Here is a 282,500-nt window from a genome sequence, read left to right on the forward strand (position 1 = left end):
CCTGTGTTCATTTCCTCATTTGAAATCATGCTGCTGCTGCTGCTGCTGCTGCTGCTGCTGCTGCTGCTGCCGCCGCTGCCTACCACACTATCTCCTTGTATTCCTAGACTTTCCAAGCCAGGGCTGCACAGTCCAGGTGGAGCCTTTTTTGCTTAGCAGACATAAATAGACACAACCATCCTGTAGGGTGAATGCAGTGGCTGGACAATCACTGCAGATTTTCAAATACACCCTCACAGAGAGGCTTAGGGTTGCTCACTGAAGTTTCATCTGAGGCAGGAAATCACAAGCAAGCAGAGAACAATCACTGTTGCAATGGAAAGAAGGACTCCTGCCAAAATCATATAAGAGCAAAGGTGGCAGGGTCTCTCTTCCCTTGAAATAACTCAAATGCTGGACAGAGGACAGCAAGCATGGTTTTCAAATGCTAGTCATGAAACAAGGCAAGACATTGACCAAGGATCAAATAAAGCCTCCAATACCTCATGTAACAAACAGCCTATGAGCTGCCAGCAATGGTTCCTGAGGAGCCCAGGCAGAGTCAAAAGACTTTCCTGGGTTTAAGAAACATGGTTGCACTCAGGGGACAAAACTAAATGTATACAGGTTTGATTTTGTCAATTATGCTTCAATATAACTGTAAAGACTGTGACAAAAGCACACTGTAAAATATTAACCATCAATCAGAAGTAACAAAGCTATATTTAATAAATATCTCTAAGTGAATAAAGAAGCAATATTGTTCACCCAGATATATGTTCTTATCCATATACAGGTGAATGAATTGATAATGATGGATAGATAGATGGATGGAGGAGTGAGTAAATGATTGCATAGATAGATGGTAGATTGATTGATAGCTGATTGGTAGATAGTTGATAGATGGATAGATGGATGGATAGATAGATAGATAGATAGATAGATAGATAAAATTAGATATGACAGGGGCCCTAGGCCAAACATGATATTATCACAAGAACTAGAATAGAAATTGGAAGTTAATAGTTTGTCTTGTGCAGAGGTTGCAACTTCAAATGAGTTTGGCTTATTGCAAACATTATTCTGTCTCCTTTTGGTTTTCTTTACCTTTTGTAATTATAGGACGGTTGTGGTATGCCATCTTTCATTCTGGAGTCACATGTGGTAAAATCCTTTTGCAGATGTGATATCTCTGTAGAGGAATAAGGGTAAGGTAGCCCCATGCCCTGGCAATTTAGAAGATGCTTTTTGGCTTCCCCTAAATTCTTGTAACAATGGCACAGGTCAGTAGCTTAAGGACAATTGAAGGGTAGAACTAGCTCCTCATTGAAATGCCAGCACTGCTTCAAACACACCTGAAGCACAGGTCACTGAGACCATCATAGCTTTTGGTGGCAGCACAGGCTAAGGACATCAATATGGCCTTTCGGGCCATGGACACCAACATAGTCCAGAAAACAGACACCAACATGGCCTCAAGCAGCAGCACAAATGGACTGCGGTCATCAATATGGCCCCAGGTGGTTGCACAGGTCACCCACATCAACATGGTCCCATATGACAGCACAGCCCACAGACAACAAAACAGCTTCAGGTGTCAGCACAGACCAGGGACATCTACCCCGGCCTTAAGTGGTAACACAGGCCATGGGCATTAACATGGCCCCAGCCACATCAGGACCACCATGAACCGAGACAGGACCCTTGAAGGTAGCATGGACCACAGATACTAATGTGGCCTTAGGCAGTGAAACAGACCACAGACAACTGCATGGGCTCTGTAGCAGCATGGGCCTCGGATGTCCACACAATCCCTGGCTACAGCATAGATCATGGGCATCCATATGTCCTTTGGGCTTCATCATGGCCTGGGGCTGCTGTACCTGGAGGAGGAAATTCTAGCTACTTTCCTTTAATGCTTCACAAAGACCCTGTAACAGCATATACTGTGGAGTTCTAACATAACCCACCAGTTGTGGGCAGAGGATAGGCTTTGCCCTCAAAGCCAGGTAGGCTCCCAGCCTTCAGCCTTTGAGACAAGTCTCTGTCCCTCAGGTCAACAGAAGCCCCAGGCACACTGGCCACAGCTCTTTGGAAACAGGCTGTGTGTAGCTGAACCTGCACTGACCTGGAGCCACATTCTGCTTTCCTGCTGAACAACCTGTAGGCATCAATCCACTTCCAGATCCTCACAGTAACAACCTGGCTCTAAGCAATGTTTTCTCAACAAGAGGCAGATGCTAGACTCATGTTCATCCTGAGAGAGGAAATGAGCTGACAGCTTTGGGGTGGGCTCAGAGCCAAGGTTTAGCCACCAATGCACAGGTGACCCATATGGATCCTGCTCAGAGCATTAGAGAGTTGCCTAGTACTGACCAGATTTCCTGCTGATGGAAAGATGGTGGTAGCAGGATTACAAAAACATCATATTTCATGCATCTGCAGTCCACATGCCAACTACCTGAGGCTGAGCCCACTGAGTATGTCTTAGCTAGGGCTTTACTCCTGTGAACAGACACAATGACCAAGGCAACTCTTAAATAACATTTAATTGGGGCTGGCTTACAGGTTCAGAGGTTCAGTCCATTATCATCAAAGCAGGAGCATGGTAGTGTCCCAGGCAGGCATAGTTCAAGAGGAGCTGAGTTCTACATCTTCATCTGAAGGCTGTTAGGAGAAGACTGGCTCCCACATGATTAGGAGGAGGGTCTCTTAAAGCTCATGCCCACAGTGACACACTTCCTCCAACAAGGTCACACCTACTCCAACAAGGTCACATCTCCTAATAGTGCCACTCCTTGAGCCAAGCATTTTTAAACCACCACAGAGTGGCTCATCTTGAGGGATTGGATACCACCCAGGGACACAACCTCAGGAAGATATGGCTACTTCTAAACAAAGCAAGGTGTCACCCACCTGGCCACGAGGAGGAGGTAAGTATTTAGACTTATGTGTCACAGGGTCAGTGTACCATTTAATTTCAATTCTCAGCTTGTCATAACCTGAACTCATCTGAGAAGAGAATCTCAATTGAGGGATTGTCTAGATTGGCCCGTGAGCATGTCTGTGGAGGGTTGTCTTGATTTTACTTGATATATAATACCCAGTCCACTGTGGACAGCACCATCCTCTAGGCTGGGCCCTGAACTATATAAGACTTAAGAAAGCTAGCAAGCAGGCTGTGTGTATTTATTCTCTCTATCTTGACTGTGGATATGATGTAACTAGCTTCTCCAGTTCTTGTCTTGATTTCTCCCAAATGATGGACTGCAACTTGGAATTGTAAGCTAAAATAAGCCATTTCTCTCCTAAGTTTCTTTTTGTCAATATATTTCATCACAACAACCGAAATAAAACTAGGACAGTCAGCAAGACACTTCTTCCCACTCAGGAACTTGGTAGGAGCTGATCACAGCTATTTGCAAAGGACTCTCTGTCTCACAGCAGTGCAACTGGAAAAGCTGAAGGACCCACCAAAACCACTACAGCTTCCATCAAGAGCAGCTCTGACCATCAGCAAGTCAGCCCTGGTTTCAGCTAATTGACTCAGTCAGTCATCAGCACCTTCCCGCATTTCTCCTGTCTCCACTTCTGTCCACTGTAGCTCTTGCCTAGCCATCCTATTGGTCACTCAAGGATTTTATTGAGTCTAAAGCCCTTTCTTTGTGGATCATTGTTCATTGTCTAAGTTTCTCTTCTATTGCTGTGAAGAGGCAACATGACCAACATATAAAATTTATAAAGGCAATTTATAAAAGAAAGCATTCAATTTGAGGGCTTATGGTTCCAGAAGATTAGAAGCCATGATCATCATGGTGGAAAGCATGGCAGTAGGCAGGCAGGCATGCCGCTGCAGCAGTAGCTGAGAAATACACACTTTATCCACAAGCACAGGCAGAGAGAGCTAACTGGTAAAAGGGTGAGCTTTTGAAATATCAAAACAGCCAACACACCTTCTCCAACAAGTCCATGCCTCCTTATCCTTCCCAAACAGTTCCACCAGCTGGTGACCAAGCATTCAAAGATATGAGCTTATAAGGGGCATTCTCATTCAAACCACCACAGCCATTGACACAGCAGGCTACTCAGATGCGCTCTCTCAAGTCAGTGTCTCAAGAGGCATCCAGTTCCTGGACACATCATAGCTCTCACTCATCTCTCATCAAATGCCACTGTCACACACAGGCACACAAATGGGAATGTTGTGCCTCAAGACTCCTCTGCTCCGTTCTGTGCTGTCTCCCTGATGGACCTACTAGACCAAAGACATTAAACATGCACACCCTATAGTAATAATTTCCTACCTTCTTTCTTTTGTTTCTTTAACTCTGATCTTCCCAGATCAATACTTTCTCGAACTTGACGTTAACCACGGGGATTCTGACACTACTCTCTCTCTCTCTCTCTTTTTTTCCTTTTCTGTTTTTGCTTGTTTGTTTGTTTGAGATTCCAGCACTAATCTTAAAGTCTGCCAGTTCTCCTAACTTAACAGAATATAAATCTTGTCAAAATAAAGGAGGTAAATACTCTCTCTCTTTTTTTTTTCCATTTGTTTTTGTTTTGTTTTGTTTTGTTTTTTGTTTTTTGTTTTCTCGAGACAGGATTTCTCTGTGTAGCCCTGGCTGTCCTGGAACTCACTCTGTAGACCAGGCTGGCCTTGAACTCAGAAATCCGCCTGCCTCTGCCTCCTGAGTGCTGGGATTAAAGGCGTGTGCCACCTCGCCTGGAAGGGAAATACTCTCTTAAATTGGCAGAAAAGGAATAAAATTTTGTGTCGAAGAACAGTCCCTACAGCTCTTCAAGGGCATGTCTGTAAACCTAAGTTTATATAGAAGTATTCACAGAAGCTACAGTGTGGAGGCAGCCCAAATATCTGTTGAAGGATAAGAGGAGCAGCAAAGTGTGGCCCATCCATATCATGAACTATTACTCAGCCTTAAAATAGAACGAGATTCTGACACTACACAGCATGCTTGTGAGGATGTAATGCAGCACGAACTAAGCTAGACACAAAAGGACAAGTATTTTTGTGGTGCTACTGAAATGAAGGACCTATAGTTATGAAAATCACAGAGACAACAGTAAGGGTTTGTCTGTGATACGATGGGATAATTAGTGTTTAGTGGGAACTGAGTTTCAATCTAGAAGGTGAGGCATTGCTGCAGATAGATGGTAGTGGTAGTCCACAATACTCTTAACCGTGCCCCACAAGGAGACTCCACTTCAGATGGACAGATTGCACTTTGTGCTCATTTGTGAGTTCACACTACAAAGGAGCTCTAGACAGCAGTCTGCATCACAGCTGCTAGAGCTGTGTTCTCTCAAATGCCAAGCTCATTAACAATCTTTGACATTTGAAATGGACTTATTTTTGGATTCAAGTTTAAATGACCATGTATCTTCTTTAAAAACCAAAAAGCAAAACAGTAACGAAATAAAACCTCACCTTATGTATCGTGATGGTTGTAATTGCAAATCCTCTTAACTGCAGAATTGAAACAACTCCCTCTGTTGCTCAGTTCCATGTTCCTTCCGGATGCTGGTGCTACAAAGCCTCATCCCAACACACATGGGATCAGGAATTGTGTGTGGCGGGCTGGAGAGATAGCTCAGCGGTTAAGAGCCCTGACTGCTCTTCCAGAGGTCCTGAGTTCAATTTGCAGCTCACAACCATCTGCAATGGGATCGGACACCCTCTTCTGGTGTGTCTGAAGACAGCTATAGTGTGCTCAGACATAAAATTAATTAATTAATCCTTTAAAAAATTGTGTGTGAGCTTGAAACCTCCTACCTCTCCCCATGCCTTGACTCTACCCTTCCAAACTGTGCTTATTAACATACATCATCATCTGCACAGATCACAGCATTGAGGTCTCTTGGTTCCTGGAGCATCTGTTTCTTGTTTTGTGCCTATCCAAATTGAGGCCTTCATTTTGACCTGCCTGTTTCTTCTGCTTGTTGAAGTCATAAATAGCCTATCCATGCCATGGGGAAGCTTTCAAGTGTCCTTCCAGGGCCTCTTGTGTTCCCAGGGTATCTCTGCTGAGCTCAGAGTCCTTTCTGTACTTTCAAGGTCTCCACTACAGAAAGCTCTGCTCCATTTCCCAGGATGAGACCCCTGTGGCATGTGCGAGGAACACTAGTGGCTGCATAGGTCTCAGCCATGTTCTCCAGTCCATAAGGAGAATCCATAATCCCCTGAGGTATTTACAAAGATTCCCCCAAAAGCTCAATCCACCAGAAAAGGAAGTAAGAGACATACTAGTATTTGGGAACTTTCTTCAGGATCTGTGTGAAGAGGTGGGGCATAGCCTAGCATATCAGATGCCATCCCTACTCCACTGAGTACTAGTCAGCGCTGTACTTGATACCAAGACTGAGACCAAACAGATTGCTCTACAAAACATTGGGTCAAAACCCAGGAAGCGACAAAGTCAGATAAACTCACAGATGGCCCATTGCTATACAGGGTCAGCACCATGTCTGTTATGTACATGAGGGTCAGCCCTGCCACTTACTTTCAGCCCTACCTTACCAGCCTCAGCATACAGACTTCCTCCCTAGGCAATTAAGAAGCCATAGGAGAGCCACCTATCCTTATGAGTGATGCTTTGTGCTCTCCTGATACCTCTAGGACTTCTGCTATTCAGAATAGAATGAATTCTCATGAGTCACCCACCAGGCATCTCCACTCTACCTTAGCTATTGGCTTAGTCAGCAGTTCTGAACACGTCTGTGGAATTCTATAATACACATATGTCGACCCATTAGATAAATGGGCCACATCAGACCAGGGCCAGTTTGTGAATGTTAAGTAGGAAATCCCTGCACCTTGGCCCAGAGCTTTAGATAAAACAAAATAAACAAATGAACTGGGGGAACATTGAAAAGCTCTCTAAGGGGGGAAATGTATGAATATATGTGTATTTCCATATGCTGACGTGGACTCACACTGCCAGATGCCAAGGACCCCAGAATGGCTCCTAAGCCTCCCTTGGTACGTGGGTGGACAAAAGACCCAAGACTAGCAGTAAACATGCATTATGCTTCTTGCCTTGTGTGATGCCTCCTCACTAGCAAGCACATTCTGGCCAGGCTCAGGAGGGAGATTCATCAGAGGGACCTTCCTAGTGCCACCACCCTGTTCTGAGCCCTGCAGCCATGTCTGGATAGCAACATCCAGGGCTGGCCTTCTGTGTCGCCAGTAGAAGTATGAAGTTGATCACAGGTGGCCTCTTCGCAAGAGGCAGGACTATGGGTGGGCACTGCACTTGGACAGCTAAAGAACAGTTTTCAGCTTCAGGACACTGTTCCCCACACAGCAAGCACAGGACCTGCTTTCTCCATGTGATCCAACATTATCTTCTGCCCAAACCTGTTTGTTAGGGAAATACTTCCTACAGATCCACTCCAGATCTCTGAAAGTGACCTGTGTTCCTTGGGTACTGGTTGGTGCCTATGGTCTTTCTTACCCTGCCCCCGGGATCTCATCCTGAGATGCATCTATCTGTTCCTCTGCTCTCAGACATGATTGGATTCTGGTTGTGAGCTCTAAATTCTCCCCACTTCTATCTCTTGCCATTTTTTTTCTGACTGGTTAATTTTAATTCCAGAACATACTGCTCTTTGTCTAATTGTATCCTTTCCACAATTCGGTACAAGAAGCCAGATTCTCTTCCCGTAACAGCTGGTGATGACACATTCCTGTTCTAAATGACTCCCAGGATGTGTGACTCATTTTAAAATTCCACATTATGATGAGGCAAAATTAATAGGAGACTGGTAAAGGGAGCAGTCCCACTTCTCCTTAAGCATCCCCCAGTTGCATCTGTAGAGAAGTCATCTGGTAAGTCCAATGGCCCCTTGAGCATGCCTGCATCTTACAGGTGCAGCTCACAGCTGTACCTCATGGGATGCACCTGACAAGTATGCATCACAGAGATGTCTTTCAGGTATGTCTCACAGATGTGCTCCACCGGTATGCATTTATGACTTTGCTGAGTCCATCCCAATCGGAGACCCCAAGGCATCAATAGTAGATGTTTAAGAAAGTGAGGCAGGGATGGACAATCGGTACAGTGCCTTGAGACATTTATGCAGAGCTCCTATCAACATGGGTCTAGGGTGCCTCGGGGGATTATTGAGTTCCTGACACCCCAGAACCAGCATGCTACAGGCTCCATGGCAGCACCACAGGTGGATGTCAGATGAGTTAAGGTTAGAATAAGTGAACTCCAAGATAAATTTATCCTGTGACCACTTATCCTTCCCCATGCCTATGGCTTCCTCCACGGTTCCCACAACTGTATAGTTTTCCTGGTTCTCAAATGGTGGAACAAGGTGAACAAGGTATTTCCCCTCATCCAACAGAGATAACACGCCAAGCCTGTTCCAAGCCATTCCAGGACTGAATGTCAAGCAGATGGCCTGCCTCCCTAAGCCTAAACCCCAGCACTGCAGTGTCTGCCCACACACCCGTCCCTGTCCCAAAGTCCTTCCCCCAATCCCCTAGTCAGGATTCACTATTTTTAGGAAAAGACAGTGACCTCCATGCAGATTCCTAAAAGGAAGCTGTATGTGACTCAGTAAAGAATTTGTGGGTACAGGGCCCTGTTACACTCAGCTAGGCCCATGCATACACACAGCTGTGCGGTTAGTCAACCTATCCTTCCTGGAAATGTGCATAAAGCTGAGAAGTCACTAAACATGTACAGCAGACATACACCTTGCCAGCTGATGCAGAAAAGCCAAAATTACACCCAAACACTAGACCCTGATGGAAAGTATACACAGAAGAGGCAAATGAGGAAGCTCTCAGGTAGTCCTAGAGGTCCATGACTCAATTTCTGGTCTCACCTGGAGAGAAGCCCAGAAATCCTTCCAATTAATGTATCCACTCTCCTCTCTGAGGTCAGGCTGGGTGCCCTGGACCAGCTCACACAATGGACAGGCTTGTTTATCCTCAGGTTTCCCTCTGTCCATCAGCACTGATGTGATCTCACGCTTAGGCAAGCACACCTGTGTGATGCACTCACAGACTCTGCACCCACAGATGCTGTGATCTCCTTAGTGCTTAGTGCACAGGGCTGGCTACAGCAGAATATCCAGACACAAGAAATTAATCTGAACCATACTTCTTCCTACCGTCACATCATGACTGCCATAGAAACCAACACCAGGACACCTACTGTCATCTAGATGCCCAAGTCCTCATCGATCAAGTTTGCCTGTCTGTAAAACAGTGCTCACAGTGCACCTGGGGATGGATACAGGACAAGAATCTAGCAACACAAATAAATGTGCTCAGAGCAAGTTTCTAAATTCGAGAAAGTAAAACACTTCCACACATTTGATTCACACAACACTCTGTGTAATTCCACTGTGTCATATGAACTTTATAAACCCTGTGGAAGGGTCTAATCCATGAGAGAGAGAGACAGAGACAGAGACATAGACAGAAAGAGAGACACAGAGACAGAAAGAGGGACATATACAGAGAGACATACACACAGAGAGACAGAGACAGAGAATCAGAGAGATTCTAGAAAGAACATGTGGGCCCAGGGGCCTGTTAGCTGGTGACATCAAAAAGGAAAGTCCTGAGTCTATAGCAGGCAGCTGCTCAGCCTGAGCCCCTCCTGCCATTGATAGCCACATGGCTGCAGAGGGCTGTTTACTCCAGACCTGTGCTCTCCATAACAAGTAAAGATGGAGAAGAAAGTGAGAAGCAACTTCTATCCAAATATCCTAGGGACAGTCTGCCTAAAATCTTCATACTTGTTTTTCTTCCAGGCAGGGACATCTCCACACCCCCCCTGCCTCAGAAGTCAACTGCAGCACTGGAAGACCAATGGCCACCACCTTCCCAGGGTACCTGAGCCAAGGAAGACCAGGGACTTTTTATTGGACCAACCCAAATCTGTCGGCAGCTCCCCAAGCAAAGAGGGTCATAATGTGTGCTTGTGGAGTTACCTAGTCTCAGGGCCTGTTTCATCAGAAATGACTTTCCTTCTCTTAACTGCCCATAACTCCTGTAACAAGCAGGAAGCCCACCTAGCTTTACCCCAAACCCCAATTCCAAATATCCATTTTTTTTTCAGGCGAGCTGGGACTTCCGGGTCTCTGAGCAGAGAGAGGCTGGGCCACTCAGGTGGTATGAGTCAGCTGCCTCCCCTGGGCTCCCTAATCATCACTAAGAAAGACTTTGCTGACAACAGAGTTTGCAGAATCCATGTGTACCTGGGGGTGGAGAAAGCGCCGGGCACAGCAGCAGGAACACCATGAGCCTCAGTGAGGAACAGGTACGCAGCTTCCTGGATGGGAACCCCACGTTTGCCCATCAATACTTTGGGAAGAAGCTGAACCCTGAAAATGTGGCAGGGGCCTGTGAAGATGGTTGGCTGGCAGACTGTGGCAGCCTGCGAGAGCTGTGCCAGGTGGAAGAGAGTGCAGCACTTTTTGAACTGGTGCAGGACATGCAGGAGAGTGTCAATATGGAACGTGTGGTCTTCAAGATCCTGCGGCGCCTCTGCACTATCCTGCATGCTGACCGCTGCAGCCTCTTTATGTACCGCCAGCGCAATGGCATAGCTGAACTTGCTACGCGGCTCTTCAGCGTGCAGCCTGACAGCCTCCTGGAGGATTGCCTGGTGCCCCCTGACTCTGAGATCGTCTTCCCACTGGACATTGGGATTGTGGGCCATGTGGCTCAGACCAAGAAGATGATAAACGTGCAGGATGTGGCAGAGGTAGGTGTTTCTCCAGCTACGGTGCAGAGGTGTGTTCTGCCTCAGCATCCAGAGATTTCGCAAGGACTTCAGGTCCAGGGCCAAGGTCCTTGCAGCTCACCCTTGCCTGTCCTATCTCCTCACCGTGCTTAGCCTCCTGTCTTTCCCTTCCAGGACTAGTTTTTCCAGTTTAAAGGGGGGGGGGCTTCAAGAGTGCTTTAAAGTGTCCCTCCTGTTCTCCCGCAAACTGCCTAATTGCCACAGAAACACTATTTAAGAGACGTTCTTGTGGAGGCTTTTCAGACCCAGCCTCTGGCCTTGCTAAGGTCAGGTCTTCTTTATGCATGCTAAGCACTGTGAGGACCCAGGGCAGCTTCAGTGATCGACAGGTGTGAAGAGTCTTCCATGGATAACTATGGTTGTCTGCAGAGAGGTCTGAAGTGATCAGGCCAGGGCTGGTATTGAAGCCAGATGCCCCAAATCCCCAGCCACGGCAGAAGCAGCTTTACCCACAAAGGAAACCATGCTGGTCCTGGGGACAGAGGATCTGGGATCTAGGAGAGGATGGGAATGGAGTTACAAGAGATTCAGGGTCCAGGATGGGAATGGATTTATTGACACAGACTTCATGGAAGCTGCTGGTTTGTGGCAGGTATAACCAGGAAAGAGCTCCTATGGGTGGGAAGCACTGTGGGACACAGTGAGTGAGGTACCCCTAGATATGGGTGCAACAACAGTCGGGGAAGCTCAGAAAAGGGTCAAAAATGTATTCCATGGATTAGGGAGCTCTACAGAGGGTTGGAGGACAGTCTTCCTTCCCTTGCCTGTTCTGTTTCTCTTCCCCTTTCTTCCCCAAGCTACCCAGGTGGCCTCAGCACCTGCTACATAGGTCAACCGCATGCAGTAGGGGAATCCCAGAATGGGAGAAGGTCCCCTCCTGGACAGATTGCCCAGAGGCAGTGTGCTACCTTCACTCCTGGCCAAGTGGGAAGGTTGGGCAGGAGGGTGCTGCAATCCTCTTATACTTATCTGTTATAAACAGGCACCTACCCAGCGACCTGAATAGAATAATCTGCAGGATTATCTTGGCCTTCACTTTGCTTCCTTTTTAAGAAATGGGTCATCCATGAGCCAAATGGAGCATAAATTACCAACAAAGCAAGAAATTTGGTATATAGGGGAGGCTGTGACAGAGCATTAATTCTGGGATGCATGGTCTACCCACCCTTCCTCATTTTTCTCACACTTTCTCCTGCCTTCTTTCATTCATTCCCACCTTACCCTTTTCTTCCCCCTCCCACCCACCTTCAGGGAATCCTCAAAGCAGTGCCTACACGTAGCCCTGAGCCTGGGGCAGGTTCTCTCCTTTCTATTGCCCACACCAAAGTTGCTCTGTGATGTTGCTCTGCGGTAAGATGAAGTTGCAGAGCCTTAAATTAATTAGTGGCAGAGGTGGGTGTTCTCCAGCTACGGTGCAGAGGTGTGTTCTGCCTCAGCATCCAGAGATTTCTCTGCCTTAATTCTATTCCCAGGCCTACCCATGTCCTACAACCCCTCTCCAAGGTTTATAGTCACTCTGTGGCCTAAAAGATACATTCTTGGTGGCACATCATGTCTACTACTATCATGATGATTCTGTAAACTGCAGGTTGTGCTAGTTTGTATTGATCCCAGACTGAGGGAAAAGGAGTAACTGTCAAAGTCAGCAATCAAAGTCAGCAAAATCCATATTTCCACCAGTGGCATCAGGACACTCTGCATTGCCAAGGATAGAATACTGGGTTCACATGCAGGTTTTCAGCAGAGAAACTGAGGCAGTCAGCACAGGGTCTCCCCAACACACTAGGTGCTTTCCTTGCAAATGGCGAGCCACATGGTAGGCTCTGTGGATTGCAGTGTTGTTCTATAGTGTGGTAGATACAGCAACACGGGACTAATACAAAGTTTTAGTTGCACATAGACACTCACAGCACCTGGACACACTGCTCTCCAATTTTTGCTGGGGAAATGATGTCTGCTTCACCATGGAGCTGCAGTAGTCACACCAGACTGCTACTAAGCATAAAGAAACCCTAAACAAAAACAGATACTGAACACATTTAAACCATGAACATAGGTACAGGTATACCAGGAGTACAGGAAGACCTTGAGGACCCAAGGATCATGAGCACAGGCAGAACATGAACACAAGTAGGACATGCCCACAGGTAGGACATGATCACAAAACAGAGTACAGATACACTCTGCCTAAAGCAAATATTAGGAAGCATGGGAAAATGGCTCCCCTGAGCCCTGAGTGTCTATGTTCTTGGCATTGAGGGTATCAGACTGCTAACATTTCTGATGCGATGTATGTGTCCAAAGCCTCATGTCCCCTTCTAAGCAGAAGCATGCCCCAGGATGTGGCTTTGTGGAGGGAAAGGCTGTTTGAGGCTATGCTCATATATCCAGCCTGTAGGGAATGTGGTAGTATTGGAATGTGTGGGACATACCTCTGAGCAGAGGACCTGAGTCCATGGCCTGAGACTATCTCTCTCAGGACCCTCTAACTTCATATGTGAGTGTCACAGCTTTGCCCGAGGAACAGAGGCTAAAACCTGAATAATAGATATTTCACTAGACCTCAAGGTCATTGTAACCAGTTCAGAACAGAATAAGCCCTCATATTTCAAAACCATACACCCAAAAGCCCAGAAAACCCAGGAGATAGAAGCTGGGCTCTCTGACTTGCTCTCAATGTGTCATAATTCAACAAAACGGCATGATCCTGCCTTGCCTGTCTTCTGGAAAGGTCTGTTAAGCATTAAGGAAACCAGGACTGCGCACATGATATCAATCCAAAGTACAAGTGGAGAGAAATTCACCAAAGAATAATGATATTTATTTGACAATAGCAGTGAGAATCCCTATGTTCTGGCAAACTATTAACATATTTAAGGAAGTTGGGGCAAGGGGAAGATTTCAAAGCCAAAAGAGAAAAAAAAATTAAGTTACTTCCATAAAAAAGTTTATTGGTCTTAGGGATCAAAGGCAGGAACTGTCAGCAACTCACTGGTAGAGACACCCATGCAGGACAGGTATTCTCTTCAGGGTGTGTTAAATGAATTGTTTTGATCTTAGGGACCATTAGAGATAAACTTTGGGTAGGTGTGGTGGTGCATGTGTTTACTCCCAGAACTGTAGGTGTGGTGGTACGTGTCTTTAAACCCAGGACTTTGTCTGGTTCCAGGCTAACCAAGGTTATATGGTAACAGCCTGGCTCAAAAAAAAAAAAAAACAAAAAACAAAAAACAAAAAACAAAAAACAAAACAAAAAAAAAACCAACAACAACAAAACAAAACAAAACAAAAAAACCCCATAGATTTTGCTACTGAAATTTTTGCATATGTTGGAAAGTATGGCAGAAGAAATATCTCTGGGGTCTTTGGAAAGTCCTTAAGAAAGTATTTATCAGCCGGGCGTGGTGGCGCACGCCTTTAATCCCAGCACTCGGGAGGCAGAGGCAGGCGGATTTCTGAGTTCGAGGCCAGCCTGGTCTACAAAGTGAGTTCCAGGACAGCCAGGGCTACACAGAGAAACCCTGTCTCAAAAAACCAAAAAAAAAAAAAAAAAAAAAAAAAAAAAGAAAGTATTTATCAGCTGGATGGTGGTGGCACACATCTTTAATCCCAGCATGCAGGAAGCAAAGACAGGTGGTTCTCTATGAGTTTGAGGCCAGCCTGGTCTACAGAGCAAGTTTCAGAACAACCAGGGCAGTTATACAGAGAACAAAATATCTTTAAAAAATATTTAATTCAGAGGAGCAAACATGAGTGTGCTCCCCACCCCCACATCCTTTCATTACATCCTAGATCCAATTATTTCTTGGATTTAATAAGAATTATTTCATCCTTTAATCATTCATTTTTATATTTTTCCCTCTGATCAAGAACATTCTTCAAATCATTGCTGACCAAATAACATTGTATCCCTTGATGCTGAGAGGGGCCTGTACTGATTGGCTGTGTGTGGGGGTGAGTCGGTTGGCTGTTGAGAGAAGAGTTTAATAGCTAGACATCAGTGCCAAGGCCATTTCAGTCCTATTTAACCAACAGAAAGCCAGAGGGTGAAGCTCTCAGGACTAGTGCCCTGCCCTGTCACGAAGCTCCATCTCTTCAGGCGCTGGCTATTACCTCACTGGGTCAACTGTCGTTTTGTTAGATGCTAAATTTCTATCCACTCTTGACAGACAGCAGCTACAATTTAAAAATAAGCAATACAAAGTTTGGGGCATTTTTATTTTATAGTGTTTTAAATTGATTTATTTATATGAGTATGCTATCACTGTCTTCAGACACATCAGAAGAGGGCATCGGAACCCATTTCAGATGGTTGTGAGCTACCATGTGGTTGCTGGGAATTGAACTCAGGACCTCTGGAAGAGCAGTTGGTGCTCTTAACTGCTGAGCCACCTCTCCAGCCCCATACAAAGTATTGTTAACAATAATATGACAACTTCCGTTTCATGTTTTTTTTAATGGAGAAAGTCTATTATTTTACTTTTAATAAAATACAGTAAAACAAATATGAATAGGACAAAACAATGAAAGAAGAAAAAGAGCCAAAAACATAAGGAATATATGTAGATGCGGAGACACATGTGTTTGCACACACAGGAATTCCATAAAAACACAAAACTGTAAGTCATAATATATATGTAAAGGACCTGCAAGGTTAAATATATATATATATATATATATATATATATATATATATATATATATCCTGACTTAACCTTATGAAACAAAGAACTTCCACACTTGATCTTAGCCGAAAGGCTGAGAAGCAATAACAAAGAACCTCCAAAGAAGCTGTTGGGTTCATTTTCTGCTGGCCATCTACTGCTGGGTGTGGGGCCTACCTCTAGAATAGTCTGTTTCCTCAGTGAGACTTCCTTGGAGAAAACTAAAAATAATCTTCATTTGCAAGTGGCTATCAATTGGAGATAGCTTCTGGGTTAGGAATGAAGGCATGTGTCCTCTTCTCCTTTTAGTTCAAGGACCCCACTCAGGAAGAGATCCACACAGGCACTGTGTATGCTGACACAGTCTTTATGAGTTCATATGTGTGCCAGCCTTGTTATGTCTAGAAGGTCTTAACTCCTTGGTGCTCACCATCCTTTCTGGGTCTTACACTCTTTCTACCCCATCTTCCACAGAGTTTCCTGAGCTCTGAGGGGAGGGATTTGATGCAACATCCCTTTAGAGCTGAGTGTTCCAATCTCCCCCTCCCCCTCCCCCTCCCCCTCTCCCTCTCCCTCCCCCTCCCTTTCCCCTGCCCTCTCCCCCTCTCCCTTTCCCTCTCCCCCTGCACACTGTCTATGGGTCTCTGTGTTTATTCCCATCTGCTGCAGGATGAGGCTTCTCTCATCACTGCTGAGCAGGTCTATGAGTGAAGCAAAATGTTGTTTGGCATCTATTACACAAACCTAAGCTCAAAGGGTAACCAATGAAACAAGTCAGATGACCACAGAGGAGTTTGTGGGACTTACTATAGTAACTGAGCCTTTCCCTTGTTTTGTGGGGCTGGGGTTTGTTTTGTTTTGTTTTGTTTTTCGAGACAGGGTTTCTCTGTGTAGCCCTGGCTGTCCTGGAACTCACTTTGTAGACCAGGCTAACCTCGAACTCAGAAATCCGCCTACCTCTGCCTCCCGAGTGCTGGGATTAAAGGCGTTCGCCACCACGCCTGGCTTGTATGTATATCTTAACAATATCACCATCCTTCTCACAAACAAAGAAAAGTAAGGGTCAGAGACTTATGATATAGTCTTATTCTGACTGTAGTTTTTTCATACTCTTTTGCCATTCCTGCTTTTGCCTGTGACATCAGACCATTTTCAAGACTCTATATTTGAAATTTGCATCAAGTGGTACTGCTCTAGCTCCGGAGATCTTTAGAAAAGAGTAATTATTGACCTCAAGAATTGAAAGCTGTATTGAGACATTATAGGAAAAAAAAGAATTTAGAATCTAGTCTACTCTACAGGTAGCAAGAAAATTAAAAGGTAGTGAGCAGTTATAGTATAATAACAGATATTTTTTCTTTAGAAGTAATTCTGATTTTTTTTCAAAAAGACTTGTTAGGTAAGTTTCATTTTATCAAATTTGACTTATACAAATACAATTAGAGAAATGATTTCTCATATAAATAATCTCAGACATACGAACCTTGAAGCAAGAAAGCCAAGAGGCAGTATTCCCCAATCCCCTGGTCCCCAGACCCACTATTATAACTTGGTAATTAGAAAAGTAGGGCACTCAAAGCCAGAATTCTGTGCACAGTTTAAAATGTGTCATTCAGTTTCAAGACAACTTCTATGAGAACACATTTTGCTGACTCTATGCAAAACAATCACAGGATCAGAAGAAAATAGAAATACCTACAGGTCCTTCTTCAATTTTGGAGGACCCAAATAAGGAAAAAGGAAACACTTCCACCATTGCTTATAAAAATGTGTTTTGTTCCATTTCTACAAGCTGTATAGAGCTTAAGAAAGTTTTCTTAAATCTAGGAAAGAATCTAAGAGCCAACAATGTTTCAAGTAAGACAAAAAAAATATCCACTGGAAGTGTTGGCGCATGCCTTTAGTCCCAGCACTTAGGAGGCAGAGAGTCAGATCTCTGAGCTTGAGGCCAGCTTGGTCTAAGAAGTGAGTTCCTGGATAAACAGCCCTATGAAGATCAAGAGAGACCCTGTCTCAAAACAACAACAAACCTTGTTAAAAGCTGTTTTCCTATGTAATAGAAAACCAAAACACACACACACACACACGGGGGGGGGGGATTGTCTTCACAAAATATAAGACCTATGTTTCCTAGAGAAGTTATGAAAAGAGAGAAAGATGCTATGAAGTTGGTTACATTTTAAAGGGAAGCAATTGAGAACAGCTTGAAAGATCCCTGGTGGACCAGTGTGGAAACCGTCAGATGCTGGAGGAGTTTATACAAGCTACATCTGTGCAACATCATCTGTGTGGACATCATGCTACCAAGGATGCAGACCACGATTAGTTGCCTTGAACAGGGGCGTGGTGGAACTGTCTTGTTATACAGGGCTCAAACATATTAGGGAAGCCCCAAAGAAAACCTTTCATTCTGGACCTTTTTTTGTTTGTTTGTTTTTCGAGACAAGGTTTCTCTGTATAGCCCTGGGTGTCCTGGAACTCACTCTGTAGACCAGGCTGGCCTCGAACTCAGAAATTCACCTGCCTCTGCCTCCCAAGTGCTGGGATTAAAGGCATGTGCCACCACCGCCCGGCTTTCATTCTGGACCTTTAAAACAAACAATTTTAGCACCCCGCTACAATAGCAGTCAGAATTGGGTGGTGGTGGGGATCATCAGAGCTGATGGGGAAGTGGAGTCAGTCACCGTGTTAGTTAGGAACTTAAACAGAAACTTCAGGGCAGGGAAAGCTGCAGGTAGAAAATGGCTGAAATTTTAAGCAACGATTCAGAGCTGAGAACAGTCACCTCTTGAAAATTTGTACCAATCAAATCAATAGTTCTAGAAATTTGTTTGTTTTACCACGGTAGGTTAGACTCTGGTTTTATGTTTGCATAACAATGATGTATTTTAGGGAAATCAATCAATGTTTTAATGACAGCCCACCTGTTGACACAAAGTTCATTTGTAAGATTAGTCCATCAAAAGCCTACGGACTATTTTAACTCTTAGTCCTCCTACAAAATTCTTTCTCATACAAAAAGCTCTTTCTTTTGGTATCCTTTGCAGATAAAACTCTGTATAACTAAGATACTTTACTCTTACTTTAATTTCTACTGAACTAAAGAGAAACCTATGAAATAAAATATTTCAGCTGTCTACCATGTACTCATACTTTGTGAGTCTTATAAAACCATTTATTGTGTATGTGCATCTGCTTGCAAGCAGGCGCACATGATCACACACACACATACACACACGATGCAGGAGTGCATGTTCACAAATGGTGAAGACCAGTGAACAACTTGTAGGCATCAGTGTCTCCTTCCACCATGTGGGTTCCAAGGATCAAATTCAGATGGTCAGGCTTGTTAGCCAACACCTTCACCCACTGAACCATCTCACCAGCTAAGGAAATTAAATTTTAGAGTATCCAAAAACATGTTTCCTCATAGAGCAATTGATGTGTTTTAAGTTACTCAAAAGTGACTTGGACATCACATGAGTGTCAGTTAATTCCAGGTAGCATAATGTAATTTTGGAATTATATTGAAAGTTGGAATTAATTATTTATTTACTTTTACCTAATTTATTTATTTTTAGCTCTTAAATCTAAATTGCTTATGACAACTGAGATATCAGTCTAGTGTAAGGCTCATCTTTTGTTGTTGTTTTGCTGGGTTTCAATATATCCCAACTGCAGTTCCCCCCACCCCCCGCCACTTCTCCCAGTCCTCTCCCTCCTCCCCTCTTCCCCAGATCCACACCTCTGTTCCTGAGGCCCAACCTTTATCTTCCTGTTAAAGAACTGCCCTATGACTGTGCTGTGCTTTGATACTAAGTGCAGTGGGCATATTTGTATATCACGTTCACATATTCTTGGGTCACAATTCCATAACTTATGATCTTAATCATGTAACAGAGAAAAAGTCAGATCTGTATTATACTTAATGTTGACAACAAAGGATATGTTAGCTTTAATTAGGCCAATGATATTATATTACCCTCATTCATCAAAGATCTACGCACACAGATACCTTTACAGTTTTTTTTTTGAAGTCAGACACATTTTTAATCTTTAAAAATGTATTTATATGATACACTCCACTGTTAAGTATATGTTGCCTTGAACAGTAATTCAAAGACATAAATAAAGCTTAAAATAACTGTAACCATTGACTTTCTTTCTTTTTTTTTAATTTTTAATATTTTTATTACATATTTTCCTCAATTACATTTCCAATGTTATCCCAAAAGTCCCCCATAGCGCCCCCCACTTCCCTACCCACCCATTCCCATTCTTTTGGCCCTGGCATTCCCCTATATTGGGGCATATAAAGTTTGCAAGTCCAATGGGCCTCTCTTTCCATTGATGGCCAACTAGACCATCTTTCGATACATATGCAGCTAGAGACAAGAGCTCCGGGGTTCTGGTTAGTACATCATGTTGTTCCAACAATAGGGTTTCAGATCCCTTTAGCTCCTTGGGTACTTTCTCTAGCTTCTCCATTGGGAGCCCTGTGATACATCCAATAGCTGACTGTGAACATCCACTCCTGTGTTTGCTAGGCCCCGGCATCATCTCACAAGAGACAGCTATATTTGGGTCCTTTCAGCAAAATCTTGCTAGTGTATGCAATGGTGTCAGCGTTTAGAAGCTGCTTATGGGATGGATCCCTGGATACGGCAGTCTCTAAATGGTCCATCCTTTCATCACAGCTACGAACTTTGTCTCTGTAACTCCTTCCCTGGGTGTACCTTTACAGTTTAAGGTTTCCTTCTGTGTCAAACCTACATAAAGTAGTAAACCCAGATGAAAATGTGCAGACCACTCTGAAGACTTAAATTATGTTTCACCAACAGGTTTTCAATCAGCCTATTTATCAAAGATTTATTTAAATCATGTGAATGAAAAAGCTCCTGGATTTACATATTTTTAGCAAGCTTAAGTGTACTCAATTTATGAGGATTCATTTATCTCTAAGCCAATTAAAAATTCAGCTCTTAAAATCCAAGGTAGAAAAATCCCAGGTTCACAACACAGACACAGACACAGACACAGACACACAGACACAGAGAGAGAGAGAGAGAGAGAGAGAGAGAGAGAGAGAGAGAGAGAGAGAGAGAGAGAGAGAGAGACTACATAATCAGAGAGAGAAATAAAATTCAAAGTCTTCCTTTAATTGGGCTGGGTTGGGTGCTGGGGGTAATGTTCAATGAGATAACATAACACTGTACCCACTGATCATATTTTTTATCTGTAAATCTTGGTGCTAGTGGGTTACCTACAGTTTGGGTCCTGATTAGATGAAGTTAAGCTTAAGCTATAAGAGATCAAGAGAAAATTGGGCACAGATTCTGTGAGGAGTCCTCACTCAGAAATGACAACCCCAGAAGTAGGATTGGTGAGCTGGAATTGATGATATCACTGTTTGACGCTGGGCATAGTGGCACACAACTTTAATCCCAGTCCTTAGGAGGCAGAGGCATACAGATTTCTGTAAGTTAAAGGTTAGTCTGTTCTACATCATCTGTTTCAGGTCCCTAACACCCACGACCTCCACAGCAAACAAATAGATGTTTCTTAGGGAGGCTGGGTGAGTAAATGACTATAGGTAAATGGGTGAGGGGTGATACATAGGTGAGTGGGTAGAAGGATGAGTGGATGGACGGGTAGATAGGTGAGTCAGTGAGTGGACAAGTGCTACTGAGCAGTACTGGTACCTGCATGGCCAGGGAGAAGCAACAACATAACTTTATAGCCAGAACAACAGGGTACAAGGCTCTGAAAGGCTCAAAGAATGATGAAGCTAAGCCATGGCACAACAAAAGCCTCAGAACAGAAATCAGACCAAAGCTTATGATCTCCAGAGATCTCTGCCCCTATCTTTACCAAAGACATGAGAGCCCCTAGTTCTGTGCACATGGTCTCTCATCTCTACTCCTATTTGTCATCTCCTAAATGTCACAGAAGGCTTGACCCAGGACACTATATATCCCTGGTCCCTTCCCTAGAGTAGCTTCTCACTGGGGGATGGGGGTGGGGTTCAATCAGCCATGGAACCAGATCAGAACTCCATCCTGAGTACAAGACATGGTAAGATTAAAATGTAGCTGGACAAGGACTGGAAAGATAGCTCAGCAGTTAAGGGCACTGGCTACTCTTCGAGAGGTCCTGAGTTCAGTTCCAAGCAAACACACGGTGGCTTCTTACCATCTGTAATGGGATCTGATGCCCTCTTCTGGTGTGTCTGAAGAGGATGAAAGTATATTCATATTCATAAAATAAATAAATAAATCTTTGGGCTGGAGAGATGGCTCACCGACTGTTCTTCCAGAGGACCTGAGTTCAATTCCCAGAAACCACATGGGAGCTAACAACCATCTGTAATGAGAGCCAATACCCTCTTCTGGTGTGCATAAAATAAATACATCTTTTTAAAAATTGTAGCTGGGCGGTGGTAGCGCACGCCTTTAATCCCAGCACTTGTGAGGCAGAGTCAGGTGGATTTCTGAGTTCGAGGCCAGCCTGGTCTACAAAGTGAGTTCCAGGACAGCCAAGGCTACACAGAGAAACCCTGTCTCGAAAAACAAAAACAAAAACAAAAACAAAAACAAAAACAAAAACAAAAAAATGTAGCTGAACATGATGGGAGCGTGCCCCGAAAAATGGGAGAGTAAAGGCAGGGTTGGCACTGTGGCTCAGTAATAAAGCACTTGTCTGATGTGCAGAAGGCCTTGGGATTCTGTCCCAAGCACAGCAAGAGTGCAGAGAGGTTTGCTGTTCACGACAGACAAGGGGAACATGGGGATTGCTACTAAAACAGTGTCTCTGAAATGAGGAGCTTTGTGGTTGATGTCATGTATATTTCTCCTGGAAAGATTAGATTGCCTGGAGATGCAGCACATCCCTGAGTAGATGTAGCTCAAGATCATGCCTCCTCATACACTGGATATTCAGGAAGGGTGGATGGGACTGGCTCTGGGGTGGAGAATATAGCATTATAACAGAGTGATAATAAATGATAACATTCACTTTAGGTTGTCCAGGAAGGGACTGGAAGGTTTGATTGTTTTAACCTGGTTCTGTGTGTCCTTCTCTAGAGGACTTCATCTGAAACAGTTCTAGAGGAAGGCAAAGGCACTCCTCTGGACAGCAATAAACAAAGCTGATTCACCCTATAAATTTCTCCCAGCTACTAAAGGAAGCTAGGATGTCTGGGCCATGGGCTCAGGAGCCCCAGAGATGTTTGAGGTAGAGGAGGGATGCATATGGTTAAGGGTCAGCAGAATAGAAAGGGTCTTGGCCTAGACAATGGGCATAGAGAAGTGGATCTTGCAGAAGTCTTCTTGGAAAGAACTGTCTCAGAAGCCCACTGTATTTGTGATACATATGCATCTATAACTTGGCAGTGAAGAGTTAAACTCAGAGTCTCTAGGGCCTGAGTACCTGCCACCTTTGCTCACTTTTAAGGCTGTCAGATATTCTAAGCAGGAAACTATGGAAGCAAAGAAGCCCTGGGAAGACAGTGGAATGGACAAGAAAGGCAGGAGGAAGCCCCCAGAAGTTCCTGAAGCCACAGGATGACAAAGAGGATGTCTGGGAGCTGCAGGGCTACATGTCAATCCTCAATGTGGAATGCACATTTACATCACATACATAGAAAGGATTAGCCTCTAGAGGTCTAGAAGTGAGGCCAAAGGCTGAAGGAACACCATCTACATGGGGGACTTATAGGGCCAGGCTGAGGTTGAAGAGCTATTGAGGGCATTTAAAAGCCCAACCAAAGACATAGCATCCTTGAGAGCATTTTAAAACCATAGCTTTGATAATAGTTCATTCCCAGCAGGGGAAGGAAATATGGAAAGAGAGCAACAAATAGGTGAGTTTCCTGAGTGGAGAGCAGGCCAAGAGAAAGAGATAGGGAGGTCCCAGGCTGTTCTGCAGTTTTATTTACAAAATGAGATTTAGACAATGTATAGATAGAAATGGGCAATAAAGTGAGGTGTCAAATGTGGGTTGAAATGTGGTAGAAATCAAGCTAGTAAGAAAAGCAAAATGAGACTTGTGTGTCGTGTACATTCTCTGAAGGCCACATCTGTAGATTTGTGGGCTTCATCTGAGAATCAAATGTACTTCATCTAAGAGTAGACGTTCTTGACCTTCCAAATGCTGCAACCCTTTAATACAGTTCCTCATGTTATGGTGAACCCAACTATAAGATTATGTTTGTTGCTCTTTTGTAACTGTAATTTTGCTACTGTTATAAATTGTAATATAAATATCTGATATTCAGAATATCTGATATGTGACCTCTGTGAAAAGGTCATTCAATTCCCAAAGGGTTCATGACCCACAGGTTGAGAACTACTAACCTAAGAGTCAGCTATATGAACCTATGTGACCCATTTGAGGATCAAATTGTGTACCTGTATGCATCAGATGAGAGTAAGTGTAAAGATCTATGCATATCATCTGAAGGCAATTTCCTGCTCTGTGTAGGAACACTTCGTTATGCCTTTGTATAGTGCTTCAAGACTGCTCTAGAAGCAACCTGCAGATCAGGATTAGCCTCTAGCACTAATAGTCAGAAGATAGGTGTGTGCAAATCACCAGGTATACAAGAGCCACAGTGGCAATAATGTGGAGCTACCCAGGATATGCCCAGAGACAAAGACATCCAGGTAAATTCCTTCCTTGGAAGGATGTACCACATGACCAAAGCCTCATACCCATGATTTAGCCAGAAAAAAATTGGTGATCTTCTGTGACAAGATATTAATATATATCCCAGTAATGTTATCTCTGTCAGGTTTTGCTGCTCATCTTCGTTCTCTGCTATCATTCATAGGTTGATTTATCTCCAGCTTAGCACCACATGGCAGTCAGGTGGGGGCTGCTTCTCCAAGAACCAGGAGAGAGGGAAGGGGAAGAGTTGATTTTAGTCACCTCCATCCCTCTGGGAGGATAGCCCAATCATCAGACTCCTAGTAGGCTCCTATAGCTAAAACTGTGGCCTTGCTAACCTGCTACCAAGGAGACAGAATGCCAGCAGGGAAATTTTCAAGTTGCTCATAGAGCTGAGCTATGGAGAATTATGACAAACCACAGGGCTGCAAGATGCATGGTCTTCAGTACATATAAGAAAATCTCTTCTATACAATTTGCTAAACGCATGAAACTCAAGAAGAATGAAGACCAAAATGTGGACACTGTGCCCCTTCTTAGAATTGGGAACAAAACACCCATGGAAGGAGTTACAGAGAAAAAGTTTGGAGCTGTGATGAAAGGATGGACCATCTAGAGACTGCCGTATCCAGGGATCCATCCCATAATCAGCTTCTAAACGCTGACACCATTGCATACACTAGCAAGATTTTGCTGAAAGGACCCAAATATAGCTGTCTCTTGTGAGATGATGCCGGGGCCTAGCAAACACAGGAGTGGATGTTCACAGTCAGCTATTGGATGTATCACAGGGCTCCCAATGGAGAAGCTAGAGAAAGTACCCAAGGAGCTAAAGGGATCTGCAACCCTATAGTTGGAACAACATGATGAACTAACCAGTACCCCGGAGCTCTTGTCTCTAGCTGCATATGTATTGAAAGATGGCCTAGTCGGCCATCAATGGAAAGAGAGGCCCATTGGACTTGCAAACTTTATATGCCCCAATATAGGGGAATGCCAGGGCCAAAAGAATGGGAATGGGTGGGTAGGGAAGTGGGGGGCGCTATGGGGGACTTTTGGGATAGCATTGGAAATGTAATTGAGGAAAATATGTAATAAAAAATATTAAAAATTAAAAAAATAATAAAATAAAAAAATAAAATAAAATAAATAAATAAAAAAAAAAGAAAATCTCTTCTAACAGTGGGACATGTCGAAGGTATTGATAGTCATCCTTCATCCACTGAACAGGAGTGGGAAGGACATAGAACTGCTCCAACTTTTTAAGACAGGCCCTGAAGAGAGGCCAAAGTCACAGCCTTTCACCCCAGTCACTATGCCAGGCTGCTTTAGTCTCATGGAAATAAAAGAATGACCAGAAAGCAAAGAGTAAGGCAGGGTCATGTCTGTTGGGAGCTATCCGACTCTAACCTAGTATCCTGAACCTAGCTCGAATAACCTGTTCCTTTCAGAGGTGGAACTAACTTCAGAAGCAGGATTCCTTTTGTATCTTGGGGTTGTAGGTGTGGGAGTCCTTTATGAGCCCTCCTTGAATCCTCCCTGAGATCAGAGATGGGCAAACTCACCATGTCACAAAGTCTCATGGTAGAGCAGAGCTCAAGTGCAGGGTTGGTGGATAGATCCCAAGAAATAGGAAACTCCCGACTTCAGCTCCCCAGCCAATTTGTACTTGGTAATAGTGTCTCATAACAAGCTACCAATCACAATGAGTCCATCCTTCATGCAGTCATACTTATCCAGGAAGAGTGTGCAGCAGGTTTGGAGGCGTTGGAGGAAGGAGATAGTCACCTGGGCTAGAAGTTCTGAAGGTAGGGGCAGCGGGGCAGACTTGAGCATTCAGGAGGCCAACTTTGCCCAAAAGAAGACAGGTGCTCTAGAACTTTGTAGGGGCTATTTGGAAAACTTGAAAGACTTCTTAGGAATCAGAGGTTAGGTGAGCTTAGTAGAACCCCAGGAACAGGGTGAACTCTCTCTCTCTCTCTCTCTCTCTGCCCAGAGACTGTGTCCTGCATTCAGAGGTAGGGCTACTTGGCATCACAGCACTAGTCTAAATGATGGCCACCTAAGCAGAGCCCCTCTGTAAAAACCTGGAAGCACCACACTGCCGACCATAGCAATAACCTCTCTCTTCCCACCACAGTGTCCCCACTTCAGCTCATTCGCCGATGAGCTCACCGACTATGTGACAAAGAACATTTTGTCCACACCAATCATGAATGGCAAAGATGTCGTGGCTGTGATCATGGCAGTGAATAAACTGGATGGCCCATGCTTCACGAGTGAAGATGAAGATGTGAGTGTCCAGGAGTTGTTAAACACTCAGCTCTCCCCATGGGTTTGCCCATGTGTGTGTCTGCATTTGTCCCAGCATGCCTTTGCTCATCTGAATGCCACTATCTCTCTCTCATGTGGTTATGTGGGCCATGCCCCTTGACAAGTCTAGGTCTAAGTTATGTCCCTCTGTTAATCTGAGTGTGTGAGCTGTGCTTATCCAGAGGCGTAAGTCACACCCTCACAGAGATTCTTCAAATCTCTGTGTGTCTCTATTTATCTCTGTGTGTGAGCTATGCCCCAGCTGTTCATCTGTGTGTATGTAAGTCGTGTCCCTTTGTGTGTGATCCATGTCCCTGCCCCACAGGACTGAACCTTTGTGTGCAAGTCCACACCCATGAGTACTAAGTATAGTCTACCAGTATTCTTGCATGTGTGTGGTACTTCCTCCAGACCTTTGGAGTATGCATCTCTTCTGTACATGTGTCCTTAAACATCTGGATTTCTGGTATGCCTCCCTTCTATGCATGTGTCCTTGAACATCTAGATTTCTGGTATGCTTTTTTTTCTATACATATGTCCTTGAACATCTGGATTTCTGACTCATGCTCTTATAATTGCTGTTTCAGGTTTTCACGAAGTACCTGAATTTTGCTACATTAAACCTGAAGATCTATCACCTAAGCTACCTCCACAACTGTGAGACACGCAGAGGCCAGGTACCTGTATGCTCTGGCTGATCCTTTCCCAGCCTTCTACACTCATAGGCTGTTTTGTCTTCATGAATGGTCAAGACACTGTGATGTCTAGTCAAAGCATGACTCTAGCCTGAGAGAACCCGATGTTTCCATCCATTTCATAGGTACAAAACTGAGTAGGAGCAGGGGTGCTGTACTCACCTAGGCAGGCAGGTTGTGAGCACATCTTGATAGTTTATGTCCATGTGGTAATGGTCACTTGCCAAGAGATCTCTGTACAGATACTTCAAGTTCAAGGCAGAGCCTGCCTCCATTGATCAACCGAATTATAGTCTATATAGCAATAGGAGTGCAGGACAAATACCAAGTTCAGTTACAACTTGGCCCTGCATAAAGTACCGAGGCATGACATTGAGGGGAGGGAGGAAGAGTGAGGCTGAGAGAGATGAGTGAGGTAGGGAAGCAAGATCTGAGAGAGGAGGACCACAAACAGGTGCTTCAGTCGGGCAGGAGCCATAGAATAGAGAGTCCTGACTAGTTAGGGCTGTCAAAGGACTGTGGTGATGGCAAGACCAGTAAGGTAGGCTGACTAGGAGTCAGGACTGCAGGCAAGAAGCTCAGACCATTCTGAGAGAGGGGCACATGGGCTAAGAGAGGGGAAATGATGACAGGCTGATTGGAGAGGGAAAGAGGGAATAATGGCTTGTCGAAGGGGGTCACAGAGGCAAGTGGTCTTTGTAGTTCTCAATCTTCATTGTACTGTCAGAAGAAAAAGTAGAGAAAGGTGCTTTAGGGATCTTTAGCCCTCCACCAAACCCACTACATGCCCCATAGCCCATAACAGACATACACATGCACACACACACACACACACACACACACACACACACACACACACACATACATACACCAGAAATAAGCCACCCACAATTCACCCCAACACACACAGCACAGAACCACACCCCATGCAATACACTTATTGTCTGTTCCACACCATCAAAACGCCACACATAACCTCACCATCTTCATTTCAGACACAAATCACACATATACATCATACATACTCATCCCTGCTCCCACACAGCTGCAGAGGCCAGCTCTCTTTGTTTTCCAGCCTCTGTCTTCCCATCTTCCATCCTAACGTCTTAGTCAGGTCTCTTGCTATGAAGAGATACTATGCCCATGGCAACTCTTAGAAAAGAAAGCACTGAGTGGGACTTGCTTACCATTTCAGAGGTTTAGTCCACTACCATCGTGGCAGGTAGGATGGTGGCACACAGGCAGACATGGGGCTGGACAAGTCTGGATCCTCAGGCATCAGGAGAAGAGAGCCATACTGGGCCTGGCTGTGATACACTTCCTCCTTCTCAAGTAGTGCCACTTCCTGATGACTAAGCATTCAAATATGTGGCCCTATGGGGGCCAACTCTTACTCAAACCACCACACCAGGTTGTGCCCAAGTGTTCTGCACTGCCCACTTCCTGCCTGCCATCAGTTATTCTCTTGATAGAAGTGGAAGCTGTCCTATCTGCTACCCAGCCTTCCTCTCCTACATACATAGGTCTGTCTTCAGTTAAAGAAAGCCGCTGCTCTCCCTGCCCTTCCTCCACCCTCCTGAGTGGCTTCTGGGACCTCAGAATTAACCCATTCCCCTCATGATGTGGTTATTTGTGTCTATTTGAAATTGAGTAATGCTAATTCATAGCAGTGGTTGCTCCAGCAGAACCCACAGTTGCTTATTCTGGACATTCCATCCAATTTTTGCATGTTATTGTTTCCTGTTGTTGTTTTTGCTTTCCGTTTGTTATTTGTGGGGGTGGGCACACGCCATGGCCTGAGTAGAGAGATCAGAGAAATACTTAACGAGTTGTTTTTTTTCTCTTCCCATCATATGAGTTCAGCAGATCAAACTCAGGTCACATGTAAGTGACTAGTATCCCTACCCACTGAGTCATCTTACTAGCCCCATTATATCATGTTATAGTCTCTTTTCTGACCGTTTTAGAGTTACAAAGTTGAGCCAAATTTGTATAGCCCTCACCAACAAGAAGTTTCTCCATTTTGACATCTTTCATTGCTGCCACAACTAATGAACCAGCACGGACTAACAACATCGTTAAAGACTACACTCGATTGAGATTTCCTTAGTTTTTTTCTTTTTCCTTCTGTCCCAGAATGCCATCCCAAATCCCACAGTTGTCATATCTCCTCAGACCCCTCTTGTCTGAGAAAGTTTGTCCTGTCAGCTTGTTTCCTATGACTTGAAGAGAAACCTAGCTAGCAGGGTTCATGTTTTTTGAATTGTTCTGATGTCATTCTTGTGATCAGACTTGGGTCACTGGGTTTTAGAGTCTTAAAGCCTTTCCATTGCATCACAGTGGGGTGCCACCATAGGGCTCTCCAGAAACCAGGAAACAGTTTCCATCCCACCTTAAAGTCACCTGACCTTCTTTCCTTTCCTTTCTGAAGGAAATCATTGCTCATACCATAAAAAGGAATGGGAGGTACTCTCCTCCTTTGGAGTGGAACATCTATAAAATTTGTACTCATTTATTAATTTGCTTAATAATTGATTCATGTCTAGATTCATGGGTATTTGTTTTCTGCTTTAGGTGGCAATCCAGTATTCACTACATTCCACAAACTGTTTTAGCCCTGGCCCTTCAGCTGGCTCCAGTGTCTTTTAACACATTTCATCACTGTAGGAGTCCCAGGCTTCTCCAGGATGCTTCTTGCCCTAGTCCTAGAACCCATCATCTCCCATGTATTAGAACTCTCTATTGAAAGCTAAGATCTGAGTATTGTTATAGTCTTTGTTGCTCCAATCTCCTCTTACCCAGCAAAGGAAGATCACATGTGCTAACATGTGTGCATGCACAGTAGGTATATCTCATATAACACCATACTGGTATAAAATTAAACATAACTTCTGGTTGATGTCCCTAGCCCCGTTCTATTGCCATGAAGATCCTTTTTGGTATGTACCCTCAACAGAGAGACTCCTGGCTCTTCTCATCTACCACCCACTTGCTAAATGTGAGAATTTTTAATCAGGGATTCTAATCTTCACTCCCTTGAAAAAAATCAGAGCACAGAGATTATGCCACCCCCTTTGCCAGCTGCCCTAAAAATAAATCAGTACTTTCTCCATGCCCCAAAGGTGCATAGTACAGTTAGATGCTCTTGGTCTACATCCTTTTGTGTTTAGTTTTAAGGATGGATATGTGTGTGTGTGTGTATGTATGTATATGTGTGTATATGTATATACATATATATATATATATATATATATATATATATGGCTAGAGAGATACCTCAATAGCTAAAAATAAGCAGTGCTCTTTCAGACAGCCTGAGTTCAGCCTGCAACTGCCTATAATTTCACCTCTAGAGGAATACAATGCCTCTGCTTTCTGTAGGCACCTGCATTCACATAATCATGCTGTCATATGCACATATCTACAAACAGATATATGCCCATACACATTACACACACACACACACACACACACACACACACACACACACAATGTGGTGCAAGGTATATAATCCCAACATTGAGATGGTAGATTCAAGAGGATCACCCTCAAGTTTCAGACCATGCTTGTCTACACAGTAAACATAGTAAGTCCTGACTAGGCCAGGGTTTTATAGAAATACCATGTCTCAAACAACAATAACAAAAAGGAACACGTTCATATGTATTTTGGATGTTAGTCCAGAAGTGCATTTTCCATGTATTTTCTCCCTGAGTGTGGCTTGCCTTTTCATTCTCTTAATAATACATATGGCAAAACAGAAGTTTGGCATTTTTATAACCCCAGTTTATTATAGTCTTCTTCATAGACTGTTATACCTAAAACCTCATCCTTAAAACGAAGATCACCCAGGTTGTCTTTCAGGTCATGTTCTAGGAGTTTGAGTCTTGGATTCTTATAAATGTAAATGTTTTTATTTCCTTGGATAAAGGGAAGAGATGAGAGCTGTGCCCATGCTTTGTGAATACACGGCTTTGGTTGAGGCCAGAGAGTTTCTTCCTCTGCACTAACTATCCCAAGCCTAGGCCTGAAAACTTCTAGCCTCCTTACCATCTAATCTTACAAGCTAACTGATCCAATCTGGCTTCTCCTGGCTTCTGACTGAATTTTGCTCTGCTTGGCCTCATACTAACTTTGACAATCTGTTCTAATCTTCTGGCTCCTTCTCATTCTCTGGCTTGTTCTGCCTTCACTGTATCTAACTTGTGTCTGTAAACTGTCCTGCCCAAACTGCTATACACACATCACCTCACCACTCCAGCTTTTTTCTCTCTTGTTGCTCTTAAGCAGCCTCTCCTTCTCTGCTGTTTCCATGTGAGTTGAACACATCCTATCTTTAACTCATTCTGTCAAATCCTTCTGTGATTCATCACTTTATCTGTCCATCAATCAAACATCACTTTTGAACTGGCTGCTTCCTTCTACAAACCAACCTTACCTTCATTGTTAAGGATTAAACGTGTGTGTGAATTTCACTACTAAGGGTGTGTCTTAATTTCAGTCCGATTATACTGTAATTCTTGATGTATGTGCATATCTTTGGATATGATCCCTTGCCAGAGCAGCCATGTTGCTGGACTAAAATTCCTTTAATAATTCTGAGTTTAGGGCTCATTATTAGTTTGATGAATACTATAAAGTCTGGCTCTAGATTCACATTGGCATGTGAATGTCGAGCTCTTAGTCATTTGTGAAAAGACAACATTTTTTCTATGAATTGTGTTTCCTTGTTGTTGAGGGTTAGGGGTTAGTTGAGTACATTTATGGAGATCTACTTTTTAATTTTCCAGGGATTTTCTCTGATCAGTCACTGTAGTTCTAGAGAAAATCGTGGGGATGATAATGCCAGTCTACCAATACTGTTTTCCCTTTTCAGAATTGTGTTGACTATTCTGGGTATTCTGTCTTTCCACATAGACTTTATAGTCAAGATTTCAAGATATGTAGAATAGCTTGCTGGTATAACTTGGATTTTTCTAAATCTATCTACCAACTTGGAAAAAATATTATTTTAAAAATTGTGGAAAAAAAAAGAAAAAAAAAGGGGGGCTGGTGAGATGGCTCAGTGGGTAAGAGCACCCCGACTGCTCTTCCGAAGGTCCAGAGTTCAATTCCCAGCAACCACATGGTGGCTCACAACCATCCGTAACGAGATCTGGCGCCCTCTTCTGGAGTGTCTGAAGACAGCTACAGTGTACTTACATATAATAAATAAATAAATCTTTTAAAAAAAATTGTGAGTCTTTTAGGGATGTAAGTTGGTAAGAATGCTTCCCTACCGTGCCTGACAACTGGGTTCAGTTCCCAGCACCGCGTACAGCCTGACGTGTGTGACGAGTTTGCAAACCTAGGACTTGGGAGGTGGAGGCAGAAAGATCAGGAGTTCAAGGTGATCCTTGACTAAACAGCAAGTTCGAGGCTAGCCTTGGCTACATGAGACTGTCTCAGAAAAAAATCCACAAGCACTTAAAATCTTCATATTAATTTTAATATTTTACTTCTTTTTTATTTATTTAATTTATGCATATGAGTACACCACTGCTCTCTTCAGAGACACCAGAAGAGGGCATCAGACCCCATTACAGATGGCTGTGAGCCACCATGAGGTTGCTGGGAATTGAACTCGGGACCTCTGGAAGAGCAGTCGGTGCTCTTAACCACTGAGCCATCTCTCCAGCAGGATATTTTACTTCTTTGATCAAACTTTTGAAGTTTTCATGGACTGGGGAAACAGTTCACAAGCACGAGAACTTGAGTTTGTTCTGTGGGACCCAAGTGAAAAGCCAAGCATGGTGCCTTACATTTGTAACCTCAGCTCTGGGAAAGTGGAGACAGGTGAATCCCCTAGAGGGACTCAGTGACCAGCTGACTTCCAAGGTTTACCTCCACACATATGCACATGCACCCGCACATATATGCAAAAGATTGAAGTTTATGCATATAAATTTTATACATATTTCACTAGCTTTATACCTAAGTACTTCATTTTGGAACATAATGTAAGTGGTGTTGTGTTCTGATAGCTTCATCTTCCAATTGTTTATCAATGGAATCAAGGAAAGCAATTATTATGTTAATCCTATAGTCTGTGGCTTTGCTAAAAATCACTTACTAGTTTCAGGGTTTTCTTATTGATTCTCTGGTATTTTCATATAGATAACCATATCACCTGCAAACAAAGATAGCTTTATTTCCTCTTTTTAGTGTTTTCTGGTTTTTTTTTAAAGATTTATTTATTATTATACATAAATACACTGTAGTTGACTTCAGACACACCAGAAGAGAGCATCAGATCTCATTTTGGGTGGTTGTGAGCCATCATGTGATTGCTGGGATTTGAACTCAGGACCTTCAGAAGAGCAGTCATTGCTTTTTGTTTATTTGTTTGTTTGTTTGTTTGTTTGAGACAGGGTTTCCCTGTGTAGCACTGGCTGTCCTGGAACTCACTCTGAAGACCAGGCTGGCCTGGAACTCAGAAATCCCCCTGCCTCTGCCTCCCAAGTGCTGGGACTAAAGGCGTGCGCCACCACTGCCCAGCTCAATCAGTCCCCTCTTTTTCTGGTCTAATTGGTCAAGTTAAGACTTTGTGTAGCAATTATAAGAGAGAAGAATCTATTTTCAATAATAATTTTGAAAGATTTCAAGTGAACATTCTTTCCTCATTCCAAATCTTAGAGAAAAACCACCTAGTTTCTTTTTATTAAGAGTGATTTTCACAGGCTGGAGAGAGGCCTCAGCGGTTAAGAGCACTGGCTGCTCTTCTAGAGGTCCTGATTTCAATTCCCAGTAATCACATGGTGGCTCATAATTATAATGAGTCTTTTGGCCTGCAGGCAGAATGCTATATACATAATAAATAAATAGATCTTGAGGGAGAGAGAGAGAGAGAGAGAGAGAGAGAGAGAGAGAATGATTTCACAGCCCAGTGTGGTGGTGCACACCTTTAATCCCAGAACTCAGAAAGCAAAGGCAGGCAGATTTCCATGAGACTGAGGCCAGCCTAGTCTACAGAGTGAGTTCCAGGTCAGCCAGAGTTACACAGAGAAACCCTGTCTCAAAAATCAAAACAAAACACAACAACAAAGTACAGGGTTGCTCCATGGTATAAGGAGATAGCACATTGGACTTCTAGAGGCTGAAGAATGATGTCATCTCTTGTGGTTTCATGGGATTTTTTTTAATCTAGTTAAGGAAATTCACTGTATTTCTTGTTGTTAAGGTGCTCCATCTTGAATTAATATTGAATGTTATCAAATAATTCTGCATCATTTATAGAATCATGTAATTTTTCTTTAGTTTGTTCATTTTAAGATTATATTAGTTAGTTTGGGGTATTGGTTTGTGGTATATTTATATTGAGCTGTGGTCTTCCCATCTCACATCAAACAGCTAGGTCTTCAATTGCTGGGCTTCCCTGGTCCCCTCACATTAGTCTTTTAATTGTTAGTCTTACTAACAATTACATTATTGTTGCATTACAGATTGGTTTTATCAATTTCTTTTGTTTTCTTAGACAATGACTTGCTTGCTATGTAGCTCTTGTCTCCCAACTGCTAGAATTATAGGTTCGTCTTAACATGCATGGTAGTTTTGCCAGTGTTCAGTTAAGAAGTTTTGTATCTAGAGCCAGGCATGATGGTGCATGCCTTAATCACAGCATCTAGGAGGGAGAAACAAGTGGATTTTCATGATTTTAAGGCTAGTCTGATCTACATAGTTAGTTCTAGGGTAATGAGGGTTATATGGAGAGACCCTGTCTCAAAAATAAAAATTAAAAAAATGTTCTTATATCTATGTTAATGACCTACATGAATATATAGGTTTTTTTCCTTGTAATGTCTTTTAAAAAAGTTTTTAAATTTTTTATCATTATTCTTTAATCTATACTTACAGTCCAGTTGTTATCCCCCTCCAGGTCCACCCTCCAACAGTTTCTCATTCCATTCCTCCTCCCCTGACTCCAAGAGGATGTCCCCCACTCCCACTCCCTAGACTTCCCCATTCCCTAGGACCTCAAGTCTCTTGAGGGTTAGGTGCATCTTCTTTCACTGAGGACAGACCAGGCAGTCCTCTGTTGTATATGTGTCCGGGGCCTCGTATCAGCTGGTGTATGCAGCCTGGTTGGTGGCTCAGTGTCTGAGAGATCTCAGGGGTCCTGATTAGTTGAGACTGCTGGTCTTCCTCTGGGGTCACCCTCCTCCTCAGCTTCTTCCAGCCTTTCCCTAATTCAGCCACAGGGGTCCTGTGCTTCTGTCCATTGGTTGGGTATAAATATCTTCCTCTGACTCTTTCAGTTGCTTGTTGGGCCTCTTGGAGAGCAGCCATGCTAGTCTCCTGTCTGTAGTAATAGTGTCAGGCCTTAGAGCCTCCCCTTGGACTGGATGTAGTGTATGGTGCTCACAAGTATGGTTGCCTGAAGAGGCCAGAAGTGTTAAGATCTCTTGGATCTGGAGCTACCTGGTGTAGGTGCTACAAACAGAACTGAAGTCTTCTTCAGTAGTAGAACATGCTTTCAATCCCCGAGTCATCTCTCCAGTCCTACCCTCATGATGTTTTCATCTGACTTTGTTATCTGTGCTGGCCTCGGAGAGGATTTTAGGCAGTATTGCCCATTCTGAGACACAGAAGAAAATCAAACTTAGTCTCTCTCAAAACACACAATGGTTCTGTGAAGATTTTAGCTACACCTCAAACAAGCAATCACTTCTGCATCAGACATCAGCAGTGTCCTCTGATTCAGCTCAACTCTAATCCTATCTATTCAAAGATAGTCAGATCCCACAAGTGTAGGGCTCAGTCCGAAGGCGACCCACTTCTGGGGCCAATGCCAAACTCTAGTCTGTTGCTTGAGTTTCTGACTGATCAGCTAAAAGGCAAATATTAGTTCATTTTCTGCTGCTATAATAAATTATCTGAAGCTAGGCATTTAACAAATAAAAGAGATTTTGCTCGTCTATGGGGGTTCAAGAGCACGGTACAAGCTTCTGCTTGACTATCATGAAGTCCTCCTGGTATTGTTGGGCTTAACCTGGGGATTTGGGAGAACCATAGCATTCAGCCATAGCGTTTCTTTGGCTGGCATTATTTTTTAATGTTGTTTCTGGGTTTTGTTATGGTTTTGTTTGTTTGTTTGTTTTTTGGGGGGTGGTGTGTTTGATTTTGACTTTTGCCGTACTGACAAAACATACTGGCAGACATAGCCGACTGAGAGTTTGTTGTCTGAGCACAGAAATACCTGAAGGGGGCTGGAAAGATGGCTCAGCGGTTAAAAGCACTGACTGTTCTTCCAAAGGTCCTGAGTTCAAATCCCAGCAACCACATGGTGACTCACAATCATCTGCCCTCTTCTGGTGTGTCTGAAGATAGCTACAGTGTACTTACATATACTAAATATTTTTTAAATAAATCTTTTAAAGAAGAAGGAGAAGAAGGAGAAGGAGAAGGAGAAGGAGAAGGAGAAGGAGAAGGAGAAGGAGAAGGAGAAGGAGAAGGAGAAGGAGAAGGAGAAGGAGAAGGAGAAGGAGAAGGAGAAGGAGAAGGAGAAGGAGAAGAAGAAGAAGAAGAAGAAGAAGAAGAAGAAGAAGAAGAAGAAGAAGAAGAAGAAGAAGAAGAAGAAGAAGAAGAAGAAGAGGAAATGCCTGAAGGGCAATGTCATTCATCCAAGCTAGAAGAAACCGGCCAGCAGAGACCCAGCCTGAGGCAGTGGCAGTTCTATAAACTTGTCATCTGAACTCTATTGAGTCCAGAGGTCCAGACACATTCTCTGCCTTTGTGGAAGGTCATGCTGGCTCTCTTCTCCAAGGAATGAGAAGAAAGCTACCAGAACTCTAGCTTGCCATTCAAAGTCTAGTCTACCATGTATCAGGGGGCTTTCCTGGGATCACCCTATTTTGTAATATCCCCTTATGTAAGTCTTACCAGGGCCCCAAATCTCCAAGAAATCAGACTTTAGGAAGAGAGGAAAAGCTGCCCCAAGACTAGGACTCTAACTAGAATTTGCAGAATCCTGCCTCATACCGCTTCATGGGCTATGTTTCATTTATTTTGGGGGAGCTGGAAATAGAGCCCAGAGTCTTATGCATACTAGGTAAATTCGCCACCACTAAGCTACATCCCTCACATTGCTTTATAAAAAGAAACCTCTGAAGGACCTGTGACCTAGCCCAAGACATGTTGTCTTTCTTGTCCCTGTGTGGTAGGAGTACTGGTCACTAAGCATTAAAACATTTTCAAACTCTTGATCACCATGGTTCCCAAATCCTGAAGGTTCTGAGAATTAGTCGGATCCCTTTCTGAAAAGCATCACAGCTACACTGGTCAGAGGCAATAATAAATTAATTACCTGAAGATAAGAAAACCATAGGAAACCACCACATACTGATGTTCACTCTGACCTGCCACTTGGATCCCAGTCAGGTCCAACAGAGCAATTCTTTCTGTTCACTGCACCAGTGACCCTTTGCCTCTACCTAGTGTTTACATGGCAGAGGTGCCCTGCTCACCCGAAAGACATGAGCGGAGGACTTACTGACACAAGATAGGTAAGGGTAAAGTCAGGGACTTCTCAAGGTCTCATGTTTCCAAGTTGTAAGCAGTGAGCATTAAGGAAGGAGCCAGCCTGGAGTACCCACCGTGGTGTCCGTAGGCCCAGAGCAGGAATAAAAGAGCTGTGGTTTCCACGTTCTTCCCCAGTAGTTCCTCAAAAGCAGAGGCCAGAACAGAAAATAAGGAAGGACAAGAAAGGAGGGGAGTCTGAGTTTTTATTTCCTTCTTTCTTTCTTTTTCCTTTTTTCCCCTCTTGAAACTGTCTTGTGTGGCTCACATTGCTCTCAGTCTCGCTCTGCAGTAGATGCTGGCCTTCATCCTCCTGCTTCCAGTTCCCAAGTGCCAGGATTATAGACATGAGCCACCATACTTGGCTTTATCTTGGTTCTTAGTATAATGTTTTAATGTATAAGTTACATGACTTTTTTTTTTTTTAGTTTTTTGAGATAGGGTTTCTCTGTATAGCCCTGGCTGTCCTAGAACTCACTTTGTAGACCAGGATGGCCTCGAACTCAGAAATCCACCTGCCTCTGCCTCCCAAGTTCTGGGATTAAAGGCATGTGCCACCACCGCCCAGCTACATGGCTTAATTTTAATAACAATGGTGTTTTTAACACCTGACTCCCAGGATTCCTAGATATTTGATAACGCGTTCTTAGTTCACCATGAAGTAAAGGACTCGGTACTGATGCTAGAGAACAAAGGCATAGCAGTAAGAACAGCTGAGAGCTCATATCTTGATTCATAAGTAAGAGGGAGGGAAGGGAGGAGAGGGGGGAGAGAGAGAGACAGAGACCGAGAGACAGAAACAGAGACAGAGAGACAGAGACAGAGAATAAGAACACAAAATCACACAAGTCTTTTGAAACCTCAAAGTTCTCCCCCAGTATCAAATCTCCTCCAAATAGGCCATACATCCTAATCGTTCCCAAACAGTTCTACCAACTGGGGAGAATAAATATGTTCTACCATCTTAGATATTAAAATATATAAGACTATGTAGGTCATTATCATTTTTAGGAGACTCAGAGTCAGTCCTATGAGAAAACATTCTTGAAATCAGGCTGTGCAATGGTAAGTTTTGTTAGAGACACAGATTGTCCTCCTGTTTGGAGTCATTCAAGAGAATTGATATCATGCAGATGTTGCTACTGAGGCCCAGAAACACCACTCCTAGACCTCTTGTTGCTCAGTCCTGTGACTCATACCAACTATAAATTTTTTCTTTCTTTCTTTCTTTCTTTCTTTCTTTCTTTCTTTCTTTCTTTCTTTCTTTCTTTCTTTCTTTCTTTCTTTCTTTCGTGCAAGTTGCTTTTGTTTTTTCTCTTCTTTCTTTCTTTTTTTTTGTATAGAATAGAGTTTATTCAGGGCATGGGAAGGGGAGTTAAGAGGGTAGCAGAGGCAGAGAAAGGCAGAGAAGAAAGAGTAGAGAAATGGGGGCTGGTCATGGCCACATGGAGAGGGAGGAAGGGAATTGGGAGTAAGGGGCAAGAGGCAAGAGAAAGGCAAAAGTAAAAGAGGGTAAGAGAGGTCTTTCTTCCTCTCTCTCTCTCTCTCTCTCTCTCTCTCTCTCTCTCTCTCTCTCTCTCTCTCTCTCTCTTCCTTTCCACTCCAGATTTTATTCCCTTTCCGGTCCACCCTCCGACTTTTCCACATCCCATACCTCCTCCCTGCCCCCTGTCTCCATGAGGATGTCCCCACCTCCCCACCGTCCCACTCCATCTGACCTCTAAACTCCCTGGGGCCTCCAGTCTCTTGAGGGTTAGGTGCATATTCTCTGACTGAATCCAGACCCTGAAGTCCTCTGCTGCATATGTGTTGGGGGCCTCATATCCACTAGTGTATCCTGCCTGGTTGGTATCCAGTGTCTGAGAGATCTCCAGGGTCCAGGTTAATTGAGACTGCTGATCCTCGTATAGGGTCGCCTTCCTCCTCAGCTTCTTCCAGCTTTTCCCTAATTCAACCACAGGTGTCAGCAGCTTCAGTCCATTCATTGGGTGCAAATATCTGCATCTGACTCTTTCAGCTGCTTGTTGGGTCTTTCAGAGGGCAGTCATGCTAGGTCCCTTTTTGTGAGCACTCCATAGCCTCAGTAATAGTGTCAGGCCTTGGGACCTCCCCTTGAGCTGGATCCCACTTTGGGCCTGTCACTCGACCTTCTTTTCCTCAGGCTTCTCTCCATTTCCATCCCTGTAATTCTTTCAGACAGGAACAATTATGGGTCAGAGTTTTGACTGTGGGATGGCAACCCCATCCCTCACTCAATGATCTTTCTGCTGGAGGTGGGCTCTACAAGTTCTCTCTCCCCAGGGTAGGGCATTTCATCTAGGGTCCCTTCCTCTGAGTCCTGAGAGTCTTTCAACTTCCAGGTCTCTGTTACATTCTGGAGGATCCTCCAACCTCTTACCTCACAAGGTTGCCTGTTTCCATTCTTTCTGCTGGACCTCAGGGCTTCAGTCCTTTTCCCCAACCCAATACTATATCATGTTCCCCTCTTTCCCTCTCCATCCCCTTTCCCTCCCAGGTTCCTCCCTCCCTCCCCCTCTTGTGGTTGCTTTCTTCTCCCTCCCAACTGGGACTGAGATGTCCTCACTTGGGTCCTTCAGCTTGTCGACCTTTTTGAGTTCTGTGGCTGGAGAGATGGCTCATCAGTTAAGAGCAATGACTGCTCTTCCAGACTTCCTCAGTTCAATTCCCAGCAACAACACTGTGGCTCAAAAACATCTGTAATGGGATCCAAAGCAAGCTCAGGGACAGAGGCATGGGTGACTCAAACACCTGCTCATTCGATCACATACTCAATGCTCATACTCAACATTCATGGACTTACCCTCACACAGGCACACATGCATACTTACAGGCTTACCTGTTTTTTCTCTTCACACACACACACAAACGGGGAGAGAGAGAGAGAGAGAGAGAGAGAGAGAGAGAGAGAGAGAGAGAGAGAGAGAGAGAGAGAGAGAATATGTCAGCCAGGTGTCCTTCTGAAATATAACAAATGTTACTGCTCTTCGGAGCCCATGTTCCTTTCTTTTTGGTAGTTCTGAGACTGTCTAAGCAGAGCAGCCAAACTTCCAAAGTTGTGGCCTCAGTTTTGTCATGGGGAAGCATGAGGTGTATAAGGGGTGACCAGAAATCACCCATGAATGAGGCAGGGCCAGAGTATTAGAGGCATAGGTGGCCTCAGGACAGCAAGGACCGGGATCTCAGGGATGAGCAATGTGGTTGAACATCTCCAGGGCTGGTCTTCTGATGTGAAGGTGAAAATGCAGTCCTGAGCAAGATTCATGTTTCCTAGAACATTGCAGGTAGTGTGGAAAGTGTCAAACGTGCCCATGTGAACACATGGGAGCCAGAGGCCAAAGTGCAAAGATTGATGGGGGTGCATCTGAGCAACAGAGGCTGGGCACCCCAGGAAGATGGAGACTGGAAAGGGTTACCTCCTACTAGGAGGGCTATAAGGAAATTAGTTCATCAGGTCCAAGAAGAGCTGGCAGGAAGAAGCCACCCAGGAAGGCCCGAGAGAAGGGACTCTGCTATAGACCGGGCATAGTGTGAGTCTGAGGACTGACTGGGCTGGTGGTATACATTCCAGGGACTTGTGTTTGAGAACCATGGCCTAGACCTGTGAAAGGAGATTCTTGAACCTGGTCTGGTCAAGGACCTGTGTAGCTATTAACAAAATAGTCACTTTCAAATTCACCCTGCTGAAACACAAAGGGGTCTGCTGTTTATAGTGCGAGCCTTGGTACTCCCTGGGTTAACTACAGAGTGGGTGAGAATGGTTGCTTGGACCTTTGACTTTTATTATTTTTCTAAAATACCTAAAATAGGAATTGAGCACTTAACTTTAAGCAGCTTGTCTTGAACCTTAAATCCCTAAAAGTAACCACTGTGATTAACACTGATCATTAACTCTATAGTAGCCTGAATCTCAAAGGAACACATTTCTTTTTTTTATATATTGATAAAATATGGTATCTTTATTCAACTTATACAAGCATTTTTCTTCATTAATAAGTCAGTTTAAATAGTTTCAGATAATGTAACTTACTTGAAATTAAGGAAAATGAAAATATTATTAAATCTTTGCAAAATCACATTTTCCTGATGAGAATAAAATAGAAAAGTGTAGCATAACTAAAAATTCTTGAGTCCCAGTTGTTTAGTATTATAAATAATTTAAAAAATATTTAAGGAAATTAAATAACCAAGCTATAAATAGTAATTTAATTTATTAAAATTGTGGATCTTTGACTTTTAAGCTCACAATGACTTCAATTTCTACCCATTGGCTCATTCACTGAGCATGAGGCCAGCACTGGGTAGCAAGACTCATGGTTATGGCCTAAGCTAGCCTGGAGAACTCACCATCCAGTGAGTTTCCAGGGTTCCTCTGGGTCAAGACACAGGCAAGACTGCGTTCACAGTAAGCCTTGAGTTACACACCATCAGTCCGTGTCCTTCCGGGTTCAAGGCCAGTTGAACACCCTGTAAGAATTAAGCTTGAAGTGTTTGTGGTACCAACTCTAAGTGGACCCCAGAAGCTTCTGAGGCCAGATGGGTGGGGCCACAGGCCAACGTGTGTTTCACCCCTCAGGTGCTCCTCTGGTCAGCCAATAAGGTGTTTGAAGAGCTGACAGACATCGAAAGACAGTTCCACAAGGCCTTCTATACTGTCCGGGCTTATCTAAACTGCGACCGGTACTCAGTGGGCCTCCTGGACATGACCAAGGAGAAGGTGAGGTCTCAAACTCTCAGGCACTTCCTCCCCAGTGTGACCCAGCTCATAGACTGAGTGTTCCTTTCTCTCTTCTTCTCTTCCCAGGAGTTCTTTGATGTGTGGCCTGTGCTGATGGGAGAAGCACAGCCATACTCAGGCCCACGAACACCTGATGGCCGGGTAAGTCAGGCTGATAGGTGGCAACTACCCACAATCTTGCCACCCTGGATCAAACTCCATGAAGAGGATGGGGGAATAGTGTAGCCCCAAGCACCTATCTACTCTCATCAGGTTGCACTGCCCCAGTGAGGGTGGATTCTCTAGATCTGCTTTAATTGCCAGAGCTCCTACAAATATTGTGACATGCTTCCACATGAATTTTAGTGTATGTGTGGAGTACGGGCCGAGTTGGTGTGAAGTTAAATGGGGTACAAGAAAGAGAGATCTAAAACCTGGGTTTGCAATACACATCTATGAGTGAGTGAGAGAGAGAGAGAGAGAGAGAGCACATACACTGTACATATGTAATTACCAGGTGCTGTACATGTGTCACCTCTGGATGTGCATTTTTTGTGCATGGATATGTCTGGGTGGGTGCTGATCTCTTTTCACTTAAAGAAAGACTCCATTGAGAAGCTGACCAGGAGTCCCTACACTGATATGTTTTGTTTCTCAGGAAATTGTCTTCTACAAAGTCATCGATTATATCCTCCACGGCAAAGAAGACATCAAAGTCATTCCGTAAGTGCTGGGGTTTGACAAGTGGCTCACACCAGGATGGGACATCCCCAAACACAACCTCTGGAGTAGCCATCTTTGGGATTTTTTATAAAGATTTATTCAATTTATATGAGTGTACTGTATCTGTCTTCAGACGCACCAGAAGGGAGCATCAGATCCCATTACAGATGGTCGTGAGCCACCATGTGGTTGCTGGGAATTGAACTCAGGGCCTCTAGAAGAGCAGTTACTGCTCTTAACCACTGAGCCATCTCTCCAGCCCATCTGGGGCCTTTATAGAGAGCCAGCAGTGCCTTCCCAAAATAGTGAGGAGGACATGGGCAGATGAACAGGGAAGTGACCAGCCTAAGGCACTTAGATATCTGAAACACATATCTAGGGAGTCAGATGATCTGTTCTGATGGCCTCACCAGCAGAAACTCAACCATTCCAGCCTTGGCAGGTGAAACCTCCAGAAGGTGAGTCTATCACCATATCCCAAAGAAAAGTCTAGCACAGAGCTCTGCCCTAGAGGGACAGTAGTCCTATGATTATGTGATCAATGACCTCATGAACCTATAAACCTGTCAACATCCCAAACAGGCTCCAAGAAGGCAGTAGGATTCAGGTATCATGAATGAAGAACAGGTAGCCAGCCCTGAGTCTCCAGAGGCCAACTGAAGTCAGGAGTCTCCAGTAGGGAAGGAGACCCTGCAAAATGAGGAGTTCCAACATGGCATAATGGAAGGAAGCTAGCTCATCGTGACCTCCTCCAGTCCTCATCAGCTTCCTAGCCTCATCCCACCTGAGCTCAGAGAAAGGCATAAAGTGAACTCATACATTGTTTCATCTAACAATGCAAGCATTCATTCCTCTGACCTCTGTTCTTTTCCCACAGCACTCCCCCGGCTGATCACTGGGCCCTGGCCAGTGGCCTTCCAACCTACGTAGCAGAAAGTGGCTTTGTGAGTGTCCCTCTCCAGGCCTTGGCCTGTACTGGCCAATGCTACGATGTGTGCTAACCTGCTACCTCCTATTAGCACTTCCTGCTAGATGCTGTTCACTTTGCCCAGTTAGAAGCTCCTCTGTTGTAGGCAAGGTTAAGTAGGTTAGTGCTTGTGTTTGTGTGTTCAGTTGCTCAGAGTGAAACTGTTTCTCTTTCTTTCCAGATCTGTAACATCATGAATGCTTCAGCTGATGAAATGTTCAACTTTCAGGTAATCTTCCTACTCATTTAATGAAACTGCATTTTACTAGAAAAAGAGGATATTTTGTCTCAAAAATGATGGATTGAATTAGGTTTTTCCACTTGAAACAACTTTTGGGGGGCTAGAGAGATAGGTCAGCAACTAAACTGTTTTCTATGATAGCATGAGGATCCATCACCCACACATATATGCACACCAATGTATGCAACATACACACATAAAACAACTTCACTTACACCTGTAATCCAGCACTCAGAAGATGGAGGCAGGAGGTTTGCTGCAAGTTAGCCCAAGGCCAACATTGGCTAAAGAGTGAGATTCTGTCTCGAAAAGCAAATGAAAAATAGAAAAAACAATTTCATCTCAATGACTGGGAAACCATACAGGAAATGTATTTGTACTTCCAGGTTTACAGTTGAGCTGATTTTATGTGGGCTCAGTTAGATTTAATTGATCTTGACTGACTCAGATGATCTTGTCTTGTCTCAGCTGAACTTACCTGGTCTCAACTGACCTTGGCTGGACTCGGGAGAGCTTATCTGGGCTAAGTGGATCCTGTCTGGCCTCAAGTGATCTTGGCTGGTCTTAGTTGATCTTCACTGGGTTTATCTGGGTTCAGTTGGTTTTCACTGTGTGCAGCAGAAGTCAGCTAATCTTTGAGCTCAATCAATTTGGTAGGACTCAGCGGAACCTCATCTGTTATCATTTGATTGAATGTGGTATAGTTGAACTTTTCTGTGCTGGAACTATGAAGATTTAGAATTTCTCTGCTCTACCTGTCCTTATCTGGGGTTTAGACAAATGTGCCTATGGCCACATGACACTTTCCTAAGGGAGGTTATGTTAGTAGAAACACCACTAACAGCCTCTTGGAGGAACTGGTTAAAAATTACCATCCATATTTCATATTGGAAGACAGAATGAACCAACTACATAGTGTTCAAAGTCCAGTGTAAAATAGAAACGTGGATCCATTTGTTGAGCAGTTAGTAAGTTCTTTGAGCAACACTTTTCAGTTCTTCTAATAAGTATTCATGGGGACTGGAGCCCTTATGTGCCCATGAAGTCTGCTATGCTGGGAAAATAGCCTCCTCTAGCCCACAAAATTACCACACAAAGCCCTTGAACATAAAGTTCACAGACAAGTGAAAGTAAAGAGTCAACATGCAACCTATTAGCATGGTCAGAGGACAGGAAAAAAAAATGAAGTCTAACCCTGCCCCTCCCACACCCTGGTCACCAACTCCTTACCAGACCACACCTGGAACAGCCTAGTTCTTTCCCTACTCCCTGCAGGAGGGGCCCCTGGATGATTCAGGATGGGTGATCAAGAACGTTCTCTCTATGCCCATTGTCAACAAGAAAGAGGAGATTGTAGGGGTGGCAACCTTCTACAACAGGAAAGATGGAAAGCCCTTCGATGATCAAGATGAAGTCCTTATGGAGGTAAATATCTAGTATCATACATGGACAAAAGGGTCCATCTATCATGTCGTGGGACATCAGTGAGGACTGTCCCTCTCCACACACATTTGGACCCTGCTTAGCACTACATCAGGGAGAAGGGGACAAAGATAGTTCCCAAAGTTCTATCTTGGAAGACCCCATTCATAGGCATCCACTGTACTGTAGTAGTCTGGGAAACTGGTCTCTGAGACACTGGTATAAAACATAGTTAAAACTCACCAGAGTGCATGGCTAATGGGGCTACACTCCTGTCTACCTCCAGTCTCTGACACAGTTCCTGGGGTGGTCAGTGCTGAACACAGACACCTATGACAAGATGAACAAGCTGGAGAACCGTAAGGACATCGCCCAGGACATGGTTCTGTACCATGTGAGATGTGACAAAGATGAAATCCAGGAAATCCTGGTACTGTTCTTGGTATTTTATGGGGCCCCTCTGACTGGGGGAGGCAGAGAACTCAGTGATAAGGATATATGTATGGGGCCCAATGGCTAGGACTAACCCTAACACTACACACTGACTGTGCAACCCAGACACTGTCCCTGTGCCTCATCCTAAGCAGTGAGTAGGTGTGAGCAGAACCTTCCTAGACCATCTCATTATTCCATCTGTAATCCATATGTCTCACTAAGGATAACACAGGGAAAGGAATAAATGTCAGGGTCCTCAGGAACTTACCACTTATGTCTGGAATTGAGGATGTCTGAGCACAAGGGAGACTGCTCTTCTTCAGTGATTACCCTGTGTTCAACATGTTCTGTGATGGTATACCACCATTCTGTTACATTCACAGGGTAAGGGTGATGTTGTCACTGTCCCAGGAGCAAAGGAGATACCACCACTGACACACTTATAGATGGACATAGATGGCATGGTACCGCCATTGTGTCACACTTGTGTGAAGGTTAATAGTCACTCAGTTATAGTCATAGGGTTAAGTGACCCTGTCACTTGTGAGGGAAAGGTACTGAGGTCACTATGTTACTGTCATTCCTGGGATGAGAGTGATATTGATGACTATCATATGGGGTGTAGGTGATGCTGTTACTCTGTTATATAGGGTGAAGTGACACTATCACTCAGTCCCACAACTCACCTGTTGCTCTCTGTTAGCCAACAAGGGATCGCCTTGGAAAAGAACCTGCTGACTGTGAAGAGGATGAGCTGGGGAAAATCTTGGTGAGAATCTGCTTCCAGTGGACACAAGCTGCTCTCATGAGTGTCAGGAGAGAGCCCTGGCCCACACAGCATCCTCTCTTGATGTTAGTGCTACCCATGTAGGCATGTCAACACTCCCCAGCAGAGAGGACAATATTGGCTAGTAAAGTGTCCAGCTGGAGTTTACTTGATATCTGCCCCGCTGAGCATCTCTGCTGTCCTATCTCCTCTGTTTCCCAGAACTAGCCATGTTTTAGTTTCTGCATGCACAATTTAGGCCCACTGTCCATCTGTGCTGCCTCCCTGTAGGAGCATCTAGGTACTACAGTCCCTATTTTAGATATATCTATGTTCATGTGTGTGCACACTTCTGTGTACACACACGTGTGTGTAGACACACAGAAACACCTGTTTGTGTGTCTCCCAGAGAACACCCGTACATCAACTTGACAATTGTGGGGCACCTACCTTTTTCTGTCACCTGTGTGATTTATCAGAATCACCAGAGCTGTTTGTCTTACTGAACAAGCTCTAGAGTTTATTAATTCCAACAAGTTCTAAACACCAATGGCTCTGTGTGTCGTGAGTGTGCACATATGTGCCCATATGTCCATATGGGTAGGTCTAAATCCATGAGTGTACCTCTGTAACTTTTCAAGTATATATCTTATATGTTTGCTTTTCTAACATCACTGTCACCAAGCCAGGCAAGCTTCTCACTGTCAGGTTACCTGGTGCAAGGAAACAGTAGGATAAGATAAACAGTGGCCTAGCTATAAATTTGAGATATACCTGGGTGTCTGCCTGGACAATGGTTCAGAGAAAAGAAAGGTTAAGAAGCAGTAAGGGTGTGGTAGGCCTGCCTCTCTCAGCCCACAATCTCTCTTACAGAAGGAAGAACTTCCAGGGCCGACCAAGTTTGACATCTATGAGTTCCACTTCTCTGATCTGGAGTGTACAGAGCTGGAGCTAGTCAAATGTGGCATCCAGATGTACTATGAGCTGGGTGTAGTCCGAAAGTTCCAGATTCCCCAGGAGGTGAGGAGATATGGTTGGAGGTTCCAGAACAAGAGGGAGTAGAAGGGTGGTTAAGGGTTACAGGTCCCCCAAGAGGTGAAGTGTGTATGTATGTATCAGAATGAGGGTATCCACAAGTCCCACAGAGAATCTAGTCAAACATGTCCATCACAGTGAAATATACTTGGCAAATATATCTAGAATAAATGATTGGATGGATGGAAAGTTTGTTAACTAGGTGTTCCAAATAACATTTTTATTAGGACATCACAGGGAAATAAGACCCTTGGTGGGGAACTGTAGCAACTGCTCACCAGAATAGAAAACACATAGTATCTTCTAGGTTTGCCTCTCAGGGATCAACATTTGGAGGAAGGGAAGAGCTCAGAGCCCCACCATCCTGCTCTTTCCATGGTTTCTCACTCTGTCCTGAATCCACCTCCATACCTGTGCTCCCACAACACAAATGAAGAATGGATAATTTCTCATGCTCCTCAGAAAACAGAAGCAACAGGCTGATATTTCTGAAAGAAAATTTTACTAAATGCTAAGGGAAACAGACAGAAAGAAAACCATTGGAATAAAAAATATTTCCAAATAATTATTTGACCCTAAATATCATAATGGAAGGAGTAAAGGGTTCCCTTAGCCTGCATCCTCTTGTTGAAGAAAATGTTGAGGCTTCCCACCTTTCTGCTCACAGGCCACATGTGGCTCAGGCCTTAAACCAATGGGTTTTTTTGTTGGGTTGGTTATTTAGTTGGTTTTGGTTTTTGCTTTCTCAAAAGATCTCACATGCCAGGAGTCCTCTTTCCATTGTGAGTCTGAACCTTGGGAAGAGAGAGGCATCAAATTCCCAAGGGCTGTTCTTTGTTCTGGTGTGAGAGCCCTTCCCAAACAGGAAGGGGCCAGTGAGAACAAGGAGCAAGGGCTCTGAGGCCAACAAGATAGAAGTGGAGAAATAGGTATAACAGACTCTAAGGCAAGCAGTATGAGAGGCTTGGGTAGACTCTGATATGGTGCTGTGTAGGCTCATGTGTGGATCTCAGAGCCCAAATGTACTTTGCTCCCCAGGTCTTGGTGCGCTTTCTATTCTCTGTCAGCAAAGCCTATCGAAGGATCACCTACCACAACTGGCGCCACGGCTTCAATGTAGCCCAGACCATGTTTACCCTACTCATGGTACGTATGTAAATTGGATGGGCTAGATGAATCAGAGGGCTGGGGCAAGGACCACAGCTAACTATCTTCTGGCCCAAGGATGCCAATTGTGTGTATCCAGTCCTAGCAATGGGTGGAAGGGACCTGGGTGGGCAAAGGAATGGGTTTGGGACATCCCACATCCCCTTTAACCACTGCCTTCTGGAGCCAGAGAGCTGGGCCAGTGGCAGGACTCAGGACTGGATCTATTCCCACAGACAGGCAAACTGAAGAGCTATTACACAGACCTAGAGGCCTTCGCCATGGTTACAGCTGGCTTGTGCCACGACATTGACCACCGTGGCACCAACAACCTGTACCAGATGAAGTAGGCTGTGGGGAGGGCAGGCTTGTGGTGGGCATGGTAAACCATAAATCGCGTGCCCTCAGGGTGAGTCTTTGCAGTCTGGCAATCAGTACTGAGATGGACCACCTTGAAGATGCAGTGCCACATGGGTCAGACCTCATCCCACTGCCTTCTAACATTGCTTTTGTTGTGTTCCCCTGTTAAATAAAATAAACAACAGATCGCAGAATCCTCTAGCCAAGTTACATGGCTCCTCAATTCTGGAAAGGCACCACCTGGAATTTGGGAAGTTTCTGTTGGCAGAGGAGGTTTGTTCCTGATTTGGTTATGAGCTGTGTCTCCTCTGGGCTGTGGTAGACAAGCAGGAGGTCCTGGGCAGCATGGATTTATCAGTGTGAGGTGCTAAAGGACAGGCTCACATCTAGAGATGTTCCCACGTGGGGCAGAATTGCAGTCATGGAGGCAGTAGCTAGGAATGGCCACTAGAGGGTACAACAGATCATGGAAACGGGCAAAGGTATCTGACCCAGGACACTGACAGAGGGTAGACGCCAAGGGAAGGCAGGGATGGCCATCTTTGCTTGGAGACGTAGCCATAAGACTGATCTTCACATAAGTGAAGGCAAGGTTAGAGTGAGGGGATTAGACAGAGTCGGCCCTGAGAGTCAAAAACAAGAGTACCACGGACAAACTCTGCCACAACCCAACACCAACTTATGGTCCCCACAGAGCCTGAACATCTACCAGAACCTGAACCGGCGGCAGCATGAACATGTGATCCACCTCATGGACATTGCCATCATTGCCACTGACCTGGCTCTCTACTTCAAGTAAGAATGCATCAGAGGCAGGAGGTGTGGGCAGAGCCCTCCGTAGACATAGATAACCATGGCCAGTCTGTCACCTACTCCTCCCCTCCTTCTTGGCGTCAGGAAGAGAACAATGTTCCAGAAGATTGTGGATGAATCTAAGAACTATGAAGACAAGAAGAGCTGGGTTGAGTACTTATCCTTAGAGACCACACGAAAGGAGATAGTCATGTAAGTAGCAGGTCCACTGCTGGCCAATTAGCCCTAATCCCAGGGACAGGAGACGCCACGAGGGTTCATAGGCCTCACCATTGAATCCAGAATCTTCCTTAGCACCCCTGACCACCACTTGCTTCAAACTCAGCTCTCCTTCACCTACAAGGTAGTGACTCGGGACCAGCACCTTCCCTAGGACTATCCCAGAGAGCTGCCGAGAAAAATGTGTTTACTCTCTGCTCAGAAGGACAGGTAGTCTGTTCTGTCTGTCCACAGGGCCATGATGATGACTGCATGTGACCTGTCTGCTATCACCAAGCCCTGGGAAGTCCAGAGCAAGGTCAGGACTGATGACCATCTGGACCCAGAATAGCCCTTCGCAGGCCATCCTGGGTCTGTACCTAGGGAGCTACAGGGAAATGGTGTTGGTTTTTGAAGTCATACCTGGGTACAGCAGTGAGAGGCACCATATGAACACTGCCTGTAGGACCTTGAGGGGAGGGCCTATGCTCCTGAACATGGAGCCCCACTATAACTTTTGTGTGTGCTTAGGTTGCTCTTCTGGTGGCTGCTGAGTTCTGGGAACAGGGGGACTTGGAGAGGACTGTCTTGGATCAACAGCCCATTGTGAGTGTTGCTTCCAGAATATTCTATCTTGGCATATGTATTAGAATGCTTGGTAGCGCTCCAGACCCCAGGAATTTAAGGTCCCGGAGTCTTAGCCTTGATTTGTGGGGCCCTTTGGCATGACTATGGGTAATTTTGCATCTTGCAGAAGAATAGAAATCACGAAAAATTGTTAGATCGGGGTTGTAGTTCAGCAGGAGTACCTAGGGTCTATGCAGCTGCAGAGTACATCCATTAGGCAGGACAGTCCAGGGAGGTCAAGTCAGAGAAGGGCAAGCCCAGGGAAAGGCAGGGAGAAGTGGTGGTAGTCCATGGCAAGACAGACAATGAGGTAGTTACAGCTAGGGTTAGGGCCCACCGCTAACACCACAGATGGCATCTACATACATGGGAACTGGGAACTACAAAGGGTTGTTCTGACCACTTATCTTCCAAGCCAGCTCTGGCTAGTGTGAAGAACTGTTTGGAGCAGGCTAAGCAAGAAATAGGTCTTTGCAGCAAACAAAGTCTCATAGGGAGAGACAGCACCCATGCCATCTGCCTGTGTTTTCTTTACAAGCCCATGATGGACCGGAACAAAGCAGCTGAGCTCCCTAAGCTGCAAGTTGGCTTCATCGACTTCGTATGTACTTTTGTATACAAGGTGCGCAGCAGAGGTATTCCATGTTGGCTGGGGTGGACTGGCTCAGAGTGGGTTGGGAATGGGCTGAATCCAGCAGGGATCACACAGGGACATTTGTGTGATCTTCACCCTTATTTGATGGGGGAAACCACAACACCCACCTTAACCTGCCCTGCTAATTGTCCCAAAACTTATGACTGTCCCTCAGAAGCACTAAGTGTATTTCCTAAAATGTCCTTACTCACCCTGAGGTCTCACCTTAAATATCTCTGCCTCAGAGGGCCTCTTTACCCACAATGGGCACACCATCTTCAGGAAAATGGCTACAACTTGTCTACTAGGTATCTGTGAAAATGTGAAGGTGAACCTGAGTCTTTTTTTTTTTTTTTTTTTTTTGGTTTTTCTAGACAGGGTTTCTCTGTGTAGCCCTGGCTGTCCTGGAACTCACTCTGTAGACCAGGCTGGCCTCAAACTCAGAAATTCGCCTGCCTCTGCCTCCCAAGTGCTGGGACTAAAGGCGTGTACCACCACTACCTAGCAAGCCTGAGTCTTATCTGTCTCCAATGGCATACCCCAATACAACCTGAAGAACATGATAGCAGCCATGTTCCCACTAGCTGGTCAGGCACCAATGAACTGCCAAGTTCTATTTGATCATAGAATATAAGACAGGAACTTGAAGAGACTCACAAGATAGTGTCCTCATGTGATGTACATCACACCCAAGCTCCACACCACTCTAGTACTCAGTGGTGACAGACCCCACATTGTTAGGTAAATGCTGTGTGACTTCAAGTGAAGTCAATTGTAAGCAGCCAAGGAGGAAGGAAGAGGTGGTCACTGTGGACCCCACTGTTCCTCGGCCCATTGACATCACCTGAAAACAGCTGTAGTGCTTGTTGGAACTTCCAATCCTCCTGCAGGTGACATTCTCTATTCTTGGGATATTCAACCTGCTAGTACTGTATCATAAATACTTATACCCAGCAGCACCATCTCACAAAAGTTCCTATCCTGTCCCCCCTCCTCAGGAATTTTCTGGAAAGGAGACACCTCAGTGGTTCTCTCCTATGCTGGTTAACTATAGATGGCATTGCCTGGTGAAATGAGCTAAGGATCAAGAAACCAAGCTTAGCCGGGCGTGGTGGCGCACGCCTTTAATCCCAGCACTCGGGAGGCAGAGGCAGGCGGACTTCTGAGTTCGAGGCCAGCCTGAGTTCCAGGACAACCAGGTCTATACAGAGAAACCCTGTCTCGAAAAACCAAAAAAAAAAAAAAAAAAAAAAAAAGAAACCAAGCTTATGCTGGGCCTCATTTCACTGTCCTTATGACTTCTAAGATAAATATGCCACAGATACCAGAATCCTATAACCAAGATCTATAGCTCCATGATTCTAGAGCATTCTCAGTCCAATGAGTCTGGTGGCAGGGAAGCCTGAGGCCTTGAAGAGCTACCATTTGAGCCCTCCAGGATCAGTGAAACAGCATGGTGACTTCTCAGTTCCCTCTAGGAATTTTCTCGATTTCACGAAGAGATCCTGCCCATGTTTGACCGACTGCAAAATAACAGAAAGGAGTGGAAAGCACTAGCTGATGAGTATGAGGCCAAAGTCAAGGCCCTGGAGGAAGAAAAGAAGAAGGAAGAAGACAGAGTCGCAGCCAAGAAAGGTCTGGGCCCCTCAGAGAACTGGGATGCGCTCATAGTTAACCCCTAAGTCAATGCTGTAAGACGGCAGAGAACCACCAAGCAAGCACCAAGGCAGCTAATTCAGACAGTCCAACAGCTGAGACAGAGGCACTGGAGCCAAGGAATGTCCCACCCATCTATCCTGTCCCCCAAGGAGCATGGCTGTTCATGCTATGTAGACAACAGACCAGACTGAGATGTTCTCTCAGACAAGAATACTAGTATATCCATTGTCTCTGAGACAAGAATACTAGTATATCCATTCTTATACGGGGGGAGTAAGCTCACTCAACTCCTATCAGCCTCTTGTTCCACAAAGAAGTTCCTTGCCAGGTGTGGTAGCAGATGCCTGTAATCACAAACCCCTCCCCAAGCTATCCTCAGAGTCGAGAGAGAAAACCTGAACCAAACAACAAGAAGGCAAAAACACTGAGCTGAGCAAGAGTTTTAAGCAGGCACAGTGCTTGCCCTATATCATGTGAATCTGTTAAACAAGTTGATGCCCCCAGGATCAGAAGCCCAGTGGCACTATCTTATCTTTTCCAGGGTTTGTTTACCCTGGACCTGGGGTTCTCCAGGGCCACTGTAAGACCACATTGAAGAGCACAGCTTCTGGGTCACAGGAGGTCAGGACTGAAAGTAATCAGGGCATAGTGACCGAAGAGGCTCAAGTGCTAAGCAAGGCTCAGCATAATCGGCTTGGGTTGGCTACAGATCTAGTTCAGCCCCTGCCGGGAGAACCTACAGGGTCAGAGGGCACTGGTTACAGAAGACCAGGGCTCACACTCTTATCTTCTTTTGCAGTGGGCACAGAAGTTTGCAATGGTGGTCCAGCACCCAAGTCCTCGACCTGCTGTATCCTATAAGCCCTGTTTCATGGCTTTGGGTCCCTCCTGCCACTCACCCAATGTATGCGGACTCTGCCTATAGCAATTTGGTATAAGACATTAGGAACAGGAGAAAAAAAAAAAAGATCGAATGTAACTTTGGATATTTTGAAATTTTAAAGGTGTTTTTACAAATTAAAACCAACTATGAATAAGTTAAATGGTGTGGCCCATAATATTTATCTGGTTTGATAAGATCCCACAGAGATCTTTATAAAGGATCTGTGGAATGTGTCTGGAATGAGAGCTCTACTATTGTACGTACGTATTCAGTTCCATCTGCTTCAGTAAAAACGTATGCCCAGGAAATCAGAACAACATAGAAAAGAACTCACCAGGACCACACATGCTGACAGCACTGGAGGGGCACATCACATTTGGCCTGTTGAGAAACTCTGCTTGCTGGGCCAAGGCTGTGAGCAGAGCTGAGATCAAATGCAAGTGGCCTGAATGCTTGGGTGGGACCCTAAAGAAGGAAGCAGCCAGCAGCTTTGTTTGCTGTTGATGCTGCAGCTGTACAGAGGAACCTGGAAGGTAAAGCAGGGGCAGTCCAATGGGACAAGACTAACCTCTGAGATGGGCACTATCTGGCAAAGAACAAGCTTACGGGAATCTCAAAGAATCTGTCCTCCTGACAGGCCAGCACTAACTGGATGGGGCCATTCCTGGGAAGAGAAGACATCCGGAAGTTTGCCTTTAACACTATGGGGCATGGGGGTGGCAAATTTAACCCTCAGAGCCCCAGATAGCGGGATACCATTGGGGGGAGGGTGGAAGGGGAAAGCAGCTCCTCAGCCTCTAAAACCAAATAAACAGCTTTGAAGTATGTATATGCTGGCTCTCATTACATTTGTAGATCCGCTCACTTTAAAAACAAAAACAGGCTACAAACCTAGAAAACTTATTCAAAGCCCAGAACAGAGGTAGCAGTAACACTTCTAGTTTGCTTTTGGTTGTTGTGATAACCATCACCAAGAGGCAACTTGGAGGGTTTGCTCTATTTGGTTTACAAAGTCTCTATCAGTCAAGCAGAAGAGCCAGGAATCACAGAAGAACAGTGCTTTCTTAGAGGACCATCTGCCCAGTGGGCTGGGCACTTACACAAATTAACCATCAATTAAGAAAATGCTCCACAGACATGTCCACAAGCCAGTCTGATAGACAATTCCTCAACAGAGGCTCCCTCTTCCCAGGTGTCTAGTTTGTGTCAAGTTGACAAGAACTAACTAGCATCCCAGCTGGACACAAGGGCCTAGTCGTCCAGGCTTCCTTGAATAGTTCAGCTTTAGGTCACTTTCTAAGACCTAGAGAAGAATTATCAGTTGGGGGCACAAGACCCATGTTACTGTAAAGGCATCAACACCCATCCTCCTGTGCTGGGCCCGAGCTACTGACATAAACAGAAGAGTCCAGATCAGAGCAGAGCAAGCTGCTTCCAGGAGGCTAGGCCACTCCAGGGATTACCCCAGCATCCCTGGAGCCCTAATTTGGCTTTACCACTGCACCTTCACATGCCCCAGCACTTCTCACTTTGTCTGTGTGTCGGGTAATGATCATTAATTCCTTTGAAACTCCACCCACTGCACCCCACCCCCGACCCTCCCTATCCGAGGAAAAGCCAGGATGCAACCACAGAGCTGGTACCTAGAAGCAAACAGTAAAGAGAGAGGAAGCCAGAGCATCACACAATGAAGCTTTATTCGTCCTCAACGACTAGAGAAAAGCAAGCTCGCTGACGCCTCACTTGAGAATGCTGTCATCTTGAGCTGAAAAGTGAGAAGAGACCATGTCAAACATTATACAGACTCGGGCCACCTTATGGGGACTTGGGCTTTAAACAATCAAGAATCTAATTCCAAGAGAACCCTAACTTCATTACTAAAACCATCCCTTCCATCCCCAACTGCCTTCTCCATCTGACTGGAATCCACAGGAAGTCAACAGAGAGGGGTCAGAGAGCCTGCTCAGCAGTAGCCTCTTGAAAGGCAATTTGCAGATGCCACCCAAGAGAAGGGACAGTATGCCTCTCACACTCCACTGGGCTCCACGGAGGACAGCACTGGACAAAAGAGTCATGGGATGAGAGGCAGCCCCTGGTCCACTAAGCAGCAGCTACTTCCAGAAAACTCGGGGGTGTTGGGAGAGGCTAAAAGCCCTACCTTCTGCCAGTTCTCTCTCAATCCGTTTCAACTCATCTAGTCTCTTCTTTTCCTCCGCTGCTATTCTCCTCTCCTCCTCTGCCCGGGGTTTTAGGTAACCTGGGGGGAGTGGAAGCAATTCAATTAACTTCTTCTCTGAAAATGCTGCTTCGTGAAAAAGCCGACTCCAGAATCTCCAGATAGCTGTTCCCACCTGCCCCCCTCTAGGGCCTAGCATCATCTCCCTCCCAAGGAGCTGCAGGCTCGAGCAGTGTCACACAGCCTCTCACCCGGAATCCCGTTCTCCCGGTCCCCAAACTCACTGTAGCGCTTGGCGCCGTATGCCATGCCGAGGATCAGAGCGGAGTACCGGCCGAACTGCAGAAGAAAACGTTACAGCAGAAGGCACACCAAGGGAACAAGGGGATCGCAGGGGTCGGAGATCGAGGAGTACTGGGAGAGGGAGTACTGGGCGGGTGTGTGTGCGCAAGGGTTGCAGGGCCCGGATTGCTCCGAGACCACAGCCGGCAGTCCCGAGGGTGGGCAATGCTAAGTCACGGGAGGGGAGGGGAAAGGGGGCATACAGGGGCTCTGAGCACCGCGCAACAACGGGGAAGAGGATTCACCTTGATGAGTGGAGAGACCTGAACCGGGGGCACCATTTTGTCCGTGACCTTCGCGCCGGAAGCTCAACTGAGGCGGAAGACAGAGAATGAAAGACGCCTCCTGAAGCCAGAAAGGCGCATGCGCCGCAGCGAAAACGCTGCCCCCTAGCGACTGGAGGATAGCCGAGCGTTCCCACGGGGCTGGTTACCACTTTCCAGGTAGGAAGGCTCTGGGCTGTTAGTGTAAGCTGGCTTCAGAAGGGTGGTGACGCAGAGCCTCGTTACTTCAGCACCGGCGTGTAATGACTGACCAGCCCTGGAATCCGTCGCCCACCTGTTGTGGACTGGAGCACGCAAACAATCCCTTTGTCTCTTGGAACAGACGAGCACACCTGGCCGACTCCGCCGGCCCATTGGGTGCGGTGGGTTGGGCACGAGATTACAGAACTTGTATTGGCCCTTCCTGAGAGGTCAGCAACCTTCCAGGGCTTTCCTGCAATTTCCGGCATTGGACACATATATCCTCCGACCAGTGTTTTCTCGCCCAGAGCTCCTAATTTCCATCTCTGGATGTTTTGGGCCTTACAGGTAATGTTCATCCAAATGAGGCTAACCCCTGGATCTCCCTGTCCACACTCTCAGGACCACAGGTCCTGAGTCCTATTGACCTCTTTTTCAGGCCTCCTGGAGACTGACCATGGAGCACCCAGATTGCCAAACTATCTTTCTGCAGTCCATGTCCCCAGAGTGGGTACCTCTCTAGCAGCCATGTCGGTCTAGACCAACCCTTTGTGATCCCTTTGGCAAACACTTATCTCCAAAAATATTTACGTTATGACCCATAACAGTAGCAAGATTACAGTTTTAAAGTAGCAATGAAAATAATTTTATGTTTGGGGGGGTCACATAAGGAGCTGTATTAAAGGGTCACAGTATTAGGAAAGTTGAGCATCACTGGCCTAGATGGAAGTTGTCCAGGGATGGGGCAAGAAGGAGACAAGGTGATTATCAGCTGTGTCTATTGGCAAGCATCTTTGTGTATATCTGTCATGGTACAGTTTGTAGCCACCCACTGAATGGCTGGCTTTACCCCAATGCCCCATAGTGACTTGAAATCTTCCTAAGGCTGTTGATTGAACCAGCCTCCTCAGTTTTGCATTGCACCAGGGCTTGGAAAGATACACAGTCTGTAGGGATGGGGTATCTTTTCCTGATTCTTTATAGTCCATATTTATAAAGAGAACATAACTATGACTATAAAGTGGAGAAAATGCAGCAATGAAAACTGCAGGACTCATAATAGGTACCCAGCTCTCCTGGGCCGTCGGGAGAGGAACCATTGCCCTAGACTCTGGAACTTTGCCTACCTTTGATCTGGAGTCGAAGCCCTAGGTCTTCTCTGTTAGAATCCTAGAAATGTTCCTAAACGGAGACGAGAACTACCCAGGCCATGTGCCACAGGCGCTCTTACCGTGCCTTTGAGACGTTTGAACTTCAGTTCCTCACTCCCATCCCTACCTGAGCCACAGTGAGATTCCTGCCCTCCTGCCAACTCACTGCTCCCCAAGGAAGCTGCAAAGCCATGCTAACCTACAAGGCACCAAGTAAACACCCCTCATGGTCATCTGCACATTGAGCCCCCTCCCTTCCCTGATCTTGAGCAACTGGTTAGATAAAACCTTATGTGATCAAACAGGTTCCCCTCACTAAATCTTAAAATAAACCAGACTCTTTAGCGGCTCAAGCGTCCAGACCTGGAAGTGTCTTTGGGGTCCAAGGGGAGTGTGGATTGAGGGGTGGGTACACAGAAGCTACATGGAGTAGAGACAGAAGAGGCTTATGATACACACATTGGCACAAGCATACACACGGATGGCTTGACATCTGCTGCTGCTTGGGGTCATTTGTCAGGCAGGGGAAGTGGTTAAGGTCCCACATAGCTCAGGACACCAGGAGGAGGATTCTGCACCTGTTGGAGACAGCTGTGTGCAGAATCTAAATATTCCCAGTGGGCTGCTATCGTTAGTGCTGTGCCCAGGCTCAGCCAAGATCCTCCCTTGGGTCTTGCCCTCTCATATTCAGAGCTTGCCACCCCTGTAGCTGGGCTGAGCCCAACTGAGGCCCTTTACTCTCAACTATCATTCCCACACCTGGACAAACACCCACCTCTGGTAATGTGGAAGATGTCACAGTTTAGAAATGTACCAAGGTAGGCGTTACCCAGCTATCAGATGCACAATCCATTCCCACTTGTCCCATCTGTGGCTGCTGAGGTCCTACTTCCTGCTCCTCTTATCTATGCTCTGAACTATGGGACTGTGGGGGCTCTCATCTGCTCACTTCATTGTATTCTCTGAACATTCTCATACCATACAGCCTGCAGGCTCACTCCCATATCTCCTGCCCTCATTCTCACCCCCAAAATCCCATGTCTGGCATCAGTGACAGAATGCAAGTCATATTGCTTCCCTGAACTTTGCCTATCAGATGAGTAATGGGAAACCTGAGGGCCGTGTCAGGACTGACCCCATTGCAGGCAGTCTAACCTTCTCTAAGGCTCTTCTGCCTCAGAAATGTTATTGCCCATGACCCAGCTACAGAAGGGCCAGAAGTGGCATCAGAGTGGCTCCTAGGTCTGCCAGTTAATCAGGAAGTAAAAAGTGCCATGAAAGACTTTATACACACAAAACAAATCATAAATTCTTTACCAGGCTATGGTGGCACAATCCTAGCACTAGAGAGGAAGAGGCAGGCAAATCTCTGAGTTTGAGGCCAGCTTGGTCTACAAAGTGAGTTCCAGGTGAGCCAGGGGATACACAGAAAAGCCCTGTCTCAAAAACAAAACAAAACCCGACAAAACATACATTCTTGGGCCAGGACCATTTATTTGCTGGTTTTGAAAAGATAGCACTCTATCCTCAGCACCTCTGGTTTCTGCTGCCCTAGCAGAGCCCAGTTGCTTAGGATGAATGAGATGCCCAGCCTTGGCCAGTAATATGGCACATGCCCTGGAGATGTAGCATCCTTGGCAGAGTAAAACTTCCTGGTGCCTGGGCTGAGAGAAGGGTTATCTGGGTTACCACTGGCCTACCTGGGCTCTGCAGTTGTCCAGTCCCCTGGGGTGGCAGTCTTCAGCCTGTTCTTGTAGGAAGGGGCAACCAAAGTCTGTCTTACTGGACCAGGAATCTTAAGACTGGCAAGAACTGGATCCTGGGCAGGCAAGACTCAGGCATGGTGAGCAGGTAACACAGGAGGTGCTGGTCAGGGGCATCCAAGTGTGTGTATGCATGCACTTACACAAGGATGCCTTTGCGTGTTTGCTCATGGGAACATAAAGAATGGTTGTGGTTGTAGAGATACCTGGCCTGCAGCTGCCATGTGGTGACATACTAGGAAGAATAAGGGAGGGCTGGGACCTTTAGAAAACTGGATGCCAGGAATGAACCCATCCTTGGAGTTCATTTACCCTGAAGCCCTCTAGGATTAAACATAGTGGACTGCTTGGACCCTCCAGTGCTACAGTTCCATCATCCTGTGAGTTAAGTCTCCCAAAACATGGGATGTCCCTGAGTGTTCCCCCAATTGCCTCAAAGTATTCATGTCTCTCAAGACAGCAGGAAGACCAATGGAGAACAGCATTGCATATCCAGAGGGCACTTTCCAATGTCTTCTCTAATTCTGAGCAGACCCTGATCTGGGAGTTCTACGAGGCGAGTCTGCCTTTGCTCTCTGGCAAGCGCCCCCTCCCCAAAACTGGTACCTGTCCCTTTGATGGAGCAGGACTAGGTGGGGGTGGGGGTAAGGGTAGGAGCTAGGGCAAAGCTAGGCCACCCGTGGCACACTAAATCTGGCGTTGACTCTTAGCCCTTCACACTCATGGATAAGGACAGAGACAGCGTCATTGACAAAGAGAACCTGTAGGACACTTCATCACTTCCCTGAGTAGGTGTGACTTCCTCCTCAGGTAGAGCAAGGGCATTGCATCTAAATGCTGATATACCCTCTTATTTGGGAGGTGCTATGACCAATTCTGGGTTTGTTTAGTTTTCCCTTAGCTTTTCCAAAGTACTTTATTCTCATGGTCTTAGGGTACCTATTCAAGGCCCTGGTTTGTTTAGAGCTGGCAGAGGATGTCCAGGATGGTTAGAAAAATCTGGGATGGGTTTGAGGCAGGAACTGGGGAGGCAACCCAGTGGATTACACAGCCGGCCCTATTCCCCTCTCTGACACCTCCATCCTACCCCTAGACTCACCTTGTGGGCTTAGAAGAGGGTATGTATGGGTAGGCCAATTCATTATCTCAGAAAGAGATGCCAGCTCTTCTCCCACCCTCTCTGAGCCAGAGACTTCTCTCTCAAAGTTGCCTACCATGAGACACCCCTGAGGTGGAATCAGAGGGTGGTGCAAGGACTTTTGGTCCTATCTTAAAAGCTGGGAAAGACAGTTACTTTTCATCTGGGATAGTGGTTCCCTAGTGCCTACCTTCTCTATATTTGAGAACAGAAAACAGTTCTCAAATTTCTCCTCTTCTCCACAGCAGATGATGTCCTTAGATTTGAAGTGACCTGAACAAATGCAACCTATGTTCCCCACACTCGGGCCAAGGGCTCCGTCTCATGCTTCTCCTTTGTCTGCATGTGCTCAGCACTGCACTCAGAAATCTGTCCCAGGTCAGAGCTCACTGTTCATCCCTCCAAACATGGTAGATACATGGTAGATGTAGGCTGTCCTGTAGGGTCACCTGTCAGTGTCAAGGACAGAGGGAGCTGGGGATGACAATGTGGGCCCACTGAACACCCTACTCCTGCCCATGCTTGCAACAGGCAACACTAACATCAAGGACAACAAGGTGGATGCCATTCTCAAGGAGTCCTCAGGGCCTATCAACTTCACCATGTTCCTGAATATGTCTGGAGGGATGAACAGTGAGCTCTGACCTGGGACAGCCCTCACTCAGCTCAGCCTCCTGCTAATGTTTAGTTTCTAGTTCTTAAAACTCCATATATCAAAAAAAAATAATAATAATAAGTTGGGCAGTGGTGGCACACGCCTTTAATCCCAGCACTTGGGAGGCAGAGGCAGGCAGATTTCTGAGTTTGAGGCCAGCCTGGTCTACAAAGTGAGTTTCAGGACAGCCAGAGCTATACAGAGAAACCCTGTCTCGAAAAACCACCACCACCACCAACAACAACATAATAATAATATAATAATGTTTCTACATATTTTACATAGGCACCTAGGATAGCTTAGACCCCTCCCCCGCAGAGCCTGTGGCCATTAATGTGGCACAGGCCTTGGAAATGCAGCACCCTCGGCAGAGCAAAGACTCCTGGTGCCTTGGCTAGGAGAAGGAGTAGCTATGTCATTTCCAGGCTACCTAGTCTCACTCTGCAGTTGTCCAGTCCCCTGGGATGGTAGCCCTCAGCCTGTTTTTGTCCAAAGACTCCACTAGACGTCTGAGCTGTCCTGGGGGACATCTCTTGAGACACCTCTCTCAGTAGTTCTCAGGCTTATGAGTCCCAACACATTTCCCATCTATCTAGCTATACGTAGCCTCTGTCACTCTCAAAGACCTGACCCCCAAATGGAAGCCAGGGCTACCCATGGGTATCTGAGAATCTAAGGTTTCCTCATAGAATCAACAACAAGGGTTCTTGGGATCCTGAAACAGGAAAGATTCCCCAGAAGGTAGAGCAAGACTAAGCACTTGAAGCTCTAGGACAAGGCAGAACTCTAAAAGCCTCTTTGTGGGCAGGCACAACTAATATCTTCAAGATGCTCAACCTTGATGGCAATGGAAGCATCCACAAGGAATAGTGAGTTCTGGTTTGGGGTCTGCGGAACACCTACCCTGAGAAGAGACATAGTACCTGGGCCCCAAGGCCACCTCACCAGCCCCTCTTGAGCTCTAACTCCAGGGCATTAAATAGTCACCCTAAGACCCTGAGAGCAGAGTCATTTGGCCGTTCTTGCCATTTGGGCCTTCATTACCCAGGATGCCATTGTCTATCCATCTATTGCTGTCTTAAACTCCTTTCATAGATGCATTACTTACACACAAACAGCACTAGGAATAAGAAACATTCTGGCATCCCAGCATTTGACTCTTACCCCATCAGGTATCTGCCATGAGTCATGATGGGCTCCAGGAACCATTAGGCACTTGGCCCTTGGTAGCAGGTGGGTAGGATATACATTCTAAAAGCCCAAGCATGCCGGTAGTGGTGGCGCGTGCAGCTAGGATTTGCTGAAGGAGGCAGAGGCAGGAGGATCACGAGTTCAAGGGCAACCTGGGCTACACATTGTAACCAAACCAAACCAAACCAAACCAAAAAACCAAACCAACCAACCAAAAAAAGCTGGGTGTGGCAGCGCACGCCTTTAATCCCAGCACTCGGGAAGCAGAGGCAGGCAGATTTCTGAGTTCGAGGCCAGCCTGGTCTACAAAGTGAGTTCCAGGAGAAACCCTGTCTCAAAAAACAAAAAAAAAAAAAAAAAAAAAGCCCAAGCATATCAGAGGGCAGCTAGAAGCAACATTCCTCCAAAAGTATAGATCACCACCTTGCTGCTGGCCAGCTCAGTAATAGAGGCAGTAGACAAAGAGGCAGACTTAAGTCAGGCCTCCCATGAGAGGAGCCACAAGTAGGAACTTTCTGCTCTTCCTCAGAGCAGCCTAATTAATTGGTCACTTTTCCATTCTCAGCATCAAAGGTCTACTGATGTTTCAAGCCAACAGGATGACTGCAAATGAGACCTGCCCAACCCCCAACCCCACTCCTATGGCTTTACAAGCCCAAGTATATCACAGGGCAGCTAGAGGCAACTTTCCCCCAAAAGGATGGATCACCACCCTGCTGCTGGCTAGCTCAATAATAGAGGCAGCAGACTATGAGGCAGGAATAAGGTCTAGGTTTCCAGCATGTCTGTACCATTTATTTGCCACTCCCACCATCACATTACTCCCAGTATCCTACCCCTTTCTTCCCTCCATTCCCCTCTCCCTTCACCTTCCCTTCTCCCACCCCTCTCTGCCCCACTTCCTTCAATCCCTTTTCTGACCTAACCTTGCATACATTCCCAGCCCCTCCCCTTGCCTTGCCCTTGGCCATCTGACCCTCTTCATCCCTGAACAGGTCAAACAAGACTCGGGAACCCACTGAATGAAGTTCAGTGCCTGTAAGTTACCGTGTCTGGGCTGCTGGAACCCAGGAACCTTGTCTCTCCTCCTCCTCCCTCCACCAACGTGAGTTCCCCATCTATACCCCACCTATCTTGGGCTCACTCTCAGGCGAATCAGATGCTAGAGTTTTCCCTCATCGATGTGGCTGACAACCTAGACTACAAAGTGTTGAGCTATATCCTTACCCATGTGGAGGAGGAAGTATGAGATGCTCCACCATTCAGGCTGCAACCTGCAGCTAGCTCAATAAAGTTGGACACAAACTTTCCCATGAGTGTTCATTGCAGAGAATATGTTCCCTACTCTCCTCAGACCAGCTCACCGCCCTCTGTGCTATTTTACAATCAAGCTCAGTACCTGGTCATACAGTGGAGACAAGTTCTTCCTACACCTGTCTACCTCAGACTGGTCAGGCCATAGCCTTTGGAACTCTCCCAGTCTTATGCCAGGAACCCCTAACTCACTCCCTCTGCCTCTGCACAGGCCCGCTTGCAGTAGCCACACGTATGGCTTGACCAGGGTCCACCCTAACTGACCACTATCCATACAATACCAGTTATTTCCAATTCCATCATCGTCTTCCTGAGGACCAAAAGGCCATCCTGTCATACCCTGGGTCTTCTAATGACTTTGTCTCTGTCAGAGCTTTTAGCATGGCTTGCACAATCAAAGAAACCCTAGCAAGCCTATGCTTTACTAGATGTCTCTGGTCATAGTCTCTGCCCATTCTGAATGTCCTGTGGAGACAGAAGCAGGGCCAGGAGCTTCCTTCAAGGCCTCATCTGGAGGAGTCAAGCCAGGAGTCTCAAGTGGTGGCACTTGGGTGGGACTAACAGTCCTTGGATCCCTGGCACACATCGTGGGTGAAGAGGATCTGCCAGACTCAGCCTCCAGGCGCCGGTATGGGGTGTTGAAGAAGATCACCAAGACACAGGTGAAAAGGGTACATAGGCCGGCCAGCAGCAGCAGGGACACTAGGGGACACAAGCACAGAACTGACCCTCAACTGTCCAGGCAGTCAGAGCCCCCAGTTCCCACCATAGCAAAGCCTTGGTAGACCTGACCTAGCTGACCCCAGTGATGGAGACCACAGAGAGGTATGGAAACAGTACTGGTCTAAATCCTCAACAGCTCTCAGGATGTTCCCAGACCCAGACTCCAACAGCAAGGAATCATGAGTTACGGTACATGGGTGTATCACTACTGCTCTATGCACTGTTGTCTCCACCTCTCTCTGTCTCTGTCTGCCTGTCTGCCTGTCTGCCTGCCTGCCTGCCTGCCTGCCTGCCTGCCTGCCTGCCTGCCTGCCTGCCTGCCTGCCTGCCTGCTGGTCGCTCTCTCAATCTTCTTGTTTCTTTGTATGTCTGTCTCTATCCCTGTCTATCTCTAATCCACTCCCACTGCTCCTTTTGTCTGTCCAGGTAGACTTTCTCTTCCCCTATCTGTCTTTCTATGTATATTTCTGTACTTCTCTGTTTTTCTATTTCTGTCCTTGTCTCTTTTTCTCTCTAAGATATCTACCCCTTTCTGTCTAAGATCTAAGTCTATTTTCCTCAATTTTGAAACACCTCGCATGACGCTGGATTTGTGTCAGAGTCTTTGGGTTGCACCCACAAGCAGGGCCCAGGCATCTGACCACACCATTTCACACACCAACTGGTGCTGCCCTGGGGGATTAAAGAACAACCAGAATCAAGATCCTCAACTGGGCCAGGCCTCCTAATAACCTTATCTTCCTGGTCTTGTCTTAGCTCTCTAGGGCCAAAGCCTAGGCACAGACACTCACCTGTCCAGTCCAGAGGGTCCTCACCCTGCTGGCAGGTAGAAAAGGATGGACCCGTTCGCCGCACGGTCAGTGCCGTCAACAGCAGCATGATGAGCATACCCTCGGCCTGCCTGGATACACAGGACCCTCAGCCTGGGCACAGGAACTCTCTGTCCACCACATTTAATGCCATTGTGGGCAGGGAAACATCTGTGCCAACCACTACAACACCTGTTACTCCTGGGACAGTACACTGTTCCCATCCACATCCGCCTTGCAGCTGGCCCAAACTTGCACACAGCAAGTACATGCTTATCCCTGGCCAGAGAAAGCAGATCCCTAGCTTTGTGGATCAGGAGCCTGGGGCATGTGGCCCAGGCATGGTAAGGGAGGGAGTTCATGCCTTAGAGGGGAGGTTAGTGTAAAAGGATACTCACCCCAGGACAAAGATCAAGCCAGCAGAGGCACCCTCACCCACAGGAAATGAGCATTCAACAGCAAGCTCCATGACCACAGGTGCCACTGAGAAGCCAAAGAGCCCAAAGAGGGAGCAGATGGCAGCCAGTGCAAGGGTCTGTCCCTGCAGCTGGGATACCTGGTACCCGCAAAGGGTAGAGAAGAATGAAACAGGGATGGCAGTTAGACATGCTACCCCCAACCTCCCCCCCGCCCCCCACGTCCATGAGCTCCTAGACTGGGTGACATGGATGTGACAGTGAAGCCAGTTCTACCCAGGGATACCCTCAGGCAGAGAACAGGCAAGCCACCACCGTACTTGCTGCCCCCTACCCTCCCTACCCTCCTGCCTGCCATAATAGCCCTCCATCCTGGGTAGGTAGTCTTTGTTCCTAATAGTCTCACCAGAGCAAAGGCCACAGAGGTCATGGAAGTCAGACAGAGGCCTATCTTGGTGGCTTCGGTGAAGTGCTTGGTCCGATCCACATACAGGCCTAGAAGCAGTGCCCCCAAAATTCCAAACACGATGAAGAGAGCCCCACAGAGGCCTGAGAACTCCTGGAAGTGTAGAGGGAAAGCTGAGAGCCACCAGGAGGCAGGGAACCTCCAGAGCGCCTTAGGTCAAGCTGCCTCCTCCTAAGATGGATTTTCTGCAATGTGCACACCACTAAAGGGAAAGGGTATCACCACAGACAACAGACCCTGGGTTCATGCCTATATATATATATATACATACACAGCCATGACTGTCACCTCCATGTGAGGACACTGATCTAATCTCTATCGGGTGGCAGGTGGTGGTGGTGAATGCTGAATGCTCAGAAACAGCAGGTAACCCTGGCAGAGGCAGAGCCCACTCTTTAGGCAGGGCTACTACTTACATTAGAATAGCCACTGGCACAAAGGATCTGTTCCAGGAGGGCTGAGAAGCTAGAGAAGACACCAATGCCACCACCGAAGCATACGGCCAGGATGACGTAGGCCTTATTCTGTATGAGCTAGAGGGAAAAACAGCCCCTAACTTAGAAGCTCTAGCAGGCTTCTGACCACAGCTTCCCCGCCCCAGAATCCACATCACCCACCAGTTTGAGCCCGTGGAGGAAACTCTCTGAAGTAGAGTTGGCAGCCCCTGTGGATGGTGGGGTAGGAGGCACACTCTCCCAGAGGCAGACAGTGGCCAACAGACAGGCAAGGGCAGCAGGAACAATGTAGATGCCAAGCTGGGGAGAAGTTCTGAGTATCACAAAGAAGTCACACTGAAATGTGCCCCCATATGTCTCAGTCTGCTTTGCCCACCTTACTAGCCACCCCCTGCCTTTAAACTACAATGAGTCAGCAAACCTAAACTCTTAGGTTGGGGCAGGGGCTGTATCGCTCCATCCCCAGCTGTTCTTCACAGTTTCATGTAGAACCTAGCTTTCAGAATACCACTCAAGGATGACTCCCTCCTTGATGACTCCAGCCCAACTTCCCAAGGCTCCAAACTTATCCCCACATATGGAGATGATGCTAATACACCCAGGTATGTACAACAAATATAAGTATATACCATGCACAGGAACAACGACCTTATACACTGTGTACACAAGTATATGTATATGTGCTCAAGCTCACACAGCACACATGTCACATGCAAGATAATCAAGAGACCCTCACCATCATAGGGATGTCTTCTGCTTTCTTGACTAGGGCAGGAGACAGCACATTTGCAATAAGGAGGCCCAGAGGATTTGCTGGATAGAAAAACAGTTATATCAGATCAGCTGTGGCAAGCCTCACCCCAGTCCTTGGGGGTGAATCCTTCCTGGCTCAAGCACTTTGGCCTTGGGGAGCAGATTACAGACATCCAGCAGGGCCTATGAGCTGAGCTCAGGTTGTATAGGTCCCATCCCTGGACTCACACATGGTGCTGATCATGTTAGCTGTGGCCCGCTGGTGCTCTGGAAACCACAAGGCAGCCAGCTTGGCTGGAGAAGAGACGACCAGGGTCTGGGCCAGGGCACAGAGGCTCTGGCCACTCATGAAGAAGGCAAAGGGGCTGGGAATCCTGACAGGCAAGCACGGCACAGCACGTAGCACACTCCCAGAAAAGTTCAACCATGCACCCAGGATAGTCTGCAGGAATGGACAGTCAGAGACTATATGCTAGCCTAGAGACATCCAATCTCCAGATGCCTGTCCCAAGCTTGTAGGGATACCCCAATGTCCTGTCCCAAGCTTGTAGGGATATCCCAATACCTACCTACTCCCCCAAGCTGCTTTGCTGGGGAGCCCAGCAGGTGGGGCTGGTGGAGTCTAATCTGAAGGGCTCAGGGTTTTGCATTCAAACTCAGGGTCCCCAGCCCACCCACCCCAGGCAGGAATGGGAATGAAGTCTGACTTACCGCTCCACGGAGGCCAACAGAGTCCAGAACCCAGATGGCAGCCATGCCAAATGGGATGGATAACACAAAGTATATTAGTGACAGCCAGTTGACCTGATCCATGGACAGGAAGAAGTGCTGTGCTATGGTGTCTGCTACAGGTGCAAAGCTGAGCCAAAGCTATGGAATACACATAAGTTACCTACAGGCCACAGATATCACCTAGCTAGCTCTGCTCTGGCTGAAGCCTATAATCCCCATTTGGCTAGCTCAGGATGGGAGCAGGGATGTATGGGTGTGGCTGTTAAGGCTATAGGGACACAGCCTGATAGAATATTCGGGTCACCCTGCTAGAGAACCACATTTACCCTATTACAAACCAGGAAAGCAGACAGGCATGGACTACAGCCTAACCAGCAGTGGACCATGAACCAGCCTGGAGCCAGATACAGAGGCCAAAAACCTGTCCAGGGACTGTAGGGCCATGAACCTAATTAGGACTGACTTGATTCTCTGAGGAAGCTGAAGTCAATCAATGGGGTTAGTGTCCACTGCCTGGGAGGCACTGTGTTAAAGGTGACAGAAAGAGGAGAGAGAGCACCTGGGACATGGCTGTGAGTAATGAGACAGAAAAGCCAGAATCTCAGTGGGTGGGACATCCTGGACACTGAGTAAGTCATAACACTTAAGGACACACTACTGGAGCACACAGAGTAAGAGAGGGAGAAATGGGAATCAGGGCAGATGGTAGCCATGGTTCCGAATTTTATGGTTGAGCAATGTGCTGAGACAAGATGGATAAGGAACACATTTTGGGGAGAGACCATGAGGTCTGGTGTGTGGTAGCGACTCCATGGCAGGCATCTAGATGGATAATGAAGACTTTGGGGCTTGGGACATACATGAGGACCAAGGAGGAGGGCAGACAGAGCCAAGGACAGAAGAGTTCAGAGCCTGGGACTTCTTTAGAGATGGGAGAGAATTGATGGCATCTCACTTTGCACACACTCTCCCATGTTAGGCATTGCAAAATAGAGGGACTCTGAAGCCCAGCAAGCAGAAGAGTGCAGAGTGGAGGAAGGTTTTTTTTTTTTTTTTTTTTTCTTTTTCTGGAAGAAGTATGGGAAGCTGGGTGGAGAGAAGGAGTCATCAAGCTTAGACCAGTAGAGAGAATAGACATACGGCCCCACAAGGGTGTGCCCCAGATCAAAGTTCCTGATGAACCCTACTGAACATGACAGAGGGTCACACCCTCCAGAGCTGAACAGAGTGCCAGGCTTCCCCACCACAAAGCCTCGGGAAACACCAGGTTGTGCAACAGCAGCATTTCCTTCAACACAAGAAACAGACCTTAGAGAGCAGCTGAATCAGGCCTCGCTGCCTCCTGCCTGGCTTTGTAGTCAGACAGGGGACCAGGTATGCTTACAAAACATGCTGTGTTGAACAGGAAAAACAGAGCCCATATCTCAAGTCTCACAGGGTTGTCCTTGCTCCTCCCAGAGTTGTGGCCCCACATAAAAGTGGGCAGAGAGATCTCTAGCATGTGTAAGACAACAGATGGGTGGAGAAAAAAAATCCATCCAACTGTACAAGAGTAAGAATGAGAATGCTTCAACCAGCTCTCAGTCTCACCCTGACTCAGTCTCTGATCTCCTTCCCATCCAAAACCCTGGGCCATATCCCGGTCTCTCGTAAGCCCTGTTGTGCCTGCCTGCTCAGGCTGCTCTCTCAGAACCCTGGCACCCAGTCACTAGCTACAGACAAATGATCAGGGGCTCCAGGAAGCATGACTAAACTTGAAGCCCACTGGTCATAATGGGGACCCAGCCGGGACCATGTCATTTCACAGTATCAGGGTAATATTCCATCTCCATTAGGACAGCAGGACATCACCCAAGTGTCCCAGGAACCTGCCTTATCTACAAAAGGAAAAACTCAAGTAGATTTCTACGTGTGTCCTCAGACAGCTACCCCAAACCAGTTATATTTCCCAGTGTTAGAAAGGGGAACTGTGAGCCAACCCACAGCAACAAGTCTCAGCAAAGCTAGCTACCAGGAAAGAAGTTTCTGATATTGCCACAGTTAGAATATTCCAGGCTCATGACGTGTATTCACATCTTTACTCAAAGCTCTTTCTTCACAACCAGCACAGCCGAGGAAAAAGAAAAGGCCATGCGAATCAACCTGCTGCTGGTTCACATGGAATGCCAGTTGGCAACTGAACCCCTAGTGTGCTGGACACCTGATCATGTCACCATCCTGGCTGGGTCTCCACTGTGACCAGTGGGCTTCATGGTCCCACATGCTTGGCACAGTCTGTCCTATATTTGTTACAATTCGTAGTTGTATGACCCAAATGCTACCTATCCAGCTGAGTGGCCACATGTGACCCAAAGTTCCTTTCCAGGTACCAGATCCAGCACTAGAAAGGTGCAGGATTGAACAGCTGATGGTAGCAGATCCACGCTCTCTCTCCCTCCACTCAAACTCAAGTGCTGTGTACCTATGCCTTGGGAGGACCACTTGCAGTCCAAGTGTGCCTGATGGGATGAAGAGGAAAGGACGAAGGGTCCAGCATTTGGGGGCTAGGGATAGTTCGAGAAAACAACATGTTGCAGGGCTGAGACCCTTGAGCCTAAGACACCTGTTTCCCTGGCTGCTCCACATCGGGCAGGACAGGCATTTGCCCCTTCTTCTACAACTTGATGAGCCAGAAGAAAGGTCGTTTTTTTCTGTGACCGAACGAAAACAATCTGGCTGGCGCTGAGGCTGCTACAAAGACCCCGCCCCGCCCGCCCCAGCACCCTTGTACCATCGCATTGGAGCAGCTCAGGAGGCTGACCACCAGCAGAAAGACCCAGCGACGCGCATACACCCGGGGACTAGGCATCGCGTCTCCGGCGGTCCCAGATGTTTCCGGGCTGTTGCAGTCTTCCAGCCTATCCATAGTCCCGGCCATGCCAGTGTCTGCAGGCCGCCCACTTTCCTACGCTGCAAAGCGCTGAGGCTGTGGGCAGGCTGTCCCAGGAGCAGGGCGGGGCGGAATGATCTGGTTAGTCTCCGCCCTAAAGGACAAGTTTGGTGAAAGAAGCCAGGATTACCCGGCAAGATGGAAACTGGAGGGGAAAAATTCCCTTTAAGAGGTAACTTGGATACAAGTGTGTGTGGCCTGTACTAGGAACCCGTTCGCAGTGGTAGGTGCGGGAAGTGGGTTTCTACTTCAGCAAAGTCTGCATTTCCTTAAAGCTCCTCCAAATTGTTGAAGTTGAGGCCAATCTGGAGGAGGAGACCGGGAACAGTTCCAAAAGCCTCCAATCTAGGCCTGTCACTAGACTCCTCCTAGAGGAGAAAGAGGCGGGGTGGAGGACGAGGAAAGGCTGAACCTAACGACACCATCCCTGCCCGCGAGTAGATAGATATCTTTCAGACTCTTTAATTTGCCCTTGTCGCCTGACTCTGGCCTAAAGCAGTTGACAAGAGTCATCTGACACTTGCCACTGTGTCTGGCCTGGCTGGTTCAAGAGAGGGCCAGTGTACCAAAAGCCCTATTCAGACTAGGGTGAATGAGTGATCAGCTGGTGAACAGGCTGTGCTGTGGAGGAATAGGGGGACTGGCCATGCAGAGGCAGGAGGTGGCTTTCTCTCAGTGAGGAGGCTTTCTCTCCTTCAAACACATCCGGATGATCTTGCCCTCAGGATTACCATTCCTTTTTGTTCATTTCTTGGGTTTAGGGATTTGAGTTTTGAGCAGGAGTTTCACTGTTGTAGCCTAGGCTGGCCTCAACCTACCAGTATTCCTGCTGTTTATCTTCAATATTGGATGGTACCACCTGTCAACTATACGGGTCTGAACAAGCTTATTGTGCGGTTCCAGCCTTTTGTGTGTTCTTAGTGGGGCTGTGTGCATGTCAGATGGATTTCCCCATTTGTAGGTGAAGTCCTGTCCAGTAAGGAGAAAATGAGCAAAACCTGGTGGTGCCCTGCAAGGGGCAGTCCCCCTGAGACCCATGATAAGGCCTGTGGTCCTTGCCCTCTTTGATGCCCTTTCCTTTCATATCTGTCTAACCCCTGCTTACCCTCAGGCCATAGTTCACACTCACTCTGAAGACCTAACCCCCTATGCCCTCTTCCTATGGCCTGGAGCTGCCTTGGGGTGGGGACTTTGATGTCTTGGCATTCTACCTGAGAGACTGAGAGGGCAGTTCAGACTTCTCTGTTCAGGGCCCTAGCTTTAGGTGGGAAGCTGCCTGTCACCAGCTTCCGGTTTAAGTAGTATCTAAGCCTATCACCAAATGGGACCATCACCACAGTTACCCCCTGTATTGTCACATCTCTAAATCTTTTGATCCGCCTCCATCCACTCTCTTAGGGCACTTGTGCTACGTAGGTGAGTTCAACAAAGTTATCAAGTGAAAGATCAGTACACAATCAACAGCTGCCTTCCTAAAACACTCTACCAATGTGGGAGATGTGGAAATTAAAACAAAAATTAAACAGTCATAATCTAAGTGTGGTTAAAGATAATACTCAGCAGCCAAGCTGTGGTGGCTGGCGCACACCTTTAATCCCAGCACTTGGGAGGCAGAGGTAGGTGGATCTCTGTGAGTTTGAGGACAGCCCGGGCTACAGAGTGAGTTCCAGGACAGCCAGGGCTACACAGAGAAACCCTGTCTCGAAAAAACAAAAACAAACAAAATATATAAAATACTTAGCTATAAACAGGAATAGCACCTATATGCTAATAATTGTACAATGCTTGTGAAAGAAACCAACAAAAACCTAGAGAAATGGACAAGTATACCTTATCCACATATTGAAAGACTCAGCACGTTAGCTAATATTAGTTTTCTCTGAATTGGCCTATAGGGCTAACGGGACTTTTATCAAGAGGTTTTTATACACACAGATTGCAAGAAAATATTTGCAAACCACACATCTAACAAAGGACTACTACATGGTGTTTTTCAAATCCAATTAAGGATATGGGCAAAAAACTGAAGAGAAAAAAAAAAAAACAAGTGGCAAATAAGGCTTAATGACTAACTTTATTAGCCTCCAGAAAAAATTGAATTAAAACCACAATGAGCTCTGGATCACCATCCAGGCGGAACACCTTTAATCTTAGCACTCAGAGATAGGTGAACTTGAGTTCGAGGTCAGCCTGATCTACACAGAGAAACCCTATCTCAAAAAACAAACAAACAAAACAAAAACAAAAACAAACAATCTTAGCACTCAGAGATAGGTGAACTTGAGTTTGAGGTCAGCTTGGGCTACACAGAGAAACCCTATCTCAAAAAACAAACAAACAAAACAAAAACAAACAAACCACAATGAACTAATACCATATTTTTTTTAGAGTGTTAAATAAAAGTACTGACGCCGGGCGGTGGTGGTGCACGCCTTTAATCCCAGCACTTGGGAGGCAGAGGCAGGCGGATTTCTGAGTTCGAGGCCAGCCTGGTCTACAGAGTGAGTTCCAGGACAGCCAGGACTACACAGAGAAACCCTGTCTCGAAAAACCAAAATAAATAAATAAATAAAAGTACTGACAATTCTAAATGCTGAAGTCTATAGAAAACAAGTTGGCAGTTTCTTGTAAAACCAAGAATGTAGCTATCATCTAACTCGGCCGAAGCAGTCACGAGTCTTTATCCACGAGAGAGAAAAACCTGCAGCAGCTTCATTTTGTGATCATCAAAGACAGTGTAAATACCCAGGTGTCCTTCAGTCAGTGATTGGTCGAGTAAACAGAAGTCTAGGCACCATGGAATATTACTTAGGAATGAAGAGCTAATACTACAGCAGCCTGGGTAGGCAGAGTGAGGGGTTATATACTGTGTGCTTCCATTTGTAATGGTTTGCTCTGATCTGGGTGTGTTTCCCAAGTGTTATTGTGGTAGAAGCTTTGCCCTCTCCACTCACTCTGGCTTCCTGTCTGCCTGTGTGATCACTCCCTCTAGTAATGCTCCCTACATTATTGAATTCGCCAATAGGTACTCACTAGCATTGAGATGACAGCTGTGCCAAATGTTTGACCCTCCAGCATTGTGTACCAAACAAAAGCTCTTTTCTGGCAAGGTTACCCAGACTCAGGCATTTCATCACAGCAACCAAAAACAAACCAACACAATAATTATATAACTTTTGTTTGTTTGTTTGTAAAGACGGCACTTTAGAACTGGAGAACTGATTAGTAGTGGCCCAGAGACTGGGTAGGGTGGAAGAGGGTGGATTTTGATGGTGCAACAGTAGGGGTTTTGTTGATGATCTCCTTCAGGTGGCCATGAAGGTGGACACACAGGGGAACACGTAAGATATAGCCATGTAAAGCTAAGTTCAGAAACAAGTAAAAGAGCAGGAACAAACCAGAGAGGCTTAGGGAGATGAGTGGGTGCTCACCAATGGCCTGTCAAGGCTGTGATGTCCAACGCTTGTGTTCTATGAGCTACCACCCTTAGGAAACAACAGAAAAGTGCTTCCCCTGCCACACCCCGTGTGTGTGTATGTGTGTGTGTGTGTGTGTGTGTGTGTAGTGTGTAGAATCTACAATTATTTCAACACAGCAAATTTAATTGTCAGAAACCCTGTGACATAGGACCTGCATTTGTTTGCAAATGTTGACTTTTTATACTTTCCTATTCGATGTAACCATTTTGCTTAAATTTCAACAAGTTACCATCCTCACACCTTAGAGAGAACTACATGTGGGAGATGTCCTTGACAATCACAAAAGGAAGCCTGGCATCTTCTTGGTAGTGATCTTCAGGGGCTTATCATTCAACCCCTACTCATGGTGAAGTCTATGTTCAGTGTCTCCCTCCATTTAAAGCCTACTTCTAATTTCTTCCACCATCTCAAACCAACATTCTTAGGCCAGTCTGTCTTCCCCCAGATAGTATCTTGTCAAAAATTAAGTAATTGCTGTAGTTGGAGCATGAGGCAAGGCCCCTTTTTTTCTGGGATGCTATCAGGAATAATACTCTCTGAAATGATATGCAGCCAGGAGCCCTGCCTGGTTATTTATTTAGTGTTCATCTGCTCTTCCCAGAGAGCATTGAGGATGTTGAGGGCCAGGGCTTCCATCTGTCTATTCCAAATGTTTGGGTAATGACTGACTGGCTGTATCTTGGAAAAACAAGGGTGGAGGAAAGACCAACCCTTCAGCTGTGGGGCACTCCTCCACCCAGGCTGTCAGGCACCCACATACAGCTGTGTAGAGCCTCGCAGAACTATTTGGTTCCAACAGCATGCCTCCCTCCTGTATCTATCCAGTGACTCACATGTGCCTCACTAATCTAATCAGGACTCACCTGCTTGAAAACCACACGTGATGCCCACCCCCAGCAGGGACCATGTCAGCATATCAGGATCCAGGCTCTCAGGTACCTCAAACTGATAGACTGTGACACCAACTTCATGGCCATGGAAGGCATCCATTTCTAGAATGTGAGCCTTTTTGTTTCCTTTTCAAGGGAGGTCTCTGACCACTGTTATGTGGGCTCTTCCTATAGTAAGGCCCCAGATGTCCACTTCTTCCCTTTCCCATCAAGCCCCAGAATTCTTAGAAGCTCCAAAATGGAAGCCAGAAAGTGTCTGTAGCCCACCACAGAACTGCATGGCTCCGGACCTATTAGTCTTTTAAAGAAGTGAAATCTTGGGCTGGAGAGGTGGGTCAGAGGTTAAGAGTACTGGCTGCTCTTCCAGAGGTCCTGAGTTCAATTTCCAGCAATGTCATGGTGGCTCACAACCACCTATAATGAGATCTGGTGCCCTCTTCTGGTCTGCAGACTTACATTCAGACAGACCGCTGTATACATAATAAATCTTTTTGAAAAAAAAATTTTTAAAAAGTGAAGTCTTTGGTTTTCTCATTTGTATGTGTAGTATTAGGAACTTTCTGCTTAAATGTGCTGTGAGATAGTATTGGGTTATCTGTGTGTGCTAATGAGGGTTGAACACAGATCTTTGTACAGACCATGCTAATCTCTCTACTATGTAGGCATACCATCAGCATCTGTAATAAAATCTGATGTTTACACTGTACATTTATCTTAGACGGAAACTGGTATTTAGTTTGTGTTAATATATCACATCCTTGCATATATAATGTCAGATGGGTCTGTCCTTTGTGCATATAGAAATGATTATCTGCTTTTCTGCTTACATGTGTTTAGGGGCTTCTAGTTTTCAAGAATTTGCAGATATAAAGTGTGTCTCTTTAGGGGTTGGAGAGACGGCTCTGCAGTTAAGAGCACATGTTGCTCTTGCACAGGGCTCTAGTTTGGTATATAGCATTTCCATGGTGGCTTAAACTATTTCAGTTTCAGGGTATACAATGCTTCCTTCTTATGACTTCTACCAACACCAGGCATGCATATGGTGCACATATATACATACAGGCAAAACACTCTTACACATAAAATTAATAAGATCATAATTTCTAATTATTTAAAAAGAGCATCTGATGTGGTGTCCAATGAGCACACGTAAAATAAGAAACTTGGAGGGTCTGGGTCTTAACCGTTCACAAGCCCAGCTCGCTGCCAGAGTTTCACACGTGTGAATGGTAGGGAACGCAAGAGTCCTAGGCACAAACAAAACATTTGGTACTCAAGGCAAAAGCAGCTGATTTTGTAATGGTTCCTCAGCTGGTCTGATAATGCTTGCATATACATTGGGGTGCATTTCAGGAGAATCCTGGTTAGAACAAATCTGCCATCCCCCAACCCCGGACTGCTGTGGCCTCCTTATCTCCCTTCCAGAGGGAAACCTGATTTATATTCGGAAATCTATGCCCTCTTTGTACCAGGAGCGAAAGGGCAATCTCCCCTTAGCCCTGGTAACTTCTGATCCTCATGGTTCCAAAGCCCAGTAAACAAACATTGCTAACCTTGATTAAACTACCCTATTGTGAGGACAGGGATTGTGCAGTAGCCTGAGGTGTTCATGGAGAGTGACTTCCCAAAAGGATCTAATGTGAACTGAGTATTGAATTCACTGTGTGAGCATGGCTATGTCTGTATAAAGTAAGCCCTGTGTGTGTGTGTGTGTGTGTGTTTGGGTGTGTGTGTTCTTTAGCTTTATTATTGTTTCCATGGGAGTAAATAAACAACACTTCATTATTTTAGTCATTTCTTAATATTTTGTGTGTGTGTATATACATATATATATGAACAGCTCTATTGAGATATAATTCACATGAAAGCCATTTAAAGTACCCAGATAGGGCCAGCAAGATAGGTTAAAGCCCATGAAGACCTGAGTTTGGTCCCAGAACCCATGTTAAAAATCCAGAGTTAGTGGTGTTTATCTGTAATCCCAGAACTTTGGAGTGATGTGGGAGGTAGACAGGAGAATTGGTCAAAAGTTCACATGCTCGCTAGCCTGAGGTATGCACTACAGCATAAACAAAGACTCTTTCTCAGTCATGTAGAAACAGAGAACTATCTCCTGAAAGAAGTTGTCCTTTGGTCTACACACACACACACACACACACACACACACACAGGACAGAGGAATAAAAAAAATGATAAAGAGAACAAGTTGGTCTAAGCATGGTACCAGCACCTGGAATGTAGTGGTGCGAGAATCTTCAGTTTAGAAGGTCATCTTCAGTCACTTAGAGGCCAGCCTAGACTACATAGAACCCTACACCCCAAAATTAAAAAATAAAAAGTGAAATGCACAAGTTTTAGATTTTAATGCAGTTACCACCCAAATAGTTTCACATCGTCACATCAAAGGATGCTAATGCTCATCCACAGTTGCACAGTCACTCTTTTTTAAAAAGATTTATTTATTTCTGTATGTGTGTATACTGTAGCTGTACAGATGATTGTGAGTCTTCATGTGGTTGTTGGGAACTGAATTTTTAGAACCTCTGCTCACTCCAATTAACTCCCCTCTCTCAGGTACACTGTAGCTGTCTTCAGACACGCCAGAATAGGGTGTCAGATCTCATTACGGGTGGTTGTGGCCACCATGTGGTTGCTGGGATTTGAACTCAGGACCTTTGGAAGAGCAGTCAATGCTCTTACCCACTGAGCCATCTCACCAGCCCATGCACAGTCACTCTTGACAACCATGTATCTGTCTCTGTTTCTATGGATTTGTCTGTTCTGAAAGTTTAATTTTAATAGTCATGTAATATATGGCCTTCTGTCACACTTGTGTGACTGACTTCTCCTGCTCATCATAACAAGTTCAGGTTTATCTACTTTTCATTTATTGTCAAATAATATTTTACTATAAGTATATGCCACATTGTATCCATTCACTCAGGCACTCATTCACTCATTGATTGATACATGGAATGTTTTCACTTTAGGAACACTGAAAATGTTGCCTCTCTGAGTACTTATATACAGGTTTTTGTGTCGACATTTGTCTCCATTTCAGCTAGTTCTGTATCTAAGAGAGGGATGTGGAGTCTCATGTTTATCTTTTTGTCTTGTTTTGTTTTGTTTTCCGAGACAGGGTTTCTTTGTGCATCATGGCCTGAACAACTACTGGACTCTTGGACTTTCCACTGAGAGACAACCTTTGTTAGACTAGCTGGGCCACAGCCTTTAGGCCACTATATATGTATAAATCCCATATGCATAGATTCATTCTATCAGTTCTGTTCCTCTAGAGAAGCCTGACTATTACACTGGGTTTGGTTCCCATTGCTCATACCATCTGTAACTCCAGTTCCCAAGTATCCAACATGTTATCCTTGGCTTCTGAGGACACTGCATGCACATGGTGCACAGACATACATGCAGGCAAAATACCCATAATACATAAAATAAAAAGCAATCTGGAAAAAAAAAACCAAACCACTTTGTCAGTGTTTGTACTTTCCCTATATACTTGAAAATATGCATCCTATATATTTTCTATTTGTTTCATGTGGGATTCTACATTATCTATTAGATACAGCTCATTGTTTTCTTTTTATACTATTTTTAATTGATTATTTTGGAAATTTCACATCATGAACCCCAATCACATTCACTTCCCAGTCCTTCCAGGTCCATCCCCAACCTTGTGACCTCCTCCCAGAAGAAGAAGAGGAGGAGGAAGAGGAAGAACAAGAAACAAGTCCAGTTTGTGCTGTCCATATACCCACTGAAGCATGGTCAAACTCCCAGTGGCCACTCCTTTAAAGAAAACTGAGTCCTTCCACCTGCACTCCTACCAGAAGCCATTAATTGTGGAAGGCTACACTTCAACATCCTTATCACAATTTTTTAAAAAATATTTATTTAATGTATATAAATGCACCGTAGCTGTCTTCAGACACCAGAAGAGGGCATCAAATCCCATTACAGATGGCTGTGAGCCACATGGTTTCTGGGAATTGAACTCAGGACCTCTGGAAGAATTGTCAGTAACCACTGAGCCAACTCTCCAGCCTGCTTTATTACAATTTTTAAGAGTTCTCTTCAGTGGTTTTCTATCTAGGGTGTTACTTCTTTTGGGGGTGTCTTAGTTAGGGTTTCGTTGCTGTGAAGACACATCATGACCACAGCAACTCTTTTAAAGGACAACATTCAACTGGGACTTGCTTACAGGTTCAGAGGTTCAGTCCATTATCATTATGGTGGCAAGCATGGCAGCATCTAGGCAGACATAGCACTGAAGGAGCTGAGAGTTCTACCTCTTGTTCCAAAGGCAGCTAGGACAAGACTGGCTTCCAGGTACTTAGGAGGAGGGTCTTAAAGCCCATACCCACAGTGATACACCTACTCCAACAAGGCCACACCTACCCCAACATATTTTTCTTTTCAATTTCTCTATAACTTAATTGTAACTTAGCTGTTAACGGTGCTTTGTTTGGTTTATTTTTGTTTCATTTTGTTTGAGTGCATATAGTTATGTGTATGCCATGGCATACACGGGGAGGTCAGAAGACAACTTATGGGATTCCATTATTTCCTTCAGTCATTTGGCTCCTAGGTATTAAATGTCAGACTTGGTGGCAAACACCTTGATCCACTGAGCCATATCACTTGCCTACTCGGGGATTTCGCTTTGTACTGCTGGGAATCAAACCCGGGCATCATACATACTAATTAAGTGCTCTGCTACTTAGCTACATCCCCAGCTGTCTTTTTATTTTGTATTTTGAGATATGATCATACTAAGTTGCTTAAGTTGGCCTTAAATTTGTCTTTCTCCTGGCTTTAGAAGTATTATAGGCCTGTGCTCCCAGACCTGGCTTATTAGATTTATTTATTTACTTATTTATTTTATGTGTGTGAGTACACTGTAGCTGTCTTCAGTCACACCAGAAGAGGGCATCGGATCTCATTACAGTTGGTTGTGAGCCACCATGTGGTTGCTAGGAATTGAACTCAGGACCTCTGCAAGAGCAGTCAGTGCTCTTAACTGATGAGCCATCTCTTCCAATTATTAGATATTTTTTATTATGGAAAAGTTCAAAGAAAAAAGGAGTGATAAGGAGGAAAAGAGGGAGAAAGAAAGAGGAGAAGTGGAGGGAAGGAGGGAGGGGAGGAGGGAGAGAAATCCAATAATGATCAATTAATGGCAAATTTTGATTTGTCCATATCCCTTGCCATTCTGTTCTTCCACCTTGTCCTGAAGGAGTCTCAGAGGCCATATCATTCCCCCCACTCCCATGGGATTTTAGTATTTATCTATAAAAGTTGAAGCCACCTAAAACACAACCACAATGCCATTATTATATAAACATATACCATAACACCATTGTTTATATTATCTTAAGATAGGTGTTAAATCTCTGATATCACCAGATGCCAAAACAGGACCCACACATCTGACTGCTGCAACATATGCTCCATCTGGCTTGGTTTCCTTGATCCACCAGCAGCTACTGGAGCTGCTCCCATAGGAGGGACCATAGCTGCTTTTCTCATATCCATCACCAACCAGATTTTTAGCTCCACATCTACTTTGCAGGTCCAGAACTGCTTTTGTACACCACACAGCTCTCCAATGCCATTTCTGGGTGTGTTTTGAGAGACTGTTCTCTTCCTGAGGGTCAAATTCTCTTTTGTGTCTCTGCCCACCAGTGTTACTAGATGTGGATGTCACACCTGTCCCTGAGAATTTTCACCATAAGCAGTTGTAAATGCTTCTGTGCAATTAGGTCACGGTGTTTTATCATAGCAATATCACAGATAAGACCAAATCACTGGGCTGGCGAGATGGCTCAGCAGGTAAGAGCACTGATTGCTCTACCAAAGGTCCTGAGTTCAAATCCCAGCAACCACATGGTGGCTCACAACCACCTGGAATGAGATCTGACGCCCTCTTCTGGTGCATCTGAAGACAGCTACATTGTACAATATTAAATAAATTATTATACAGTGTATAATAATAAATAAGTCTAAAAAAAAAAAGACCAAATCACCAAGCACTTCTGTCCCCTCCAGGTTTCCTGGCTTTATCGGGCTGGACAGAGAAGTCTTTTTATCTTATCCCACTGCTAGAAGCCTCCTGGATATCTCTAGACCACCAGAGCTTTCTAGTGATGCCTTCCTGGTGGACTTCAAGATTCCTCACCCTCTCCTTTTCCCCAATCTTCCCCAACTCTAGCAGTTTCCAGGGAGGACTAACAATGCTAGGCTGAGAGCTTTGAAGAACTGTACAGATCAAGAGCCTTTACCTAGGCATGTGTATTGGCTTCCCCTAAGATTCACCCTTCTTTCTCTGGGCCCAAGACCTGGTTTCCTGATGTGTCTGTAAATTGACATTTGGCTTATTTGTCCAGTGTGTTAGTTGTTTCGGTGGGAGGGCCATACAGCTTTTGTATACTCATGCCTATTTTGCAGTGAGGGCTAGAGTCTCCATTTTCCATGCTTTCAGCCACTGCCGGTAAAGCAGCTCCTCTATGGTCTTGAGGTGCAGGTGCGTAGTGTGCCCAGAGGCATCAGGAGAGCTGTGCAGTGTATGAGTGAGCACAAGAACAACAGCAGGGAGTAGGAGGAACTAACCACAAGACAGGACCTGGGAGGGGTTTTACTCTTTTCTCTGCAATTGGCTGCCTCACACACTGTACCCAGGCTCTATAGGATTCTCTCAAGACAGCTAGGGGCAAGAGAGCAATCCAAGAGGAGAACATAGCTAAGTTAAATACTGCAGGGGTCACAGAGGTCGTAACAGACCTTGAATTTAGTTCCAAATGTCTTGGAGCCCTGGGTCCAACATTTGTTGGAAGGCAGGGCAAAGCCTGACGGGCTTAAGAGAGAACTTGCTTAGACATAGAATCATGGAGTTAGAGAGACGGCTCAGCAGTTAAGAGCACTAATCTGGGTTTCATTTCCACATGGCAGCTAAAAACAATGGTCTTTAACTCACTTTTAGGGGGTCCAATACTCCATTTTAGCCTCCAAGGAAACTGCACACATGTGGTACACAGACATGCATGCAGGCAAAAACACCCATACAATTAAAATAAAGATAATCTTTTGAAATGTTTTTTTTTTTTAAAAAGAGATATAGGGTCAGTTCATTCTGTTCTGTGTTAAGACAGCAGCCTAGGTGGGTGGGTGATGTGAAGACCATCATTACAGAGAACAGAGGGTTTACCAAGTACCCCAGAGAGGCTAGCTGGAGACAGATGTAAGGAAGAAGGCATTCCCTCCCCTATCATCAAACTGAGTACCATAATTTCAGGTTTCTTCATTTGCTTGGCTGAACAAGAATATATACATGTACCTGTGAACTTAGTATATTACTAAATAAGACAGTTACATGATTTCAGGTCTCTTCTAGTTTCCAGAAATCTGGTTTCTGTCCTAGGTAAAGCCACTGGGTGGGTTTTGAGCAGGGAATTTCCCCCAACTAATGCTTTATAAAAGCCACTATTTTGTGCTGAAAGTAGTCAGGGAGCAAGGACAAAACACAAGGATACTAGTTGAAAGCTATCTGCTCACCTAGGGATACAGGGCGAGGATTGGGGAAGGGACACATAGCTGGATTCTAATGTGTCAGCTGTTAGTTAGAGGAAGACTTCAGTGCTGGAAGGTGGGGGCTTAAAGTGGGCAACAACTTTTAGGGGAGACCAGAGGTTATGTAAAGCTAGAGTTCTCTGAAGGTATCCCCGATAGACACAGAAGCAAGGTCTGAATCCTGGACCTAGAATGACATCTGAATATGGTCTTACCTAAGGCATGACAAGCCCACTTGAAAACAAGAGGTTTAAGGGTCTAGCTGTCTGTCAAGCTAGATGACTTCCTGAGATCTGTGCCCTAAGTCCAGGCCTACTCAGGGTCTTCGCAACAGTACCTCTTTGCTACCTCTAATACCAACACCAGATCCTCCATTATTCTAGGACTCTCCCTCAACCTTCTCCCCCATCAGTAGTCTCTCTGTGATACAAAGGCTGCCAGGCTTCAGTAGAGTATATTTGCCTTCCTGGGTCCCCATTCTGCTTCCCAGGGAGCCTTGGCTCGGAGGGAACATCCACAGGACCCCAGCAAGACTTTTTTTTTTTTTTTTTTTTTCTTTCTCCAAGACAGGGTTTCTCTGTGTAGCCCTGGCTGTCCTGGAACTCGATTTGTAGACCAGGCTGGCCTCGAACTCAGGAATCCACCTGCCTCTGCCTCCCAAGTGCTGGGATTAAAGGCGCTAACCCCTTTCAACCTCATTGTACACATACCATTGTTGGATTCTTTGCACGCCCCTTCCCCCAAACACCTGCTGGTTGGCCACCTTGTTGCTTCCTTCTCCCACCCCCTGTTTAGCATACAGCTGCCACAAAAACTGTTTCCTAAGAACAGACTTCCAGTCCAGCATGGTAGGGCATTCCTTTAGTCCCAACACTTGGGAGACAGAGGCAGGCGGATCTATGTTAGTTTGAGATCAGTCAGGGCAATACAGAGAAACCCTTTCTCGAAAATACTAAGTAAACAAACAAACAAGAACAGACTTTCTTTTCTCAGTTTATGCCCTCTGCCAGTCACAATGCACAGTGGACAACGGACAAATTGTGGGTTTCCACGGTCCGAAAGGCCAGCATAAGGGTCTCTCTGTGTCCACAGTGATTCCAAGAAAGGACAAGAATGCAAGCAGAAGGTTTATGGGGGTAGGAAACCCGTGGTCTAGATACTCCGGTTTCGTTCCCGACCCATGCAGTTGCCTGTCAGCGAGTCCTGATCTCCAGCCGGGCAGAGTTTCTCCAGGTTGTGTTTCTGACCACGCCTCCTGACCCACCTCTCACCTTGTGACCACGCCCCCGAGCTCCACCCTGCCTGTCTCGCCGCGCCAGCTTCCTGAGTCAATTGCTGCCTGCACGCGCCTGCGCCCTCTGGCCCCTCCTGCACCCCACCCCTATAGGCTCCGCCTTCCAGAGGCCCCGCCTCTCTCGTTTGCGAGGTGGGAGCTGAGCCACACACTGCGCATGCTCCAGCCGCGGCGCCCCCGACTCCGCACTCGGCTGGGTTCGGGCATTTCCGCCTCTTTGTTTTAAACTCTGCACGGCTTTTTTCTCCTCCTCTTGGGGGGGACCCAGAGGGAGCGGCGCCCCCTCCCCCTCCCGGCGAGCCCCCGCGTGCGCCCGCTCGCCCGCCGCCCGAGACGCAGGTCAGTGAGCCCGCCCCGCCCGGCCTGGCCCGCGCGCCCGCTCCTCAGGCCGCGGGCCTCGGCCCATGGGCGGCAGAAGGCTGCGAGCCCAGCGCCCCCGGCAGGCCCGGGAGGCGGGACCCTAAAAGCCTGCGAGAAGGCCAGGACTTCTCGCAGGTCTGAACCCCGGGAGGGCAGAACCCTGGGCCATGCTGGATCCCGGAACAATCTGGACCCAGGGAGGACAAGGACCTTGGACCAGACAGAACCCGGGGAAGAGCCTGCACAAGGCTGGACCCTGGACCAGGCTGGACCGGGGTGGGCAGAATCCTAGACCAGGCAGAACAGCAGCCGAGGTGAATTCCGAGCAGTCTGGACCCCGAGAAAACAGGACCTAGGGAAGACAAGGAGCTCAGTCCGGCTAGACCTGGCACCAGGCACGATTCCAGAGAACAGGACCCCGGAAGAACAGGAGTCTGGGCCAGGCTGGATCCAGGGGGATCAGGACCGCAGACCAGGCAGGACCCAGACCAGGCCAGAATTACTGAGGACTACTCTCTGAACAGTCCTTAGGACTGGGCAGCTCTCCCATAGTTCTGGGACCCCAGGACCGGTGGAGCCCGACTCTTGGAATGGACACTTGGGGGAGGGTCAGTATTAGAGACCTGACAAGAGTCTAGAAAAGGTCATTGAGGAAGAATGGCTCTCAGGACCTGGCAGGACCTAGAAAATGGCAGAATCACTGAGATGGGCCAACTAAAGATAGATTACAGAGGAAGGTTACCCCGAGACCACCCCACAGAGGGCCAGGGTGCTGGGACAAGGCCATAGGAAGGTCAGGTCTCAGGGACAAATCGGCTGTAGAGAGCTGGGAAATCAAGGCTGGCTCAAAGGAATCTGGACCACTGTGGCAGTCCTTTGAGTAGTTTGAGGCCCTGAGGGTGAACTGTGAGGAGAGTTCAGAATATAGATATATAATATAGAGTTCAGGACAAACAGGACCAAAGGTGGGTCCCTTTAAAATGAAAGCCTTGGAGCTGAACCATGAAGATGGTCCTCAGGGATTACTTAGATAATAGTTGGAACTTTAAGGCAGGGAGGGCCTAGGACTCTAGTAATTGACCCCCGAACTCTGCTGAAAAGACTACTAGGCATTGGGAGGTTTCGATCAGCCCAGCCCACAGGGAACCTTTGCTATGAAGTGCTTACACTCCCCACAGGTCCCCTAGCTTCCTGATGTTACAGAGTGGGTGAGGCTCTTAGCATAGTTGCAAGGCAAAGTTGGAGCTCAGCTGGGCTCCAAGGACTCAGGTATCAAGGGCATGCCCTGTGCTTGCTGCTTCATGCCCCAGCCTCCAAGTTGCGTTTCGCCTGGTCTCCCCAGCTCCTACAGGACTGTGCCTTTCCCTAGTCTTGACCCCAGGTCAGTGCTGTACCTTCACCCTCCCTCCTCCTCCCCCAGCAGGTCATGAGGGTGTGGTGTAGAGAGGCTAGAGGCTAGGTGTCCAGTGGGGAGGAGGCACTCCAGGAATAGGTAGGTAGAAAGGTGAGGGCAGTGAGCAGAGAGGACTGAGGGGCTTTTGAATAGATGAACACCTAGCACCCACACTCCTGTTTCTCTCCTAAAAAGGAAAGAGTTTTTGTTTCTCTGGAATCTTCCCAGTCAGTCTGTCATGGAGAACACAGTATTTGTGGAAAAGTGAGATGTGTTTTTACTGTTGTGGGAGACTCTAGGGCAGGTACTGAGATGTTCACTGAAAATCTGATATGTTTCAAGATAAGAAAGCAAGTAGCTCCCACACAGACCTGGGGTGGTCAGCAATGGGTGTGTTGCTCTGTGGAAGTTCTGCTCTGTCAGGCTGCTCTTAAAAGTGCTGGAGACAGGGTGAGAGCAAACTCTGGGCTGTTTGGATTCCTAAGAGATACTTGAGCTGGCCAGTTCTGTGTTTCGTTTTGAGCCACATCGCGGTTTGGTTTCTCAGGGAAAAACAAGTCTAGGCTCCTTAGCATGGCTGTCAACTGAGTTGTGTTCAAAGTGGAAAGTTATTTGCCAAGTGTCCTCACACTTGGGACTCTTGTACCGAGCGCTTACCTCTGATTGTTTTCTTTGCTGTGCCCTTTATTGTATTTTGCTGTGTGAAATGTTAGACCAGAACTGAGCATTTGTTTAGGTTTGATGGTGATTTCATTTTCCTATGCTTGGATTTCTAAACATAGAATGGTATTGAAGGCTTATACTATTTATATGTTGCTATACAACAAGCTACCTTAGAATGTAGTGCCCTAAGATACCTAAGATATTGGTTCTGCTAGAAGGTGACGAGCCCAGGCCTGACTTTTCGGGTTTCCTGGCCAGGTTCCTTGGTCAGGGTACTAGCTAGGTCAGTAGAAGGTGGATCAGGCTCTGCAGTATTGCTGTCAGCCAGGCACTTAGCAAGTTTTAGGTATCATGTGGCCCATACCCTAGAAAAATCTCATAAACAAATTAAAGAGTTATGTGTAGATCCAAACATGATCTCTCACAAGTGTAATCCCAGCTCTTGGAAGCTGAGACAGTTTCAGTGAGTTTGAAGCAAACCTGCACTACAGTACTGAATTCCAGATCGATTTGGCCTATAGAGTTAGATTCTATCTCAGGAAATTGTTGTATGTAGAATGGTGTGTTAGAATAAGGCCTCTAAATAAGGTGTATAAGGTTCCTTTGATGATACTGTAAAAGTTCAGATGATTGTAATGCATGCATGTATACCTTTTAAGAGGCATCTGTTATAAAAGAAAAGGTTCCTGGTGGTTAACTTCCTGTTTGGAATGCGTTGGCAAGCAGACCCCTGTGGATAAAGTGGGGCATTGGATATTGGAGCACAGCATCTAACCTCTGGGTGAGGGTTTTCCAGTATTCTGAGAGCCTTGGCAAGTTATTCTGAGAGAAATTATAAGCCAACCCTCTAGATTTTCTTAACCATCTTAAGTAACATGGAGAAAGTGTCTTTTCTGGTACATTGGGTCTCATGCACTAGGTTATAAGTGACTTTCAAAATGGTAAGATGTGAGGTTCTGAAAAAGTTGGATTTCTGTTCCTTGTGGGAATACTATGCTCAGAGACCTGCAGACAGGAGCCCAGGTCTGGGGTAGGGTGGAATACTAATCAGAGTACTTATCCAAGGTCACCCTGCATACTCTTGTCCCTGATGGCCACTTCCCTGTCATTGCTGGACTTTGGGAGGTTCCACAAGGTCACAGTCACTAGAATCATTTGTGTTTTAAAACAAGGTTTGTTTGGGTCTGTGTTATTCTTTAATTACCTTTTATGATTTGCTGCCTTGTTTGTTTGATGTTCAAAATTGGATTTAAAGTTGAAGATGTAATTTTATTTTTACTTAGGAAATACATTGAGGTTGAAGGTCAGTTTCCTGTTGTCTGTTGTTACCCTCACAATCTCACTGCTCATAATAGAAGGATGCTACAAGTACATTACACTTCAAAAACTGGAACTATTCATTAGTTCTGTGAGTTGATTATCATAAAATTTAGCTAGACATAGTAATATAGGCCCATAATCCTTGCTATTGCTCGAGAGGCTGAAACAAGATCATTAGAGCTCAGAAATTGGAGACCAGCCTGGGTAACATAGTGTGACCCTGCTTCAAAAAACCAAACTAATTAGTCAATCACAAAGATAGATGAACCCTTTAAAAAGTAAGAAAACATTCTTTTCTCTGCCACATACCTTCTCACATAGCCAAAAGGATAGGGAGTAGTAATAAGCACAGGCCACTTTTGTTGTTGTAGGCTACCCACTGAATCGAGCAAACTCCCACTTGCTGATAGGAGCAGTACTTGCTGGAGGTGCTGTCTCCATCAGCTTGTTGGGAGTGTGTTGTATTAAAGATAAATTCTACAGTGTTTAGTTGGACCTCAAGAACGGAGATGAATTGCACTTTTTCTGAAAAGTTCATTTACTTTCAAAGTGTCCTTACTTAAGGGCTTTTACCTTTTTTTTTTTTTTTTTTTTTTTTTTTTTTTTTTTGCTTTGAGACAGGGTTTCTCTGTATAGCTCTGGCTGTCCTGGAACTCACTTTGTAGACCAGGCTGGCCTTGAACTCAGAAATCCGCCTGCCTCTGCCTCCCGAGTGAAGGGCTTTTACTTTTTAAAAAATTTATAATTATGTGTTTCTGAATACAGAAACCCTGAACACATCTGGGTGTTAGAAAATAACTTTGTGGAGTCTTGTTTTCTGTTATCTTCTTTACATGGGTTCCAGGAATTGAACTTATGTCATCAGGCTTGGTGGCAAGTACCTTTACACCCTGAGCCATTTTACCAGCCACCTTTTGCTTTTTTATCTTAAGTTCTTACCAAAGTAAACAACAACAAACTCAAACAGAAAATCCTAATAGAGCACAAAAGCAAGAATTGTTATCAGTGGGTATCTGCTATGGTCCCAATGTTGTTTTCATTCCTCCCCCCCAGAATTTGATATTGAAAGCCTAATCAAAGATGACTGCATGACAAGTGAACTTCCTATGGAGGAGGCTCTGTCCTCAAAAACAGAATAAGCGCCTTATCAAAAGTCCCGAGAGCTCTTCCATTCTCTCTGCACTTGGCACGGGGGTTAGGTCTGAACAAACCACACAGTCTGCTGTGATGCAGATGTCAGTCCTGAGGAGTAAACTTAGGTTGCTTATAAGCCTTTTGTTTGTTGTGGGTGCTTTGTGACAGCAGCCTGCAGTTTAGAACAGGACCCCCATGCCCACTTGCAGGACACAGTTTTCTATTGATAGTATCTTTATCTTTCATACCGCTTTTGTCATTGAAGTATCAAAGAGTAACTTCAGATGGTAGGGCCACCTCTTGCAGGAAATGAGGGGAAACACCCAGCTTAAAGCAGAACCAGACCTGGCTTCCATCCCACAACCCCCTTCAGGGTGGTGGTGGGGCCTGGCATATCCCACAAATAGTTACTTCCAGGATCTTACAGTTGTCATAAGGAAGGTTCTTAAAGTTTTTTCTGAATAGATCCCTAGGGTCTGGTGCTAGGTTGTTCCCATCCTGATACAACCCAGGGAAGTCTGGAGCTGTGTTGCTATGCTTTGTCCTGACACTCAAAGAGGTCTAGCATTAGATTGATGTCTGTTCCTATACACTCAGGAATTCTGGTGTTGAGTTTTCTGTCTTTCTGACATCCTCAGGGTGGTAGACTTTGGAGTAAAACATTTCAGGTTGGAGTATTTCTGCTTTGGGGCATATATCAGTAACCTATGGTCATAATACTTGTGGTGAGTTGCTAGTGACTTATTCCCCTGCTGGCTGGTTTTGTAAGGTGAAATGCCTTAACACAGTCAGCCAAAGACAAGGCATGTTAATGAGGTCATAGATCTGGACAGGCTCTGTCCTCAGCATCAGTGTTTGGTGACACATTGGAGATTATGCTTACCCCCAAGGCCTATGGTTGTCGATAAAGACTGATAGTATAAGCACTTCTATCCAGCGAGTACCAGATCGTAGGAAGTCATAGTCTCAGCACAAATTGAATGGCATATAACTGTGGGTGTCTCAGAGGGTACAGCATTCAAGCTCAGCACAAAGCTGGGAAGGTTCTAATCTGTGTAGGAAACTGTCTACCTGCCAAGGGCTAGCTAAACCCTATTGAGTGAAGGATAATGAATATTCCATCTGTTGACTATGGGAGGAACCTCTGCAAGACTTCCACAGATATTGGGGAGTTCTGGAAGAAACTGGAGTGGCAAGGAAGGCAGGCAAGGAGACAGTAGAAGTTACTTGGATGTAGGAGCTACACCAGTAGTAACAGTCAGCTACCACAGAAGGGCCAGCACAGAAGGAAAGAGGTCTGTTAACACAGAGCATCCTGAACAGCAAGCTGTAGGCAGTCATAGAGCAGAAAGAGGTCCCCTTCGAAATGAGATGGGGAAGACAGTTGTCAGCAGCTGAGCGTTTGTAACTGCCTTATTTGGAAAAGACTCGTTTTTTATGTTTTTTTAATTGTTAGAAACTATTTATATTGATAAAGTTAGTTACTATCTTCATTAATATGTATTAGGCCTGGACTGTTTAGGAGACCAGTTTGGAGTCTGATCAGATCAGTGGTGCCTAAGACATAGATCTGATGTCGTCTCCACCTAGATCTTATCCGTAGGAGAGAGGCTTGTGTTACTGATTAATGAGGACACCTTCCTTCCCTGCTCTTTCCCTTCCTTCTGTTTTTTCAGACAGGGTCTTTTGTAACCCAGGGTGGTCTTAGGCTCTTATAGCTAAGGATGACCTTGAGCCTATGGTCTTCCTGCCTACACCTCCCAAGTCCTGCGATTAAAGATTGGTACCACCATGCCTGGCTCTATGGGGTACTTTTACCACCTGAGGTATCTCTAGCCAGTTTTTCCATCTTAAAATACTTAAAAATGTTTTTAACTTATATTTTAGTGTTTGCATTTGTGTGGGCATGCTAAGGCACATGTGTGGGGGTTGGAAGACAGCTTTTGAGAATGGTTTTCTCGGGCTGGAGAGGTGGTTAAGAGCACTGACTGCTCTTCTAGAGGTCCTGAGTTCAATTCCCAGCAACCACATGGTGGCTCACAACCATCTGTAACCGGATCAGATGCCCTCTTCTGGTGTGTCCCAAGAGAGCGACAATATACTCATGTACATTAAATAAATAAATAAATAAATAAATAAATCAGAATTGTTTTTCTCCTGCAATGTAGGTCCCGAAGATCAAGTTCATGCCATCCAGGCTTGGCAGCAGGCATATGTAGTTCTTTATGTGTAGTTCTTTATATGTAGTTCTTATGGGCCATGTTTTTTAGCTTTAATTATCATTCAAATTTCTGCATATCACAAAGCTGAGATAAATTGAGATTCTGTGACAACTAGGTCTTAACTAAAGTTAGGGCATAAGAACCCCAGCTCTGTGGAGGCTGTTGGGTGGAATCTACAAGCTAGGCTATGTGCTGAGTGGGAAGACGTGTTCTGGGCCCAGGCCTGCCATAGCAGGGACTCTATTCTACTTGTTTGTAGAAATATGAATCCCCTGTACTCCCATCCCCTATTCATAAGTGTGCACATGGCATGTCTGTCTTTGGTACTATAGCACACAGCTCCCACACTCCTGTAGATGAAGACTAGTGACAACCTCTTTACCATCCTGCCAGCCTGTGTAGTAGTTTCTATCCCATTGCTGTTATGGTTTGCCATGTCCACATGCTTGTCTGCTCTTGTAACCACAGATGTGATGATGTGCAATGTAACGAGCAACAAAAATAGGCGATTCTATGCCTTTAATCCCAGCACCTGGGAGGCAGAGGCAGGTGGATTTCTGGGTTCGAGGCCAGCCTGGTCTACAGAGTGAGTTCCAGGACAGCCAGGGCTATACAGAGAAACCCTGTCTCGAAAAACAAACAAACAAACAAACAAAAAACAAAAACAAAACAAAAAAAAATAGGCGATTCTTAGAAGACTTGGAGAGGACACCAGGCTGGCCATTTGGCCACATGGATATGGCAGAGGTTCTGAGACTTGGCTGTCTTGAGTGCTGGAGCCTCCAGAAAAGAGTTTGGCAGGGTGTATGTGTTGCCTTCACCACAGCATGTCAGCCTTTCCCCTTAATGCTGTACATCATGGCACTTGGTGCATGGCCCCCTGCTCACCAGCATACTCCATTGTCTCCAAGTAAGTCTCACTGGGTCTTTAATTTATACTTCCTGTTTAGTAATAAAGTTGATCAGATGAAATTCACCTAATTGGGTTTTCTCCTTAGTGAATTTCTTTTCATCACCTAGAGCAGAAGTGGGCAAAGTTTCTCTCTAAAAACCCAAGTAGTATTTTGGACGTGGATGGCCCTGTGACGTAAGCAGAGCAGCAACACCACACCATCTTGAGAGCTTTGAATTTGCCAAGCCTTGGTCCCATTATAATTCTAATGTGTTGTAGATATGTGCTTCTCAGTTCATAACAGTCACATAACTCAGTGATGTAATTAATTAGAAAAAGGCATGAGGGGCTGGTGAGATGGCTCAGTGGGTAAGAGCACCCGACTGCTCTTCCGAAGGTCCAGAGTTCAAATCCCAGCAACCACATGGTGGCTCACAACCATCTGTAACGAGATCTGGCGCCCTCTTCTGGTATGTCTGAAGACAGCTACAGTGTACTTACATATAATAAATAAATAAATCTTAAAAAAAAAAAAAAAAAAAAAAGAAAAAGGCATGAATACCCCTGACCTACTCAGCATGTGAATGTGGCGTCACAAACTCTGTTGAATGTTAGCTTCCTTGAGGGATTATGAGTCGGTGTGATCCAGTGTCACCCTACCACTAGGAGTATGCCTGTCACTTGTTTTAAAATACGAATAGCTTTTTTCATCATTTTGTTGTATAGTAGGGACTCAAGTCCTCTTCCAGAAACCCACGGGCTGCTCTTGCTGGCCAGCCCATAGCAGGCAGTTCACCCTTCTGGAATTTTATATCCCATGAGAATGACGCTGTTATGTTCCTTGTGGGCAGTTTTCTTCTCCTATAAGGAGCCCTGCACAGCTGGAAGCACCCGTTTTTCCTAACTGCTGAGGAACAGCTGTTGTGTGAGGGCCTATTTTCTCATGGGCTGCCAGCTGATGGGCATCCCAGTCACCTCCGTTTGAGACTGTGCATGGAGCTGTAATTGTTCACTTCTGAGTTCTTGAGCAGTCATGTTAGTGTCTCCTTTAATAGGGTTATTTCCTTACAGTTGTTTAGGATTTCTGAAAATATCGTTGGGTGATTTATCAAATCATTTTCACGTGTCTTTGGGAAGAGTATACGTTGTTCTACCTTTACCTTTTGGTGTACGGGATGTTTTTCCTACTGTATTCCTGGGAAAGGCCTAACGTGGTCCTGAGTGACTGACTCTCCCTTTGTATAGTGGTTGATAAGGGTGGCTGATGCTCAGCTTAGGGTCAGGCGGGTCTGTTAGTTTCCTTCCAGATCTTGTCTTGTTAGAGTGTGGTGTGTGGCTAGTAGTTAGCTTCATAAAGGGGTTAGAGGTCCCCTCTTTGGTTGTGCATGATGGTACTGGGACTCTGAACTCAGGGCCTGCTACAGGACAGACAGAGCGTGTTCCAGCTCTAAATACTTTTACCAGCTGGAAGGGTGATTTGCTCTCAGATATGATAGGCTTACATAGCTAGAGTTTTAATTTAGGAAATTTTTGTGACTACTTATTCAGTTCCCATAGTAGAGAATAAGGGTTTTCCTTACTAGTCTCAATTTAGTTTTTCCCTCCTAGGGATTTATCCATTTCATACAATGTCAGTTAAAAAAAAAATTCATGTAAACAAGGTATGGCACACAACTTCAGTCCCAGCACTGGAGTTAAATTCTATTAGAAAGCCAGGTATAGTAGCTTATACTTATAAGCCCAACACTAGAGAGGCTAAAGCAAGAGAATCACTGAAACTTTAAAGTCAGCCTTGGGTCCACAGGGAGTTTTAGGACAAGACTACATAATGGAACCCTATTTCAAAGCAGTGATTGATACACTCTGGTTCTTCTGTCACAGGAGCCACCAAGTTTCAAGGGACAGGAATTTTAAGTGGTTGGTGTCCTCCATTCTAGGCAGGGACTAGTTTAAGACAGACCTGGCCTTGAGTTGACTTCCCCTCTTCCTCTAAATGTTTCAGACATGTCTGTCAGTCCTCCCTTGGTTTATCTGGTAGGACATATTAACTCCTTTCTATCTTCCCATTTCCCTTCCTGATTTTGTACAAGGCTCCTGAGTGGGTTTATTAGTCAATAAGCAAATGCAGTTCTGAGGCTGGAGAGAAGGCCTAGTGGTTAAGAGTGCACACTTGTTCTTCTCCCAGGGTCCCAAGTTCCTTTCTTAGCACCCATCAAGCAGTTCATAACTGCCTGTAACATCAGCTTCAGGAGATCCAATTCCCTCTTCTGGCACCTATACACACATTTATATACATTCCCACAGAGAGACAGATAGACAGGCAGACAGACAGACAAAAATTCTTAAAAATGAAGTTTGGAAAGTTTTTTAAAGGTGAAATTATCTGAGTTGCATTTAAGAGTAAGTTCATTTAAGCACATGTTAAGGTACACCACCTCCAGATTGTATGTAATTAGTCCTTAAACTACAAAGACCTGCAGTCTTGGTATTGTTCTAGTTAAGACTCTAAGCACCTTACCAAGCTCTTAGCCAGCAATGCCTGTTCCCACCCCTGAAGTCAAAGGCAGTACCAAGGAATCCACAGCCAGGATCCTAGGGACCCTCAGAGCACCTTAGTCATCAGTATATCAGGATTTCTCTAGCTGCTGCCCATCTCCATATCCTGGCATGAATACCTGGCTCATTTCCCTTAGCCCACTGGCCCTAGCATGGTACAGTGCCCACATAGGCCCAGGGCATATTCACTGAGTGGGTGGCAAGTCTGTGACTAGGAGAGATAATGACTTAGTCTGGGTGTGAGGATGTAGACATCGCAGGTATCAAACTAAGTGAGCAGCACAGTGCTGCTCGTCATCCTTGTGAGGTTCCTCAGGTCACCCTGAGATCCACTGATATACTCCTGAGATACATGGAGCTTCTACAGATACCCATCCTGCCTCTCAGGCTCTAAAGCAAGTAGTGGAGCCACCTTCTCTTTCCCTTATACCATTAGCTATGTATTTGCTCTGGATTAGGCCAGGGCTCAGGAAATCTGGGAGGTGTCTCTGCTGAGGTGTCTTTACTATCATTCTCACTTGATGACTTACAGCAAGCAAATAAGCAGACGTGCTTAACCAAACAGTCCTTGAGAGTTGCTAGAGGGTAGAGGGTGAGACAAGATCTTCCCATGGTGACACCTGTCTCTGCTTCTCCACAGACTTCACAATGTAGCCCCGATTCCAGACTGTCATTCACAGGTAAGTGCAGCTGAAGCTTACCTTCCTTTCTGGCTGCCTGTCACTCAATATGGTGGCTACCTCATATTCCCTTGACATTTGTTCTCTAGCAGCTATCATTGGAATTATTTGTGCCTCTTGATTGTCTTCCAGCATTTCTGGTGGGTTCTGTCCCATGATTTAATATGTAGAACTTATCTAAGATGTAGTAGGGGTTTAATGTGGGACTGTGTGCAGGACTGGTATCAGTGTGCTTTGAAGTAAGTAACAGTGCTATCTTTGTGCTAGAAAATGGAAAAGGAACAAGGGACAGAAGGAAGGTGCAGAAGCCAGCCAGAACTCAGAGTGAGGAGGGATCATCGCATCCACTTGGTGGCCTGAAGCCTCCATGCCACCGAGTGAGGAAGGACACGCAGACATCCAGAGGAGGTGAGGGCAGGGATTCCTCCAAGGGTCCCTGCCATCTAGGGGAGGGAGGTCTGGGCTCTGTCTCAGGAGTAAGAATTTAGCCCTCTTTATACTCTGTACATACTCTCTAGAGTACCATTAATTTAGGGTGGGATAGGTGTCTAGTATTGATAAGTCAGTTGCCTAGGAGAGCTGCATGGTTAGAAGTGGTACTATGATCAGGATGAACTTTGTTGGGGCTAGTGGGCCATGTCTGCTCAGCTCTGAGTATAGTGTCTAAAAGGCAGTTGGTGAGCCTGGAGCAAAGCAATATCTAGGTGGTGACTTGGTGATGGACATCTCATAAATTGGTTTCCTCAGGCATTGAGTGGACATTTAACTGTTCCCTCTCACAAAAAGTACAAAGAGTGGGACTGGACCCAGATATCAGCTGTAATATTCAAAGGCCATATGCTAGACTCATGTCAAAGTAGCTGGTGATTAGGTTGGATCCACAGGACCTTATCTAACCTTCTTTGGGGCTCTGTATCTTCCTGGTAGACACTGTAGTGGCTACTGGCAGTCTCTTGAGTTGAGGTTCGAACTTCATGTACCATTGAGGTCTGAGGTGGGTCACTGTTCAATGATAGGATAAGATGAGATGGGATGGGCCATTTGTCCAACAAAAAGGCTAGGATGTAGTAGTACATCTACTACATCTATGGGTGGAGTAAAGGCAAGGTAGGAAGGGAACATACCTAGAGAAACAGAACAAATAGAGAGAGGGAGAGAGAGAAGAAGAAGAAGAGGAGGAGAGACTGGAATTCATTACAGGCTATATAGTTTAGCTAGTTCAACAATGGCTGTCTCCCAACAGAAAGTCCAAGAATCCAGTAGTTGTTTATAGTCTGTGGGGCTGGATGGCTCTGCTGGCCATCAGTATACACTGACATCCCAAAGAAGTAGACTCCAATGCCAGTGAAGGGACAAATTTACCAGAGAGAGCAAGCAGACAAAGATCAAGCTTCTTTCTTCCACGTGTTTTTGTGGCCCGGAGTAATCTTCCTGTCTCAAAAGATATAGATTAAAGGTATATCTTCCCACCTCAAAAGAACCAGATTAAAACTGTGTCTTCCCACTTCAAATGATTTAGTTAAGAAAAAGCCAAATTACTCAGAGGTCTATCTCAGCCACTTGGGTTTTATTTAATTCCGGATGTGGTTAGTTTGGCAGCCCAGATCAGTCATCCCAGTTACCTCCATGTATTTATTTCTCTTGCAGAAGCCAAAGATGTTGACCAGGAAGATTAAACTCTGGGATATAAATGCCCACATCACCTGCCGCCTGTGCAGCGGCTACCTCATTGACGCAACCACAGTGACTGAGTGTTTGCACACATGTAAGTATGGCCAGTTCTACCCTGATCTGAATGGGGTGGGGGTTGCTCTAGCACATTCCTTAGGGCCTTAGCCTGGCACATGGGCAACAGGGCCAAGAGAAGAACAAAGATCTTGAATGGGGATCGGAAAGCTTTCCTTGAACTAGGGATGTTGTGGGTAACTTCTGGAGGGTGGGTTCTCCTCTCAGGAAAGCTGAGCGGAGGAAAACTACTCTCTTTTGCTGTTGGTCTGTCAGTCAAGCCGGCCACGGGTGGTGCTTGTGCTCTCAGATCTCAAGTCAAGTCATTTTTTTTTAACAGTCAAACACTTGTGAGATGTCAAGGATCAGCGTGGTGCCCGTTGCATGTTACTTCTTATTCTGCCTATCAGGCCTGGACCGATGTATGCAGGATGTTTTTTTGTTGTTTTAGCTTTGTTTTGTTTTGATTTTTAATCTTTGAGTGTTTGGCCTGCCTGTATGTATCTACTCCACGTACTTGCAGTGCTTGCAGAAGCCAGAAGAAGGTGTTGGATCCTGTGGAACTAGAGTTGCAAACAGCTGTGAACCATCATGTGGGTGCTAGAAACCAAACCTAGGTCCTCCGTAGCAGCACCTAAGTGCTCTTAACCACCGAGCCATTTCTCCAGCCTCCTAAGATTTTTTTTTTTCTTATTTTTTCTCTCTCACTGGAAGACAGATGTTCTGTATGGATCACCTGGAGGCGTGAGTGCTGTAAAAAGAGCATCTAGTGACCACTGAGAGGTAGTTCATGAAGTTAAAAACTCACAACACATACAATTTCCATCCTATATGTTTTACATTTTTGAAAATGTTTTCCACTTTTGAAGAATTTTTGGGCTGAGATTAATTGTGTTAGGAATTGGTGGCACAGTTTTGCTTTCGTCAGTCCACTGAATGTTGCCTAGCTTTGATGTGCAAGGCAGTGTTATCTTTTAGGCCAAAATACAGATTTTTAAAATATTACTTATATTCTCATGCTCTTGCCCCTTAGTGACTTAACCACTCTTTGATGTTTTTTTAGTTCCTAGGTATATTAGTTCCTAGGCTAGGACTGTGTAACAGATGGTAATGGCACAGCGCAATCCAAGGGCACTCCCTGTTCAGAGGTCAGGAACTATATAGAGGAGGTTGTTTATGAAAGTGTCCTCTTAGTCACCTTGGAGTTGACTTCACTAACCAGAACTTTTCTTCTGGGTTGCTGTCATCCTCTCCCCTTGGATAGTCTGCAGGAGCTGCCTGGTGAAGTATCTGGAGGAGAATAATACCTGCCCCACCTGCAGGATCGTGATCCATCAGAGCCACCCGTTACAGTATATCGGGTGAGTAAGAACATGGGCTGGTGCTACCTGACCATGGTCCATACATCTGCATGGTATTGGCTGCCTTGTTCTTGGTCCCCAGATACCACACTGCAGGTGACCAGGGCCATGGCAGTGGATATCCAGCAGCCCTTCCCTGGGGGACCATGAGAACAAGTGGAATCTTAAAAGTTTTCTTAAACTGAAAATTTGAAGTGAATGAGATCCCAGACCTGCCTTTTTTAGAGTAGTAGCTTGCTTCTAGGCTGGAACTTTAGCTAAAGAAGCAAGGGCATGGAAGTGGAATTTCTGACTTCAAGAGCCACTTGGAAGGAAATGAAATCACAGATACATATGGTATGAGGGCATCAGAGAATAGATAAACTAAAAGAAAGAGATGCACAGCTTGAAGTCACATGTCCAGCTGGGAGCAGTAGCAGTTCGAGTTGAGTTGTCGGACCTTGGAACCCCCCCCCCCCCCCGCCCCCCAGGCCTCCAGATAACACTACCAATGCCACTGTTTCTGTTTCCTGTGTTGAAATGAGAGTGTGTTTTCTGTGTTCCTAACTTTATTGTCAAATCATCTCTTCACACAATCTCTGTATAAGGCCTGTGTGGTGGGCATGTGGAAATGTCTAGCAGCTCTTGGTGTTTAGTACTATCCAGAGTCCTTGCCAGTGTCCTGTCTGTGGAGTGGGTGGATGACATCTGATTTAGGGAACTTCTGTCCATATTCCCATTCCCCAAGTTCCTGTGCTCTGTGTTCTGGTCAGTGCTATATGGTGGTAGGTTTTTAATTCTGTCACCATGGTGTCTCTAGGCACACCTCAGCCCACCACCATAGTTATGCCTAAGCTTTGTGCTTTCTCATACATCAGCTCTCTGTTGGGACTTCCTTGTGATACCACCTGTCTTAGAGCTCTGTTCTGCTTTTTCTGTCCTCATGTGCTTCAAAGCAGCACAAGCTGTGCCACCTGCTTTCATTCTGGTATGCACTTCTGTAGAGCTCAGAAGCAGGTTCCCCGTTTGAACTGCTGACGGGGATGGTGAGGAGGCTTCCTTGGGGCTGGGAATGGGAGGCAGAACACAAAAGAGCCGTCCTGTGGGCAGATCCTCTCATAGAAGCTTAGATTGCATGCAAACACAGAAGAGAACCGGGGGAGGAACACAGCAACGGGCCAGGCGTTGGATAAGTAAAGGAAGCAGGGTGGCATCTTGGCCTGAGTGCTATGACTCACATTATGAGCTGGGTAGCAGCTATTGCCTTATACTTATATTCCATATACCTTTGACCTAAGAGAGGCTCTTAGCCTCTATGGTTTAATTGATACAGGGTTTTGTGTAACCTTGAGCTTCTCATCCTCTTGCTTTTACACAAATGCTGAGAATATAAGTGTGTTCTATTGCACCCCATTTATGGAATGCTGGGGATCACACAAGGAGCTTTGTGAATGCAGGCAAGCATTCTGCCGATTGAGCTATTGCTCCAACTTTCTTAGCCCATCTCTCACTGGCAGTGTCTGGGTGCCATCTGAAATAGTCTAGGGTTGTACCTCTGCTGGTGCCATCCTCTGCTCTGCTCCTGACTTGGCTTCATCTGCCCTCACCTCTTGCCTGATTCTCTACTTGCAGAGCATGGTGAGCACCTGTAGGCGCTTTGGTATTATGTAAAGGGGTTTGTTGGCTTCAGTTTAATTTCAGGATTTAGTGTGGAAGGATGCGCAGCCAGGACTAGCAGAGATGGTCAAAGCCTGTGGTAGAGACCTTGAAGAAAATGTTGAAAATGCCACTGTCAGCCTGAGTGTGAGCATGTTCATTTTGAAGAAGCAGATCCATTTTGAGAACCTTTCACTCAAAAAGTTCCCTGTGTTATGTGTGCCACTTACACACATTTCCTAGCCCTCTTACTGGGCTCCCAAGGTAGACAGAGCCTGGTGTCATTGCCTGGTACCCAAGTGTTGGGAGTTCTGGTCTTGACCTGTGAGTTCCAGCAAAAGCTAGGTGGGCGTGGTAGTTGTCAAGGTCATCAAATGCATGGAGGGTCCTGTCATAGTTTGCTTCTCTGTTGCTGTGGTAAGACACTAACTGAAACCAGTCTTGGGGAGGAGAGGGTTTGTTTGGCTTATGCTTCCAGGTCTCATTTCATCGCTGTAAGAATCAGGGTAGGAACTGAAGCAGAACCATAGAGAAAGGCACTTACTGGCTTAATCTCCATGGCCTGGTCACCCTGGTTTCTCATACAAGTTTTGATCACCTGCTTAGGGCTGACATTGCATACAGTAGGTTGGGCTCTCCAATATCCATCACTAATTAAGACCCCATCCCAACCCATGGCCATAGACCCAGTCTAATGGGGGCAGTTCCTCAATTGAGGGTCCCTCCTCCCAGGCTATCCTAATTTGTGCCAAGTTGGCAAAAAACAGTCAGCACAGGCTCCAGTCTACAAAGTCCAAATTTGCACCTGAGTGCGTGCATCCTGGTCTAGGTGTGGACCATCTTCCTTTGTGTGGATAGTGGCAAGGAGGATTAGAGCTCTATATGACTCTCATACAATATGTAGTTGGGCCTCATAGCCAAGAGTTTGCAGAAGTTGGTGCATGCTGTGAATGACGTTAAATGGCTGCAGTTACACTAGGACTTGCCTGTGACTAAGCCCAGGTTGGCTAGATTCCTGTGTATTTGTTGAAGTGTAATCATTGGTTACTGGATTCATATAGGCTTATAGAGTAAGGATTAGAATTTAAAATTTTTTGAAAATTAAGAAATTCTCTAACACTTTTATCAAGAATATAATTATATAATTGACATAATTATACTGAATGCTTAAAAGTAGCAAACTTTAATAGGACCATATGTAGATAAAGTAGTTCTACACTTTTGTGTTTGCCTGTGTCCAACAAGTTGAGCCTAACCCTTTGTCCAACATACTAGGGATCAGGGCACTGTTCCCAGCATGACCTTCTCATACCAAATAGCTGGAACCTAAATTAAATGATGCATCAATTCAAATCCTAGATATATTTTAGTACATGTTTTTCATTGCATGCCAGAAGGAAAATCCAACCTTGAGTTGTTAAATATGTAAGTAACTATAGTATATACATTGGTTGATTGCCCCCCCCCCTTCTCTTTTGCAGTCATGACAGAACCATGCAGGACATTGTTTACAAGCTGGTGCCAGGCCTCCAGGAAGGTGAGTTGAAATGCTGCTCAGCTTGAGCTCATAGCTGGGGTTTTGGCTCTTAGACCTAGACCAAAGGGCATCCTCCAGCAGCAGCATCCTCCTTTCCCACATGTCTTAGTTCTAGATTCTCCGTTGTCTTCCTGTGATACATAGGCTGTGTAAGTCTTAAGAAACAACCAAGAATAGCTTGAGATAAAACGCTGAGATCTTGAGAAGCATTTGCAATAGAATTGTGTAAGCATATAGCCAAGTACAATGATTTTGTTAATTTTGTATCTACTACTTTGCTGAAAGTGTCAGCTGTAGGAGTTTCTGGGAAGAACTTTTAAGGTCAGTTATGTATATTATCACATCATCTGCAAATAAAAATATGTTGACTTCTTTCCTTCTTGTTTGTATCCCCTTGATCTCCTTCAGTTATCTAAATGCTTTAGCTAAGAATTCCCGCACAATATTGATAGGTATGGAGAGAACGGACAGCCTTGTCTTATTCCTGATTTTAGTAGAAATGTTTTGAGTTTCTCTCCATTTAGGTTGACATTGGCTGTGGGCTTGCTATAAATCACCTCTTTTATGTTTAGGTATGTACCTTGTATCCCTAGACTCAGGACTTTTATCATGAAAGGGTATTGGATTTTGTCAAAAGTCTTTTCTGCATCTAATGAGATGACCATGTGGCTTTGTGTTGAACCATTCCTGTGCCCTCTGGGATGAAGCTTACTTGATCATGGTAGATCGTGGTCCTTTTGATAGGTTTTTGAATTTGGTTTGCAGGTATTTTATTGAGAAACTTTGCATGTTCATAAGGGAAGCTGGTCTGTAATATTCCTTGTTGGGTCTTTATGTGGCTTACATATCTGGTAGCTGTAGCCTCATAAATTTGAAGAGAGTATTGGTGTTAAGTCTTCCTTGAAAGTCTGGTAGGATTTTGTGCTAAAACAATTTGGCCCTGTGATTGGGGGGGGGGGGGTGGGCAGAGATTTTAATGACTGCACTTGTTACAACATGGTTTATATGTTTGTTTAAACTATCTGGTCTTGATTTGACTTTGATAGATGGTATATGTCAAGAAAATTATCCTATTAAATTTTTTTTCCAATTTGGTAGAGTATAGATTTTTAAAGTATGTCCTGTGGTTCTCTGCATTTCCTTGGTTTTTGTTGTTATGCCCCACTTTTTATATCTAATTTTGTTAATTTGAAATGTCTCTCTCTGCCTTTTAGTTAATTTGACCAAGGGTTTGTCAAAGAATTAACTCCTTGTTTAATTTTTTTTTGTACTGTATTTTTATTTGTTTTTATTTTATTGATTTCAAGCCTGAGTTTGATTATTTCTTGCCATCTACTTCTTTTGGATATTATTCCTTCTTGTTCTAGAGCTTCTGGGTATGCCATCATGTTAATAATATGGAATCTCTCCAATTTTTTAATATAGTCGCTTAGTACTATAGACTTGCCTCTTAAAATTGCCTTTATTGTATCCCATAAGTTTGAGTATGTTGTATTTTCATTTTCACTCTATTCTGAAATGTCTTTAATTTCTGTCTTGGCCCATTTTTCATTCAGTAGTGAGTTGTTGAGTTTCTATGAGTTTGTAAACTCTCTGGTGTTTCCGTTGTTGTGACACCCAGCTTTAACCCATGGTGGTCAGATAGGATGCCAGAGGGTTATTTCAGTTTTCTTGTATCTGTTGAAACTTGCTTTGTGTCCAAATACGTGGTCAATTTTAGAGGTACTGTGTTTGGGTGAAATGTTCTGTAAATATCTGTTAGGTCTGTTTGATTTTTAAAGTTTGTTAGCTTGAGTGCATCTGTTTAGTTTTTCTCTGGATGACCTCTCTCTTGGTGAGATTAGGGTATTGAAATTACTCATTCTCACTGTGAGGGTCAGTGTATGATTTTAGTTGTTGTCATGTTTCTTTCATGAACTTTGGTGCCCTGTTTTATCACATAGATGTTAAGAACTGTAATATCTTCTTGGAGGACTTTTCCTTGGAGTCTATATAATTCTTCCCTGTCTCTTTGGATTAGTTTCGGTTTGAAGTCTGTTTTATTGGCTACATTGGCTTGTTGTTTTGGATCCATTTGCTTGGAATCTTCTCATCCTTTACCCTGAGCTGATGTCTGTCTTTGATGTTAAGGTATATTTCTTGGAGGCAGCAAAAGGAATGGTCCTGTTTTTTTCTTTAAACCTGGTCTGTTCATCTGTGTCTTTATTGGGGGAGTTGAAGCCATTGGTGTTGAGAGTTATTAATGAGCAGTGTTCGTTGATTCCTGTTATTTTGTTGTGGTGTGGATTGGGGGTCTCCCCCCTCCCCCATTTGATGGTCTGAGATTTTATATTCTTTATGCTTTCTTCGGTGTGGTTAACTTCTTCAAGTTGAAAGTTTTTCTAGTGTCTTCTGAAGAGCTGGGTTTATAGATAATACATGCTGCTTAAATTTGGTTTTATTGTGGAATGTCTTTCTTGTGATTGTATTATTTCTTGTGACTTAAAGTTTTGCTGGATATTGTAGTCTGTCTAGTCTCTTAAGAGTTTGTAGAACATCTGTTCGAGTCTTGCTGGCTTTTAGATTCTCTGTTGAATAGTCAGGTGTTATTCTAGTGGTTCTGTCTTTATATGTCTCTTTTCCCTTGTAGCTTTTTATATTCTTTCTTTGTTCTGTATGTTTAGTGTTTTGATTATTGTATGTCATGGAGAATTTCTTTTCTCATCCAGTCTATTTGATGTTCTGTATGCTTCTTTTGCCTCCTTAAGAAAATTTTCTTCTATGATTTTATTGAAAATATCTTCTGTGCCTTTGCCCTGGGTTTCCTCTCCTTCTTCTGTTCCTATTATATGTAGATTTGGTCTCTTCATGGCATCCCAGACTTCCTGGATGTTTTGTGCCTGGAATTTTTTTTCAGTTTAAATTTTCTTTGGCCAAGGTATCCATTTCTTCTATCTTCGGAGCATGAGGTTCCCCCTTCCGCCTCTTATAATCTGCTGGTGAGGCTTGCCTTTGAGGTTCCTGTTTATACATTTTTCATTTCCAGCTCCCTCAGTTTGGATTTTCTTTTCTCTGCTCTCATGTCTTAAACAGTTTTCTTCATTTCATTCTACCATTTGACTGTATTGTCAAAGATTTCATTAATAGATTTATTCATATCTTTAAGATTGTTGAGCATACTCATAAAGGCTATTTTGAAATCCTTGTGTGTGCTTCAGCATTGCTCCAGGCCTACTATAGTAGGGTGGGTGGGCTTTAGTGGAGATACATTGTCCTATTTGACCACTATGGATTAAAGCTGGGCATGAACAATAGAAACAATGGAGAGCTTACAAACTCATGGAAACTGCATAACTCATTACTGAATGAAAAAAATAAGTCAAGCTAGAAATTACTGTTTTTATGCTTATGTCTAGGTGCTAGGTGTATCTGGATTTGGAATAATTGTAATTTTAGGTGTTGGCATCTAGTCTTTGTTGAATGGATTTTCCATTTCATTCATTCATTCATTCATTCATTCAGTTTCTGTTTGTCTCTGTAGATCTTAAGGGTGTGTGTGGTTGTGGGTTTTCGGGTAGGGAGTACTTCTGAGTCCCTGCCAGCTGTGACCACTGGGGGTCCCTGGGGAGAACTTGTAAGTGGGGATGGGCTAGAAGGGAGGGAGCAGCTGAGAGGGTGCACAGGACGAAGGCTGGGTCTGCCATGAGGAGCTGTAGGCTCCGCAGTGAATGGGAGAAGAGAAGAAGACATGCCCCTGCAGGTGTTCTGCTACAGGCTTGGGGATGAGACTGCAGAATTGGAATTGGAGAGTGGCAGGGAGAGTGAAGATTGCCTGCCTGTTTCTCTGGCCAGCCAGCACAGCCAGTGGGTTTCCAGGGGAAAGCTGCCTCAAGTGTTGGCCAGTGACACAAAGAGATGGAGTGAGAAACTGAAGCAATAACTTTTAACCACAGTTGAAGAAGTGCCCCCCCTAAAGGATTTGATTTTTCTTATCAGTAGGCTTTCATTACAAAGAACATACTTCATTGTCATTACTGTATTTTGATTGATGAGTGTTCTGTGGCTGAACTGCAGAGCCCCAGTCTATCTCCAGTCCCTTGTTACTAAATTTTGAATTTCATCTACAGTAAGTTGTGGAAATTTGCTTCTCTCTTGTTCCTGAGCTCGAATCAGCATCTCAGTTTTGCCCTCGGGTCACAGAGCTTTAGGTTTGCTTTGCTTCTTTACATAGAAAACCTATAGCGGCCGGAGCTTGATGCTGAGTGGGGCTGGTGTTCATGGAATCTGGTTTGCTGTTGGTGAGTGTAACTCAGCCTCTCCCCATGGGTTGCACCCACTGTGGGCCTAGCAGACACACCTAATTCAGGCCGACTCATTGGCAGGGCGTTGTCACTGGGAATGGTAGAGCCGGAGCCAGTTGTGCTTCATCGTCTGTCTCTTCCATAATCGTTCATCATGGCGCATTCTCCTTGCCACTGCACCGTTTACAGTGACCCTGCTCTGGTCCCAGGGTGCACCTGTTGGATTTACTCTGCCTGTTGATTCTGGACAATGCTGAAATGTTCATGGCCTCTGTAGGAATATCTGCTGGACAGAGGAGACCCACGTACTATAGAGCACATTTAAATGGCTCAGCTCCAAGTGTGGTCATGCAGCAGTTAAGTTGTTTGTGATTCTTCAGTTTACAAGTAAGACATCCTTACACATGGACCTGCTTGCCTTTAGAATAGATTACTAACAATGGCTAAATTCTAATGTATTTTAGATATATTTAGATGTATAATGCCCAAACAATTCCAATTAATATTTCGGTATCTGTTTGTTTCTTTGTTTTAGTGGGTTTTTTATTTGTTTGTTTGTTTTTTTTGATAGGGTCTAACTATCCAGCTTTGGCTGGCCTTGAACTCATTGAGTCCACCTGTATCAGCCTTCCAAGTGCTGGGATTAATAGGCCTGTGCCAACATGCTTGACAGTGTTTCTGTGCCTGTATATACCTAATATTGGGCACATTAGACTTTTTTTCTGTGACAAACAACCGAGAGAAGTGATTTTGTCATAGAGTTTTAGGATTGTCATAGAGTTTTAGGATTTTAAGTCCATGGTCCTTTGGTCCCATTATTTGGGGGTCATAGTGAAGCAGAAGAGGATCATGGAAGGTTATGGCAGAGCAAAGTTGCTTACATCATGGTGGCCAGGAAACACAGGAGTAAAAGCAGACAAGAAGGCCTAAGAGCAATTACTTTCCAGGAGCATGCAGGAACCTACTTTTTACAGTTAGGCCCTGCCTTCTACACCTCCCAGGCATGTCATCAGACCATCCTCGGAAGTTAGGACTCTCCTGATCCAGTCACCTCCCAAGAACCCACCCATAGTTGGCAACCTTAAACACGGGTCTTCAGACGACATTTAATTCAGCCATACACTGGGTGTGTTTTTGTTTTTGTTTTTATCCTTTTTAATTAACGCTAAGTGAGAGTTAAGGAAGTAGGCAGCAATCGTGGTGTCAGAAGCTGAGTTATTTCTGCCTTTGGTGAGTTCCTTATTATTGATCTCTGGGCTTTTGGTGTTCAGGTCATGGTTGTTTTTGAGGCCACTTTGGGTGGCTTCCCTTTATCAGAAACTGTTCCATGCTCTGGTTTTGGGGCTGCCTTCCATACAATTGTATATGGGAACCTCTCTTTCTTCATTTACTTATTTTGTGTATGTATGTGTACATGTGGGGATGCATGTGTCTGTGCCCTGGTATATGGTGCTGTGGTTGGATATGTAAGTCAGGGGACAACTTGCAGGAATCAGTTCTCTCCTTCCACTTATGGGTCACAGTATCAAACTCAGATTGTCAGGCTTGGTGGCAGGCATCTCTAACCACTGAATCATTTCTCTGGCCCAAGCACATCTTTAGCTGATACTTTTGCCATCTTTTTGATTGAGCCCTTGCTTCCCTCCACTGTAGAAGGGTCCTTTTCTGACCAGATACACAGCTTATACATCCTCATACTTGTATGGTTAGGGTTTGCAAAGCATCTGTTCAGGTTAGATGCTAGGGTTCTAAGGGTTCCAGGTCTTTAGGAAAGACAGAGAAGCAGATGAAAAGTTTAATAAGGCTAGGCATGATGGCACATGCTTTTAATCTCAGCGTTCAGGAGACAAAAGCAAGATCTCTGTGAGTTAGAGACTAGCCTGGTTTACACAGTGAGTTCCAGGCCAGCTAGTTAACCCTGTCTCAAAAAAAGTAAGATTTTAAAAAGTTTAACAAAGAATTTCTTGTTTCACTACATATAAAGTATCTTTTACAGAGTAACTTACAGATATTTGGTTTGAATAAATCATTCTAAGCTTCCCTTGCCATTGGTATATGCTGAGCAGTGGCAGGATCTGGTACGTGCATATCACTTGGGTCTGAATGTTAATCTCATGGATGGGGCTTTTGCTGTGTAAGTCAGAAGCTGTTTTCATCTCTTGTAATTGATTATTTCCTCTAAGTACAAGGTGCCAGCTTGGTCTACCCAGTGAGGGTGTGCTGACCATCTAAGAACAGGTCATGCTGCTTTGTTGGCTAATGACCCCTAGGAACCCAGTGATCTGAAGCCCTGGGTAGCTTCATGACTAGGTGTCTTCCTTCAAGATAAACTTTCTCTGTAGGTTGGAGGTTTCTGTTTCCTTTTTCTTGCATTTCTTTCATGGCCACGACTGCCCAGATCTTCACCCAGTACAAGACAGACATGGCCACTGGATATTGCTGTAGTCTGTGATGTGACCAAGTGACCTTGGCACACAAATATAGGCATTCAGTACATGGTTGTTCTGGGTCTGTTCTTGTCATTCAGGTGTATCTCCCACTCTCAGCCTGGTGAGAACTCTTCTGCACTTGATGGCAGCTTGTGACCATCATGACTACAGGGACAGTGGGAGCACTCGGCAGCATGTGTAGATGTCTAAGCTGCCTGTGCCAAAAGGGTATGTGGGACATAGGCGTTTACTAGCAGCTACATTGTCAATGATGATGCATGAAGAGTCATCCGAGCCCCCTCCTCAGGGTCTGTCATATTCTGAAGAGTCCCTCAAACTGCCTCCCTAGGATCTGTCCTCCTCCAGGTGATGAATAACCCCATACTATCCTAGAGGGCTGAAAGGTTAGGTCATCGTCCTGAGCAGTACCCCTACAGCTCAAGAGCCTGTCTTGTTGCACCAGTTCTTCCCACCTTCTTGAATATGTTCTTGAATACCTGCAGCATGGTCATTAAGGTTCCCATCCTGATTTGTGCTTATTTTATGACTAGTAGCATCCTTCAGACCCATCATCTAATCTGCAAGTTTCTTCATGTGATGTTAGTGAGCAGTTTTACTATTTAAGTCCTTTCCTATTGAATATTAAAATTGTCTCCATTCTTAATAGCGGAAATGAGGAAACAGAGGGAATTCTATCACAAACTGGGCATGGAGGTACCAGGTGACATCAAGGGGGAGGCGTGCTCAGCAAAACAGCACTTAGATCCCCGCAATGGTGAGTAGTTGCATCAGGCCACCATACAATTCAGAGGTTCATTTATCAAGCTTTCCCTTACAGAACGCTTTACCTTAGGTGGTTTTTCAGAAAGTGACCATTTTCTGATGGTTGCTGAAAAGGTTCTTCATCAACCCTGGTTAATGAACCTGTTAGTTAAGAGTACAAGAGAGGGGGCTAGAGAGATGGCTCAGCAGTTAAGAGCACTGACTGCTCTTCCAGAGGTCCTGAGTTCAATTCCCAGCAACCACATGGTGGCTCACAACCATCTGTAATGGGATCTGATGCTCTCTTCTGGTGTGTCTGAAGACTGCTACTGTGTACTCACATAGATAAAGTAAATAAATCTTAAAAAAAAAAAAAAAAAGAGTACAAGAGATACTAGAAAATGCCTAGGGCTCGTGTGGAAGAGAACAGAATTGGACAGAGGGCCTAAGAAAAAACATGGTGAATAGTCTTAAGATAAATATCTAGCTTTGTTTGCTTTAAATAAAAATCCAAATGCCAGTTGGATTTGAGCGTAAAGTTAATTGGTGCTTTTAAGTCAGTATTTAATAAATTATTCAAATCTTTAAGTACTGGCACTTTGCTAGTGGAACCATATAAGTTCCTGAGAAATATTAAGATCACCCTGTATGTGCTTAACAGTCTAAGGAAAGTTGGTGCCTAGTTCCCAGTGGGAACCAGACTAGGCTGGGTGGGAGTTGGTAAGGCAGATGGAAAGGGGAGTGTGTGTCCTGAGTATGTGTCCAAAAGTAAGGTTCCATGAGCCAGGCTTCTTAGAGAAGCTGTAGTAAGTGCTGAATGGTCCTGGGAGCTTATCTCTGTCATCCTTACCAACTTTGGTCACTTTCTCCATCTTCTGAGCCCCTTAAGACACACTAATCTAAAATCTACTGAGCCCCCTAAGACACGTAATCCAAAACCTGCCTCATCCAGCTGTAGCTAGTGGGCCTCATCCCCCAGAGTTCCTTAGTTCCTCAGCAGACATGCAGAATGGTTTTAATTACTATCACTGAGCTCCTCGTGTGCATGCTTTCAGTAGAGTATACTGCCAGGTTTCACAAACATTATAATAAGGTGTTTTCACATGGGCTTTGCTTGGCCACAAGTGTTTCTGAATTGCATCCCCGCCCCCTTCCCCATTTCAGAAAAGTTGCATTTAATAGTTAATTCTGCATTTTAGAACAGCTTCCACTTACACCTCACAAAGTTTTATATACTAGAACTTTTGAATTTTGGGTTAGAGATATTTCAACCTGTACATTTTCTGTTTGTGCTAAAAGGTGAAACCAAAGCAGACGACAATTCAAATAAAGAGACAGCAGAGGAGAAGCAGGAGGAGGACAATGACTACCACAGGAGTGACGAGCAGGTGAACACGCGTCCTCTGTGGATTTTCTGGCATCAGTTTATCCCATGTTTGCGTACTTCATTTGAAAATGTAACAGGATCAAACACCATAAAGTTTTCCTCCTATTAACTCCTTAACTTCTCTTTATGTTCCTTTCATTTATTTGTTTTAATTATCAGAGCAACACATGCTGACTGTAAAGCATTTCAAACCTTGTGGACAGAACTACAGTCCACAATTAGGTTATGTTTTTTACAGCCCACTGCAAATACTATTACTACCTTCTCTGCTGTGCCCCCAAGGGAAGTGACCCATCAGCAAAGTGCAGGGAAATAAGCATGCAATGTGGAGGACTACCCACATTATCAGGTTAAAATATATAGAAGGATCTGATACAATTCCGTATCCCTGTCTATAGAACTTCCTAGTACATTGTCTGTGTCGTCAGTTCTAATAGTTGTGATGCTTTTGATGAAACAGGGAGTAATGAAATGCCGTGGATGTGGCTGTCACTGTGCTTAGATGTTCTCTCCCAGCAGCAGGGAAACAAGTGAGACACGTAACGGGGAACAAAGATGCTGTCATTCCTAGGTGATGCTGTCTTACAGCCTAAGACAGTCCTCTGAAAACGGCTTACTCTGTTCCATGGGTGATTGGGCCAGTGCATGCTTGGAATATGTAAAGAACCAGTGCATGCTACCACCAAGAAAACTTGGCCTGATTTCCTTGGAAGAGAAAGTTCCTTTCCCCAATCTGACTTCAGTCATGATGCAAAAGAAATAGTCAGTCTACAGCTTCCTGGGAGATGAATGTGCAGGAGTAGCCAGCTGCAAACTGTGGGGTGATCTTGGCCCTACCAGAAGAAACAGTAACTGAGACAGACAGTATATTCAGGCATGGAATTCCTCTGGTGAGAAGACCACTTTGACTGCCTTTGTGGGCAACAAGCACTGTAGCCATCTTGGAGTGGCCCAGGGTCTCATCTGCTATGCTGATTCTGAGCCTTAGTAACAGAGGTGACACTGTCTGTAGGTGCCTTGGAACAACTCTCGAGCAATACTCCTCCACCCACAACCCACCCCCTGACTACACAGACCCCACCTTGTGGGCCACATACCTACTAGCCTTTCTGGAGGAATCGTGTCCCTTGTCACACTCAGCACTATGTTTTTGGGTCTCTGGACCTCGCCTAGCCAGCATTGCTTATGTCAGTTTTCTGTAGGTTGGCATAGAATTGTGTTTTCTTTGTTTTCAGTTAAAAAAAAAAAAAACCCTGTTGTTGACTGCTGTAAATGTTTGCTTTTTCCTTCTTATACCATGCTACTTATTCAAGTTTCTTAAGGCATATATAAGGAGTGAATTTGTTTTTGTGTTCGTTTAGCCTTTGGAGCTAAGCTCTGTGTATGTTCTTGATCTCACACAGGCTATGTACTTCCTGTGTGCTGTGGGTGCAATCCCTGGCCCTGACAAGTTGTGCCCTACGACCCTTTGTTCTGGAGAGGCATTTAAGGCCATCACCCTGCCTTTTTAGATGAGTGTTTCTCAAGTGTTCACCTGAGCACCCTGGTTTGGCTCTAGTACTTCTACTCCTTTCACTGTTGATCCGAGGATCCTGCCTGTGCTGGTCTCTGCATGGAGTCCATGCTTCTCCAGTGTCCAGGTTCTCCTTTGCTTTTCTGTTGCTGTGGTAACATAACCAAAAGCAACTTAGGGAGGAAGGAGTTTGTATCATTTTTCACTTTATGGTCTATCATCAAGAGAAGCCAAGGTAGGATCTCAAGGCAGGAACGAAAGCAGAGACCACAGGGGACCCTTGCTTGTTGACGTCCTTCCCTGACTTGCTTGTGTAGCTTTCTTATACAATTCAGGACCACCTCCTCTGGGTAACACTGTCCACACTGGGCTGGGCCTATCTCCATTAATTAGCAATCAAGAAAATACCCTACAAACATTCCCAAAGACCATTTTGATGCAGATGGTTCCTCAGTTGAGGTTCTTTCTTCCCATATGTGTCAAAGAGACAATCAAGATTAGCCATAATAAGTCTATTCTTTGTCAACTGGACATATAACATTATCACTAAGATACCATAGCTTTTTCTTTTTTGTTTGTCCCAGGATCTCATATTGATTGTCAGAGTATAAAATACAGAATAAGTTTAAAGTTCCACGGTGTTTAAGAAGTTTCATTACTTAAAAGTTCAGTCTTGGGGTCTGGAGAGATGGCTCAGTGAGTCTCTTTAAAAGCCCAAAGTCTTAAATCTGGATTACTATAAAATTAAAGTTGAGCTAAATACTTTCTTGTTTCAAAAGAGAAGAACCAGGCTTTAAAACAGTCACACTTAAGGAAAACCAAAGTCCAGCAGTGTAGCTCTAAAATCTTGTAGTTCGGTGTCTGGAATCTGGAGCTCAGGCTCTTGTGGGTTCCAAAGAACTTGGGCATCTGCAAGTTGTGGGTTCAGGTTCTCCTTTGCTTGTGGGAACCTGTGGGTTCTTGGCTCTGCCCTCTGCAGCACACACAGCTTGTCTCATAGGCTAAGGCCAACTCCATTCCACACTTGCCACTGTCCTTGGTTATCTTCCCACAGACCTGGCATCTCCAGTTTCAGGTCTCTACTGTAACTGGGGTTGCACCTTCACCAATAGCTCCATTAGGAAGACTCCAATCCTGCCACAGATAGTAAACTTCCTCTATGACTGAATCTTGGGGTTTCCACTGTAACAGAGGCTGCACCTTCATCAGTGACCCCTCCCTTCCCTGCCCCTCCAGCCTAGCCTGTCTTTAGGAAGACTCCAACTCTGCTATGCTGTGCCAAGCCTCAGTTGTCCTTTATGGCCCTAACGTGCCTGAAAAAACAGTATCATGTGGGAGAGACTTCCACATTATATGCTAAATTCTGCTGCTAGCTTAATGTGCAGCCTTCATCCCTCCAGTGGACTGTGACCTGCGTGCTATCCTGATTCTGCGTGCTATCCTGAGGAAGTACTTGGAGGAAGGTTTTTACCTCCGTGATGCTGAGTCTCTTACTAATCACAGCTGACCAGCATCAGTTGTCTCAGGAAAACGGCTTTCAGTTCAGTGGATGCTGGTCTTGTTAATCACACCTGATTCTTCAGCTCCAACTGACCGGAAATCACAGGGTTTTTTCTTCCCTTTCCCTTCTCCCTGTCCCCCTCCCCTCTCCCTCCCTCTCCCTGTCCTTTCCCTTCTCTTGCCTCTCCCTTTCTCTCTCTCTCTCTCTTGAATATTTTTCCTCCATTAATATATTTAGTCACTTTATATCTCAATAGTAACTACCCCTTTTCTCCCAGCATCCCCCTTGCAAGCCACTCCCCCATGCCTCTTTCTCCAAGAAGGGGGAGTCCGCGCCACCTTCTCCCCCCGGGCCCCCCCCCCCCCCCCCGTTACCAACTACCCCCTAGCACATCATGTCACTGCAAGATATGCACATCCTCTCTATCTGAGGCTGGACAAGGCAGCCCAGTTAGGGAAACGGGAGCCACAGGCAGGCAACAGAAACAGATTCAGGGACAGCCACTGCTCCAGTTAGTCCAGCCCATGTATGCTCTTTGCTTGGTTGTTCAGTCTCTGGGAGCTCCCAAGAGTACAAATTAGTTGACTCTGTTGGTCTTCCTTGTGGAGTTCCTATCTCCTTTGGGACCCTTAATCCTTCCCCTAACTCTGTACAATGTTTGACTCCCCAAGCTCTGTACAATGTTTGACCATGGTGTCTGCATCTGTTTCAGTTGGCTGCTGAGTGGATGTTCTCAGAGGACAGTTATGCTAGATTCCTGTCTGCAAGTATAACAAAATATCATTATTAGTATCAGGTTCTTGCCCACAGGATGGTTCTCAAGTTGAGCCAGTCATTGGTTGATTATTCCCTCAGTCTTTGCCCCTGCAATTCTTGTAGGAAGGACAAATTTTTGGTCAAAGGTTTTGTGGATTGGTTAGTGTCCTTATCCCTCCACTGGGAATCCTGCCTGGCTACAGGAAGTCAGGCTCCATATCCCCTATTGCTAATGAAAAATATTACATAAACATTAAAAGCTTGTACTCCTTGCACTCAGGAGGTAGAGGCAGGTGGATCTCTGTGAGTGTGAAGCCAGTCTGGTCTACATAATGAGTTCCAAGACAGCCAGAGCTGTATACATATTAAGTCAGTCAGTCTCAGTCTGTCTCTCTCTCTCTCTCTCTCTCTCTCTCTCTCTCTCTCTTTCATAGCTACTAGGGACAGAAAAGGGCAGAGGCAGGCAGACCTCTGTGAGTTCAAGAGCAGCCTGGTTGTACATAGTTCCAGACCAACCAGAGCTATACGTAATGAAACTATCTCAAGAAGGAAGGAAGGAGAGAGGAAAGAAAATTTGAAAACTAAGAAAGCTGAGGATGTAGTTCAGTGGTAGAACGCTTGCTTAGCATGCACAAGGCCCTACATTTCACACACACTCTCTGTGTCTTGGTTTCATCTCGACTCGTGTCTTCTCTTCCTCCTCTTCTCCCCCCCCCCCTTTCTCTTTCTCTTTTTTCTTTTTCTCTTTTTCTCTCTCTGTACCAAAAAGGAAGGAAGGAAAAGAAAAGACCCAATGAAAAGACAAGCTGCCTAGCCTCCTGTGTATGTTCCTGGTCTGTGCCCTCTGAATTCCCTGCTAGCTTAGGTAGGAGAGGAGCATCTACTGGCATTCAGTGACAGAAAGGTCTTTACCTCTCTGGGACCACAGCTGGGCAAACCCTGAGCACTCTGGACCATGGGTTGACTCTAGCTCTGAGCAATTACTTGGGGGAATTGTCCCTAATCTAGATCTCTAATGCAAGTCTGGCTATGTGTTCCCCAAATACTTTGCTGTTTGAAATTCCCTGGGTTATTTCTGCTCCAGCAGTCTGGCATCCTGGAGAGGCATTTCACTCTGGAACATAACTGCTAGTCCATCACGACTGATGGATCCTTCCTGTTCTCTCTATCTGCACTCCTTTTCTCTCCCCTCTCCTCCACCCCTGGTCCCTACCTTCAACCCCCATTCTGGGAACTCAAACTCCACCTCTCTCTATTCCCTCCAATAATTGGATGTCACCAGTTTTATTTAGCCAGTAGTTTAAAATTGGGAGGTGAGGGTTACACAATAAAGACAGGTATATGTGAGGATCTGCTCGTCTTGGAGCAGCCAGATCTTGGGGTACAGACTTTAGTAATGGAATGCCAGCATCACCAGACCAACCCCCTATAGTCATTTCCTTAAATGATATCTGAGAAAGTTTTTTTGTCTTGAGCTAAGGCTAATCTTCAGTTTCAGGCCCCCATGGTGTTTTTAGCTTCAGTGAATGTGTTTGCTGTTTTTAGAAGTTACGTTGTGTTTTTATGCCTATATAATGTTTTTTACTCAGTAACTTATGTTTAATTTTTACCTTTGTATCTACTGGGAACTTATGATACACATCTTGGTGAATTTCCTTTTTAATTCTTGTACCTGAATTTTGAGAAGCTTGAATGAACCTGTTAGAGGAGGGGCTTTCTCTGCAGTCCTAAGATAAAGCTTTGTCTCTCTGAAGCAGATTCCCATTTGCATTGCCCTTGACCTGTCTGATTCAACACTTAACTCCACATGTAGGTTTCTACCCCACACCATTACTCTGGCCCTGAGCATTGGCACCCACAGAGCACCCTCGAGGTGTCAGGCCTTCTGGGTCAAGAGCACTCCTCTGATTCCTTCACACACCTTGCTCAGTACAGGACTTGTCTGGACAAGGGCAGCCATTTGAGAACATGAGGGGACTCAGTGCCCTTGGCAAACACAGATACATAACTCTCCGAATGACTACTAGTTAAGACGATGAAAATGGGCAGTCTAGTGTGTTTCTAAGCTTTACAAAGACTTTGAGGAGGTTTTCAAGAAGGTGTAAAATAACTGTGGTAAAACTTTTTGTACAGTGTTGTTCTGCAGACCAGTACTCATAGATGTAGGAGCTAGTGCTCATCCAGGAAAAGTCTGAGAGTAGCAGTCCTGACCTCTTACCTTTTCTCTTCTAGGTAAGCATCTGTCTGGAATGCAACAGCAGCAAACTACGTGGCCTCAAGCGGAAGTGGATCAGATGCTCAGCCCAAGCAACTGTGCTGCACCTGAAAAAATTTATTGCCAAGAAGCTTAACCTCTCCTCCTTCAATGAGGTAGCCATCAGCCAAAGAGCTGGGGTAGATCATTCTTGCCTGTCTTGTTTATTAAAATGACAGCACACACACACACACACACACACACATACACATACACCTACACACCTTCTTTTTAACAGCCTTGTTCAAGGGTTGTTTTCTTTTTTAATTTTTAATTAACGTGTGTGTGTAAATGTGCAGTGATGCTTGCATGAAGATCAGAAGACAGCTTGCAAAAGTCAGTAGTCTCCCTCCACTGTGAGGATCCTGGCCATTAAGCTCAAAGGTTGGCAGGCTTGGTAACAAAGGACTCACTGAGCCATCTTGCTGGCCCCTTGTTTGGAAATTTGTTTATATATATATATATATGTATATATATATCATATATATATATATACATATCATATATATGTTCATATATATATGAATGTTTTACCCACATGTATGTATACCATGTGCATACCAGGTGCCTATAGAGGTCAAAAGAGAGCATCAGGTCCCCTGGAACTGAAGTTACAGACACTTTGTTAGGCACCATGTGGGTGTAGGGTTAGGTGCTCCTGATCAATCACTAAGCCATCCTTCTAGTCCCAGAAACGTGTGTTTAAATTTAATAATGAGTGGGTGGGTGAGTGAGAGATGGATGTGACACTTAGAGGTTAAATTAATAACTGAAAATAAAGTAAGCCAGAGACCCATAGCTTATTGTTGGGGCTCGAGGCACAGACTTATGAGTACATGTGTTCAGAAATTCAGACTGTGTAGCATTTGGTCAAAACATAAGCAGGAGCTGATCCTGCTAAATCAAGGAAGGGTCAGCGATTTGAAGTGTTGCCTCAAAAGAGTTCTGAGGCTTTCTGGAAAAGGACTTGTTAAAACAAGACAAAGCCGGGCGGTGGTGGAGCACGCCTTTAATCCCAGCACTCCGGAGGCAGAGGCAGGCGGATTTCTGAGTTCGAGGCCAACCTGGTCTACAAAGTGAGTTCCAGGACAGCCAGGGCTACACAGAGAAATCCTGTCTCGAAAAACCGAAAAACAAAACCAAAATCAAGAGAAGCGCCAGTATGTTGCGGCAGGTGCATGTGAGTGGTGGTTGGCATAGTTTGGAGAGTAGCATACAAAGCTGTGTTAGCCATGGAACCAGTATCCCAGCTGGAGCCGATGGGATGACCCACTGGAAGAGGGTCTTGGCAGATTGTAACATCTCAGATTGTCTGCCAAACCTAAGCCCAGTGAGAAGAATCTTGTATTAGTATGCAATAGAGGAAAATTTTAGATATAGATTTGGGGGAAGCTGGATAAGAAATAACAGAAGCAGAGATTGGAGTGATCTAGTCGCAAGCACCAGGAAATCATGGGGCAAGAGGATCTTGTTATAGTCGGTATCCTCCAGATCCATGTGCTGAAAACTCCATTTCAGCCCAATGGTACTGGGAGGCAGAACCTTGGGGAAACGTTTAAATCATGACCTGTACCTGAGAATCTCTCTTCTGCTCTTACAACGTGCAATGACAACAAGTACCTACACTATGACCAGACTTCCAGCCTATAGCACATACTAACTGTTAGATCAGTTATATTAACTATTAGTTCACTCATATTAATATATGTTAATGTTTTATGTTAACTGTTCATTGGTCGCCCCATCTATGCGATTTGATTATAGCCACACTGCAAGACATTCCTGGCAGTCCTGCCACAGTGCTCTCTCAGAGCTGTGTATCAGACCCAGGTCAAGGGGCCCATGCTCAGCCCTGAGCCAACCACACAAGTGGCTGGGGAGGAGGTGGAAGACACAGAACGAAGACATGACTTTATACTAGCTACCAGCATCCCACAGGAAAAAGCAAGTCTGGATTTTGTTTATTTGGGAAATAAGGTAGAGGGGGAGATGGGAAGGTCATTAGGAGCCTTGGATTGTGTGAAGGTATAGGTGTCCACCTTGACTTGAAGTGGCTTCTAGGCACTGTGCAGAGCTAGAGACATCAGGAAGTTCAAGGGGAGACTGCCTTCCACATGCAGGGACATTTCTCCATGGGGACCAACAAGAAATGTGGCATTTTCATTGCAGGTGGATCACACACTGCTCTCAGAGCTCTGCAGTCCCTATGTCTGTGACGTGTGGGAGCATTGTCATAGACACTGAACACTAAGGGCCAGTCCTGAGCTGCTGTAGCGTGAGGACATCATGCCTTGTTGGGAACAGTAGCTTATAAGCAGCCTGTGTATCACACAGTAAACACCATTTGGTGAAGATGACAGCAGACTGTTGAGCTTTCACGGACCCAGAGGCTGATTTTCTACTCATCACTCTCTCAACAAGAAACACACTCTTGCATGGTTGTGAGAACATTTGTCCCCTGCCTAGGGAGATAATAAGACCACTGGAGTCATTACTTCACACACTCATGGAAATACAAATTTAAAGTAACAGTGAGACATCACCATGCACCTCCTCAAGCACTGTATAATGCCAGTGCTGGTCAGATGAGCTTGCAAGCACTAGGCTTCAGACAAGGAGACACAGAACCATGACTGGGTACAATTAGGAATAGGCCACTGTCAGGAAGATGACAGCCAGACCCCTCAGAGACTGAAGCACCGGAGACATAATTTACATGCTATAACAGTCTAGTCTCACTCGAGCACGTGCTGTGTAAGGTGAGGGGGAGGGAACCTTAGACTGCCGTGTAGTGAAGTCCATTAAATAAGTGAGAAAAAGTCTAAGGGCACATTTCCCCCACTGCATTAAGAACAGGATGGCCAGGGGTAAGAGATAGTGGGTGGGGTTGCACTGTGAAACCCAGGATGGTGTAGGTCAGCGAGTGTACAGTGTACATCAGTCCCTGCAGCTGTATGTAAAGAAAGCCCTGTATGCTCTGTGCAGATAAGGTCCTGTGTGCTATGCTGGACCAGGATGTGTTCTGTGTGTTAAGAGAAACTGTCTTGTGGCTTCTTTGTTGTGCCATCCCACATTTCTGTCTGGATAACCTGGAGTCATTGCTATGACTGGCCAGATTGTTGCTGATCGGCCCTTCAAGGGCCAGTAGATGAACACACAAACTTACTACTTAGGGAGGACAGGAAGTGGGGATCCAGGGAGGGGGCTCACACATAATGTCTCCAGAACTTCATTAGAGAAACCCAGAGCCAGGGTAGGGACAGGGCAGGTGTCAGTGATGCCCTGAGCAACCAGGTTAAGTCTCTTCAGACCACTGCAACACAGCTATGAAGTATGCTACGGCCTTTGACCTCTGAAGAGATTTTGGGTTTAACAGAAATGCTCTTTCTGTTATAATTTGTGCCTGCAGCTGGCTGATGCAGTTAGTGACTAAGCAGACAGCCTGTGTTCTCACGTGGCTGGGGAGGGACCTGTTTCAGAGTGTGGTCTGTATTATCACTACTAGCCTCAGGTGAAAGGCAGGCTGAGCGCACAGCTGATCAAAGCCTCTTCTCCCTGCAGCTGGACATTTTATGCAATGAGGAGATCCTGGGCAAGGACCACACGCTCAAGTTCGTGGTTGTTACAAGATGGAGATTCAAGGTGAGACTGGGTGGTTCTTTTGAATACCAGAGTTTTAGATAGACTCTTGATCATTACTTGCTGTGCATGTCTTTTATTTGCAGACATTGCTGTGGAACAGTTGTCTTTCTGGATCCACCCACCCAGCCAGGGTCTTTATCACCACTCCACTCAATCCCCTGAATCCAGGGGATCAGATGTGGTAGTTCCCACGGTTGAAACAAACTCTCAAACTTTAGGGTACTTTCTCTGTCAGGAAACCGGTGTGGCAGTCCCCTTCCAGGACTGCAAGGCAGCTCTTCTATCTCTAGCCATGCTGTTGTCTAGACGAAGGGGACACAGACAGCATGGCCAGCCAAAGACAAGGATGAGCAGTAGTTGGGGCTGATCAGGGCAAGGGTTGGAAGTGTAAGAGACTGCATAGGGGAAACCAGAGCTAGTGTAGTGGGCAGGAGGAACAAGTTCAGGCTCTGGCTACGTGGGCCCTGTAGTGAGCCCCAACACCACAGAGGTGACCACTGGGACCAATGATAGTTACTCCTTGCCATCCAGAACTGAATTCAGTTGTAGCATTGCCAGTCCAGTTGTGTGCCTGAGGTTTGAGTACACATTACGGGCTCCTTGCACCTCCCTCAGCCACCTTTGTTTTTGTCTTGCAGAAGGCACCCCTCCTGCTACACTACAGACCCAAGATGGACCTGCTGTAAGTTCAGCCAGACTCAGCCCACACCCAGCACTCTACATGGCAAAATGTGCTGTGGAATGTTGCCTCTGGGTGCCATGCGGACCAGATTTCTGAATAGAGAATATTTATAACTTTTGTATGAGAGAATCCACTCCCAACAAGACACTACCAGCACGCGTTTACAGAGGATGAAAACACTTCGCAGTTTGCTCGTCTCTGCTTCAGGTCCACAGGCCAGAGAAGAAGTGAAACATTAGCACGTCCCACACCGCGTCTGACACGCAGCACCTCTGCTTGCTTTCCAGGGCTTGAGAATCTTGAGTTTCAGTTTAGTTCATGGATTAGGTTTCATAATAAGCCTCAAAAATATTTGTACTTTAAGTCCTTTGTAAGTTATTGAAAGTCTTTTCATGGTAAATATTTATGTTGCTTTTAGCTTCCTGAAGACTTAAGAGATATATAAAATTTTAATTTAAAGTATACCCAAAGAGGCTTGCAGCAATGCTATGACTTAGCCATGGTGTTTAATTTCTAGGGTACTCAGAAGCCCATTCCCAAGGTTGAGTCTTAGACTGTGCATCCTGGGATGGTCTGTGTTGGTTGGGCAAGGCAAGAACCCTTCCATCACTCCCCAGTGTCATGTGGCTGTAATCTGGCTTCCCCAGTAAGGCAAACTAGAGGTGGTGTGGCCAGTGCAGCACTGGCTTGTTGGAAAGTTCTTGGAAAGACAGTTTTCCTTGGAGAGGCCATCACTGAAGCTCCTGCCTTTTCCATTCTGTTTTCCTTCTGCTGGAAAAATGTAGTGGTGGCTGTGTTTGTCACTTACCAACCAGCACATGCCATCCAGTGGGGAGACTTTATAAAGACACTTAGGAGGTAGCCTCTAGCCTCCATGTTCCTGGTAGATCATGGGGTTAACATGCGTTCTTTGGGTCTTTTTCATGAAAGGTAACTGAGTGACCTGCTCACTTGAGGAAACAGCTCGCTTCAGCAGAAGTGGCTTTTTCAGTCATAGAGAGGATATTATTTGTTAACACACACACCTTTCTCACATACAGTTTATTGCTTTGTTAGGTTAGAGAATGAATAAGACACTAGCATATCCAACTTCATTCCCTCTTCAGGGGTATGAGGGCAAGAGTAAGGAGAAAGGGTCCTGACCTGGGGTCCCAGGGACCTCTCAGTCTGGGTGCCCTTCCAGGTCCAGTGAGAATTGTAGGATCCTATAATCCCAGCAGTACCTCTGCTCTTGGTGAGCATATGAGATCTTAGTGGATCCCTGGGGGTCAGGCTTTCTGAGTCTTCACCTTAGCAACTGGAATATTTTCTTGAGTTTGCTTTGACAGTTGGAATTGAGTTTATCAACACCCACTTTTTCTTCTACTTCCTCTTTCACGTACACAGTGTCAGAAGCAGCGATTAGTGTTGACTTAATGTTGGTAAGTAAGAAAAAAACATCCAAATTAACTCAATCTTTAATGTCTGACCTTCTAAAACAAAAGCAAGCTCTTTTTGTTTTGAATTAATCAAAATTCACCTCTCTATGTAAGCCAGTTTGGATTATTCAGTTTCCTGAGTTTGCTGTCCATTCAAATCATTTCTAGAGTTACTATACAAGGGTTTATGCGTAAATATTACCTTTCTACCTCAGAACACACGTGCTGCTGAAGCATTCTGCAAGACCGTGTTCTCACAATGCAGTTACATTAGAATTTAGGTATTTTCCCATGTGGTGAAATTAAACAGCTACAAACCTCCAAATTCAAGTAAAGTTAATTCACGGTTCAGATCAAACTTAGTATGGCTGTATAATCTCATGATATATATTTGTAACTTTGTAGCTACTTTTAGAATCACTTGACTTTGCTATGGTGCTAAGTTGATAGATCTAAGTATTCAGCGAGGTGGACATTGCAACCGATGTCCTAGCTGGGCGCCACTGCCCCAACAGCCCTGCTTCTGTCACCACGTTAACCTGTTAAACCTCAGCAGCAAAATACCTATTTTTCTAAGATTCCATCATCCGCCTGTGTGCACTGCAGACGGTTTCCTGATGCCCTTCTGCCCTTTGGTCTGACCTGTAGCCTTACCTCGCTCAGAGATGAAGCAGAGTGAGCTTGCGTCAGATGGAAGCTTCTGGGCGCCTTATTTCACTCCTGCCAAGCTCCACGTGACATCCAAGGCCGAATTTTATTTTTCCAGCATGAACACTAGGATCAGTTAGCGATTGGTCCTGTCAAGCTTTCTCAGCAGGCGGAGCTCCTGCGAAGTTGTTTTCATAGCTGCCGATGCTAGAAATCGGGTGCGGCCGGCGGCAGCTCTGAGACCAGCCTCCCAGCACGTGGTCTCGCTCAACACCATTTTCACAAAAATAGAAAACTCAGATAGAATATATAATATTGAATTTAAGATTTGGGGGGTTAAAAAAAGAAAACTTAACTTTATAAAATTATTTATTCTATTTTAAGCCTTCTATCATATTTTCCCATCCAATTGTTTGGTTTCCGTGGTCCAGCTTTATTTACAGGCATATAAGATAAAATTGTGAGATGTTTTGCAAGCTTCTTTTACTTTTTGTAGCCTTTGGTTTGTATGTTTTTATAGGGATGAAGAGGCATTTTTATGCTTTTGTGCAATAGGTTCCAACATGCGTTTATTAGTGTTTAAATTGTGATCTAGCATCTACTAAATTGAAAGGGAATATAGGTGGAATTTCAAAATCTGTGTGTTCAGCTATTTGGTTTTGCCTTTTTCACTGTTATTATAAGAATGCTGTTACCGGGATTATGTGCGTGCAAGAGTGAGTGTGTGTGTGTGTGTGTGTGTGTGTGTGTGTGTGTACTTTCTATCAATATCAAAAGATAAACAGCCAGGCAGGAAGTGATGAGGTTAGCACCATCTTAGGCTTGCATCTCTGTGGGTGCACCCAAGTCCTCGAGCTAAATCTGTGACTAAGCCACCCTGGGTGTTGGGGTTTCACTGTCCCCACCTGGTAGTGCTACCCTCCACTGGCCTGCAGCTCCTGACGCCTGCTCTGGCCATCAGAGACTTGGAGGCTGGTGTGTTTTGTTTCTAAGGGCATACAGGGTGGTGTATTACAGTGCTCTGAAATGTATCATTAGATTTAATGTTCCAGTAATGAGCCAACTGAGTTCTACTTTGTATATGGATATGTTCCTAAAACATTGAAAGTAAATTGAGTACAGATAACGAAATTCACACACACACACACACTTACACACACGCACACACACGTGTCTGTTTCCTCAGGAAATCATTTAAGCCCCAACACATCACATGTGACCTTAACATGAAAACAAAAGTTTTCTCTGCCTTGATATTAAATACACTAAATAAACTGAGATGCGTAGATTAGGAAATCACTTAATTGTACCACAGTTCTGCATATCTTGCATTCCTGCAGGCAGGGATTAGACCATGTTTCACACCCAGTGTTCCTGTTGTCATTTACTTCCATCCTAGAGCACATTTTGAGAAAGAACTAAGGTGTGCCTGTGAGATGGAACTGAGGTGTGCCTGTGTGTCACTTTAGCCAGTGACTCACACTCACTGTTTAGTTCCAGCTCTCTACTTGTGCCAGACACGGTTTTCCCAAGTGAAGGTAACATCGGGTTACGGACAGCAGTACCACCTGAGCTCTCACGTTGGAGTGCAGCCACAGCTAGCAACTGTCACGGTGTATGAAATGGTGCAGATACAGATTTTTTGACTGTTTAATTTGAAAGTTTACATTTTTTATGATTGCGTTAGTGTGTAATTTTTGTACCATCAGTGGCTAGTTTTTGTCTAAAATCTTTTTTGGAATATTGCTTAATGTTTTGATTTTATGATAGTGAAGCTTGTATTCAGTGTTTTGCCAATTAATATTATATGCTTGTAATAAAAGCAGAAGAAAAACTTAACTAAAAATCTCCCAGTCTGGCAATGTTTTACCTAAGGTATTTGTAAGAGTTTGACAGATAATGTGTTACAGAACATGATCAGCCCTCTCCAGCTTCCAGGCTCAGCCATCTGGGGATAGAAAGTATCCAGGAAAACAAATCAACCAACCAACCAAAATCCTCCAAACAAGGTTTTTTTTTTTTTTTTCTTTTTTTTTTTTCTGTTCGTAGTCCCAACTATAGAATAATAATTGCTTATATAGCATTTGCTTTGTTTTCATTGGTTTTGGTTTTTGAGATTGGGTCTCTGTGTAGTCTTGATATCCTGGAACTCACTTTGTAGACCAGACAAGCCTTAAACTCTAGATCTGCCTGACTCTGCCTCCTGAGTGCTGGGATTAAAGGTGTATGCCACCATGTTTGGCTATAGTGTATAATTTACTATAAGTCATCTAGAGTTAATGTCAAAGGATTCAGGAGGGGTGTACTATTAAAAAAAAAAAAGCTGTTGTATTAAAGGGGGCAGGCCTCACTCACTCGGGAACACATGCCCACTGTGTCACAGTTATACAAGAAGGCTGGAACCCTCTCGCTGTCCTGTGTGTAAAACTGATGGCCCGGGAAGTGGGTGGAGTGGAGGGGAGGTGCCTACTGGATAAACTCCCTTCATTACCCCATCCCCACTTAGCACTGGCGTTTCCTCTTAAGTTGATTTCTGGAAGCAGCCTCCCCCCACTCCCCTTTGTGGCTTAAAAGAATACCTGGACTTTCAGACAGGATAGCAGTAAATTCACAGTTACAGAAAGCCCACATTTCCCCAAGACAAAAGAAGTTGTTTCTCTTGAGGTCTTCCTGAAGTTTTGTCTGTTCTTGGGGCAGAGGCTGTGTGTGGCTCATGCTTTTGTTGTATGTAAGTATGTAGAAAAATCCACTGATTTCCATGCTGAATCCGGCAGGCATTTTCTGGATTTCCATGGAAACCTCTAACCCCTGGCTGAAGAGCAGGAGTGAGCAGGATAGCAAGTAGGTTGTGGAGTCCCAGAGTTCGTGAGAACTTTAGAAGATTTTGTTTTAAGCATGATTCAGGTTGTAGTGTTTTGATAAATAATATTTGCCAAGTTGAGAACTTCTTTCCTGTTACTGCTTATAAAAAAGTATGACCAGAAATTTGTACTATTAAGCAAAAAAAAAAAAAAAATTAACAATTTTGCTTTTATTTGAAGATTTAAAATGTACAGATTTATGTGAACTCCACTCTAATCAAGAGGCAGTGAGTACCTCAAGGAACTCTTTAATGCAAACCCACTGTTGTAGCTGGACTTTGGCTACTTTGTGGTTCTTCTTTCTTCCACCCTTTCACCTCACTAACACTAGATAGGAGAGGGAAAAGGATAAGGGGGGCGACTATATCATTATACTACTTCCTGCTGATTAGAGGTACTTCTTGGGGCAAGTTTGCTGTTTGCTGTCAGCATATTTAATTTCTTCTTTTTGTCTCTTCACACATGACTACTTGACAAACTGCAGCCAACAACATCTAGTCACCAACTGTCCAACCAACCAGCAGCTCCTATCCGGGCACTTAGATATCATCTGAAAAGTCCCCAGAAATCCATACATCACACACTGGAAGAAACTACCCGCAGCTGGCAATATCACAGCCCTGCTAGAGCACGAGGCAAATCATAGTCAGCTGCTGTGGGCAGTCTGAAGCAGCTCCATACTCCACACCTGAGATTAAAACAAAAACACATTCTTAAAATAGTTCTGTGTTTCTAAAGAAACCAAAGTTCTCACTGCACACTTACCACATCCTAGGTTATATTGTTGAGAAGTTATTAATAGAATTGTCCATATATAACCTTCACAATTGTATTGAGTATCTTTGAGATTCATCCTGTTGATTGCGTCAATACTCCTTGTTTAAATACTGAATATTATTTCCCTGTGTGAACACAACAGTTTACTTGTAACCTGATGATACATTTTATTTCAGTTGTTTTAATTGTTTTTAGGTTTATTTTATGTGTATGAGTGTTTTATTTGTATGTGTGTGAGGTGCCCACAGAGGCCAGAAGAAGGCACTGGATGCCCCTACAAGTGGAGTTGCTGAGAACTGAGCCTAGGTCTTCTGAAAGAGCAGCCAGTATTCTTCTTAACCACTGAGCCATTGCTCTCAGGCTTCCAGAGCATCATTTTTGCCCGTTTATCATATGGCTTTGTCTTGTATGCAATGTCTGAGTTACTTTTTTTGGGGAGGGAGCAAGTTGAGACTAGGTTTCACTAGGGTTAGAGTTAGGGTTAAGAGCCCTGGCTGTCCTAGAACTCTCTTTATAGACCAGGCTGGCCTTGAACTTGGAGATCTGCCTGCCTCTACCTCCCAAGTCCTGGGATTAAAGGCCTGTGCCACCACTGCCCGGTGAGTTACTTGTTTTCTTAACTACTGAGTTTTAAGAAATCTTTGCATTTTCTGAAGCCAGTTGGGTGAGTGATTTGCTAGTATTATTTTCTCCTCATCTCTACTTGTCTTCCCCCCACCCTTGACTTTTCTAATAGATCTTTCTCTAATAAAGTCACATTTATAAGAACATATTTCTTGGATTCCTCTGTGTGTTTTTTTAATGTCATGTCTAAGATCTCTGCCAAATGCCAAGTCACAAAAGTATCTGATTTATTCTAAATATCTTATAGCTTTATACTTGCTATTACTTTTTTTTTCTTCTTGGTTTTGGTTTTCAGAGACAGGGTTTCTCTGTGTAGCCCTGGCTGTCCTGGAACTCACTTTGTAGACCAGGCTGGCCTTGAACTCAGAAATCCGCCTGCCTCTGCCTCCCGAGTGCTGGGATTAAAGGCGTGGGCCCCCACGCCCGGCTTGCTATTACATTTTTACTTAATGGTGTGCGGTGTGAGGTCAAGGTCTAGCATCCTCTCTGGATGCCAGTTGTTGAGAAGACTGCCCTTTCTCACTACTTTGTATTACTGTGAAAGACCAATTGGCCTTGTGTGTACAAGTCTGTTTCTGACCTCTGACCTCTGACCTGCCTGTCCCTTGCTTACTGCTTCACTGCCTTAGCAATTGTTGCTCTAGAAGTGCTAATTGATTCTTCCAGCACCATAAAGCTGAACCCTCAGTCTGTTCTCATCATCATCATCATCTATTGTGTGTGAGAGAGAATACAGTGTATATTAGTCAGAAAGCTACTTGGAGGAGTCAGTTCTCTGTCATGGGTTCAGGGGATCAAATTCCAATCTTTGGGGTTGATAGCAAGAATCTTGCCAGAGTGTTCTTGCTTTGTTCTAAACTTAGGAGGAAAACATTTTCCTTAATTATTACATATTGATAGTTCATAGGACTGCACAGTGTAAACCAGCTAGGGGCGGGACCGATGGCTCAGTGTTTGAGATCTCTTTTGCTCTTGCAGAGTGCTAGAGTTCAATTCCTAACATATCGGGTGACTTACAACTGCCTGTAACTCTGGCTCCTAGGGATATAATGTTCTCCCTGTGGGTATACACATAGACAGATGGACACACACACTAATATGTATATAAAATAATGACTATATGATAATTTTTAAAATTGGAAATAATTTAAAATTACAAGTACAACATCAAGGCAGGTGAGTTGGCTCAGCTTAGTAAAGATGGTCACTTGCTACCAACCCTGACCACCTGAGTTTGATTCTTGAGCTCCGCAAAGTGAAAGGAAAGCAGTGACTTCCACATGCTATCCTCTGGCCTCCATATGTAGTGTGTGTGGTCCATGCACCCCACGAACATACATATATCACACACAATAAATAAATAAATGGTGTTTTAAAGCCCAACATGTCATTTATATTAGCAGTGAAGAGATGCATAGCTGTGTCTTGCAAAATGTTTACAAGATCCACACAAGGAAAAGTATAAACCTCGATGAAGCAATAAAGGAGCTAAGTAATGTACAGCTGCTCTAGGCTGATGGACAGGAAGGCACAATGCTGTCAGAATGTTCTTTCTACGTAGTCAGCAAACCTCAAACAGAATCCCAGCAAGTTTGATAATAGATACTGTGATCAGTAGATACTGTGATCAATAGATACTATGATCGTGCTGATTTCCAGCCTTAGAATCTGACATCTGTTACGTCTCAGCAAGTCCATATATCTGCATTGAGCTTGAGCTGGGCTATGGAATTATTTCTGATGTTTGGATAAAAGCCAGCATTCCTCAGGAGCTGCCTGCCAGCTACTTGTTCTCTCTGTGAGTTGCAGGTGTCCACCTCCTGCTCTCGAGTGCTCTCACCATGTTTTTTCTACTGTCTCCACTATTCTCCTCTGCCCTCCTTCCTGTTTCTGGCCATGTCCAGTCTGCTTCCTTTTTTCTCTGCTTTGGACTCTTCCAGGTGTCTCTGGATATTTTCTCTTTCTTTCCCCTAATGGAGTCATCATGGCAGCAGTTTCTTCATTGTGCCCCCTCACAGAGTCATCTAGGAGGCACACCTGGGAGAGTTTATTGAGCCTCTGGTTAGGTTAATTGAAGTGGGGAGACTCATCTTTAAAAGTGGACAGCGCCATTCACTAGGTAGGGGTCCTGGAGTAAATCCAACAGAGTACAAGTTCTCATCACTCTGCTTCCTGGTGGTGGGTGTGACACACCCGGCTGCTTCAGACTGTGGACACATTGACTCTCCCGTCATGATAGCTGTGCCTATGAACTGTAAACCAGAATAAACCCATTCTCCCATAAGTTACTTTTATCAGGATATTTTTTCACAATAATGAGAAACTAAGTCATACCAAACTGTCTGGGATGTATGGGCAAAGCCAAACATAGATAAAACTAAAGGAAGAACAACCTTGACTCCAGTATAGACCTGGGATTCAAACCTGGGACAAACTCTACACGGTCCTCCCATCTCTACAGTTAGATCAAAATAGAACATTTTCTCTGATCTAAAACACAAACCTCTGGACGATAACATAAGAGATTAAAATCTCGGTGTTCTTGGGTTGCTTCCTGGCAACCATGAGAGGAGCAGCTTCTGCCCCGTGCTTTTGCCTCCATGCTGTCCAACCTCATCTCAAGCCAAGAGTAATGGATCCAGACAGCATCCATTGGTTGAATTGGGCTGAAATTTCTGAAGCCATGAGCCAAATTAAACGCTCCTGTATTAAATCTGTTTCCCTCAGGTACTTTTAACATCAATGAAGGTCTCAAGTAAGACCAAATTTATTTGAAACTTTTAAAATTATTGAAAACTTGTATTTATGTAGGACTCTGAATACCTTTTATAGAATTTTCTTATAGTTGTAATAACCTGGGAATAACCACGATATTCTTAAAAGAATGAATGGCTAAGGACACTGCAGCCTTATCAAATAATATTATTCAGCAGTAAAAAGAAATGTAGTGCTGGAGAGCAAGCTTATGTTTAAGAACATTCCCTGTTCTTTCAGAGGGACCAAGTTCAGTTCCTATAAACCCAGAACCAGGGAATCCAAGGCCTTCTGGCCTCCACATCATTCACATACACATGGCATGTACACACACACAGAGGAGGGGGTGGAGGGAGGGAGGGAGAGAGAGAGAGAGAGAGAGAGAGAGAGAGAGCACTGAATGTGTATTACTAGCTGAAAGAAGCCAATATGAAAGGCTATATACATGATTCCACCTTTATGATGGATAGTGGTGATGATTCCAAGTATGTCAATAGCTTATAAAGATGGGGGTGCATAGATGGTTGCCAGGGCCTTGAGAAAGGAGGGATAAACAGGAAAGCACATGCATGCACAGGCTTTGGGGCAATGAACTACTCTGTTACTCTCTGAATGCACGGACTAACACAAAAGTACATCCTGTGTAAATTAAGGACTTGCAGTCTCCTAACTGGCTCATTGTAAGTAGTGGAGGAAACCATGAGTGTATTGTTGACATGAGCATCAGCCATGACAAGGACCAAAGCTTTGGACCCATGAAAGATTGGCAAAGCTCTTACCCATATTTGGTTGGACTCAAAATTGGCAAAGCCTTCTTTCTGTGGTCTAAATACAGTTATTTACCAACTATTGATCACTAGCAACTGCAGCTTCCTCTTCCTAGATGTTTGCAGCCTGAGGTTGCTTGTCTACAGAGAATCCTAACAAGACTAGCTAACCCCTCTCCCTGTACTGTACATAATAAGCACAGGCAGGTGCTCAGATGAGGCTATACCAAAGTACACACAGCCCATTTACCCAGATTTTCTGTACAAGAGCTTTTGTTTTGTCTTGTGTTTGTTGTTGACCTGTCTTTTATACAAATCAGTTTGGCCTTCAACTTACAACAAATTTCCAGCCCCTGGCTCCCAAGTGCTGGCATTCACAGCAGATACTATATGCTCAGGACTTGGGTACGTTTTGAAGATCTATAAGGAGTCAGAATGGGAGCAGCACTCCAGCCTTAAGCTTAAGTCTGTATGTCTAAGTAACCCTTTGCCAATATTCTGGACTCATCATTTCCTGCTGTTCCAAAATAGTGATTCCATATGCAGAGATTCTGGCAGCTTCAAAGACATGTGCCCTGGGGTTTCACATGACATCTCTGTAACCCAGGCCTCAGTTCAGGCCTCTGTGGTTCCTGTTGCTATCACAGAGCTCGTGCCACCTTTACACAAACTTGCTGCAGTTCTTGTCTCCTAGCTTTCCTGCTTTTGACTCATCCAGGTGCTCATCACTTGGCTGTCACTGTTAGCTCCTGTGGTCCCCTCCCGATCAGAGTATTTGTGCAACTCTGAGCCCCAAGGTTGCAGTTACAGATACTAAGATCTCCTCTAGGTCATAGATTCCTTTATTCCTTCCCCAATTCCTCATTGTATTTGTATTGTGAATATTTAACTCTAGCACCTTCAAAGCTATGCCATGAGTCTGAGTTTTGGTTAAGAGTTCATCCCTGACATTTTTCAAAGGGCCAGATACAAAGTGGCCTGCAACGAATGACTTCTAGAGCTGCCAGAACACACTCAAGCAAGTCCAACCTCTCAATTTTGACTCAGTTTCTGCTCCAAAGTGGTAAAATTTTACTTTTTTATTAGTAATTTTTGTATGGATATGAGTGTTTGCCTACATGTGTATGTCGGCCACATGCATACTTGGTGCCCATAGAGTTCAGTAAAAGATATTAAATTTCCTGAAACTGGAGTCAGATGGTTGTGAGCCCCTATGTGGGTGCTGGGAACCAAACTTTGGTCCTGTGCAAGAGCAACAAGTGTGCTTAAGCACTAAGTCACCTCTCTAGGCACACACACAAATTTACTTTTTAAAGCCTTTGGGTAACACTTATGTTGACATCAAAGCCTTCTAACTCGGAAGGTTCCTTCTATAAATACCAGGTATGTCCCATGGATTTTCCATACCAGGATTCTGGATAGAGAATCTGACACCTCCATTTACCTTTGAGTTTTCTAAAATTAGATTTCTTTTTTCTGTAATTTCAAAGTGTTGGGGAAAGGAACCAACAGCAGAAGCCATATGTAAACATAAGATGGGTGTTGTAGGAGTCTTGAAAGATTAGTGAAGAACCCAGCCCTCTTATGTTGGTCTGAAATGTTAGTCAGGTCATGTCTGCCCAGTTAAAGCTCTCTCTCTCTCTCTCTCTCTCTCTCTCTCTCTCTCTCTCTCTCTCTCTCTCTCTCTCTCTCTCCTCCCATTCTGCATTCTGTGGATTAACACCTATAGCAATAGCTGCCTGGGAGGGTGGGGTGTGTGTGTCAAATCCTAAATGGGTGTCCAAATACAACACTAGGGAAGGGGCCTCTCTTGTCAGGAGACCTGAACGCTTTCCCTATGCCCTCCATCAGTGGGTAAGCCTGGAGTAAGATCACTGAGAATATCATGGTAGGATGCTTAAGGGCCATAAGGCTGCTTCCTTGAGGCCTGCAAAGATGCCTGCGCTTCTCCACCACCTGCGTCTCCAGTTACTCAGGTCCTATGCAATTAGTGAGCTCACAGCACAAAGCCTGGGTCCTAAGCCAGTGCGTGGAGAACCCACTGAAAGGGACTGCAGTGTGTCACAACCTCTCAGCAGAGGCTCAGAGTAATCACCATGGTAACTAGAACTTTGGATTTTACTGTATTAATGTCTTTTGTTATGTTCTGTTTCTCCAACCACTTTTCTCCGTATCTACATTTGACAGCTACCTGCATGCTTGTTTCTCTGGCTGCCTTGTTCAGTTTTTCCATTTTGCTTCATTCAGAATGAAGTTCCTACTTGTACTGTTTCAATTGTTCTTAACAAACAAAACAACAACAACAACAACAACAACAACAACAAAACCTGTCTCCCTGCAGCCATTTCCACCTCTTCTGGAAGGAGAGAAATTCAGAAAAAAAGAGCTGCCCCAACTGTCAGCATTAGATATTGAGTCACTGGGCAGGTCACAGGCCTTCTGTGGGAGGGTGTTAAGGCTCATACATGGACCCTGATGAAGGAAGGACAAATAAAACAGGTCTGGGTCACCCTGCTGGTCATGGGCCTTCACTGAATTTCAGCACCCAACTAATGACCTAAGATTGAAGCACAGCCAAACAGCATTCTCCATCCCTCTACCACACCCTTCTCAGATATTGGGGTGTTTTAAGTACCTGTGCAGTGCTGAACCTCTCCCCAGTTCTGTTCTCCAGAGCCTTGGGCTCACACCTTCATAGAGAGTATGGCAGCCACCCAGAGAGCACATGGTCGTACATGTCATACTAACCAACCCAGAGCTAGCACAGGTTGTCAGCTCCTGGCTTACCCTCAGCCTGACCTGACTCAGGTCACATCAGGTGAGGCCAAAAGCAACAGGCCAGCTCAGAGTTCACCCGAGGGTTGAAAGATGGATTCCTGGGGGTCCAGAAGACCTTCACCCGCACAACTATTATGGTCTTCTGAAATATCCAGCATTTCTTGCTGCTTCCATCAGTTCCCTCACACCTCATTTTACCTAGTCTTTGTTCAAAGTCACCGTGGGGAAAAAGGAAGGGAACAGGTCCCTGTCAGCAAGGAGCCTTAGTTTGTGGCGAGTACATTAGGAACCCTAGGGAAAGCAACGTTGGTTGGTATAGGACCCGGTCCAGTGAACATCTCCACTGGCTTTTCTGCCTCTGACCCCACTTCCAGCACTGCTCCCGTTTATGAGGAGGAAAGACCAGGACAGGTTGGTTGGCATCTCAGTTGTAACTGCTAAAGGACAAAACCTACCTCACACCTGTAAAGGGTCAAACTGAGACACATTTAATTTGGTTTAGAAAAGAGAGAAGAGAAAGAGAGAGAGAGAGAGAGAGAGAGAGAGAGAGAGAGAGAGAGAGAGAAGAGAGAAAGTTCTGTTCACGGCATCTAGAGAAGCCAGAGACCACTTAGCTCATGCTGTTGGGGAATGCGGAGGATAAACACCTCCTGAAGGAGAGGTGAGGTTAGAGAAGGGATAAAGGGAATTGCGACCTTGGGGGGTTGGAGGGTGGGGCGGGAACATGTGGTGAGTAAGCAGGAATGGGAAGAACAGGGGCCTCTCCCCAGGAGAGTTGAGGAGGTCAGAGGAGGTTTTCTAGGCAATCGAGTCTTTCTAGCTTTGATTGGGCAGGATCTGCATGTGATCATCTTGGAAACAATCGTCGGGGGTGGGGGGAGTGGCAAGCGATGATTGGCTCAGACCTCTTCTGCAATTCCCACATAGTATTCTGAGTCCACTCCTTGCATCTCACACCCTTTCACCTGTGGCAGGTTTTAAATGGGTTTGGTCACGGGTACCCCTCATCCACACTGGAAGGAGTCCTACCATGTCTCCCCACCGCCCCTCCTTCCTATCCCCTTTCAAAACTGATCTGAAGTAGACTGAAGACCTGAGAGCAGCCAGTGTTCAAAATGTGTGGACAGATGGCCCAGACCCAGGGGTCCTTGGCCCTGCTGGGTATGTCCTGGACAGTAGGATTTGTCTAGCTGCGGATTAGCAGGGATAGACAAAATGGTCCTTAATTGCTGATCTTTTTAGTTTTTCGAGAATGCCTTGATGGTTAGGTGGCTTATGATTCAAAACAGCTCTGCTTCTCTGGGTAGGTCTTAGCGAGTGGAGCACAGATCAGAGCCTGACTATTGGGCCTGGCTGCCTGCAGACACCAGGGAGAAACTGTAGCCAGAGACTGGAAAGCTGCCAAAGTGTTCAGGATATGCCAACATCCAAAAGGTTGAGAGACCTCCAGTGTTTGGGGCTAGGCTGGCAGATGGGGGCTTTGTAGGAATAGCATGTTCTGCAGCTTCAGGATAGCTTTTCCCTGGCCCTGGTACCTGTCCCTCAGCTTGGAATACTCATACCCTACATACACACACACACACACACACGCACACACACACACACACACACAGGTACAGGGAGAGTGGTGGCAGGAAGGAGGGAGAGAATATGCCTATAAGGCTCCTGCTTCCTATCTTCTTGGTTTATGTGTCACCTCCTCTGACAGCCACCACACCACTTATCATCAGTTCCTGACCCCACTGCTCAGTGCCCATTTTCCTCCAGACAGAAGTCACCAGTCACAGTAAGTATTTAACACCTCTCCCATCACATACGCACATGCACACACAGAGAACTACAAGAGAAGGGACCTCAATTATTCCAGGCCCTAGATGATACTAGAACATAATTCACCAGGATCTGACCCATCAGTCCTTGGGTGGCCAACTGAGCAAGTTCTCCAGCAGCTAAAACATTCAGGTCATTGTTTAAGTTCAAAAGGAATGCAGACTGGGCTGTGAGGTAGGTAGGACACTGGATGACAGATGGGTAGACTAATGGGTGTCCTTATATGAGCATCCATGCTGGGTGACAGCATGTAGCAAAGACCCAGAGATTTGGGTCTTAGGTACACCTCCAGGAAAAGGAAGTAGCTGCCACCCCAGCAAGTGAACCGTTATCTGGGTCATTCAGTGGTGCCTGGAGGTAGTGTACAGAGGAAGTTGCAAGGGTGTCACAGGATTTTCTCTGTCCAATTACATTAGTGAAGAGGCCTGTGATTGAACAGGGAAAAGGGAGGCAGGGCTAAGAGTTGCAGAGACAGAGAGCCTCTCAGAAGGAAGATGGCTACAGACATGTACCCACGTGGCATTTTTCAGCCACAAGTAGCTATGATTTCACAAGGTTAGAAATATTGGGATAACGCTTTTATCATCAATTGACTCTGAAATTATTGTATTGGCATCTTGTAAATTGTGATATTATTGATACATAAATCTGACTGGTTAATTAAGCTTTAAGAGTCTTGATTCTATCCGGGTACTGGGTATTGTGATGTGATGGCTGACTGTGGGGTACGTGGTAGCGAGAGCCAGCAGGCTGGCAGGAGCGCTCGAGCTTAGTTCGGCCCTCCCGGAGAACTGGTGGGTTCATTTTAAAAAAATACTTCCTGCAACACAAGGGATGTCCCCAAGGTAGCGAGAGGAACATGGGAGATACTTCTGTACTTGGAGGAAAGCATGACCCCTCTAAATCGGACCCACTTTCCCCATTTTGCTCTTCACCTCCACTCACCCCTGCATCCCCAGCAAGACTGAGCTCAGACTGGCAGGTTTTGTGGACAGTCCATGTGTAGAGGAAGTCATAGGACTTCCCACCATTGCTACAAGAGAGGTGTCCCAGAAGTGAGACAGACAAGGACTCTTCTAGGACAAATGTGGCCACAGCACCTTAGGCTGGGATGAGCATGAAGCAAAATGGGATTGAGGTAGGGGCTGATAATGTGCCAGGGGAGAGAGCTGGCAAGCCCTGTGGTCACCTCTTCCCTATTCAGCAGAGTTGGCAGCCATCCCAGAAGGTGTACTAGTGTTACTGGGAACCAGGACAGCCCCTTGGGGTGGGCAGGGGAACAGGGCTGTGAAATTCCTGGTGGGCCCAGGCCTGGGAAGCAGTATAGTCTGGATTCAACAGAGCCTTGAACTGTGAGAAAGAAAGTTTGTATGTTCTGGAGGCTCACTCCAGGCGCTGGGGTCCTGAAAGGATCTTTGCCCTCTGGAGAATAAGAGACACCCTGTGTTTGTCCACAGTGTGAGGGAGGGCAACCCCTCCCACACCCAGGTCGAATGGTAGTCTTGGAAGGAATAGCCACACGGTGTGAAATCACTGTTTATTGGCTGTGATTCCCTCAGAGAGAAAATGTGAGGCCTCTGACATGCAGGAGGTGCAGGCACGAGGACAGACAGACAGGTAACACATGGGCTATTCTAAGCTCAGCGCCCGGTGCCCCATGCGCTAGGAACAGGATGCAGGATTGACTCAAGAGAGGGCCATCTGCTCAGAGCTGGCTTCTCAATTCATGAAAACCAGCCAGAGGCGCAGAGAATGGCCCAGGTGAGCAAGGTACTGTGGGCCGAGCATGCTTCATCTCTTTGGGCAGAGGGCATTCTGATTAGTATTGCAGTCTAATTGTTATGGCTTCTCTAAAGAGCTATGTAAGGTCATGAAGGTCAATGCTAAGCCACACACCTGGCCCAAAACTCATGGACACTTAATTCAGTTTTAATGTGGACAGGAAGGGTTATCGGGAAGACCAGGCTGGCCTTTCTGTCAAGATAAAACTTACCAAATACAGACCTCATTTACCTGAGATTCAACATATTATGATGTAAATTAAACAAATATGAAGAACAATGGCTGCTGGCTGGGCAAAGGGGAGTAGTTGGGTCATACTGCCCCTGGGCCACACACAGAACAAAACACCACAGCCCAAGCCCAGGAGCTTGCATTTACCGGCCACTATCAGCCCTTCAGAGGAGGAATAGTGGAGAGGGTGGGACACTTGATTATGCAGCCCTCTGTCTGCTCTGCACGTGAATCACCAGAACCCAGGGCTTTTAGGAATTTGGGCATTTTGAAGGTAGGTGTCTAGGGGTAAAGCCAGGAATATCTTAGGAGACTGCCTGCCCACATGAAGAGGACAGGAGGCCACCAGAGAGAGGTGGGATCAGGGAAAGATGGGACTCTGGAAAGTGCATTACAGACGATGTCAAGGGACTCCAAGTGTGTCTGAGACCACCCGCTCCAAATCTATTGCTGTGTTTCCTCTGGCCGTGGAATTCTTAAGCCAAACCTTGCAGAGCAACAGAGAAAGAGACAGCTGGACAAAATATGCAAAGGCTGCTGGGGAAGACTAGGGTGGTAGCTCACAGACAGGAAGACAGAGCGAATGGTCCAGCAGGTCCAACAAGTCCAGAAACTGGGGCAATGGACTCAGGGAAGGGCTGGGGCCCCCAAGCACCCACTGCTCATTCCCCAAGTCCCACCCCACTATGGCTGTGCTCCTGAGTTTAGGCCCTGACTGGTAGCCACCCATCCAGGGGTGGTCAGGGCTGGCCCTCGGGGCCTGACCTTGGGCAGGCTCTGTGGGAATGGTGAACTTAAGATTGGTAAGGAGGGGTCCAACCACCCAAAGGCAAGGATGCACAGCACAGGGGCCTGAGGGTCACACCCTTGCCTGGTGGGGTCAGTGATGGCAGTATGGGGAGGGGTGGCCAGAGGCTCCCGAGGCGCGAGGGGGACATGGGCGGGATAGATCTAGGACTATGGCTTATTTTTGCGGGGGTAGGGGGGCTGCATCTGCTCCCAACATCCCTTGTTGGGGGGAGACTCCGCGGGGGTCTGTACAGTGGGCAGGGCTCCTGGTGCTGACCCAATATCATTACTTCTTGAACATGTCCTGCAGTGGCCCAGGCAGGTACTTGATGACAGTGTCCAGGATGCTCTCATCTTCCTCCTCTGGCTCATCGCCACAGCCCGGTGGGATAGCCTTCTTGGGTCGAGTCAGGCTGCCTTCCGAGTTGGCCTCCATGGCTGCCTGAGCCTCAGCCTCACGCTCCTCCTTCTTCTTGATGCCATACTGTAAAGGAAAGGGCAGTCAAGGCGGGGCTTGCATACTTCCCTCCCCAGTTCCCAACCTGGGTGGCACTGATGTAATACCAGAGAAGCCAGGTCCTCCCTGCACTGAAGAAACCAACCAGCGGCTCTGAAAGGTGTTATTTATGGCTGAGGAAGACTCCAGCTAGGTTCCAGGCCCATCCTGCTCACCAGGGCTCCAACAGTTATCCCACCCAGGTTTTAGAAGAAACACACAGAAGATGGAACAATTAAGAGGTGCCTGAAGGACACATGGGATGTGAAAGAGAAAAAAAAAATCTGGGAGTGTGTGGAGAGAAGACTCAGCAGTTGCAAGCGCTTACTGCTCCTCTGGAGTAACCCAAGTTTGATTCGCAGTGCCAGAGTCAGGCAGTTTATAAATGTCTGTAACTCCAGCTCTAAGGAATCCAAAGTCTCTGACCACTTCGGGCACCTGTGCTGATGTGCACCTACCTACACTGTAGACACGTGCCCTACATGTAATTATTAAAAAGTAAATTTGAGGGGTGCGACAAGGGAGGAACAGGAGCGGCAGGAGGGTGGAGAAAATCGCAAAACACACTTTGTTTATCATGAGACCATCGAGGTAAGAGGCTGCTCTGTAGGATGCCTTGGTGGAGACTCCTGGCACACCTCCCCCTCCACATCACTCACTAATCCTCTTTCTCCAGCCGCCTTTACTGCAGATCACCCCTCCTGGAAGCCTGAGGGCATATAAACCCAACAAACTCACTGCTTCCCACCGCCACCCCCACACTTGTGAGGGAACACAGAGACTCCTGACATCTGCTCTGCCACCAGCCTGCCCCACCCCCACAAAGAAGCGGCATACTCCATCTCCAGATGGGTGTCTGCCCGGGCGCTTGTCCTTTATCAGAGGTGCCTTTCCTCTCTCTTGGTGGATTCCAGTGTAGAGGATGCAGTAGCTAAATTCAATCAAGACCAGAGGACGCCGAGGATCCCTTGTTGGCATTTAGTCTAGGCTCCGCCCCACAGTTACCTGGCAACAGCCAGGTATGCCTAACTCGCAGTAAAAAGGGCCTCTTACCCCCTTTTCTCTCTCTTGCCCTCTTGCTCTCTCCTCTTGCTCCTGCTCCCTTTCTTTTTCCACTCCCTTCCACCTCTCTCTCACATGCTCATGGTCGGCCTCTACTCCACCTCTCTCTCTCTCTCTCTCTCTCTCTCTCTCTCTCTCTCTGCCTTTCTCTCAACTCCCCCTCCCCATGCCCTGAATAAACTCTATTCTATACTATACCAATGTTGAGTGGATGGTTCCTCAGGGGGAAGGGATGCCTCAGCATGGGCCCACAGAGGCACCTCCTTCCCTGACACCATACCATACTTCCACTAAATATATTCCTTCTTTCTATCTTTTTATAAAACACAACCTCCCTAATAAATAAAAGGGCTCATCTCTGCTTCCTTGGTCATCCCTCCACACCCTTAACAGATCTGAGAATATAGGCCTTGATGACCAGGGGATGAAGCGTGGCAGGAGGACAGCCATTTCCCTAGGACCTGCTAGTGCTAGAGAAGTGCTGGGTCAGCTGGCATGAAAGGCATACAGCATAGGCCCTCTCCACGGCTGCAACCTGGCACTGGTCTCACTGCAGATCAGCTACTGGGAAAACCTCATCCACACAGACAGAGCCCCTGTGCTGCAGAGGGAGAACATGTGGCTAGTGTCCTGTGGGATAGTGCGTGGGCCAGAAGAGATGTCTCCAGAAACTAGGTCAGGCCAGAGCAAGTTTCCTTCCAGCCTGAGGAAGAGCTGCAGGAGTAGGCCAGGTGAAGTCTGTTGGCAATCAGAGAGGCTGAGCTACCTCTGTGACTATTGCCGTGGTTATGTTCCTGAAGGCTAGTCTGTCCACTGAGGATCAAGGTCACTCTGAGGCTACAGCCACACTGAGCTCTCTTAGGGAACGTCCTGGTTATTCTGCCAGAGGATGCCATTTAGACCACATCCCAGAGCCAGACTCAGGTGCTGTGGCCTGTGCTGATCTTCTGGACTCCAGGAATAAATGCCAACCTAACCCAGGCCAGGTATCCATTGTGTCAGGTGTCCAGAAGCATCAGCCCAAGGACAGGGCGACGGGAAGTAACAATCAGGTATGCAAGAAGGCACACCTTTCCGAGCCAGGTGAAGATGTGGAGGAGCTGGATTAAGGGGGTTTCATGTATAGGAGACAACAAAAGACCTAAGAACACTGTTAAGTAAAGGCTATGAGTGCTAAGAGCCAACAGCTCTGGCCAGTCTCCACCTGCACGGCTTTCATCACCATACAGGCTGAGAGAACCCAGGTGAGTACAGAACTGTGGGTGCAGAAACATGCCAGCTCTACACCTGGGCCTTGTCTCCTCACCAGAAGAAAGGTTCTGACTCAACAGACAGTTCACTGTGGGCGGCTGGAAGCATACACAAAGCATGTAGTGCATATGCAAACCTGGAGGTGTGTGTGGAAATCTGGCTGTGTGCACAAATAGGTGGTAGAAATAGATATTGGATGGTGGGTTTGCAAATCAAACACCTGCTCAGATGGCTTCCTAATGGATATGGATACTTCTCCAGGAACCGCCCCACCCTGGGACAATCCTGAATGGCCATGCCCAGTTCTTTAGATAGGTTATCAGGAGCATCACACCATGAGGATATGAAAACTGACCCCATTCTTAGTCTCTTCCTCTCCCCCTTATCACAGAGGAGCCTTGGAACACTGCTCAGCTCTCACTGTCTGACCAAGGCTCAAGACACTAGGGGTACACATAGCTCAGGGGGAGGCTGGGGATCCAGTCCTAGTGGGTAGCAGGGACTGCCCAGTGAGGGCTGAACCAGATCAGCAAGATGTACACCTATGGGGAGCTGGGGAGATGGAGCATCAGCAGCAGAGGCCCAGGAGTCAGGACTGATAGCTTCTGGGTGGCCAGCCAGTGATACAGAAGCAACTGGATGTCTGGAAACATGACAGCTTCCATCCCATCCTGTCAGCATGGGATGATGTGGGGTAGGGCCCAGTACATCTGGGAGTGCCTGGGGCTTTGACCCTACAACTTTCCCCTCTTGGGCTCACCCTTTTTATCTGCACCAGAGGAGCCTCTTTTAGGGGATCACTTGAATATTCTGCATTTCTTTTCCCTAATCAGCCAGGCATAGGCTGTTGAACCTTCTGAAGCAGGGGCTACCAACCTTCCTAATGCTGTGACCTTTTAATACAGTCCCCTCATGTTGTGGTGAACCCCAACCATAAAATCATCTCATTGCTACTTCATAACTGTAATTTGCTACTGTTGTGAATTGCAAAGTAAATATTTGTGTTTTCCAATGGTCTTAGGGGACCCTGTAAAAGGGTCATTGGATCCCTCAAGGGGTCTCAACCCACATGTTGAAATATTGTTTTGAAGAACAAATTTCTTCACAATTTCTAGGGAAATGCGTAAAAACAGAGCAGTGGATAAGGTACCCTGCATGTCTTCTTTGAGTCCCAATTTTTTAAACACACCGAGAGGTCAAAGCTTTGTGGGTAGGGTGGTATTTGGCAGGAACTTCCTGAGGGGTACTGAACCAAGCACAGGACTCTCCAGGATCAAAAACCCAGCCCCAACCCTGAACTTGCCAGAGCCACTGCACACCTGGGCATTAGCATAGCACTCTACTCCAACCTTGTTCTATTCCCTCTTAACTCTACCTAGGGAGGGACCTCTGTGGCTCTCAGCTCTCTCTTGCTTTTCTTTCCGTCCCTCTAAGCACCCCCCCCTTAGCATCACTGTCTGTCTGTCAGTCTCTAACTCTCTATCTACTTCTCATGTTCATCCTCACCCCTCTTGATACATTACAATTAATTTTGGGGTCTGCTACCACGTCACTCACATGATCAATAGCACATCTTGCTAAACACAATAAGTGACTCACTGGCTGTGGAAGGTAGGGGCAAAGCAAACTGAGCAAGCACCTTCTACAAGACCCAGGAAACTGCCCAGTGACAGTGCTTCAAGACAAATGTCAAGTGCATAGCCCAGACCCCATAAACAGCACTCTACAACCAAGTGTGAATGGAGGGTATGCTAGGGCTTACCTCGGAGGCCAAACATAGGTGGAGAGGGGAGGCCAGCTACACATTTGGCCCTTTGTGAGATCAGGGACCTAATGTCTCCAGCCACCCACTGGCCATCTCTCGCTATCCACCTTAGGAGTTACAGCTTCCTTCCCTGTGAGTCGCAAAGATCTGGCCCAACCACAGACACATGAACAGAGAACCTGGTGTGGATGTACAGGCAGGAAGGGGGATCTAGAACCTAGGATGTCTGCTCCCTAGTTTAGCAGCTCAAGTCCAGGACTGGAGGATTATGTGACCTACTCCCTGCTCCCCACCTACTCACCCAAGCCTGCTGAACCATCCCCACAGGGCCTGGAAGGATCTAGATGACTTGTTTCTTCCCATGGCCTGGAGCTTCCCTTCTGGAGTGGGCAGGGACCATCCTCTTAAAAGAGGTGGCTAAATGTGGTCCTCAATTCAGGATTCCACATGGGTCCTCAGTTTTTCCATTATGAATAGGAGGCACAATGCTCTCTGACTGCCCTACTACCCCCAGAGACAGCCACAAAGGTGACTGGGAGCAGGGACGCTGCCACCCATCCACCCCGCGTAAGTCCAGGAGGCAAAGGTAAAGGGGAACTTCTGGCCCTGATTTTCCTGACCCACAAAGACTCCCAGCTCAGCCAATCCCCATTCCTCTCTTAGAGCCTTCTTTCTGGGCAGGGGCCAGAACTCCTGGAGAACAACCATTCCTGACGTGAGGAGTAGGAAAGGGCAGCCCTCAGAATGACCCCCAACCAGATTCAAACACCTATAGTCCCCCAATAGTGAAGTCCCCAAGGTTTAGATCCCTGAATTAGGAGTGAAAGGGGAGCTGTTAGCCAAGGAAGGAAGCTGTTGCCTCTGGTGGGATTGCTGCCTGCAGTTCTCCTCTCTGCAGTTGCTCACCTTGTCTCTTATGCCCTGCCGCATGACCTCACGTTCTGCCTCCATCTTGGCGTACTTTGCTTTGCGCTCCTCCTCTGCCTGCCGCAGTGCCTCCTGCCGCTCCTCCTCCTTCTTGGCGGCATCTGGGTCCTTCTCCTCGTCACCCCCAAGCATCTTCCCCATGTCCTTGGTGGCCCCTGGGAATAACAGCAGAGATCAGGCAGCATCATTCTGGGTTCCTAGTCCCTTCTGCTGGCCGTGAGTCCAGTAGTGCCCATCCCTTGAGAGAAGTGAATGTGTTGGATGGTTTTTGTGTGTCACACACACACACACACACACACACACACGCACACACACGCACATGTGCACGCACGTGCACACACACACACATATATATAGTGAGTGGTTGTGTTGTAGTTGCATGTTCATCTAGTTATCTGTGTGTATGGCCATGTCACTGCACATGTGTGTTTGTGTGCACTGATGTATCTGCTCATCTATGTGCTCCTGAGGCAGATGTGCATCCTTCCTGAGACGTTTGTCCTGCAGAGGATTGAACAGAAGGTGATGGAAGGGAAATCCAGATGTGCAGATGCATAGATGATGAACAGGCAGGAACAGACGTATGGTGGGCAATAGTAGCTGCTAAAGTAGGTGACAGGCATGTACCCATAACCCAGGCTGAAGGCACTGCTTATCTTCAGCACCAAGCCCTAATTGCCCCTATGCTAGGTACCACTTTTCTCATGAGTTCCTGAGTCACAGGCCCTACAGAAACCACCCCAAACGCCCTTGCAGCTTAGCCCATAGGACAGAGGCTATAATTACACACCAATGGGTGATCCTTAGCCCATTGTACCCAGACACCAATGACACTCAGGAAGGGGACCTGGCAAGCCTCAAAAGATCTCAGAGTGGGGTGCTGGTTCATGGAGTTTTGTGTCTCTGGAGTACCTGCCAACCCTACACACCATGACAATCAAGAGCCAAGCCAGCTGTTCTCTTTTTGGTGCATGATGCCCTCTGACCATGTCTGGGAGGCTGGTGGACCCCGGGTAAGAAGGCAGAGTCTCTTCAGTAATGTGGGACAATGATATTGGGCACTAACTTCTGAGCCTGGCTCTTCAGGTGCCTGAAGAGCCAGGAGTTCTCCTGAGAGCCAGAGATATTTTGGCTGCCTGAAACTCTAACACAGGTAATAGGGTATAAAGAGACCAAAGACATCTTTTTGTTGATGTCAGGATGGAGACAGAGAGCAATCTTGAAAGAGTCTTTTCCTAACAGAGCAGATCAATGAATCTAACTGAAAATTATGAGCTTCATGGTCGGCTTTCAGTTATAGCTAGAAACTTGCCAAGGAGACCCTGGGTCATGAAGTAATCTTCCAACAATTTTACAGGTAACTCACTAGAATCTCTCTGCTTCTAGCACAACTGTCTCTGGCAGGTGTTGAGGCAGGCAAGGACAAAGCTCGCAATCCTGGCTGCTTTCATGTAAAATTTATATTCTTACTAGAGCAAGCTAATTCACACTTAAGTGAGAGACCCATAATTATTTCTCCCTCTGGGAAGGTACTGGCATTCTAAAACAGAAAGAACTGAATCTAGTGTCTGTCTCTCCCTAGAGCAGTGGTTCTCAACCTGTGGGTCAAGATCCCATGGGGACTGAATCACCTAAAAACATTGGAAAACATAGATATTTACCTTATGAATATTAACAGTAGCAAAATTACAGTTATGAAGTAGCAATGAAAATAATTTTGTGGTTGGGGATCGCCACAACATGAGGAACTGTATTAAAGCCCACAGCATCAGGAAAGTTGAGAACCACTGACCTAGAGGAAGGTGAGCAGTCTCTGGGGTGCAACAGTGGGGGCTTTGTGGCTTGTAGCTGCCTGTTTAGGCCTGCCCCCCACCCCACCCATCCATAGGATGGAATGGAAACTATTTACTGAGCGGTAACTATGCGCCACTATGGAGCTGAGTGCCTGTTGGGTCTTCCTTGAACCTTCCTTACACACCAGGGATTCCTGATTGGAAGGAAGATCTACTTTAGATGTTGCACATCTGAGCCTTCAGACTACAGAGGCAGCAGCTCTTGGAGGCTGGGTGACCCCAGGCTGTGGTACATGCACATGGTGGCATTCACACACCCATATTGACAATTAAATATGGGTATGTACATGCACACACATATGAGAAGGGTTTTAATAGATCTTTTTACCAAGGAATGAATATATATACATTCTTTTAATTCCACCATGCTTTTAATTCCAGAACTTGGAAGGCAGAGACAGGAGGATCTCTGAGCTTGAAATCAGCCTGATCTACAGAGTTCCAGGACATCCAGAGCTACACAGAGTAACACTGTCTTGAAAACAAACAAAACCAACCAAACAAACCAAAAAGTTAACCCAGTGTAAGATTGGAAGAGAGGATCCATAGAGGAAATCCGAGCTGATATGGAAAACAACAGTGAAGGAGGATGTGCTTACGTCACACGGGTGTGACATCACATCACACGGGTGTGACATTACATCACATGGGTGTGACAGCAGCACTGCTGTTCTTCATGAGATAAATAAACTAACAATAATGAGCATGGCATCTTAAGAAGACACGGTGCTCCGTGTCTCCACTTCTCTTGCTGTTCACATCTTCTTCTATCTAAAACACTCAGGTTATTCCAGCAAAAACTGACCAGCACTAACTACAGAGAAGGATGGCAAGAGGTGACATTTACTTAAGGCCAGTTGTTTTGTCCCCAAGCTACCCAATGGCAGCTGGACACACATAGGAGAGGACTTGCATTTACAATGTTGGAAACAAACTGCATTTGACAAGGAAATCTATAGAATCTGTGAATTATGGTGCTATCCATTTAAGCTCCAAGGCTTGTGGAAGACAAACCATTCCCCTGCCGGGCAAGCTTACTGTGAAGATGGTGACATACATACCGCGGGGTGCATTTGCATGCTGTTTGGATTGAATCTCTGACTTAGACTTTTGGGTATCTTAAAATTCCTGATAAATGTGAGGTTCTGGCGGCACAATGAATGACAGAAAAAAAAATAAAAATAACAAGCCTGAAATAGTGATGTACACCTGTGGTCTTAGAACTTGAGAGGCAGAGGCAGGAGGATCATGATTCTAAGCCCAATCTTAACTAAATCGTGAGTTTGGGGGCAGTCTGAGCTACATGAGATCTTGGATCAAAGCAGAATAAAACAAAACAAAACAATAAAGAATGAAAACACACCCTCTCCAGAGTCCTAGGGAGGCCAAGAGAGTAACAGATAGTTCCAAAGTGCTTGTGTTGTAGATGCTTTCTATGTCATCGTATCCACTTCTGGAGAAGGTGCACACTGAGTCCTTGGAGAAAGGGGATTCATGGCAGAGGCTTGGGAAAGCAGCCAGACGTTATTGCATACACCCTTCTACCTAGCCATCTCACGCTAGCCATCTGACAGGAATGGATCTTTGTTGAGTCATGAGCCCACAGATGTCCACTACCCTGGCACGAGGCTAGAGACAAGGATGTTTTGGGCATGTGGTCACATGACTAGGTCACATCTGTGGCTGCAGTGCACTTGGGGATGTGGCACACCCAGGAGAGGATGATCAGGGTCCTAGAGGAGGTTGAGGGGACTGCCCAGTGCACTACAATATGTCAGCTCTGTGCAGAAAAAGACATCACAGTCTACAAGGAAAACAAGGAGAAAGCCCCACGGGCAAAGATACCCATGATTTCACAGTTCTTTGAAAAAAATACAAGAGGCTACATGTCAGCTTCCCCATAATCCTCACCCCTCGGGAAGCTCCGCTACAATGGGATACGACTCCATGTGCCCACTGGGACGTGTATTGCAAAAACAGAAAACAGGAAGTATTGGGAAGGTTTGGGGACGGGGAACCTTGTGCTGGGACAGTGAGATGCTGCTGCTCTTGCAGAGGACCTGGGTTTCCAGCACCCAAGTGGCAGTTCACAATTGTCTGTAACTCCAGTTACATAGGATCCAATGCTCTCTTCTGGTCACCAAGGTCACTGAACACACATGGTACACATATGCACTTGTGGGCAAAACACTTACATGTATAAAATAAAAAGGCCAAGTACAGAATTACCATATGACCCAGTAATTCTACCAGTGAGTGCATACACAAAAGTGTCGAAAGCAGGAACTCAGACAGATATTTGTCCACCATTGGTCTGAACAGCGTCAGTCACAATATCCAGGAGACAAAGCCACAAGCATCAGCCCACAGGTGAATGAAGAAAGAAAAGAATGTGTCTGTCCATATCTTACATCTTGTTCAGCCTTAAAAACAAAGGAGGTTTTAGGTGAAAGTGGACAGGGTGACGGGGGGTGGGGTGGGGGGCAGTTGGGGGGAGAGGGAAACCTGATCTGGTATTGGGTGAGGGAAATGGACTGAAGCCCTGAGGGCCAGCAGAAAGAATGGAAACAGGCAACCTCAGGAAATAGGTGGTTGGGGGACCCCCCAGAATGCACCAGAGATCCGGGAGATGAGAGACTCCCAGGACTCACAGGGAGAGATCTTAGATGAAATGTCTAACAGTAGGGAGAGGGAACTTATACCTTGAGCAGGAAGACAGGGCATCAAGTGAGTCACATTTCTGACCCATAATTGTTCCTGCCTGAAAGAATTACAGTGATGGAAATGGAGAGGAGCCTGAGGAAAAGAAGGTCCAGTGATAGGCTCAAAGTGGGATTCAGCTCAAGGGAAGGTCCCAAAGCCTGACACTATTACTGAGGCTATGGAGCACTCACAAAAAGGGATCTATCATGACTGCCCTTCAAAAGACCCAACAAGCAACTGAAAGAATCAGATGCAGATATTTGCACCCAACCAATGGACAGAAGCAGCTGACCCCTGTTGTTGAATTAGAGAAGGCTGAAAGAAGCTGAGGAGAAGGGCAATCTTGTAGGAGGACCATCAGTCTCAATTAATCTGGACCCCTAAGATCTCTCAAACACTGGACCACCAAACAGACAGCATACACCAGCTGATATGAAGCCCCCAACACACATACAGTAGAGGACTTCTGGGTCTGTGTTCATTCAGAGATGATGCACCTAACCCTCAAGAGACTGGAGGCCTGGTGGGGTGAGTTTAGAGGTCTGGTGGGGTGAGGGTTAGGGGCATCCACATGGAGACAGGGTGGGGTGGAAAGGAGGTATGGGATGTGGAGCAGTCAGAGGGTGGATGGTGGGAGCAGGGAATGGAATATGGAGTGTAAAAAATAAAATAAAAATAATAGTTTACAAAACAAAACAAAAACAAAGGAGGTTTTAACACAAGGCATCATGGAGAAACTCTGGGGGGACATTATACTGAGTTAAATGAGCCAATCACAAAGGACAGCTGCTGTGAAGTCCTTAGAGCACTCAGATCCATGGAGCGGGGAAAAGAAAGTCATCTGGGGGCTGGGAGACAGAGAGAACTAATGTTTTCCTGGAACAATTTCAGTTCAGAAAAATGAGAATATTTCAGAAGCAGAGCTGATGGCTGAACAATAGTGTCATATGTTTAATGCTACTTCTTTGTACACCTAAAATTGATTAAATAGTACAACTCATATATATTATCACAATAAAAAGAGAAATAAAAATTTAAATTTCTTTTAATTCCATCTCCCTGGTAGGTTTCCCAAAGCAGACATGAGGTTGTGACCAGTTTGGTCAAAGCATGACTGGTAAAGATATACCCTGTGCAATGTGTGCAAAAGTAGCCTCCCTAGCAGCCGATGGGCTGTGCATATTAGATTATAGTCACTTCCAACATGGAAACTAGAGGTAATGAGGTCCTGATATAGGCCTAGAAAGCACCAGCTTGCAAACGTCTGGACATGGTTTCTGAGGCCATGTGGGCTTGCAGGAGGAGGCATGCCTCTGCCACAGCCCTCAGCAGTAAAGCAAGCAAGCCAAAACAGAAAGGAAATTAAAATGGCCAGGGGATTGAGAAGTGGCTCAGTGGATAAGAGTACTTCCCATGTAAGCATGAGTACCTAAGTTTAGATCCCATGACTGATGTAACAAAAAGCAGGTAAGAGGTGGAGAGAGAGGGAGCCAGCCTCTCTGCAGGCACAGAGAGAGTTGCTATTTCAAAGGAATAAAGTGGCAATAATACGGTTGAACACTTAGCATCCTCCTTTGGTCTCTTTACACATACACTCCCCACTCGCACATTCAAGCACATACCCCAACACCTTCACGCACACAAATAAGCAAATAACCAAATAATACACTGTATTTTCAACCATCATGGGAAATTGTGAGTGAAATCCATACCTCAAAATATAGTTACTATAAAAAGCTGAGAGTGATGTCTAGGAGTTCACAGATGGGATCCTTCAAACATTCAAAAAACAGATAATTCCCATGATATTTAGAATGTTCTTGGAAGAAGTGGATTCTCTGAGTTGTTTTTACTAAATTAGCATAAAAGCAATGCCAGAAGTCATGTGGAAGGAAAAGGAGGGAGGAAAGAGGGAGGAAAGAAAGAAGTGAAGGAGGTGGAAGAGGAGGAGAGGGAGAAAGAGAGAGGAGGGGAAGGGGAGAGAGAAGGAGAGAGAGAGGAGGGGAGGGGAGGGAGGAGAGAGAGAGAGTAGGGGAAAAGGAAGGAGAGGGAGGGAGAGGGGAAAGGAAGGGGGAAGGAGAAGGAGAAGAAGGAGAGAGAGAGAGAGAGAGAGAGAGAGAGAGAGAGAGAGAGAGAGAGAGAGAGAGAGAGAGAGAGAGAGAACTAGAGCTCCCAACCGACTAGGAACCAGCACATGGGCCAGAGTAATGTTCAGCCAAAGGAAAACTGACATCAGTCATCTGTCACTTTCTAGGGAACGCTATAGACAAGCCCAACCTGAGTTCAGTGGAGATCATTTGCAGAAGGTAGAGATGTGGCAGTATCAAAGCATCAGCTATGACGCAGATGCTACCCAGAGGACAGTGGCCACTGGGCACCTGTGTCATAAGGTGCTTTTCTGAGCACTTTTGTGTTCCCAGAACCTTCCTGCTTCCTTTCCCCAGACTAACAAGTCAGTGGGTTCTTGTGTCCCTGGGATGGCTACGGCTTTCATCCCCTTTAGAACTTGCATCATGCCTGACTATAGGCCTGCTTCCTTTGTCTTGCTTTGTATACATGTGCCTGAGAGGCGGAGTCTACAACATGACCATGGCAAAAAAAATTTAAAAAAAAAAGAAAGAAAGAAAGAAAGAAAGAAAGAAAGAAAGAAAGAAAGAAAGAAGAAAGAAAAAGGTGCTCTGCCACATAGAACCCACCGCTAAAGCACAATGGAAACTTCTCAGACAAATACAAATCTGTGAAGCCAAAGATAGGCTTCTGGTAGCCACAGAACCCATCTCAGGGCCCAGATGATCTCCTTTTCCCCACAGAAATGTTCTTGTGTTCTCTAGAAATTTAGATCAGTAGAGCCCACAGTCTATAATGGGGGACTGTCCTGACGACTAAGTGCCATGCTTCTATGTGAATAGCCCCTCTTCTATCCATGTGGGGTGTCACTGCAGAGTAACTTGTTGAGAGAATCTCTTGTGTACTGTGTGGAAGCATCACCTATCAATAAAAAACTGATAGTGGGGGGGGGGGTATGGGCGACTTTTGCGATAGCATTGGAAATGTAATTGAGGAAAATACGTAATAAAAAATTAAAAAAAAATAAATACAGAAATAGATAAAAAAAACTGATAGTGGATTAGCTGAGACAGGAAATAGGAGGTGGGAGTTCTGGTAGGGAGAAAGGAACTCTGGGATAGAGTCAGGCGTGGGCAGGATTCACCCCAAAATCTGAGGAACACTGGCCAATGAAAATGAGGAGAGGTAAGTAAACATATGGCATTCATGGAATAAATAAACAGTTTAATTAAGTTACTAGCTATTCAGGAAATGAGCCAAAGCTTATGGCCTAGGTGTTTATTCATCAATAATGTTTCAGAGTCATTATTTCGAGAACTGGGGTGTGGGTGGAAAATCCCGCAGTTACAGTAGCTTGTCCATCCATGGCCTGCAGATACACACTGAAAAGTGGGCCTTACGGGCAACTCCCGCACTTCGACCACTTGGCCAGGTACCTCCCTAGAGTTACTGACAAGATGTTCAAAAAATTCAGATTTCACCTGGAAGAAATAGACCCTGCTAAGGTAGGTCTGCCTCTTACACTTGTACTGTGGAAAATATGAACCTGTGTCGCTGTATACTTCAATACTGTCTCGGTGGCCTTTTGACTGCAGTCAACCGTGTGGATGACAGGTGGGCCTTACTTGTATTTCACTTGTGACAACTGATTTCAAGTATTTATCATGTGTTTGTTGGTCATTGTATTGCTTTGGGTGAATATTGATTCTCTCGTCTTCCCTCCCTCCCTCCCTCTCTCCCTCCCTCCCTCCCTCCCTCCCTCCCTCCCTCCCTCCCTCCCTCCCTTCCTTCCTTCCTTCCTTCCTTCCTTCCTTCCTTCCTTCCTTCCTCTCCTTTCTTTTGAGATGGATATCGCTTTGTACCTGTAACTACCCAGAATTCCATCTGTAGATAAGGTTGGCCAAGAATCCTGGGGCGCAAATGTTATCTCAGGTATATTTTCCAAGTCAGTGAGATAGCTCAGCTGGCTAAGACATTTGCTGCTAGGCCTGAGGACCTGAATCTAATCCTGATTACATGGTGGGAGAGAGTCAACTCCTGCAAGGTGTCCTCTGACTTCTACAAACACACCACCACACATGCACATAAATGTAATAAAAAATGTGTGTATGTGTGCGTTTTAAAAAGAAACCCTTTAAGATAGGCAGTGGTGGTTCACAGCTTCAATCTCAGCACTTGAGAGGCACAGGTAGGTGGATCTCTGAGTTCAAGGCCAGCCTGGTCTAAAGAGTGAGTTCTAGAAAAACTAAATACACAGAGAAACCCTACCCCCCCCCCAAAAAAAAAATCAACAAAAACAAGCAAGCAAACAAACAAATGAATAGAAAGAAAGAAACTTTTTAGCAGTACTTAGAACTTTAGCAGTACCTAGGGCCTTACATAATACTGGGCAGACTCTTGGTCACTGAGCTATTCTCCACTAAAACAAATGTTTTGAAAACAATTTAAATTTACAGAAGACGCACAAAGGAACAGGACAAAGTTTCTGGAAGCTGCACCCAGCTTCCTGGGTAACTGATGTCTTCCAGCTCTCAGACACACTGCTAAGAGTAAACCAACACAGGAATACTGTATCCAAAGCCTGTCTTCTGCTCAGTTTTCCTGCGTTTGTGAGTTTATTTGTTTGAAGACAGGGTCTCCATATGTAGTCATGACTGGTCTGGAAATTGGTAGATAGAGCAGAGTAGCCTTGAACTCACAAAGATCCATCTGCCAGTGCCTCCTAGCATAAAATGTATCTTCCACCATGCTCAGACTGTTTCCTGGGTTTTTACTTCCTCTTTCCTGTTCAGGGATTCCAGTCAAAAATTGACATGACAAACAGTTTTCATATCTCTTTGGTCTCTGCTGAGCCAGCCAATGTCTTAGACTTGTGTTTGTAATGATAACCGTTATTTGAGCCTTTTGAGAATTTTGCACACTCTCTCAGTTGGGGCTCTTGGATGTTTTTCCTCTTACTTAGGTAGAACTATGGATTTGAGGCAAAAGAGACACTTATCTTGCACCATGGTGAGTATTCCCATGCAGACACATTCTGCAGTCCTGTTGCTAACCTTGGTCTTCCACAGTTACCTTCACTCTCCTATGCACTATTCCACAGAACTCACTGTGCAGTACAAACCTAAAGGTTACACTGGCTTTGATTTTTAGTCTTGCTTTTTCTTTTTGTTCTTTAATATTTTAGTTTGGAGTTTTCCTTTCTTCTTCTTCCTCCTCCTCCTGCTTCTTTCATGTGCACTCAGTAGATGTGAGTCTTACGAACATTCCACCCTACTTTATGACCTGCTGTCTTAATTTCTTTAATACAGTTTTTCAATGAGTGCATTCTTTCATCTAAGTTGGCCAATTCCTTGGCACTATATTAATAATATCTATTTACTGTTCTCTTACTACCGTACATCTGAAGGGACGCACACATCCCCATTTCTGATATTTGTCATTTGTCTCTTCTCTCCTTTTCTGATCAGTCTGGCTGTAGGCATATCAATTTGATTGATCTTAAGGAACTTACTTTGGCTTATTTTTCTCTATTTTATTCATTGCCCCCTATTTTAATCCTTTGAACTATCTCTCTAGATTGTTATGTAAAAGCTAAAGTTAATTGTTTATAGCCTATCTTCTAGTAGAGTTTTATGATAGAAATTCCCTTCTAAACTCTGTTAGCCATGTATGGTAGTGCACCCAGGAGGATGAAGCAGGACAATTGTGAATTCTAGGCCAGCTTGGGCTACATAGGGAGATTGCAAACATCATCTACCCTAGGAACCAGGCAACTCCCTGAAGTGTTGGGAATTATAGTTCTCAGAAAATAACAGCTTATGGGAAAGTATGGGAAAGAAAGTTTGTCCACATAAGCTCCTGCAACACCTGGATTGAGGCCATTCCAGCTGGGAAATTAAGGGAAATAGCTCTGACCAAAGTCCATCTCTTGGTCAGTATTTAATATTTATTAAAGCTTGTTTTAATTTTGGCCAAAAATGATGGAGTTGATTTTTCTGGCAAACTGCAGGATTAACAAGACCATCTCTCTCTCTCTCTCTCTCTCTCTCTCTCTCTCTCTCTCTCTCTCTCTCTCTCTCTCTCTCTCACACACACACACACACACACACACACACAAACTAAAAACAAAAAACAAAAAACAAAAACCAGGGGATGTTCAATTTTTCCAGAACCTTATAGATTCACTACATATTAACTTCCTTCTGAAGTATAGTTGGCAAGAATTTTCTCCTATTCTGTAGGGTGTGTCTATACTCCGCTGATAGTTTCTTTTGCTATGCAGAGGCATTTTAATTCATAGGGTAATACCATTTATTCATTTGTCAATTATGGGGTTTTTTGTTGTTGTTTAAGACTACTTTATTGAATTCTCTGCAACAATAAATGGGCTGGAAAATGACCTGGAGTGTTACCTGTTCTATCTGCCAATCCTTAAGATGATTTCTTGTGCTATTGGAGTACTTTTCAGAAAACTGTTGCGCATGTATGATATTCTTCAACAAATAAATGAAAAACATCATCAACAACAAAAAGACTATAGAATTTCATCCAGTCATAAGGAAAAAAATCCTTAGTGAAATAATACAGACTCAGAAAAATAAATGCTGAATATTCCTTTTCATATTCTAATTCTATACTTTAATTTTTATATATGTCTGTCTGTGCACATGCATGTGTGTGGGTCATAAAACTAGAAAGTGGACTATGAGAGGGAAAAACAGATCTGAATGTGAGGAAAGAGTGAATATACTTGATGTGAAAACAGGAAGACTACAGCAGAGAAGAAAGAGCCAATGTGGGGTGGAGATAGATGGGTGGAAAAAATAAGGAAGGATGACCAAAACATGCATGAAAATACCATAATGGAACCCATTACTTTGCATACTAAACAGAGAAAACAAAAGGAACACGGAGGCAGATCCAAGGCACTGGGGAGATGGTGTAAAGCATGGAGCTGCAAAGAGAGCTGAAGGAATGTTTGGGTCCTTGTGGTTTAAAGTAATGGTCCCCATAAGATCATATATTTGAATACTTGGTCCCCAGCTAATGCAATTATTTGGGAAAGATTAGGAGATTGCACTTTGTTGGAGGTGTACCGCTGGAGGAGGGCTTTGAGGTTTCAAAAGCTCATGCCATTTCTAGTTATTTATTTTTCTGCCTCCTTCTTGCAGATAAGGATTTAAGCTCATAACTACTGTCCAAGCACTCTGTCTGTCTGCCTGCTCCCTACGTGATGATCATGGACTCACTCTCTGAAACTATTATCCCTCCAAAAGGCTTTCTTCTGTAAGTTGCTTTGGTCATGGTGACTCTTTACAGAAATAGAAAAGTAACTAACAAAGTCCTGAAAGAAGAGCCCTTACTTCAGGTCCATCACTCAGCCACTTAGGTTCTGACAGACCATAGTTCCATAAAGGTGTAGAAGCATACCAGCCAGCTCACTACACATAACCAAAAGGAGTTCAGAGTCTCACACAGCCTGTGAACCAGACTCCAGTCAGAAGAACATGAACTTGAAGTCTCCAATTAGAGACACAGCAAGACAGGGAAACCAAATACAATATTGCATAAGCCTGCGGGCAGCAAACAGAGGCTTACCTGCTGTGTCCATTAACTGTACCAACCAGGTGCTACCCTTAAGCAAATGTGAGGTGACCCACACTCCAAAGTTCTTGGAACTTAAAGGTGCAAGTACAGATGATAAAAACTGAGCTGAAGGGTTAGAAGATAAATTTTTAGAACTAAGAATAAAAGTTACAGTGAAAAACAACAACAAAAAACCCAGAAGAAAACAGAGTGGATCTCAGGGCTGAGTTTTTAGTGAGAGAGAAGGGAAAGGAAGAGAACAAAGAAGCATCAGGAAAGTATTTCCAGGAACTGAACATCATACTAGCAGGATGAATGAAACAAGATCCATAGCAAGTGCTTAACTCCAAGAAATTCCTGGTACTGAGATCAGAATGGGAACCCTAAATGCCTATGCAGCAGGCTGGAAGCACACGGGTTCTGACTTCACCTAATACCTCATAAGCTGGAGCAGCAGCAGCAACAACAATAACAACAACAACAATCTTCAAGTGTATATGGGAAATTCATTCAAATCTGTAATTTTATACCCAGCCCAACTGCCTCTAATGAGGGAAAAAAAAGACACCTGTTCACCTCCCCACCGCATTCTTAGAAAGATACCTATTAAGTAGCTGTCTAGAAATCTACCAATACAGAGAGAAGGCTCCAAGGAGAGAAACATGCCTAACAGTGTGTCTGCATGGTAAACCACATGAACACATGGTACAGAGGGCTGCTGTCTGGAGAGGAAGAGATGGAGTGAAAAATAAGAGTCATATTAACTACAGGACAAACAAAAGGCTTTGTAATAAATGAACACAGTCCTAGTTAGCTCCTCACTGAACAAAGCTTACAGTGTGCGAGACAGGCATGAGTTATGAGGATGACACCTAGGAGCATAGTGTCATATGTTGTAAGGTGCCAGAAGTGACACCTGATCCAGGTAGGCATCTACTTAGGAATGTGTGAGGAGGCCTGCAGACACCTCCCAAGAAGGTAAATGCAGAAATAGAAAGTAACTGTCTCCTCTGGTTAGATAAAGTTGTCACTGACTTCATAGGTCGTGAATCTAAAGGGCACCATTGGATTAGAGGCTGTTGACTCAATGCACTGCCCTGTGCCCCCAGGCCCTTGTTAGGAAAGGTGGAGAAGAGGTGTGAAAATGTACATATACTGCTTCTGAAACTGGAAGCTTAGGCTACACTCATTCTATATCTCATTACCAAGTTGAGTATTTGTCCAAGCATGCAGAGTTCCTGAATATTTACTATTCACAGCTGAATGGGTGCTTCCAGGAGGGAAATGAGACCAGACTCCTGCATTGGGAGTGGTGACCACTGAGACCAGAGTCATATCATTGACCTTCTCAGACTTCAGCACCTACTTGTTCATTTGTATCTTTTATAGATGGTAGAAACATGAGTCAGCAGTTAGAATCATAGGTTGCTCTTGCACAGGACCTGGTTTCAGTTCCTAGCACCCACATGGTAGCTCACAACTATCTGTAATTTTAGTTCCAGAGGATCTAATGATCTCTTCTGGCCTCCATGGACACATGCACACATGTGGTACACATACATATATGAGGGTAAAACACTTATATACATAAAATGAAATAAATATTTTAAAAGAAATTATAAAGTATCTTTTATGATATAAACCAGAAAACAGGAAAAGGGGGGGGGATCTGTTGAGGTCCATTCCTTAACCCTTTGTTTCCATGTTCATGGTGGGATGACTATTTAAAACCACAGTGGCTACAGAAGCCGTTCTCTCTGGCTGGCTATTGACTGGTGGCTCTCACACACTGTTGGCAATAAATCAGCAGGAAGAGAACTCTGCAGGGCTCTTGCCAGTGGAGATGTATCTACAAGAATGCCATTTCATTTTCATAGTTGCCTGTATTGTTTTCCTGTTACCCTATACTATTTTAATAAGAAAATGTAATTTCATTTTAAGAGACAAACTTATTGGCTGTGTAGAGTGGTGTATGCCTTTATCCCAGCACTTGGGAGGCAGATGCCTATGAGTTTAAGGCCAGCCTGGCCTAAGTAGTAAGTCTCAGGCCAGCCAAGATTACATAGTGAGACCTTATCTTTGTTTGTTTGTTTGTTTTGTTTTTGTTTTTTGAGACAGGGTTTCTCTGTATAGCCCTGGCTGTCCTAGAACTCACTTTGTAGACCAGGCTGGCCTCGAACTCAGAAATCTGCCTGCCTCTGCCTCCCAAGTGCTGGGATTAAAGGCGTGTGCCACCACGCCCAGCTTGAGACCTTATCTTAAAAACAAAGAACAACAACAAACAACAACCACCAAAAACCAAACCAAAGCAAAGCAAATTTAAAGAAATAAATGTATAAGTATCACAAAATCCAATGTGAACATCAAAATACTTGTGTATGAGAAAAAACAATGTTAGCTCAACCTTCTACATCTAGCTAAAAAGAGACCTACAAAATAGGAGGAGATCAGAAAGCATGAAAATACACAGCATCTGGGAACTGAATGCAGAAGGATCTTGAGCCAGGCCAGCCAGGGCTACTACATCATAGTGACACCCTGCCTTTTGCGGGTAGGAGAGTTAGGGGTGAAGATTTTGAACATGATGCAATCATTATGTACTATGTACACATGTGGCACATAGTACACGATGTACCTGTAAATAAGCAAAATTACTATGTTAAATAAACTGTATTTTTAAAAGTACATAGAACCTTTAAAGTTGCCTTGGCAAAGTCTTGACCATTTCTGACTTAGCAGTTGGAGCTGAAATAATGAAATAATGGTATTTATTTATTTTTAAACATTATCTCAGTTCATGGCTCTTGTTAACTGGGAACTTGGTATGTAGACCAGGCAGGCCTCCAACTCAGAGATCTACTGGCCTCTCTGCCTCTCAAGTACTGGGATTAAAGATGTGCTACTACACCCAGCTTTATTTTGTTTTGATTATATATATATATATATATATATATATATATATATATATGTACATTTATTTATTATTTATTTGTTTGTTTATTTATCTGTCTGTTTATTGTGTGTATGTGTGTGTATACACATGAGAATGTGCCATGCTGTGGGTATGTTGGTCAGTGAACAACTCTGAGAATCAGTTTTCTTCTCCCACTAAGTAGAAACCCAAGGATTGAACTCAGGTCATCAGGCTCAGCAGCAAGTGCGGATTCCCACTGGGTCTCCTCCTTGACCCTGAAACAATGTATTTAAAGAACATGGAGTCTCTAGAAATTTTGTTTAGCTGTTTTGTCTCTATTTTTTTACTTTGAGACAGGGTCTCTCACTGTAGACCTGAATGGAGTGAAATCTGCTGTGTAGACCAGGCCGGCCTGTAGCAATCTTCCTACTCTGCTTCCAGTTATGTAGCAGATATTTAAAAAGATTTAGTCTTTGTATTAATGTTAAATAGTGAAACCTCAAGGAAGTACCTCTCAAAGTTAAGGTGATAAAGGTCATGTCCATACACTACCATGATGACACATTAAATAACTAAATAACTGGGTGCTGACACTGCCATAGAGAACAGGCCCTGACTGAACAGCAGCAAAGCTGGCTCCAGTGGGTTTTTAATTCATATATTTATTGGGTTTTGTTGTTTGATTTTTATGATTTCTTTTATTTTTGACATTATAATATAATTATACTATTTCTCCTTTCCTTTCCCTCCCTCCAAACCCTCCCATAGACCCCTTTTTGCTGCTCTTTTTCAAATTCATGGCCTCTTTTTATAATTGTTGTTATATGCACATATGCATGTATATATACATGTATATTCCTAAATATAACCTGTTCAGTTCGTATGATGCTATTTGTACGTATGTTCTCAGGGCTAACCATTTGGTATTAGACAGTCGGTGTGCTCTTCTATGAGGAGGACTAATTCTCCCAGCCTCAGCATTTCTTAGTGGCTTGAAAGGTTGAAGCCTGGCGATCTTTGCCCCATCCATTTTGGCATGCCTATTGCTGTTGTCCTTGACTGGAGTTTTTCAAATAAAGCCACAGGAATGACAGTCCAGCCACACAATGGCATCTGATAAATACAAGAAAAAAAAGTCAAAGAATTCTAGGCAAAAACTAGAGAGTGTTTGGCATGATTTTATATTATCCATTGGAGTTTTAAAATTAAGAAGAAACGCCTTGTGCTGGTTTTAGTTTTTGTCAACTTGACATGAATTACTTACCTGGGAAGCAAGAACTTCAATTGAGGAGCTGCTTCCATCAGGCTTGCTGAAGTAAGTCTGTCTGTATAGGCATTTTCTTGATTAATGGTTGATACAGGAGGGCTGAAGAAGGTACTGTAGGTTATGACAACCCTGACCAGAGAGATGGTACTGAGTTTTATAAGAAAACAAGCTGAGCAAGCCATGGAGAGCAAGCTGGTAAGAAGGGTCTCTCCTTCGGTTCCTGCCTTTGAGTTCCTGCTTGAGTTTCTGTCCTGATTTCCCTTAATGCTGGACTATAAACTGTAATCTGAAATAAACCCTCTCCTCTCTAAGCTGTTTTTAGTCATTGTGTTTATCACAGTGACAGAAACCAAATCAGGAGAGTCATTTATCTCCATATTCTAACCACCTCAAGCTAGGGATGCTATACTAGGTGTCCCCTCTGCCTCTAGCCACTGCAATTCCTGATGAGTTCCAACCCACAGTGCAGCTCCCCCCTTCCTCTTGGCTTCTTTCTGGGAATATCCATTCATCAGACACACTTGTCTGCACTCCTATGGAGGGTAGAGGAGGTAGCACACTCTGAACCTGGCAAGCTAGAATTCTTTATCCTTTCTGGTCAAGGAGAAAACTTCTTTCTAGAGCCCAGACTCCTCAGTATGTTGTCTGAGATGTTTGCTGAACACATGTCTCCAATTCCTACCTCTCAGTCCACTGGGGATGCATAGTGTTTTGATGTCACAGAAAGTTGGCTTTCTGCTTATTCTTGTTTGTGTAGACCCATTTCATGTCTCTCTTGAGTACTAAAGCCCCTAATCCCACCATGCCATGTCTTTAACTCAGGGAGGCAAAAAGATCCTGGAAAGGTCTGAGCCGGATTTTGCCTTGACCTGGTCACATAGTTGACCTGGTTCTTTATGGCTCTGCTTTGGGAAGCAGATTCAGAGTCTTCCAAGGGTTTTCATTCTAGATCTATTCCAGCCTGTGTTGTGGAAGCCAGCGTCTATGTCTCATGTCCTGGGCTAGATAGAATAAACATACTAACTCAGTCTCTGCAGATTTTGGACATGAGACATCAAAGCCTGCTTCTTTGCCCAGTCCCCTTTGTGGTTCTACAAGCCTTTCTATGCTGACTGGAGCTCAAATGGTTGCCTTACTGCCATATCCTTTGGGAAGGCTGGAGAGGCCTTTTATGGGTACTGCTATCCTTTCCTATACGGAACAAAGTGTCAGGCAGACAACTGTATCCCATCTTGGCTTTTAGGAAAGGACAAAAAGAGAGGAAACAGGAATTAGATGAAGTCACCAATTAGTAAATTCAAAGAGTCAGGCTCTGTGACAGATGGCCCAGCCGATAGTCTTGATTGTGATTGTAATCCTGGCCCTCTGCTCAGTCATTCTGCCAGTCACTAGGACGGATCCAGTCCATTGCCTCTTCCATGTGCTCTCCCCAACAACCAACCTCAAAGGACTGGAAATGACAGCACTGTTGTTCTCTACTGAGGGAGACAACTGTCAGGAATAGAGAATTAGGACCCAAGGAAAAGGCTTGGGAGACCCTCCATCCAGCTTAGCAGAGATCTTGGCATTTCCATTAGGTGCAGCCACCTCAGAAATGTCAGTCTGAGAGAAAGACCAAGAACAGCTTTTGCAGACATCAGGGCTACAGCCTTCCTCAGAGCCTGCCTGACTAGTCCTCCACCTCTGGGTCTACCACCAGACACCAACTCTCAGTAGCATTACCCAGCAAAAGTACCCAACACTGAGCACCAGCTGAGTGCCTCTCACCTCAGAGTTTACCTCTCTTCCCATAGAACCATGGACTGCTGAGCTAATGGCTCTGCAAAAATGAAATATGAGGCTCCAGGATCTTAGAGATAGAGAACAACTGTGACTGTCCTAATTCAGGTGATAGGAAGACTGGCTTAGCAGGGCCACTGGTATTATTAAGACCACTGGCTGATAAATGAGGATAACACCAGAAAACTAAATTATGTGGAGCAAAAGCATGTTGGGATGGCTATGGAGATCTGGTGAAACCAAACAGGTACTTTACTGTTCCCCGGCCAGAGTCTCCGTCCTCCAGGGAGCTTTCAGGCACACAGGCGTCTCAAAGAAGTCCTTGGCTAATAGAGGGAAATCTCTGACCATGGGGTTTTGCAGAACAGGGTTTTTACCCCTTTCCAGCCACCTTATGCAAGTAGACAGAAGGGAGCCAAAGAAGAGGTGGGAGAGGAGCCGGGGAGGATCCCGCAAAGCTGCCTCTTCTCTCTTGATGTCATTTCCAGTTTGGGTTGAGCTTTGCCAGGCTAGTTAGCATCAGGCAGCATGGAGTCGTCCCCCCCTCCCCCGCCCCGGTCTGAAGCTTCTGTTCCTCCTACCATTAACCTCCAGGACTAGACGGCCTGTCACAGCTAATTCTGAAGTGTGCAACATCAGCAGAGGCTTCTGAGAACTAGTGACCATTAGGATTAGGGCTGTGAAACATACTGGAGGAGTCCCAGCCAAGATCTTTTGCCAACCAACAGGTCAGAACGTGAATGACAATCAGTGAAGTGCTCAGCACGCTCTTCAATGCCAGCCAGGACTAAGGCATTTGAAGTTGATCTGCAGCCTAATCAACCCGGAGTATCCTCTCCCAGGGAAGAGCTGCCTTTCAAGCTTTAGGGAGAGAAGCTGTTTCCCTCAAGTGTCCTTCTAGCCATTGAGAGTTATGGGGCACAAGTTGGATCTGCTGCCATGCATTGCACTAGTGTCTTCTGAGTGCACAGGAGTGTGGGTATTTTGTCTTGAAGTGTTTGCTAGCTGCCTGCTCTACTGGGTAAGTCAGGCAACGTGCAATCCTTATCTATGAAGGGCTCATGGTTAGCAGTCCTGGCATCAAAACTGCCCAGCCAAGCACTGAGAGCTATCCACTCAATCCCTGCCCTGATATAGAGTCTATGTGTCTACACTGGCCCTTATCTTTCTACCTGCTTCAGCCCATGGTGCCTAGTGGAAATCTTCCACAAGACTGCACAGACACATCTGCCAATCAGATGAAGGGCTGTTGCTTAGTTTCTACCCAGGGTAGAGGAGTGATACCAGAATAGCAACAGCCACTTCAAACCTGAGGAGTAGGATAAGAATGGATGTGCAAAAAGACAAAGGTAGGATCATAATTCTTTGCCATGCCAACTCCAGCCACTTTCCTTCTGACTCTCTGGTACTTTATCATGAGACACTTTTCCAGAGCTTCACCTGCAGCCCAGCTCAGTGGTGACCCATTATCTTCTCCCTCTCAGGACAGGAAGCCTTGAGTCTCTATCTGTGCCCCATACCACCAAGACCAGCAATAGTCTGGGGAACTCAATGCATAGAACTGCTGAGACCAGACTCTGGAAAAAGCAGGGAGAATGGGAATGGGGGAGTTAACCACACCTAGAACCTCAGGGTGCCAGGCCCAGAGTGGGTTACCATGGGATACTACCCACACTTACTAAGTCTCCCCAGGTCACTGGAGCTGCCCAAGCAGAAGAGCTATGTGAGAGGCCCGGCTGTCTTGGGTTTGCTCTTGGAACACATAATGAATGAGGTTATATCCTATGAGTCTTTTGAGACATCTACGTACTTATTGTCCCCGAGGCCTTTGCATATTTGTTTTCTGAGAACAGAACATGTTACTGATATATAGGATGTTATACTGAGAATAATGTAAGAACAAGCAATAATTTGAATTATTAGGACCAAAATAGCCACTTCTTCTTTTTTTTTTTTTTTTGGTTTTTCGAGACAGGGTTTCTCTGTATAGCCCTGGCTGTCCTGGAACTCACTTTGTAGTCCAGGCTGGCCTCGAACTCAGAAATCTGCCTGCCTCTGCCTCCCAAGTGCTGGGATTAAAGGTATGCGCCACCACCACCCGGCTAAAATAGCCACTTCTACCTAATTCAGCGGATAAGAGCCCACCATATCTTGACCAATCTTCTCCAAGAATAATTATATACCTGGGCTATTTGCTGCTTCCTACAGTAAGTATCCTAGGGGATATTGAATCACAGAATTGTACAGCTATGGCTAGAGCGCCTGGCTCCACTTTCAGGGCACTCTGCTGCAAGAAGAGTTTCCAGCTTCCAAGAGAGTTGACAGCAGGGGTGCTGACCACTGTCTCCTTCCTTCAGTGAGTGAGCACTGGCATCGGTTCATTTAGGATTGGAGTAATTTAGTAAGTTCCAGAGTGGCCCAAGGCCACAAGGACATTCTTTTGGTAATAACGGGTTTGCCAACAGGGGCTATTATCTCCCATGATTTTGCCCTAAAAGAATGTTCCTTCTATCCTACCTGGCTTGTACAGGTACCCACAGTTATGCTGTTGCATGTGATGGGGTAGGAGTTTGGTGAATGCTTGCAGGCAGAAAAAAAGATGAAGGGCAGCTGGCTGTTTCCTGATAAGGTACCTAGCCAAAGCCACTACTATCTAAACCATGCCCCAAGGGCCTGCCTGTAGGATGGTTTGTGAGCCATGAAGCAGGGCATAAGAGCAAAGGGCATTGAGGGAAGGGGTGGTAAAGGACAAATAACAGTAGGGCCTGCAGCAGTGGCTCAACCTCCAGACCTGAGATGCAGGCGTGGCACTTCCTGGCACTTCAGTGGTTACTGAGCAAAGTGCTATGGTGGTCCTGTCTTAATAAGGCCTGGCTCAGACTCCTAGAGAGTTACACTGGGGCAAGAGAGACCATACCATGCAATTAGCAGCTTCAGGTTCAAGAATCCCAGGGACCAATATCTGGTGTCAGCCTGGACAGGGACAGTGGTGCAGCGATCACAAGGAGTCTGGGGGATCATGGCTAGGCAGAACAAGTGAGAGAAACTGAGAGAGAAAGCTATATGCTGAGACATGACGGTGGGCATTTGTAATAGACAAAACAGCTGATCCAGAAAATGGGTCCTCACATTGGCCAGCTCCTCCTCTATAACACTATCCAGGCTTGCTCAGCTCTGTATAAACCACACCCTGGGCACTTGTCCACCTGGCCCAAGCCAAGGCATCAGACCTTCATCTTAAATCTTCCTTTTTTCATGCAGTGGGGGCTCTGAAGTATCCTGTCCTGATCCAAAGTTATCTCATGATCCACAGAGATAATGCAACAAATGCCACTAGAACAGAGAACTGCTAGCAAACAGCAGAACTGGGGCCTGACCAAACCCCACTGGTCCACTGAACTTATCTACACAACAGAATCCGGGTGTCTACGTAGCATCTATAGGAAGTAACTGAAATCACCTAAAACTTTGCAACATGACTCATTGTTCCATAGTGTTCACACACAAGTCTTGGTCTCTCTGAGCCTCATCTCTAGGATGCCACTGTGGCCCAGGCCTGCCTCTTAGGAGGCATTAGGGACATGCCAAAGGGAATAGAGAATCCTGGTAAAGTGCTACATGCCTGGCATGAGGCTTCAAAGTGGGGGCTGCTGCTCCTGACAGGCATGGTGCCAGAACAGCCAGGCAAAGACAAAAGCATGTACCACACCCACATCTTGCCAGATTCCAGACCTACCCCTCTTTGGCCTAGGGTCTTGTGAAGCAACAGATCACAAATTCCTGAACCTGCAACCATAAGTTGAGATGGCCCGATGAAAGAGCCACACGTATGCTTCTGGGCTATTCTTTTCTTTCCTATCACCTTTCTCTGGGCTTGATCCACATCTTGGGGTTTCTGTTGCCTTTTCACCCTTATCTGGAACTTATCCCTCTCTTCCAACCATCTCTGACTGGCTCCATTTTGCTCTGCTCACTTACACCCCTTATAAGACACCAAAGGTCACACACACATGGAGTTTGGAGTCCATGACAAGACTGCAAGTGGTGGATGGAAAACCACTACAGTTCTCAGCATCATGGAAGCTACATCCCTATCTCCATAGAATGAATGTAAATTGAAGATAGGGTAGTTTGAATGGTGCTCAGCCTAGTATGTGGCTGCTACCCTGTAGCTTCTGTCTGCTGGTTACCACACCGCCCCAACAGCTTTCACAGAACCCCAAGAAGCACGCCCCATTGCTGGTGCAGGAGAAACTTTGGGCTGACATGGAACAATGAGGGAATACAGGCTGGCAATTACCCAGCTAATTTCAGCTATGTAGACAGCCAAATCAGAGATTTCGGTTTCTTTAAAAGCCCACCTCAGGGCCAGAATTAGCCACCAAATTAATTGTCTGTAGCAGCCTGGGACTTTCTGGGTATAACACGGGTCTCTTCTGATACAGGATGCTGTCTTGTCCCTGAATCCTGTCCCGGTGATGTAATCATTATAATTAGATTCAACCTGAGTCTACCATAGTCGTGAACTCTCAGCAAGCACACTGGGTCTCCTTTTCATCACATATGAGTGAAGTCACAGACACCCTCTGGGAGATGCCTATTTCTGCAGACTCTCCTCTTTCCTGGCCCCAAGGTCCCCACCAGCTTTCTTTCTGTGAGTGTTCCCCTTCCCTTTTCCATACCAGCAAAGGATGCCTAACACATTCCAGCTCAGACCCACACCAGTCAAGGGGCTCCCCTGCAGGCCACAAGGACTCTTCAATAGTAAAGTTGGTGTGAACTCTCAGCCCTGAGGGTACACAAGGGTATCGGGGCACCCAGAGCAGGTAGCTCTGAACAAACATGAATTCCACCTAGGGTGATCTCAGCCTCTACAGGCTTGAGCTGACCAAACTGCCCTGCTGAAACCCATTGCAGCCAGATGGGTACCAAACCTTCAGCTCACTGGTTCAGCACCTCCAGCACCTCCTGGCCAAGAGCTCAGTTGACTGTCCTCTACCAGCTTCTAGTCCTACTGTTGCTAGCTACAAAGATGGCTTTGGGCCAAGTGGGGACAGGACTCTTTTCAAACAGTGAGTGAGCAGGCTGCCCTCACGCAATGAAATAAAAGGAAGCTATATTTTCTCTGCAGAAGGGGAGTTGGTTGTATAGCTATCCCTTCTTGTCCTTGTGAACAGTACTGTGTCTTACCTGGGAGAAACCCATAGAGCCCAATGCCACAGTTGGGATCACCCAAATCCTGTTTCCTAACCCAGTCCTGGTGCACAGTTTGTTCCCAGGACTGACAGAATGAGGGCTGCTCACAAGCCTTGTTAGGATATCTGCCTTGATCAATGCTGCTTGGCTCTTGATTTGTCTCAGGATGACCAGTGGGTTCCACTGCACCATGGCATGGGGGCACGGGGCCATCTTACACAGCACGTCCTCCCCATATCTCATATTAAATCCCAGGGCTTGAGTCACCAGGGGATTCAAAAGTACTGGGCTGGGGGACTGCCTTAGGCTTGTTCAGAGTGTAAGCAACCATCTGCAGAGCCTGTGCGTGAGGTCAGAAGTGGTCATGCAGCCATGTGTTTTCGTGCCACTGCAGTGGTGGAGACATGTCTCTCTGAGTATCAGGTGTCTGTGTATCGCTGGTAGCCCAAACCCATGCCCCCCCCCCCGCCCACCTCCTACCTCCCAGGGCTTGTTTCATCACGAACTCCATGGTGATGGCTTGGTTCCTCAGGAGCCACTCCCGGGGTCAGATTTCACATTCAAGTGTGGTCAGAGTCTTCTGCCTAGAGAGAGTAGGTGGTCATAGGTACCCTGACCAACCTTTCCTGAGACCCTCATCTACTCCTTGCTCTCCTCTCCACTATCCCAAGAGTCTACGGTGAGAGGCTTTGTTCCCACACCCAGACCAGGATGGCAGGGTTCAGAGCCCAGGCAAACCAACAGTCATCTTGCTGCTTCTGGGGTTTCTGAAGAAAGCTTTTAGCTGCCACTGCAGCTCACAACTTGGGGCCACCAGTTACTGGAGACTGGCGCCAGCCTCCTCAAGCGGGGGTGGAGCCCAGGGGGCATTTGAAGGTCAATGCTCTGCTGTAGCATCCAGCCTCCTTGGCAGTTTTGGAGTTGTGGGGCAGGGGTCCCTCTGGGGAAGAATTGGAGAGACAAGTCCATGAATGTCCCTCAGGAAAGGTCCTTATGACTTCTGACTAGTCTCAACTATATCTGTCTCTAGAGAGACTTTGGAGGCCCACAGCAGAACTGGCCCTGGATGGAGTCCCGTCTTCCAGTGGGAGGGGAAACAGATGACCCACTCCTGCTTCTGCATGGGGTAGGGCAACCCAAGTCAGAATGCCCAGCGTGGACTAAAGTGCCAGCAGCATTTAGAAAGGTGCTTTCTGTAATGCCAACAGCTGCAAAGACATCCCTCTTTGTAGGGTCTTTCCTATCAGGGAACCTAGTCCTGAGGGATCCAGTGTTTCACAGGTTTCTCTCTGCGGAATGAGACCCGAAGGGGTGCCAGGCAGGAAGAGTGTCCGAGAAGCTAGGGGTTCGGGGATGCCTTTGCAGCAAAGCCAACTGCCTTCTAAACTTCTCTCTGTTTCCGGGAATCGGGGGATGGGGGCTCCGCAGGGCCAGCTGTAGAGAGGCTAGGACGCTGCGGAGATTCCGCAAAGACCAAGGCATCCCGTTCTCTCGCGGCCGCCGCACCCTTTGCTTTGCTGGGCGAGGTGCCCGACCGGAGCACGGCCTCAGGCCGGAGCGCGCCAGGAAAAGAAGAAAGAAAGAAAGAAAGAAAGAAAAAAGATGCCTATGGGAAAGGGAATCAAGGGCCGCTTCAGCACCTCACGATGGACAGCGCCTTTCAGGCTGAGCAACCTTGGGTCTGAAAGACAAGGAACCAAGAGTAGGGGAACCTAGGATATGGGTAGGAGACCCACGGCTAGAAAGCGGGGATCCAGAAAGGGAAGCCCAGCAGTCGGGAAGAAAACTGGGCTGGGAAGGGGAAAGGAGGGAGCCGGTTAAGGTCGGACTGGCTGCTAGGGCGCCGGTTACCTTCCAAGGTGGACGATCAACAGCAGCGCGCTCTCAGGCCGGCGGGGTCCATGTGGCGCTCTGTGCTGCTGCGGCGGCTGAAGGACACCGCGAGGAGGGCGCGTCACTCAGAGGCGCCCCCGCCCGCGTCCCGCATGACGAGGAGGGCGGGGCTCGGCGGAGGTGGGGGGGCAGCCGCGCCCCCGGTTCCCAGATCCTGGCCTGGCGCGCGCGACAGCTGCATTAGGGGCCCCTCCTTGGCCTGGGCCACTCTCTCCACACCGGATTGGAGACCCTCCTGAAGTCCTCCTGAAGCGCCCTCCTGAAACGCTGGGCGAATGCAGGGCTGGGGTCACCATCCCTAATCTACCAACCACGTTTGCTCCTGATCGGGCTGCTTTGCTCTTTGCTGGCAGGGCGGGAGGAGGCGAGCACAGCCCGAAACCCCCCGATCGAGCAAGATAGGCCCACACATCCAGGCATCTCCGGTGTGTAGAGCCGCCAAATGTGGCTTTGGTGGGATAGAAATCCCAGTCAGTCAGGGACGCCTGAAGGTCACTGCGGACATGGATGGGCGGGGGCTCCTGGGAGACAGCCACAGCCCCGCCTCTAGGCCGCCCCTTCCCCCGGCACCGGGATTTCAACTCTGCGGGGCGGCTGCACTGCAGAACCCAGTTGCCACAAGGTTGGCCTGGTATCCCTGCACTTATCCTGGGGGGCTTCTGTGAGGCAATCGGCTCCGCAGAAGTCAGAGCATATGGGGACACCTAAGCTGTTTTTTATTCTGGCTAGCCAGGGGGTAATTCCTGACCCGCAGAGTCTAGTGCTGATGGCCATTGCTTTAACTGTTAATGTTCCTCCTGGCTGAGTCATTCCTAAGGATTAGGTTGTTCTTGACCTTCACCCAATTCAATGAAACTTCTTGCCTAATGAGTATTCCCCCTTCACCAACATTCCAAAGCTGCCCCAGGGTGCTTGGTGGCTTGAATTCGAGGGCCAGGGGTGGGGAGTAAGGGAGGGTCCATTCCAGACTTGCTTTTATCAGTTTTTGTTCCTTTGACCTAGCAGATTCAAAGTAGAAGAGATCAGGAACGGAGCTGGAGTGGAGACAAGAAGAGAAAGTGTTAAGCCCCACACCTCCTGCCCAGACTTCAGCCTGGGGTCCTGGAGTTAAGGATACTGTCTGATCCCACTGGTGAAGTGCCTGCACTGCACACAGGCGTATGCCTAGGAGGAGAGGATCATTCAGGAAGTTGGGCATGACTCACACCAGACACAGAAGAGTTAAGTCTCCCAGTGCCCTTCCTACTGGCACTGTCCATCTCAGTTCACCTACCACACTTCTGGTAAGGTTGGCTGATGCCCAGAGCCTTGTTCAGACCCAGGACTGATGTCCTGTGGAATGGGGTCACCTGCACACAAATGTGCCCAGTCTGGCTCATTCTGTGTTTTTGGAGTCTATAGTAGCTAGCAAAAGCAAGGGCCACAGCAAGACAGACTCATTACTTCTCACTGGCTTTTCTTCTCCCTGCCACACCACTAGATGGACCTGACCTTCTGTCAGCAATCCCATAGAAGACCCTGGGTTAATCTCTTGAGACAAAGCAGGCCAACCTAATCTATTCATAGTCCTGAGCCCAGCTGAAATTATTAGAGGCAAAGGACCCTAGGACTAGTGGACTTCCACTTCTACTTCCTCTGTCTCTGGCTGTCTCTGCCTTCCTGTGTCTGCCTTTGTGTCTCTATAGTCTCTATATCTGCTATTCTTGTTTTTATGTCTCGGTGTATCTCTCTTTGTTTCTCTGGACTAGCTTTCCCCCCCACCTCCTGTATGGGTGTTTTGTCTGCATGTCTGTGTACCACATGTGCATCTGGTGCCCACAGCATCCAGGAAAGAGTGTTGGATGCCCTGGCACTGGAGTTACAGATAGTTGTGAGTTACCATATGGGCACTGGAAATCAAACCTGGGTCCTCTGAAAGTGCAGCCAGTGATCTTACTATGAATCATCTCTCCAGTCCCCGAGTTTAATTTTGTATATGTGTTGTTTTGGTATTTATTTATTTATTTATTTATTGGGTTGCTGTTTTCAAAGAGGTTCTCGTGTGTTACGGGCTGGTTTTGATATATAGGCAGTGATGATCTTTATATTTGACCTTTACACTCCTGTCATCACCTTCCAAGTCCTCAGAGTATAGTACAATGGCATTCCCAGACTCTGCTGAGGGAAACAGGCAAGGATAGTGACAGTCTCAAGTTTGAGTGAGAGAACCCTGGGAGGTGGCAGTTGCTTGGGCTTGAGAAATCTTTCAGTGCAGTGCTACCCTAGGGAGAAGGCTCCATAACTGCCTGCCAAGCTGAGATGTGGACCATAGCTAAGGCTGGCTTTTACAAGCTACCTAGACCTCTAAACCTATAATACAAAGAGGCAACATGGCAAAAGGCCTCTGCCTAACTGACCAGCCGTCTGGAGTAGACAAGGCGTCCTTAAAGCAAGTCGACCTGGCTGGTCTCAAACTCACAGAGTTTGAGATCACAAACTCAGCAGAGAATCTTCTGTTTCTACCTCTCAACTGTTGGGAATTAAAGGGATGCACTATCCATTCCCTGATAGCTTCATTACTATTTTAATATTTTTGTTTGAGATATATCTATATAAATGGAATTTGGGGGGTGAAGAGATGGCTCATAAGATAAAGCAGATAAGAGAGCTTGCTGTTTTTACAAATGATCCAGGTTCAGTCTACAGACTTCTAGCTGTACAAAGGATCCCAAGAACCTAGTGAAAAAGACTAGTTTGTTGAAGATCCAGGAGGTGAGAGTTCCAGGATCCAGGACTTGTGTATTAGGACATACAGGAGGCAGATAGTGATAGGAAAGGGTGAAAATGGATAAATGGCCAAGTGATGTAGACATCATGGAGGAGCTAACAACCAGAGGTCAGTCCTGGACACCATATGCATTTGTTTATAGATTAACGCTGGCTGAGGGGCCTGGGACAGAGAAGGGACATCTTGCTCATCTGTCCCCTTTACAGGTGCTTCAGAGGCTCCACTACCAGAAAGCACAGAATATGAGGGCTGAGAGGACCTCCTAAGGTTAACAGAAAACCCCTCTGAAGGGTTGTCTACCAGGCTGGAGCAGTGCTAACACAACACTGGTAGGCCTTGTCCTTTCCCCTTCCCTCTCTCTTGCTAAACTGTTAGATTACATTCCTAAGCTAGTTCTCAAGGTCTCTTCCGTTATTTGGCCACTTCCTTAAGCCTGACTAAAACTCCAAGGTTCAGGAATCAACATTCATATTTTGGCTCTACTGGTTAACTGGTCCAATCAGGTCTTACCAACTCATCCTAACACAATTTTTCTTTGTCCCCTTAAAAATCCATCCCTACAGAAACACCTGCTGTCTTATTCCTAACCAGAGGAAGTCTACCTCACCCCCCACAACTCTAGGGTAATAAATTTTTGTGCTGAGAACTTGGTGTCTGGGTATGTTTGTACAGACTAGGAGAGTACCCTCCACTTTGATTCCTGGACAATGTAGGTTGCTCCAGAGGATGGTAAGGATAGGCTGCTCTGTTCTAGCCCCACTCTGGTCTCTCTGGGAATCTCTGCAAAGCCCCTTCTAAGGAGGCTGTCCATCTGCCTATGCAGGTTCTGAGAGGCAGGTGCCCTCCCTGCTCTGGTTCCAGAAAGGATTCCAGAAGAACTTTTAGGGTTCTTGGAGTTTTCCATTCTGGTGTGGGGCCTACCAGCAGGGGACTACGGGGGTATCTTTGTCAACTGACTGACCTTCTTCAAGGCATTGGTCCAGGAACTTCAAACAAAATTAATAATTCAGTGCCCTGAATAATGCAGACCTAGGGTGGATGCACCATCTGCGAATACATTTCATGCTGGGTCCCGTGATTACTTAAAAGAGCAACACGTGAGACACAAGATGGAGAATTGCAGTTGCTTATCTGGCTGGGCAGTGGGTAGGGCTATAGGTGGAGGGAATTTCGGGTAGAGAGATCTATTCTGCCTCAGTGATTTCCATAGGCCTCCTGCTACTGCTGCCCAGCCAGTGGCTGGCTAACAAAACCCAGCCTCTGTGTCCTAGATGGCTAGATGTCTATGTCTGGGAATTTGTCCTCTGAGATCCTAGAATCAGAAGTAGGGATGCTGCCCTCACTGGTGGTCAGCAATCCTACACTGGGTTCTACTATTACCAAATCATATACTTCTGAAACTGTCTAACATTAAGAAGCATGGTAGCTGCCACCAAGGTCTTGACTCAACCTTGCTCAGACCTAGAGCCTTGTCAGAGAGGCTTGGGACTCCTCTCCAGGCTCAGAGGGAGAACCTAGTTAACACACAGAAGGACCTCAAGCTGGCTGGTGTCCTGGATCATCTCAAGTTTCTCTGCAGGTGTGTGGTGGCCTCGGTACTCTGGCACTCAACACCAGTTGCTACTTCTTCTGATCCCCTGAGAAGCTTTAGGCTGCATTCTAGAGGTCTCCAAGGACATGGCTATAGAGGCCTCCTTACACCCTTTAAGAAGCCTGACCTTCCCTTCACCAACCCTGCACTGTCAGCTCAGCCAGAGTACACAGGCAGTTTACACAAGAGCTACTTCTGCCCCTAGACAATTCAGACCTAGGGATATCGCTGAGTGGTTGCCTGAAGATGTCACTGTGTGAAACTAAAGCTGGATGGATCCAGGCAGCCCCAAGTCTTCTAATGCCATGGAGTCCTGGAACAGCCAGCATAGCTTAGCATGACCTGTACCACATCCCACTCCCCTTCTGCTCCTTGAGACCTGAACCCCTGTCCCAGGAAGATCTTGAGCTAAAACAGGATCAAGAGGGAGAGACATGAACACATGTTGGTAGGGCAGGGAATCCTGGAGGGTCTGAGGCATGCTATGGTTCCTTATTCACTGCTGAGTTCTTATCCATTATAGCTAGGATACTTCTGGCCATACCCCGTGATTGTCACATCCCACAGGATGTGGGTTGGTCTGGGAGGCCCTGGGAGAAGTCAGCATCGGGTGATGGAGCTCTCTGTTTCTGGTGCTTCTGGCCAGCCCCATAAAGATGCATATGGAGGGCAGGGTAGGAAGGGTTAGCTAAACCTTTTTAGAAGGCTTGTCTTTCCTTCTGCTGCTTTTTCTCAGGTAACACACAGATTGAGGTCATGCCACATGTGAGTATTTCTGGACTGTCACATAGCAGAGAAGCAGAGGGAGGAGCTATTTTGGCTCTGCTGCAGCAGGACCCTCCACAGCCTGCTGTGCTCAGATACTGGTGCTCTGGATCAGCGCTGACTATAAACGGATGCCCATGGGCACAGATCTTCTCCTGACCATTGGTCTTCATGTCCATGGGCAGAGGCATCGGTTTCTGGATCCAGGTCTTGTTGTATTGTATTTGGGGTGTGGCCAAGTCAAAGTAGGGATGGATGGTAGGTATGGCAAAGCAGCTTGGTTGGGCAAACGCAGAAGATGCCTTCCCCAGTAAAGGGAGGGTGTCCAGTGTTTCAGCCTTATCAACTCAGCAACTTTAAGTTAGCCAGATGAGAGAGCTACAAGGCAGAAGCCAGGGAACAGGATGGTATTCCATCCTGTGTTTCCTTACTTTTCCCTCTTCCCATAAAGCCAGTTGGTGGCTGTCTCAGCATACCAATGATGCCACAGAAAAGAATTTCAATATGAAGCCTAGTTAGAGGAGTATTTTTCAGCATTAGAGATTAACCCTGGTGAGGTAATCACTCTACAAACTGAACTAGATCCCCAACCTATGTATGGAGTTTGTTATGAGATTTTAACTGACTTTCTAGTAACTAGAATTTATAGAAAGGTGCTGAGGGAAAGAATATACACCCAAGTGTACATATGGACTTCTTAAAAGAAAGGCATGTTCAAGTGTTTATAATTTCCATACAGATAGATGATTTTGATGGCTTCTGAAGTTATCTTTAGGGGTGGCCAAGGAACCTTTTCTTTTTTGTAAATGAGACCCTATGGCAGTCCTTGAGGTGCACTGGATGTGATCACAGCTAATAAAGTAAAAGCGTAAGTGACAAGAGTGGCTCGGGGAACTGTTTTTATTATAAACAAAGTTTATCGTCTTGTTTGGGAGATTTCCAAAAAACTGCAAGTTTATATCTGGGAACGGATTAATGTTACACACTATATGCTTAAGCCTTAAGCATGGTTATTACGATTTTAATTTTATTATTATAATTGATGTGTATGTATGTGTCTGCTTGTCTGTATGTACACCCTGGAGGCCAGAAGAAGGCGGTAGATCTCCTGAAACTGGAGTTACAGGTGGTTGTGAGTTGACCCATTTAAGTGCTAGGAACTCAACCCAAGTCCTCTCCAAGAGCAGCAGTCACAGCACCCTTTATCATCAGTTTAATATTCTTGTTTGGGGACTCTCTCTGGAAAGGGGATATTGGGGCTGGAGAGATGGTTCAGCAGGTAAAAGAACTTTATGCTCTTACAAATGATCCAGGGTCAGCTTCTGGCGCTTGCACAGCAGCTGGAATTCTTGACTCTCATCTTACAAGGATTTCAGAAAGATGCCAGGGGTCTTTTCCCTTTCTGTGTTTCCTTGTTTTTATCCTCTTTCCATCCTGCCTCACAGAGACACTAGTGGATCATAACCCTGGAGTGGATTGCTTGGGTCCTGCCCCTACTGGCATCTACCTCCTGGGTAGATGTAGAATAGTACCCACCTGTCTCCAAAGTCCCTCCAGGAACCTTGGAGGATCCAATAATGTGAAGGAGAAACTACCCAACACCAGCCTGCCTACCTCTTTCTTTCTTGTCCTCATCCACCCTATCCACTAGCAAGTATGACTCAAACCTACCCATTCAGCCACTCGTTCATTCATTCACTCACCGAGTCACACAATACATTTGTGTCCTTCTCAAAATCAGTCAGTCTTTTTCAGTTTATTCTAGCAATTCTTGGAAAATAGAAAGGACATTCATGTGGTGAGGGCTTCGTGTTGCGTTTTACAGGGTGGGAGATGAAAGGGACAAAGCAGAGTCCTCCTGTGATAGTAAGCTCACTGTGCCAGTACCACAGCACTGCCATATGGGTGTGAAGCCCCAGGATCCAAACACTTTCCTCCAAACCTTGCGATGAGTTTCCAGCCACAGACTTTGGGGGATGTTCCAAGCTAGAGCAGGTACAGATGAAAAGGGGTCCAGGGACATTTCTGTGGGGCACATCCTTGTAAGAGATCAGTCCAGAGGCAGGAGAATCTCAGGTCCTCCAGCAGCTGGGCTGGATTTACAACAAGTTCAAAGCACCCCTGGCCCTTGCTGCTGAGGGATGTCCACCTGTGCACCGGCTGCTGGGAAACATACAGGGCAAAGGCTGTCTCAGGACATATGAAACTGAATGTCTGAGATGGGTATTCCTGAGTTGGGGACTGGAGCTAAAGACAGGTCACTCATTCCTGCTGCCATGGAAGCCATGCTGCCTGAGACTAGGCTGCTATGTGAGCTCCCAGCCACATGATGGATTGAAGTGGGTTTCTTTTTCATTTGTTTCTTTTGTTCTGACAGGGTCTCTTGATGCAGTCCTGCCTGTCCTGGAACTCATTATGTAGAGCAGTCAGGCCTCGAACTCAGATCATTTTGCCTCTATCTCCCAAGGCATATATGGTGGTTTGAATAGGAATGGACCAGGTAGGCTCATAGATTTGACTGTTTAGTCACCAGGGGGTGGCACTATTAGGGGGTGTGGTCTTATTGGAGGAGGTGTGTCACTGAAGGTGGGCTTTGAGGTTTCGGAAGCCCACTCCAGGTCCCGTGACTCTCTCTTCCTGCTGCCTACTGACCCAGATGTAGAACTCTTCAGCTCCTTCTTCAGAACCATGTCTGCCTGCATGTCCACTATGCTTTCCACCATGACAATAAAGGACTAAACTTCTGAATGTAAGCAAGCACCAATTAAATGCTTTCTTTTTATAAGAGTTGCTGTGGTCCTAGTGCCTCTTTACAGCAACTGACTAAGATAGCATTTGCCACCTTGCAGTGGTGGGAGATAGAGAGGCGTTCCAAGAACTGTGCTGTAGGAGGAAGCAGGTGAGGTCTGATATCCATAAGGCACTGTAGATCATCTGTCATGTGTGACAGGATCAAGGAGAGACCCTGGGCAGGGATCCTCAGTGTTTCCTCTAGGCAGGAGGAGTACACAACTGGAGTAGCACAACTCTAATGGTTGTAGGGATATTTCTCAAGAACTTCATCAGCCTCCCTAGGGATGGACTTAGGGAAGAGACTAACAGGGACCTTCCAGAAAGGACAATCATAACAAGTAAATCAGTGGGGGCAATGGAGAGTGTGGCAGGGTGACATTCATGCAGTGATAGGCAGGCAGCCTAGAGCTGCTTCACATCCATGGCTCAGAGGCAAAGGATGCTGAGAAGTCACTCTCTATGCAGCTCTCAAGTCTAAGCGAATGTTCAGCTCCCAAAGCCTGGGAGAGGACCTTGCAATATCAAGCTAGTGTCATCGCTCTTAGAAGCTCCAAGAGGAAAGAGACAGCTGGATGCATGTCTGATTTGACAATGCCTCAAAAGATGCAAAAAAGCCATTTGATTTGGCTGTATTGTGAGGGTCCTGAGTCATCTCTGCCCCCACAGAAATCCTTAAAGTGAATGGTAGCTGTTGGTAGGAGGTCCCACAGTGAGTGGCTGGTGGAAGCCTCTAGAATATCATCCCATCCAAAGACAGTAAGTTAGAACCAGAGTTCACACTGATGGGGACAGCCATGCAGTGAAGCCCTAAGGTAGGCCTAGGGGTTATGAGGATACCTAAGACACAGCAGGGTCATGCGCAGTTCAACACAGTCCTGTCCCAGAGACAGTGGTTCTCAGAAGGAGATAAAAGCTTGAGCCACCCTGCTTGTGGTTTCTCAAATCTGCAGAGGAGGCCTCAAATAAAGGGGATTCCAGCAGGTAAGGAACACTAAACTGCAGCCTGAACTTACCCTGCAGGGACTGTGTTGCCAGCCCATGTTGTGAAGCTTGGAAATCAGGTTGTTATAAAGCCTGCAAAGTACCAGGGTAGGCTGTGAGGTAACTGACTCCTGCCCATGTCCCACCTGAATATCAGAGTACCTGAGCCATCTGGCTCTAGGATTCCTTAGACTTATGAATCCATTCCATTACAGAGCATCATTGAAGACCCTAAAACACATTGCTCCCCTTTCTGGGGACCAGGCTTTCCCTAGCCTAATCCTGTCCAGTCATTTGTTCCCAATAAGATCTACTTTGGGTATGAGGGGTTCCTTTCAGGTTTATGTTTTGAGGCTTGTTTGCCAGCTGGCATTGCCTCATTGGGATGCTACCTTCAGCAACAGATTAGCCCACTAAAGGGTTCATACTGGCTGGAGAGATGGCTCAGTGGTTAAGAGCACTGGTTGCTCTTCCAGAGGTCCTGAGTTCAATACCCAGAAACCACATAGTGGCTTACAACCATCTAAAATGAGTTCTGATGCCCTCTTCTGGCATGCAGGTGTACATGTAGGTAGAGCCTTCATATACATTAAATAAATAAATGAATAAATCTTTTTAAAAAATCATACTGGTTATTAGTAGCCAGAACCTGGTTAGAGAAAGTCCCTGGGAGTATATCTCCATCACCTCTTCCTTTTTGTTCCTTGATTTCTAGCTGCCATGTGAAGAGTAGCTTTTCTCTGATATGCCCTAACCCATTCTGCCTCACCTCTGGCCCAAAGCAATAAAACCAGAATACCATGGACAGGAAGGAACCTCTAGGAAACCATCAGACAAATTCTTTCTCTTTGGTTTTTCTCAGCTATCTTGTCACAATGACTGTCTTAGGGTGTTATTGCTGTGAAGAGACACCATGGCCGCGACAACTCTTATTATAGAAAACATTTAATTGAAGCTGGCTTACAGTTTCAGAGCTTTAGTCCATTATCATGGTAGGAAGCATGGCAGCATGCAGCAGATGGAGAAGGAGCTGTGAGTTCTACATCTTGATTTGCAGGCAGAAGGAGACTGTGTGTCACATTTGGCATAGCTTGAGCATAGGAGACCTCAAAACCTGCCCCCAACAGTGACACACTTCCTCCAAGGCCACACCTATGGGCCAACCATTCGAACACACGAATCTATAGGGGGCATACCTATTCAAACCACCACAGTGACTAATACAATCTGAATGAACACAACTGGGAAGAGCCCAAGATGGGTATGTTTCAGGTTCAGAGATACCCACTCAGGCAGGGTATCTCAAGGACAGAGCTGGCTAGACTCAGTGGGTAGAAGGTAATGACACAGTCACTACCTGCATTAGAAAAAAATAGAAATATTGTTCAGTTGTGCTTGCTAGCTTATTTTGACTTGGTGTATCCTTTTCTCAAAAAGAATTGACCTTGCTTTGATACTTTTACTTTGGGACTTTCTTGTGCAAAACTGAGACTATTTCTTTCTAACACAAGGATTTCCCATAGGTTCTGGCTGGCACAAAGGTCTGTCTATCTAACTGTGTGGTTTCAGGGAAGAGGGACCTTCCCCGGGGAGGTGCTCAGCAACTCACAAGGGAGAAAGAAGAAAAGACAGCAGGTCTCAATAATGACTGGAAACTTGAGGAAAGCAGTCAACAGTAGATGTCTTGGGACAGTCCCTAAGACTGTGTATCCATCCCTGTGCCACCCAAAGCCCTCCTATCACTTGGACTTGCTTCCCTCCCTGTGAACTAGATCTGAGTTCCCTTGGGCTTCACTCTACACACCAGTGTGTGTGCTTCCAGACTGATATGGCCAACCTCTCCTTCCCCCCCTGCTTCTCTTTCCTCTTTTATTTTCCTTTCCCCATCTCATCCCTTCTTTTTACCCATTTCTTTAAGGCAGGGTCTCAAAGCCAGAAATGGCTCAGTGATTAAGAGTACTGCCTACTCAGCCAGACAGTGGTGGCACACGCCTTTAATCCCAGTACTTGGGAGGCAGAAGCAGGTTGATTTCTGAGTTCGAGGCCAGCCTGGTTTACAGAGTGAGTTTCAGGACAGCCAGGGCTATACGGAGAAACCCTATCTTGAAAAACCAAAAAGTAAAAAATAAAATCAAATAAAGTAAAAAAAAAATAAATTTAAAAAAAAAATAAAAAAGAGTACTGGCTACTCATCCAGAGGACCCAGGTTTGATTCCCAGTATTCACATGGTGGCTCACAACTGTCTGTAACTCTAGAGGATTGCACACCCTCTTCTGCCTTTTGTAAATGAGGGCTTGAACATGACAAACATATCTACATGCAGGCAAAACAATTATGTACATTTAAAAAATAAGACAGGGTATATATGTACCCTATTTTCAGGCTGACCTGGAATGCTATGTAGAACCAGCTTTCCTCAAATTTACAATGTTCCTCCAGCTCTTAGTGTTGAGTTTACAACCTACCACACCCATCTCCTGGACTATTTTTCAAGTGGATGGTATGATTGTTTTAGGGCTCTGGTTGCTTTACATTCTTACTGGCTTTACCAGTATCTTTATTTGCCTGTCCACAGATGTGAAACATCCCAGGCTATCTGTCAATTGCTTTGAAGACCTTTCATTCTGTTCATTGGCTCCACTGGCTTTCTCTCATACATCTTGACCTTGCCTGTTGTCATGGCGACTGTTGTTTTCCTGGGACCTTGTTTTTTAGTGTTTGATTTCATAATTAGCTGTATAGAGTATTTTTTGTCTTTAAGAATAATTCAAATTACTAGATGAATTTGTGATGTTGCCTATACTTATTTTTTAAAATTCTCTTTATCTCTTGCTCTTTTCTTCCCTTCTCACCCCTATACCACAACTAGGGATTGAACCTAGGACTTTGTGCATGCTAAGCAAGTACTCTTCCACTGCGTGACACACTCAGCTTTCTTTTGATCTTCTGAGACAGAGTCTTAGTTGCCCAGTTGGCCTTGAGTTTGCTTTGTTCCCTAAACTAGCCTTCAGCTCGATCTGTAGCCCAGGTAGGCCTTGAATTTTTGAGAAAATTTGGTCCTTGTAGCTCAGCCTTCTGAGTAGCTGGGATGATAGTTAGGCCGGTACCACCACCACTTGGCCCAGCATATACACCAGTTTTGATAATTTACGTCTTTAAAAGTGTATCCATTTCATCTAAGGTATTTATTTCATTTCATAACATGTTCTTTTAGTGTTTCTAGGCTCTTCTGTGATAGCTGTTTTCAATTTTCTTAATCCTTTCATTCTTAGTGTTTGTAATTTATATTTTCTCCTTTGTACCTTGTGAAATCTATAGATATCTGCCAAGTTTATTGAGCTTTTCAAAATTTAAACATTTTCTCCTATTGTGTACTTTAAAAATTAGTTTATATTTATCAATCAGTAATGTAGGGGAGGGCATGGGTGTGTCACATTACATATGTAGTCAGAGAACAGCTTTGTCGAGTCAGTTTCTCTTTCTACTTTAATATGGGTTCTAGGGATTAAACTCAGATTGTCTGGCTTTCTCCTATAGTGTATTTTATATATTGATGTTAAGTCTTGTCTTTACAATTTGTTTTGATTTACTTCTGGATTTTAGTCTTTCTTCTTCTTCTTCTTCTTCTTCTTCTTCTTCTTCTTCTTCTTCTTCCTCTTCTTCTTCTCCTCCTCCTCTTCTTCTCTTCTTCTTTTCTTTCTTCTTCTTTTCTTTCTTCTTCTTCTCTTCTCTTCTTCTTCTCCTCTTCTTTTTCTCTTCTTCTTCTTCCTTTCCTCTTCCTCCTCCTCGTCTTCTTCTTCTTCTTTTCTTTTTTTTTAAAGATTTATTTATTATATGTAAGTACACTGTAGCTGTCTTCAGACACTCCAGAAGAGGGCGCCAGATCTCTTTACGGATGGTTGTTAGCCACCATGTGGTTGCTGGGATTTGAACTCTGGACCTCTGGAAGAGCAGTCGGGTGCTTTTACCCACTGAGCCATCTCACCAGCCCCTTCTTTTCTTTCTTCTTCTTCTTCTTCTTCTTCTTCTTCTTCTTCTTCTTCTTCTTCTTCTTCTTCTTCTTCTTCTTCTTCTTCTTCTTCTTCTTCTTCTTCTTCTTCTTCTTCTTCTTCTTCTTCTCTTTCTTCTTCTTCTTCCTCCTCCTCTTCCTCCTCCTCATCTTCTTCTTCCTCCTCCTCCTCCTTCTTCTTTCTTCCTTCTCCTCCTCCCTCCTCCTGTCCCACCTCTCCCCAGACAGTGTTTCTCTGTGTAGTCTTGGCTGTCCTGAAACTTGTTCTGTAAACTAGGCTTTGAACTCCTAGAGATCTGCCTGCCTTTGCCTCTCAAGTGCTGGGGTTAAAGGTGTGAGCCACCACCACATGGCCTCATTTTTCTTGCTGTCTCTCATAAATTTTGACATGTTGATAACTCATTTTTATTTATTTCAATTTCCTCTGTGACTTCTCCTTTGGTACATGGGTTACTTTAGACCTTTTTACTGATTTCAAGTATTTTGAGTTGAGAAACATAGTTTTCCTACAGCTGAATTATAATTTAAATCTTCTCTGGTCAGCAAACGTGCTCTTTCTTGCTATTTTCTGATTTGTTGGGATTTGTCAGATGCTCTGTGTTTCCTGTTTGAAAATGAATGTGAGTTCTTCAGTCTTAGAATATTCTATACATATATATTAGGTCAAAGTTGTTAGTCAGGTCTTATTGACTTTCCGTGTACTTATAATCAATTAATGAAAAAGTATTATTGAAGGATTGTTACTGTGGGTTTATTTGTTCTTTCATGCTTTACCAGTTTTGCTTCATATATTTCAAAATTCTGAGCATTTTGAACATATTTAAGAATATGTTTCCCGATCATTGTGAAATTTATTTATTTCATGTAGATTCTACTGCTTCAGCCTCCAGAGTGATCAGCATTCTGTTTTTGTTATATTGCTCATATTGAGGTCTGCTTGGTTTGATAGGGCCAGACCAGCTTACCCAGTGTTCTTTTTTTTTTTTTTTTTTTTAATGTTTTGTGTTTTTTATTATAATTGAAAAACTTGGAAAGAAAATAGTATGTGTTGTCTAGCGAGTGCTGGGTTTGTGAATTTTCAAGCTAATGTTATTAATACATGGTGGGGTGGATGTCCCAGGCTCATTTCTTTGGGCATAATGGTCTCAACAGATGAGCCCTCTGGCCTTTGAGGGGAGTGGAGGTACTGATCACCCCTGCTGAGCTGGGGAGGTTGCCATGTCTTGGCCTTGCTTCAGGAATGTCTGCTGTACTTTGACTCTAATGAGTGCTGCTGGACTGACATCAAGGCGTAGCCTTATCAGGTGTGTATCTTCTCAGTCTCTTCGCCTCCTCTGCCTTGTGCACGTAAACATCTAAAGTCTTTCAGACACTGTGTAAACATGAGGATTTCTATCTCTGTCCTTTGGGTTCTGTCTTTGGTGGCCTCCTAGGGCTTTTCTGTATGTCTCACTGGCAGGGAATTCAGCTCCCTAATATATTTGTGAGGTTTTTTGACATGCACCACCCACCCACTTCCTCACTTTTTTTTTTTTATATTTTCTTTATATACATTTCAAATGCTATCCCAAAAGTTCCCTATACCCCCCCCCCCACCCTGCTCCCCTACCCACCCACTCCCGCTTCTTGGCCCTGGCATTCCCCTGTACTAGGGCATATAAAGAGCCCTAAACCTTATCATGTAATTAGCATTGTTTTAACCTTAGCAATAAAACAAACAAACACAAGTTTTAAGACAGGCGTGATAATGTGTGCCTGTAATTACAGCACATGAGGGGCTAAGGCAGGAGGATCACTAGGCTAGGCTGGGCTGTACAGTGAGACACCCCCTTAGAAAATCCTTTCATGCCAACCCACATATTGAAGTTTGTGTTCTCTATAAGCTGTTTAGCTTTCAATGTCCACTTTCTTTTTCTTTTTTCTTTTTTTTTTTTTTTTGCCAGAGTTTGAAGGTTTCATATCACACATACAGATCTTTACTTAGAAACATTTTGGAGGACCTAAGAGAGTTTCTGTTGCCCCTCTTTAGAATTCTCTCGTCAGGTTCTGCCCTTGACTTCTCCAGTATGCACAGGGCAGTGAGCAAAGGTTTGTGGTACTCCCTTCTTCCCTTCTCTGAAGGATGCCTGTGATAACTATCTGCTGCTCAGCATCCCGCAGAGGACTGTTTTGCTGCTCTTGTGTAGACTGGCAAATGGTCAGCTCTTTCATTCCTTGAAGTCTGGAAGTGAAGACTTGGCTGTGGGCTTTCTTACAACATACCTAGTGTTCACACTAACACATGGTAGTGGCAGGACCCATGATTCAGGAGCAGCTGCATAAGGACATGCTATCTGCAGTGTATTCTACTGACCCCTGTGCTTGGCTCAGGAAACCTGGGAGGAACCAGGGTAAGGTGGCTGCAGCCGGTATGTGGTGTTCAATTTTGAGTAAATGTTGATGCCAGAGCCTACCAAGCAGCAGTATGGGTGGGTGCTGTGTCCCCAAGTCTTCCTCCAAAGCACCAGGGTTTTGCTGTAGAAACAAATCTCCTATGCTCTTTTAAGGGTCCCTTTAACCCCAGTGAGGCCACCTGGGTCAGGCTTGCACTTAGATTCCCTAAATTTACCCAGACCTGTAGGGTGGGCCCTGCAGTGTGCATATAGGGCTTTGGCAACACTTGTCACATTCTGTGCTCTTGAATCACAGGATTCTTGTATACATGATGACACCCCTTAGAGTAGCTTAAGACCCTACCCGTAAGGATCAAGTCTCACATGAGCTGGGCCTTGATTACTATTTGATTACTATTCTACCTTTAGGTGATGAGGAGACTTTTATTCTTAGCTCAGGAACAATCTTTTCCATGTTCATTTTGTTTGTTTGTTTGTTTTAAAGTATGTGCTATGCATAGTGAGGACTAGGGCCCCAGGCTACCACCATGGTGTTGCTCCTAGAACATAGTTTCTTTTGCCCCACAGATTGTCTTGTTGGGCTTTGTATGTGAGATCAAGGTCAGAATTCCAATGAGGGGCTCAAACAATTTTACATGAATAAAGGACTATGTACATGTTAAGCCCAGCAGAGGAGTCTCACAAGGCAGTCCTCAGCGTAACTGACACTCATCAGGTGGGTTCAGAGAGGACTCTGCCCTGATAACACAGCATGGGTGGCACTTCTACCTGGAACCTATTATCACATCCATACAACTTGGGCTGAGGGTAGAATTGGGCCCGGGGTTCTGGGTCAAACCTTCAGTCTCAGTCAATGGCCTGAGGATGACAGTGGTAGCCTTGGCCAACTGCCCTGTGTGAGATAGAATTCACTTCGGGCTAATGTAAGGACAATCTCATTTGGTCCTCCCACATTTTGCAAAACCTGTGATGATTCTAGTATCCTGTGCTCTAGGCAGGGCCTTTCAGTGACCCAAGCACAGGGAAGTAGGTGGATTCCTTGAATCCCAGAAGGCATGCAGTGAAGGTTAGTCACAGCAAGCTTGTAATGAACATAAAAAACTCATTCAACCTTTTGTCATGGATTGGAGATCCTTGAGCCCTGATTCTTAAAGTGTTGTTGAAGGTGGTTGACAGACCACCAACTAGAGCGACAGAGGCAAATGCCTAGGTTGCAAATGCTCTCATTTGTGGCCCAAGACCACACAGCTACTGGCCAAGCTGTCTGAACTTGGCCACCTCCAGTTGTAGTACCAAGAGCTCTACCAGGCTGTGGAGTTGGAGTGTGAGATCTATCAAGCCCCAGGGAAGTTGTGAGCACCATGTAAATGGCTGCTGGGTCTCTGTGGGGGACAGTCTGCATCATCCTTTTGTCCCTCAGATAATCTGGACATAGCACATCCCACTCTTGGGGCATTTGCTGACCCTGCACTCCAGGCCACTTTCAGAGGCCTTCCCACCAGGTACAGCTACCCATCCACTTCTTTTAAGCTGGGCTCTCTATTCACTCTTCTACCTGGAGGCCACAGTTAAAAGCAGACCCACACCTACATCCTAGGTCACCTAAAAGCAGTTTCCTCTAAATATGAGGGGGGGAATTATCATTATGAGCATGTTTATAGAGTAATGTGGAAGCACTGGCCATGTGCTAATAAGTAAGGCCTTGCTAGACAGGCCAGTCTTGGCTATCAGGTAGGAAATTACACCATTTCCTGTGATTTGTGTTATCTGTGTACTTTTCTCCACATGTGGGAGCTCTCAAAACTCATGCCTGAGCCCAATTCTTTTTGGGTGTCAATCCTCTTGGGTGGAACTTCCTTGTTTTTCAGTCAGGGTCTCTTTTCTGTTTCCTTCCTCATTCTATAATGACCACACTCTCCAAAACCTCTGGGAGTCAGGGCAGGTAACCTATTGCCCTTTAATTACAACTGAGGTTCATGGTCCGAAGGAGGGCTTCCAAGGGTGAGGCTAGGCACGGTGGGAGATCTGCATCTCCAGCCCCCAGAGGGGAGGTGTTAAAATCAATATGCTATGAGAAAGATTTGAGGTCCAACATTTAAGCTTGGGGTAAGGAAGGTTTGGGAGAACTCCACATTGTAGGGTTGGCAGAATGAGAACTGGAGACACCAGGAGGGTTGGAGCAGAAAGGAGGATGGCACAAAGCCTGGCACAACCAATGTCAGTGGGGAACGAGTAAGGCTTCCAACACTAGGGTACCTCTTCATGGTTCCAAAGACCCCAGAGTCTACCTTTTCCCTATCACTAGAAGCTGTTTACTATCCACTGGATCCCACTGACTGTGCTCATAAGCCCTCTCTGAGATAGCACCGAATACCTGGACACTCCCCAAAACAAAGAGCTCCATAGTGTCTGCTTGAGCCATCAGGCTTGAGCTGGGAGTCTTGAGCAATTCTGATGTGAAAAAAAAAATCTTGGCTCCTATTCAGGCTGCTCATTATTTTTTTAAAAAGAACTGAACACTAAAATAGCAGCAAAACATAGCAAATGGGAGTCATTAAACAATGGAGTGACAGAATGGGGCCTGCAGCTTTCAGGGTCAGATTAAAGGGGGTGGTGGTTGGTGCTAAGTATCACCTATGGGGCAGGGTGGGTAGTGTTCCCTACCCCCAACGCAGACTCTGGGTCTGCACGGGGCTAGTAGCAGTGGCGCTAGCTGAGTGGCAAGGAAGGAGGCACAGGTCTGCCAAACTGAGGCTTTGGTCACCAACTGATGTGGTCATGGAACCAGGCCATCATGGTACTCAGGGACAGCAACTGCAAACTTCCAGTTTTCTAGGACTGGAGCTGGGCTCACTTGGCATCCACTCTGGTGATGGTAGCTAGGATTTCCAACACTATTCTACTTGGACATCACACTTGTCCCCAGGGTCCTGCCAGTAGTGACCACAGCTAAAGGAGTAACATTTCCCTCTACAGCCAACCCACAAACTGACTGAAGTGACATGACAGACCTGAAATGGAGCAGCACATGGGAACAAAGGACAACTCCCATAAAATACATGCACTTTAACATCCATGTTTATTCATGAGGCCTGCTTCCCATTTCTTACTCAGTTGAGGGTATGATCAGCTGGCCTTTTGGACAAGACCATTCACAGTTCCTGGTCACTAGACTGGCAGAAAATGGCCTCTTCTCAGGCTTTAAACCTAAGGTGTATTAGACCTCATTGTCTGTACTTACCACCTCATGTCTGCTCTTGCTTTGTTAGCCCAGCCAAATGCACACACTCATTTCTAAGTCAAGAGCAATAAAGAGGCTCACCAGCTAGTGGCTGAGGCTTTGGGCCAAAGGTACCCAAGACAACTTGTACCCAAAGAAATGCCACTGGGATTCCAACAGACAAGTTCTTACCCACAGGACTTGCATGTTTATCTGGGTTTCAGCTGGCATCACATGGATTTGGTGACTTACATTCTAGATAAAGAGGACACACAGGAAAGTGGCAAGTGATCTGCCACTAAGATGATTCCTTAGGTCCCTGTAGACAGATGTTACTTACAGACCTTCCGAGGAAGATGAATTAGTCCTATCAGGCTGAGGTCAAGTCAACATCCATGGGCTGCAGCCCAAAAGCCCTAGAGTGAAGTCTACCTACCTATCTGTGATGGAGGCAGTTGAAGAAATAATGTTTTGAACTCCCTGAATATTAACACAAAGTTCTTGCCTTAATCCCTGAAGAATTAGAAACAGATCACCAGAGTGCTTTACAACCAGACCCTGGTACCAGCAGTGTGCCTGGCTAAGATAAACCTGGGACATCCTGGATTGGTCAGTGTTGTCCTAATCAATACATACTTGTATGCTTCCCACCCAAATCCTGGAGTCTAGGGGTCTTGTTGCCTCCTTTTATTGAGTTCCCAATTAGTATTAGAGTCATGGTTGTCTGCCCACCTGTTGGGTTGTTTTGAAGCAGTCTTACACACCCCATCTGCACTCTGACCATGAATATCAGTTCAAGGGTCAACATAAGCAACTTGCTCCATGGCTGTGTCTTGTCTACACAGTGGCAAAGTCCTAACATGAGCTCACATTCACCCCAACATTTCTTCAGTCAGTGACTTTTAGGCCTGAGCCACTGGCTTGAGTTTTCATTAGTCCCTAGAGGATGACTGAGATCCAGCCAGTAGATCAAGTGTCTGAGAATAACACGACCCAACTCTGCAGCCTTTGGCAAGTGTCCTGACACCCCTCTAAGAACTCTAGTTATGCGCTAAGATCAAGTACAGTAGAATTTCTGAAAATAGTTTAAGACTCTAGGCCTTAGGAGAAACCCAATGTGGTGGACCAGGCTCCCTTCTGATGTGTTTCCAGAACTTTTCTTTAGCAAAATGCTCAGTGAAGATGGTATTGGTGCTGGCTGCAGTGGTCTTTACAGCCAGTCCTAGACCAACTTCACAATCCTACAATCCATCATGGGTAAAAAAACCGAGGAACAAATAGGTGACCAGGTACTAAGTAAGAAGTGCTTTACAAGCCAGAGACTGCACCAGCCATCAGAAAATAGTTTAATTATGTACAGATGATTGGCAAACTGATCAGAGTAGGATGTGGATGTACCCCCATATTTGAAGAAATGACAGGAGAGAAGTGCCAGCGACATGTGCCATCCAAGAGGTGACAGCCACCAGACACCAAGTAAATCACAAACTGTGACAGCTGTGGAAGGAATATAAATCAACACTTTTCCTCTGGGACAAGAAAAAGAAAAACAAAACAACTAACATCAGATCTGAGGAATGCTTTCTCTCCCAGCCATGGAATGGTATTTGTCCATGATGAATGCAGGGATGATTGGGAGTAGATGGTCCAGGCCCCTGGGGCGATATCACCTGCCACACCTGTTATGGTCCCATTTGTGCCTCAGTCAGGCCAGCAGCATTCAGGATTCATGAGCAGCTCCTGCAGCCATAGCCATCACAGGCCTCAGAAGAGGGGCCTTGAGCCCTGGTTTTCAAACTCAGACCATGCATCATTCAGCTCCATGAAGATCATCTTGGCATACTGTTCATACGGCTGCCCTGTGGCCTGTGGGCAATGGGGTGAGAGCCAGCCTGACTACTCAGCCGACCTTCCCACCAGCTCCTTTCTTGTAATACAGCCAGCAGGAAAAGGCCCCTAGGAGACGAGAGGCAGAGACAACCCAACCACAAGCACAAGGTCCAGAAGCCCAAGGCCTAGCATCCTGGGAACTGCCTCCCTACACACTTACCTTATCAGGATGCACTACCAGCACTGCACGGCGGTACTGCTTCTTCACCTGCTCTGGAGTCACCAGGTCAGCCATACTCACAGGTGTCCAGCGGCTCTCCCCATCCCACAGTACTGTGTGCAGAGTGGACAGCAGTGCACGAATGTTCCTCTCCTTGCCTTCAATCCAGTCCAAAAGCTACAGACACCAAAGTAGACAGAACCTCAGGAAGGAGCTGTATTTAGGAGGCCTCCCTCCCTGCTGACCTCCCTGTGGAGGGTAGGGTAGGGAAATCAAGGTAAGCAGCAGAGAAAGTATTAAAGGATGTTCAGATGCTGATGAGGGCGGGTATATCATTTCAACGGACCTGGTCCTCAAGTGAAAGGTCACCTGCAGGCCTGGGGAGCAAACTTCTATGGAGGCCCTTAAGAACATGGTGAACATGGTTTGGTACCTCTTTGTTTACCCCTACAGGAGAATAGGTATGCATGGCTGTACTTCCCTGCGGCCCTCCCCCCAGTACCAAGAAGGCCCCCAACTTAGACCTCTAAATTCCAGCACTGAGCCTACCAGGTCAGGCTACAGTGGTTTGTGGATAGAAGGTACCATGGACAGAACTGAGAACCTTTTCAGCCAGATACGAATTCCTAATCTCTCAATATAGCCTCCTGATCCAGGCACAGGGTTCAAAGAGGACAAGTGGATTCCTGGTAAGCTTTCAGGGAGTTCTTAAGGGAATGGCTACACTGTGCCCTAAAGAAGTGACTACCTCAGCTGGGTGTGCACACGCCTTTCATTCCAGCACTTGGGAGGCAGAGCAGGCAGACCTCTGAGTTTGAAAGGAGCCTGGTCTATAAATCAAGTTCTAGGACAGCCTAGAGTTGCATGCATACACACACCCACACAAACTGACCACTACACAAACCTACAGAAATGAATATATCTAAGATCTACAGGATATTCTGGCCATTGTGCTATGTTGACTCCTTTTTACTCTACTGTGAGAGCCCAGGGCCAGGACCAAAATCCAAACAAATTGCTGCTGTCAACAGTCAAATGAAAACTTGGTTTTGATGGGCACAAGTCCGAGCTATGCCGTCTTGCTGGCTCAAGGCCTAGGTCAAATCCATCCAGAGTACTTGAAGCCCTGAATGGCGCCTGCGTTCCTCACTGATCTCCAGTGCCCACAAGGAAACACTAAGTGTAGTATCAGCTTGCCCAGGAATATACTCCAAGAGCCTCCAGGTGCCAGGTCCATACATAACAAGTCTCTGGCTGGAGACACTGGTCTTTATAGTGTGGCTGGAGCCCTGGAGTTACCCACCTTCAATTTGAGTGGGTCTGTATCTCTGGCAAGTTCCTGTTTCCGCATCTCTGCCATGGTCTTTGGCCCCTTCTTGTCAGACTTAGAGAAGCCTTGATTCGGCAGAAGATCTTCAAAATCATTTTCTGAGACCTTTGGCTTTTGGGCTGGAAAAAAAACCCCAACACTTTTATAGACACTGTCTGCTTTACCTTGCTCCCTGGGTGTTATCTGATCTGATACCTGGACGGGAAAGAAGAAAAACATGGCCTCAGTGCCATCTGTTAAAAGACATTGAGAATTGGGAGGAGAGAGCCAGGCATGCAGAGATGCCTCAAAACACCAGTACACAAATCCAATTTGCTTTCTTGGCGCAGCTTCTGTGAGCAACATAAATACAGCTGCCTTGGCTGGCTCTGAGGGAGAAACAAGGGGCTCTACCTCCAACCCTGTAGGTAACTGTATAAACCAGCATGTAAATGCAGTACTTACCAAAGCTGGGCACACGGACGCCCCTCTCTTCTCGGGCCCCGATCACACTGAAGTGAGACCTTAGTTGTTCGGAGGCTCTGGGGGCTGGCTTGGCCTGGGGGGTCCATGAGGTTCCAGGGGCTGTGGGACGATTTGCCTGCCAGGGGCTGTTGCTTTTGTGAGTGGGGGCTGATGTGCCAACAAAGCCCCCTGCAGGAAGTCCAGCAGGCAGGCCTGGGGAGACATCACAGGGCATTTGTAAGCCACTTAGCCAAATGACGAGTTACTTCTTCTGGGGCTATGGATATTTATTGTATTGCTGGGCCATGTGCTCATAAAACAAACCACTATCACTTAGATGATCTGTTCTACCTAACAAGTACCAGGGAGGGATACACAAGTGCTGTGTTGCTCAGCGTTCCTTCCTGGATGAAGGTTGGATGCTAGGATACTCTACATGCACATCTACAGGGGCTCCGTATCCCCATCTGCTGAATGGTCTAGGGGGCTGTCTTGCATGGACTCTGCCTCACAAAACTTCTCAAATGCATGGCTGATTCTTTAACTTTTTGTGAAATAACTGAAATCACAGAAATTGGAAGATTCATGCTAAGAATTCTAGAGCACCTTCACACAATGTCCCCCAGCAATGAAGTTCCCCCGTGATGGTGTTGTTACCTTGTTAATATCTAAAATCACTTAGGAGATGACTTCTGGGCATTATGTGGGAGATTATCCTCTTTTCCCCTAAGACAGAGCTTCTCTGTGTAGTCCTGGCTGTGTTGGAACTCTCTCTGTAGACAAGGCTGACAAGGATCAAAGGTGTGCACCTTGGTGCCTGGTACCAGGGATTATCTTAATGATAATCATTGATGTGGGAAGATCCATCCTAATTGTGGGTGAAATCATTCCTTTGGGCAGGGGGACTCTGGACTGTATAGATCAAAGAAGGGAAGCCAAGTACTAACAAGCAATCATTTATCTTTGTTTTCTCATTGTAAGTGTGATGTGATCAGTTGATTCAAACTCCTGTTGCCATTCTATTGCCAAGGAATATGAAAGGAGCATGAAAGGGACTGCTATTTATTTAATCTTCATCCACAGAAGAACATCTATTCAGAGTTTATTTCCTTGGCTATTACAAATAGCTCTTCTCTGAACACTTGCGGAATATTTACTTGTGGATTTTTATAGAACTATAAACTCATTTCTTTGGGATAAACACTGGGGCCCTATGACATTTGCAAGTTTACTTTTTTAAGAAACAGACCATCAGTGGCTGTATCGTTTCACATCCTTGTAAGTATGTGTAATATAGGAAACCCAATTTCTATGATCCTTGGTGATGCATGATTGCTTCACCCAAATCTTCCCCCAAAGCAGCTGATGATTCAACACTGTCTCATGCGGGTACCGGCATGCCAGAATGACTGATGGAACCTTTGTCCCTCTTCTCATTTCCCCACAGGATACAATTTATTCTTTTTATTACAGTTATGGTCTCAGATCTGTGCTTTTTTTTCTACAAGAAGAGCTGCTCTGCCTTACACTCCACTGCGATGGGCTCTGAGGTTCAGTGTATAGCTGAGACTCCTTTTCTTGCCTGTGCAAACCCAGTGGTTCCAGTTCCATCTGCTAAAGTTTTCATACTTCTGCCTTCCGCATTTGGGTGCACAGCTGGGTCCTCTCTTCCTATCCATGTGTCAGTGCCTGGCCTTTTGCTAACACCACAGTCTTGGTTTCTGTGGCCAGAGAGTGTACCTCAAAGTCAGGGTAGAGATTCTATACTATTCTCAATAACAAGAAGCCCCAAACATTCTAGTTTATCTGCTTTCTCAGACAAATGTGACAATGAACTTGGCGATTGTACAAAAATCTCTGCTGGGATTTTAGTGGAAAGAACATCAGACCTATAGATCAATCAACATAAGGGGGTAATCTTGTGATATACAAACGTTTAGTGTCTGTTAATCTCAACTGCCATGTTTGAATTTTATTTCCACCATATTAGCACTATGTGTTTCTTTATGTTTATAGCTGAAAGCTCTTTTGTCACTGTTTTGGGACAGAGACTCCTCCTAATCCTCTTTCCCAGCTTCCTGAGTGCTGGGATTATAGGCATAAGCCTCTACCCTACCTGGTCTGAAAGCTTTTTTGCAAAAATCAACTGTACATGGCACGGGTTTAGATTCTAGTCTTGTTGAGCTGTTCTAGTAAACCTAACTACTGCTTGTTGATCTTAGGTACTGTGACTTTATAGTTCTAAGCCTTGTTGATTTTTTTTCTGATCTGATAGGCAACTGAGCCACCTGCAAACAGGAACAATTTTATTTTTTTCCTTCTATCATATTTAATTTCCACTTCTTTCTCTTGCCATAGCTGGGTCTCCCAGTAAGTGGAATGTAATGGGAACATTGCCTTACTCCTGGGTTCAGAAATCCTTGCCGATTTGTCACATCTCATAGGGTTTCTATTCCTGCTCTGAAGACATCCTCATCATGTGCTGCTGCAGACAATCACCCTTTTGGCAGCACTGGTAAGATCATGTCATTGTTCCTTAGTTGATAAACATGGTAGATGTCACTTACTGAGTTTGGAAATCAGCCTGGTGCTCCTTGAAAATGCCCCATTTGGTGGCTGTTGCCCTTTTATCCTTTGAAAAATTCTGTGCCCTAATGTTCCGAGGGCACATGTCTGTTCTGTGCCCTAATGTTCCGAGGGCACATGTCTGTTCCCGAGAGGGCTGGCTTGAGGCTTTCACTCCTCAATTGTCTGACTGGGCACTTATATTTTAAAAGTCAGTTTGCTCTCTTCTAAGTTTTCTAAGAGACTATGGAATTGGTCACGTAAACATTTGGTAAGATTCTCCAGTGAAGTCATTGGAGCTCAGGAATTTTCTAAAGAATTTATTATGAGGAGGCTACAGAGATGGCTCATCGGTTAAGAGCACTGACTGTTCTGCCAGAGGTCCTGAGTTCAATTTCCAGCAATCACATGGTGGCTCACAACCATCTGTAATGGGATCCAGTGCCCTCTTCTGGTGTACTCATATAAATAAAAAGAATTTATTATGAATTTATTCTTCATAGTGACAACCCATCCAAGTGCCCTGCTTCACGCTCAGGGTTTGGAGGTGGCTGCCTGTGAGGTGTTGTGTATCTGGATGCTGCCAGCTTCCCAGCACTTGCTTTTATTCTTAACCACTTTCCAGAGATCTCTATAGATCCTGACAATACCTGACACTGACAGCATAGCGTGTACTATGGTTCCTTTGTGGTAAGTTTGTTTACCAAAATTGTCAAAAACCCCCAGCATTTTGTTTAATTTATTTACTGCTGAAGAACCTCATGTAATCCAGGCTGGCTTCAGCTCATTTTTGAAACCAAAGACAACCTTGAACTTCTCTGATCCTCCCGCTTCTACTTCCAAGTGTCGGAACTAAAAGTGTATCATGATACCTGATTCGGTGCTGGAGTTTAAACCCAAGCTCTTGTACATCCTAGGCATTCTAGGTATTCTGCTAAGTGACATATTCCCAGTCCCTGATTTATTCGTTAAAAACAGTTTTCTCTTTCTTCCTGTTTGCTATAGATTGCTCTTTTCTTTCAAACTCCTTGAGATGTCATTTATTGATGACATAGCCTAGCTTTTTTTCCCCTTCCTTCCTTTTATTCCCCACCCCCCACCCAAGAAAGAATTTCTTTGTATAGCCTTGGCTGTTCTGGAACTGTCTCCCTCTCTCCATAGATCAAAGTGGCACTGAACTCAGAGATCCACCTGTCCCTGTCCCTGCCTCCCAAGTACTGGGATTAAAGCCTGGCTAATTCATCTTTTCTAAAGTATGTAACCTACACCCTGTAGCATTCTCTAGTTGTATGTCCCAGATCCTTCTAAGATATTTCACTCAGTCCAGTACACTGATATTTCCTGGGCCTCCCCTGTGCCATTTAAAGTACTGTTTTCCTTTGTATTCTCACTATTACTGATTTCTGATGGTCAGAGCACACTTTGATTTCAATTCTTTTGTCCTGTTGGAAGAATCTGCACTCTGTGCTACCAATGTGGCCTATGACAGCCAAGTAGCCCTTGTGACAGATGGTAGATGCTACCATTTTCATTTATGACTTGGGCTTGCTGAGTTTTCCGTCTGGTTTCCTTTAGGGCTACTATATTTCGAGGGATATGAAAGAGTTGAGGGCTAGAACTGCCCAGGAAGGCAAACATTTTTCCTAAGGAGATACCTGCAGCCCCATCCTGTGTTCAGACCCATCAACTCCAAGTCCACATAGATATCAGGCAGAAATCCCTAGAAGGTTCCAGAAATATAGTGCAATTTGAAACAAATGGAGACCATTAAGAAAAAAAGAAAAAGCACACAGGAAGTTAACACAATGAGAAGTGTTAAGAGAAGAACTCTTCATTCAATCTAAGAACAGAGTAAAGTCAGAAGGAAGAGAAGGGGCAGAAAAGGGCCCATCCAGGGTACTAGTACTGGAAACAAAGAGTTACAGGGTCAAGAAACCAGAGATGAGAATTTTAGGTGCCCGGTGTCAGCCATGGCCAGTTATGTTTTAGTGAGTGACATTACTACCACCTAAGACAGACACCAGAACAATCAAGTCCTGTGCATCAAGCAACCTGATAATATCCTCAACCAGAAACTACACGCCCTACCTATAGCTTATTGTACTTCCCTCCTCAGAAGCTATGAAGAGGAGGTATTGACAAAGGAGCTGAGGATCTCAAGGGAGACTCATCTTAGAAGACAAACCTGAGATGGTGTCTGGGAAGCTCAGGTTGTGAAGACAGGAGGTACAAAATGTGATTCAGCCCCACGACAGGCATGGACACTGCAAGGAGTAGCATTTGACTCCATGGCTGACCCTTACCAAGAGAATGTTGATGTCGACACCTTGTACTAAGCAAAGTCTCACCAAGTCCTAGGCTGCCCATACTTCCTGGACATACCAGAACCCTGGAATTAGCTGGGACAGATACTGCATGGTCACGAAGGCCATATATCAGTATTAGTTCTACCAACTCCTATAGTCTTCTAGTGGGCATTCAGAATGGAGGCAGACACAGCTCCGGGCCCGGACATAGGAGTGTAATATTATTGCCACATAGGGTTGGCTTCTCATTACCTTGGAGGCTGGAGCTGAGATCACTGAGATCAGCAAATGGGTCGAGGTTCTGAGACTTGGTTTGGCTGGGGTTGGGGCCTGGAGGGGCTGGGTGACCTGCAGAAGAGAAGAGGGTACCTGGAATAAGGACAAAGGCCATTAGACTTGCACAGCACAGAATGAAACACAGTCATCCAAAGTTCCTGATCCTCCCTTTCAGAACCAAAGGCCCCACTCAAGGTTTGGTAATTCTTTAAGGACAGTGGAAGGAACACACAGAACACACCTGGAAGAGTAGCTGGCTCCAGCATCCATACTGCTCCTCAGAGAACCACAAAATGTCTTCATTGTTCTGACATTGTATTACGATTTGTTATAATCTTTCTAAAATGTGACTGTTCTTCATGATATAATAATGAAAATTTGAGACTAGTCTAAGCATAAAATCTTGAAATAATTATTGCACAACTACTCAAAATATTATCCGATCATTAAAAATGATGGCTATGAAGATGGAAAGATGGCTTAGTGGTCAAGAGTGCTTGCTGCTCAATCATAAGGACCAATGTTCAGATCCCAGCACCCATGTAATAACATTTGCACATAAAAAGCAGGTGGGTTTCTGTTAAGTTCGAGGCAAGCTTAGTCTTATGAAATCCGGAACAGCCAGAGGTATACAGTAAGATTCCACCTTAAAACAAAACAAAATAAAACAAATGAGCCAATGAGATGGCTCAGCAGGTAAAAGGGCTTGCTATGTAAGCTTCATGACCTGCGACTGATCCTGGAACATGTGAAAAAGCTAAATGTGTACATCTGTAATTCTGGTACTTGGTGACATGAGAAGTAGAGTCAAAAAGAATTGCTTAGAAGATTGTGAGCCAGCTGGTTCAGCAAAAATGAGAGACTGCCTCAACAAGGTGGAAAATAATGACCTCAAAAAGTTGTTCTCGGAGTTCCAAATGTGCGCACATGTGCCACAGAAGATGCAAATTCACATTCATACATGGACAAACACATATTTTAATAATAATAATAATAGTAATAAAAAAATAGAGCTGGCTAGATGGCATAGTGGGTAAAGGCACGTGTTGCCAAATCTGATGCCCTGAGTTCACTCACTATTCATCACAATCCCTGGGACCTTTTAGTGAAAGCAGAGAATGGAGTTACTCAAGCTGTCTTCTAACCTCTACATGCCTGCCGTGATAGGCACATTGCTCTCCCTCCCTACATGCCCCATAAATTAACACAATGTAAAAACTCTCTTGAAAATTAAATTTAGTGCCATGCAGCAATGGCACACGCCTTTAATCCCAGCACTTGGGAGGCAGAGGCAGCAGAAGATATCTGCTTTATTGGAGGCCACACCAACACCAGGGACCCCTGGTAAGACACTGCCCATGGCCCAAGAGCACTCCTAAAAGCCCTTCCAACAGCCCCCAACTGCAAGCCATTTCCTGGGCTTCATATTCTGGCCCACAGCTCTAGCAGAAGACTTTTGATTTTCTGGAGACTATGTTATATTAGGAAGCCCAGATACCAAGCAGGTACCCAGATTTCCAGAGGCCATGCTGGTACTTAGAACCAGAGAGGCAACATTGGCACCCAAAACCCCAGAGGTCATGCAGCCTGCAAAAACCCTAGCAGAGACAGCCTATTGGACCTGAAAACTCACTGGTCACCAGAACCCTAGGCCACTCAGGCCAGAAGACCAGAGAGGAAACAGGAACTAAGGGAGAAAGAATCCATCTAACAAAGATAAACTCAGAAATCAGTACCTAAACCTGTAATAACCTCAAACCTAGACGATCAGAGGCCAGCATAAGAACACAACAACTGTCAGAGCAGTATGGAGGCACCAGAGCCCGCTATCTCACTGCAGCTAGTCCTGATATTCCAACACAGCTGAAGCACAAGAAAATGATCTTAAATCCAATTTTATGAAGATGATAGAGGTCCTTAAAGAGGAAATGAATAAATCCCTTAAATAAATTCAGGAAAATGAAAACAAACAGGTTAAGGAAATTAATGAACTGTTCAATACTTGAAAATGGAAATAGAAGCAAAGAAGAAAACATAATAAATTGAGGGAATCCTGGAGATGGAAAATCTAGGTAAGTGAACAGGAACTAAAGATGCAAGCATCACCAAAAGAATACAAGGAACGGAAGAAAGAACCCTCAGGTGTACGACTGAAGAAATTGACAAACCAGTCAAAGAGAATGTTAAATCTAGAAGTTCCTGACACAAAACGTCCAGGAAGTCTAGAACACTATGAAAAGACCAAAACTAACAAAAATAAGAAGATTCCCAGCTCAAAGATCCAGAAAGTATTTTTCTTCTCCTTCTCCTCCTCGTCTTTCTCCTCCTCCTCCTGCTTTTTTGGTTTTTCGAGACAGGGTTTCTCTGTATAGCTCTGGCTGTCCTGGAACTCACTTTGTAGACCAGGCTGGCCTTGAACTCAGAAATCTGCCTGCCTCTGCCTCCTGAGAGCTGGGATTAAAGGCACGTGCCATTACTGTCTGGCCCCCAAAAATATTTTCAACAAAATCATAAAGAAAGAGATGCCTATAAACATACAAGAAGCTTACAGAACACCAAATAGATTAGACCAAAAAAGAAAGTTCCCTTGACACATACTAAAACAGAAATAACACTGCCAAATTCATTTTATGAAGGCACAGTTACCCTGATATTCAAACCATACAAAAACTCAACAAGGAAAGAGAATTATAGACCAATTTCCCTCAGGAACACTGATGTAAAAATAGTCAATAAAATACTTGCAAACTGAATCCAAGAACACATTAAAAAGATCATCCACTATGATCAAGTAGGCTTCATCCTAAAGATGCCTGGAAGGTTGGACATATGAAAATTTCTCAATATAATTCACCATATAAGTAAGCTGAAAGAAACAACCCATATGACCATCTCATTAAATGTTGAAAAAGCCTTTGACAAAACTCAACACCCCTTCATGATAAGTTCTGGAGAGATCAGGGATAAAAGGGACATACATAAACACAATAAAGGCAAAATACAACAAGCAGTGGCCAACATCAAATTAAATGGAGAAAAACTTAAAGCAATTCTACTAAAATCAGGGACGAGACAAGGCTGTTTACTCTCTCCATATCTATTCAATATAGCAGCATTTGAAGTCCTAGCTAGAACAAAGACAGCTAAAGGAGACCAAGGGTGTACAAACTGGAAAGTAAGAAGTCAAAGTATTGCTATCTGTAGATGATATGATAGGATTCATAAGTGATACCAAAAATTCTACCAGGGAATTCCTTCAGCTGATAAACTCCTTCAAGGAAGTGGCTGGATACAAAATTAATTAAAAAAAAAATCAGTAGCCTTCTTACATATAAACAATATATGGGCTGAGAAAGAAATCAGTGAAACAACACCCTTCAAATAGCCATAAATTATTTTGGTGTAACTCTAATCAAGCAAGTGAAAGACCTGTATGACAAGTGCTTGAAAAAAGAAATTGGAAAAAACGTCAGAAGATGGAAGATCTCCCATGCTCATGGATTGGTAGGGTTAACATAGTGAAAATGGCCATCTTATCAAAAGCAATCTACAGATTTAACATAATTCCCATCAATATCCCAACACAATTCTTTACAGACCTTGAAAAGAACAATACTCAACTTTATATGGAAATATGAAAATCCCAGGATAGCTAAAACAATAAAAGAACTTCTGGAGATATCACCATCCCTGATTTAAAGTTGTACTATTGAGTAATAGTAATAAAAACCGCATGGTACTGGCATTAAAAACAGACAAGTTGATCAATCAAATCTAATCAAAGACTCAGAAGTAAATCCGCACCTAGCAACACTTGATTTTTGACAAAGAAGCCAAAATTATATAATGGAAAAAAAAAGAAAGCATCTTCAACAAATGATGCTGGTCTAACTGGATGTCAGGATATTAAAATACAAACAGTTCTATATCTATCACCCTGTAACAAAACTCAAGTCCAAGTGGATCCAAGACCTCAACATAAAACCAGATATACTAAATCTGATACAAGTTGGGAATAGCCTTGAACACACCAGCATAGGAAACAGCTTCATACACTATCAGAACACTGATCATACAGGCACTAAGGTAAACATTCAATAAATGGGATGTCATGAAATTGAAAACCTTCTGTAAAGCAAAGGACACTGTTAACAGAACAAATAGGCAGCCTAGAGAATGGGAAACGTTATTTACCAACCCTACATCTGACAGAGATCTAATTTCCAAAATATATAAAGAACTCAAGAAATTAGATAGACATCAACAAACCAAATAACCATATTAAAAATTGGAGTATAGATTTAAACAGAGAATTCTCAACAGAGGAATCCCAAATGGCCAAGAAGCACTTAAAGAAATATTCAACATCTTTAGCCATCAGGGAAATGCAAATCAAAACAATGCTAAGAGTCCATCTTAAACCTGCCAGAGGGCTAAGATCAACAAAACATGTGACAGCTCATGCTGGCTAGGATGTGGAGAAGGAATACTCCCTCACTGTTGATGAGAGTACAAACTTGAACAGCTACTTTGGAAGTCAATTTGGTGGTTTCTCAGAAAACTGGAAATAGTTCTACCTCAAGACCCAGCTAGCCTAACCCTAACTCCTGGGCATATACCTAAAGGATGCTCAATCATACCACAAGGACATTTGCTCATCTATATTCATAGCTGCTTTATTTGTAACAGCCAGAAACTGAAAACAACCTAGATGTCTCTCAACAGAAGAATGGATAAAGAAAATCTGGTACACTTACACAATGGAATACTATTTAGTTATTAAAAACAATGGCATCAGGCTGGTGAGATGGCTCAGCGGGTAAGAGCACCCGACTGCTCTTCTGAAGGTCCTGAGTTCAAGTCCCAGCAACCACATGGTGTCTCACAACCATCCGTAAGGAGATCTGACTGGTGTGTCTGAAGACAGCTTCAGTGTACTTACATATAATAAATAAGTAAATATTAAAAAAAAAAAAAAACCAATGGCATCATGGAATTTTCCAGCCAATGAATAGAACTACAAAAGATCATCCTGAGTGAGGTAAGCCAGACCTAGAACCACAAACATGGTATTCACTCATTTATAAGTGGATATTAAACATAAAGTAAAAGACAATCATGCTAGAACCCAACTCAAAAGCGGACGTATGAATCTCACTGTGAAGGGTAAAGAATAGACATCATGGGTGAAGGTTGTGGTGGCTGTGGTGGTGATGGTGGGTGTCACCTGGATGGGGGTGAGTGGACAGAAACAGGAGAGGTTAGGGTAGGATGGAGTACTGGGAGAAACAACTGGAATAGGCAGGGGGGAGGGGACATCTCTGGGACAAGCTAGAAATCTAGTGCAATGGAAACGTCCAGCAATCTATGAGGATGACCCTAGCTCAGACTCCTATCAATGGGGGATACAGAGACTGAACTGGCCATCTTCTGTAACCAGGCAAGACTCCCAGTGGAGGAACTAAGACACTAACCCAGTCACAAACCTTTGACCTAAAATTTGTCCTACCTATAAGATGCTGGGGTAAAGCTGGTGCAGAAATTGTGAGAGAGGCCAAACAATGACTGATCCAGCTTGAGACTCATATCATGAGAGGCACCCAACCCTTGACACTGCCTAGAGGCCAGGACCTAGAGGCTGTATGCCCAGAGATCTAGGATAGAACTAAGCATGATTGACATTAAAAAAAAAAAAAAAAAGTCAATGAAATGATCCCTAATGATGTTCTGCTATACTCATAGACTGGTGCCTAGCCCAATTGTCACTAGAGAGGCTTCATCCAGCAAATGATGGGAACAGATGGTGAGACCCACAGCTAAACATTAGGTGAAGCTTGGGGAATCCTATGGAAGAGGAGGAGGGAGGATTGAAGGGGCAAGAGAGGTCATGGACACCATAAGAAAACCCACAGAATCAACTAACCTGGGTTGATAGGGGCTCACAGAGACTGAACCGCCAACCAGGGAGCCTCCATGGGACTGACATAGGCCCTCTGTACATATGTTACAGTTGTGTAGCTTGGTCTCCTTGTGGGACTTCTAATAGTGGGAGCAGGGGCTATCTCTGACTCTGTTGCCTGCCTTTGTGACCCTTTACTCCTGCTGGGCTGTCTCATCTTGCCTTAATAGGAGAAGAGGTGCCTAGTCTTTATGCAACTTGAGATGCTATGAGTGGCAGATATCTATGATATGCCTGCCCTTTTCTGAAGAGAGATGGAGAAGAGCGAAGGAGAAAGTGAAGACAGAATGTAATAAAACAAACAAATAAACATGAATTCCCAATGTGAAATGGGTTTAATAAAGAATATGAAATAACCCTGCATAAAACAAAACAAAAAGCCCACAACCAAAAGCATAGAAAATAATAGTCACCCTCTGACTTCTACAAATGCATCATGACGTGTGCCAACTCATGCACACATTAAAATAAATGTACAACTTTAAAAAAAATACTTACTAAATTTTAAAATGTTTTTAAAATTAAAATCCAACTATGATGAGAAACCAAAGATAGGAATTCCTGTTTCTAAGCAAATAAATCGATAAAATAGTACTGGGGGTGGGGGTGATGTGTGTGACAGACTTTGCAAACAGGACTGTGTTGGATCAGAATGTGCCAGCAAGATAAAACTATAGGTACACAAAGTGGTCAGATGGATGTTCACAAATATGAACAACTCCTTGTAATTCACATGATCAATAGGGCATCATCTAGGAGCCATGACACACATGTAACACAGCCTTTCTGAGGGTCCCTCAGAGAACACAGAAAATATAGAAAACCATGTAGGTAAATAAACAGGGCAATTGATTATACACAGGCAAGGACTTATGTCCAAAACTATTTGCCTTCATGAAAAAGGAAATACATGGAAGAATAGGAGGAGTACACACTTTTGTCACTCAACAAAGGCTAAAGCTCTTATAGCATGTCTATGCTCCCATCAAACAGAGAACTCTGTAGCTAACACACATGTAAAGGCTAAGTAGAACATACAGGAACCTGTAAACAAGTCCTGCCTCATCCTCTTCTCCAAAGGGCATGGAGAGACTCTATGGTCACAGTTGATAGCATCCTGAGAGACCAGCTAACAGTCGGGTTTGGTGGTCATACCTTCTGGTACCGGAATGGAGGCTGGCCCAGGTGTAGCTGTGTCAGCCCACGTATCCCATCCTCCTAGCAGATCTGGTTGGCTGGATGAAGCTATTACCTTGCTGGGCTCTGCTGGCAGATCTCCTAGAAGAAACCAGAGAAAAGCAGGGCTTGGGTTTACTATATGTGCTTTCTCAGTTCACATGATGGCTTGGGACCTCTCGCATCTCCAGGTATAAGCAGGAAGTAACCTGCTGGCCCAGCATACAATCCAAGGGACCAATGTGGCTAGGCTGCTGAGGCAGTACTTTGCTCTGACACCTGGTGGCTGATAACCTGAACTCACAAGATTGGTCATCAGAACTAGCTGGGCTCAGCCACTATCAGCTGGCCTTTTTCCTGATGGTCCTGAGGATGTAGCATATAGACATAAATCTGAGCAACAGAGGTCAGCAGACAACATCTTCATAGGACAGTGGTGACATTTATATGCTGCCTTGCTCTAAACCACCATGACAGGTAAAGGACTCATAGGCATATTCAGGAACTCCCTGGAGTCCAGAGCTAGTCCTTGTGTCCTCTGCTGGTCATGTACCCACTCCAGCACGGCACAGCCATATGTCATATTTTCTACCCACAAGTCATTTGGAGCAGTCAGCTGTCTCCAGAGTATACCCCAGACCATCTGTTCTCTGCTAGGAAGAAGAACCAAGCTTTCTCTCCAAGATTTAGCAACTTCTGCCTAAATGGGTCATGCCTGCTGCTCCCACATGTACACACCAATCTTTAGCTCTCCTGTTATTTTGTCATAAACCTGGACTCTTCTGTCCCCTAACCTGTCATTCCCATTTTCTGGTCCTTTCACTCCTAGAAGCTTCTGGCAGAAGTAACTGTACTAGTCACAGCCACAGCCTGAGAGCTGCAGAAATACCCACTAGCAGGGCCTGTAAGCAGCAGTGGGACCTGTTCAGGTTTCAGGCAACAGCTTAAGGAGACGAGAAAAAGATGACATTGTGTTCTGCTAGGCCTTGGGAAGCTCTAGACTTTGTGAAAGGCACGAAGAGGTATAAGTTAGGCCCAGTATCTCAGAGCTAAGTAGACAGAAGCCCTTATGCTCACTGCTCTATCCCCAAGCCCAATCTCCAGGCCTGCAGGAAGTAGGTGCTCCTAGCCTTTCCACACATAAGCTCGTGGCTTCAATGTAATAGTCATCATAGCCATACTTACCCAGGTGCAGGAAGGCAGTGCTACAGGATGGGGGTGGGGCACTGTGGGTGGATGGGAAGGCAGCTGAGGAAGCTACAGGGTCAGAGTTGAGAAACTCTCCAAAGAGATCAGGCTTGGAGCAGGGCTGGGTGTCTGAGTTGGATGACAGCAGGAACTGGTCAAATGGGTCCACTAGGAGACAGAGGCAAGGCAGGGACAAGCATTATACCTTGGCCTGCATCCCGGGAGCCTTGCTGCCCTGCTCTCAGGCCTCCACTTTCCTCAGCAAAGTGAACTCAGCCCACCCAGCAGCCCACCCAGGGATACATGGACCTTCCTACATCTTAGGACTGTTCCATGGATATAGCTTCACCTGAAGCCAGAGCTGGTTCTGGCTTGTGAGCTGAGACCATTGGAACTAATGCAGTCACATGCGGTTTCTACAGAAGGTGGTTCCCACCAGATGTCAATATAACAGGATGATCCTTTTTCTACATGGCAGGAATAGTTAAGCCTTGTTCATTACTACGAAGCCAATTTTCTGCATAACTGAAACGCATACCAGTGTCAGGGACTTTTCCTTGTAGGTTGCTCTGCAGCCCAAGAGGAGAAACTGGGCTTGCTAGCAGCAGTGGAGCCTCACCACCAAGCAGGTCACCAGGAGGCCCTACTTGAGCAGCATCAGATGGTTCAAGAAGGCAGCTCAACAGGTCAGTGTTGCTAGATGGGACCCCACAAGCCTGTAAGGGGGCAGCAGGCCTTAAGTCCCCCTCAGAGTGTAGCCCCAGGAGATCTACACCTTCTTCGGGCTGTACAGGCTCCTGTGGGGCAGCCAGCATGCCCACATCAAATATTAAGTCTTGCTGTCTGGTCCCAGCAGCCAGCCTTGGTGTATCTTCTCCAGCCCCTGGTTTCCTCTCCTCACTGGGGAATGAAGCCTCTTCTTCATCTGATACTTCACTTCCATCTCTGTCTGCAATCAGGACAGACTGACTCTCCTTAGGAGAGGTATTGTCTATACCAGTCTCTGGTTCTTTTTCCTCTGTGGAAAGAAAACCAATGGTTGGTTGACCCACATGCTAGAGCAGCTATGGGAGAGCAGAACAAGCTGACATAAGCATAAGCCTCAGCAGGGCCCAGGTTGTAACCTTACAGCCCACACCAGGACCCTCATGTCAACCACAGTGGGCTATCTTAAGCTTCAGAGCACATTTCTTGAGGTTTGAGCTTCAGAGACCACAATGGAGCCATAATACTGGCCTCTATCCAACAACACAGAAGCCCAGGCTCAAACAAGGTACATCTGCTAGCTTCTCCATCTCTATGGAAAAGACTTGGTAAAAGAAAGCCTAGTAGGGGACACACCATAGCATTTCCTGGGGAAATGTCCTTTCCTGAGTGGTAGTGGCATACCCTGGATTTTAAGTTAGGGAGCCAAGTGGTAGGTGAATCCTAGGTGTTTAGTTGTGTTAACTAGGCTATGAGACATGAGGAAGAGACTAAGATGCCTAGTAGAAACTGGAGGCAGTAAGAAATAAAGTAATTCCCAGGTGGGGATGTGATCAACCACCACCGTTTAGTTTATCCCTCTACTGAAGACCTTCCTCTGCTCCCCGTGGGCCTGGTAATGAAACTATGTATATAGGGACTTGGTCTGCAAATGACTTCAAGTCAATAACGAAATGAAATTGATACCTTGGGCTTTGTGGGCATGTGTGTGTACGCCCATTTGGGTGTGTGCATTCGTGTGGTGTGTGTGTGTGTGTGTGTGTACTTATTTCTGTGTTCAAAGAATTCATGCTATTCTTAGTTTGTGTGCCAGACAACAAGGCTAAATGTGTAGCTCAGTTGTAGAGGATTTGTCTGGCACGCATGAGGCCTTGGCTTTGATCCCCATTGACATAAATCCTTCTAAAACTGGCCAATGTGTAGGGCTACAGCCCCTGTAAGGAGACCTCAATCAATTCTGCTTGTCTCCATGAGATACCTGTTATCCTAAGTACCTGAACTCAGCATATGGCCCTTGCAGAATGCTGCAACAGTGTGGTTAATGCCAGAAATTAGTAGTGACAAGAGAGCTCAGGGTCCTGTGACAGACTGGACCCCACTGAAGAATGATTAGCTATGCCCTATGCCTACCCTGCCAATCCAGTGTGTGAAGAAAGTGGTTGGTGTCCGTACTGCTGCTCTGCGGTGAGTCCGACTCTGTGATCTCAGCCTCCGGAGACCCTGCCTCAGCATCATACTGAGCTGTGGAGCCCGGTTGCCGGGGTAGCTCCGGCTTCCCTGTCAGGAAAAGGCTGGCATCAGGCCACCAGTGCCAGGTACAACACAGGGCAAGGCACAGTCAGAACACAGGATACAGTAGGCCATAGGGGCACCTGCACCAGTTCCTTGAGAACAACAAGGTCTGGATATTCAGTGCTGTGCCCCATTCATGAACACACAGAGCACACTCATAGAACATATTACACACACACACACACACACACACACAAACAAAAACATGTATGTTCCTTTTAAGAATACTTATAAATTGTTCCACCTTCAATGTGGCATTCAAATTGTCATGTCCAGAGTATATGACCTAAGTCAACTTATGGTACAAACCTAACTTTGAAGGAAATCCTTCCCAGTCAGAGATTCATGTTAACCCCAAAAGTAGGTCAAGGATTCATATACTCAGAGAACAACAGGATTCAATACCAGAGCAGTGGTTCTCAACCCTCCTAATGCCACAACCCTTTAATACAGTCCCTCATGATATGGTGACCACCCCAACATAAAACTTTTGTTACTATAACTGTAATTTTGCTACTGCCGCGAATCTTAATGCAAATATTCTTGGAGACTGGTGTGCCAAAGGGTTGTGACTCGTAGGCTAGGAACCGCTGCTCTAAGGTTGCTTTTGCACAGCAAAGAGAATAATAGACTTTCCTGCTATGCCCATGTCTGGTGGCCCAGGCGTTTCATGTGGTTTATGAACTCATGAAGGGACCTCAGGATCATAGTGTCATGTCTTTCCCTTCCCTGGTATCAGAGCTGTATCTTTATCTAACAGTGAGTTTCCACTAATAAGCATAGAGCAGGTGGGGATGACCAAAACCAGGGGGAGAGGTACTGCCCAGCCTGAGGCAGAACTCTGTTCCTGTAAATCTTACCTAGAAGTAAAAGTAACTAGAATTGGGTTCCAGGCAAGTGCACTGAGAGCCAGGACACATCTTACCAAACTTAGACAGAATGTCCTGCTGCTCTTCCCTGTTGGAAAAGAGGATCTTGGGGTTTAACCCCCTTAGGCTGGTATTCTCCCAAGGTGGAGCTTCTCGGCTGGGCCTGTCTCTAGGCTCCACCTCTACTTCCAGGTTCACCTGGAACAGATCTGGGTACTTCTCTTGAATATCACAAGCATCCAGGTCATATCTACAGGCAAAGAGAGAGAATGAGTGAGTATGGCCAGGGTGTATCAGAAGTCCTTCAACATCCACAGAAAGGATCAGAGACAATAGGAGCATAACCATCCTTACCCGTGGAACATGGGGACTTGAGCAGGGCTGATGCACACACGACTACTGCCCTGCTTCCCTAGTGTCAAGGAAGGGCTTCCCTGTTGATGTGGTAGAGTACTCAGTACTGTGTTGGGAAACACAGAAGTTGCTATGGGAGGCCAGGTGCTCAGAGTGACCACAGAATAACTGCCATAGCATAAATTCTAAATCCAGAAAAACAGGAAGGCAGGTTCCACATAGCAGACCTGTAGCCTGACCGGAGGCCCTAGGCCCCACCCCTTACCTCCAAGTAGACACATACTACAGGCACTTGATTGGTTTAAATCAGGTACACTGAAATCTTAAATAAATTTTTATAAAAATATGTACACTTTGACAAAAATACCGACTATTAGGTAATCATAAATCTAAGACTTCCAGGATTTAACCATTATAAGCTAGAAACAAGGCTTGCTGAAGGCTCAGGGAGGCAACCTGGGCAGTGAGAAGAGGGAAAAAAAGAGGGGAGGCCATGGGGTCTTCAGACACCAGAGGAATGTGGGGAGCAGGGGAGGCTGGGCTAGGCCACCCTGCAGGCACCAACTTTAGCCATTTTAGAAACTGTTCCCATGTGGTAGTTCCACACTGCTCCAAGAAATCCTACCTTCTAAACACTCAGAGTCAAAAACATACTCATTTGCCACCCAATATCTTTTACATTATACTAAGTTTTGTACCTATCAACACCACTGCCAACAAAATCTAAGAAACACATATAGCAATGGTGATCCACTTTCAGGGGTCTCCCGGGTGTCAAGGGAGGCCACATACTCTTGGTCCTAAGGGAGCCTCTGAATCTGTGTGATTCTGTAGTTACCAATTACCACTGTGTAAGGAAAGCTGGGGAGAGCAAAGTGGTTATGTGGGTGGCAAAGCAATGGTTCACTTCATTTACTATTATAAAAAGCAGGCAGATGAGCCCGCAATGTTTTAGACCCCTACTTTACTACTTCGTGCCTAGGATGCGACCCTCTGCACACTGGAGAGCACAGCACAGGGCAGAGCAAGATGGCTCTGTGACAGGGGTTTTCCCTCCATGTGTATCTTTCCACTGGGATATAACTTAATAACTACAGCAGCTAGGCTTATACGCAGCTGATGGCTACAGGGAGGAGAGGCTGAAACTTGCCATCAATGAGGATGGAAGAACAAGGCAGGAGAGCCCACGGAGAGTGTTCTGTACACTTGGCAAGCTCAGCCTCTAAGGCAGGTTGATGAGTTCTGGGGACAGGTCATTTCTTACTTCCCTGCCCAACTGACCTTGAGACTGCCCAGCCTAGCCAGCAGGGCAGTGAGGGCACAATGAGGGTGTGTGAGCAGTGGGGTAGGGAGCTGGGTTTCGAGTCACAGGGCTTCAGAGGCCCTGGAGGCTAGATACTGGTATGACTAGGCTCCAATGGGAAGTCAAGGGGATTCTCACACATGTAGTATCTTGTAAACAAACTTCTGATTTGCGTCATGACTGTAGCATAGTATGATGAAATCCCTCTTGGACCCTCATTCAGTCACAGGATATCTCAGATCTCCTGTGTATCCCACGACCAGATTGACTCACTCAGGCTCATCTGATGGTGGTGTCCCAATTCTTTTCTACCACTACAGTCCAGCCGCTCTGTAGAGCAATCCTGCTGCATATGTATGTATGCTTCTCTTGTCAATGCTCTTGCCTTACTGCAGGCTTATATAGCCAGTATACTCAAATAAAACAATTTTCTGTGGTCTGAAGTGTCCCCCAAACTTAAGCAACAGTGGACACTTCAAAAAAGAGAAATCAGGTTTTTTTTTTTCCAGTTACTGAGGTTTGAAAAACTGAAGTTATTGTATAAAAGATCTATATAATGATTTGCTTACTTGTTCTGCTTGCCTCCCCCCACCACCAAAAAAAAAAAAGAAAAGAAAGAAAAAAGAAATGACATCAACTGTAATTTATCCATTCTGTGATTGGGTATCCACAAATATATGGATGGTCTGCTGCTGCCTCACTGGCCCTTCAGCACACTACACCTCTACACTGCTATCTCTCAAAGCATTTCACCTTGTCACTGATAGTAATAGGTCTTTAGCCTACATTTGTATGGTAGGTTCCATCACTTTTAGCCTTTTATGTCTTCACATATATACTTCTAAAACTTGGCTCCTATAAACTACACACATTTGAGGTCTAATTTTTAGCTGGGTTGTTTACTTAACAACTCCAATATTTTGTATATCTGGAATCAGACCAACACACTAGGGATGAACCTGTTGCTGTATTGCTTGTCTTCCTTCCATCTCTTTTGGTTCTGTTTCTTCCTTTCTTCATTTTGATCTTACCTATATTAAATTATATTTTGTGTTCCACATTTCATCTCCTCTATCTTTATTAGGCTCATTATTGCTTTCTGTGGAATCGTAACATACTTCCTTGACTTGCAATTAACACATTGCTGACTTTCAGGCCTCAGAGCCTGAGAGATCATTTCATATCTTGACTCTTTGGTGCTGCTGTTAGGTATTTTACTACAAACAAATCTCGTTCTTTCTTTTTCCCTCCCTCACCCCCTTTTATATTGGATAGGATCTTTCTACACAATCCTAACTGTATTGGAACTTGCTATGTAAACCAAGCTGGCCTTGAACTCACACAAAGCTGACTACTTCTGCCACCCAAATGCTGAGACTTAAAGGTGTGCACCACCATTTCCAGTTCCAGACAAATCTTAAATCCAATGTTAATGAATGATTTCCGATGTGTTAGGTAGTGAACACACACTTAATTTTACTCACTACAGTGAGCATCCCAAATTTCCTCATGTCTTATAGCTAGTTTCAGGCTTGCTTCTAGTTTGTTCTGTCTGCCCTTTGGTACTAAACTGCCTCTCTCTGTTTCCCTGAACACATTTGCTAAATTAATCACACCATACAAGGTCACTTTCCCTAGATACAGAATCTTCATACTTCCATCACTCCTAAGATGATACTGCCCTGACTTCTGGCTACTAGCCCTTCAGTTCATTGACAGATGTTAGCCTTGCCACTATGACAATCATGACATCTCCCTACCAGGTGCTTTCAGCAATTTAACTATGTTCTGAAGCAAGGGTTTCTCTTTTTGTTATTTGCAAACACTGCGCGGTATGTACAGCCCTGACACCTCACTGGCAGATGTTGGCTATTTTTCCTGGAGCTGAATCTGCTCTTCTCCTTTGCCTTCAGACCTGGCATTTATCTGTCTTTTTAGATCCAGTCTTTCTTCACCTCCTCTGTGCTCAGTCTAAAGAATATATCTTTACAATAAACTGTGACTGTTCTGCTGCCAAGACAATTCCCACATTCTTCATGTCAGCTGTGTTTTCAGTTCTAGAAATCTTATCTACCTTGTCTCCACATTCTAGGTCTGCTGAAATGCTCCATTTTCACCTCTGATTTATTTTTAAAAATTTATTATATTTTAATATATTTAGTTTGTTTGTGTGTGTGTGCATGCACACAAGCATTACAACCTGAATTAAGAAGTCAGAGAATAACTTGCACAGGCTATTTTTCCTTCCACCCTATTGGTGCCTATAATCAAACTCAAGTCATCAGGCTTGTTAACAAGCACCTTTATTTTCAGAGCCATCTTGCTGGCCCTCTTTGATTTCCTGAATATACTGTCTTGATCCATTTTCTGTTGCTGTAATAATATCATAACTGATTCAGAGGAAATAAAGGCGTATGCTTTTCATGGTTCTGAAGGCTGAGAGGTCGGAGACTGGGGCTGTATCTGGTGAAGGTGTCTTGACTGGCAGAAGCACTGTAGGGTCCTAGTTGGCTCTGGGCCTCATATGGCCAAATACAGTGTCCTATCCCAGGCTTCTTCCTCTTATATAAACTACAGTCCTATGTTCATGGCCTCATTTAATCTTAAGAGCCTTCCAAAAGCAAGACCCAGACAGCATAGTCAGATGAAGTCACCAGGCCTCTTAATAACTCTCAATGGGAATTAAATTCCAGCATGAACTTGGTGGAGGCATTCAAACCACTGCAATACTAATCAGAACTATTAAAAAATTTTGTTTATTAACTCTAATACCTGAATCATATAACTCTTCTGCCTCCATTTTCTTGGTCTTCAATCATTTTGTCTTTTACAAAACAAAACAAAACAAAACAAAACAAAAAACTGACCATGCTTCTATGGTGGTTAAAACTACAGAAATTACTGTCTGCAAGAAAAAGAATGAGGCACCTGCAATCTCAGCACTTATGAAACTGAGGCAGGAGGATCAACATGCCTGGGTAACATAGTTGGTATGAGTCTAAGCTACAGAGTAAGAGACCGTGTCTCAAACAAATAAAGAGTAAGGCATTACTATCAAAAAGATACAAATGCAAGAGATTAGCAAACATCATATATACACCTACATGGTCTCCTGGAGTTGTGACCTGTGGTATGCTCTGTCTAGTGCTTCCACTGGGGGAATACAAAGAACAAGAACACAACATGCCAGGGGGCATATCCCTGGTCACTCTCTGCTCATGCCTGGAACCCTCATTTCCTTTTACCCAGGGCTGACGAATGTGCTTGATGATGGGGAGAGTCCACCAGCAAGACCCACACAGGTGAGTCTGAAAATAGATCATGATGCTTATAGGCTATACCAACAACCTTGAAGTGGTCAGTGATGCCAGCTGTGTACCACAAGCTAGAGCCTATTGCTAGAACCCAATATACACATCACTATCCCACAAGTCCTGTCACCTAAGGAGTCATTCTTCTGTAGTGTTTGCTCCTATGTTTGTCTGTAAAAGCAGACCAAGTTTCTAGAAGGTAGGACCAGAACATTATTTCCCAACTCTGTACTGAGCAAAGAAACAAATATAGCGTAAACTTTGCTACACCACAGGTTATGCCACATCCAGACTTAACTGGCTAAATTCTATAAAAAAAATGCATAAGGTCAGTCCAAAGGTATCAGGAACCAAGTGGGAGCTAACTTGGGTCCTTCGTAAACTGTGAGGGACAGGAAACAAACAGGCTCAGGGCCCAGGTTCAGCTTTACAGTCAGCATCACGTGGTAGGTCTCTCACTTGCTAGCCTTTTTTTTTTTTTTTGACTGACCCATATGCATGTGTTCAGCTAGTGGTTCTGGGTACCTGTCCCTCTCCAACAGCAGCACAGTGCAACACCAACATACTTTGCAAATTTCACAGTGGTTGCGTTTCGAGGCACGAAGCCAGTGTGGAACTGGATCTGGAACATTTTCATGGACGCCATCTACAAGAAGACCAGCAGGAGAACCCATTGAGAGTGCATACTAACTAACTAACTCTGGATCAGAGTTCTTCCCCAAGAATATAAGCTGCCAGATTGGGTCCAACTAATCTGTTCTCAACAGAATTCAAGGACAGATAGGGTAACACTATCTGGAGGCTGGGCCCTGCCAAATGCTTGGTGAGAGTAGAGAAGATGCCTACGTAGGGGCTAGAGCAGCTTGGGCTGAGGCAGGAGAGGTGCCGAGACTAAGTACAGACAGCTCTTTATGAAGATTACAGCTTATGCTCAATGGGGAAATTCTGGACCTTTCAGGCTAAAACCCCCTTTGCCCTGTGAGCACTGAAGACTGGCACAAACACTTATGGAACAATAGCTTATAGCTCACTGGGTCGTAAGGTCAACGCAGAGGCCAAACCACACAGTACCACTCACCTTGGCCTGCAGCCTCCCTCCCAATGTGGATCTGGCATGGTAAATGATGATGAGCACATCTCCTTGAACTGTTATGCCCAGGGGGATGACAGCCTTGCCATCCTCAATTTTAAATTCCCTAGAACACATTGAGACATTGGCTTATGTAAGTATAAACAAACAAACAAACAAACAAAATGAGAGCTCTAAGATGTTACCAAACACTTGAATTCATACCTTCTCTGGATGTTTATGTACCAAGTTATTCCAAGAAGCCACTCTTTTTTTGTTTGTTTGTTGAGACAGGGCTTCTCTATGTAGCCCTAGCTGCCCTGAAACTTGCTCTGGAGAACAGGCTGGTCTCGAACTCAGAGATCCACCTGCCTCTGTCTCCTGAGTGTATACATTCTTGTACATAACTCCTCTTTCACCACCCTCAGCCCAACATGAAATCATTTGTACCTAGCACAGGTCAATCAGAATACAAGGTACTTTCTGCTTCAGAAGTTTGCAAGCAGACTCAAAACAACAAGGGATAAGAAATCCCAAATCTGTACTCACTTCATCCTGTCATATTCCTGGGATGTGGTGGTTACACGCTCCTCTCCAACATAGACCTCACAGAATGGTCGGCAGCCATTCCTCTGCTTGCTGAACAGTGGCACAGGGGTCATGACAACAGATTTCACCAGCATTGGCTTGCTATGGGGCGTGATGGGCTCCTCTGCCACCATGTCACATACATATTCAATGTACCTAAGGTAGACATGCACCTGTCACCCAGGCATGTGATAATTCCTCAGGGGACAGAGACATCAGACATTTTTCCTTCTCAAATATAAGTAATGCCATAAATCTCCCTTTGAAGGTTTTAAATGTTCTTCAAAAATCTGATACCATATTTTTAAATCCTTTGAGATTTTCTTTTTCATCTATGATTGTTTAGAAGAAGTTTCATTTAAAAATATCTAGTGTTTTCTAGATTATGTTAATGATTTCTTGTCTTATTATCCCTTAGGGCTGAGAACATATTTTGCATGTATAATTTCAATATAATTTTTCTTTTTTAAATTTAGGGGCTGGAGAGATGGCTAAGCAGTTAAGACTAATTGCTGCTCTTTAGAGGACCCAAGTTTAATTCTCACACCCACATCAGACAGCTCACAATGACCTCTATCTCCAGAACACACACACACACACACACACACACACACACACACACACACACACACACACACAGAGTCTTCAAAAAACAAAACCAAATTTGTTGAGGTTTAACTAATGGTTCAAAATGATGTTGCTTTGATGTTTCACATGTATTTGAAAGAAGTATATCTTTCAATTTATGGTGAAATATTCTACAGCAGTCAGTCAATGCTATGGAGTCACTGATTTTATGTGTACTTATTCTACTGACTACTGACAGAAAGATGCTAGGAGTCTATGTCATCATTTTAAGATTTATTTTCATTTTATGTATGCCAGTGTTTGTCTCCATGTATACTGGTCTATACACCACTCACAAACCTGGTGCCCTGGGAGACCAGAAGACCTGGAGCCCCTGGGACTAGAGCTGTACATAGTTGTGAGCCACCATGTGGATGTTAAGAATTGAACCCAGGTCTTCTCTGCAAGAACAGCAAGTACTCTGAAACACTTAGCCATTTCTCTAGCTTTGCCACATCATATAAATTTTGATTTAAGACAAAAGCCACATAACCCAGACTGGCCTCAAACTTCTTATGTAACTGAAATTGGCTTTGAACTCTTGCCTCTGACTTCCAAGCACTGGGATTACAGATATGTGCCTCTATACCCGGTTGTTTGTTTTGTTTTTGTTTGTTTTTTGAGCTAGGGTTTTGCTCTGCAGTCTAGGTAGTCTCGAACTTACGGTCATTCTGCTCCTGCCTTTCCAGTTCTGAGATGATAGCGATACACCACCATGCTCAACTTGAATTTCTTTTGAATGATGATAGAGCTGCTCTTACTTTCTTTTGGGGAGTGATGTAGTGGGACATCTTTGTGTCAGGCTCCCTCCCACCAATTGTGTGTCCTCTGGCAGGGGACAGGGATGAGAATCAGCTATCTTCTTCAACCAACACGGGTGAAGGTAAGCAATTCTCCTGTAGACTTGTCTCAGTTGTAGGAGACAGGAAAGTGTGGAAGCCACAAACTTAAGTCTATGTTCACGTGATGATTAGCCAAAGGCAAAAGGAATGAGGGTATGCACAGCTGAGTCTTGAAGTAGAGCCAAAATGAAGGGGAAACAAGCTCTCTTGGATGTCAGAGGTTGAATCTTCCCCTGACAATGTGGCTGGGCCCCCAAATGCAGCCTGTGACTAGAGAAGGACCTGTTGTTGGTGTGTAGGACAATCCATAGGCCCTACAGCAACAGGGCACTGATGCAGGCTGCTCTCTGCTGCTGCATACCTATCTCCTCAGTGCCCACATCCTTGCTCTTTGACTGGAGCTCTTAGAGTCTTTGTGCTCTCAATGCCAACATGCCACGGACTAAAATTTGTATTTTCTTCTACTCATGTTCTTGGCTTCATTTTTCTTCTTTAATTCACTCTGGCTAAATAAACATTTTAATGCATTCATCTCCTTTCTTCCACTGACTTATTAATCACTGTGCTTAAAACAATCTTCATGTCTTGCATGGTGGAACACACCTTTAAGGCTAACATGTGTGAGGCTGAGGCTGAGAGGCTCTCTAAGATTTTGAGGCCAGTCTGGTCTCCATAGCAAATTCCAAGCCAGACAAGGTTACATAGAGAGGTTACGTATCTCAAAAAAAAAAAGATGTGTAGGATCTCTGTGAGTTCAAGGCCAGCCTAGTCTACATGTGAATTCCAGGACAGGCAAGGCAAAGTAGAGAGTGACCTTGTCTCAAACAAACAAACAAACAAACAAACAAACAAACAAACAGGAGGAAGGAAGGAAGGAAGAAAGGAAGGAAGGGAGGATAGGGAAGGGAAGGGAAGGGAAGGGAAGGGAAGGGAAGGGAAGGGAAGGGAAGGGAAGGGAAGGGAAGGGAAGGGAGGATAAGGTAGGGTAGGGTAGGGTAGGGAAGGGAAGGGAAGGGAAGGGAAGGGAAGGGAAGGGAAGGGAAGGGAAGGGAAGGGAAGGGAAGGGAAGGGAAGGGAAGGGAAGGGAAGGGAACTCTTCATTTGTTGGCCAGGGGTTTCTGACAGTCTATAATTCATCCTTTCTTGCAAGTGGCTTCCTTCTCGCTGGCTCAGTTTGTCTGTGTTTAGGATACTCAGGATGAAGTAAGAGAATATGCAAGGATTCTGCTCTTGTTCTCAGAGATTCCTGGGCCTGTGGCTGTAGCTGTAGCACTGTGAATCCTGGAGATGCTCGTGTATTCAGTGTTTCGTTCTCCACTTAACTTTCCTCTGGTATTCATTTACAAATGATTGGTCATTTGCAACAAACCATTGGGTTTCTGATCTTTTGTTAGTTTTCAGGTGAGCAACACCTGGTGATTTGTCTTTCAGATCACTGGTTTACTCCTGTTAGAGTCTACCCAAGAGTCTGAGATTCTCACACTACTACTATGTACACACATCTCAATCTTCTTTGTTTTCCTTGCTAGGGTCTCTGGCAGACTCATCAGCTATTTTAAATTTCTTTCTGAATTCCAATGTACTCTTTGGTTCTGTCTATTTCTCTCAAGACCCAAAGGGCCAGACAATGCATATATTTCCCTCCCCTTGTTTTCTGGAGACTGTGGAGAATAGACATTAAGGCACAGACACTGTTACAATACCCCAAAGCTTTACCCGTGACCACCACAGTGTTCTGAGTCTTCTCATATGGTATCCAGCCAAATCTGTCCTGACAGCAAGTGCTTCATCTCCCCAGTGACCTTTAGATCTAGGGCAAGTTGATGGCATGAGGGTCCCAGTTTACAATGGGTTTTAAAGCGGACAGATATGAAGTTGCCGCAGTAACTATTAGGACATGAGTGATACTATGTCACTGTGCCTCCACGAGAACCGAGGATTCATGGTAGAGTACCAAAGACATTGTCTTGTTTTATGCTTCACATACTCAGTATCTCTGCTGCTCACACCTCCTGCCCAGTAGGACCCAACATGTGGAAAACAGCTAAGAGCTCAATTGCTGAAATCCTTCCAGCCACCCCTAGCAGAGGCTAGAATGGGGACACAGATGCAAAGCTACTCTCATGTGACCTGAGGAACGCACTGCCGTCATGACTCTACCAACCAGGCAGTAAGCAACTAAGGTGGGTCCCATTCATAAGAGAATTGTGCACATCGGAAAGAGTACTAATTACTCCCACTGACAAATATGGAGCCCCTTACTGGCTCGGACCTTTGCCTCATAATAGCATCCATATTGGCTTGTTGTTTGATGTTCCACCCACCCACTTTCTCAGAGAGGAGGTTGATCCATGTTTTCCAAGTACTCATTAAGACAGAGGGAGTTTATGCTGGATGGACAGTGCCTCGCTAGACCTGGACTTCCAAATGAAAGTCTTGCTCTAGGGAAATAGTAAATACATGAATGGACATAGCTGGTAAATGTGGTAGTGCCATAGTGAATGGACAAGGGGACAAAGCTAGGCAGACCACATTACTTTGCTTCTTAACCAGACATGACAGCTCATATCTATAATATCAGCACGAGGGCATTGGCCTAAGTTTGAGACCAGTTTAGCCTACACTGTGAGTTCTAGGCCAGGCTGAGCTTCAGAGTAGATTCCTGTGTCAAAAGACAAAAGGAAAAACAAAAGAAATTGATTTCTTTACACTGCAGGTGAATGACCTACTTATGGCAACAGGAATGTCTGAGTGAGTCTTATATACAGTTTTGTGACCGCAGAGAAGCAGGGTAATAACACTTCACTTTTGAAAGTGTGAAGGTTCACAGTGCATTACCAAATAACCTCCCAAGTCCACATAAGTTTAGATCCCACAGAACAAGTGGCCACATAAAGTTCACACATTCACTGGAATATCTGGTACCCAAGCCTCAACAGGAGGCTGCCACCACAAGTCAGAAGCCATCACAGCTTGAGAGTTTTAGTTGAATGCCAACTATGGCTTATACTTGTTAGGTACCTGTGGGCACAGGTCTGAGGATGAGCTAGAAACCACAGTGATACTAACTTGGCCTTCAGCAAACTAGAGTACCTGACTGCAGGTCTGACACAGTGAAGGCAGCACCACTTCAGGGCCAAAAGAGCTGTGGGCATCATTGACCCCAGCAAGGATCACCTGGTACCTTTTGTGGGATGGCCAAATGCCTGGTGGGCAGCGCTTCATGCTGAACATGTACACAGCAGCCTCTGCAGTGCTGAAGAGACGGCAGAAGCACAGGAATGCACAGACTGCCACAGCAGACGCAGCTCTCCCATCCTACAGTGAAGAAACACTTCTTTTACACATAGGCCCATACACAGAAAGGATGAGGACTCACAACAGCTCCTATAAACCTAACTATCTACGTGGCTAAGGGAAGGAGCTAATGCTAGGTTTGTTTAGGATACATTTAGGAACATATATAAATGTGCTTCATGCAATGAGAATTCAGAGCCCAGAAGATAACAGAGTCATTAGCAAAGTCTACAGGCCAACCTCCCGGTCAGCTTCAAGTCGGCCTTCTAGCCTCACCATGTTCAATCCCTTCCCCGAGACCTCTTATCATCTCCTTTCTCTACACTTGTGTTACTGAGAACCGAGCCTAGGACCTCTTACATGCTAGCTAAGCGCTGTACTCCCAGTGCTCTTTCACTTAGTAAGAGTCAGGCTCTGACTACGTTGTTTAGGCTGACATTTACCTTGTGATCCTTCCGCCTCAGCTTCCCAAGTAGCTGAGATTACCAGCCAGTATTACCAGGTCCATCGTACTCATCATTACACTTGTGCCAGATGTGGTGGTACATGCCATCAACTCCAGCACTTGGAAAACTGAGGCAGATGAATCTCTGTGGGTTAGAAGCCAGCCTGATCTACATAGTGAGTTCCAGAAAAGCCAGACCATATCTCAAAAAGTCAAAACACAGTTGCAGTAAAGCAGAGCTGAGCCCTGAGTGTACTTCCTGTTGGATGTCACACTGTGTGCAAGGTATCCAAGTCTTTCTCCCTCATTATGTAGTTAAGAAAACTTAAGGTAAAAATTCCAAGATTCTGGCAATGCTGGATGTGCTGCTTGGATCACCAGAAAAGAGCCCTTATGAGTGCTACTCATTCCATGGAAGCAGGAACCACCAGGGAGGGGTCTGTGTCCATCAAGCCCAAAGCTCCAAGCACAGAGGTCTTCCTCTGGCTAGTGTTCCCTCATCATACCCAGGACCAATGCTGCTTTGGTTCAGTATATACATCTAACACAACTCACCATGCAATGCACAACACAGACGTTCCTGTGGTCTTCCCGGAGCCAGGCATGCATGTTCCTACATAGAGTATACAAACTGTGGAGATGTGGTGCCCGTCTGACTGCCCAGCCACACTCAGTGACCTGTAGGGGAAAAAGTCCACTCAGCTAAGTTTCTGCACAGTCCCAGGAACCTGGCTGGCATATCCACAGGGTCACTTTGTCTTTGCCTGCAACACTGTTCATTTTAAAAACAACTTTCTCTTTAACCTCTGTGTGCCCATGTACATGCATACACACAAGTGCCACAGAGCATATGTATGTGGAGGACAGAGGGAAACTAATAAGAGTTGATTCTCTCCTTCCACCGCTATGTGAGCCTGACAGAATGAACTTGGTTGTCAGGCTTGACAGCAGATACCTTTAGCCTCCCCCTCTTCCCGTCCCCAAATTGTCCTTTTTGCCTGATTCTATAAATGTGGTGGCCTGAAACTCTGAGCATCTTCCTCAGCTGGGGTTCTCATTTGACATCCCTCTTAGCTAGGAGTGACCTGTGCCATAGGAGTGTTTCACTGATGCTGCACAAAGAACTACCTTTCCTGTGCCAAGGGGAGAAAGACACCCTAGTTTCTTGGGAAGCAAAACTCTTCTCAAGGTTTCTCTCTCTCTTTCTCTCTGTGTGTGTGTGTGCATACGCATGCACACATAGTGTAACGGTTCCTTTAAACTCTGGGATATCTCCACCCCTGGCCACACCTCAAGCCCTAGCCTCTCTGGCAGCTGCTATGGTCAGCTTCCTGCAGCTGCCTGGCACTGTCCACATCAGCCTAGTGCAGCTCCATCACTTAAAACTGTACTTAAGTGGGGAAAATGGCTCAAATCATAAAAGAAGAGTTCAAGGCCACTTACCCGGTTGTGAAACTTGGAAGCCCGGTATATCCTTGGAGAAAGGTTGTAGACAGCATAATGTCCTGGATGCTTAGCATCCAGAAACATTCGCACATCCTCTATATTGTTTTTGATCGCAGACTCCACACCTTCTGCTGGGAATGACATCACTGAAACAAAGTAGGCCAAAGTTAGACACTAGGGGATTGCCCTCTTGGGCTGGGCTAACCTCCCAGCCAGGTAGCTGGCCAAACATAGGCTCTTCTCATCCTCTTAAAGTCTCCCATCCTATGTAGTGGGATGTATATAAACTGCAGTATGGGAAACATTACAAAGTTAACTACAGATGTCTGGGAGAGCTTCGCAGTTACCTGATATACACCATGGTCTTTAGGAACACCAGCTTTTCTCATTACAGTTTGCCTAGACTACCTCGTTTTTAAATGTATATGGTCCTACCATTACTCTCTCTGTATCCTCAGAGTTCCAGTCACACCAGAAGCTGACACTGGCCTTGTCTTTTTCACTGACCAGGAAATATACTCAATATATGTAACCTACCCTCCACACTTGGGGTAATTCTCCAGGTCAAACCTCAGACGGATCCATGGCTATCAAAGAAGCTAAAGAGGCACCTTGCACCTTGGCTACTTCCACTGATCCTTTGTCTACATCCCCTACAGATGTCTATCATCCAATTAGACATACCTGCAATCCTGGATGTGACGTAAGATATGTCCAGATCACCCTTTGCATAGCTGGAACAGAAAGAACACTCAATTGGAATGGAAAACACTTAGCTATAAAAACTTTAAGAGGAGCCTACGTCCTAGAATACTGAGGTAACCTTGCTTACAGGTTGTATCCTCTACGTAGTGTGCATGTGCATGTCTTGTGTAAGCTGACAACCAATGAAAAGTGGAATAAAAGCAGAAGAGAGCAGCCCAGGGAAAAGCTTCAGCCATCTTTTGCTTTCTGAAGTGTTCTCCAACGCAAAAACATTGAGGGCTGATCCTGACAAACAGTAACTAAAGCAGAACAGTAAGTAGCATCAGCCACTGATTCCACTGCTCCAGGGGACTGGATAAGAACGCAAGAGAGCACACCCTGTGCCCTATGAAGATCCGAAAGGAGACAGAAGACACTGCTGGAAGGGAAAAAAAGACATCCCAAATGAGCAAGATATATTACTGCTCATGGCCACCAAAAAGTCTTAGAAACCAATTCCCTAAGTTGGTTTACACAACTGAAAAAAATATAGATCAAAATCTAACTAACTTTGCAAGAACTTGGCAAACTTATTCTACAATTCCTCTCAAAAAAACAGTTATGCCAGAACAGCCAAGTTTCCTTGGAAAGGAGGGAGATGGGTGTGTGTGTGTGTGTGGGTGAACATTGTTGCATAAGTATTTTCAGTACTACACTATAGCTGGGCAGTGAAGTCAGACAGGAAAGTCAGAGACAGAGCTGAGGTAGGCACACCTGGCATCAGCAGAGTCACTATGGGGCCATTACAGAGAGCCAGGTGGAAAAAAGAACAGACATACACTGTACATTCACTAATGTAAAATCTGATTAAGGCAATCTTAACACCTTAAAATGTCATTTGAACCTGTGTAAGTCAGGTTCACTTCAGTTACACAGGACTCCCTGAGGCATAAACCAGGATGTACTAAAATGCAGCCTTATCTGGTGCTAACATTTCTGTGGCGAAAGGCAGTTAAACAGACAAGTCACAGATCAGAACTAACTAGTTCTAATCTATTTCTTCACAAAAACAATTAATAACCCAATAGTATCCAAGATACCAGATATCAGTGATATTTGTCTTTAAATACAGCACTCTGAAGGCAGAGACAGATTTCTGATCTCTGTGATCAAGGCCAGCCTTGTCTACATAGTGACTTTCCAATCAATCAGGGCCATAAAGGTAAAGAGTTGCAGGTTGCAAATATGCAGCAAATGGTGGCATGAAAACAACCTAGCTGTCCCTCAAGGAAGACAAGTGTGCCCAGCATCAGGTCAGGTATAGGAAAGCAAACCTAAGACACTTGGTACACAACGGGTACTGAGTATCACTTAGGGCTCTACACAGTATACCTTAACCTCTGATCCACTTAAGAAAAATCCAGGGACCCTGACAGTTCAACTCTGGGCACAGGTGCAAGGGTATACGAATTAGAGTTGTACTCAGCAGAGACAAGAGTAACCCAGACCGTGGCTTCTAAGACATCCAGCAGCTTCAGGTAACCAAGACAACCTGAAGTGACCAGTTCTGCCACCTGTCACCAAACTCGGGCATCTTCATTGATATAGTCAAAACATGATGGTGTTTGCTGCTACATGTAAGTCAATTTAATAAACATAGGAGTTTATGGAACTCTTATCAGCCATGTCTACTCTAATCCACAGGCTATATGCAGCCTCAAAGATAGTTATGAATAAAGCTCGACACAAGAATCATAAACTTACTTAAAACATCACAAGTTGCTTCAGTTTTAAAGTTTATTATAGCTAATAGTTGTAAGAAAGAGGGCCATGCCATTTGAGTTAGGCATGGAGGTCAGGAATATGGCAGACAAGCAGTCATATGGTGGGAACTGAAGCCTTTGAAAAAGTGAAAAAAGCCCAAAAAGTACTACAGAAAGCTTTGGAAAACATCTGAAAGTAGGAAAGAAGGAAAAGTATGCCTAAGTCTATATTCAGAAAGATGGGCAGACCCAAGAGAACCAAACGGTGACATTGGAGTAACTGCCTCATTAGACCTTTTGCAATGTGGACTAAATAACTAATTGGATTATTGGCTTTTCTGTCATGAGACAGTCATTATCGGACTATCTGGACTATAGCCTGTAAATCAATCTAATAAACCCCATATATAAATATATAATATATATCCTATCAGCTCTATTCCTTTAAAGAACCCTAATACAGAGATCATATCACAATATCAAAAGTTTGGACATGCCTAGTGGTTTAAGCATATATTCCACACAGAAGGCACATGCATATGCATGTTCACATATCTGTATTTCCAAAATGTAGCACATTCATGTGCACTCCTCCATTGGCACAGGCACACATATACAACTGCTAAGGCTACAAACATAAAACCAACAACAACATCAACAAAAAAGGGAAGGATGTTTCACCAACCCAAGGAGTTTGGGGAGCACAAATACTATGATCCAATGGTGCTTACTACAGCAGCAGGCATCCTTGGGCAGTAGGAGCATCCATACTGACAAGAGCCAGTGAGACTGGCCAGGTATCTCAGTCACAGCTACCTCTAGAAAAGCTGATAGAGCAATCTTCAACACAGTGCTTCAACTCACTATCGCTTTGGGGCCATTCATTTGAAGCACATATTCACACCCACTGTGGGTCAGGTCTGATAGTGACTGACTTCTAATAATGAGAATAGGCAGGAACTGCTCTGCAACTGCTTCATTTATTTGATACCAAAGAAAAAGAATAGTGCTATCATGACAGATACTGGCAGAGCTAAGGAGATCATGAGGTGATGCTGTACAAAGCTATCAGGTCCCAGGGACAGGGGTCTCAGACTTGTGATTGTTAGATTTTGGTTTTGTCTTGTTTTGTTTGTTTGTTTGGGTTTTTTTTTGTTTTTGTTTGTTTGTTTTGTCAACCTGAAAGAAGCTGTAGTTATCTGTAAAGAGGAGAACTCAATTAAGGAAATGCCTCCATAAGACTAGCCTATGGGCAGGTGGTCCTGGGCTACATAAGAAAGCAGGTTGAGCAAGCCACAGAAAGAAGTCAGTAAGCAGCATTTCTCTATGGCCTCTGTATCAGTTCCTACCTCCAGAGCTTCTTGCTTTGAGTTCCTATCTTGGCTTCCCTTGATGATGATGAACTTAAACCTAAAAGCCAAAGTAAGTCCACTCTTCTCTACACTGGTTTTGGTCAGTGTTTTATCACAGCAACAGAAAACGAGCTAAGGCAAGGCTCCAGGTTCAAGTCTAACAGACAGTGGGGATATAACACTATGTTGGGGAGTCCCCACACAGGCGAAGAACAGGACAGGACAGGATAGGACAGGGTAGTCCTCACACTTACTCGTACTTACTTAGCCACAGACTGGATGACCTTGGAGGAAGTATCCTTGAGGTTGGTGAAGAGCCGTTCAGTCCCACCCCGCAGGATATCAAGAAACCCACCGTAGGGCTGGTCATACTCTGCCAGAGCCAAAACTATAGGAAAGAGCCAAAGTAGGTCAAGAGTATGCTCCCAAGAAGCTCCACTGCTTCCCCTAACTTCCTCCAACCCACCAGTGAACTGTCTTTCCCATTAGCAGGTGCTAACCTGTTGTTTCCAGCCATTTCAGAAATCTAAAGGGCCGATGGAGGCAAAGAAGGCTATGTGAAAACATGTCAGACCAAGCTTCTGCCTGGAACTGTACCAACTATGGAACACAATTTCAAGGTGGTAACTGCAGGACATGATACCCTTCCCAAAGTGAGTGCAGGTGAAGCCCACAAAAGTGGACTCTGAGACCACAGAATGTGGTGGTAGAGCTAACACATGTTACTTAGGCTTTCAACAGCCCCACAATGAACCCACATAGTATGATGCAAAAGTAGACACCCCAGAACCTGCTCCTCATGGTCCACAACTGTACCACACATGCTAGGCACACAGAGTAAGGACCTGAAGTACCAAGACACTGGGGTAGCCAACCACAGGAGACAAGAGCCTTCTCTCTAGGAAGCAAAGATCCAGAGACGGATTCAAGCTAGCACTTGACATCTCAAAAAAGGAAACTAAGGACAATCAGTCCATGAACATCTTTCTGTTTCAGAATCCTCCTTTCCTTCATTAGTGCTCTCAAGGCAGCCAGTCTTCATGAGATAAAAGGACATTGTTTTATGGCTTGGTTCTCTCAAACTAGCAGAAACAGTCCTCAACCCTTCCCACTGCACCCCAGCTCCTATGACCCCTTCTCTTCTCCTTCTTTCCTCCTAATAGACACCTCTAGTGTTCTGTGACCTTAAGGAATCATCTGCTGACCTTGTCTAAAGTAGAGTTGGCTTTCATGCTCAATTTCTGGGACATACTCTAGAGTGAAAAGGTATCTTCCCTTAAGAAGGATTATTTCCATAGACTTTGAACTATGCAGATGTTCAAGACACAGTGTAGACTACAGAGGAGCTAGAGACCATGGTCAACCATGCCTGGAAGACTTATCCCATTTTATCCTAAATGGTAGGTGAGTTAATACTTGCTTTGAGAAGTGCTAATATAACTCCTATGGGACAGTGATAACTGGTGGCTGCAGGCTGGTCTGTCCTGGATCTTGCTTTAACAACCCTTCGGTTGATCTGAGTGAAAATACCCTGTCAAATTCTGCATTCTATCCTGAGTATATGGCTCAAAAGATCTGAGTACAACAGAATGGTAGAGCCAATACCAGATAAAAACCCCACAGGAACAGGGTTTTGATATCTGCTCTGATGCATATTGAGTACCTAGTAAATAATAGTAGACATCCTTGTAGGGAAAGTACAGTGGGTAGGTTGGGGCACTTACCTCCACTGCTGTTCACGGGGCCCCCACAAGGTGGTTGTGCTCGGGAAGGACCTGAGTTTCCATAGCCACCATTCTGCTCCAGCAGCTATAAGATTCAAAAACATGGCGACAGCTTCATACAAAAGCCAAAGCTAGTTTACAACTGTACTTAGCATTGTGCCCTCAGCTGATGAACAAGCTAAATGGGCAAACCTCTATCTGCTTAACTCTAACATGCAAGGAAAGTGAGTTCTTAGAAGTCTGGGCAGGACTAGAAGAAAACAAATAAAACTTCCATTCACAGCTCTAAAACAACATTCAGGGTTCATGGTAACCTAAGAAGTGATAATTACTTAAATGTTAACACCCTTATCTTTATCAAGACATAGCTAAACCTTTATGGACATAGAATCTGTTCTTCATATTCATTTCCTCCTATTCTACCATCTTGAGCAAATGTATCAAGTGTGTAGCCCAGAACCCTAACACCTATGGTTCTAGTGATGTGTGGGCTCCTCCAACAACTCCTTGGACCAAGCCTGCATTATTCTTTGAACTCAACCCACAGTGCATACTGTCTAAGGAGCTGGTTAGCCCAGAGAACATGTTCACGGGCTCCATAAACACTACAATCATAAAACTCTTGGTGTCTTCACTAGCCAGCAACACTTCTCTGACACCCTATGAAGAACAAGGCCCTCAGTTCTGTTTCCTGCCTTCCTGTGGTCCCCAAGACAGCTAGCAAACACTTCGGTAAAAGCCCAAAGGTAACAGACAAGGCCCCAGGCAGCCCTGCCATAAAGCAACTCCCAACCCCAAATGACTTTGTCTCTCTGACCCATTACCATCATCCAGATTTTCAAAGAAATTTGTCAAAAACATCCCTACCATCTACCTGCCATCTTCAGAACACCCAAATTCTTAAAACATATCCTGTTCCTAGTTTTGGGATCTCCCTAATGCCAACAGAAAGGATATTATCAGCAGGTTTCCCTAAAGGAATAACAGACCTCTTCTACCCACTGCTTCTGAAGATCCCTATGCTCGGATGAGGACTCGGACCAGTATCTCTAAGATGCCCTTTTTCTGCATTCGACCCTAACCCTTTAGCAGCACAGACCTTAGTCACCCTGCTAACTAGTCCAACATCAACAGCCCTTAGGAAGCTCTGCTTCCAGGGGTGAAAAGACCAACAAACAGGAAGCAGACAAAACCAGAACCAGATATCCAGTCTCTGCAGGTTGATTCAGAGAAGGCCTCACGTCAGGAATTACCCAGAAGGTAGGACCACAGACTCTGGCCTGAGCCATGAGCTATCACAGCAAAATGAATATGAATGTTGAACTCCTAGACATGCTCAGAAACTTGCCTGGGCCCTGAGAGTGTGGGCTAGACTTGTGGCTGCTTTAAGAAGTAGTCTTGGGGCTGGAGAGATGGCTCAGCGGTTAAGAGCACTAGCTGCCCTTCCAGAGGTCCTGAGTTCAATTCCCAGCAACCACATGGTGGCTCACAACCATCTGTAATGGGATCTGACGCCCTCATCTGGTCTGAAGACAGCTACAGTGTCTTCTACATAAAATAAATAAATCTTTAAAAAAAAAAAAAAAAGTATTCCTGGCCACAATGCTTTCTTGGACTTCCTGCTTTTCCCAAATACATACAACCATAGGGTGCCTCAGTCCAACAGCCCATAAGGCAGAGTACTGTCAGCAACTATGTGCACTGGACCTGTGTTGAGCCTGGGGATGATTGCAACCACGAAGCCATGGCTGGTGCATGACCGTCAAAACTGTGACATGTACGTAGATAGTAACAATCATCATCTGACCCAGAAAACAAAACAAACAAACAAAAACCAGACCAGACAGTATGACAGAATGACCCTTTTGGCTCATCTGGGTGAGCTTGTCCAGAGTTCAAGACCACCTGAGCCAGGACCCACAGGAGTGCTTGGTGTGGTAGCCCTGAGCCTGTGAGGATCCGTGACTTCAATTAGACCAGATGAAGACATCCGGCTAATGCCAAGAAATCATAGTACCTCAAAGGCCTAGGCATGAACAGTATAGCCTCATGATGTCCTCACCTCTGTGATGGGAGCTTTGGGGTTCACATTCCTAGCTGCTGCAATCTCCTGCAGTTGCCGGACCACTTCAGCAATGGACAGCCTCTCCTCTGGGTTGACCTTTAGCATGGCACCTATGGCAAAGCAGCAGTGTAGGTTAGTCCCTTATCACCTACAGCTGTGGGACTAGGCTGGACAGCACCTCCTGCTACTGCAGAGTTTCAGAACAAAGATCACACTTTATCCACAGAGCTGACTTCAGAAGCAAAGGAGAGAATGACAGAGTGATGACCAGAGAAATTAAACATGTCTATCAGCAGTGGCCACTTAGAATACCATAAGCTTATCAAGAGGTTGGGCAAGTGGGCAACTCTATGAAAAAGCACCCATTAGAATGCTATCAGAACAGCAACGATAGAGGCAAATGTGGACCTGCATAGCCAATGGGTGAGCAGCACCTAAAACCCAACAGGGAAGTTCATCTCAAGTTTCTGCATCAAGCAAATTCATAACAGGAACTTACGAATAAGGTCATGGAAGACTGTGTAACGAGTGTCATTCACAGGAATGGAATACTTCCCATTGACTATCCGAAGTTTTGCTCCATCCTCAAAAGGATGCTGCCGAAAACACAGCAGGTATAAGATACAGCCCAGTGCCTGTGGGGGAAAGAGATGAGAGAACGGTGTAAGAAACAGGGTAAAGACTGAATGAGAAAATGCAAGAGGAACCAAGGCTGAGTGCTGAGAGTGGGGAGGAACCGTGCAAGGAAAAAAGGGCACAGGCTCAACAGGGACCGGCAGGGAAGGAGGGACCCAGAGGACAAGGTCACCAGCAGAGGGGTATAAAAGAGCTGCCCCTTCTTAGTGACCTTGAAGGGCACCAATCAGGCTGTTGTCCTTTGTTGGTTATAACTTAAAAAAATTCCAACCTAGGGCGTTAAGAGGTAGTTGAATGGTTAAGAGTACATACTGTTCTTCTAGAACCCAAGTTTGGCTCCCTGCACCCATGCTTGGTTCTCACAACCACCTGTAACTCCAGTTCCAATGAGATTTAATGCCTCTGGCCTCCTTGGCACCAGCACTTAAATGCACACACCTACCCACAGGTATATACATAGACATAATTTAAAATTTAAAAAGTCAACCTAGCAAGATGGGCCAGTGACAGCAATTCCTTCCATGGGAAGATTCCCACCTTTTCCAACATAAAGAACTTTCTAGGTCACAGCAATAAATCCTATGCTATTGCTATTCAAATCAAAAGACTCCATTCAAAAGTATACAGTTCCTACTCAAAAACAGGTTTGTAGATGGGTAAGCACCCTAAGGACCTTACCACACAAGGGCACAGCAGACACCAATGATGAGCTCCATGCAGATAAGTCACAGCTTTTTATTGGGCAGTGTGAAGGGCATGGAGGCAAACTGGGAATTTCCACAGGACTGACCCGTTCTTGTGGTTTGTTCTAATTACCACACCCACCAATGTGAACAGGGGGTGCTGAGGGATTGGGGTTGTATACAAAGGCAGTAGCATTATACAGATACCTAGATGAACCTAGAGGGGTCGCGTTGTGTGCTGAGAATACTCTCGGGGGCTGATGTCCCTGTCCCTAAGAAAATGATGGTTCTGGTCAAAGCAAGGAAGGCACAATGTAAAACAGGTATCATGTGTGAAATAGTATTTTTGGTATTGTTCTATTTTTTACCACACAAGTCCTAAAATCCTTGGAATTTTCTAAATAATTGCTAGCCAGATGGGGCAGGTCATGAGAAAGACCAAGACAAAATTGGGATCAGAGGCCTCAACCTCTGGAAGGGCAGAGAAAACAACAGTTAAGCTGATTGCCCCTGCCCAATGTTGTACTCAATCATGAGGTCTCCATAAAATACAGTACCAAGATTCTCCTGAGCTCTTAAGATAGCTGAGCAGATACAGGATCTCAGAGGGGAGTATACCTTGGTAGAGTAGTGAGGCTCCCATCTGGTCTCCTAACAGGCTCTATGACTCCTTCCATCATATCAGTTATAATATCATTAATTACCATTAATGATATTATATAATATAAAAGTAGTAAATACTCATAATTGTGTCCCTAAGCTTTATGAGCTGTTATAGGAAGTTAAGCAAGACACAGGAGGGGCTTGTAGGAAGCTAGGCTCGTTCGTAGTCAGTCAGAAGCACAGGCAAAACAACCTGTGACTGCTACAGAAGGGGTGGACATAGGCATGCTGGACTAAGCTTCACCCTGTGGTAGCATGAAACCACATCTGGCAAATAGATTCATCAACTTATTAGCAATGGCTTGGCCTAAGAATGCCCCTGGGGTGTTCTCTTGGGATCTGACTGCTTACTGTCCATGGAGACAGATCTTCTGAGGTCACATAGGTCTCTTGTGTCAACTGTACTGGTGTGAAAGGAAAGTGGCTGCCTGTGACAGATGAGGCGATAGTCCCAGAGAGAGCATTGCATATCCTTGCAGAGACATCCTTGGGTCTAGAACTAAAGACTCCAGAAGTAGAACAGGAACGGAAATGGTCTGTGTTGCATATGATATCTTTGCAGACGCAAAGTCATACACTGTTACTCTATCTGCTCTGTTTTTATTTTGTTGTTGTTTGTTTTGTTTTTTTAAGATTTATTAACTTATGTGTATGACTGTTTTTGCTTTAATGTATATCTGTGTACCATGTGCATGCCTTGTGCCCCTGGAAGTCATAGATGATTTGTGAGCACTGGGACTTGAACCTGGGTCCTTTAAAAGAGCACCAAGTGTTTATAACCTCTCCAGCTCCCCCTCCAATTGCTCTGTTAATTCACCTCTTCTAGAAGCAGTCACAAGTGATACTTGAGAAAATCAAGGTGAAGAGCAGGGAAAAAAGAGAAGGAAGCCGATAAGACATGAGGGCCTACGACAGACAAGCTGGAGGCTTCTGCAGCTCATGACGTGAGCTACCTGACCAGACAACCGCAAGAGAAGCACTTAGGTCTCACCCAGATATCCTGCTTTTCGCCAATGGGGAAGTTGGAATACAGGTCTACAATTTCTGGTGTTCTGTACATGGGTGTGGTGTTCCTTGTAATCTGAAGAAAACACAAATATTTCAAAGTAAGTTATACATAAGCATTATTTTTTTGTTTTACACAAGAGGCCCTACAACTTTCTAAGCTCTCTACTAAAGGCTAGCAGCAGTGACTTTTCCTCCCACTGTGTTCTGGAGGGACCTCTGCTCACTCACCTGGTCACACAACGCTGCACCACCATGTTCCTTACGGAGGTAATCTCTCATTTCACGCAGGAGTAACGAAAAGAATCAAGCCAAAACATTCCCCCACTGGGCTATTTTATGCCTTCAAGGGAATCATGTTGTGCCTGGCATGAGAAGTCTACTTCAAAGTGACCAAAGAGGCAAGCTTACATGAGAGGCACTATTCTAATGAGCAAATAGAAGTATTGTACCAGAAGAAGCCTCCAGATGAGTTCTACTGGGAGAAATAAGTCTGTATAGCCCAAGAATAATGGAATCTGTCAGCTGGTCATGTTTAAAAACTGAGAGACAGGAGCAAGAGGTTAGTCAGTAAAGTGCTTTGTTGTACAAAAATCAAGACCTGAATTTGATCCCTAGAGCACACAAAGAAAAAGCTGGTATGGTGGCAGGGACTTGTAGTCCCAGTGCTAGGAAGACAGAGACAGACAGATCTCTGGGGCTTGCTGGCCATCCAGCTTAACCCAATTAGTGAGTTCCAGGCCAATGAGACCTTGTCTCAAAGGACAAGGGGGATGGCTCCTAAGGATAACTCCTGAATTTGTCCTTTGGTCCCCATATATATATATATATATATATAAGTATGCACACATGTGCACTCACCTATACATGTATATACATACAAAACTGAGACCTGCTAGGTCCCCCCAAGAAATAGACTCATGTGGGAAATTAACAGCAGACTCATATAACAACCTCCAGACTATGATTTAAACAAGAGTAAGCCAACATGCTTTACACACTGCAGAAAGACAGGCACCAAGGCCTCAGACAGGCAATGGCTTCTTATTCAGTGGAAGATGCAAGCCAGTAGAAAGCCAACATGAGAGGCCTCTCTAAGGATGACAAAGAAATCTATGCAAGATACAGTTCCAACCAGAGCCTGCAGGAATTCAAGAGACAGAATGAGATCAGGTGAAGAATGGACCAAAGGTCAGGCTAGAGGCAATGTGGAGTGCACTGTGACCAACAAGGGGCCAACACCAAGCCATAAACTATGACCATATACATAGCATGTGAGATGTACTTTCATTAGAAAGTTGATTTTCATATACTTTAAGGCACTGACACCTCAATCCAGCAAGCTCATTCCCTGCCAGGTGTCCACTCTGAAGAGCCATCTGATACAAGGACACAAGGTGTTTGTTTATGTAAACCTGTTGATGCTATAACACACTGAAAACAGCTTATGCGACAGATACATAGATGAAGGCACATACAGTGAATGCAAGCAGCTACAGAAACCAAGTAAACTGAGTGAACTAAGGCAGAGCCCAGGAATCAGAAAATAAACAAGATCCCAAAAAGGGCTCGACAGGGTCAGAGAAAAGGGAATGCTAGCTCTGCTGACTCTGGATTAAAAGGATTAGGAAGGAAAATACTAAATAAAGGAGGCTAAGATTGCTGTTGTGAAAAGAGGCATATGATAATTGTTCTGGAAATTCTATTAAGTAAACTCCAATATACTTCAAATGAGTAAGGACCACACTGAAGAGAAAACAGTTCCAGGAAGTTCTGGACACTATGTCTATTCAGCACATAGGACTTGGGAACAGAAGAAGTCAAACCAACCCCAAACTTCCAGTAGATTCTTTGGTGAAAGATCCCAAGGCTGACCAGGAAACAGTCAGACTCTTAATAGGCTGGTTCTCACTCAAGACACACGGGGTAGAAGTGCCGCACAGATGTGTAGTCACTACTCTTAAGAATAGATGTGTGCTCATCTGCACAGCTACATGCCTGGAACAAGTGAGTACATCTACTTAGAAGGCTTGGACACAAGGGCTCAACACTCATCAGTACACTTGTGATCAGACCAGAGTCTCATTCCAAGGAAGCAATGCTTCTCAAACAAGATCCTGATCCCAGGGCCAGGGCATGGGAGGCACGTGCTCACCTAAAACCTCCTGCATCATAAAAATACAAGTGCTCCAAAATGATGGTGTATCAGTCTGCTTCCCATTGCTAATATTGTAATACTGACGACTGCGTAAACTATGAGAAAGGAGGTTTCTTTGGGTTAATAATTCTGGTCAAGAGCCAATATATGATGGCAGTCTTTTTTATCTGGAATTATCCCAAGGCGGTTCAGGGACCAACCACATAGACAGAAGTAATGTACATGTGTCTTTTGGTCTCTTTTTTGGAAAGCTACCAAAATTCAAACACTGGGCTCCATCCTGATGACCTTATCTAATGTTAATCCTTTCTAGAAGGGTGGATTTCTAAACATTGTAACTGATGTAAGTAAGATTCCACAGTATGAATACTTCATAATGAGGATTAAGCTGAGAGTAAGTTTGTAGCAAACAAATCACACTAAAACCATATCAGACAGAAACTGTCAAAAGAATTCAAGAGCCTCGTGAAACAAATCTGGGACATTTTCCCACCAAAATAAAGACATATTGAATCATGACCATGGGAAAAATGGTATCTAAGTCCTTATAGATAACAAATACATGAGCAGGTTCTGGGGCCCCCCTCTTCAGTGATGGGCAGAGCACTACAGCCAGTAGCAGACAGCACGATGGGTTAGGAAGAATCATCACCAGTGAAGCAGACTTTCAGGACACCAGAAACTAGGAGGAATAGCCAAGGTCTACACACAGTAGACAGACATAATGAAGGGAATGCAGGGCTCTATCCATACATCATAGTTAGGCAGGACACTGGAAAAGGATAACAGCAAAAGAACTGGACTGCACTGAGGATCCAAATAAACACTGACCGGAATGGTTTCTACCATAGTGGTGGTGGCTTGATAACTCTGACACACTGAAAACCGAATCATACACAATGGGCTGCGAATTGGGTCAAACACTGCACAGAAAGGGCAGTCTTCCTAAGCTCTGGCCAGTATTCCTCTTAGGCTTCAAACTCTAACAGTGGCTGAGAATGAAACCTCACACAGAACTCAGCAGGATCTTTGCAAATGTGAGGATCCACTTGGTCTAAAAAGCATGGCTCTGATGTGAGACCTCCAAGTTGCCCAGAAACCCTGACTTTTATAAGTTCTGTATCATGCTAAGCAATAAATATAAATGTCCCTGACAGGCATTAAACCAAAGTAGCTATGCCTTCTCCTGTGCAGCAGCAGCCCTAGGAAGCAAGTGCCCCCCCCCCTCCCCCGGGAAAGGCGATCTGGCAGCAGCTGATGGGCCAACATTTCAGAATCTGTAGCAAGAGTGTCCCCTTACCATCCTTACCTATCTTTACACTTTGGGACCTCTCTGCTGAGCACTGCTCTGTATTTGAGTAAGTTCTATGAAACGTCAGCCATCATGGAATTATATACACACTTTGAGGATACAGACTCTCTGCTGGGACAGAAGCCATGTGAACTAAGTTATGAGCCTCTTAATAAAAAAATGTTCCTACATAATTCTTTTGTACTAGGGACTGAATCCAGGAGCTCGCTCATGCTAAGCAAGCGTCCTCTCAATGAGCTTTGTTTTCCAAATTGCTGTTTAGAATGACAGACAAATTCTGGAGATGGTTGTACAACGACGTGAAAATCTTAATGCTACTGAAATCCCACGTGAAAAGTTAAAATAAAATTTGTTATACATATTTAAGTCAATAAAAATAATTCTAAGAAATTTAAAGGATGAATTCATTTAAAGGCCAGTTGATAAGAGGAACATGAGAGGAAATGGCTTCTCCAGTCTGTTTAATTCTGTGGCCCAAACAAGCAGGGTGCATCCAGGAAGTGGGGATGCTTCCAGGATACAGTGCCAGGGAGTCTGTAAAGAATATTTATTAAGCCAGGCATAGTGGCGCACGCCTTTAATCCCAGCACTTGGGAGGCAGAAGCAGGTGGATTTCTGAGTTCGAGGCCAGCCTGGTCTACAAAGTGAGTTCCAGAGCAACAGAGAAATCCTGTCTCGAAAAAAAAAAAAAAAAGAGTATTTATAAAGCCATACTCAGGCCTGTACCTGAAGACTCAGAGGCAATATAAGGAGCATGAGAGGGAAAGGAGCTGAGAACTACTTTCTAAGAGGACAGACTCACACGCACGCCTCACCTCTTCCTCCACCATGGCTCGCTTCTGGGCACTCCAGCTGTAGTCAGGATAATGGGAGATGGTTGTGGCACTGCCAAAGTCACACAGCTTAATGGTCCCCTGGTTACTAAGCAGTAAGTTTTCAACCTGAAAAATTCCAAAGGGTGGTTCTATGAACTGCGTGTGTACATGGAGCCTAAACCTCAGCAAAGACAAACAGGAATATTAGTCATGGTCAGTTCCTTACCAGGAGAACCCTCTGCACCAAGGTCCAGACTGCTGGTTGCTAGGAGATACTATAACATTTTTTTGAAGTTAAAACCACCCACCAAGCAAACATAACTTAATGAGAGACAATGAACCTTCAGAAAAGTCAAAAGACAAAAGAATAAAATATACTACTTATATCGGCATTAATGTATCATGAATTTAGTAATAAATCTACAAAGATAGATAAAAGACTTCCTGTCCAGAATGTCTTAAAATGACTGAGGTGGGTTTTTGTTTGTTTGAAATTGTTTTTAAAGACAGGATTTTACTATGTAGCCTTGGTTGGACAGGAACTTACTATGTACATCAGGCTGGCCCTGAACTCACAAAGACCTACTTGCCTATTTCCCAAATGCTGACATCAAAGGCATGAGCCACCACACCTAGCCAAATTTTAAATCCATGAGTCATAAAATCACATGCCATCCTAATTCCACTGCACAGCTTTTCTGGCATCCTGCTCCTCCTTCTAGGTACATTAAGCATCCTGTGCTTTCATCATCTGCATCACAGTAAAGTGTCCCAACACAGGTCAGCAGCCAGCCATTTACCATTCCTAATCTACCACTCTCCTGAAAGTCTATCTATCAACTATGCTGAAGAGCCATAGCAATTCTAATAAAATTCAGAGTTTTAGGGAAGTAGGAACCTACAGAATGAAAATGCAAACAAACCACATCTACTTGTAAGCTCTGTCAAGGTTGAAGTGTCTTTAATATCACAAGCTGGCAAAGGGTGGAAGTAAGGGAGCTAGTGTGTCTCAAGAATACCCAGGATTAGATGCCTGTGCCCTCTAATCACAGAGGACATTTGTACCATAGACAAGCCAGATGGACTGTCCTCAGGACACAGGCCAACCCAGTCAGCTACAAATAAGAGAAGTAAAACAGATGTGCTGTGTTGTCCACAGCAAAAAGATATGTAAGGAAAAAGCCCCATAATGTATGTTTCATCAGATGAGACTACACACACACACACACACACACACACACACACACACACAAACAAAAACAAAAAACAAAAACAAAACAAAAAATAGATGTATCTACACATAGCACTGGGTAAAAAAACCCAAAAAACAAAAAAACCAAAACAACAACAACAAAAAGGGACAGAAGGTACATTCAAATGACACCCACCATCACAGAAAACAAATTGTGAGTATCAACAAAACCAAGAACACAATAAGGAAAGCAGGCAGTGGCTGCTGCACAAGTAAGATATGCCAGATAAGAGGTGCATACACACACTGGTGTACCTGTTTCATAGCCAGCAGTGACTAGAGGTAGCTAGCTAGCCCTTGGAGCTCCTAATGTAGGAAGCTACAGGCATCACCTATACAAACAGCTCACTGGGCAAGTGACTGGTTCTCCGTTAAATTTATTCTTTATATTCTTTTTTCCTAACACACATTCACCACCACTACCAACAATAACATCACACTGTTTGCAAGTTTAAATAAGTAAGTATATGTATATTATGTATGCATTTATTTTGTGTAAAAGGGCGCAAATATGCTACAGCATTTGTGTGGAGGTCAGAGAACAACTTTTGAGAGCCAGTTCTCTCCTTTCACCACGTGGAACCTGGAAATCAAAGTTGCCAGGTGTGGTGGTATGAATAAGAATAGTCCCTACTGGCTCATATACTTGACAGCTTGGCCCCTAGTTGGTGGAACTGTTTTGGGATAGGTAGAAAGTGTGGTCTTGTTGAAGGAAGTGTTTCACTAGGGTTAGGCTTTGAGGTTTCAAAGGCCTATGTTATTCCCAGTCTCTTCCCCTCGCCCCCACCTATGCCTCCAACTTGAGGATCAGGATGTTAAGTAAGCTCTTAGCTACTGCTCCAGCACCATGTCTGCCTGCCTGCCTGCCTGTTGTCGTGCTTCCCATCATGATGGTCCCTCTGAAACACTAAGCAACCTTTCCAATTGAATGCTTTCTTTTTGGCCATGGTGTCTCTTCACAGCAACAGAAAAGTAACTAAGGCATCAGGCTTGGTAGAAAATGCTTTCACCTGCTAAGCCTCCTCACAAATCCAGTCTCAAATAATTAAAAAAATCACAATAGAGAAATGAGCACTAGGCTATGGCAATACAACCTTAAAGATTTTGTTCAAGAATATACTAGGAAGGGCAGGAGACATGGCTCAGTGGTTAAGAGAACTGCTTGAGGTCCTGAGTTCAATTTCCAGCAACTACACAGTAGATCATAAACATATATATATATATATATATATATATATATATATATATATATATATAAAATAAGTCTTTTTAAAAAATAATTTATATTTAGTTTCGTTTATGTGCACTGCATCCATGTCTGTATGAGGCGCCAGATCCCAAAAAGTTGTGGGTTGCCATGTGGGTGCTGGGAATTAAACCCTGGCTCCCTGGAAAAGCAGCCCGTGTTTTAACCACTGAACCATTACTCCAACCCAATAAAATAAGTCTTTAAAAAAATTTTACAAACACACACACACACACACACACACACACACACACACACACACACACTCTTGTCTGGAGTTCCAGTGAGCTAAATATATTTTACAAAGGCAAAAGAATAGGGGGTGGGGAGCAAAATGAAAAGAAACTGAAAAATAAGGTGCTGGTAGCTATAACACTCAACTTCATTAACAACAGAAAAAGTGAAATAAATTCATAGGACTATACTCCTCAGCCAGGCTATACAAGTTATATACAGCAATTCAGATAGGCAGATGCCACCTTCAGCTAGGCTGTGGTACACTCAGCATCACCTGCAGTTGGAGATGCATAACAGAAGCCTTTCCACCTAAGTGATTCCCCACCAAGGTCAGAACTGTACCTGGATGTCCACAACTCTGTAAGAAAAGCAACTGGGAAGCTTAGCCTATCAGAATAATAGCTGAGCAGAAAGCACTGGGCTCTGATCAAGCACAAGGGGCACACAAACGAGTAGGGAGCTATCCCAAGGCAGGAGAACAGAGTGTGGAGACACAGTCGGCAATGCAGCCCAGCTGGTACCTTGAGATCTCTGTGGATGATGGGTGGTTTCTGCCTGTGCATGTGCTGCACTGCTCTGCATGTCTGGTAGAAGATCTTCAGAATGCTGTCGCAGGACAGAGGACCTTTACATTCAACTCTCCTGAGAAACTCCACCAGCTGTCCTAAAGGAGACAAGTGAATTTAGTCACCCTAGGGCTCAGAATGCTATACCCTACTTATTAATAGGTTTGGTCTACCTCTCTGTACAGCAGCCCAGGCAGGAGTGGCATTTCTAAGGCCTTAGTTGGGGTGCATACCCAATCAGTACCACTCCAGCCATTCCTTCAACTCCTGTAGGACGACAAATAAAAGGGTGGGAATGAGGACCATTCTTCCTCTAGAGTGAGTAGGGGCAGGAAAAGGCATAGAGCATCCCTGGGACAAAACAAGAAGCAAAAGCAATCATATGAAAAAGCCCTGAAGGCAGGAGAAAAGTTCTAACAGTTGAACAGAAGCAGTGACCAAGGTCTCTCAAAGAATGATCACAAAGGAGAAGCTCTAGGCTCGTCCACAGCACAGCACAGGCAGAGCAAAAACCCTGACCCTACTCCTCACCACAATTCAGAATTACATCATTCCCTGCTGGCAACTCCATTCTGGTTCCCAACTCTGGCAAGATGAGACCATTTCCTGCTCCTAACATACTTGATTCACAGAATCTACACAAACCTAAAGGAATCGGGGTCCTCCAAAGAACCAGGGACTCTGGTGAAACAGAAGCAGGCTCCAAGAGGAGCCTAAGCTCCATGTCAGACTGATCATAATGTTAATTTTAACCATGTTACTGGCTCACTCAATAGTTCATTCTTGAGTGATTAAGAGATTTTTATTGTTTCGAGACAGGATTTCAAAACTTGCCACCCTCATGCTTTAGCTTCCTGAGTGCTAGGATTATATGTGTATGCAACCTTAATAAGCCACAAGACAATTTTAAAATGTATTTATTTGGGGGTTGGAGAGAAAGCTCACAGTTAAGAACACCTATTGCTCTTGCAGAGGACTTGGGTTTGGTTCCTAGCACCCACATGATAGCTCACAACCATTCATAACTCCAGTTCTAGGAGAGCTAACATTCTAACTATCATGGGCACTAGGCACGCATATGTCTGTATACCATATACAGACAGACAGACAGGTGAAACCCTAATACACATAAAATTTTCTTTTTAATAAGTTTTTATTTCCTCTTAAAAATTTTTACTGCAGGTGTGAGTGACAATTGACACATGGAAATCAGAGGACGATTTACGGAAGTTGCCCTCTTTTTTTTTTTTAAACCATGTGTATCTCAAGGGTTGAATTCATAGCCGGGCATGGTGGCGCACGCCTTTAATCCCAGCACTTGGGAGGCCGAGGCAGGCAGATTTCTGAGTTCGAGGCCAGCCTGGTCTATAGAGTGAGTTCCCGGACAGCCAGGACTACACAGAGAAACCCTGTCTCGAAAAAACAAACAAAAAACAAACAAACAAACAAAAAGAGCTGAATTCAGATTGTCAAGTACAGCAGTAGATGCCTTTACCCCTGAGCCACCTCACAGGCCCTAAACAATGTTACTTTAAATTATGTGTGTGTGTAGATTTGTGCATATGAGTAACGGCATCTCGCTAAGGCCAGAAGGCGGCACTGGATGCCATAGAGTTAGAATTACAGGCAGTTGTGAGTTGCTTGACGTAGGTGCTAGGACTCAAACTGGGATCCTCTGCAATAGCAGCAATAACTCCTAACTGTGTAGCCATTCAACCTATACTTTTGAAATTTTTTATTTAAAGCCTCAAATTTGGGTAAGTAGCTGAGAATGACCTTAAATTCCTGATCCTTCTGTCTCTCCTCTTCCGTGGTAGAGTCACAGGTATATACACCTGATCCTTCTGTCTCTCCTCTTCCATGGTAGAGTCACAGGTATATACACCTGATCCTTCTGTCTCTCCTCTTCCGTGGTAGAGTCACAGGTATATACACCTGATCCTTCTGTCTCTCCTCTTCCATGGTAGAGTCACAGGTATATACACCTGGTTTTTGCAGTGCTGAAAATAGGATTTATGCATGCTACCAACTTCCGTGTGAGAGTATTTAAAAAAAAATGTGACAGAGCAGAAACTGCTTTAAAAAAAACAAAAAAACAAAACAAAACAAAACAACAACAACAACAACAATAAAAACCTCTTATTTTATACAGAAAAAGTAGCCTATTTGGACAAAGGATGGATTAAGGGCTTCCAATGACTGTAACAGTAAAGATCAACTTAAAGAACAGGTCCATGACCCCACCTAGGACTTCAAAAATGCCTTTAGTAAATTCTGTACCTGCTACCATGAGGAGGAGGGATTCCCCAATTTCTCAGAGGTCCAGCAACTCTGCCCCAATCCAGGCAGGCCCTGTCTAATCTTTAAGCCAGAGGTGTCCATCTTTAAGCAAACTGTTGCTTATCTGTATCCTCCCTGGAACCTGGGAGACACCCTCCAAAGCATATGAGTTTGTACTGGTTAGTTTTTTGCCAACCTATTACAAGCTAGAGTCATCTAGGAAGAGGACTATGAATTTAAAAATTGTCTTCAGCAGCTTGTCTTGTAGGCAAGCCTGTGGGGCATTTTTTAAATTAGTGACTGATATGGGAGGATCCAGTCCATTGTGGGTGGTGCCACCCCGGTGAGATGGTTCTGGGTTATATAACAAACCAAGCCAATAAGCGACATTCCTCAGTGTGTTCAGCATCTAGTCCTGCCTCCAGGTTCCTGCCTTGAGTTATGGCACTGACTTCCTTCAGGGATGGAATGTGCCCTTTCCTGTTCAGGTTGCTTTCGGTCACTGTGTTTTATCTATCGATAGAGACTTACTAAGACATGGTAATGATTTTTGATTACCAAAAAGGAATTGCAGGAGTTGGTTGGTTCGGTGGGTTAACTGCTACACAAGTGTGAAGACCAGATTTAGATCCTTAGAACCCTAGGAAAAAAATGGGTGGATATAGCAGCCTGTGAAAAACATCCTAGTATACAATGGGTAGAAATGAAATCCCTAGAGCAAGCTGAGTGAGTCCTGGGTTCAATGAGAGACTTTAAAACCTCAATATGTAGGTTAGAAGAGTGTCTGAGGAGATACCAGATGCCAACTTCAAGCACATATACCCAAACACACATATAAACATGTATGTATATATACACTTATATATGTGAAAGAGAAAATGTAGCAGGTCGGACCTTTCTGACTCCCACATTACCCTGTTTAAAGACAGCACCTGAATCCACTCCTTTTACACCTCCACCACCTCAGAAAACAGAAAAGACAATGAACTGAGCTTCTCACAGATATTATCCATATCTTTCAAACCAAGATTTCCAAAAACCAAGATTTGCATCATTCAAAAGCTTTCTGATCTCATAAATGGCAAAGGAGGGAGGTCATAAATAGTAGCGTAGTCACCACTGCATAAGTTCTACCGTCACTACCGCCTATAGTGACTTCCTGGTTATCAGGTGGACTGCTGCAGTGCTGCAATGTCATTGTGCATGGTTTGATACTACACATAGCAGGCATCTACTGTGCCTTATTATATATTAGGGATGGGGGAACACTACCAGCACCAATACATGTTTGGTACAGTTAAGGTTTTAACAAGAAAAATACTTTCATAGGATCTATTTAATTCTTGCTTCTACCTCCTTCTTTTGCTTTTTCCCTTAATATTTTAAATTAAAATATATCCTCCTTCCCTTTTCTCCCTCTATTACCTCCTATGCCTGCTCCTTACTATGCCTCTGTCTACCCCTTACTCTAAAATTCCTAGCCTCATTATTATTACTATTACTATTATTATTTGTGTGTGTATACACTCATGTAAATACAACCTGTTAAATCTATTTAGTTTTGTTTGCTTATATGTGATTTCAGAGTGAATCCAAGGAATGGGAAGACAGATTGCTATGAGACTGTGTTCTGTAGAAATGACAAGCTATATCCATGATACTGAAACTATATAGCTGACTAAACAATATCCAAACAATAATAATGCTAATAGACATGCTAAGAAGGAAGGGGGAAATTTCAAGGGGCCTCAACCCTAAATGAAGAATTACAGACTAGAGGCTACTGAGGAAGGCAGTATTCGTCTTCCTCAGGATGATCCCTAATTGATTATTCAATAGCGGTCATCAATCTTACTTTTACTTGTTCAATGAGCATATGCTCTTTTATAACTGAATATAGCAGGAACTACAGGAATCCATGAAGACAAAATGTAGCAGACTGGACAAATCAGCCTCCTACACTTCCTAGCACAGGGACAGGGCTTCTTTCTATCCCAAGAATTCTAAGCTGGAGGCGGGATCACTAGAGCTGCACCTTTCTAGCTTGTAAGGAAATGGCCTAGGGTTGCTCAGAAAACAGACTCAAATTGACTACAACTTAAGAAACCACGGAGAACTTTGTTGGGGGCTGGGTGAGATATTAGGAAGACATCCTGGCTAATCATACACTATATACTACATCCAAAGTAAGTCAGGTGAACAGTTTGAGTCTGCAACTGTAACAGAAAAGGTCCCTGCTCTCAGACAGTGAGTTTTGGTTTTGAGGGAGGAGTGACAGAGGCCTATAATCCTAGCCCTCATGAGGCCAAGACAGGAAGACTGATTCAAGTTCCAGGCCAACCTTGGCCAGAGTGAGGCGGCCTTAAAAAACAAACAAATTAACAAGCACACACCCACGGTTATTGATCTTGATGTTTGCAGCTTGTCTTAAACAGAAAGAAAAGCAAGACCAAGGAGAAAGATAAATCAACTACAAGAAAAATGTTACAAACTAGAAAATCTAATGTATCCATTCACTGAACTTTTATGTTTTCATTAAATTTAAAACTTTAGAATTAAAAAGGTGAGCACACAAACTATCTGGCTATATGCCAATTGAGATGTAGTTAATCCACCTCTGCCCCGGCAGTCCTTAGCCAGATAGATACCCACGTCACAGCCTTCTGACCTCTATGCACAGTGGAATGACCTTGCCAACAGATGGACCAGGGTACTGTTTAAGTCTGACAGGGACCTGCAGATACACAAGTACAGACGTAGAGAGGACTGAAGGAGAAGGCCCTGCCCCAGTAGGAACTAACATCCAGGGCTTCCCGCCATGTAGAAACAAGTCAGTACCGCACGTTCAGCCTCTTGACTCTGACAACTAAGAAGCTGCATGTGACCTACACAGATCCCCACCCTCCTCCACTCGGCACAAAGATCCTACTGGCTCATCTGTGGCTTCTACACACCCACTCAACACCTCTCCCTATCACAGAGATATTCCATTTCTGCTCCTTTCCCCAATCTATTCACTCATTGTCTCTAGCTTTCTCCTCTGTTCTCATCTGTCTGCTACTGGCTTGTCTCTACTCCAGCCATCACAGTACAGTTTTTCATGATCACTGGCTATGTGCAGTGGATCTAACAAGGTTGGGATTCCTTCCGTAGGCTCCCTGTCTCAGCCTCCCTGAGCTCCTTGGTCTCTCTTGGCCTCTTCTCTCCCAATACTCACTGCTTAGGTGGACACACAAGCAGCCACTTGTACCATAATTTTCCCTCAGCACATGCATCACACACTTCAGACCACATGCTGGAACTGCATAGCATTCTGGCAGATAGCAGCAGAGTTCTGTGTGGTAGAGTTTGCTACTTTTGAGTGGTCAATTCCACTTCACAGCCAGAGTATGGGGTTCAACTCCCCATTGCTAGAATTACAGGAATGCAATGCCATACCCAGCAAGTAAAAACTTGCTAAGCATTATCCATAGTCATCCAGGCAACCACTGTCCCTAGAGATCTACCTGAGGTATGTCCTACCCACAGGCCTGCCAATGCATCAAAAAGTCCTCCTGACACTTTCTCAGGTTTGAGCTTGATAAGGCTACCTGCCCATTAAGTGATTCCTCCTTTCCTCTCAAAACCACTATTTGCACTACCTAAGGATATACCACTTATGTATGTGCCAGTGTTGATCTTTTCCAGATTACATAGGAGGACACTTGAGGTTCCACTGCATGCCTACTCATCCTGTTTCAGGAGAAAGATATGAGACCCTGCTCTTCAGAATCTGCAGCCTAAGGCCAAGCATGGTTGCACACCTTTAATTCCAGCAGGCAGAGGTATGTAGGTATCTGTGATTTCAACACTAGTCTGGTCTACATAGCAAGTTCCAGGACAACCAGACCTACATCGTGAGACTGTCTCAAGACACACAAAGGAACAAACAAACAAGAACCTATAATCCATGAAGGACACACAAATGCATATTCCAATCAACACCAAGATCAGTGGATAGCTGGCTGGCTCTTTCAGTCAAGACCAATGCATTTTCACAACATATTGGGAGTATTTAACAACTGTTCAAACACATCAGAAAGCACTTAAACTTCAAGGCACTTTACCTTTACAAAGCTCCGTAAGCAGGAGGAACTCAGCCTGCCCAGTGTCCGATTCCTCTTTTCCTATGGATGCTGCAGAGCAGAACTGGACAATATTGGGGTGGCCAGAAAGTTTTTTCTGCATGTCTTGTTAAAGAAGAATGTGAATAAGTACGCCCACAACTCTGTGCACTTAAAAATAAACATTCATAAGTGTTAAGAAACCAAAGTCATGATACCCAAATTGACTTATGCCTTAGCATATATGGGCATCTGAACAGAATGGTGAGGGAGGGACACATAAGGACAGTGAGAAGGTGAAGAGTGTGGGAGGAACCTAGCGGAAATGCTAGATATGAGTGGGTCAGAGAGACAGAGGCAGAAGCCCTCTGGGCTCCACAACAGGAAGATGGTGAGGAGTAACTGTGCACATTCAAAGATCAAGCAGTCATTTGGCTATCAGACAGCACAGAATAGTCTAAAAAGAAAAGGAAGCAAATTCTATCTGCAGCAGAGACTATGCCTTATAGGTAGACATTATGTAGTAGAAGAGAATAGGCAAGAAAAGTTGTTATGTGCCATTTGTACAGCATGAGGAGTGCATCGGGTGCCACACTGAGGCACACTGATATGGTAGTATCCATATAGTCCTTGCCTAGGTCATCAGAGGGACAAAGTGGGACTCTCTTTGTGATAACCGACCTATCTGTTTAGCATGGAGACCTCAAAGACTGAAACAGCGGGCCCAGCAACCCATTTCCTAACACGTAGGAGATTTTTACTTCAGCTAGGACAATGAATAACAGAAAAATCCTCTGCATGAGAAATGTCTATAGGAAGTCTAGTAAAAGCAAAAGGCTGACTTTAATTTATGACAGGGGCCTCCTGGTAACTATGTCAAGTTTGACACAGTTAGTGATGGCAGCAACTTTCAGTCTCAGGAAAAGGATACCAAGAAACAAACTTCCTGAATGATGGCTCTGTTCTTTTCCTCTTCATTGGACAGTAATCTCTGTCAGGGAATAGCACACAAGATTGAAGTCTTTTTACCTTCTGTTTAACAGATAAAACACCCGGGAGAATGTAAGCACTGTGTCTAAAGGACACCAAATCTCAAGGAGCATAGCACACCATTTACCTGGATTAGAACATCTGATCTCACAGAAGCTTAGAAACCTTGAATGATCTTTATACTCCAAAGACCCAAGAAAAAGTAAAAACAGGCCAGAGTAAAACAAGACAAACAAGGAGATACAATATATACCTAGCAAACATATGCATACAAGGTGGACTGCCAAAACAACCCCTGGTCTAAGGGTCCACTGACTATGTCCCACCCTTGACAAGAAAAGGGTCCTCTGCTTGCCCATTAAGGCAGAGCTGGACCTACTGCTATGTCTCAGGATAAAAATCAGAGCTGCCTAACTGGGCATTGAGATGGAGAGATCCCTTCCTACCACATTACTTTAATCCTATTCACAGATGCCATGAATGTAAATTAGGTAAGTGGTTTCTGTACTCTTCAAATCCCTGGTCCTTTATTTTGACACGTGGACTAATATGGATGAAGCCCAGAGGGGTTCTCCCACTCCTCCCTCCAAAGCCGACCATATCCCCAGATAAGATAGGAAGCTCCTAAGAGAGCTCTCAACCCAAGTTAGAGCTGTGAGCATAGGGGTGAAGCCCAGAGAACATGGAGGGGACAAGGATTAACAGACCGAAACTGACTGATAGGTATAGAATAAAAGAGATGCATTCTTGAAAATAACCCAAGATACCTTTACAATAAACTAAAATCCTCATAAAATTATTTGTCATTAATTATTACCTTTAATGCATACTCTCTGCCACTTCCCAGATCTTGAGCTTCATAAACAAAAGCAAACCCTCCTGAAAAACAAAAAGAATTGTTGGTCAGTGCTATGACTTAAGCTTAGAAATACCTTTACTAAATAAACTACAAACCAAAGTTTGGCCACACATAGTAACTGCTTCCTACAAAAACACTGCAGCCCAATTTCTATGTCACAGCTCTTTATACCTTCTGCTCAGAGATAGAAAGGGAAAGTGTAATTTGCATCAACAAATAGAAACAGGGACCCTGGAAAATAAAAAGCAAGTATCCTGAAAACAAGTAACACTGATGAAGTCTACCTGGGTTATCAAACACCAAGGAAGGCCAGCGCAAGTAGACAAATATCCACACCCAGAGGAAAAAAGTAGATTGTGCTGCCCTGACATTCTAAGAGAAAACAAAACAAAACAAAACAAAACAAAAAAAAACCAGATCAATAGCACTCATAAAGATGAATCAAAGAACTGATGTTTTGCTTTTTTCAAACAAGTTGAAGGGCTGGAGAGATGGTTTAGTGGTGAAAAGCATTGGCTGCTCTTCCAGAGGTCCTGAGTTGAAGTCCCAGCAATTACATGATGGCTCATAACCATCTCTAATATGACCTGGCATGCAGGTGTATGTGTAGATAGAGCACTCATAGATTAAATAAATAAATCTTTAAAAAACAAAAACAAGGTTGCTATGTTGGCTCTGAATTCATTCTCTAACTCAGCCTTCCCAATGCTTCCTTTAAATACTCAGTCCCATCATAAAAATGTGAAGTTGCCAGTAAACCAAGACTAGGAAGGAACTTCCTCAGTCTTATAAGGAATGTCCCTAAAGGACCAACAGCAGCAGCATTAGTGGTAAAATGAGATCAGGATGAAGACCAAGGTGCATATTCACACCACTGATAATCAGTATTATACAAGATCCTTTTGCTGATGCAGTTAGACAAAAGAAATTCAAAGGCTTCCAAATCACAAAAGATGTAAAGATGTTTTCATTTGCAGATTAGCATCTTTCATGTAGCATACTTAGTGAAATCTCAAAAAAAAATATTAGAGGGAAAAAGAGAGGGAGGGAGGAAGGGAGAAAGAAGAGAATAGAGGGAACGGGAAGAGAAGAAAATGGAAGAAGATAAACAGATTGGCAAGATGGCTGGCTCAGTAGATAAAGGAGCTTGCCACTAAGCCTCATGACCTGGGTTCAATCCCCAGAATCAGCATTGTGGAAAGAGATAAGGGACAGTTGCAAGTCACTCTCTGACCACATGCTAGCCATGACATGCCCCCCACTAAAACAAAAAGAGAAGAGAGGAACAAACTATAAAACAGAAGGGCTATAGGACACAAAAGTCAGGAGTTGGAGAGATGGCTCAGCATTAAAGCACTCCTGCTCTTGCAGAGAACCCAGGTTCGGTTCCAAGCAACCATATGGTTGGTCATAACCCTCCCTAAGTCCAATTTCTGGGGATCAGATAACGTCTTCTGACCTCCACCGATATCATGGATGCACACAGTGCATTCACATGGGCACAGTCATAAACATAAATTAAAAAAAAAAAAGTGAAGACTTACGACAAATTCCAAAATGAGTAAAAGGCTATATGGCTTTATGGTTCTGCCTAACAACTTATTTCACATTCCAGTATCAAATTAATAATAACTATAAAAACCGTCTGACAACTAAGCTTGGTTTATCATACATTCCTGTGACAAAACCTGATATAAACTGATAGAAGCAATGTGCCTACAATGAGAATATTTATTCATTTACTTAGAGACAGAGCAATTTATTTGAGTATAGAAATTTTTCTCGGCCTCTCTGAGACCATCCCATGATATAAGGTCATCTTTGTGAACCAGAAAAGTTCTGAAGTTGTTAAGAGCCTCCCTCATACTCTTGTGAGAGAACATAAATCCCAATGGCCCATGGCCTACGGCTGCTGCTCAGGACTCATTTAAGTAATCTATGCAAAAATATACAGATTCCTTACTGTCTCAATTCAGAAAAAAAAAAAAAAGCCTTAAATTATCACATTAAGTATAAAAAGAAGAAAACTATGGCTTACAATTGCACTGATTATTTTTATTCCTGGCTGGGCCAGAGAGCAGAGGGAAAGAGCTGCTCTCTACAGAGACAGTGGCTGCCCACACTTCCTGGTTTTTCATCCTGGTTTAGATGTGGCTTGAGTAAGCTTCCTGCTTTACACAACCTCCCTCTCCTAGCAATTGGAACCACGTCCCACTAGAGATGGCCTCTTGGCCAGGTGGGTACAGCACACAGCCATCTTCTCCTGGCTCCCTTTTATAGAGGCAGGCCTTCCAGCTACCCTGGAATTCACACTATTTATTGTACTGCTGCACCCAAGCTGCCTCTTCCTTCTACTAGCTGAATATGTGTCTTATTTTACATTCTATAAGAAAGGAAACCAAGTCAGTCCATCTCTTCTCTTCCTCTCTTCCCTTCTGGTATGTGGATTAAACCTAGGGCCTCATACATGTTAAGCCAGTGCTATGCCATTAAACTATATAACCCCAGCCCTTTTTTACTTTTCAAGACAGCATCTTACTAACTGGCCCAGATTGGCTTTGTAGTCTACCTGTAGTAAATTCCCTGAAGTTGGAATTTACCCGCCTCAAACTCCCAAGAAGCTAGGGTTACAGGCCTGTGCCATCAGTTCAGGGTTGAAGTTTTGGAAAAACTAAGGCAACTGCCTGGTATCTTCAGAATGAACAAACCGATCTGGCACCATCTTTGTCATTTCAACAGATGAAAGGGAATATCACATATCAGACTGTTAGTGGAGGGCCTAAACCCATCTCTGGAGGGGAAAAGCACCACAGGTCTTCTACCAAAATCACATCCAAATCTATGCACAATCACAGTGGAGAATAAGTATGACAAGCTACTATCAAAACGTCACCTCTGCGATTCCATAGTAAAGAAAGAATGTTAAACAAGTTCCCTGCTCCTACCAATCACAAATGTCATGGACAACCTTAACAAGATGACTCTCCAATCCTGAGAGCTACTTCAGACCTGAGTCAGGCCACTCTTCTCTCTGAACCTGAGATCTGGCATACTCCTAGATACTGATGGACAAAATGAATAAGTTAATAATAATAATAATAATAATAAAAAGGCACAGTGAGTGGCTGAAGAAGATTTATTGTTCTTGCAGAGGAGAAAAGCAACACTGGATTCCTAGCAACCACACAGAGGTTAACGACTGTCTCTAACTACATTTCCAGGGGATCCAATGTCCTCTTCTGGTCTCAGCAGGCAGTGCATACAGATAATGTCCAGAGATGGAGGCAGGCAAAACACCATTTTTTTAAAAAAAAGTAAATCTTTAAAAAAAAAATCATAAAAGAGAAAACAGAATTCCTTCACACAAACTGATTACAAATCCTGTGTGAGGAAGCTACAAACTTAGACTGACCTCAAGACACATAACTATGGAACTGTCTATCAAACAAGGTTCTTTTTGTTTGTTTCTTTTTTCTTTTTCTTTTTTTTTTTTTTTTTTTTTTGAGACAGGGTTTCTCTGTATTGCCCTGGCTGTCCTGGAACTCTCTCTGTAGACCAGGCTGGCCATGAACTCAGAAATCCGCTTGCCTCTGCCTCCCGAGTGCTGAGTGCTGGGATTAAAGGCGGGCGCCACCACGACCGGCTCAAGCAAGGTTCTTAAAGGTTACAGCTACAGGCTCTGCTTCCTGTACCTTATTCGAGATCACTACAGAAAAAACTCAAGAGGTGAGGCATTTAGGCTATAAAAGAAAACAAGACTGTAGGGCCCCAGTCTATCCTCTACCTCATCAAGCAAGGGAAGACTGTACAGGCTCCAGAACTCAGCAGCACAAACACTGCCATCTCAAGATAGCCCTCGGGATGCAACAACAACGCTGGATATGATACAAAGAATAACAGCTTATGACCCCAGAGTGACTGTGCTCACCTCCTGACCTGACTCCACCTTTGAGTCTTTCTGTATATGCCCCAGATACAGCTTTGACCCTAAGTAGAGGTGGTCCTTCCAGACCCAGGCCTCCTTTACTGGATAACCACCTGCTAGCATGACCCTTGTACTACTAACTCAACCCACCAGGAAGTAAGTGTTCAACCCGAAGCAGTCTATCCTCTGCAGTAACCACCAAAGGCCTTAACCCACAAGCCCCTGTGGTCTCTCTTCCTGGTAAGACCCTTCTCCGACCTGATTCACACCCCAGCAATGGCCCTTCAATAGCGATGGCCTGATTTACATCCCAGCAGTGTCTTTTCCCCCTGCAGACCATGCCCGGAGAGATGACTCCCTGCGGCCCTGATCTGACCCACACCTCAGTCGTGACTCTCTTGGTCTCAGACTTGATTCACACCCTGGACACGATCGTCCTTGCTGCCCCTGCCTAAAGCGGTGACCGTCACGCGCCCAGACTCGAACCACACCCCAGCAGCGACCCTCCTGGGCTGCTCCTGCCTCCCGCGGCCTGGCGACGCCTTAAGCCTCACCCTCGGCCAGGACCCGCCGCACCCGCAGACGCAGCTCGCCCAGCTCCACTGTCTGCCCCACGAAGTCACTCTGATCACGGCCCGCAGCTCCGCTAAGAGAACCAGGGCCCGCCAGGAAGTCCAGCGCAGACTGCAGCAGCGACATGGCGTCGGCCGCTCCGCGGCAGCGGGAGCCAGGCTCCAGCTCCGCACTGCCGGGTTAGCAGCTGCGGGCGAACAACCCGGCCATCTTCCGCCCGCGCCGTGACGTAAATCAGAGAGCGAGTTGCGTCCCGACGCCGCGGCCCCGCCCTGACGCAGCAGGCGGAAGGGCGCGTGTTTCTGCAGAGCCAGCAGCAGCAGCAGCAGCAGCAGCAGCAGGCGCAGGCGCAGGCGCAGAGGGTGCGATCCTACGGACCTCAAGCTCCTAGGAGGCACGGAGGTAGGGCTGTCGCCATCTGACCCTTACCTCGTCTGGTTGCTTCCGCTGGCCCAGGTCCAGCCTCGGTGGCTAGAGCGTCGCGGGACGTTGGGCGCGCGCTGCGGACCGCCCCAGAGCCCGCCCCTCGCGCCTGACGCCTCAAGGTAAAGCGAGGCCTGGAGCCCACCCTAAGTGTCCCTAATGCCCGGTTTAGGAGAAGAGGGTATCTTGCAGACAAGCAGCCAGCCTATGAACCACAGACATTTATGTTTTGGTCCACACAGGTTTGGGGGAGGATGAACTAGTTGCTAGAATTAAGACCGAAAAACGTAAGTTTTAAAAGGGGGCGGAGAAAGCTTCACAACGTGTATACAAAAGTCACCTGGCAGCACTGGACGCAGAATCCCGTGTGATGTCAAACACTTAGAGCTGTCCATCTCAGGTGAGGCAAAGTCATGGGATTCCCCACCCGTCTCCGTACCTCCGTGGTTTCTGAAGCCATATGAAATTGCAGAGCCTTGGGTAGAGTATGTGCTTTTGGACTGAAAAATGGATCCTTAAGCCCAAATCAACATCTTAACTGTCCCAGGATTGTATGCTATTAAATACACCTTTTGGGGGGAGGGACTACCTGCTCTTTAAAAAGTCAAGTAGAAAAGAAATGAAAGATTATCATTCGTATACAGTCAGGTACGTGGTAGGTGAGACAGTAGTTTCCTAGAAATGGTGAAGTGGAAGCTTTGGATAACACCTGGAGGAATAAAGAACTGATGAAGTAGAGATGGTACCTGTAGGTAACTGAGGAGATTTGTGGAGAAGAGTGTGGGAGCTGAAAGGGCAGTGTGTTGTTAACATGATCTTAGATGGGAGACTTGAGCAGCCTAAAGCCAATGGGAGAGAGTGAAGGCTTTCCAGTATAGTGGAGAGGAGTACTGTCTCAGAATAGTAGGACAGTCAAGTCACATCCAGATAGAGGATATTTAGTGTTGGTATAGAAATGGCACCTTTCTATAAGAGAATCACTTATAAGAGGCAGGGAGGAGGAAGTAGCTACGGCTTGCAGTTGCAGGTAACTTTATGTTATTACTGGAATGAAGTTGAGGGATTTTTTATTTTTTGGTGGCTTCAGATCTCACTATTTAGAAGGAAAATAAATCTGAAAGCAAGAGGAAAAAGTAGGGAATTGGAGGCTTGGTAGCCTTCAAGAGACCTAAAACAGCATCATGAGAAACATCACGAACAGTTCACTATAGCATATAATGAAACTTGACGCCATAAACTCTTGCTGGCATGACCTAGGACAAGTGGAAATTTCTAAATCATGTAATTATAGATCAATTTTATGGCATTGTAGTAGATGCCATTCCAAGACCATTTTAACTGGAACTGCATCTTGTGGTCTCTCGTGATCCCACCTCATGTATGTACACATACAGATTTAAAACTGAATCCATGCTCTTCCTCCACCAACACATTCTCTTGTGGTAGTAAAAGATAATGCCAAAGAGTAAGTTATTTTATAATGATGAAGGGGTGAAACCATAAAAAGAATGTATCAGGGCTGAAGAGATGGCTCGGTGGTTTAGAACTCTTGTGCTTGCAGAGTGCTGAGGTTCAATTCCCAACATCCACATGGCAGCTCACAACCACTTATAACTCCAGTTCCAGGGGATTCAGGGCCCTCTTTAAACTTCTGTAGGCACTAAGTATGCATGTGGTGCACATAGGTATATGCAGGCAAAAGTCATACACAAAAAAATTTTAGTTTAAAACAAAAAAAGATGTATCAACTATAAAGCCAAATTTATAAAGTGTGTTAGCTGAGAAGTTAATAGACCCAAAAGGAGAGAGACAAATTGGAAGTTGAGTTAGTTGGAGATTGTTTTCTCAATGAATGATAAGTATCCAGAAAATCACAGAGGATATAGAGGACTTAAATAGCCCTGTCAATCATCTTGAATTAATGAACATTTATAGAGCAATACCTATTAATTAGAGTAATCAGCAATTCCTATTAATGCACAGAATTAGTATTAATTAGCAGATACACATATTTTCCAAGTGTGTAAAGAATTACTAACCTAGAACATCTGGGCAATGAAACAAGCATGTTATCTGATCACAATGAATTTAACTAGAAATTAGCAGTGTGAAAAAATGTTTCTGAATGGAAAAGGATAGTATCCTTTTATGTGAAGAAGAAATCAAAGGTAGTAGTTTTGTACAAGCTGAAAATAAAAATATAGAATTTCAAAATAATGGGATAGTATTAAGTCATTAGTAGGAAATTGATCACATTTAGTGACTTTAGTGTTCATCTTTTAAAAAATCAGAAAAATGAAACGCAAAGTAATTTAAGGAAGATAAATACCAAAGTGCAGTGGAACAAACAATAAATAATCAATGAAACAAGAACTGATTCTTTGAGTCAGTAAAACTTAGAAGTCACAGGCCAAATTGAGTAAGAAAAAGAAAAATTACTGAGATCACAAATAAGGGAAATGTCTATTGAAAGGATAACCAAAGGCTGTTGTGAACATTTTCCCAGTGAATTCAACTTAGTTAAATAAATGAATTCATTGGAAATATAAACTAAGCTTTCTCAGGAAGAAGTAGGTAACTTAAACAATTCTAAACCTGTTAAAGCATTCACTTTCTAGATTAAAATCACTCAAAGGATTTCAGACTTACATGGCTCTACTAGGAATCCACTAAACATTTAAGAAAAAAAAATTTTTTTTTTAAATCTACATGAGTTTATACAGAAAATTGAAGTATTTCTCAACTCCTACCTAACTTGGCAAAAATAATACAAGAAAGCAACAAACTAATATTTTTCATAAAGATACATTTTTTAAAAAGATTTATTTATTTATTTATTTATTTATTTATTTATTTATTTATTTATTATATGTAAGTACACTGTAGCTGTCTTTAGACACCCCAGAAGAGGGAGTCAGATCTCATTACGGATAGTTGTGAGCCACCATGTGGTTGCTGGGATTCGAACTCAGGACCTTTGGAAGAGCCATCAGTGCTCTTAATCACTGAGTCATCTCACCAGCCCATAAAGATACATTTTTAAAAATTGTTTTAAAAATGTGTTAGCAAAATAAGTCTGGTAAAGTTTGACCATTCTTAATCCAAAATCCAAAATGTTTTTTAAAAAAAGATTTATTCATTTATGTATGTGAGTACACTGTTGCTCTCTTCAGACACACCAGAAGAGGGCATCGGATTCCATTACAGATGGTTGTGAGCCACCATGTGGTTGCTGGGAATTGAACCCAGGACCTCTGGAAGGGCAGTCAGTGCTCTTAACCACTGAGCCATCAATCCAGCCAATCCAAAACTTTTTAAGTGCCAACAATGGTTGGTGCTCAAACGGTTTCAGGCTTTTTACTTTGGGATTGAAAATGTCCAGCCAAGCTGGGCAGTGGTGGCACATGCCTTTAATCCCAGCACTTGGGAGGCAGAGGCAGGCGGATATCTGAGTTTGAGGCCAGCCTGATCTACAAAGTGAGTTCCAGGACAGCCAGGGCTGCACGGAGAAACCCTGTCTCGAAAAACAAAACAAAACAAAACAAAACAAAAAGAAAGAAAATGTCCAGCCAATAAAATGTCCATTGCCCCAATTTTTTTTTGACATATGAAATACTGTTTCTAGGCATCTCAAATGAAGGATATCTAGTTTCTCTATATATAAAATAACACATCATAACTGGTTGAGGTTTATCTGTGGAATGCAAACTTGACTTTGTATTTAAATTTTGACCAATGTAATTTATGCTTACTAAAAAGTGAAGAACAAAACCAAATAGCCTGGCATAGTGAGGTACACCTTTAATAATAGGCCTTGGGAAGTAGAGCCAGGTGGATCTCTGCTAATTCAAGGCCAGCCTGATAGATAGTGAGTTCCAGGGCAGCCAGGGCTACAGTGGTTAACGAAAAAGCATTTGACAAAACCCAGTACCCGTTCCTGATTTAAAACAACAACTAAGCAGGGGCTGGAGAAGTTAAGGGCACTTGGTGCTGTGCCAGAGCACCAGAAGTAGCCCACAGCCATCTGGACCTCCAGTTTCAGAGGATCAGATGCTCAGCTCTGGCATCTGTGGGCACTACACAGGTGTGTGCACACAATTCAAAAATTTTAAAAATACTAAAAAAAAAAAAAAAATTAAGCAAAACCAGGAATAAACAGAAGCATTTTCAACATACTTGGGTCATCTTTGAAAATGTTACAATTGTTATCATACATAATATAACCTAATATTTTACCCCTGAGATCAGTAAGCCAAGGGTGGTCTTATTCTATTCAACATTGTATTGGAAATAGTAAATAATGTAACAATAAGGCAGCCATATTGGAAAGGAATAACTAAAATGCATATTTTTATATGATTATCTTTGTCAGGATTCCTTAACTTTGGTACTGATGACAGTCAGCTAGAAAGTTGAAAAATCTATTACAATTTTAGTTACATGACATTCTGGGAAAAGTAAAAGTATGGAGACAGTAAAAAGAAAAAAAGAAAAGGAAAAAAAAAAAAGCCAGCAGTTGCCAAGGGTTAAGAAGAGATTGCAGGGGGCTGGTGAGATGGCTCAGTGGGTAAGAGCACCCGACTGCTCTTCCGAAGGTCCAGAGTTCAAATCCCAGCAACCACATGGTGGCTCACAACCATCCGTAACGAGATCTGGCGCCCTCTTCTGGAGTGTCTGAAGACAGCTACAGTGTACTTACATATAATAAATAAAAAAAAAAAAAAAGAAGAAGAGATTGCAATTGAGTGAGACACAACAGGTAGCGCACAGAGGACTTTTAAGATAGTAAAAATATTTTGTTTAATGCCATAAAGATAGATATATGTCATCAAGCATTTCTCAGTATAACCTAATAAACTGTAAAGTCAACTATGGACTTTTAATGATGTGTCAGTATTGTGTCAATTGTAACAAATAGGTCACTTTAATGCAAGATGTCAATGAGATAAAATATTAAGGAGTGTATTATGTATTAAACTTGCTTTAAAATTCCATGGGGGAAAAGCCAGGCATGGCGGTACATCCCAGTAAATCAGGAGCTAAAGCAGGAAGATCAGGAGTGGATGAGAGGAAGAATCTGCAAATTGCATATTTTAAAAGAACTACACCTGGAACATGTGTAAAGAAATGTACTTCTGAACTTCTTATTGCTGTGAGTGTCCACCAGAGAAGACTACTCAGACATGGGTTTAAGACAATAGAAAGTCTCTAAGTAAGGGGCCAGTGACTACAAATGATGTTGGTACCCGCCTTTAATCCCAGCACTTAAAACACAAGGCAGAGCCGGGCGTGGTGGCGCACGCCTTTAATCCCAGCACTCGGGAGGCAGAGGCAGGCGGATTTCTGAGTTCGAGGCCAGCCTGGTCTACCAAAGTGAGATCCAGGACAGCCAAGGCTACACAGAGAAACCCTGCCTCGAAAAACCAAAAAAAAAAAAAAAAAAAAAAAAACCACAAGGCAGAGGCAGGTCTAGTCTACAGAGTGAGTTCCAGGACAGTTGGGGCTACCCAGAGAAACTCTGTCTTGAAAAACAAAACAACAAAAAACTGTCAACCTACTGGGCATTTTGGTGATTTTACATGGCTGGTCTTTGAGTACCACAAAGCCATTTTATGTAATGCTGAACACTGTGTTAGGAAGTGGCTGAGGCTCCTGTATCTCCTGTCTTAAAGTCCACATCATCTTCCATTTAAGAGGCTCAATTCCAACTAAATGAAGTTGAAATTCCTGATTTGGGCTTGCAGCATTAGGAATGTTGCGAACCACTGATCTAAAGAGTGAACCTCAAGTGAAAATAAACCAGAAATACAACAAAAGCCATGTTGCTACCCATTCCTGCCCTTACCATCCAGGTTTATTCTGGAGCTAATAAATCTGTTGTTGGTTTTCTGTTTGTTTGTTTGTTGTTTGTCATATATATTTTCATGGTGTGGTACCTGATGTTATGACAGCAGATCCTCTTCAGAGTAAAACCAGTCATACTGTGTGTTTACTTTGTTTCATTACTAAAGGGCTTGTGCTTGTGACCACAAGCTTTGTAAAGCTTCCTCCTCCAAGCATCCTGGCTCCTACTTTGTCACCCTCCCAGGAACTACCACTACCTTCTACCCCTGACTATCCACCTTGCAACCTCATCTTCCCTAACTGTGTTAGTGACTCCATAGTCTAACTCCTTCCTTCACAGCCTCCTTCCTCACCTCTGCTGTCTGAGGGTGTCCTTCCCCTGTCTCAGTAAACATGCCCAAAGCAGGGCACATTTATATTGTTGGGCCTGGTTGACCTGGGCCTTCCTGGACCCAAGGAATTAACCTTTCTCTTATAGTCTCAGGACCTGCTTCCCAGGAACACTTCTGTATCCTGCTTAGGCAGACATACTCCACCTTACACTGGTCACAGCTCCAGCGTTCTGACCATCCTTGCCACACTCTTATTCTCTCTCCCCTGATCACAAGTGGGATCTTAGAAAATACTTGCTAGTGCCTCACCTCTTCCATATCCTGTAGCTTTGAGTGGTTCCCTGTGTTTTTACCATTCTCGTGTAGAGTGCAGATAGATTCTATAGCTTTACTTCAGCCCTTTACTCCTGGGGCACAAATTTCTCTCCTCCCCAGAGAATGTCCCAGATGGCATCTCACTTGTCTATCCAGCATTGCTTCTGAAAAAGTTAAAAACATCCCAGACCCTGTGACCTTAAGCAGTTATGACCCTAAGGAACATTCTTGTTAGCCAAGAGATAGGCAACTCAAGGTAACTCAAGCTGACAAAGCAGCTTTTAGGGGCAACTTGGGGTCAGATTTCAGGCCCTTCATGGTACCATGCTATGCTGAGCTTATAACCTTGTATCATCAGAGCTTTCCCACTAAGACGGAGAACGGAGAATGTATTGCCCCAATCGAGAACTCACTGATGAGCCTGGTACTAACACTCTTAGCCTGTGGGTGGAAATCTGGAAAGGTTACCTTGTGAAGTGTCTCTCTTTTTGTCCCTTATACCTAGCACTTGTCTCTGCATCGAAATGCCTAAAGTCTGCAGGGTTGAGACATCCCTCTGATATGCTCAGAGCTACACTTCTTCCCCGGCTGCTGTGACAACTTGTTGGCCCCACCATGTCCAGGCTCCAGACTGAGGAGCAGGCAGTGGATTCCGAGGGAGACTCATCCCTACACAGGAGAAATGAGGAGGGGACACAGAGCTCCCACCGCATGCTGGGCTTCAGTGATGCACTGCTATCCATCATCGCCACTGTCATGGTCAGTGTGGGGCCCACCTCAAGCCTACCACTCATTTCTGTAGCAGCCTCAGATGCCCAAACCCTTCATTCAGGCAGAGGCTGCCCAGCAATGGTCAAGAGCCCACATACCTTGTGCTTCTGAGGAGCCCCAGCCCAAGAAGTATCTCTTGGTTATTTTTATCTTTGTTCCTTTAGATCCTGCCTGTGACCCACACAGAGATCTCACCAGAACAGGTAACAGGAACAGTCTGGTTTGTTCAGTGGACCAGTAAGAAAACCCGACTTGGACTTGGGGAGCCAACCCCCAAATCTGTAGGCAGCAGAGCCCAAGGCAGGAAATTTAGTGAGTGGGCAGGACATCTGTACTTCCTCAGAGAAGGATATGTATTCAGAGTGGAGGGGCAGGGCTCAAGCACAGGCTCTGGCAAAGGAGGTTTTATTTCTAGCTAGGCAGACAGGCACTGATATCCTCTACTGAGAAGAGGAGGAACAATGCCCACCCCAGACTTATACCAAGCCATTCTATATGGTTAACAAAGAGCTTTTCTAAAAGAATTTTTGTTTATATCCAACTCTATGGGCCTTTTTTTTTTTTTCTTTATGTGAAATAACGTTGAGACTTGGGACACTGAGGTGCCTTCCTTGGTTTCATTCCATGTGATTTGCCATACAAGACTCATGAGTACTATGCATCCTGAGGGAGGCAGGCTGCAGCTCTATCCAGCCAGCCCCCACAACAGTGAGGTCTGGCTCTACCATACCTGCAAGCTGATGTAAATCTTTGGGGAGGTCCCGAACTGCTGAGGTTTTTCTTCTAAAGTATGGTCACAGTACTACTGTAGTGTGGGGTAAGTTTGGTAGAAGTGAGATTAGACTTAGAGCAGACATAGACTATGTTGTGCACTTTGAGACTGGGGACCTTCCTAAATGCCTCACTGTGCTATAGGGTGAGTGTTGCCATTGAAATGACCACTGTTGGATCGTGTGTTACTTTGTTCTAATAGCAGTGTTCTTTTCATACAGCAGTTTGACAAAAGTATACAGAAACTCCTAGCAACTAGGATCGCTGTCTACCTCATGACATTTCTAATCGTTACTGTGGCCTGGACAGCACATACCAGGTAGGGAATTAGACCTTTAACACAGATCCTCATTGTCATGATTTACTCAGGGTAGGCAAAAGAATGGACTGTTACAGTACTACAGAGATGTATTGTTCTTGGTATCTGTGGGCCTCTTGGTTCACATGTTGTGTCCCAGGGGAGCTGCCTCTTCCCACCTTGGCCTCTGGTTCTCACTCTGAGACTTACACTCAGGACAGTACAACATGGTCAAGACTGTTCCAAAGAAGACCTGGCTCTACAACACTACCCTCCCCCTTTTCCTGTCTTTTAGGAGAGGCAGGAAAATATTCACCTGCTAGACTCACTGGAAGACCAGAATAGAACATAGCAGAGAAGAGACAAGCTTAATGGCTATGTCATAAGGGTTTATGGTTATGAACCCTTCCCTGTATAGAAGCTGAGCCTACAGATTACATTCTGATGTCTGAGTTGTGTCCTAGGAAAGAATAAGGCTCTTTAGGATCCCAGGACACAGGGCTCCATAGCTGCATTAGCCCCTGACCACTGAATGCCAGACAGGCAAGGGGACAGAAGGCTTCTATAGGAAGAGCTGGGCATGTGGGTGTTATACTCCTGGCTGCAGATTAGCATGTCCAAAGGAAATATTCTTCAAAGAATGTTCAAGATACAGAAAAACTTGCAAATTCTGGTAAACATTTTTTTTTCTAGTAAACATTTTATGACCTACTTCACTTCTCCTTCCCCTCCCTTCCTCCCCCCCCTTCCGTGTGTGTGTGTGTGTGTGTGTGTGTGTGTGTGTGTGTGTGTAGGGAAGGGGAAGAAATATCTATGTAGTAGGCCAGATTGGCCTTGAACTCAGAAATCCTGCCTTTGCTGCCTTAAGTGCTGGGATTAAAGGCATGCGTTCCGCTCACTGCTATTTAAAAATGCAGCATGTGTTTCATGTTACACACTTGTTCTCAGCAAGATGATGGTGATAGATGTTTCAAATCCAGGCTTATCCCTTTGGTCTCCCTGTAGCTGTAGCCAACCTTCCCTATACTAGCTTCATGGTTCTTTCACCAGGGCCACACCCTCTGTGGAACACATGGACAGTCAGGTTCTCAGGCTCGGGGGCTGTGAAGAAAGAACTTCATAGAGCTATTCTGTGGCTTGCTTTGAGTGCTCTCTTATACACATGAGCTTAGAACTAGCAGGTAGCCAGCTGCCTCTAGGGTTGAAGTCCCTTCGGTTTGGCTTATTAAGGAAGACTTAAACCCAAATGAGCCTGTGTCACTGCCATGAGCTTCCTAGAGAGGGCATGGCAGTTCAGCTGAGTCCGGTCCAGAAAGAAGGCCTTGGTGTTGGATGGGTGACATCTGAATTATGGTCAGGTACTGTTGGGGGCAACCCTATTGTAGGACCCAGGCATGGTAGGCTTTAGGATCCTTGGTGGCCTATGCTTGTGGAGCAAGGATAGTGCTCCAATTTGTTTTCTGTTTATATTGTAGTATCTCCATACAAAACTACCTCTGTTAAATAACAAATTCTAACAGGTGCAGTATATGAGATCTTTGGGGGGGAGGGGGAATAAGAAAAGAGCACTTCCTTTCTTTAAACTGTATTTTAGACATAATGTCTAAAGACAGTATATTGCATGATAGAGCAATATACATCCCCAGAGGCTTATTTCCAGAAAGTATGGCTGGACAAAACTCATGGGACAGGAGACTCACAGCCACACTCCTAGTCCTGCCTTTAGCAGGAACTCCCTGGACAGTTAAAACTCCCCTACCTCAAGGCTTTCTATAAAAAGATTACCCATAAAAGCCACCAGCTGTACAGGTAGTTTCTTCAGATTGTTTCTGCAAGGAAGAATGTGTGGGAAAGGTATGTGCTTCACATATAAAGTGTGCTTGATTCAAGTTTTCTGGCTTTGATAGATTAGGTAGTATTTACATCTTTACAAATCACATGTTATTTTGTGCATGTGTGGATAAATGCATGTGAGTATGCGCCAGCATCAGGATAACTTGTAGAATTTAGTTCTTTACCCCATTCATGTGGGTTTGGGCAACAAAGCCAATACCCTGGCTTGATAGCACCTTAGCCTACTAAGTCACATCAATCCCACTAAGTTGTGGGATCAAAAGTGACATCTTCAATGATATTTTAACTAGAAAATACTGTGGGAGATGCATCTTAATTTTAATATTATGGAGCCATATTTGAATGATGGCCCATCTTTTCTTTCTCCTAACTTTAGATTGTTCCAGGTTGTTGGAAAAATAGATGATACACTTGCCTTGCTCAACCTGGTGAGTTACTGTTGTTTTGAAAAATGAGCTTAGTTATGACTTAGCCCTCCCACAGCCTGGACTTTTCTATTCCTAGAAGCTCCTCAGATGGCTCATGGGATCTGTCTGTCCAGGACAGGGGCATAGGCTTTTTGGGTCTAGCCCTAAAACTCTATAGATATATTTCTGCCTTCCTGGAGTGCCCCCGTGTTCCTTGCCAGGCCTTCTGGTGACTGTGACCTCCCTCCTTTCCCTTTATTACAGGCCTGTATGATGACTATCACCCTCCTGCCCTACACAGTGAGTAACAGTCATCACCCTGCACTCCTCACTGAGCACATCTGTGTGTGACAGTCCTCAGAAATGTAGCCCTGGGTACAAGACCTGGACTGCAAACTAGAGGAGAGACTGCATGGGAACTAGTAGTTGGGGCTGAGTAGAGGAGAGAGCTTAGAGCTGCTGGAGGCATAGGCCATGAGAGTGCCTCTGAGGCTCTTTGCTCCTGCCTGCTTCTCCCCATAACTCCTATTAGCACATCAACAAGCACTTAAAATTCTAATATAGTCTGAAGTTGGACCAAGTATACAGGTCTATAATGCAGAGAATTCAAATCTAGGGGATTTTACATAAGATTAATAATGACACAGGCTTTATTCTGAAGCAGTGGGTGGAAGTGCTCTGTTGGAGGACTGAATATACCTAGCCCCAGCCCCATACCATTGTCCCTACACTGGGACAGTTTTCTGCTCAGTGCCCAGTACAGAGAGAGGGAAGCTCATTATATCCATCTCAGAGCCTAGCTCTGATGGTCCTTTGGGGGGTTTGTGGGGATTCTTTTGACAGTTTTCACTAATGGTAACATTCCCTGATGTGCCCCTGGGCATCTTCCTGTTCTGCATGTGTGTGATTGCCATTGGATCTGTGCAGGTAGGAACACAGGGTATGTATATGTGTTTGCCTTGAGGTGGGCAGGCCAAGTGCCAGTATCCTGATTTACACCCCAGGTAGTCCAGGTCTTTACCCAGGGCCTTACAGTCATAGAATAGAATGAGTTTCAACTCTCTTCTCCTCCCCAGAGTCTCAGAACATCCCAGGGTAGGAGGCTATCTAGGGGAACACTCTTGCTCCTGACCCCTAGAAATGTGTATGTTAGTTCAAGGGTTAGCTGGCTGTGGCACTCCCTCTACTTGTTGATGGTGCTCTATAGCCTGTTTTGTTTGTTTTACCACAGGCAATGATTGTGGGCTATGCCTTCCACTTCCCACATCTGCTGAATCCACAAATCCAGTGCTCTACACATAGGGATCTATCCCGGCGGCATATCCTGCACCTGGTCCTCCGTGGCCCAGCACTGTGTTTTGTTGCAGCTGTCTTTTCCCTCTTCTTCTTCCCCTTGGTGAGTGCTGGGACTCTCAGAGGAAGTCTTATCCCAGTTGAAAAGAACCTAGCTAGGCAAAGAAAGAACAGGCAATGCTAAAACAGTCTTTTCAAAGCAGGTAGTAGAAGCTGGCTTGAGCAGAGTCAACTTAAATACATGAAGGTACACTGAAGTTTTAATCAAAGCATCCTCATAGTGGAAGATAACAAATGCTAGTTATTTTAAATGTTTGCTATCAGGCTGGTGAGATGGTCAGTTGGCATAGGTACTTGCCACCAAACCTAATGACCTGAGTTTGGTTTCTGGAACGTACATGGTAAAAGGAGAGAACTGATTCTTGAAAGTTGCCCTCTGACCATCACATGCACACTGTAGAAATGAGCAGCTGTACACATGCACACAAACAAAAATTATATGTAATTAAAATTAAATATGTAAAAATTAATAAATGTTTGGTAAGCATTTCAAGAACACTCAGGGTTTTAAGCAGACTGATGAAGGCCAGTGACTGCTGCTACAAATGCAAGCTTAAAGCCCTATCAGGATATCTCTTTCTTTTGAAGAGATAACATACCAGCTGGGTGAGTAGGACCCAGGGAACCCAGAGACTTTATAACCTAAAAGCAGAGCAGAATGCGGAATGGGAAGCAGGTAGGCAAGCAGACTGTGAGCAGGGAAGCCACAGGTGAAGTGTCTTCTCAAGTGCCTTCCTAGCCATCTTAGTTGGAATGGTTACCTTTTGTTGTTGTGCTGTTACTATTCATTATGTACTCATTAGGAGCACATGACTGGTGTGTATTTGTCCCTCATGACAGTCCTTTTTGGGATTGTGCCTTTACACACAGTTCATTTCCATAAAAGACAGTTGTTTGGTTTTTTCCTCTGTTACTTCTGTTGCCCCTCCATCGGGTGCAGAAGAGTGGGACCAGACTTTAGGTGTAAGCAGTCCCCATCCCCAGGGAAACACTCTGACCTATTATTTCTTTCTGCAGTCATACCTGCTGATGGTGACTGTCATCTTCCTCCCTCACATCAGCAAGGCTACCACCTGGTGCAAAGACAAGCTTATAGGTAGGTGACCTTGCACAGCACTGCAATAAGCATGTTGGAAGGTTCTACCAGATTTCAGGCTACTCCCAAGGACCGCTGAGTGGGAACAAGGCATCAGTGCATGATGGCTCAGGGCTTGCCCTCCTGGGTTCAGCCCATATCTGGTGGTTTGTTTGCAGGATCCTGGCTACTTCCTACTCCTTAAGCGTCTCTGCATCACTTCCCCTCCTGGCCTGTATATTTCTGGCTCCTTGGCAAAGAGGCCAGTGGTAGCCACACTGGTCTGATAGTCCCTCAGCAAGGCTAGTTTCTTCTCCTGGCATATCCACAGGCCACAGGGAGTCTCCAGCTCACAACATGGAGCCCTTCAGTGTTGACCTGCATGCGCCCCTCAGCAAAGAGCGGGTGGAAGCTTTCAGCGACGGTGTCTATGCCATCGTGGCCACACTCCTCATCCTGGACATCTGGTGAGGACCCCAGTTTGCTGCTTTGACCCATCTTCTAGGTGGTAGTATGTCTGAGAATGTCTTGTTCTTAGGAACTCCAGAAAGACTTTGTCAGTACCAATCTTCCCTTAGGTGCCTGCAGATTTATGCAGGTCCCCTCTTCCCTAAAGGTCTCCCATTGCAGTTGCTCTCAGCCTGAAAGTACAGGTGCTAGGGAGAGTGACTTCTGCAAGGTTACCTTGTGTTCTCTATTCCAGAAATATTCAGGCAGCTTCCTTAGGCCTTATACCCACTGTTGGAGCTCTAGTCTGTATGTCCACTTTTATATCCAAGTCTCCCCCCACCCCACCCCCCCAGCCTTCTCTAGCCTATGGTTCCTCAAATATTCCGTTGCAGTCTTATTTTATTAAACATGTCACAAATCTGATTTTAGATTTTGCACCTGACACTACACTTTTCCTGATACTTTTGAATAACCTTTTCTACTATAATTCGTAAATTCTTATTGGCTAAAAGTAAATATTCATTAGTATCTGATTTCTTGAGGCCTTAGATTTAAGGAGCATTGCAGAGCAACCTGCTGTTGCTTCCATTCTGCAGTCAAGGCTGAAGGACTCAGCCAAGAGGCTATGGTTATGGCAGGAATTCTAGCCAATAGAAGGCTACTACTACCTTCTCCCTGAAGTCTAACCTCGAGTGACAGCCCTCAGGCTCTTTCCTGCCCTTACACTATGATTGGGAGGAAGTAGTTGGCACTTGGGTGTCCCATCATTCATGTCCAGATGATGGGTTCCCATCTGTTGACTCTGTGTTAGAACACAGCCTGCAAGATTTAGGATAGCTGTGGAGAATCTCTCCTATAGGTGTCCTACCCTCAACAATCAACCAGGGCTGTCTGTCATTTCTGGCTGTCAGATAGGGCCACCAGTTGGAAGAGAATATATAGGACTGGTTAAATTAGCATTGTGAGGAAAGAACAGTAACTGTTTAGTATGCTAAATATATGTAAGTAGCACATAGGGAACATTTTTGTGTTCTGAAGATCACACATCATTAATCTCAAATTCACTTTATGATGCTTGGTCTACCCTTCTGGTCCTGTCATCTCTGGGAGGTTGTTACAAATGCCATCTGTTCATACTTCCCAGTGAGGACAATGTTCCGGACCCCAAGGATGTGCAAGAGAAATTCAGTGGCAGCCTTGTGGCTGCCCTGGGTGCATATGGGCCACAATTCTTGGCATACTTCGGCTCCTTCGCCACAGTGGGTCTGCTCTGGTTTGCCCACCATTCACTCTTCCTGCATGTTCGGAAGGCTACACAGACCATGGGGTTACTCAACATACTATCGCTGGCCTTTGTGGGTGGCCTTCCTCTGGCCTACCAGCAGACCTCGGCTTTTGCCCGGCAACCCCATGATGAACTTGAGCGTGTGCGTGTCAGCTGTGCCATCATCTTCTTTGCCAGCATCTTCCAGTTTGCCATCTGGACTACAGCCCTGCTGCATCAGACAGAAACACTGCAGCCAGCTGTGCAATTTGGTGGGCAGGAGCATGCTTTCATGTTTGCCAAGCTTGCACTGTATCCCTGTGCCAGCCTGCTGGCCTTTGCTGCCACCTGCCTACTGAGTCGTTTCAGCACAGCCATCTTCCATCTCATGCAGATTTCAGTGCCCTTTGCGTTCCTGTTGCTCCGTCTCCTTGTACGCCTTGCCCTGGCAGGCCTTCAAGTCCTATGGGGCCTCTGGCCACAGCATCCCCAACAAGACCAGAGTGAACCTGAGACACAGTCCCAGCTCTTGCCTGGCCCCTGCTAATGCCAAGAAAGCCACTCCTGCCTATCCTAGGCATATTGTAAGGGGTCCTATGGAGATGTCTTAGTCCAAGTTTATTGTGACACTGGGGCTGTGGATATATTGGCCTGGGTATTGTTTACATTGTGAAATATCAAGATCTATTTCAAGAGTATGAACATTGTTCACACTTTGCAGTGAGGGGTTTAATCGGAACAGAATTTATTGTTTTTACCCATTTACTTTCCTCCCTTGCCCACAGTATTGCCAGGGGAATTTATCTGTCTGATTAACCTGAACAAGCCACTTTGAGCTGTCACTGAGATCTTGTTTGAGGCAGCAGCATCCAGCCAGGATCAAGGGTCTATCCTATGCCTTGCTCTGACCTGCATGTGACACATAGGCTCTCGTCTAGGCTAACTCAGCCTGAGAAGCTCCTGTCTGGCTCACATCCTCAAAAGTGTAGAGCTTCCCTGGTGGGCCTGCCAGTCTGTTTGCCCATCCTGTACCACTGTTAGACAAAGACAAGAGTCAGCTATGGGACAGCAAAACCCACACTGTGTATTTGGCCCAGATATAACTTAGATCACATTCAGGTAGTGATAAATTACACACAAAGACAGGACCAGTGCACAGGACACACTCCACGTAAAGACAGTCTCACTTAAATACAGAGGACATGCTACACTGATCGTAATTTACAAACAATTCCTACAGATTGAAATAAAAATGAAAAATTACATCACAAAGAGTTTGTTTTGAACATTGAGAATGATGTAAACATGATCATCGACACTGAGCTCACACATGGCTATCTGATGCACTTGTATGCAGTTTTGGCAGAAGCGGGGGTGGGGGGGTGGGGTGGGGGGGTGGCACAATGGTCCTATGAAGCTGCCAGGCAGGGAGACACCCTGGTCCACACACTACCCTGGTGTCACACTTCTGAAGGTGTCCACAAGCCAAGTAATGACACACAGGAGAAGGCTCTGCACTGACTGACTTTTAGGGGTGGGAGGTACTCATCACAGGAGACTTCCCACATAGGTCTTCCCCATCCAGGCCTGGGGCTAGACCTTTAGATGTCTTTAGCCTTTTTTTTTTTTTTTTAATGTTTTCACTTTTTGAGAGGGGCTTTAGCGCTATAACCCAGTTATGTTTTAGCCTGGGGAAATGAATTATAGGCATGTACCAGGCTTAGCTAGGCAGCTCATTTTTGGACAGAATCTTCCTAGGGTCTTAAGTGTGACAATGAATTCTTGGGTGCATGGAAGAGACCACTTTTCTCTCGTTCTGTGAACCTGGTGCCTCCAGCAAGGCCTGGCCATCAGAGCTGCTTCCATTTGTGTAGGAGCCAGGGTAGAAGCTCTACAGCTACAAGGAAGGGCTGTAGGCAGGCAAACACCATGGATATAAAGTGCTATAAGTTGAGTCTAAGGGAGTTCAAGCCACTCCACAACAGATGTTATTTACACACTCCTCAACCAGGTACTACCTGGCCCTGTTCTGAACCCTTCTAGGCACTAGGTGCCCACTCTGGAGTTGAAGAGGGACACTAAGGGCCTAGCACACATTCCAGCTATGACGTGTGAGTGATCGCTAAACTCACTTAGCCTAAGGGTAGACAAAGATTCCCATCCCTAAGTACAACTTTGTCAGTCCATGGCTGGATAAGACCTTGTAACTAATATCTTAAGCCCAAACTGACATCTAGTGATAAGTCCAGGGGACTTGAGAATGCCACACCCACCCAGTCAATACAGGAGAACAGGCAGCTTTCTGGATCTGTTAGGCCAGGGCCCAACATGGTTAGCTGCTTTGAAAGAACAAATGAAATCAGAGGACCCACCTGGATGGCCTGCATCCAGACGTATTGGGTCTAAGAGGGTTTTAAGAGAGGTTTCAAAGGAAGGAATGTGGCTAACAGGACCAGCTCCGTTTTTCCTGTAAGAACTAGTGTTGTGCAGAAGACAAGCTAGCCAGAGCCTCATGCCCAGCCATAGACATTGGTACTATGTATGGCAGCGTGAGTAATGACTATTAACCTACCCACTCCTAAGTTTGCACATGACATTGGGATGGAAACATCCCAAGACCCATGAAGATTCTATGGTCAGTGCTACAGCTAAGTCCATCTGTTGGCCAGCCAGTGTGTGACCAACCAAAGATGAAAAAGGCTGGGTGGTTGAGACCTCTCATCTTGGCTCCTCTATAAAGGATTGCCCTCAGGAGCAGGCAAGGTGTCCACTCGCGTATCCCTGATGGCGCCAGCCTTCCTGGGCTTCTGCTTAGCCTTCCTCAGCATGTGAACCTGTTCAAAGGTAGGGATTGAGGGTCAGAGGGCTAGAGTGACATTTCAAGAGATAGATCTGAGACCTCTGGGCCAGTGAATACTAATTGGTTCCACTCCACAAAAGAGGAAGACCTAGAAAAGCTGTCTAGTAGCTGCTGCCTGCAGCCTATTGAATATCATCTTTAGTTCTTACCTCCTCTCTGAGGCTCTCACCAGGGACACCATGACACCCGGAGTCTCAGAAAGTCAAGGCTTAGTTAGACCCACCTGGCCTCAGCTGCTATACAGCATCAGCCTGCCTGGCCCTGCCCCTGACCCATTTTTACCTCTGCTCACAGCCTTGCCAATATACCTTAGGTGCAGTAGCAGAGATGATCATGTGACCTGGGGCCTGAACCCAGGGCTCACCATCCACCTGCACTGGAGTAGCCTTGAGGAGGGTGACACGGAAGTAGGAGCCTTGGGCAATGCGGATTCCAGAGCGCAGCCCACCTTGTACCTGGCCCTGAGTAAGACAAAAGCAGAGCTGGCTAGTAGGACCCAAGGGGTACCATAGGGCCTACCCACCAGCCTGCGGCTGCTCACCATGTGCACGACACCCGTCACACCCACCACCTCCAACAGCCCGTCGTCTATGCGTGGCTTCTCAAACCTTGAGTCGTTGTCAGAGCCCCACAAGTCGGCCCCTGAGCCCCAGCTGCCCCCAAAAGATGAAAATACAAAGTTAGGTACAGGCCAGACACAGACCTAGCACCTAGCCCAAACTGCAGAGTTTCATAGCCCAGCCCCAGCACCTGGGGATGTTAATGAAGATGAGACCCTCAATGCTGGGTAGCTCCACCTCCTGCTGCTCCACCTGCAGCCGGATCTCCTTGTGTAGGCTTCGAGAGTGGCTGATCTTCTGTAGCCCAACCCGCACATACACGCCCTTGTTGTGGAACCTGCCGCAGGAAGGTAGGCGTTCCAAATGACCAGGTAAAAGCTGCTGGCTGCTATAAGTGACCTGGCCCCCCAGCCTTGCCTTGCTGTTACCTGCTTGTGAATTTGCCAGGCTCCTCTTCACGTGCCTGGTGGAAGTCCAGGCTGAGCTCCGCATCAATACCAATGCCACAGTAGTTATTCATCTGAACAATCTGGAGACAGGGCATAACCAGGATGCTGGCCAGCCACCCCTAAGTGTCCAAAACTGTGCCAGACATCTCTATCTATTGTCACCAGTGCCTTTTCCTAGGAACCTCTCTGCTTAAATGCCACAGCATGCCCACAGAAGGCACAACCCTACAATCCCACAACCCCACAGGCTTCAGTCAACAAGTTCCTGCTCTGCCTTAGGGGTAACTGGGAGGAAAGTTGCACATCAGCAAAGGGGGAGCCATATGTAAGATTCTAGCTGGTGCCACACTGGTACCTTGGGGGGCTCTGTTTCTACCACATTGTTCTCTGTACTATCAATTTCATGAGCATCCAGCAGGATTGTCCATCGATCCATGAGCACAGCATCAGCCTCATCCACAGACACCAGCACAGAAAATGGGTCCTCACCACTATAGCCGGCCCCCCAACGAAGGACCCGGCCAAGGTCATTCCCTGGGAAAGAGGAAAGCAAGCACAATCCATAAACCACCAAAAATCTCTAATAAAACGCACAGTAGGACTGCCCTGAGAACCCATCCTTCAAGTTGATGACTAAGCCCACCTGTACCCAGGGGCAAGATGGCCACAGCTGGCTCTGGACAGGCCAGATGGCGCCTCGTCTCCTCCAGGGCAGCGAGCACCCAGCCAACGGTGCCATCTCCACCACACACCAGTACCCGAAAACAGGGCACCTGGGAGAAAAGGTGGAACCTGTGTGGGAGACAGTATTCTGCCACTACCTCCTGGCTGCCCAGGCCAGAACTTGGATACTCATTCTTGCCCTGGGCAGCCCTTTCCTTTTCAGATGTCCATCTCTGACCACATAGAGGACTTAATGATTCCAGCAGTCCCATTTAGAATTTCTACTAGCTAGAGAAAGGTGGCTCACCCAGGAAGAGGGCCCCCGTTGGTTAGCTCAAAGACCTGGTGCGGATTCAGCAGCTTCCGGAAACTGCAGAGCAGTTCTCGTCCCTTGAGACCCCCACTCTTGGGGTTCACAAACACGAGGAGAGGGCAGCAGTCAGGAGGCAGCTTCGTGTGCTGAGAGGTGGAGGACTGAATTATGTTGAGGTCCCACACTGGAACTGCTAAGCAGTATCCAGCCTCAGATTCCAAGCCTGCTGAGCCAGAGCCAGTCCCTCCTGAGGATAAGCACCTCAGGATCTCCACCTCATTACTGATCTCTCAGGATATCCTTTCTCATGAGAACACCACTGGCTACTTGGAGCTCAAGCACAAATGTCAGAGCCAGATCCACTGTGACATATGTTAAGGGACCATTCCTAGCCTTTTAGCTATGATGCCACAGGCTCATGATGGAAGACCACAGATCCTACCTGGTACCACCAGCCAGCTGGAGTAAGGCCTGGCTTTTGCAAAGCTACCAATGTACCCTTTAGAGGTCAACAGTTTCCAGGTCCCACCTGCCACATGGCAGTCAGAGGACTCAGTTACAGAGGTAATCATTGGTTATGGGAATAAAATCAGTCTCCCCATACATAACGCCAAGAGACAGTCCCTAGGAGTCTCGGCACAGTGGGCTGGTTGAAGTCCCTACAATGGTGTTGAGTAACAGGAGACACATAAGTCAGGCACAGACACAGGGTGAACAGCAGCACAGGGTGAACACCTGCACTGCGGTGAGGATATACTTGGGATAGGGTACCCACTGGACAGGCAGAGCTGCTGGTACTCAACCCTCATTTGCTCCAAGGCAGGCAGCTGACAGGTTTTATGCCTAACTCTGCCACCAAGGACAATGCATGGTTAAACATACAGGGAGCCCTGGCTTATATCCTCAGGCATTGAGAACAGCTACTTCCAGGGCAGGACCAGTGGGTAGGGGAAAGGGGGAACCTGTAGTTACTGCCTAATCCAGACTCATTTCACTTAAATTCTGTTCCTCCTAAACTTGAGCCTGAAGTCAAGATCAGGGTTCAGGTCACACGCATGCCTTGGATACCTGTGGGGACTTTGTGGAGCCCAGGCATATGAATTCTCTGTCCTCTGCTGCCCTCTGCAGCTCTTCCCAGCCACTGCCAGATTCTAAGAGTGGTATCTCAAGTCAGGGAGCTCCACCTACTGGCCAAAAATAATCCTAGGTACATGGCTACCTGTGTAAGGGTTGGGGCCTAGCCTGGCAGGATGTTAATACATGGTCACAACACACTTTGGACTTAAGTGGGGTGGGTATCTTGTGGTGATCTCAATAGGTTAGAAATTCACGGTTCATAATATGAAACCAGCCTTGGTCCCAATCATCATGTCAGAACCATGGACAAACACTGACTCTCTGATCTCTGACTATGATGTAAATTGGTCTGTCTGGTCCATTTAGGGCTGTTGTAAGCCGAGGTGGCACATACCAGCCATCTGGCAATGAGGACATGGTCCTGGGGCATGAAGCTGGCCTCAGAGTCCTAACTACTCACCAGCACTTCTGGAAGCACTAATGCAGTCAGTGGCCGGCCATGCACTGCGGTGTCCCTGGCCAGCATGTATAGCCGCTCAGCCTCTGCGAAGCAGGTGACGTCCAGAATTACTGCACCTACCACAGGTGGGCCAAAGCTCAAGCGGGATGTCCTATGTACCCCACCCACAAGGTATCCAGTCAGGTGTCCTGTGTGTCCTGCCCCTAGGTCCCCAGAGAAGGGTCTGTCCTATGAAATCCACCCCCAAAATGTCACAGCCACAAAGCCTCTCCTCTGTGACATGCCAACCATGCACCTAGGTAGAACCTCGGCTCTCACCACAGCCAGCTCATGTTAGCTGACTACAGGTGGCATCCAGAGTAAGGGGCCACCCTTCCAGCAAAGTATTCCTACAGAAGACAGGCTGAACTCAGGGTCCAATGAGGCTAGTCTCCCTGACCAGCCATATTCACACCCAAATCTAATACCATGAGCACTGCATGGTCTCTGAGTGTCCTGGGTTCACATGTCAAGAAGGCTGACAGTTCTGAAATCCCCCTGCCCAATAAAAGATGCAGGCCCACAGAAAGGACAAAGACTGGGGAAAAGCTAATCTCAGCCACACTGATTAACAAAAGCAACGGATGTGAACCAAGAAACAGAACTAAGGGATGACTCCAGGCACATGGATCTAGAGAAGGAAGCAAAGGGCAGGCTCTTCTATCCCACTCCAAGAGCATCCACCAGGTATCAGCTCACCTTGTAAGGAGTAGACGTGACTCACAGACACCACAGCAGCTGCATAGACAGGTTGCAGTCAGAATAGCATCCTGAAGCCCAGACCTGACCTCCCAATCTGGGGTCAGCCTCCCTCCTAAGGGCATCCAGAGCACAGCCCACCCAAGCAAGCCCTGTCCCATCCTTAGGGGTCAGCCTCCTGGGAACTGTCTACACCCTGTTACCAAACAAGGTCCCTGACTCCTGAATGTACAAGGATTTCCCCAGAAGCATAGACTAGATAGTTTAGGAAACAAGAGGAGGAAAACAGAAGCCCCACAGTGAAAGCGGTGTTGGCTGGCCTGGAGTGGGAACTGAGCTCGGGCTTCAGATGGTGCATGAGGAGGCAACAGAACTTAGGCTTGGCACCACAGTCCCACTGGTCAGTCAGGACCCTTTCCCAGCCAGAGCCCTGGATAGCCCAAGGTCACACCTTTGGTGGCCATGGCCTCATGCAGCAGGTTGCTGTAATCCTGGGGGGACAAGCCAGGTGGCAGGCCACCCACGAACAGGGAGACACGTGGGGCCATGGCCCTGGTCTCAGCCACGTAGAACCGCGTCTGGCTCACCTGGCGCACAGAAGTCTGCGGGAAGAACAGGAATGGGGAGTGCTGACCAGCAGTGCCAGCAGCGCTCCTCCAAATCCCCACTTAGCTCTTCAGGGAACTAACTTGGATACTCTTGAGACTCAAGGCCTCCCAGCTAGAAACAGGTGAAAATGTTACAGAAGGTATAACCAGCCAAGGACATCAGCTGCTGGTTGGGGAGGATATGGTGTCTGAGCAGAGATGCCTGTCTGGAGAGTGGACAGCCTTGATGCCATTCTTCTACAGGCATGGCTAAGGGCTGGCAGTCCCCTGGGAGTGTTGTCTACACCCACTGACCTGTCGGATGTCCCGGAGTCGGTCTAGCAGAGGTTCTTCATCTGCCAGCACGGTCCGTTGGACTGTAGGATTGAAGGACACAGCATGTCAGCACTAGGACCGTCCCTTCCACAAATAGCTGCTCTAAGTCTCTGGGGCACGTGGGGATGCAGGTGAATCTAGGTGGGGCTGTTCAGAAGGGTGTGGTCTAGCCCCTGTGTCCTGGTAGGCCTACTAGAGTGGCAGGCCCAAGCCTACTATACAAAAGGACCTGAGAAATGCAGTCCACTTACCTTGTCTGCTGCTCATGAGCACCTCAATCAGCTGGAATCTCTCCTGATCCTTAACCTATACAGCATGGGTGATATATTAGGCCTAGGACAGAACCCTCCCTTATATCCACATGACATACAGAGGGATAGTAGCTTGGCCCATTGGGTAGGTGACCCTAAAGTTGGGTGGGAATGGACAGGATACATACCTGTTGTCCAAACAGTGGGAGAACCTCTTGAACCACAGACCGTGCTGTACTCTGGGAGTTCACACGGATGGACACGTAGGCCACACCTACCCTGCGGGGATCAGGCTCAAAGTCCAGGTTCTAGGTCCTCACTCTACCCTTCCCTCAACAGATCCTGTTCTTTGAGTCTTACTTGAGCCAGCCAGGGTAGATCTTCAGGATCTCTTGGGTACGAGGCAGAGACCTGATGACCCAGGCCTCAGGCACGGAATCCCGGGGACAAGAGCCTTTACTAGTCTCCTCCTCAGTGGTCCCAGCCTTCCCCAGAGCCTGGGCACTGCCAGACAGGGGCAGTGCCTGCAGCTGGAAGTCCTTAGGGTCCTCGCTGATATAGTAGGCCCGAAGTGCTGCCTCCTGTAGAGGGTAAAGACGCATATGGAAAGCCAGGTGAATAGGGGACTTGTTATGGAGAGCCAGGTTAAGGGAACAGGTGAAGGAGGCAGGTAGGTATAGAGAAGCCAGCTGAGAAAGGGGACCAGATGTGAAGGGAGGGTAAGCAGAGGGCTCCAGTTATGGTAGTGTGTACCATACCTCCGTGTATAAGTTTACTCTTACCATCACTTCCTCATTCCGAGCCAGGCGGGAAACCGTAACCAGACGAAACTGATTTTTCCTCATGGAGTCGTTGCCATCAAAGATCTTCAGGGTCTGTTTGGCTAGGCAAGAGGGGAGCAGTTAAGAACCTTGGGGGGGTCTGGAACTAGGTGGGACAGAGTGACAGCTAAGTAGGACACTTACTGGACTCTGTAGCTGTCAGCATCTCTCTGCCTGTGCCTATAGCAGCACTCCCGTCTACACCATCATCCCCATCACCTGCAGGACAGACAAAGCCCTTATACTCACTGCCTGGCCCAGCCAGGGTATACCCCAGCCCCATCTCTGCCTCACCAAGCTCCAGGACCATGGTCTCAGGGATTCGGAAACAGTGCATCTTGCTGAAGTTTCGGGACAACAGGCGCACACACGAAGGAGGCAGTACCATGGAGCGTAGACGTCCAAATGTACACTCAGGCGCAAGTACTGTGGAGCACACTGAGTGAGCCTGATAGGAAAAAGGTGTAAGTCTGGTACCCTGGGCAGAAAGCTGGCCAAGCACCCACCTAGATAGTGCATGAAGCCAGAGGTGCTACGCCATAACTCAGAAAACAGTAGGATGTAGACAACTTGAAAAAGAGGAACGTTCCCCCTCTCTCACCACATACCCCGTCACAGAGCCCACCCCTACCTGATGGCTTCAACCTCTCTTATGTCCCACAGTCAAGGGCCCCATTCATCCCATTCCCATGCCCACCTGTACACCACACCACTCGCAGCGTACACCAGCCAGCACATCTGAGGAACCACAAGTCTTCCTACAGACCTCACATCGTGCACCAGAAGGCAGGTTCCCCTCCCTCCAGTGGTGGTGATACGTGTCCTGGGGATGGGGGGCGGTCAGAAGCTCAGCCAGTCTACCCCTCCTACCAAACCTACCCCAGCGCTAGTGCACTCACATAATCCTGCTGTCCATCCTGGTGGCACTGACGACAGTCGCTGCAGGCGAAGGGCACACAGTCGGGGTGAACGTGCAGCTCACACACTGGGGGGCGGGCAAGGTTAGGGGCCTCTTGCCACACCCCTGCCCTCCACACTGACCTCTTAGCTTGGGCGGGCTCCAACCCCAAACCCTGCCATCCTGAACCAGCTTCTTTTAGCCTGATTGCTTCCTGCCTGGTAGGCTCATACTGTTGGAGCCCCCAAAGTCAGCTTGAGCCTACCACCCATGCCTTTGACAAACCACAGGTAGAGGAGGGTTGGGCTACCTGGGGTAGCAGAGACCAGCTCCTTGAGAGAGGAGCTCAATTCCAAGGGGGCCAAGGGCCCAATGGTACCTTCACAGCGGAATGCGGGTACCTCCAGGCTCTTGCGGCAGACCACACAGAACTTGCGCTTGTAGAGACCAAGGGAACCAAAGCAGTGGGCTACAGGCACCTATAGGAACAGAACAATCCTGATTTAAGCCTGCCTGGTCCTGCACCCTTATCCTTGGTAGCCCTGTGAACTGGCCCAGCATTACCTTTTGGTAACTGCTTGGACAGAGAGAATCATCTCTCCTCTGCCTTCACCTTCACAAATCTGCAAGTCAGGTCTTGCTTGAGACTACCTATCTCAATCCAGCTATACTACCATGAGCCCTGGACTGGAGCTAGCCTGGCTGATTGTGGGACAGGCAAGCAGAGAAAAAGCTCTGTAACTTCACATCTGCAGTATCGTAAGCACAGTTTTTAAAAAAATGTTCACCTGATACCCATTCCTCCCTCCACAGGCCAGCAAGATTACCAGGCGCCTGTCTTATTAGATTCAGGAGCCTCCAACACCCCTCAGATTTGCCCTCTTGGAGGCACAGTGACTGTGAACATGTGAGAGCAAATTACCTTCCTATGAAAACAGATCATAAGGATCAGGTCCTAACTTGACTGGCCCTTAGCCCAAGACTTAAAGCACATTCAATAAGCAGAAGAGAAAAACTGCACACTAGAAGGATGGTGTGTATGTCAGGACGGAAGATGATTTCTGTTTTCTTTTTAAATAAATCCTCTGAGCGTTTTGAAATCATACTAGTATTTCTTCTCATCACAAGTAAGGCATTGAGATTGTTTTAAAAATGTATAGCCCCAACGTGTTCATGTTCATTCACAGGGGCAACCCTCTTGGCAAGCATAGCATCCTGAGACAGCAGCCAGCATCCTTGGATCCCTTTGTACTCACACCTAGTCATCAAGTATCCACCAAGCAGCAACATTAAAGGGAAAGCTGACAGTATTCAGAACACTCGTCATCCGTCAGCATCAACTTCTGCTTACTGTGGTGCCTCATCCCCTCTTCCCCACTTACTCATCTCCTCTCCTCCACCTGCTGGGAGGCAGGGCCCACCTACTAGTACAGGCAAGTACAAGTTCAGAGCAGCTGAGCTATCAGTGATCTGGCTTTGTGGATGCAGCAGATGGGAAGTGAGGCCACCATGCTCACTCACCTGTTTGAGCTGTGTCTGGCTATGCTGCTCTCACTGTTATCATTACTCACAGAAAGGAAGTCCCCCTACCTGCTAGGAGCCTCACTGCTCTCTCCAGAGCCCCGTGGAGAAAAGTCAATGGCCCAAACATGCTCCAACTCCAAGGCTCAGAGGCTTTTTACATAAACCTGTGATGTTACAACCTCTAGAGGTTTATGTGCATCTGTCAGAGGCAATCAGAGATTCCCCTGTGCTCTTTACCTATTTTCCAGTGTTAATAAAACTCGTCAGCGTCATAGCCAGAACACTGAGAGTGCATGTAGTCCAAGCAAAGTACCCAGACTCCAGGACTCCTCATTTGCCCTTCTGCAGCTACATCCTCTTCCTAACCTTGAACCTCTGATCTGCGTTCTTCTGGCTTCCTCATTCTGAGTGTTCCATAGACAAGAATGTGCTCTTCGACACTGACTTTTCTCAGGCTCTAGAAATCCACTCAAGGTGCTCAGCTCATCAATGGCTCCTTCCTTTTGACTGTGAGCAGAATTCTGCCCTTTGCTCCCTAACCATGAGGTGGCTAAACTGAATAATGCAAAGGACAGCTAGAGGTCAGCACTTAAGCCCAGGAAAGCCATATGTTCTGCCCCCACACTCACCCGGATGAGGCTCGGCGCAATGCTTGTGCACGGGGTCTTCACCTGCTTCAGGCACTTCTCATGGGACATGAAGTTGCAGACTGCAGGGAAGAGAGATGTGTCAGTCAGTCCACCTTGCTAAACACCATAACAGGGCTAAGAGTCCATCATAAAGAGGTCACTCAGCCAGAGCTGACTGGGGGAAGTTCTTGAGCTGAGCCAGTGAGCATGGTACCCATCCCTGTTTCATCCTGTGATCCTAGGCAATAACACCATCCTCAGGAGCCGGATGCCACAGTAGGACCATGGTGGGAGATGAGTGTGTTCTGCCGTCTTGGGAGTGGCCCAATCCCCTCACACTGCCTCAGCTCCCTTGTCTCTGGGGCCAACAGAGCAGACAGCTGAGTCCCCAAAGACAGGGTGCACATAAACAAAACACACCTGGTTGGGGAGGGGGGCTTGTTTCCAGACCTCAGCACAGCAGAGCTTCAGCAGTGAAACAAACTTGGAGATGTACAAGAGGGAACAGAAAGCTGTGTAACATATCAGAGGTAGGGCAGGACAAGGGAGTGAGTGAGGGGCCTGGGCTGGGCTCCACAGGTGGGATACTGATGAGAGGCTGTAGAAATGAAGGGACATGGCCACTAAGACAGCCTGAGAAGCCAGAGCCTATCCAGCTGCTGCTTCCCTCATGCTGAGACCCCAGACACCTCATTCCTAGAAAGAGACAAACGTTTTCCATAGGATGCTCTGCTTGAAGGATGCTAGGAGAAAAGCAGATGACTAAGTAATGACCTAAGAGGATTCTTCCCAGGCACTCAATTTTCTCCACCTCAGAAGGTCCTGCCAGCTGCCTTCCCTGTAGGCTGAGACCTTCTTATGTTCCTGCAGGTGGAAGGCTCCTGCTCATACCCTTGTGAGGACAGCTACAACAACGCTGCTTAGAAGGGTCTCTGTACCCTCTTCTGGGTAACAGAATCTTGGGCTGCTATACATGAGGATTTTGCTTAGGTTTCCTGATTCCTAGGCACAGGGGTCAAATCTGTGAGGGGTACCTGGATTCAAATCCTACTTTCATTATCTCTCAGTTCTGCAGAGATCCTAGGTCTAGCCTCTGATCAGTGGGTTTGTCTCCACTACCTTTACCTTCCCAGATTAGACTTAGACTTCAGACTATGCCTTCTATGACTTTCAGCCATAAAGTGAGTCAGAGGACCATCCTGCCTAGGCCACCTTTGTACGTCCTGGGGCATAGCTTCAGATATGCAGCTAAGTCAGTGTATACTTCACAGCCTCCATCTCAGTGGGACTCTGATATTTTAAGAGGGCAGATAAGACAGAGAAAAACAGGTGGCCACTCCTATGTCACTACTAGCCCTGAGATACCATGAAAACCTTGCCATCCTCACTAGCAGAAGACACGCCTCTGTGAGGAGCTATGGCCTCAGTGATCCTGCCCAGAGCACACGCCTGTTCCCCAAATAGGGCAGGTCCATTGCTCCCACCTTCGGACCCTGGTCAGGTGACACTGTCAAAGGCCCAGATGTCCCCCACAGATTTGGGTCTCAACTTCTTGTGAAGCTGCCTCTTCACAAGAGTAAGAATAAAAAGAGGGGCAGTCATGGAATTACCTGGAGAGCTGAGAAAGAGGTGCCATCCTCTCTGTCCTGCCCAGCCGGCTTGGCAGCTGGGTGGGAGCTGTGCTGGGACATGCCACAACTGTAAAGAAGGCTGGGCCTAGCTCTCCAAGCAGTTGAGCCTGAACAGAGCAGCATTAAATCCCTCTGTGCATCAGCATGCACGCGGGACAAGAATGCCCAGGACCCACACCAGCCACTCCTTGCTGCCCCAGTCACTTAGGATGCCAGACACGGGTACACCAGTGGGAGCCCCATTGCCTCAAGTCTCAGTCCTACCTTCATATCTCTAAGCCCAGGCCCAACAACTGCCTCGGCACACTCCTTTGGATTACAACAACAGCACTGCACTATGGCGACTCGGTCTCCACCTCCCACTAGGAAATCCTGAGATCTCAGGTCAAGAGAGGCCAGACCCAGGGTACCCCTCCTTCTTGTCCTTAAAAGCAGGGTGTCACCTCCATAGGAAAGTCCTACTCAAACCAGAGTCTGTCTCTGTGCCCACCCACTGCCAAGAGGGACAGGTCTCAAAGGTCAGGGCAGTGTCCCGGGAAGGAGGGCATCTGCTCCTGGGAGCGGCCTTAGGACGCGGGGTGGACTCTCACCATCGCACAGGAAGCCAGCCAGTCCCCAAATGAAGTCCGAGCAGAGGTGGCAGAAGGTAGGCTTGGTGAGTGTCACCTTGCGAAAGCTGTGGCC

The 282,500-nt window shown here is 45.3% G+C and overlaps 8 protein-coding genes, 1 long non-coding RNA gene and 1 pseudogene across 16 annotated transcripts in view; 4 read left to right on the plus strand and 6 right to left on the minus strand.

The window, feature by feature from the left end:
- Positions 1-10,259: 10,259 nt before the first annotated feature.
- Pde6b (phosphodiesterase 6B) lies at positions 10,260-54,281 on the plus strand. The gene is made up of 22 exons (XM_021162152.2): positions 10,260-10,727; positions 26,238-26,390; positions 26,998-27,087; positions 42,254-42,394; positions 42,482-42,556; positions 43,053-43,117; positions 43,995-44,061; positions 44,266-44,313; positions 45,601-45,750; positions 46,034-46,177; positions 46,886-46,951; positions 47,822-47,968; positions 49,022-49,129; positions 49,366-49,475; positions 49,675-49,762; positions 50,184-50,284; positions 50,387-50,494; positions 50,756-50,819; positions 51,032-51,106; positions 51,666-51,749; positions 53,240-53,396; positions 54,220-54,281. Exons 1-22 carry the CDS (start codon positions 10,260-10,262, stop codon positions 54,279-54,281), a joined length of 2,571 nt encoding a protein of 856 aa, XP_021017811.1.
- LOC115031252 (U2 spliceosomal RNA) lies at positions 15,389-15,536 on the minus strand (annotated as a pseudogene).
- A 1,702-nt stretch (positions 54,282-55,983) lies between the features above and the next one.
- Atp5me (ATP synthase membrane subunit e) lies at positions 55,984-57,177 on the minus strand. Of its 2 annotated transcripts, XM_021163233.3 has the most exons (4): positions 57,067-57,176; positions 56,764-56,818; positions 56,462-56,560; positions 55,984-56,068 (listed from the first exon to the last, which is right to left on the minus strand). In XM_021163233.3, the coding sequence occupies exons 1-4, from the start codon at positions 57,100-57,102 to the stop codon at positions 56,043-56,045; spliced, it is 216 nt and encodes a 71-aa protein (XP_021018892.1). In that variant the 5' UTR covers positions 57,103-57,176; the 3' UTR covers positions 55,984-56,042. The 2 variants fall into 2 exon arrangements, with proteins under 2 accessions (XP_021018892.1, XP_085693115.1); XM_085836989.1 differs by having other exon boundaries at positions 55,984-56,560; positions 57,067-57,177.
- A 6,352-nt stretch (positions 57,178-63,529) lies between these two features.
- Positions 63,530-71,812, minus strand: Slc49a3 (solute carrier family 49 member 3). The gene is made up of 10 exons (XM_021162967.3): positions 71,622-71,812; positions 68,831-68,989; positions 68,348-68,561; positions 68,103-68,179; positions 67,529-67,666; positions 67,328-67,444; positions 66,852-67,004; positions 66,428-66,585; positions 66,012-66,121; positions 63,530-65,199 (listed from the first exon to the last, which is right to left on the minus strand). The coding sequence occupies exons 1-10, from the start codon at positions 71,766-71,768 to the stop codon at positions 64,922-64,924; spliced, it is 1,551 nt and encodes a 516-aa protein (XP_021018626.1). The 5' UTR covers positions 71,769-71,812; the 3' UTR covers positions 63,530-64,921.
- Positions 71,813-71,880: 68 nt separating this feature from the next.
- Positions 71,881-79,612, plus strand: LOC115031103 (uncharacterized). Its single transcript, XR_003836689.2, has 3 exons — positions 71,881-71,952; positions 76,116-76,194; positions 79,289-79,612. It is a non-coding gene; the product is annotated as an uncharacterized LOC115031103 (long non-coding RNA).
- A 5,553-nt stretch (positions 79,613-85,165) lies between these two features.
- On the plus strand, positions 85,166-124,413 carry Pcgf3 (polycomb group ring finger 3). Its single transcript, XM_021163328.2, has 11 exons — positions 85,166-85,366; positions 96,208-96,247; positions 96,515-96,655; positions 97,895-98,012; positions 99,237-99,333; positions 102,450-102,505; positions 109,882-109,989; positions 111,276-111,364; positions 117,366-117,503; positions 120,949-121,029; positions 121,668-124,413. The coding sequence occupies exons 4-11, from the start codon at positions 97,904-97,906 to the stop codon at positions 121,713-121,715; spliced, it is 726 nt and encodes a 241-aa protein (XP_021018987.1). The 5' UTR covers positions 85,166-85,366; positions 96,208-96,247; positions 96,515-96,655; positions 97,895-97,903; the 3' UTR covers positions 121,716-124,413.
- Positions 124,414-137,690: 13,277 nt separating this feature from the next.
- On the minus strand, positions 137,691-169,805 carry Cplx1 (complexin 1). The gene is made up of 4 exons (XM_021163829.3): positions 169,688-169,805; positions 168,317-168,420; positions 144,451-144,626; positions 137,691-139,454 (listed from the first exon to the last, which is right to left on the minus strand). Exons 2-4 carry the CDS (start codon positions 168,345-168,347, stop codon positions 139,257-139,259), a joined length of 405 nt encoding a protein of 134 aa, XP_021019488.1. The 5' UTR covers positions 168,348-168,420; positions 169,688-169,805; the 3' UTR covers positions 137,691-139,256.
- A 19,767-nt stretch (positions 169,806-189,572) lies between these two features.
- Positions 189,573-253,092, minus strand: Gak (cyclin G associated kinase). Of its 4 annotated transcripts, none has more exons than XM_085836990.1 (28): positions 252,844-253,092; positions 248,323-248,384; positions 247,447-247,506; positions 246,519-246,633; positions 240,088-240,230; positions 236,832-236,957; positions 232,533-232,622; positions 230,059-230,194; positions 229,557-229,669; positions 227,495-227,579; positions 226,035-226,158; positions 222,656-222,705; positions 221,969-222,117; positions 221,081-221,203; positions 219,968-220,101; positions 215,276-215,470; positions 214,736-214,853; positions 214,224-214,303; positions 208,746-208,939; positions 207,659-207,805; positions 206,082-206,561; positions 205,541-205,711; positions 204,335-204,457; positions 197,197-197,292; positions 192,074-192,286; positions 191,603-191,748; positions 190,300-190,476; positions 189,573-190,115 (listed from the first exon to the last, which is right to left on the minus strand). In XM_085836990.1, exons 1-28 carry the CDS (start codon positions 252,986-252,988, stop codon positions 190,014-190,016), a joined length of 3,897 nt encoding a protein of 1,298 aa, XP_085693116.1. In that variant the 5' UTR covers positions 252,989-253,092; the 3' UTR covers positions 189,573-190,013. The 4 variants fall into 4 exon arrangements, with proteins under 4 accessions (XP_085693116.1, XP_021017436.1, XP_085693117.1 ...); XM_021161777.3 differs by having other exon boundaries at positions 197,197-197,313; XM_085836991.1 differs by lacking the exons at positions 248,323-248,384; positions 252,844-253,092 and having other exon boundaries at positions 197,197-197,313; positions 240,088-240,225; positions 247,447-247,508.
- A 60-nt stretch (positions 253,093-253,152) lies between these two features.
- Tmem175 (transmembrane protein 175) lies at positions 253,153-269,291 on the plus strand. 4 transcript variants are annotated; one of them, XM_021162200.3, is made up of 12 exons: positions 253,191-253,407; positions 253,528-253,685; positions 260,282-260,535; positions 260,712-260,750; positions 261,540-261,637; positions 263,847-263,898; positions 264,142-264,177; positions 264,721-264,804; positions 265,109-265,273; positions 266,248-266,326; positions 266,637-266,772; positions 267,900-269,291. In XM_021162200.3, the coding sequence occupies exons 3-12, from the start codon at positions 260,392-260,394 to the stop codon at positions 268,564-268,566; spliced, it is 1,500 nt and encodes a 499-aa protein (XP_021017859.1). In that variant the 5' UTR covers positions 253,191-253,407; positions 253,528-253,685; positions 260,282-260,391; the 3' UTR covers positions 268,567-269,291. The 4 variants fall into 4 exon arrangements, with proteins under 4 accessions (XP_021017855.1, XP_021017859.1, XP_021017856.1 ...); XM_021162196.3 differs by lacking the exon at positions 253,528-253,685 and having other exon boundaries at positions 253,153-253,264; XM_021162197.3 differs by lacking the exon at positions 253,528-253,685.
- The window catches only part of Dgkq (diacylglycerol kinase theta), a 13,693-nt gene continuing 271 nt past the window's right edge, over positions 269,079-282,500 (minus strand). Inside the window, exons 1-23 of the mRNA XM_021162189.3 lie at positions 282,407-282,500; positions 280,186-280,265; positions 278,412-278,511; positions 278,034-278,119; positions 277,832-277,957; positions 277,429-277,582; positions 277,279-277,353; positions 277,096-277,196; positions 276,674-276,894; positions 276,502-276,592; positions 276,314-276,368; positions 276,042-276,103; positions 275,591-275,741; positions 275,140-275,178; positions 274,402-274,517; positions 272,859-273,010; positions 272,532-272,680; positions 272,244-272,422; positions 271,868-271,968; positions 271,630-271,776; positions 271,421-271,532; positions 271,188-271,340; positions 269,079-270,853 (exon numbers count right to left, since the gene is read on the minus strand). The exon at positions 282,407-282,500 is cut by the window's right edge and continues 271 nt beyond it. Of these exons, the coding sequence (XP_021017848.1) occupies positions 270,752-270,853; positions 271,188-271,340; positions 271,421-271,532; positions 271,630-271,776; positions 271,868-271,968; positions 272,244-272,422; positions 272,532-272,680; positions 272,859-273,010; positions 274,402-274,517; positions 275,140-275,178; positions 275,591-275,741; positions 276,042-276,103; positions 276,314-276,368; positions 276,502-276,592; positions 276,674-276,894; positions 277,096-277,196; positions 277,279-277,353; positions 277,429-277,582; positions 277,832-277,957; positions 278,034-278,119; positions 278,412-278,511; positions 280,186-280,265; positions 282,407-282,500 (2,646 nt within the window). The 3' untranslated portion in view covers positions 269,079-270,751. The remainder of the gene's footprint in view (positions 270,854-271,187; positions 271,341-271,420; positions 271,533-271,629; positions 271,777-271,867; positions 271,969-272,243; positions 272,423-272,531; positions 272,681-272,858; positions 273,011-274,401; positions 274,518-275,139; positions 275,179-275,590; positions 275,742-276,041; positions 276,104-276,313; positions 276,369-276,501; positions 276,593-276,673; positions 276,895-277,095; positions 277,197-277,278; positions 277,354-277,428; positions 277,583-277,831; positions 277,958-278,033; positions 278,120-278,411; positions 278,512-280,185; positions 280,266-282,406) is intronic.

This window comes from Mus caroli, unplaced genomic scaffold (assembly GCF_978045245.1).
Source record: "Mus caroli unplaced genomic scaffold, Mus_caroli_1 scaffold_4, whole genome shotgun sequence".
NCBI lineage: Eukaryota > Metazoa > Chordata > Mammalia > Rodentia > Muridae > Mus > Mus caroli.

Excerpts from the sequence above, each read along its gene's own strand:
- Gak (XM_021161777.3), bottom strand. The coding sequence starts at position 252,988 with ATGTCGCTGCTGCAGTCTGCGCTGGACTTCCTGGCGGGCCCTGGTTCT. Across the intron at positions 240,231-246,518 it reads GCTTACGGAGCTTTGTAAAG|GACAGCTGGTGGAGTTTCTC; the intron begins GTAAAGTGCCTT and ends TGTCTCCTTTAG. Across the intron at positions 192,287-197,196 it reads TCTCAGCTCCAGCCTCCAAG|GCCTGCCTGCTGGACTTCCT; the intron begins GTAATGAGAAGC and ends ATGTCTCCCCAG.
- Pde6b (XM_021162152.2), top strand. The coding sequence starts at position 10,260 with ATGAGCCTCAGTGAGGAACAGGTACGCAGCTTCCTGGATGGGAACCCC. Across the intron at positions 42,557-43,052 it reads CACGAACACCTGATGGCCGG|GAAATTGTCTTCTACAAAGT; the intron begins GTAAGTCAGGCT and ends TTTGTTTCTCAG. Across the intron at positions 49,130-49,365 it reads CCATGTTTACCCTACTCATG|ACAGGCAAACTGAAGAGCTA; the intron begins GTACGTATGTAA and ends CTATTCCCACAG.
- Atp5me (XM_085836989.1), bottom strand. The coding sequence starts at position 57,102 with ATGGTGCCCCCGGTTCAGGTCTCTCCACTCATCAAG. Across the intron at positions 56,819-57,066 it reads AGGTCTCTCCACTCATCAAG|TTCGGCCGGTACTCCGCTCT; the intron begins GTGAATCCTCTT and ends TTTCTTCTGCAG. Across the intron at positions 56,561-56,763 it reads ATACGGCGCCAAGCGCTACA|GTTACCTAAAACCCCGGGCA; the intron begins GTGAGTTTGGGG and ends CACTCCCCCCAG.
- Slc49a3 (XM_021162967.3), bottom strand. The coding sequence starts at position 71,768 with ATGGCCGGGACTATGGATAGGCTGGAAGACTGCAACAGCCCGGAAACA. Across the intron at positions 67,005-67,327 it reads GTGCCAGTGGCTATTCTAAT|GAGTTCTCAGGCCTCTGTGG; the intron begins GTAAGTAGTAGC and ends CTACACTTCCAG. Across the intron at positions 66,122-66,427 it reads GGCTTGATCTTTGTCCTGGG|GCAGGCCGAGGGTATGCTCA; the intron begins GTGAGTATCCTT and ends CTGTGTATCCAG.
- Tmem175 (XM_021162196.3), top strand. The coding sequence starts at position 260,392 with ATGTCCAGGCTCCAGACTGAGGAGCAGGCAGTGGATTCCGAGGGAGAC. Across the intron at positions 260,536-260,711 it reads CCATCATCGCCACTGTCATG|ATCCTGCCTGTGACCCACAC; the intron begins GTCAGTGTGGGG and ends TTGTTCCTTTAG. Across the intron at positions 265,274-266,247 it reads CCCTCTTCTTCTTCCCCTTG|TCATACCTGCTGATGGTGAC; the intron begins GTGAGTGCTGGG and ends TTCTTTCTGCAG.
- Pcgf3 (XM_021163328.2), top strand. The coding sequence starts at position 97,904 with ATGTTGACCAGGAAGATTAAACTCTGGGATATAAATGCCCACATCACC. Across the intron at positions 99,334-102,449 it reads CACCCGTTACAGTATATCGG|TCATGACAGAACCATGCAGG; the intron begins GTGAGTAAGAAC and ends TCTCTTTTGCAG. Across the intron at positions 102,506-109,881 it reads GGTGCCAGGCCTCCAGGAAG|CGGAAATGAGGAAACAGAGG; the intron begins GTGAGTTGAAAT and ends CATTCTTAATAG.
- Cplx1 (XM_021163829.3), bottom strand. The coding sequence starts at position 168,347 with ATGGAGTTCGTGATGAAACAAGCCCTGGGAG. Across the intron at positions 144,627-168,316 it reads GATGAAACAAGCCCTGGGAG|GGGCCACCAAGGACATGGGG; the intron begins GTAGGAGGTGGG and ends TGTTATTCCCAG. Across the intron at positions 139,455-144,450 it reads GGCAGGGCATAAGAGACAAG|TATGGCATCAAGAAGAAGGA; the intron begins GTGAGCAACTGC and ends TTTCCTTTACAG.